At 40.7% G+C, this 273,231-nt stretch overlaps 4 protein-coding genes across 8 annotated transcripts; 1 reads left to right on the forward strand and 3 right to left on the reverse strand.

Annotated features, from left to right (window-relative positions):
• Positions 1 to 6,016: 6,016 nt before the first annotated feature.
• On the reverse strand, positions 6,017 to 8,006 carry CCL19 (C-C motif chemokine ligand 19). The gene is made up of 4 exons (XM_072606593.1): positions 7,694 to 8,006; positions 6,902 to 7,028; positions 6,516 to 6,609; positions 6,017 to 6,322 (listed from the first exon to the last, which is right to left on the reverse strand). Exons 1-4 carry the CDS (start codon positions 7,743 to 7,745, stop codon positions 6,302 to 6,304), a joined length of 294 nt encoding a protein of 97 aa, XP_072462694.1. The 5' UTR covers positions 7,746 to 8,006; the 3' UTR covers positions 6,017 to 6,301.
• A 20,777-nt stretch (positions 8,007 to 28,783) lies between these two features.
• On the reverse strand, positions 28,784 to 30,316 carry CCL21 (C-C motif chemokine ligand 21). The gene is made up of 4 exons (XM_072606595.1): positions 30,102 to 30,316; positions 29,705 to 29,825; positions 29,348 to 29,536; positions 28,784 to 29,244 (listed from the first exon to the last, which is right to left on the reverse strand). The coding sequence occupies exons 1-4, from the start codon at positions 30,160 to 30,162 to the stop codon at positions 29,202 to 29,204; spliced, it is 414 nt and encodes a 137-aa protein (XP_072462696.1). The 5' UTR covers positions 30,163 to 30,316; the 3' UTR covers positions 28,784 to 29,201.
• A 47,862-nt stretch (positions 30,317 to 78,178) lies between these two features.
• LOC140502414 (protein SPATA31F1-like) lies at positions 78,179 to 215,921 on the reverse strand. 4 transcript variants are annotated; one of them, XM_072606599.1, is made up of 6 exons: positions 196,141 to 196,297; positions 189,467 to 189,733; positions 171,303 to 171,459; positions 152,121 to 152,238; positions 88,973 to 89,018; positions 78,179 to 84,523 (listed from the first exon to the last, which is right to left on the reverse strand). In XM_072606599.1, the coding sequence occupies exons 4-6, from the start codon at positions 152,131 to 152,133 to the stop codon at positions 80,692 to 80,694; spliced, it is 3,891 nt and encodes a 1,296-aa protein (XP_072462700.1). In that variant the 5' UTR covers positions 152,134 to 152,238; positions 171,303 to 171,459; positions 189,467 to 189,733; positions 196,141 to 196,297; the 3' UTR covers positions 78,179 to 80,691. The 4 variants fall into 4 exon arrangements, with proteins under 4 accessions (XP_072462700.1, XP_072462702.1, XP_072462703.1 ...); XM_072606601.1 differs by lacking the exons at positions 189,467 to 189,733; positions 196,141 to 196,297 and adding an exon at positions 215,796 to 215,921; XM_072606602.1 differs by lacking the exons at positions 171,303 to 171,459; positions 189,467 to 189,733; positions 196,141 to 196,297 and adding an exon at positions 158,604 to 158,750.
• Positions 215,922 to 216,173: 252 nt separating this feature from the next.
• On the forward strand, positions 216,174 to 242,734 carry PHF24 (PHD finger protein 24). Of its 2 annotated transcripts, XM_072606605.1 has the most exons (9): positions 216,174 to 216,472; positions 227,284 to 227,330; positions 229,762 to 230,143; positions 230,647 to 230,832; positions 238,291 to 238,369; positions 238,826 to 239,031; positions 239,521 to 239,681; positions 240,042 to 240,143; positions 242,384 to 242,734. In XM_072606605.1, exons 3-9 carry the CDS (start codon positions 229,766 to 229,768, stop codon positions 242,478 to 242,480), a joined length of 1,209 nt encoding a protein of 402 aa, XP_072462706.1. In that variant the 5' UTR covers positions 216,174 to 216,472; positions 227,284 to 227,330; positions 229,762 to 229,765; the 3' UTR covers positions 242,481 to 242,734. The 2 variants fall into 2 exon arrangements, with proteins under 2 accessions (XP_072462706.1, XP_072462704.1); XM_072606603.1 differs by lacking the exon at positions 227,284 to 227,330 and having other exon boundaries at positions 216,257 to 216,472.
• Positions 242,735 to 273,231: the final 30,497 nt, after the last annotated feature.

Below are 273,231 nucleotides of genomic sequence, written 5' to 3' on the forward strand. Positions count from 1 at the left end.
GACCCAAGTCCTGAATGAAGCCCATGGGTATGGAACTTTCTGCACCTTTGTGAGGAGTAGAGCGAAGTTAGCAAGAGGGTGAGAGAAAAAGGCTCTATTCTTTGAGATAAATGATTATTGAGGGGAGCAGAGATCCAGAGGTTTTTTTCCCTTTCATTTTCTCATTCAAAGCCCATTCCTTCTGAAGGACTGGACTAATGATGATACTCCTCAATCTTGGGGATTTTCCAACAGGGAAAGTTTAGTTCTGATTAAAAGGCAAAAATCATCATATCTAGGTGAATTCTAGCCCATTGTTCAATTACATAAGTGGTCTGGGTGGAAGTTAGATCTTTTTGTATAGATTGCCACCTCTGTCCAAGAATAACAAGATCCGAGTCCCGTTCTCTATTAAAATAATCCCACCTCTCATTATAATATTCTTTCATTAACTGTTAATTGTTAACCAATCAGAGTTGATTTCCTCCTGTCAGGAACACCTACTCTCCAAGGGTATTTAAACATTGGGGGAGGGGGGTGGGACAAAGTTCATCTTTGGTTTACAAGAGAAAGGCTCTGACCTCAATCTGTTAGTTTTTTGCTAGCCATAATTAATGAACTGATTATTAATTACCCAGAATCTCTGTCTCTTGGACTTTTCATTTGTCACTTCTCTTAACTTTCTTTGGATCTCTTGAGTCTCTTTGGGCTCTTCTAGATTCCATCTTTAAGAGAGATGATGGATGGTGCTAATTCCACTTCAGGTTTCTGAAGGGAAAAAAGATTCTGGGAAGAACTTGACACAAGAGGAACTACTCTTCATCATGACTCCATCCCCAGCTTGCTACACTAGAGACTTCAGGGAATTTCCAAAACTCTCTCTCTCTCTGGCTGAGCTGTTACCTTGCTCCCCATGGCAGAGCACTTTCACTCTGTGTTGTTTGGTATATATTCTCCTATGTATACTTTGTCTGATTTTTGTTTTGCTATCAATTTGGATAAATGTGTTTCTTTGCTATTTACTTTCTGTGAATTCATTGTGGAACTGATATTTGGTGGGAAGGTAGTCATATCTTGAATATAAAATTTGGAGTCTTTCTTTCTGCATTATTGAATAACAATCAAAAATTTAGCTTGAACCCCAAAACCACATCCCCTAAATTGTTAACAATTAAGGAAACATATAGATATAATTCTAACATAGTACTTCCTCTCTATGAGGAAAGGAGAGTGATCAGCCTCTGTCTTCCATTTCCTGTTTCCCCTACTGACAGAAATTAAAATCTCCCTCGGTTCAGAAGATTAGGGAGAAGGAGGGTAGAAATGTATCCTGCCTTCCTTTGAGCCATACAGGACACGCTATGTCACATGTGTGGAGAACCTTCCCTACACTTATATTTCCCTCAGGTGAAACTCATTGAGGGAAAAATAACCCCATGTGGCATCAGCCTCCAGAACTCAACAGACCCAGGTCCAAGGGAGGGTGAAGGTTGCTTAAGGACAGACTTAGTTATGCCTAAATTACTGTAGCAACTTGCCTCTTCGAACTTTTTACTGATTGTCCTTGGTTCCAACCTTGGGTTCAAACAGAACAGGTGCCATCACTCTACTGTATGATGACCCTTCAAATATTTTAAGACCATCTGCCAAGCTACCATGTTCTTCTGAGTCTTTTCTAGGCTCTACAATTATTCCTTTCATATTGTGACTTTTCCCATTGCAGTTTCAACATATTATGGGTCAGCATAAGAAATTAAGTGGTAATTTGGGGGGAGACACAGATGACATGCAAAGGTCAGCAGAAGACCATGACCAAGTCTATGACCTTAACTCAAATTGGATAATTTTACAATTTTTACAATTTTACAATTTTATGCCCCCCCCCAAAAGAAAAAGAAAAAAATTGAGGCTTTTTTTCTGATACAAAGAAGGAACAAAAAATTGTATGCAGATTTTCCAAATCATGGAGAACTCCATGCCCCTAACCACCACGATTTGGAAGATGTAACTGTACGTCCTTAGGCTGATCTTCATTATCTTTATGTGCCATGGTTCAAGGCCTTTCCTGAGGAGTATGGTGATAAATGTTTAACAACCAGATTGGGCCCAGGGGGATGGTTTAGGTAATTGCACAATAAACAGACTTTTAAATTTAATCTGAGTTGTTGACATTTTTCTAGCATGTTTTTAAGTCTACACAAGGAACAAAACAATATATCAAGCCCTGATGTGATTGAAGGGTGAATGTTCACACTGAAAACTTAATGATTAGTATTCTAGAGCCAGTTGGAGCTGGTTCCAGCACACCTCTGTCCTTCACCATCCTGGCTGCCCTACTCTGACTTCTAATACTCTCCAGCTTATCAAGGACCTTTCGAAACTGTGGTGGCCAGAATTACAAAGTATGCTCCAGACTGTGGTCTGGCCAAAGCAGACTTGAGCAGGCTTTTCCCTTTCTTATTCTTGGAAGCTGCCATAAGCTTCTCAATGTAACCCCCAAGGCTGTGTTATTTATTTTGGCTGCTACTTTATACCATTGACTCATATTAAGTTTGCTGTCCACTAAACTCCCAGCTATTTTTCAGATGAATTGCTGTGTTTCCCCCATCTTGTACTCGTGAAACTGATTGTTTAAACTGATTATTTCACACTTAACTTTTTTTCCCTGTTAAATTTTATCTTACTAGATTCAACCCAAGGTGGCACAGTAAACAGAGAGCTAGACCTGGAATCATGAAGACTCATCTTTCTGAGTTCAAATCCAGCCTCAGACATTTACTAACTATGTGACCGTGGACAAGTAACTTAACCCTGTTTGTTTCAGTTTTCTCATCTTTGAAATAAGCTGGAGAAGAAAATAACAAACCACTCCAGTATCTTTGTCAAGAAAACCCACAAATGGGGTCATGAAAAGTCAAATACAAATGAACAACAAAGTTTTATAGTTTTTTGTAGTTTTGTAGTTTTGATCTGATAATATCTTCTTGGATCCTGTCTTTCTCTGTGTGTTAGCTACCCCTCTCAGTTTATCCTTAATTTCCTGATCTTTAAAATAGGGATAATACTACATATACTATCTACCTGTTATAGTAGATAAGAGTGCTATACTACTGGAGTTAGAGTCAGAAAGACCTCTCAATTAGGGTTCAAATCCAGCCCCTAACACTTACCAACTGCGTGACCTTAGGCAGCTTACTTGACTGAAAGATGGTAAGTCTCAGTTTCCTTCTCTCTAAGACTGGGGTAATAATAGCACATACCTCTCAGGATTGTTATAAGGATCAGATGAGATAATATTTTAAATAAATAGTGCTTTGTAAGCCTTCAAAAACACCATAAACATGCTAGGAATTATGGTGTTATACATTATTACTTCATGGGGCTGTTGTACGGAAAGAGTTTTGAGGACCCCAAAGCCATACCCATGTCATTTCTGATATATAGGTATTTGAAAGTTAACATTCATTGATTTCCTATGACTTTTAAAATACTCAATATTCATCATTCATTCTAATTAGACTCTAATTCATTCTAACAGAGACATCTCTGACTGTTTGAGGCATACCCCTGAAATTTACAATGTTTTTAGAAGATTGTTGTAGATTACATTTCTGTAGTGCTTCCCAACACTTTCTTTGTTAAAAACAACAACAAATCTGAGAAATGGGTGGTCTAAAGACTGTTGATCTCATTTTGCAATGAGGAAAACTGAGGTTTGGAGAGCTTAAATGATTTATCTAAGATCATATGACATGACTTGACAAGACTTGCAGTTGATTTGATTTGAGTGAGGGAGGACTCTTCAAGGTCACCAGCCTCACTTTCTCTAGAGTCATCTGAGTCCAGTGGCCAGATATTCTTCAGGGTGACTAGAGATGGCCCAAGATACAATGGGAGACCCTGGCCCTTTTAGCCTAAGGCCGTTTCAGGTTCTCACTTAGAGTGAGGTAACACTCATTCAGTGAATAGGCCTCTTTAAGAAGAGAGTGAAGGGATGGTCCCTTTAATTAGAAAAGAAAAAAGAAAAAATCATATTGGGAGGGGAAGACCAATGGGATTGCTGTTCCAAAGAGAAACAGTTACCATTGACGTTCACTCTAAGATGGGAGGACCCAAAATACAGCCATTAAGTGGAGCTTGGACAGAGATTGTGGTCCTGTTGAGGTTTGGGGTGCTGGGGACCCCAAAATACCGACATGTCAGATCCTGCTTAGATGAATTCGACCCAAGGCTTCTAAAAGCCAAAGAAAAACAAAGTTTATTAAAGATACGCCATACTGCCTTGACTCTTAAGGAGCTTAAGCTCTTAAGGAGCCAGATCAGTGTTTGGGAGGCTCTGAAGAGAGGTTTGGGAGAGAAGAGGTATCAGACTGACTACCAAATTGAAAGTCTACAGAGTCGTTGTGCTGACCTCATTGTCGTATGCCTGTGAAACACGGACAGTCTACCAGCACCATGCCAGGAAACTTAATCGCTTCCATTTGAACTGTCTTAGGAAGATTCTGAGGATCACCTGGCAGGACAGGGTACCAGACACTGAAGTCCTTGCTCGAGCTGAACTGCCAAGTATTCAGCCTAGGCTTCAGAGAGCGCAACTCCAATGCGCTGGCCACATTGTTCGAATGCCAAATGCACGCTTGCCAAAAAGACTGTTTTATGGAGAACTTGCATGGGGCAGGCGATCACATGGTGTCCAGAAGAAATGATGCAAGGACGCTCTCAAGAACTTTGGATTTGACTGTGCAACATGGGACAGGACCACTCAGCATGATGTGCCCACATAAGAAAAGGTGCTGTGCTCTTTGAGCAAAGCAGAATTGAAACAGCACAAAGTAAATGCAGGATGCGCAGATTTGGGATATCCACCCCAAATATTCACATGGACTATCTATGCCCAACCTGTGGTAGAGCATTCCCAGCTTGTATTGGTCTGATCAACCACAGTTGGATACACTGAAATTTTACCTTATCATGGTGATGTCATGTTGCTCCTCTTTGATGACAAAGGAAAACAACCAAACGTTAATAAGCAGGCCAGATAGAATCTCAGCTAGACAGAGTCTGAGCTGAATTGAACCTGAGCCCCTTCATGGAGGCTAGATTGAATCTAAATACAGAAAAAGAGTGATGAATCTAGGTATCGCCAAGTAGTCTGGGGCCCCAGGGATGGTCTTGATAGGTGTGGTCAACTTGGAATGTCCAGAGGTCTTGGAGGGAATAACCAGTATGTTGGGGTGAATGCAGACTGAATCTAGGGAGGTTCTTGATGGGAGTGGCCAGCAGCCTGGAGAATGGAATTTTGATAGGATCAAGGGTGGGGAGTACAACAGAGATTTAGGCATAGTGATGATGAAAAGCTTATGGACCTGAAGAGACTGTCCAAAGATTCATTTCCCCAATTCTATTCTCAGGGCAGGCTAAAGCTGTCTCTTAGCTGCCTTGGTCAATGAGAAAATAATGTCACTCTGGATTGGTTTTCCAGACTTTGCCCTCGAGATCAGGCTAGGCTATAATAGACCTTTTTAATGGTTACCTCCAAGTCTCATAGATTTGCCCGGTTTCCAGGTAAGCAGTATTTTACTCATCCCAGTTGCTGAATGCAGTGCCAGAAATTCTTTTACTACAAAGTAAGGAATGTCAGGGTAAAAGAAAAAAATAAGATTTTTTTTCCAGTCCTTTCTCTTCAAACTAGTTCTTTACTCTCCTCTTCTTCCACATTTCCTATCTATATTCCTTTCTTTTTGTACCTTATTGCCTCTCCTCATCCAGGGCTGTGTTAGAGCCAGCTGATACTGGTTTGGGAAAGCCAATTGTTAAATTTTCAGGATGAGCATTTATACCTTGGAAATAAGCAAATGCTACAAATCAGGGCTTAATTTATTATTCTGTTGACCAACTAGACTTAAGGAAGTGAAGGAGAAAATATTAATAATGTAGATTAAACATAAAAATGTGTCCAGCTTTTTCAGAAAGCTGGTTGTTAAACAGTTAGCAGCACTTCACCTTAACCCAAAGAACAGACACGCTGACAGACAGATGGAAGGCAAAAGTGATTTATTTAAAGTGATTCCATTTCCAGCATCAATCCTATATTAAATGACCCCAGAGTCTGTATTGCACAGCCTTGAGCACTCACACTTACACTCAAGCTCACAACCTCAGAAACTACTCCTCAGCGACCCCATCTCAGTTCCAGGCTGGAGCTGGATTCCTGGGTCCTCTTTCCTCATCAGTCCTGTGGCATCATGATCTCCTTTCAAACTGACTGCTGGATCAAATACTTCCATCCCGATGTTGGAATTCTTTCCTCTTTCCTCAGCTGCTAACTGCAGTTGCGGTTGAACTGGAAGGAAGAGAAAAAAACATCTGGGGTTACTGGGCGTCATTGAAAGGCACTAGGGGGTCAGTGGAGGTCCCTGGGGGTCACTTGATGTTACTGAAGGCAGGAGACTTGAGGGGTATAGGGAGAAGGATTAAGACCTGGACTGAATTTGGGGAGGGATGGTACTAGAATTGAGGGATGGGAAGGTGCTTACCTGGGGATTGTTTCTTTCCAGTCTCTTGATGAGACGTTTCACCCAGAACCGGTCAGGGGGAGCACAGAGCTGGTGACCCTTTTGTGTAGTGAATCTAGAGTCAGAGGTTGGAGGGAAGTGAGCACCCCCTTTTAGCTGACAGATGCATCCTCCAAGTCTGATAAAGGGGCAGAGGAACGGGCAGGTGGAGGGACAAGGCCAGAAACCAAAACGGAGACAGAAATCGAAATTGCAAGAGATTGAGGAGGGTGAAGCTCAAGAGTAAGGGATTTTTTTTGTCGGCAGATGTAGGCTTAGAGTGACTGGAAGTAAATGGGACCAGGAAGGGGAGGAGTGGAAGGATGGGGTCAAAACTGTAGGGTGGACCCCAGTTACCCGTCACTCACACTACTGCGGGCAATCCGCAGCCGTTCTCTGGATTGAGACGGCGGTAGGCACACACGATGTGGCGGGGGATGATGAGGTTGGTAACCGACAGGCAGCAGTCCTCTGCATCATTGGTACCGCCCCAAGCTGCGGGAGGGATTCGGAGGGGGCGAAGGGTGAGAGCAGGGTCGGGGCTTTAACGACCGGATCTTGCAAGTATCTAGTTTCGCAGCCACTCAGCCCATACCCCTGCCTAATCCGGTCCAAAAAGTCAAGAGGAGGGTGGGAGACTGAATGCTAGGTTTCCCGCAATAGCCATCGTCCCGGTCCCAAGACACCCTAATTGTTTTTTCAACAGACCACGAAGAAAACTTCGAGGAAAACTGTGGGACAGAATATCCAAGAACATTTGTACCCACTGACACACACTCTTGACAGAGAGAAGGAAAGACAGACGTAAGCACGGAGACCCTTCTTCAGACACACAGAAAGATATAGGGACATTCACAAGAAGACATGCCACACACAGACATATGTATATACACTCATGCACACCGTGGGACATGCACATTCACTTAAAAAAAAAAGTTTCTGTAAAATCTACATTTCTGTAAAATGAGAAGGTTGGATTAGATGATCCCTAAGGCTCCAGTTCCAAATCTATGACTAGATCCCACGGTCATAATCACAACCACACAATGAAATCTTCACCCACAGACCTATGGATAAAATCAGAAGTAGTATCAAACTCAACACACAGACAGCTCCATTCATTCTCAAGTTTGATAGAGAGAGAGGTTCTGTTCCCTTACCTAGGTTGATGGTGCAGAGAAGGAGCAGACTGACCAGCAGGAGAGGTTGCATGGTGGCCTCTGAGCAGATTTCCCAACAAACCGTTTATTGGATTGAAGAGAAACCCACAGTCCTCTGCCAGAGGCCAGAGTATGTGTGTGTTTGTGAGCCTGAGTGTGAGTTCTGAACCTCTCATGTGGCTTTTATTTAAATCTCAGTGTAGACTTTCGTTTTTTGAAATCCCGCCCCCACCTTCTCCCTTTCTGTGCCCCCCTTCTTCCTGCTCTTCTTTCCCATGCTCTCTCATCCCCAATTGTGTGTCTGGCAGTGCCCCTCCACTGGGCTGAGCTCCCACTCTTAGGAAATCTGGACTTTGTCTAACAGTGTTATCTGCTTCCTTTCTGTCTTCTTCCCCCTTCATTGGGAGTGAGCAGTCTATTTCCATGACCTTGTAAGAGAAGGATACATACATGGCCATTTTCTTCTTCATTATTCCTCTGAAATCTATGCTGGCAGCATCATGGAGGTGTCCGTCAGTCCTGTTGCAGTGGTGGGGTATTTGTACTATCTCTTCTGGTGACATATAAGGACTGAAGATGGAAGGAATGACAATTGTGTGGGAATAAAATTTGAAAGAATCAGGGTTAGAGATCAGAGCTGAAGGGTCAGAGGAGCAGGGTTAGGGGTCAAGGATAAAGGTAATACTGGTCAGGGCTATAGGGTCAAGGATGGGGACCCAAGATTGAGAAGGGAGGGTTAGGGAGCCATTTTTTGGGACATCTGGGTTAGATGAATCAGTGTTGAAGTCAGGCTTAAGGTACCAGGGTTAGCACCATTTGTTACTTGGTGGGAATAAATGTTGAAGGACTCAGATTTGTCTTTTCAAATTTGAAGTTCCATTCCTTTGGCTGTGCTGTTCTATGGGTATGAGAGAGTAAGGGGGGACCCCTTAGCTAACTCCTCATATCTCTTTCCCTCCCTAATGGCTGTGCTGGAGAGGTGAGGGAAGAATGAGACAGCATAGATCCTCCAGAGGCTAGCTGACATGGAGGCCACTTCTACCAGTAGCTTCCTTCCTTTGGATGAACATAGAACCGAATGAGGTCTTTTTTAAAACTCTAAACCTCCATCACACTTTGTTCCTACATCTTTAGGGTAAATTAGACCACTTATGACTTTCCTGGGGGGTTGGTGAGGGCAAGGAAAATTGTCTGAGGGACACCATTTTGGTCAGGGTTATCCCTGCCCCCATTCCACCCTCTAATTCACCTCTCCCTCCATTCCCCGCCCCCCCCCCCCCCCCCCCCCCCCGTGACCTAGCAATTGCTTTCTGGGTCAGATGGAACATCATCTGGGAAAAAGGGGAGAAACACAGGCTGGAAGCCCCCCTTCTTCCATCTCCATCCTGGGAATCAGGAGGGGAATTTTGGTTGGGGAGGGTCTGGCCAGCTTTATAGAATAGTAATACGATGGAGATCTGAGGAAGCCTAAAAAGGGAGAGGAGGTAGACCTTGGTAAGAGATCCCCCTCCTCCAACCCAGGGCAAGAACCCCCACTCCCTTCCCCACCTATACACAATAAGGATACAGAGGGAACATCCCTTCTCAGTTCTGGAGCCCTGTCCTTTTTCTAGTGGGACAAAAAAGACCCCATCCTACACTGACAGATGCCTTTACTTCCTTTTTCCTACCTTCTTTAGGTGGCACACTAAATAGAGAAGTTAGAGTCAAGAAGGCCTCAATAAGTTTCTGCCCCAGATGTCTTCTGGCCTCGTGACCCTGGGCAAGTTACTTAACTTTTCTTAGCCAGTCAGTTAAGAAAGTGTCAGGTAAGAGACACAAAGAAAGACAAAAGACAGTCCCTGCCCTCCAGGAGCTCAAGGTCTAATGGGAGAAAACAACATGCAAACAACTAGGTATTAGCAAGCTACATTCAAGATCCATGAGAGAAAATCAACAGAAGGAAGGTACAAGAATTAAGGACGGATCAGGAAAGGATTCTTGTAGAAGGCAGGATTTTAGCAGGGACGTGAAGGAAGCCAGGAGACAATGATAACACCTATCTCACAGGGACACCTTGAAACTTAAATGTAAAGTGCTTTATAAACCTTAAACTGTCATATAAATTCTAACTGCTGTTGCTGTTGCTGCTGCTGCTACGACCAGCCCCATTCCTCTTCTTACTACTAACACTACTATTATTACTACCAAATAATAATGATTTTACTACTACTACTACCATCACCACTCCCACCACTACTACTAACCACTATTACTACTAATTACTGATAGCAACTACTACTACTTACTGCTACTACTACCACCACTACTACTACTATTACTGCTACAAAGATGACTACCACAACTATTACTAACTACTGCTACTACTACTATTAACATTAACCATTATGATGATGACTACTACAACCACCACCACTACTACTACTACCAATCATTATTACTAACTACTACCTCTACTATCACTAACCACTACTTACTACTACCTCTACATCACTACTACTAGCTAGCACTACTAACTACTACTACCGCTGCTAATAACTACTACTAACACTACTACAGTGATGATTATCACAACTATTACTAACTACAACTAATAACAATAATTACATAATGATGACTACTACAACCACCATTACTATTAATTACTAACTGTTACTAGTTACTGTTACTAATAACAACTACTATGACTAACTACCACTACTAAATACTACTCCCACCACCATCACCACTACTATTTCTACTATTTACTACAGTGATGTCTACCACAATTATTACGAACTACTCGTATCTCTACTACCACTAACCACAACTATTAACAATTACTACTGTTGTTATTAACTACATCTCACAAACTACTCCTTCTACTACCCCGACTAACAATACCACTAGTAGCTTCTACTCCTGCTCCTCCATGTGCTCACATATGCCCCAAGAACCCTCCTTCCCTCTTCTTCCTTGCTAAGACTTGAAGCTCTTAGGCAAGGTCTAAAGTGTTTATTATCCCACTGGAGGGGTTCTAGCACCAGCTGATGCTGGTTCATGAAGTTGCACAACTGAGCTATGCCCATGGACTTAGGCTTTTAAAGGGATTACACAGGGGAAATTGGAGAGATGGTCATTGGGACCATATATTAAGAACTGGAACGAGCCTTAGAGGATATTTAGTCCAACACCCTCATAATCTAGTTGAAAACATGGGTTCTGCCACTTAATCCTAGTGTGGTCTGTAGTGTAAAGGACTTGGCTAAGACCATACTAGAAATAAACAGCAGAGCCCTGGTTTTCTGACTTTGGATTCACCTCCTTTCCGCTGTACCTGTTACCTCTGTCTCTTCCAGGACACAAAGGCCATACCAAGACACAGATTACATATCCTGGAGAGAAGCACATATGTACTCTTAGACATACACTTAGTCATTGCAGTGAAAAATCTTTTCATTCTGCCTTTCCAACATCTCTCTTTTGTGATTCCTTTTCTCTACTCATATGGCCACCACCCTAGTTCAAGCCCTTGTTACCTCTCCCTTGGGCTACTTCTTGGCAGTCCCTGCTTCAGTCCAAGTCTCTCCTCCCTCCAATACATTCTCCTTCACTCAGCTGCCAAGGTGATTTTTCTAAAGCATAGGTCTAACCACATATTCTGATGACAGGTTCTAATCATGTCAAACCCTCCTGTCTTTCAATAAACTCTGATCAGTTGTTTTTTCATTTGTGTCCAACTCTTGATCACCCCATTTGGGATTTTCTTGGCAGAGATACTGGAATGGTTTGTCATTTCCTTCTCCAGCTCATTTTACAGATGAGGAAACTGAGGCAAACAGGTAACTTGCCTAGTAACTTGCCCAGTGTCTGAGGCTGGATTTGAACTCAAGAAGATGAATCTTCCTGACTCCAGGCCTGCCAACCAGCTACCCCAATAAACTCTAGAAGTTCCCTGTTACTTCTAGGATCAAAAATATAAAGTTCTCTGGCATTTAAAGATTTTCATAACCTGATCCCTTCTTACCTTTCCTGCCTTCTTATATGTCACAATGCACTAGAGATTGGCTCCAATCCATTTGCAGATCCTGGTGCATAATACTCCACCTACAGTCTCTGTATTTTTACACTGGGTGTCCCCCATGCCCCTCAATTTGACCTCTTAGTTTCCAGGGCTTCCTTCTGAACTCAGTTCAAAGCCTTCTGCTAGACTAGAGGTTTTTCTTGGTTCCCCGAATGTCTTCCCCTTTCAGATGACCTTCATCTATTCTGTATATAAATTGTACCTAGATATTTAGATAGTGTCTCCCCACTGGAAAATATGCTCTTTGAAGGCAGGAGTGTAGTTTTTGTTTCTACCTTTCTTAATATCCCCAGTGCTTATCACAGTGCCTGCCATATGGTCAACACTTAATAAATGCTTCATAAAGGCTTTGTTACCTGACAACATAACCCTGGGGATGGCTATAAAAATGAGGCTCCGGGTCAACTTCAAGGAATTTATTTTGAGAGGGGTAGTGAAGTGGACATTATTTCCCCTCCCCCCCAGAGCCCCTGGGTTGAGAAATGTCTGTTGAGTTTCTAGGCAGGGTTGGGCCTAGTAGCCGCTTACCGTTAGTGGCTACATTTTCTGTTGCACCCCTTTGCCTAGCAGCTGCCTGGGCCCCCCTCTCTGTTGTACCCCTTTGCCTAGCAGCTGCCTGGGCCCCCCTCTGTTGTACCCCTTTGCCTAGCAGCTGCTTGGGCCCCCCTCTGTGTTGTGCCCCCTTGCCTAGCAGTACCTAGGAATCCCTGTCAAAACTGTTCCTTGAAAAATGTGTGCTATTGGAACTGCAAGGCTGTACCGGGAAGTGCCAAGATGCTTAAAAGGCACACACACCTTTGTTCGGGGCTGCCACCTTTGTAGACAGCCGCTGGCTAATAAAGACGCTTCCAAATTCTCAATTAACTCTTGCCTGTGCTTGTCTTGGTCTGTCCATTTCAGTAGGGGTTGGAGAGCAAGCCAGAAGCTGAGCTGGCAGCAGTGTGGGGATGGACCCTCTGCCTCTGAATGTTGGAGGAGTTTCTAGTGCAAGGCTAGAATTTCAGAAGATGAAACCTAGAAGAAAGGAGATCCGGAGCCTCACTGAGAAGCAAACCTAGAACTTGTCCTTTACTGGTACCGAGACTTTATACTTACCAGTTCTAACTGCTACTAGTAACAACTACTCCTACCTCTACCATCACTCACTACTACTACTAACAAATACTACAAACAACTACTGCCACAACCATCACTACCATCACTACTACTAACTACTGCTACTACCACAACCACAAGTACTCCTCCTACTTACACTACTACAAAGATGATGACACTCTTCCTGCTCCTGATAACTGCTACTAACAACTGCTACAACAATTTACTACTAACACTGACTCTCATGCTCAGTCTTCAATAAACCCCAGCCTTGGATTACTCCAACCATCTTCCCTTCTACTCCTACTCCACTGGTACTCTTCCCCTTCTACGCTTACTCTGCTGCCTGGCAGAGCTGGAGAAAATCAGACAAATCTGTTGTCTGTTTGTAAATAACAAATTTATGTTATCTAATTTCAGCTGAGTTATCACCTCAACAAGATAATCTTTGACTTCTTCCTAAATGGTTCTCTGTCCCATTCCCCAAAGAGAGGATTCCAAATCTTTCCTCAAACCTTTCACATCACCCCTTCCTTATAACTTTCAGCTGAGGATCTAACCTCTTACTTGACTGAGAAAATAAAGCCCCCTCATTGGTCCTCCAACTTTAAATCTCTCTCCTCTCTAGTTCAACCCACACTTAAGTGCCAGACTGATTTTCCTAAAGTACAGGTCTGACCATGTGATTCCCTACTCAATATTAGGTCCCTATGTGTTTAGGAACAATAACAACTCTTCTGTTTGGCATTTAAAGCTCTTTACAACCTGGTCCCAATGTACTATTCCAACTTTATTCTATCTTACTTCTCTTTCTGCGTACTACAGTTTAGTCAAACTATCTCTCTTGCTGTTTCTCATTCAAGGTCCTCCATCTCCCATCTCTGCACTTTTGCATTAGCTTTATTACATACCTGGAATGCCCTTCCTCCTCATCTCTGTTTCTTAGCATCCTTTATTTCCTTCCAAACTGTTCCTGTTCAAAACACCACCTTAGGGAGAGTGCTGGATGTGAATTAGGAAAGTCTTAGTTACAGTCCTGCCCCAGTCACTTACTAGCGGTGTGATGCTGGGCAGGTCACTCAATTGTTCTTAGCCTCAGTTTCCTTCTCTGTAATATGAGGATAATAATAGCACCTATTATTGCAAGAGTCAAATGGGATAACATGTAAAGCACTTTGAAAACCTTTAAGTACTCTATATAAATGCCATTATTAAACTACTGTTATTAAATATACTAACATTGAATATATTAGTATCATTAAAATTATTAAATATGATACTGCATGAATTCTAGCTATTATTAAATTCTATCTTCTATTGGAAGCCTTTTCTGATTCTCCTACCTTCTGCCCCTAAAGTTAGCTTCTTTTTTTTTATATATACTTATTCATGTATATATTATCTCCCCGTATAGAATGTGAGGTCCTTGACAATAGGGATTGTTTCGTTTTTATTTTGGCATCCCCAATACCTACTCCAATGTTCTTAATATGTGGTTTATTGATACCTTGACTTCCTAGTAATACCAAAATATTTTCCCACATTGCGCAAGAGAACTTCACCCAGGCTAGTAAGGCAAGGCAAGTCAACAAACATTTATTAAACGCTTACAGTGTGCCAGACACTGTGTTACTATCATATACTTTAGTACATTGATTTAGGAAATACTGTTTTATGCTCCTGAGAAATATAGGATTCACCAGAAAAGAAGCTGTTTCAGGGTATATATAATGGCTGGGATAACAGAGAGGTAGGTCTACAGATATGCTGGGAGAATGCTGGGAGCAAACCCCACTTAGCTGCCTTGAAATTCTAGTATCTGCTATCATGGGGCTTCTGAACACGTGAACTGTCAGAATATTTCCCCTTGACTGGAGTCCAAGATGGATTTAGTTTAGGTGGTTGCACTCTGTGGGCTTTGAATGGCTTGTTGGGGAGTGGAGAGTGTTAGCTTTCAGATAGCCACTCTGCCTTAGAGTTGTGAGAGTGTGAGTGCCCATACATATTGATAAGTGTATTTACAGGGACAAGTTGACTACTCAGTTGATCATAGTCACTAGTAGTATTTAGTGGTTTTAAAGGTTACAAAGCACTTTCTATATATTTCTCTCATTTGAGCATCACAATACCTCAGTGAAGTAGATAGCCTTTTTACAAATGAGGAAACTTGAGATTCAGTGATTCAGGTGGAATTTCATGATCAATTAACTGGTAAATGTTTGTAGGCTGGATTTGGAACCAGGTCTTCCTGACCAAGACTGGTTCTCAATCCACCATGCTGCACTGTAATTTGTCCACTTTGTGTGTGAATGTATGTTTGTGTATGAGTATGTATGTAAGTACTTTTGTGTGTGTGTGTGTGTGTGTGTGTGTGTGTGTGTGTGAATGTGTACAGCTCCAGGGACCTTCCTGCAATGGATTTTTCTGAATCCCCATCTCCAGAAGGATACCAGGAAGTATGCTGAGATTTAGAGTAAGGATTACACCCGTAAGGAGCAGCTAGGTGGCGCAGTAGATAGAATGCTGGGCCTGGAGCCATGTAGACCTGAATTCAAATCCAGCTTCAGATACTTACTAGCTGCGTGCCCTGTGGACAAATCATTTAATCCTGTTAGCCTCAGTTTTCTCATTTGCAAAATAAGCTGGAGAAGGAAATGACAAACCACCCCATTACTTTTGCCAAGAAAAACCCAGATGGGGTCGCGAAGAGTCTGGCACAACCGAACAACATATTACCCCTTCAAGGAAACAGAGTATTGGGAAACGTAATTAAGGGGGATTTCTAGTTATAAGGTCAACATACATAAACACATCAGAAGTAGCTATTCAGCTTTGGAAGGATCGTACAGACTTCAGAGCCTGGGGACAGGGTCGGGAATGAGAACGGGAACTGAATGAAATACCCGCTTGTGAGTGACTCAGTCTAAGCCTTGGAAAAGTCCCCATCTTCGGAATGCAGCTTTCTTCTGCTCCTTCCACTTCCTTCCCCCCACCCCATCCCCATCCCCATCCCCACCTCCATTTCCCAAGGGAGAGGGGGCGGGGTGCAGTTGTACTCTACTCCAGAGGGTTGAAAGACGGGCACCTACGGACACTGCGGTGGCGGTGGCGGCAGGAGGGATGGAGGTAAGGTGAAGGGAAGGGCTTTCAGGTACGGAGCCCGAGAGCACCAGGCTCTAGCTGTGGGTCATTCTCAACGTTTGAAAATCGCGCCCTCCTGCGGCTGGAAATTGTAGTCCCACATCTGTCCAGGGGCTTTGAGATTTGATTGGAACGTTGGTATCTTGGCTTATCACAAAACAAACTTTCATGGGTCACGGAGAGCAGATTTTCTGCAACTAAAAATGGAAAAAAAGCACATTGATGAAAATATTCCTTGGACCCACTGAGGGTTGATCCCAGAGAGTTGAATATCTATCCTTTCCCTCCTTCTGGCTGGGGGGGGGGGGGGGGGGAGGGGGAGGCTGGAAGAGGGGGTGTAGAGGGGGAGAAGAGTGGGGGAGGATTATCTTCCTCTCTGCGGATGTCAAAGTTCAGGGTCGAGCAGGGTGGGCTGCGAGTGTACTTTCCACTTATCTTTACTTATATGATAATAATAATTCACATTTTTATACTGCTTTCAGGGTTTCTCCACGAGAAACCTGTGAGGTCAGTATGCGTTATGTCTCTTTTACAGATGAGGAAATTCAGACTCAGGGAAAGTGCTTTGTCCAAGGTCGTAAAACTAGTAAATATTAGCTGCCTTCCAAGGACAGTCTGTTTTTCACTATATTCCATTGGTGACCCCAAACATCCAATCCTCCCCCCTCATCCCCTCTCCCATTTCCCATTTCCAGAAAGAAAAGAAAGTCTGATCTCAAGTCAAGTATATTTATTCCCCCAAACAAGAATTCATTTCTTCTTCGGCATCTAAGTACAATAACTCCCGCAAGGTGTACAGGTGTGGAGGGAGAGGCTTGAAAGGGGGAGGGGGCTTGAAGAAGGAAGCTCAATAGGGCTTCATGGTGCATTAGGGGAAGGAAATGTGACTGGCTATAAGTAGAAGAAACTCCCAGAAGGGAAACATTTCCTTACTTGTGTGCCCAAGGGAAATTTTTTTTAACATCTCTGGGCCTCCATTTTTTTTGGTTGGTTCAGTGGGGACCATAATGTCAGTATGTTTATTTACTGGTCTGTTATGTGGGCCTCCATAGGTAATGGTGGGAAAGTGCTTTGGAAAGCATACTATGGTGAAGGAAAGTAAGACAATTTTTGAGAGTAAGTTTGCTCCCTTAGCATCCCCTTCCTAGTTCCTTCCTCCCTCCATCCTTTCCATGACTTATGTTACCCAACATCCTAGGACATTTCTTTCTTAGGTTCTAACTTTAAATATATTCCATTCCCTTCCCCCTTCCAAATTAGGGCCACCAGTGAAGCAATTTGAAGGCCTCTGTGAGTTCTAGAAATTTTAAAACTGGGAAGCTTGATCAGTTTTTCTTATCAATTTCAGTTCTTGATTTGGCAGTCAAGGCTTTTGCAAATGAAAAATCATTATATAGTAACTCAGCATCCACTCTAGGAAAGGAAAAGGGAGAAAACTTTTCCAAGACCTACCTATCCAAATGAGATTTATTTAAGGATGTTCTTTCTGTATAACTGACTGAAGCTATTTGGGTAGATTGGAGGTGGGGAGAGGGGACTATAGTTCTTGAAATCTGGGTACAGTTTGAGGTGAAGATATGGCTATCCAAAGATAGCTTTCTGACTTTCCCTTTTTTAACAGAATAAGTTGTAACTCTAAAGATATTAGGGTTGCTCCCTGCTTTTTAAGGATTCCAGGCTGATAATTGGTAGGGGGCTAGGTGTTGCCTATTATTTCTTTTTGAGATTTATATTTTGGACTATTTGAGTGAAGCATCAGGTCAAGGACCATGAGAATATGGGATTGTAATGTTTCCCAGTATACCTGTGGTTGACTATATGGAAGTTGCTGAGGATCTTATGATTTATTTGGGCCCAAGTGGAGACTCATTTAAGAACACATATAGTTGGGGAAATAGAGGAAGACCTCAGCTAATTTGGGGTATACATGTAAAAGAAATGAAGAAACAATGTTACATCTGAATAAACTCCCAATACACAATGACCTAATAAGAAGACAGCTATACCCAATACAGTATACCCAATACAGCTGGGTATAAATGTATGTATACATTAATGTATTTTCTAGCAAACACTATCAGTTCATTCATATTCTGCAAAGGGACAATGACATTTGGAGTTACAAAAAAATCTAAGGAGTAAACATTTCCTTATACACAAAATGAGAAAATTCAAAGTGCAAACTAGACACTATGAAATAAAACTTGGCAAGCATAGTATAATGGACCATACAAATCACATACTCACTCTACCCCCTTCCATCTCAAGCACCTTAACATACATCCTTTTTGATATGAGCACATATCTGGCCCAAACTCAGCCCCCAAGGGTGTCCTATGGAGAGAGATAAACACAGGATTCAGTTGTGTTAGACTTGGGAGATGAGTTGCCTTACATCAGGAGTGCTTAATGGGTTTTTTTGTGCCATGATCCCTTTTTGGCAGTCTCAAGAAGCTTTTGATCCCTTCTCAGAATAATATTTATAAGTGAATAAAATAAAACACATGCGATTACAATGAAAAGAAGTATTGAAATTCAGTTATCAAAATTTTCTTTAAAAACATCTTCATGGAATGATATCTAAAAAATAAAATTAAGGGGTGAAAGAGGAACGTATTGGAGGACAAAGGGAGAGATAGAATGGGATAAATTATCTCACATAAAAGAGGCAAGAAAAAGGTTTTACAATGGAGGGGAAGAGAGAGGAGGTAAGAAGGACCGAGTGAACCTTAGTCTTATCAGATTTGGCTTAAGGAGGGAATAATATACACATTCAATTGGGTTTCTTACCCTACAGGAAAGTAGGGGAGAAGAGAGAAGGGGGGGTGATAGAAAGGCAAGCAAATTGGGGGAGGAGGTAGTTAGAAGCAAACACTTTAGAAAAGGGACAGGATGAAAGGAGAAAATAGAATAATTGGGGGACAGGATAGGATGGAGGGAAATATAGTCTTTCACAACATGACTATTATGGAGGTGTTTTGCATTACTACACAGTATAACCTATACTGAATTGCTTCTCTTCTCAATGGGGGTGAGTGGGGAGGGAAGAAGGGAGAGAATCTGGAACTCAAATTTTTAAAAGCAAATGCTAAAAATTTGTTTTTACATGTGTTGACCTGAAAACTTGGTTACAAAAAAGGCAACAGGCTAAATGCATACATTTTATGATTTAATTAATTAATTGATCAATTCCCCATAAAGAAAATGGTAACATAATGCATTATGGAGCCAGAAATGTTCTGGCTACCCAGTACAGAAATCTTCTGGCTTATATACATTTTGCCATGAGAAAGAAACTCTCCTAATTAAGCAAACCATAAATTCAGTAAGACAGGACAATTAACAAAGCAATGTTGGTCAGGCCTTGGGATTCCAGCTGGGTAAGAAAATCCCACCAGGCTTCCTGTCCTAAACAGGCCTTTGAAGTTGTTATCTTAACAGAGTTTGACAAAAGCTGAAGTTACAACCCAAGGTATCTGTGTTTTTCTCTTAACACTAGGATGCTAGAAGAAGGGTCTGGTAAGGAAGTCCCATTTGCTTGACATCAAAAGGCATCCTCTAAGTTAAACAAAGGGGACTATTAGGTTCAGGCTCTTCTTAATTCAAACTTTGGCCCTTATTAAAGTCTAAAATTTATATTAAATATTATCACATGCAACTAGGAAATAAGACATACAGGAAATGGGGTATAGAAATCTATCTTGCCCTTCAAGAAAGTAAAAGGGAAGCGGATAAGAGGAGGAGATAATAAAAGGAAAGGCAGATTGGGGGAGGGGGGTAACCAGAATGCATGCCATCTTGGGGTGGGGGAAGGGGAAAGATGGGGAAAAAATTTGAAATTCAAAATCTTGTGGAAATGAATGTTGCAAAATACTCTTTAAAAAAAAAAATCTTCATGGTCCCCAGGTTAAGAACCTGGATATATTCCTTGGGTTTACAGGCCTCTTTCTTTCTTCCTTTTTAAAAACAGTATTTCTTTTTTTCCAATTACATGTAAAGACAATTTTTAGCATTCACTTTTAAAATAAAATTTGGAGTTCCAAATTTTTCCCTTTTTCCATTCTTCAGAAGATGGCAAGCAATTTGTTATGTTATATATGTGCAAACATGTAAAACATATTTCTGTGTTAGTAATATGAAAGAGAGAACAGACCGAAAGGAAAAAACTATGAAAAAAGTAAAGTAAAAGTTGTATGCTTCAATTTGTATTCAGACTCCGTAGTTCTTTCTCTGGATGTGGATAGCATTTTCCATCTTGAGTCTTTTGGCATTGTCTTGGATCATTATGTTGTTGAGATCTAAGTCAATGGCAGCTGATCACTACACAGCATTGCTGTTCCTTCCTATGTACAATGTTCTTCTGGTTCTGTTCACTTCACTCAGCATCAGTTCATGTAAGTCTTTCCAGGTGTTTCTGAAATTCATACCAGCCTTTTTCTAAACTGCTCTATTACTGATCCAGAGCCTTCTCATCTTCTCCTTAAGACTAAAACCCTCCCTTGCCAGCTCCAATTCCTTTACCCTTCAGAGGAGCAGTCCAGGGAAAGTTCCCTCAGGTTTTGCTGTAAACCTATGCTGAGTACCCCCAGAGGCCAGAGCAGAAACCTTCCAACATTAGTATTCTCCAGTTCCTAGTTTCAAAACTATTTCAATTTTTTTCTTCCATCCTCTACTACTTACTATTCTTTCACCCTATCATAAATACTTTTCTTTTTCTTCTTCTTTGATCTTTTCTCAGAAGTAGCTGCTGTGAAGCAGAGCTATAACACTCAGTTTGGAGGAAGGAATACACAGCATGAAAGGACCCTCAAATTATCTTTGTAATTCATGTCTGTATAGTTGTTGTTTGTCATTCTCGAAGAGGACCATGATATCAGGGAGGTGATGCCATGACTTGCAAGTGAATTGGATTTAAGTGAGGGAGGGCTGTGTAAAGTCACCAGCCTCACTTTCCCCTCCCGAGCCATCTGGGTCCAGTGGCAAGAAATAAATCAGAATGACTGGAGATGGTCCTGAGATCTGTTGTGACCTGGAAGAACCTAGTTAACTTAAGGAGGTCAAAGGATGAAGCTTTTGATTTGACCTTGAAAGTATCATCAGGTCTGGACATGCCCATTGTACAGCTCAGTAGCATGCCTATCCAAGTACAACCCAGATATCCATCTAATCACACCTCCTTGATGGGATGTAAAAAGACCCTTGCCATGGGTCCTTCACTGACATCATGCTGGTGATGATTACATCATAGCTTATGTAGTTCTGGGTCACACCCTTTGGCTTGGTGTTTAAAAGGAGGCAGAGAGAGTTGAGGACAAAAAACAGAGGTGAGAGAGGCTACATAGGGAGAGTATTCTTCGGTCCTTGGGGAGGGAGGAGGAGCTATTTATTCACATTACTTCCCTCAGAGAAGAGATGATTCTAGAAAAGAGACTGAACTAGGCTTTCTGGAGAGAAGAAAAGCAATCACTTGGCCTCCAAGCTGAAGACAGAAAAGTCATGTCTTGGAGGAGCAGACCTCTCCACTCTTACGATGCAGGTTTGACTCTAACAAACTCCAATGCAAAATCCCCTTTCAGAGAGTTTTCAACCTTAGGGTATACTATAGTATACTATAATTCCGGAGCATTGACTAGGTCCCATGGGGGAAGGGGTAGTCACCAGTCACAACCAGTTGGCTGTGGTTGTTGTTTCATTTGGTCATGTTCAATTTTTTGGTGATCCCATGGATCATACTGTCCATGAAGTTTTCTTGGCAAAGATACTGGAGTGGGTTGCCATTTCCTTCTCCAGCTCATTCTACAGATGAGGAAACTGAGGTAAATAGGGATAAGTGAGCAATTTTTAACATGCATTTTTAAATAAAATTTTGAGTTCCAATTTTTCTTCCTCTCTTCCCCCCTCCTCTCTAAGATGGTAAGCAATTTGATAGTTATATATGTGCAATTATGTAAAACATATTTCTATATTAGTCATGTTGTGAAAGAAGAAAAAGAAAAGAAAGAAAGAGAAAAACACTGTGAAAAAAATATAGAAAGTGAAAACAGTGTGTTTTGATCAGTATCCAGACTTCATAGATCTTTCTTGCCCAGGGTCAAACAGCTAGTAAGTACCTGAAGCTGGATTTGAACTCAGGTCTTCCTGACTGCAGGCCTAGAGCTCTATTTTCTGTACCACATAGCTGCCAATCACCGGAAGGTATAGGTCATTTCTCTAGTGACCTCAAATGCCTCCCCCTTTTGTAGGGGAAAAGATTCTTTTCCCTTTAGAGAGGAGCTTCACTCACAGTATAGCTTTCTAAGTCTGTAGGACTATACAGTTTCCTGGGAAGATGTGAAAGTCACTGGAGAATGAAAGAGATCTGTCTTGGTTATTTATGGGCTAGAGTGCAAATCTTTTGTGTTTTGTGCTTTCTTTGGAGGTAAAATATATTTGTAATATTTTTTAGCTCACACATTTTCATGGACTCTGGGTATTCTATTTCTATAGAAACCTAGACACACATTTTGATATTCTTAATGGTGAGACCCTAGGTATGAGCAAAATAAGTCAGTTATTGATATTTCTACAGGGAACCTTTGGTAGGGGCTTGAGCCAAAGAGTGATTTGTGGGAATTCCTCCAATATTAAATACAATCTTTGAGCTTGGGATTTTGGGCCATTGGTCACATATGAAATCACTAAACAAAGTAATTAAGAAAAATTTAATCGAGTGGGAATGTGTGTACTGACAAAGTACATTTGTTAAATTTTTTCATGCCCTTTAAATTTTGTTGCCATGGGAGAAAACCCTAAATATCCCACCTTAGTTATAGCTCTGGTGGAAAGCACACTAAAAACTCCTGGATTCAGATTTTCCTTTTGATGTTAACTAAGTTGCTGTAACCCTGGGCAAGTAATTTAATCTGTTTGTGAAGGAGAATAATGTGTGTGATAAGCTTGGAGAGAGAAATGAAGAGAAAAACCATGAAGAGAAAATAGGGATCATGACCCCATGATCACAAGATTGGCCTGCTTAGGGAACAGCAACTTTGATATTTTGATATATCTGTTATGTCATTATTGTGGGTACTTAACGCTGGTGGAGATGACAACCTATCCACGCTTTTTCATATTATGTAATTCTTATCCATATCTTCCTATACATTTGACACATAGATCTCCCTGTAGATTTCTTGACATTGTATGGATACCAATGGAGCAATTGTAGGGGAAAAGATTCAGACTGTCCATTTGCTCTCCATCATTCTACATGACCAGCCTACCTTCTTTTCTGGTCTCACTTCAACTTGATATTAATAGCAGACATTTAGAGCTTGTTCTATAGCTTATAAAACTCTTTATAGAAGTTATTTCATTTGGTCCTTCCACTATCCCTTTAAGGTAGGCAGCAAAATATCATTAGTCCCATTTGGAAGATGGAAAAACTGAGGCTTAGAGAGCTGAAGACCCTTGGTCTTCTGTTTACAAATTTAGCTTTCTTTTTACTGCTCCACAAGCTGTTGAATTGTGTGGGGTGAAAGCTGACACTATGACCTGAACTTCTTGTCAACCTCTTTTCCCTTTCTCATTTAAAGACACTTCATTCACAAATAAAGCCTTCCTTAAACCCATGTAGATTCTATTTTCCTCTTGATTCACATGTAGATTTGTTAGCTGTAGTCCAACTCTAGGACCCAGAGGGACCAGGAGAGGAGACTTTTATCCTAAGAACAGTGCAAGAGTGGCTATGTATGGAGAAAGGAAGCCTCCTCCCTTGGGATGTCTACATGAGGTTATTTCGAAAGACTGCCCTAGGACATCTGTCTGGGTTAACGGCAACATGTGGGCCAGTAAGAAAGGGGTGCCCTTGGGTATCTAGGGAAGCTTGGCACAGACAGTACTGTGTACATGCAATATTTAGTATGTAGGAAGCTATCAGTAAAGATACAGACTTGAGGGTATGGATATGCAGAAGGCATCAGTGTTCACCCAGTCTCCTCTATTTGAAACAGTGAGATCATCTTTGATTCTTTCATGTCCTTCACCTCATACGTATAATCAATACCTGCACCTCTCATTTCTACCTTAGCAGAAGGTAAAATCAATCCTCTCTTTTCTGTTTTCAAGCTTACTATACTAGCATGATTACAAAATGGTGTAGTAGCAGGATGCTGGTCTTGAAGGCATGTAAGTTTATAGCTAGGAAGACCTTAGAAGTCATTGAGTCTAAGCCCCAAATTTTACATATGAGGAAACCAAGGGGAGTTAGGTGGCACAGTGGATAGAGTACCTGTCCTAGAGTCAGGAGGATCTGAGTTCAAATCTGGTTTGAGACACTTACTTGCTGTGTGATCCTGGGCAAGTCACTTAACCCTGATTGTCTCAAAAAGAAAAAAGAGAGAAAGAAACTAAAGGAAAATTGAGGCCCAGAGAGGTTAGGTGGTTTGCCCAGAGTCACACAGCTAATAAGTATCCGAGGCAGAATTCAAACACAATTTTTCTTGATTCCAAGTCCACTGTTCTATCTACTGTAACGTAGTGACTGGATCAGTTAGTCAAAAAACATTTATTCCACACTTACTAAGTGCAAAAGAAGGCAAAAACAGTCCTTGTTCTCAAGGATCTCACATTCTAATGGAGGAAACAACCTGTGTATAACTACGTACAAATACAAAATATACACTACAAATAAAAGCTACTCTTAGAGGAAAAACACTTGCAGGGCTTGAGGTGGGGGCTCAAATGGAATACCAGGAAAAGGCTCTTAAGGAAGGTGGGATCTGAGCTGAATTTTATTTTATTTTAATTGTTTAATAGTATTTTATTTTTTCCAATTACATATAAAGACAATTTTCAGCATTCATTTTTTGAAAGATTTTGTGTTCCAAATTTTTCTCCCTCCTTCTCCTTCTCACTCTCCAAGATGGCAAGCAAAATAACATGTTTGTTGAGGTTTCTTGATGTGTTGCGGCAGAACCATCTCAGAGAATTCAGAGTCAGACCACCTCTAATCCAAGTATAGGCTTTTATTGAGGATTGATGCCCCCCCATGAAGCAAGCTACATTCCAAGAGGAACCAGTAACTTCAGAGAAAGCAAGATGAATTTTATAGGGTAAAGATGCAATTACATAACATAAATTGTGAATATTAAAAAGGCAGGAGGGATTTGTTAAGGAACTAGGTAATGGGGAGGTGTCCCAGGTACAGTGGAACTCATACAATTACCCACAATGCATATAGAAAAGCCCATTTAGAGGGTATGGATGATAATGATATTATAATGTCTCTCTAAGTCACAAGTTCACCTAAAGGATAGCTTTTGCCATTACTGTGCAGGGGCCTACTTAGGTCCCTTCTACTATTTTGGGGTTCACATCCTGCGTGGGCATCCTGGTGGTGCTTCTTTCTGATTGTCTGAGTATTGTGGTCCAGTCTGAGACTAGATGGATGTGGTTGTGGTTGAGTGCATGGACACACCTGCTGTTTCTATGGGAGATATGAGGAATGGGGTCTAGGAGCAGTGACTAGCTAGAGGCAGTGGTTGGGATCCCATCACATGGACATGCCTGTTGTTCTAATGAACAGTGAGAAGTATGAATTCATAGACACGCCTGTTGTTCTAGTGAGCAGTGAGGCATATATGAAGTTAGGATATTGAGTAGGGGGGGCAGTGGGTAGGTAGGGGCAGTGACTATATTGAGCCTGGGGGCATGTGGTGTGATTAAATCCAGACTGTGTGGTTAAGTCACTGCTATTCAGTGGGGCCCATAAGGAAGTTAAAATATTGGGGCTGGGGGCAGCTTTATTAGGATTCCACCAGGATTTCACCTGTTCAAGCATCTAAAACATATTTGTACATTAGTCATGTTATGAAAGAAGAAACAAAAGGAAAAAACACAGAATTTTTTTAACAGTGAAAATAGTATGTTTCGATCTACATTCAAACTCCATCAGTTCTTTCTCTGGATGTGAATAGCATTTTCCATTATGAATCTTTTGGAATTATCTTAGATCATTGTTGTGATTGTGTGTGATTTGTGCTTCATTCTCAGGAAGCTGATGCTATGACTTGCAACTAGATTGGATTTAAGTGAAGGAGGGCTGTACAAAATCACCAGCCTCACTCTCTCCTCCAGAACTGTCTGGGTCCAGTGGCAGGATACCGATCAGGACAACTGGCGATGGCCCAGGATATGTTGCTGAGAAGAGCTAAGTCAATCAAGGTTGATCATCACATAGTGATACTGTTACTATGTACCAAATTCTGTTGGTTCTGCTTGCTTCAATCAGCATCAGTTCATGTAAGGCTTTCTAGGTTTTTCTGAAATCCTTGAGCTTAATTTTAAAGCAAGTCAGGCAACCTAGGAGATGAAAGTGAGAAGGGAAAGCATTCCGGATATGGCTGACAGTCACCAATCAGGCACAGAGACAGGGGATGGATTATTGTATGTAAGGAAAAGTAAGTAGCCCAGTGTGTAACTGGACCATGAAGTAAACTGTAAGAATACTAGAAAGATAGGAAGATTATGAAGGGCATTAAATGCCAAAGAAAAGATTTTATATTTGGTCCTAGATGTAACAAGGAGCTCCTGGAATTTATTGAACAGGGGGATTTTATTGACATAGTCAGCCCAGTGCATTAGGAAGATCACTTAGAGCCATGAGTCAGGGAGACCAATTAGAAAGCTATTGTAATAGTCCAGGAGAGAAGTGATGAGTGTCTGTACTAAGCAGGTGGTTATGTGAATGGAAAGATAATACAGCGACAAAAATGATGAGATTTGACAATGGATTTGATGTATGGGGTGAGTTCAAGTGAGCTGAAGATGACACTGTGGTTGTGACTCTGAATGACTGAGAGAATGGTGGTATCTTTGATAACAACAGGAAAAGTTGTGAAAAGGGAAGACTTTGTAGGGAAAGATAATTCATTTTGTTTTGGACATACTGAGTTTTAGATGACCATGGGATGTCTAATTTGATATTAGGTGGTTATTGATGTAGATCTAGAGCTTACAGCTAGATATGTAAATCTAGGAATCATCAGCAGAGAGAAATAATTGAACCCATGGGAACTGATGAATTCACTTCATGTGAATTACTATAAAGGCAAAACAGAATGGAGTCCAGCAGAGAATTCTGAGGAACAACCACAGTTAGTGACATATGCACTAGATGAAGAAATAGACAAAGGAGACTGAGAAGAAGAGGTCAGATGATCTGGAGGAGAACCAGAAGAGTATCCTAGAAACCTGAAGAGGACAGAGTAACCAGAAGGAGAGGATGATGGACAATATTAAAGGTTGCAGAGACATCAAGAAGGATGAGATCTGAGAAAAAAGCCATTAAACTTAGCAATTAAGAGAGCACTGCTAGCTTTGGAGTGGGAAGTTTCCATTGAACAACGAGGTCAGAAGTCATATTTGTAGAGGATTTCGGCAAGAATTGAACCCAAATCTTCCCAACTCCAGAACTCTATCCACCATAGCATGTTGCTTGGGTTCACTCAGATCTCCAAGCTATTAGATCATGAACAAGTCACTTAAATTCATTGATTTTTATTTTCCTCATCTGTAAAATGGTGATGGTAGTGGGTGGGGTTGGGGGGAGATTAGGGATTAATAATTCTTACACTTTCCACTTTACTGGTAGGACAGTACTAAAATATGAGTTATTAGTATTGCAGATTCTTGCTACCACTTGCCTGAACTACTGTTCCATCCTTTTATAGTTAATTACTCCTACTACCACTCTCTCCCCTTCCAATCTATCCTTCCTCTGGAGACCTGGTCATGGTGTATGTCTAGTCATATCAGAAATCTTCAGGAGCTCTTTATTGCCCACCAAATAAAGCCTCAATTCTTTTGTTTGTCTTTCCAGCCCTGTCTTGTGCTACTTCCCACCACAAACTCTACCGCTCCAGCCAAATTAAACTGTCTTTAGGGACTCACACCATACTTATAAATCTCCATTCGTTTGCTCCTACTGTTTTCTATGTCTGGACTGTCTTCCTGGTTCTGTTAAATTCCTACTTTTTAAAGCCAATCTCAAACTGCCTTCTTTCCCAGCATTTTCTCTGATCCCACACAAGGAATGATAAACTTTATTTTTTTCCCTTGATTCTTTTCTTTTTATTTCCTTTAGGGGCAGAGAGGACACACCTCTATTCCTGCCTTCTCTTTCTTTCAGCCCCCACCCCATTGGAAAAAAAAAAGAAAAATCAAACTCCTGTTAACAAATGGGAAAGAAACAGATCCTCACATGAGGTATGTCTAGAAATGGATGCCTCATTTTGCATCTCTGTGTCAGCAGGTGGGTTGCATGTTTCATCATTGGTCCTCTTGGAACCTTGGCTTATGTTTACTACATACATCTCTACTTCACTTACCACGCATTTTATATCATAATTATATGTTATCAGTATGTTACAGCTCGATACTAGATGATAAGCTCCCTGAGATAAGTCCCTGAGCAGGGACTATTGTCTTATCTAAGCTTTGTATTTTCCCTACAACTTAGCCACATAGAATAACCAGTTAATCAGTGTCAAACTGAATTGACTTCACACCATATGTACATTCAGACAAAACCTGAGCTTTACTCAGCATATGTGCATGCACACAAAGATAAGTCAGCCACATACACATAGACACCTACCGATTTCACACGAGTATGTATGTATATATATACATATACATATATGCATTTATACATGGTATATGTATATAGTACGTATATGTATATATATATGTATATATATATATATACACACACGCAACAGCAGCAAATTCACAAGAGATGAGGCAGAAACTGGGGAATTCAAACACTTTATTGAGTCTAGATACAGAAAGTATTTACAATAGGGGAGGGATATGTCAATGTTGACTCCCAGAAGGGGTAGGTTAAGGGGAAAGGGCCAGGGCAGGCCTAGGGACCGGAGCCAGGTCTCAGGGGAGGATTTTCCCAGAAAGGGCTAGATCAGTCCCTTGTCTCCCACCTCACTCTGGGAAATCTTGCAGTGTTTCTGCATCCCTAGGCCTCAAAGGCCCTGGGAACATAGACAGAAAAATCAAAGCATGAAAAAGAGGTTGTCTCTGGGGTGAGCTGGGCAGGCATGGGACTAGAACCAGGAGACACATCTAATTCTTTTCCATGACCTGAGCATTGTGACTCAGAGCCTGAGAGGAGGGCAGTGAGGGGACCAGGGGTCAATGGGGTGTTTGATGTGATCACTGGGTAGGAGGTCTTTTGGAGACAGTGGTCTGCTCACTCCTGAAAGGGAAGAATAGAGAGGAAAAAGGTGAAGGAAGTCTGGACTACAGCTCCTCCCTCCACTCCGAACCCCTCTTCCTTCACCCAAAGCCCTCTTCCTCACCTCTTGCAGCCCCTGGTCTCTCGGCCCTTTCTGCCTAGCCTTGGGGTTCCCGTCTCCTTTTTGCAGTTCCGGGATTTGGGTTTTGGCAGGGTCCCCCCATGCTTGTCAAGACGCTTCACCAAGTCTCGCACCCATTTTATCGAGGGGTCAGCACACAGATCTGCCTGTGAGCTTTTCCAGGGAGTAAATCTGTAGGGACCATGTTCAATAGACTTGAGCTCAGATCCCAGTTCATGATCCCCCACCCCAATATAGTTTCTCCCTCCAGTGATCTCTAAGGGGCTCAATCAGTCTGGGCTCTCAAACCCCTCCCTTTGACACCTCATCCCATTGTTGTTCCCCAAAATTTGCCCTCACATTATAGCTCGGATGGGGCAGCCCTGGTTGACTTCTTGCAGCCTGTAGCTTCGGACAATAGAGGCTGGAATCTGCTTCTGACTGTACTTGAGACAGCAGTCGAGAGCCCCAGTGTCACCACCTGAAGGGTGAGGAAAACAGGAATTCAGCAATTGGGGTAGAGGAGAAATACAGCAACCTGGCTGAGAACTTTGACCTGAGCATGTTTGTTTGCCTCTGCTCCAGAAATATACAGTCAGGGAGAGGGTTGGGAGACTCTTGCCAGTCTAGAAGTTTCCCTCTCTCCTTGGGTACCTCCCTTTTGTTCAAACCAATGCCCTCCTCCTCTCCCATCCTCCCTATGTCCCTACTTTGACTTCAATGGCTGCTGAAACACCTTTTCTTGTTCAACCAGTACCTTGAGTGCCTGGGCTGCAGACAGTGAGGACCAGGAAGGCCAGGAGTACAGTCAGCGCCATGGAGGACAAGGACCAGGTTTGGAGCTCGGAATTGAAAGCTGGAGCAGATCAGGAGGCTGAGAGCCAGATGCTGGGAGTTGGAAGTGGGAGTAGGAGGCTGAATGTGTGGGCTGTGTAGACTCCCACTCCCTATTTATCAGGTCCCATCACTTTCACTTCCCCCTTGGCACCCAGCCCTTTCTGTCCTCAGCTGTCCAGAGAAGGATGGGGATCTCCCTTCCTTTTTCCTGGAAGGCTGGTTTCTGCCCCTACCCCTGCCTTGGCTCCTTGCCTCTTTTCTTCCCTTTCTAGCCTGCATTGAAGGGGAAATGGGAAGGGGCTAAGTTTGGAGAGTAGGGGGTAGGATGAGAGAAAAGTGGTGAAGTTGCCGAAGTCTTTTTTGGTGAAGGGAGAGAGATTTCTCCTTTATTTCCTCTATCAGTGTAGAAAGCTTCCGATAAACACAGTGAGGGGCTGAGAACTGGATGGGTTCCCCTTTCAAGGTAGTTTTCGGTTTAAAAGAATAACTGATGCTGAAAACAGAGACGTAAAGGTCCCATGATGGAATCTCAGGTATGATGAAAGGCTAGAGAAGATATTTCTTTTTAAAAAATATTCTTTAAGAAAAAAACCATGAGTTTGTCAAATATTAATAAACATGAACATTTTCATACATGAGAAAGAATAAAAAATAAGATTGGGTATGGCTGAATATCTATTACAATCAGCTCAGTAAGTGTTATATTTAACATGGTCGTACCAGTATTGCCCTTCTTGTCTGTGTCCCCTTCTGAATTTCTTTCTGCTTACCTCTGTGTATTCAAAGAAATGTTTCAATGAAGCTCTTTCTTTGGGGGGGGAACAAAAAACAATGCACTCTTTCCCTACAACAACTCTACCCCTACCCCAAAGCCCTTCTAACAAATAAGTACAGTCAAAGAAGATATATCCACACATTGGCCATGTCTGAAAATGTATGTCTCATTTGGTACCTCTCTAGTAAGAGGTAGGAGGCATGCTTACATTTTTCAAAGTTGTTTTCCTTCACAATATTGAAGTCATTGTATCAATTGTTTTCCTGGTTCTGTACATTCCACTCTGCATCAGTTCATAAAAGTCTTCCCAAGTTTCTCTGAGAAATCTGCAAACACTTTGAGGACGTGAAAGAGTTTGAGAACAGCTGTCCTATACCAGTGAAATCAGAGGTCCAGGCCTTATCCCTACGTGCTAGGCTCTGATATAACATGACGTAACATAACATAATATATAATGTAATATAACATAACATAACATGATACAATGCAACACAATATAACATAATACAGTATAATGTAAAGTGATATAACAACATAATACAATACAATGTAATGTAACATAACATAACACAATACAATACAATACAATGTAATATAATATACCATAACGTAGTATAATTACTATAATTAATATAAAATAAAGAAACAGAAGGAGTAAAATGTAGTCTCTGCCTCCTCTGTTGTGCATTCAAAGACCTTCATGGACTGGTTGGGGGTTACCTTGTATAGCTTACTTCACATTCCTCCCCTTCTATGCCCCATGTTGCAGCTAAATTGTCCCATTTATTCCTCACACATTCTCTCCGTTCTATATGCCTTTGCCAGGCTTTCTCTCATGCCTGGAATATGTTCACTACCCATCTCCACCTCTTAGAATCCTTCCCTCCCTTTAAAGCTAGATTCAAGTGCAGCTTCCTATATGGAGCCTTTCCTTATCTCCGCCCCCCACCCCCGCCCCAGCTATTGGTAGCCCTAGAAGTTACCTTGAATTTACCTTAAATATTATACACCTCTATGTGTATGTGCAATTACCCCTGATAGAAGACAAGTTCTTTAAAACCAGTAAATGTTTGAGTTTTGTCTTTGATTTTGTGTAGTCCACTTTGTGGAAAAAGCATTTAATAAGTACTTGGTATTTGGTTGATGCAAGGAAGAAAACCAGGGGATGTAAAGGATTAGACCACATGTGGCCGTCTAGGTCCTCAAGTACAGCCCTTTGATCCCAAATTTCACAGAACAAATTCCATCTAGGTCCTCAAGAGTGGTCCTTTGACTGAATCCAAACTTCACAGATGTGTTCTGTGAAGTTTGGATTCAGTCAAAGGGCCACACTTGTGGACTCAAAGGGTCACATGTGGCCTCAAAGATGCAGGTTGCCCATCCCTGGATTAGACACTTCAGACAGGCTAGTTTGGTCACTACATAGAGAATGAATGGGAAAACAGAGCCAGTTCTGGATTTTCTAGGCAGAACTTAGTCCTATGTGAGGGGAGAGCTGTCCCACATCTTTCTCTTCCCCTCAGCCCTCTGGTCCCCAGCTATCTGTCTCTCCAAGAGAAAGGGTAGAATGCCTGAAAAACCATTGAAGAAAGAGGGATATGAGGAATGGAAAAGTCTTGGGAACAGAGGAGAGGGAGATATGACAGTTGTCTTCAAGTATTCAAGGCTGTCATGTGGAAGACGGATCAGACAAGTTCTGTTTGACCCCAGAGATCACAATCAGGAATAGAATGAGACACATGAGGCTGATTTTGCCTCCATGTCAGTAAAACCTTCCCAGTAATTAGAGATCCAAGTGTGAAATGAGCTGCTTTAGTAGGTAGTAAGTTCCTCATCACTGGAGGTCTTCAGGTGATAGCAGAGATGTTATAAATAGGCTGCTATTTAGCTGTAGGTTTGTCCAGTGACCTTTGTCATCCCTTTTGTCTCTAAGATTCTGTGATTTTGGGAAACTTTTAGGAAGGGGCTGCTTGAACCTTAGCCCCATGTACGGTCCATGAGGGAGCCAGGACTGGTCCTCAGATAGGAACTACCCATTCCTCCTAACCCTGGGAACAGAACTGGACTAGAAAGGAGATGTGAGGAAGGGTCTGAAATAGAAAGGATCACTGGGAGATTGCCAGGTCAGGTGGCAGAGGACTGAGGTAGAAGGAGGTGGATTAAGATTCACTGTATGTGTGTCTAGGGACTTTCCAGTTGGCACTGCCAGAGGAGCATGTACGGAAGAAGGTAGACAAAGGAAGAGGGCTAAACTAGAGCTTCATCATTTTAGCAGCAGGTCTGCATCTCCCTTTAAAATTCCTGGTCCCCAAAGTTGTTCCATCTATCCCTTGGCTTCTGGGTAGACCAGTCCCTTCCCAGAACACAGTCTTTCTCTTGCTTGTACTTGAGTATCTTCTGGGAGGTTAAACCCCTCCAGTTTCATTTGTTCCCTGGTCTCCCCCTCAGCCCCAGTTCCCTACTATCCTTTTTGGTCTGATATCCAAACTTGATATATCCCAATGTACCTGTTTTCTTCTTGCTCCACCTTCAGGGGAGGTGGACTTGTTGCTAAAGAAAGGGTTAGAGTCTAACCCTGAGGGCCAAGGGTTGAGAGAGAGGGAAGGGACAGGATGTGGTTTGCAGTGGGCTGAGGCCTGGCTGGTGGACATGCTGGGGCAGGAAACAGCTGTCCTGGGAGCAGGAAGATTGCCTCTTTTCCCCAGGTTGAGGGTGTGTGTGTGTGTGTGTGTGTGTGTGTGTGTGTGTGTGTGTGTGTGTGTGTGTGTGTGTGTGTGTGTGTGTGTGTGTCTACCTAGGGTGAGAATTGCTGGGTAAGGGAACAAGGCAGTCTTAGTTTCCATTGAAAAGAAGGCAATCCCTTCCATGGATGTTTGGTCATCTGTGAAGACAAATGAAATCCCACTTTCAGACCACTCCAGTTTCTGTACCCTGAGCCCAGTCATATGTTTCCCGGATGTCCTGGGCTCTTTACTTTTGAGGGCCCCTTGAATGATGCCTGTGCTGGTCTCTCATGCCTAGGGACTGGGGCAGTCTCACATGATAGTAGAGATTGAAGTTCCCAATAGGGTGTGATGGGATGGGGCTAGAAAGAAAGTCTTTCTCCTCCCTCCCCCAATTTCCCAATAGCTCTGTTATTGGCTGGCTAGCTGGTCAAGAAACCTGGAAATCTACCATTAGTTTCACTCTTGGCAGGTTAAATCTTTGTCCCCTGAGAGAATGCAAATTTTGCAGAGAGGATGAAGTACATGAAGGTCTGAAGTGCATTGATAACTCAGTAGGAATGACTTCCCAAAATGAAGCCTGTCCTGAAATGCCCTTATTGGAGAGAAGACAGGTTGGTTCAGTGAGGGGAAGATAGAAACAGGTTCTCCTGATGGAAAGGGAACACTGTGGGGAATATGGGGTGGGGGGGGTAGGGGAGGAGGAAAGGAAGATGAGGAGGATATGATTTAACAGTTTTGACTCATTGGAAACCCTGGCAACAGATAGCAACCGCACTTTACGCAGTTTTGGGGGTTGCATGAAGAAAGGTGATAATCAGTTTTGCTTTGCTGTTTTCTGCCTTAGCCTCAGCCCTCATGCCCCACATCCTGGAGGGAGGACTGCAGTAGAGGTTAGGTGGGAAGATGCCCGCTGTCCAGGTGTGAGTATTTCAAGAGGCTGGAAATCCCCATCCTGAGAGGCTCAGCTCTCCCCCCATCCCCTGCCCCCACCCCTACCCTCCCAAGACCCCAAGGTCGCTCTGCTCCCAGCTGGTGGAACTTCTCAGGCAGGAGGCATACTTAGCTTGGCTGACTAGAGTCCAGGGAGGGCTCTGCCGGGAAGTGCGAACTCAGGGGTTGGGCTAGTAACGGGAATGGGGCTCTTATCTCAGTTATCTGCACCCCCAGAGGTTTGGTTACAAGAATAAGAATCAGAAGAAAACAGGGCCCATTAGCCACTTCGGCCCTAGGTACCAGGTAGAGGGACTGAGCCCTCTGGGAGCTGGTTTTATGTGGAGAGTATAAATGAGTATATGTGAGTATTCTAAAAGTTGTCATTATCTGTGCACATGGTGTAGTACATGTATCAGTAACGGTGATTCACCTTTGCCTCAAACATTTAGGTTCATGGAGCAATTTCGTCACAACCAAGTAGGAAGGGCAAATATTATCGAACCCATTTTACAGGTGATAAAATTGAGGCTCAGGTTAAATGATCTGACCCTGGTTCACAGAACTAGGAAATGTAGAGGCCAGGATTGAAACTGGCTCTTCCGGCTCCAAATCCAATGCATTTTCTGCTATGTTATATCATCTGCACATAAACCATCAAATGGATGTTTAGGGTTAGGGAATCAAGCGACAGGAGAGGTTTGGCAGGAAGGTCAGTAGGAGCTAGGAATTAGACAACGAAGGGCTACTTTTAGGGTTCGTTCAGTTTAGTTTCAGGACTATACTTGATAACCCTAAATGGTTCTCTGCCAGCAAAGACTTTTGTCTCTAGCACCTAGTAAGTTGTAGGAGTTGAATCAATTCTTGTTGAATCTGAATGCTGAGAGACTCTGGGCTCTGCCTGCGTATTCTTTCAGTGAGGAGCAGGTTAAGTCAAGTTAGGCCAAGAGCCAGCTTGTTACATTTTCTGTGTGAGCATTTACACCACAGAAAGGCTACAAATCAGCATTTGATTTATTGTTGTGTTGATTCTTTGACTTAAAAAATGATGAAGAAAATGAAACTTAACAGTGTGTCCAGCGTACATTTTTTTTTTTGAGAGCAAGTTTATAAAACATTTGCCAGTACTCGCTTGATTGAGGGTCAAGTTTGATTTTAAAATCAGGAGCTATTGTTTTTAGAGCTCAGGTTTAAGAAACTGGGGCAAGGGCTATTATGACTGAAATTGGTTTAGGATGAGACCAAAGTCTAAGGTTTGTGGTAGGGCTTAGGTAAAAGAGATGCTGCTAGGGTTTGGACTGAAATTAGAAGGAGGGTTATTTAGGTTTGGGGGTATGGCTAGGGTTCCAGCAAGGGTTAGGATTTAATTTGTTCAACCAGTGTGTTGAGTTCTCTATGTCTGGGTCCTGGGATTAATCTCACCCTTTCCCAATCTTTGACAGATGTATGGAGAATGGTGTAGTCCATAATAAGCAGAAAAGAAGATTACCTGTATCTTCTATGCATGTCTATGTCTATGGTTGGTATGCCTGTTTGGGGGTGAAGTTGGTGGTGCCAGGTTAGTCAGTCAAATGTTTATTAAGCACCAGGCATTGATGTTCATTCACTCGTTCATTCATCCATTCATCCAAAAGCACCTGCTTTTGTACTCTGGTCTAGACTAGGTGCTATGGAGAAGATATGGGATGAAGACATGGTCTTTCATCCATAGGAGCCAATAGTCAAACAAAGAAGGATTGGGAAAGATATGCACATGGAAGAAAATTCATCTTCAATAAAAAGTAGTTTATAGGAAAGACCATATGAGTAGTAGGAAGAGTAAATGCCATAGGAATATATAAGAGGAAATAATATGACACTTTGCCTTTTGACTCTCTCATTAGCCTGTAATCTTCTGGAATGCAGGGACTATCTTATGTCCTTTTTTTATATCCCCAGTGCTTAGTATGCACAGTCAGTGCTTAATAAATATCTATTGAATTGAATTGAATTAGAGGTCATTGAGATCAAGCATTGTTCCTTTTTTTGTTTGTTTTTTGTTTTTTACAGATGAGTAAGCTGAGGTCCAGGGTCAGACAGCTAGTAAGGATCCAAGGTAAGATTAGAACCCATGGCTTCCCCACTCCAAGTCCAATATTCCTGTTACACCCTGCAGCCTCAATGATAGAGTGGGTCTCAACAGTGGAGTCCTTATTCCTGTATATCCTGCTGAATTCTCAGGTATATCATAACCCCTGAAGCCAGAGTTCTCAACCTCTCTGGTGTCAGAGACCCCTTGGGCAGTCTGATGAAACCCATGGACGCCTTTTCAGAATAACATTTTTAAATAATTGAAGAAATGCTAAATCTGTCCAGAGCTAAGAACTCTAATGGTTAGAAAGCATTAGTATACTTGTGTATGCCTGTGTGGGTATGCTACACACATGGCATGGTTGGGGGGGGGAGACAGCAAATTGGACTAGTGGTGCTATCATAGGGTCTGCCTTATTTTCTCACTACCCCCACTAATGATTTACCACAAGGAGGTCCATCCCTTCCCAAAGTCCAGACTCCCACAGGCTTCTTGCCCAGCCCCAGGTCCAGCCCCTATGAGGGTCCTGACCTTGAAAGTTACAAACTCTGGAAAGCCCCTTCTTATTCCTTCCCTGGCAGGGATTTCATGGGATTGGGGTTTAAGGGGGGAGGAGGATCTGGAGAACTGGCAACATGGCCCCCTCTTGCTGGAAATTAGGATCTTTATGTGGACCTTTTCTGGCATCTTCCAGACTGCCCAGATTCAAGTTTCTTGCCTGAATTCTACTGAAAACCATCCTAACCTTCTCTACCCATTCCCTGTGTTGGCGATCATTCATGACAGGCGCCAGCCTCCACTCAGGATCATGGAAGCATCTGTAGGATTCCAGTCTGCCAAGTGGGACTAAAGCTTCAAAGTCTATAAACTTCTTGTCTGCCTGCTTGACATGCCTACTCCATTCCTTCTTCCCTTTTCTCTGTGTGCAAAGTAATAGGGCATGAGTGGTCCTAGCAGCTACCTGCAGCCAACACAGCCAGTGTTCACACCTCAGATCTCATGGATGGCCAGTACCAAGGCCAAGGGACTGTTTCCTTTAGACCAACTGCCTCATTTCCTTCCTACTCTCACTTTCTCCTACCTTGCTTTTTCATTTCCTTCCACAAGGGACTCATAAAATGTTTTTTCTGCTATTGGGTTGTAAAGGGCTCAGCAACAGGAAACAACAGCCAGACAATTCCCTGCCCTACTCCTGTTGCCAAAACCTTGAGAAGAATTCTTTAGCCTCAGTTCATTCATGAGACTTTTCATAGAAAACAAAGAATCTCAGAGTTTGAAGGGACCTCAGAGGTTATCCAGCCCAACCCATACCTGGGACAATTAGTGGTCATCCAGTCTTCACCTGAAGATATTAGATGCTGAGAAATCATTACTATTCTAAGTAACCCACTCCACTTTTAGAGAGCTATATTAATTTTCCCTTAAAGTGAGTGGAGATTTGCTTTTGTTTTAAATTCTACCCATTGCTCTGAATTTAGCCCCCTGGGGCCAAGCACGACAATCCTAATCTGTTTTTGAATACAGTCCTTTGAATACTTGAAGGCGGCCTTCTTCTACCCCCTAGATATTCTCCTCTCTAAGTTAAACATTCCTAGTTCCTTTAAATAATGCTTTTGTCAGAAAGATTCCATTCCTTTCATCGACTTAGCTCCTTTCCTTTGAATACGTTCCAGATTGTCAATGTCCTTTTCAAAATATGGTGCCCAGGACTGAACATGACATTCCAGCATAGTCTGACCAGGTCAAAAACCAGAAGGATTATACCTTAACAACAGCCCTTCCCCACCCCATTCTGAGCTCTATGTTTCTATTAATATCACCCAAAATCATGTTAGTTTTTTTTTTGACTATTGTGTTAAATTCATGTTGAGTTTTTAGCCCACTTAGCCCTGAACTTTTGTTCACACGAATGTTGCCTAGCTATATAATGCTCTTTGGGCAACTGTCCAGTTTGTTTGGGGTTTTTTTAGTGCAAATAAAATTTATCCTTATTAAATTTCACTTATGAAATTTTGAGCTCATCCTTTTTAGCCTGTGGAGTCCTTTTTTGGATATAAACTCTGCTGATCAATGTGTTTGTTATGTATCCCTCCCAGTTCTATGGCATCTTGGCTTGTTTGTGCCACTTCTTTCTTCATCTAAGTCAGACTTGCACAACTTGGCTGTAGGTAGGGGCCGAAATTAAACTAGGCTAAACTTTTTTGGGTGGCAGATAGGTTTTTAGTGGCTCACTCTCCAAATAAAGGTATAATTAATGATTAAACTATATTTAAAAAGGGGAAATTTCAATTGATATCAATTAATTACTCTAATTACTTAAGATTTTTATTTATCATGAAATCACTCCTCTCAGACCAGAGACAGACGGATGATGATGGTTGGTTGCCAAGGGTCACATGACAAACAAGAGTGAGTGTGCAGTGGCAACCCACCTGCCAAGTTACATGATGGGCACAATAGTGAGTAGTAGAAGGAGGGTTAGATGGGGTATGAACAAAGCACTTGCTTTCTTCTACATCCTCTACCTTTTTTGAGGGCCACCCAAAATCCTTTGGACTTGTGTCTTGAGGGCCATGTTGTGTAGACCTGACCTAAGCCATTTTAAAAATAATGTCTGGCAGAACAGAAACAAAAATGAAGCCCCATGGCACTCCACTAGAGGCTACCTTCCAGACTGAAGGTAATTAATTAAGTGAATGAGTTAACAACTTACTATGTGCCAGGCACTCTGCTATGTGCTGGTAATACAAGTATAAGCAGAAAGAAAACCAGTCCTCATCCTCAATGAGCTTACAATCTAATGGCAGAAGATAATCCATAAAGAGAGGAAGGGTGAGCAGAGATACTAAGATGCCCAACATGGTAGAGGAAGCCCAAAGTGCATCCTGAAAATGAATTAGACATGGTTGACCTGGGCACTCTGCTTGACAGGAGACACTTGGAGAACTGTTGAGATTTAGGGATACTGGGATGCTGAAATAGCATCACATGAGTCCTGCTCAAATGAATTTGACCCAATCTTCATTCAGCCAAAGAAAAACAAGGTTTATTAAAACACCGATAGGTGGATGTGATTCTAAAAATCCACCATATTGGTCAAACTCTTAAGGAATTTAAGCATTTGTATCACTAATGCAAATGGGTGAGATTGAGTCTGAGCACTTGCCCTGAGACAAGATGGATCTTTTATACAGAAGATTGTGGAAACAGAGAAGCAGTCTAACTGGAATTAAGGGGGTGGAGGTCTAGGGTGGGGCCAGGTGTGGACAATGAAAGGGCAGTTAATTAATTGGGAAGGGTCAATTGCCCCAGGTGAATGCCAGGGACTTGAGCCATGTGGGACTTTTCCTTTTGAGGGTCCAGATCCCAAAGACCTGGTCTTTTCCTTTGGGGGTTCAGATCCCATCCCCATCAGAACCATCCGATTAGAATGTGTGAATTCCAAGACTGGAGTGAGTTTCTATGATGAAGAGGTTTCTGAGGACTTGGTAGAGAGTTGGGAGTATAGCCTGGAGAGGAATGAGAAATGATTAATCACTATTTTTGGGGAATAGTTGTTCAACTAACTTCAAATTCATTTAACTTATCTATTATCAAGCCCACCATTCTCTGTTTAGTTGACAAAGATACAATGAGAGATTTGGTTAAATTTCAGTTACATTTTCCCACTGGGAAGAGAATGTGCTGACCAGATAACAGCAGCATTCTGGTCACTTGGCTATTCCACTCAGCTATTATCGGAATACATTGTCTTTCTGTTTCTTTCAGTTCCTGGTGAGTTTGGTTATTCTGAGTCAGTTCCCAGAGCCTGATTAACTAAGGGGCAGGGGGGACCACCATTCTGGCACCTAAGCCTGATTCCATCCCTAGGGTCTAATCTCACCAAAATATAGGCCTACCTTGTAGCTCTATCAGGTAATTCAATTGAATAGATCCCAGAATTTTGATCAAGTGCCTCCTATGAGAAAGGCACTATACTAGGTGCCAGAGAGATGATTTTTTTTTTAAAGTGACCCAGAATTTATCCTCAAGCTAACAGTCTACTGGGGAGAGGCAACATATACATAAGTATGTATGAAACAAGGCATGGAGGAGGGAGAGCCAAGGAAGAATTTTGGTTAGCATTTTAGAAGGGAGAGAGTATGTTTTTCCGGGGGAATGGGGAAGGCTCCATGTATAAGGTTCTATCCATCTCCATCTCTCCTACTATTGTGATGCCACAGATGTGTGCTGACAGGCCCTTGTGTGGGGGACTGAGGCCAATGTTGGGATTATCAACCAATAAATCAATAAGCATCTATTTACTGTGTCCCAGGCATTGTGCTAAGCTGTTGTTTGTCCTTTATTCTCAAATAAAGGATGATTCCTGGCATCAGGAATGTGATGCTGTGACTTGCAAGTGAATTGGATTTAAGTGAGGGAGAGCTATGCAAAGTCACCAGCCTCACTTCCTCCTTTGGAGTCATCTAGGTTCAGTGGTGAGATATAGATTAGGATGACTGGAGATGGCTCTGGATTCAGTGAAAGATCTTCTGCCTTTTAAAGCTGAGATCTTTTCAAGGACTCTGTTTGACTGAAGCAATGCCCTTTCAGTTACTTAGGCTAGGTAAGAAATGAGACAAAGAATGACTTCTTTTACCTAGTTAAAAAATCAGTCTGGGAGGGGAATCAGCGTTTCTGGGAAAAACAGAAATAATTGCTATTTATGTTCACTCTGAGCCATCTGTGCCCAAACAATGACCACTAAGTGGGGCTTGGGCTGGGACCTATTGTTGGCCAATCAATGAGTGCCAGAGTGAATTGGGTTTAAGGCTTGGTCCTACAGAAAGAAATATAGACCATAAGCCCCAAGACATGTGGGAGGTTTCAGGGATCAAAATTCATATTCCTTCCAGAATAGCACTGGAAGATAAGGTTACCCCATGTGGACAAAGAAGAAGGAAAGGGAAGGGAAGAGAAGGGGAGGGGAAAGAAGCACTGGAGATACGAAAAAGAGGGAAAACCTAGTCCTTCAGTCCTTGTCCCCAATGAATGTACAATGTAATGATTATAGTCAATGTAGTTTGGGCTCAGAATGGGATCTTTGGGATCAGTACTGTGGCTGGCATCTCTTTGGGAGATCAGTCACTACTATGATGGGCTCAGAATATAGTGATTGGGTTCATGTACCTCAGAGTCAGTAAGGTAGCAGGACTGAGCTAAGGGTATGGTGATCAAAGACACCTAATATTGGGTGGGCACTGCGATGTTTGTGATCAGGGTTATTTATGTGATAGCTACAATGGGAGGTGGTTAGGTTCAGTGCTTTGAGCTCACTGTCACCTATAACTTCATGATCTTGAAATTTATAACTCTTCCCTCAATCAGTCAAGCAATCAACAAACATTTATTAAGTTGATCATATGTGCCAGGCACTGGGAATATAAATTCAAAGAATGAGCTGATCTCTAGTCTCAAGGAACTTACATTCTATTAAAAAAGCATAACATCGCATCCTTCTATCTCTCCCTCTTCTTGATTCCTCTGTTCCTTCTTGTACTTGCCTTAAACCTTAGTAAATCTACCCCTTCATGTTTGTCATAACTTTCTTAAAGTCTGAATGAAAATCCCTTCTTTTACTGGAAGATATCCTTATCCTTTCTTAATTCTGGTGCCTTCTTTCTGTTAATTATTTCTTTCTTTAGTTTTCCATCTTTCTTTATTATTTATTTATTCTTTAACTTGCTTTGTATATGTTTGATTTCATATAGTCTCTCCCATTAGGTTGTAAACTCCTTGTTTTTTGCCTCTTTTTGTATTCCTAGCACCTAACAAGTGCCTGGCACATAGTAAGCATGTTTATTCATTGACTAACTATTACACCTACTCTGAGCCTACTTTCCTTCCTTAAAATAAAGTCAGCCTAATTTATTTTTATTCTTTAACTTTCATTTTTCCAATGAATGAAAATTCATCTTCTCTTCCTTATACCTTCTTTCTCATTAAAAAAAGAAAAGAAAAACAAGACCCTCCTAATAAATATTCATAAACAAATGAAATTCCTGCATTAACTCTTGTCCAAAAGAAAAACAAATCTGTTTCAATTAGTATCCTGAGTTTATCACATTACTATTAGAAGGTGAGTAGTATGTTTCATCACATGAGTCCTCTGGAAGTCTTTCAAAGTTGTTGGTCTTTTTAATGTTGTTACTGTATAAATTGTTCTTCTGGTTCTACTCACTTGACTCTGCATCAATTCATAGTAGTCTTTCCAGGTTTCTCTAAAACCACCAACTTTTCTTCTTAATGGTCCAGCTATGGATAGTTAGTCCAACTTTCCATCATCCTCTACCATACAATCTCTTGCCTTTTTGCTGTAGTGTTGCTTATGCCTTGTCCAAACCTTCCTACTAGAGAAAGTCACACAACCTGGGAGTTTTCTTCAGGATTCAGCTCAAACACAATCTTCTACATGAGTTCTCTCCTGATGCCTCCAGCTGTTGAAAGTTCCTTACCCAGCAAATCACATTATATCTATTTTGCAAATACTTATATATGTCTAGATTGTCTTCTCTTAGCTTTATTGCCTTGGGGGTAGGGTCATTTTTTTGTCTTTTCTCCTCAAAGCCTACTATAGTACAATGTCTGACTAGGCACTTAATACATGCCTGTTGACTGGTTGATTGGAAGATCAACTAGGAAGACCAATAGTCTAGGTGAAAAGTGACAACAGCCAGAAATAGGGCAAGAGCTTTGAAAGTAGAGACAAGGAGATGAATGTGAAGGGTATCAAGGAGTTAGAGTAGACATTGCTTGATATTATAGACCAAGACCTGATCAAGGCTGGTCCAGCAGTTGAGGTTTGGGATTCAAACGAAACAAGATGCTCATAGATCATTCTACAGTTGATAAAAGGAGGTTTGCTTAAGCATAGCATGTAAAGGCTCTTCAGCAAGGATAGATCACTGATTCAGATGGGCAAAGTTTCCCTGCCTTCTTGTTGGTCATGCTGGTGCAATGGTCAAATGCCTCTCTGTTATCTTTTGCACTGAGATCACAAGGAAGCTAAAGGTCAATGGGTCCACCTTTAGTCCTCTGGGTCACCGTGTGTCAACGGTGATTTCAATATCTTTAAAGGAAAACTTAGCCAACCTTTTTGGGGCCCAGCCTTAGGATAGTGCTCCTACCACATGTAGCAATGTGAATTGCTATGGAGAAGTGAATGAGGAAAAGTGAAAAGGTGATTATGGCCACCGACCTGTGTGATTTGGAATGATGGGGGTGCCCTTCATGAAAATAGGAGAGTAAGGGGGAGTGGTGGGTTTAGGGAGGAGGGTAATAAATTCCATTTTTAATATGTGGAGTTTGAACTAGATGGGTAGTTGGTGGTGTGGAACTGTGGCTCAAGGAAGATATTAGAACTGGATATATAGATTGGGAGTCTTCCACATAGAGATGATAATTGAACCCATGGAAATTGATGGAATTACCCAGAGGGAGGGGATAGAGAAAGAAGAGTGCTCCGAACAGAGCGGGTGGTGGTGGAAACCAATAGTTAGGGGGCAAGTAAGAATGAGAGAGGTAGGAGAAGAATCAGGAGAGTGATATACAAGATAAAGAGCTGCCAGAAAGTCAAAGATAAGGATTGAGAAAAGGCCATTAGAATTTCACAATTAAGATAACACTGGAAACCTTAGAGAGAGATGTTTCTATCAGTGGTGGGGACAGAAGTCAGATTAAATTGCAGAATGGGTGAAAATATTATGATTTACAAATGAAAGGAATACTGTAGTGTGATAAGGAATGAGGGAAAGAAGACATCAAAAGTTTAGAAAGACTTCACTTTTATGCAGTTTTTTCAAAGAAAAGTGTGACCAGAGATTGAAACAAAGGAGGAGAGAATATGGGACAATGGAAATGGCTTTCAAGGTGTGGAGTAGGTGTGAAATGGAAGCTCATGAGAGGTCTTTTCAATTTTCTCAGTAAATAAGATAGAAGGCAGGGTCTTCAGTGGGACCAACAGGAGAGGTGCTGAGGGCTGGAGGATGCAGGAGGTTTGGAACAGCTGCTGAGGAGAGTGTGAAACGGAGTTTATCAGAGAAGAATAAAAGGATTACTGTGCAGTAGTGAGAATCCAGATGAGATAAAATAATATGAATTTGTAGGGAATTTCAACATGTCTAAAGCATCATTCTCCTAAAACTCATTTTTACAGAAGAAAGGGGGTCAAAAGAAGGTTAAGCAATTTGCCCAAGGTCATAGAGGTAGTTGTGTTAGATATGGGATTTGAATCCAGCTCCCAAAATAATTTTCAAGCACAATCTGAACTCCCTTTGCTCAATACTCTCCAATAGCTCCCTATTGCTTATTAGATAATATATAACAAACTCCTTGGCCTGGCATTTAAAGCCTTTATAATTTGACTCTAACCTACTTTTCCAGGCTTTTTTTATGTTATTTCCCTTCACATACTCCACACTCCAGTGTGGCTTACTTGCTGATCTCCCAACTTGGGGAACTTGTCTCTGTCCCTTTGCACAAACTGTCTGTTCCCTATTCCTGAAATGCATTTCCTTCTTGCCTCTGCCTCTTGTAATTTTTAGCTCCCCTGAAGGCTCAACTTAGGTGCTGCCTTTTAAAGAAAGTCTTCCTTCCTTCCTTCCTTCCTTCCTTCCTTCCTTCCTTCCTTCCTTCCTTCCTTCCTTCCTTCCTTCCTTCTTCCCCACCCCCCCCCCCCCCTTCCCCCTAGTTCACTCTGAAGCTCCTACATTCAACCACAATAGGTCCCAGGCCAAGCTCCACTCAGTGATTATATTTGGGCCCTCCTGTCTTAAAACGAATTTAGAGTCAATGTCAATGGTAACTGTTTTCTCTTTGGAACAGCAACCCTGAGGGTCTTCCCCTCCCAAATTGACTATTTTTGTTTTCTTTTCTTCTTAATTAAAGGGGCCAACCCTTAACTCACTTCTTAAAGGGGCAAGGCCTATTCCCTGAATAGGCATTACCTCACTTTAAGTGGGTACCTGAAAAGACCTTAACCTAAAAGGGCCAGGGTCTCCCATTGCATCCTGAGCCATCACCAGTCATCCTGATGAATATCTGGCCACTGGATCCAGATGGCTCAGGAGGAGAAAGTGAGACTGGTGACCTTGCACAGCCCTCTCTCACTCAAATCAAAGTCAAGTGCAAGTCATATCATGATCTCCCTGATGTCATGGTCCCCTTTGAAAATGAAGGACAAACACAGCAAAAGCAAGGGGTCTCCTTCCTTAAATTATCTTGTATTTTCTTCCCTATTTACATGTCATTTCCCCTGTTTCATTTTTTTGACTTTGTGTTCCCAGTCCCTAGCAAAGCACCTTTCATGGATTTTCTGAAATATGACTGTTCATCATTTCTTATTGAATGACAGTATCTCATTACATTCATATACCACAGTTTGTTCAGCCATTTCCCAACTGATGGGTATCCCTTCAATTTCCAATTATTTTGCCACCACCAGGGGCTACTATAAGTATTTTTGTACATGTAGGTCTTTTCCCTTTTATTATAATCTCTTTGGAATATAGACTTAGTAGTATATTGCTGGATCAAAGGATATGCGTAGTTTTATAGACCTTTGTGTATAGTCTGTTGAGGTACAGGGGTGCTGAGACCCCTAAAGAGTGAGATGCAGATCTTGCCCAAATGAATTCTACTCAAGCCTTCTTTCAGCCAAAGAAAAGCAAGGTTTATTAAAAATTTGCCATATTGACCAGACTGTTAAGGAATCTGAACATTTGCAAGGCTAATGTAAGTGGGCCAGATTGAATCGTGCACTTACATGAAAACAAAATGGATATTATGTACCCAAAGACTGTGGGAGGGATCTAAGGTTGGTCAAGTAGTCTAGGGTGATGGGAGGATCTTGATATGAGTGTCTGGTAGGCTGAGGTGACTGGAGGTTGGAGGCCAGGAATGAAGGGAATGGGGTTAAGAATGGAAAGTTGCTGAAGGTTATCTGGAGATAATAGACAATGGAGGGGCAGGCTGGGTTAAAGGTAACAAAGTATTGGGCATAGTGATAACAAAAGACTTATAACCTCAGGGGAATGCCAGATCCAGTGGGAAGATTCAAAAAGAGTTCAAGGGGGTTCCCAGAGCCTGTACCCCTCAGTTCCACATTGTTCTCCAGAATGGTTGGATCAGTTCACAACTCTACCAGCAGTGCATTCGTGAACCAGTTTTCCCATATCCCCTCCAACATTTATCATTTTCCTTTTTCTGGTATATTAGCCAGTCTGATAGGTGTGAGGTAGTACCTCAGAGTTGTTCTAATTTGCATTTCTCTAATCAATAGCGATTCAGAGCATTTTTTCATATGACTATAGATAGCTTTCATTTATTTGTCTGAAAACTGCTTGTTAAAATTTTTTGACCATTTATCAATTGGAGAATGACATATTCTTATAAATTTGACTTAGTTCTTGATATGTTTGAGAAATGAGACCTTTATCAGAGATGTTTGCTATAAAAATTTCTCCCAGTTTTCTTTCCTGCTTTTTTCCCTGCTTTCCTTCTAATTTTAGTTGCATTGGTTTTGTTTGTATAAAAACTTTTTAAGTTAATATAATCAAAATTATCCATTTCATATTTTGTAATGCTCTCTATCTCTGGTTTGGTCTTAAAATCTTTCATTATCCTTAAACCTGACAGGTAAACTATTCCTTGTTCCCCTAATTTGCTTATCATATCAGCATTAGGGTCACTCATTGTCAAATGATTCAGGACCTTATGTGACAGTTATAACAACAATAACATCTTTAATTGATATTATACTTTGTAGTTTTCAAAACTACAAAAGCATTTTCATAATCACAATTTCATTCGATTGTAATTTCATTGCAATGACATTAAGACAGAGTAGATGTCATTCTCATCCTATAAATAAGAAAACTGAGGCTTAGAGATGGTAAATGGCTTGTCTAAGGTCCCATGGCTAGTGTAGTGCAACCAAGATTAGAATCTACTGTCTCCTAGTACTCTTTCCACCTTTTCATCCCACTTTTAGATATTTGCACTACACTATATATTGACCAATAAAAGAGAGAACTAGAGATCAATGCTGAGTTTAGGGTAAACCTGAGGGTGACTGAGGTCAGTGGATAGTGTCTGAGGTAACTGGGTAAGTCAATGAGTTGTGGTTAAAGTCAGTATAGGCAATCAGGATCACTGCTAGGATTGTGATTGCAATCTATGCTGTCTCCAGAATCTACGTGTTGTTATTGGGTTCTGAACCTCCAGCATGGTTATTGTGAAGGAGACAGGTTGATAACAATGGAAAGAGCATTTGGCTGTGGAGTCAGAGGACCTGGGTTCAGATTCTACCTATTATATGATCTAGGAAATATTAGGCAAATCACAACCCCCTATTGTCTCAACTTCATCTACTATAAAATGAGGGGGGTTGGGGATGGGGAACCTGTGGCCTCAAGGCCACATGTGGCCTTGTAGGTCCTTAAGTGTGTCCCTCTGACTGAATCCAAACTTCACAGAACAAATCCCCTTCAGAAAAGGATTTGTTCTATAAAACTTGAACTGTCAAAAAACTGTACCAGATGACCTAGAAGGCCACATGTGGCCTTGAGGCCACAAGTTCCCCACTCCTGGACAAGACTTTGGCCTCTGAGGTACCTTCTAGCCCCAAATCTGGGATCCTTTGATTGGGGCAAGTATTGGGACTGAGTTCAGTATGACTCTGCAATTACATGGCCAATATGTGGTGATTGTTCTTGTAGAGGGAGACTGGAGTCACTTTGAGGTGACAGGAAGCCAGGCTGTGTAATGTTAGGCTGTGAGAAATCTTCCAGGTTAGACTCTTCATTTCCAGGAATCAGATGATCATAAATGCCTCTGTCCAGAGGGGAGACTCTAACCCAAATGCTTCCATTTTCTTTCCCTGGTTAAATTTATTTATTTACTTAACTGCCTCAGCCATGGTAGTGAGTAAAAAGAAAATCTCACTCAGATCATTAGGATTGTACTTTTTTCTTGGAAATAAAAAAGAATAGTTACTCTTCCCCCCCAAAAAATAAAATAAAATAATCCCCCAAAGGATTCTTTGTAGCCCAGTTAAACTTCGCCTCCTGCGGGATCTACTGATTCTTCTTTTGGTCATGTGGCTTTGCCCCTCCCATACCCTTCCTTGGCACCCCTCTTAAACAGTGTTTTGTTTTATAGGTATTTATGCTACGTATCATGTCCCCGACTTGACCAATGAAATGGAGCATAGTGTAGGAGCAAAAATGTCTGTCCTAGTCAGGAAGATGTAGACTCAAGTCCTTGCTAGCTGTGGGATCCTGAGCAGCTTATTTCACATCAGTTACTCATTTGTAAAATGAGGAGATTAGACTCAATGACTGTTGTTTCCTCACAGCTCTAAATCTACATTCCTATGATTCATAAAGACAGGCAGCCAAGCTTTCCTAAATTTTGTAATCCTTTGGAGAGCAACTTGGAATCATGTCCAAAGAGATATAAAACTATCTGTACCCTTTGACCCAACAATACCACTATTAGATCTGTTTCCCAAGGTGATCAGGGAAAAAGGAAAAGAACAGATACATTCTGAAATATTTATAGGAGCTCTATGATGGCAAAGAACTGAAAATTGAGGGGATGCCCATAATTTGGAGGATGGATGAATACATTGTGGAACTATGATTGTGAGGGAAGAATATCATTGTGCTTTCAGAAATGGAAGTAAATTGATTTAAGGAAGACATGGAAAGACTCGTATGAAAGAATGCTGAGTGAAATGAGCTGAACCAAGTGAATATGGCATACAGTAACAGCAATATTGTTTAAAGAACTGTGAATGACTAAGCTATTTTGAGTAACATGATCATTTAAATCAACTCTGAAAGACTAAAGAAGGAAAATGCTATCCATTTCCAGAGAAAGAACTGATATATGGAAGTAGGTATTGTATCGTTCCACATATATATCTGTATCAAATGTTGGCCTTCTCCAATGCTGGACAACCTGGAACTCAAGATGTAACAAAAAATTAGTTTAAAAAAATTTGTAATCCTTCTAGTATCTGGGAACTATGCCCAGCAAACAGTTGTTGCTTAATAAATGCTCACTGAAATGAGCAGAACCAGGAGAACATTTTACACAGTAATCATTGTGCAATGATCAACAACGATTAATTTAGCTCTTCTCAGTGGTACAATGATCCGAGACAATTTCAGAGATTCATTATAGAAAATGCTATCCACATCTAGAGAAAGAATTGATGGAGTCTGAATGCAGATTGAAGCCTACTGTTTTCACATTTTTGTGCGTGTTTTTTCCCTTTTGTTCTGTTTCTTCTTCCACAACGTGACTAATGTGGAAATATGTTTTACATGATTGTACATGTATAACCTACATCAGATGGCTTGCTGTGCTGGGGAGGAAGGGTAAGATAAAATTTTGGAACTCAAAATCTTTCAAAAAATGAACATTGCAAATTGTCTTTACATGTAATTGGAAAAAATAAAATGCTATTAAGTTTTTAAAAATATTCACTGAATTTCAAATCAAGAGTCAATGCAATGGTTTGGGTCTGCTGTGAGATGTTCAGGGAGGGTTAATGCTCTATGGTTAGTGGAAATTGACTGGTGATAAAAGTGCTAGACCTGGGAGCAATGCAGGGATGGGGACCAGTGTGAGGTGATGGGATGATTGCAGCTGTGATTGGGGTTATAATGGGATGTCTTTAGTCACTGAGTCACTGGGTTAGTAGGGAAAGATCATCATCGATGGAAGCAATTCTAAGGTAGATCTGTGCTTCCCACAATTTCCAGATCAGAGTAGAAGGCATTTAGTTATGAAACTGAAACATGTCCTTTGGAATATATCACAGGCTCACTTTATGAAGAACATTTAGACCCTAGGAGATAGCTTTGTTCTGGGTAGGTTAGGGATCTTCTTAAGCTTCCTTCATACTCAAATATAAGAGAAAATGAGAAATGCCATCTTGGGTCAGGATTCTATTTCTCCTAGGGGCACCAAAGGACATGATGTGGGAGGGCATATATGCTTTCCTTGATGCCAGTCCAAATACCACCCTCACATCTGCCAACTTCTCATAAATATTCATCCAGGCTTCTGAACCCATTTCAAACATGTAGCAATGTTATCTTTGTCACAATCTTTTTCATTTGTTCTGAAGTTATTTCCCTAGAACTTCAAGAGAGTACCCAGGAGGAGAAAATTTGGGAATAAGATTCAGATCTGGCAGGATTTTGTGGATTTTGAACATAACTCTTATCCTTTGACCATACAGAATGAAATTTTAAACTTTTCTGTTTGGCTTGTGTCCTATCTCTCTCATCTTGATCATGGAATCTCTGAACATGATACAGTCTCATGACTTGGTTTGGATCAGGTAGAGCCAGTGTTGTTTAACCATAGAACTCTACACTAAATCAGGATGCCTGGCTTCTCACCCTGACTCTGCCATTCACTTGCTCTCTGACACTTGGTGATTCACTTCCCTCCCCTGGTCTTCACTTCCCCTCCTGAAGCTTGCTCATTGGCTCCCCGATCCCTGGGGAGGAGACTGGCAGGATGAGATGACTCCAGGGGTCCCCTTTAATTTTTGCTCGAGTTGTCAATCTAGGCAAACATCTGGGGTACTGTGAGTGGGCCTGGGATTTGTGAGTTGCCCTGTGAACTGCTGTGAGTATTGGGGTCATCCATCTTCAGAACTGAGGACAACATTCTGGGCAGGGTCACATCTATCTTTCCAGAGTAGATTGGCCAAGTTAAGCAGTCAGATTGCAGATTTTGAGGGTGTGTGTGTGTGTGTGTGTGTGTGTGTGTGTGTGTGTGTGTGTGTGTGTGTGTGTATGTCTTGTAGGAAAATACAGCTTCCATTTCTCTGGAGGGGTTTTCTAGAGTCCTTTTGTGTTTTTGTGTCATAGACACTTTTAGGAATCTAGTAAAACCCTTCTTACAATAATGTTTTTAAATGAACAGTATTACATATGCATATTACAAAGGAAACCAATTATATTGAAATACAATTATAAGAATTTCAACAACAACAACAAAGGAATTCATGGAATTCCTGAAATCTATTCAAGACAAGAATTTTTGCTCTAGGCCAGTTGGAGATGGAAAGAGTTGCTCCTATACCCAAAGCAGTGCCACCCTCCAGCCCTGTGGTGATATCCGCACTTCATAATGGCCGTAGTTGTGCCTATCCAGCCCTAACCTCTCTCTACTGACTTTCGGTCTATCATTTCCAACTACCTTTCAGACATCTCACCCAGGGCATCCAGTAGACATCTTAAGCTCGACATGTCTAAAACTGAAGTCATCCACCTATGACCCTCTTCCCCTTTTCCACACACTTGTCCTATTACTGCAGAAGGCAATCCTCCCAGTCCCTTAAACTCACACTCTAGAAATCATCCTGTACTCCTCATTATCTCTCACCCCTCATATCCAAGCTGTTGACAAGGCCTGTTGATTTCACCTTTGCAACATCTCTCAAATATGCCCCCTTCTCTCCTCTAATATTGCTGCTACCATGGTGCAGGCCTTTATCACCTCATACCTGGACTATTGTATTAACCTGCTGGCAGATCTACCTGCCTTGTCTTTCCCTACTTCAGTCCATCCTCCATTTAGTTATCTCCCCTCCCACTCAATAGACTCCACTGGCTCCCCATCACCTCCAGAATCAAATACAAAATCCCATTTGGAATTCAAAGCCCTTCATAAGTTCACCCTCCTCACCCCACCCTCCACCTTTCCAGTCTTCTTATACTTTACACCACCACTCCCCCAGGTCTTCTTCTGTCCAGTGACACTAGCCTCTTGACCCATTCCACAAACAAGTTACTCGTCTCTAGGCTCAGGCATTCTCTCTGGCTATCCTCCATGCCTGGAATGTTCTCCCTCTTTAAATCTAACTCCTGGCTTCCTTCAAGTCTCAACTAAAATCTCACCTTCTATAACCTTTCCCTACCCCTCTTAATTTTATCAGTTAATAATAAGCATTTATAAGCACCTACTGTGTGCTAGGCACTATGCTAGGCTCTGGGGTACAAAAAGAGACAAAAGGCAGTCTCTGCTCTTGAGGAGCTCACAATCTGATGTGGGAGACAATGAATAAAGCAAGCTATAGATAGGATAAGCAGGAAATAATTAATAAAGGAAAAGCACTAGAATTAATAGGATTTGGGAAAGACTTCTTGTAGAAGACAGAATTTTAGTTGGGATGCCATGAGGCAGAAATAAAGGGGGAACACATTTATATAACTCTTTAAAGGCTGTGAAGCACTTTAAATATGTTATATCATTCAATTCTCACAAAAACCTTGTGAAAAGGTGCTATTATTCTCATTTTACAGATGAGGAAACTGAGGCTTGAGAAGTTGCCTCAGCGTTGCCCAAGTAGTGTCTGAGGAGAAATTTGAAGCCTGGTCTTTTCTGACTCCAAGTTCAGTGATCTCTCCACACTGTCTTGAAATAATATTGTGCATTAATGGAGTACTTTAAGATATACAAAACACTTTGAAAAACTAAATTTTATTTTTCAGTTGGTTTACCATTTCCTTCTCCAGCTCATTTCATAAGCGAGGAAACTGAGGCAAACGGGGTTAAGTGACTTCCCTAGGGTCACACAACTGGTAAATGAGGTCAGCTACTTGAACTCATCAAGATGAGTCTTCCTAACTCCAGATTTGGTGCTGCATCCTAACCCTAACCCTAATCCTAATCAATCAGACTGTCTTGCTTTGCTCTAAAAGTGCACTTTCCCACGTCAGCAGCTTAAAATACCTGTTTGTGACAGGATCTCTGCAACCAGAGTGGTGGGACTTGTCTTATCTTTGTATCCCAGAGGCATTTACTATATGCGGGAAACTCAGATATCCTGGGATCGTACTTTTTAACTGACACTACTTTATCAATTGTCTTGTCAATTTGTATTTACAACTTATTCAATTGAGAAACATATGGAGACCATAAATCTGAGGGACACAACCATCCTGATTTGTGATTCTCCTGAAACATATTTAAAGCTGTTCATTCTTTTATCAGACAGTCAGAACTTACGTTTTAGCTCCTTGTACTTACAAGCTTACTAGCTTTGGCTAGCTTTAAGGGAATAAACAGTATAGATTTACATATCACCTAGCCTGTTTGCCTCCTTTAACCAAACTTTCAGGTTGACAAGATCTTTCTGTGCTTCTCTATATTCATCATGGTCATCATTTCTTACAGCATAAAATTGTTAAAAAGTAACCTCATCTAGAAAATTTAAGACTTATGGAAGTGATTGTTGAAAACTGAAAACAAATTAGTTAATTAAATTAAAAAATATTAACCCCAGTTGGCCAAAAAAAAAAAAAAGACAAAAAATCCCTGACTCATGGAATGACAGTATTAAGGGAAGAATTTTACCAAATGGGAGGAAGAAAGGAATATAGCATCTTTAAAACTTTACAAAAAAAATTTATTTGTGGAAGAATTTTCCTGACTCTTTCTGAAACATGTAAATTCCTTCCTTTCAATTAGCCCATAAAGACTCCTTTAAAATATAACTTTATAGTTTTATAAGTGTAGGCTTTTGCAAACTCTTTGCTTAATCTGTAACCTGACTTAGTTTACCTATTGAGAGTCTCTTTAACTGGGCTTGTTTCCTTAGCATATGGGATTATGATTCTGTCTGATTTAGTTTGTTCAGCCTTACTTGAAGGAAGCATAAGATAATGAATCCATCCGATTAGGCCTGCGTGACCTTTGTGGCCTGAGAGGCTACAAAGATTGCTATGTTAAAAATTTGTTTTTCTGACTCTCAGACATAATTTTCCCTATAAAAACTTGTCAGAAATTCCAATCTCTGTTCAGGGTTTTGTAGTTGTTTTAACCCAAAACCTGTTATCACTGTTCATTTGTGTCTGACTCTTTGTGACCCTATCTGAGGTTTTCTTAGCAAAGATACTGGAATCATTCACCATTTTCTTCTACAGCTCATTTTACAGATGAGGAAACTGAGGCAAACAAAGTTAAGTGACTTGCCCAGGATCATATAGCTAGTAAGTGTCTGAGGCTGGATTTGAACTCAGGTCTTCCTGACTCCAGGTCTGGAGCTCTATCCAATAAACCACCTATCTGCCTTCCTGAACTGATACTCAAGCAAAATAAAACCTAGGTTTTTACCTCTTTAATTTCTGTGTTGTAGAAGATTTATTTCAGTAGCAGTTACCTACCACACAAACTCAAAAGGGAGATATTTCTCCTGTAGCAATTACATTCATGGACACAATTTGTTTAGTCATTTCTCAGATGAGGAGCATCTACTTCCTTTCCAATTCTTTGCTTTCACAAAAAGTGCTTATACAGAACCTTTCTTCTCATCAGTGGCTTCCTATAAACCTAGTAGTGGAATCTCTGAGTCAAAGGGTTTGGACACTTAAGGCATTTTACTTGCATAATTCCAAATTATTTTCCAAAACAGTGGTACTGACTCATAGCTTCCCCAATAACGTATCAATGTGCTTATCTTCTGACTACTCCCACAACATTTGTCACATTTGCCAATTTATAGGGTGTGAGGGGAAACCTTATGCTTGTTTGGATTTTATTTCTTTTATTAGTGATTTTTGTGGTTGTTAATCGCTTACAATTCTTTTGAGGTCTGCTCATGGGCTTTGACCACTTCTCTATTGGGGAATGGCTTTTTTATTGAAAAATACTTTTACATCAAGTGTCTTAATGGAAAAATACACTTGATATTTGGCATTAAGGTGATATACTTAGAAACTACATGAATAAGAATTAAAAATATAATTATTCCCTACTGGGTTTTGAATGAAAATAGTATAGATTGCCAAGTTGCTGGATGGATGAAGTGATTTTCTAAGTAAGGCAATTTGGAAATTCATTCAACTGAACTGATGTCATCTGACTGACAAGAAGTTTTATTTTTAAAATCTATAATATTGTTTGTGTTATTGTCAGACTTTTCATTTTTCTTGTATGGTGATTTTTGGGAAATCATAAGTTAAAAAATTAACTCCTCATTTTATAGAAAATGTTGTTATGGTTAAAATAAACCATCAAGTATTTAATTGGATATATTTTTTTGTTTTAAGATGAATAATAATAATAACAGTTTGGGAAAGTACCATAGACTTTATGAATATCTGTGAAGTTCATTGGAGACTTACCAGAGTTTCAATCCCCTGAATCTTCAGCTTTGATGAAGTTATAAAATTTTAATTACTCTGTGAGAGAAGTTGCTGAAAAAGTATTGTGAAGTTCTAAAAAAAGGAAGTAGTTTAAGGTACTCCCACAGCTGAAGAAAAGGGCCTTACAAGTTTATTTTATAATGAGTGATTCTTATCTGATAAATGGCTTATGAAAGTTGCTTATGAAAATGATCAAAGTACACTTGGAGAAGCAGAGTGAAGATGGTAGAGCAGAGGCAGGAATTCATCTGAATTCTCCCAAATTCCCTTCCAAACAACTTTAAAAAAAGGCCTCAAATTGAATCCTGGAGCAGCAGAACAGAAGGTTCAGGTGAAACAATTTTCCAACCCAAGATAACTTAGGAGGTTGGAGGAAAAGTCTCTCTTGATGGGGTATTGGTTAAGCTTAGGGCGCAGTGCAGTACAGGCCTCTTTGCAACACCCAGCAGCAGGCCTTGGAAGTGACTGCATCTGTGGTGGCAATAGCTTTGAAAGAACTCTCAGCCCACAGACCAGGGGCTGTAACTTTGTGGAGATTATGAGGGACCCTTTGCTGGCACTGAGTACAGGACCCCATCGTATTGCCCATACGTAGCTGTGGATTGCTATCCCAGGGTGAAGAGGTGTGTGACCACAGTGGAGTAGGGGCACTGGTCACAGCTCCAGGAGAGACAAGATTGTGTGTGGTCACTCACAAGGGAGCAGCGTTCCTGATCTCAGGTCTAAGGTAGAAAGAAGCACGAGTACTTGTGGCCACAGGGGAGATGGGCCTTAGTCACAGTTCCAGGGTGCAAAAGAGTGCATCCATTTTTTATTTTCTTCATTTGTGTTGAGATTTTTCTTGCCTGTATTTCTTTTGCAATATTCCACAATATTGCAATATTCTTCTGCAATAATGTAGAAATATGTTTTGTATAACTGGACGTGTATAATCTATATCGAAGTGCCTTTCCAAGGAGGGGGAGGGTTGGGAGAAAGGGAGGGCATTTGGAGCTCAAAATTTTTTAAAGTGAATGTTAAAAATTATTTTTACATGTAATTGAGAAAAAATAAATAATTTTTAAATTATTTAGATTTTTAAAAAATTTTTTAAAAAGAACAATAATTCTCTTTACAAAAATCTCTAAAAGTGTAATCCAATGTTCTTTTGAAAACTTCTTAGGAGAGCAGAATTCCCTACCTCCTGTGTTAACCTATTTCCCCTTTGGATAGGTCTTGTGAGGAAGGTTATCCTTATTACCGTCCCCAAATTACCATCCCTGACCACCCAAAGATGAATAGAGAAGAACTGAGAAACCTTAGCCCACCTCCTCATTAAAATGCTCACTAATCAGAGTTACCTTAAGTTTGCTGGCGGAAGGCCAAATGCTGTATTGTCAGACCAATCAGAAGAAAGATGCACTAAGTTATAAAAGAAGCTTTTGGCACAAATGGAAGCTAACCACAGACCTATTTATTATCAGGTTGCGTGCCCCTGCTAATAAATGTTACCTTGCTGGGAAAATTGCTTTAGTTTGTTAAATTCCAGCAGTGACAGAAGTAAGCAATTCTGTGGAGTTGAGGTGTCAGACTTTCAAGAACCAGATTAAAATGTAACTGGAAAATGCTTTACAAAATAAATAAAAATAAAATACATCATAGATACTGTTAATTTGTGGTTTTCTAAGTCAATATGTGTCTGTTGGACCCCACTGCTGTGGAAGTACCAGCAGAGAACTAAAGTCTCCAATGGAGTGCCCTAGGGATCTGTCCTTAGCCCCATTTTATTTAATATTTTTAATTACTCACTTGGATAAAGGCATAGATTTCTAGGATCCTTACCAAGTCTGCAGATGACAAAAGACTAGACTTAAAAAAAAAGTTGGCTAACACACTAGATGACTAAGTAGGGGAAAGGGATTGGGCCTGTGATGTCCTTGAAATTAGGAGCTCCTCCGTGAGGAAACTCCTTCTATCAAAGCAGATCTGGGGAGTCCCCACAATTTATAGGCTTAAAGAATTGCCTAGAGTTATGGTGTCAAACTCTAACGGAAATAAGGCCGCTAAACTCTCAGGAAGGAACACTGTTGACTTAGAAAAATCACATACTAAGCTTATCTATGCTTTATTGCATTTTCATTTGTTTTGTTAAATATTTCTCAAATATATTTTGATCTGGGTCAACCACACCTCTGAGGGTTGCTGGCCTAGGCAAGCGGCAGAACAGGTGTTTTGACATCTCAGACCTAGGACAATGACAGGCTGGAAGACTTGTATTCATAGCCAGTACCTGCCAGATTGTACTTGAACCCAGGTCTTCCAGACTTCAAGGAGAGATCTCTGTCCATCACTCCAGACTATCCCTTTGGCAGATAGGAATAGTGAAACGATACTAACGCTAGAACAGGAATGCTTAAAATGTTTTTGTGTCACGGATTCTTTGGCAATCTGGTGAAGCTTATGGAGCCTTTTCGCAGAAAGATGGTTTTAATTGCATAGGATTATTTAAAAGGGGAGGGGAACCTAATTATGTTAAAATGCAATTATCAAACTATTTAAAAAACCAAGTACACAGGTCCCAGGTTAAGAACCTGACTACGGTCCATATCATTTATATAGATGTATATATACATAAGTATACATGTGTATATGTGCATATGTATTTGTGTGGATGTATATGTAAGTGGATGTATACAAGTCTGTGTATATATGCACTGTATATGTGTGTATGCATTGTATATGCATGTGTATATATGGGTATATGCAAATGTGTGTACACATGTCTATGTATACTTGCATTGTATATATGCATATATGTGTATATATGTATGTATATACATACCATACACACACATACATATGTGTGTACGTATATACACACACATATACATATATATATAATTTATATAACACCAACTATGTGCCAAACACTGCTAACTACTTTACAAATATAGGTATCCTTTCCACATCATTATTTTGATACATCACAAATCAGCATAAGAAGTTTAATGGGAATTTTGAGGGAGTTTTGCAGAAGTCGCAGACAACACACAAAGGCCAGCAGATGACACAGAAAAAGTTTAGAAACTCAGAAATGCATAAAATATATGTATAATATAGCTTATGATCAGATACATACCCCAAATTTTGCAAGAAGGGACTGTAAACACTCCATAAAAGAAAAAGAAAAAACTTAGACTTTTTTGGCATGGAGGGCCAAAAAAGCGTTATGGGGCTTTTCCAGATTGGGGGGTGGGGAGTGCCATGCCCTTAACCTCCGAGATCTTGAAGGAATAAATGTATTTCATTTGATCCTCAGCCCTAAGAGGTAAATGTTATCATCCCCATTTTACAGTTGAGAAAACGGAGTCAAATTCAGTTAAGTGACTTGCCCAAAGTCACATAGCCAGTAATTATGGCTGGGTTGAATTCAGGTCTTCTTGCCTGCAGTCCACTGCACCACCTAGTTGCCATCACTGTGTCAAATTGAATAATGCTACTTTTAACACATATTCAAACAAAAAATCTAGCTTACAAGTACAAGATGGGGGAAGCATAGCTAGACAGCGGTTTGTCTTAAAAAGATCTGTGAGTTCTAGGAGGCCACAAGCTTGACATGTTTCAGTAGTTATATGGCAATTAATAAAATTGTCATCTTGGGCTGCATTAAGAGAGGCACTGCTTCCAGGAATAAGGTGAGATTTCCACCGTCCTCTACCCTGGTCAGATCACATCTGTGTTCAGCTCTGACTCTCACAGTTCAGGAGGGACATTGATAAAATAAAGAATGAGTATCCAGAGGAGGGCAGTCATAGTGATGAAAGGCTTAAAATCTATCCCCTATTAGCATCATAGAGTCACACATTGCAAGCTGGAAGCTCATTTTATAAGTGAAGAAACTAAGGCACAGACAAGTTAAGTGACCTGCCCATTTTTATAGCTCATGTAGCTCATGATGTAGGATTTGAACTCAGGTCTTCCTGACTCCGAGTCTACCTTTCTATGCATTACTCCACCTAGCAGCCAGTTGGAAGAACTGGGAATATTTAGCCTAGCCAAGAAAAGAAAGACGCTGAGGATAACTTAATCACAGGGATTAAGGAAAATTGTTTTACATGGCCCTAAGGACAGAACTAGGAGCATGGAAGTTACCAAGACCTGATGTGAATCTAATAGGCTAGAACGTATCAGGACTTCAGAAAGGCCCCTGGGAAATGTATAGTTTGGTGTTTCAAAGGGACAGTGGTTGCTGGACAGGGTTAGCCTCGAAAAATCCCAAATCTCAATAGATCCTACCATCTCTTTGAGACACAAATATATTTCCCAGGAGGGTCCTTTGAATGGCTCGTTACTTCACAAAAAAAACAAACAACTTCCTTACAATTACAATTCTATCTCCCCATACTCCTACATCCCTTCTTTTCCTTCCCTTTATCTTCAGGTTGTGACTTGTATGTGGCTCATGTCTCATGCTTCATGTCTTGGTTGAGAAGATCCTGTGGTTTAGAGCTGTCTTGTCATCAGGAAAGGAGGGAGAGGAGGAGAGGAGGAAGAGGAGAAACACATACACACACACACACACACACACACACACACACACACACACCTACAGCTCACTGTTGTAACCCCATCCCTATTTTCAGGGATTAGTGAGACCACTGAAGTCCCTTTCACATCTTGGGTTCTGTGAAAAGCCTTTCAGCTGAAATGCATGGCAGGAGGGTGGGAAGGAGGAGGGGAGGAGAGAGAGAGAGAGAGAGAGAGAGAGAGAGAGAGAGAGAGAGAGAGGGAGAGACAGAGAGACAGAGAGAGAGAGAGAGAGAGAGAGAATAAAGCAGCAGAGGTGAAAGCAGCTCATCTAAATGCCATCACCAGAGGGCAATGTTGGCTCTGAAGAGAAATGAGCAATGGGTATTTCAATTCTATTCAATAAACATTTCTTTTCTTAAAAATTAAAAACAATTTCCCACTTAATGGTATTTTGTTTTTTCCAATTCATGTCAAGATAGTTTTCAATGGCCACATTTTTGAATTCCACAATTTTTTTCTCCCTCTCCTCTCCCCTCCCCAAGACAGCAAGCATTCTGATATAGGATATACACATACGCTCACATTAAATATATTTCCACATTAGTCATGTTGTGAAAGAAGAATCAGAACAAAAGGGGAAAACCATGAGAGAGAAAAAACAAAACCAAAAAAAGAAAATAGTGTGCTTCCATCTGAATTCAGACTCCAGAATTCTTTCTCCGGATGTGGATAGCATTTTTTATCATGGGTCTTTCGGAACTGTCTTAGATCATTGCATTGCCAGGAAGAGCTAAATCTGTCAAAGTTGGTCATCACACCTCCTGGTTCTGTTCACTTCACTCAGCATCAGTTTATATAAGTCTTTTCAGGTTTTTCTGAAATCCACCACCTCATCCTTTCTTATAGCCTAATAGTATTCCATTACATTCATATACCATAGTTTGTTCAGCTATTCCCAATTAAAGGACATCTCCTCAGTTTTCAATTCTTTGCCACCACAGAAAGAGCTGCTATAAATGTTTTTGTGTGTGTGGGTCCTTTTCCCTTTTTTATGATCTCTTTGGGATAAAGCCTAATAGTGATATTGTTGGATCAAAGGGTATGCCATTTTATAGCCCTTTGGGCATAGTTCCAAATTGCTCTCCAGAATTGTTGGATCAGTTCTCAATTCCACCAACATTACATTAGTGTTCCAATTTTACCAACAATAAACATTTCTTAAGCACCTGCTACATGCCAGGCACTATGTTAAACATTAGGGATACAAATAAGAAAAAGAAAGATAGTCTCTGCTCTCAAGGAGCTTACAGTCAAGCAGTATATGACATCATACTGAAGGGAGGTAGGAAATCTAGTCCAAATGGGGGCACAAAGAGTTGGACACTACTGAAATGACTCAACAACAACAAAAACCCCAAGGTGGTAGGAATGGTTCGTGGAATAGAAGTCAAGCAGAACTGTTCATGGAAAATGGAGTTAACAGGAAGGCTATGAGCCCACTGTAATGGATGACATATGTCCTCTTTCCCATATATGGTGACAACTTGTGCTACGGAGGCTAGGTGTTGGGAGGGGGAGAGTGTCATACTATTTAATTAAGTGTCTTTGGCTTTAAATGAATGTGTTTTCAGGAGATGGTTTCAGAAAAACCTGGAAAGACATATCATCTGATGCAGAGGGAAAGGAGCCTAACTATGAGAACACTGCAAACAGTAACATGCATGTTGTAACGAGAATCAGCTGTGAAAGACTTAGCTAGTCTGCTCCACACAATGATCCAAGACAATTCCAAAGGGTTTGTAATGAAAAAACGCTATATTTTTCTTGCTTCCCTGCCTCACAACATAGTCAATGTGGAAATACATTTTGTATGACTTCATACGTATAATGAGTATTGTACTTCTTGCCTTCCTAATGGGTGAGGGAGGGAAAGAATTTGTGCCTGAAAATCAGTTGACAAAATTAATAAATAATAAATTAAAACTAATAAAAACTAAATAAGTTTATTTATTTTAAAAGTCCGCTTTTAAATAAATAGAAGGAAGGAACAGATAAAAAAATTAAATAAACTGTTCTGTAGTTAAATAGTAAAAGAAACATAGTGATGAGGTCTTTTGAGCTGTGGTTTGGAGTTTGGAAACTCACTTATATCCTCTATAGGACTCAAGGGTTCCATTTGTGAGGGAGGGATTCTGGGTACCACACACCATTTTTACCAGGATCTTCGAAGTTCTCTATCAGTCAACCCCACATTATGTGTTTGCTTTCATGCTCTGTGTTTCAGCCTAAAGGCAGTAATTCAGATCTCTCTGTCAGGCCTCAGCCCAGTGTTTTATATGCATGGAAGACCTCCCCCCAAACTTTTCTCTTCCTGGCTACCAAATCCCATCCTCCTTCTCCTTTAAATCACAGCCCAAGGTCAGCAACTCCATCCATAAATCTTATCTGCTTAATTCCATCCATTCTCCCACATGGAAGCACCATCCCTAACCCTTTCAGCTTTAATGTGCTTGTATTGATCTGTACTTATTTGCGTTAATTATATGTCATCTTATTGATTCTATATCATCTCATGTATATGTCATTTTCCCTTGAGGCCTGAGGTCATTGTTATTTTCCACATTGTACCTTCAAAGGCAACAATGAAAGCTTCTTCTTTAGCTCCCTTTACTCTCCTTGAATAGGTCCTGGCCCTAGTAATCAATTAATTGATCAATCAAAAATACTTACTGAGGACTCCCTATGTGCAGAGAACTGTATGTGGCACTTGCAGGAGGTGACAGGTGAATAATGACTTGAGTTTCTGTAGTGCTTTATGATTTACAAAGCATAAAGGCAGGTCACACAAGCATTTCCTGGATGATGAGAAAACTGAAGCTCAGGGAGGTAAATTGCATGTCCAAAGATCATGCATCTGGTAAGTAGAATGGAGACTTGAGTTCTGGTCTTTTGTCTCTGAATCTAATATTCTTTTCTTTCCATTGCATCTCTCTATTTCTGGGGAAATTAGAGCTTAATGGTACAGTAAACACCCTTCTTCATTTCTTGGGTCCTATGTGGAATCAGGTAACATAAATCATTCCCTTTACTTCATAGAAACAAGAGAATCTTGGCATTGGAAGTCCAAACTTGTACCAATGAAGAATCTCTTGTATGGTCAGTCAGTAAGCATTAATTAAGCACCTAATATGTTCCAGACACTGGGCCCTGATAGTTGGTTGTCTAATCTTGGCTTAAATATCTCCACTGAAGGACAACTTACTCTTTCCAAAAAAAAAAAAAAAAGCCCCAACATTTTCCATAAACAGACAGCTCTGTACACCGGTTATTCTGATTTAGAATGAGCCCAAAACTGCCTTTTAAAAACCTCCACCAATAAGTTTCAATTTAGCCCTCTAGAGTCTTAAAGTCAACTCCTTTTTTTCCACATTGACCACCCTTTGAAGACATGTTTAAGTTTTTGAAGGACATTGGCCAAGCTAGCGTAGAGAAGTCAACCCAAACCTATATTACTGGATGGTACCATGATGTGAGACCCCTTGCTCTTCCCATCATCAGCTTGGCTTCTACCTTCTTGTAGAAAAAGGAATATGGTGAGTATAGCTAACATGACAGGCAGTCCCACTCACTCCTTGAACTTTGTTGCACAATTTCAGGCTATTCTGGTCCCACACCTCCACCTTTATACCTCAGGACTCCCCAGATACTATGCCTAGTCTTCTCCATAGGACCTCCCCAATTCATTCAGGATTTCTCTACTATTCCTGTGATGAAGTCCTTATTTAGATGGGTTTGTTTCTCTCCCTATCTCTTTCTGCCACATGACTGACTAGGAAGTGTAGGCTTCCTATCCTCCAATCCCCCCATTATGTAAGCTTGTGGCTAACTCGAGATCTTTGTCACAATAATAGATGAAAAAAAAAACAGAGAGAATTCAGGGCAAAACTGGAACCTGTGGATACAGCTTTACAATTACTTTAGACTGTTGCCTTGCACATCTTTTCTCACTCATCTGTCATCATTATATTTCTAGCCACAAGACCAGATTCCTCCCTAAAGGCTGGTCATTTGAACAGTCTGCTATGCGAATGCTTGCTTGGGACTTTTGGAATGGTTTGTTTTTCTCTTGTGGTTTTTCTGCTTTTTTTCTGTTTATCATTTTTCCCCTGCAGTTGCTCTCTGGAATTTACAGCCAAAGCTTCCCAAAAGGAAAAGAGCTTGATGGAGAATCTAATTCTTTTAGAGGCACTTAACCGTCTAGGAGAAATAAAAACGCTCCTGAAATGCACCCCTAGTTCTGCCAGTACCTCTCCAGGCAATCACCTAGAGGCGATTTGGCAATTCAGTTTCCCCTATGAAGCCAATACCTGCCCCACCCTCATTTTGGAATGAAACAATCCACTGTGTCCTCCTGGGAAATTCAAGGAAATATTAGAGCGACAGTGATAAATGGGCAGGTTATATTCTGAACTCAGTAACTTGTTATTGTTTTTATCGAGGATCAAGAAATTTGGACAGTTTGTTCTGGGCATTCAGAAACTGACTTAGCAGAAAGGAAAAACAAGAGGGCTCTGGTGGAGTGGCAGGCTAGGCTGCTCAGGAATCGGGAAGCAGCATCCAGAGTGGTTCCAGAAGAGCTAGGTCGGCTATTTGAGAAGCCCTATGGAAGAGGTCTGGACACATCACTTTATTTTTCTTCATCGCATTTCTTTGATGCTGCTGATAGATCCCAGAGAAGCAAACCCCTCTCTCTGTGTTATACCATTCCTTTAGACTTTCTCTCCTTTCATCACTTGGAACTTTAGGGAATTGCACACAAGAATATTTGTGTTAATGATAAACAGATATTTTCCCAGAAAGAACAAAATATTGGACATTCCCAACGTCCCAAAGAGGGAGCCAAAATCCTGAATTACAGGAATTCAGCTCCAGAGCAGCTGATGTAGCTGGTTAACAGGCTGCTTGGGCTCCAGATTTCTGGCTCCTGTTTCATGGCAGGATCTTGGACAAGTCACATGCACTATTTAATGTCTTCTTAGGAGGAAAGGGAGGTTTGCGTTGGTGTCCCCTTTCCCAGGATCAGTGGAGCAGAGTGCAATAATGCCTACAAGGGACTTACCAGGAACTGCAAAAGGGCCATATTTAAGAGAATGGACCTTGTAGGTATGACAGGCATAGGGGTCATAACCCCACATGTAGCATGATGTATAGAGCAAAAACATGAGTAGCCCCACCAATAAATGGCATGAGAGGCAGCCCCAGTCCCATGAAGCACAAACACCCTGCCAGTGCCCGGTTCTACTTCCTTTTGCTGTAATGGTTTATCTCACACAGGTCAAATGAAATGCATGTTTACATCATGTATGTATTATGCATGCATGCATACATTATGGCTCTCTGCTTACAAGTTCTGCTGCTTATTAGAAACTTATGCCCACCTGGGGTATGATATCAAGTTTTCTTCTGCTTGTGGTACTTCCATATGGGATCAATGTCTGCCCCTCTCCACACTCATCCTCAACCCATATTGAAGCAAGCATGTTTTTCTTGTCTCTCAAACAAGCAAGATGCCTTCTTCCCGTATCTCTATCTGCTCTTTCGCTGATTACACCAGACAAAGATTTGGAGACCACTAAATTCTGTCTGTTTATAATCAGACACAGGACGTACATTTCAGTGTTGGGATGGAGGGAGAACCCTATCAGAAGATAAATAGCATGAGTAAGCACTGGTTGCTTTGACAATCTCCAGGTCTCAGGCCTCTGTTTCTTCTCCTGATTCCTTTTCCTTTGACTTTTGCGGGAAGCAGAGCAGTCTAGCTGGTGCATTCATTCTCTCATTTCTGAGTGGCTCTGTCCCGACTGCATCCTGCCACAGTCTGGAGAGCTGACATCCAGAAATCACACTTGCTACTCATGTTCTGCATGGCTCAAGATGGAGGAAAGATTCAACTTTTTTTCTGGTTGTCTCTTCCCAGAAGCCTCCAAAGCCAGGTTCAAGGATATGTCACCAAACTTGGGAATTCTGAGATAGCTCCTGCTTGAGACTTACCTCCTAAATAGATTATCCTTCTGAAGGAACAAGGTCAGTGGCCAGCAGAGGAGTCAGGGAGTGAGCAGAACCTGCCATTCTCCTAGGCTGCTTGGCTGAGCTCAGCACGAATGCTTAACTGGGGATCCTGCTGGGAACTGAAAACTGGCCAGTGCATGATGTTTAGGAACAGGCCTAGCTCTTTCCATCCCAGCCCGACTCTGCTACTAACCCACTTGAGGCAAATTGTGGCATCTCTTTTGGCCTCGATTTCCTCATTTATAAAATGAAGGGTTTGAATTAGGTATTTGCTAAAGTTCCTTCCAGTTCTAAAGTTCAGTGATTATGATGTTCCTGACTCCAGTCTAGGCCAGAGTGGTGAGAAGGAAATGGGAAACTGAGGTACAAAAGGAGACCAATCAGGTCAGTCCCTTTATGTGGTCAAAGAAGAGATGCATGCAAATTCCTAGACTGCCAGCAAGAGGCAGACTGGCGCTCTGCCAAATGCCATTTTGGATGTGCTCCCATCTCTCTCCCAAACAATTTAGTGCATCTCAAAGGTCCACACAAGGGTCCTTGTGTCTCATATGACTCCTCCTGCCTCTTCCCACTTCCCCACCTTTTTCTAAAGGGCATTTCATCTCTCTTTCCTCTTTTGCTACGTTAGAAGTCTGTGATCTTTGGGAACCAGCCAATGCGTACGAATGAACCTAGTACAGATGTGAAGAAATGGTACAGATTTGCTAGAGGTAACGTAGTCTCCTCGCAGCCAGCAGTTCTAAGATCAATGCTTCAGGCCAAGGTATCTTGACTGAGCAGTCCTTCTAGCTACTTCACGCACACTCTGTTTCTTTTTTTCTTTTTAATTTTTTTATATAGAGTATTTTATTTTCTCCCCAATTTACCTGTTAAAACACATTTTAACATTTTTTAAAAGAGTTTTGAGTTCCAAATTCTATCCATCCCTCCCTCTCTCCCCTCCCCCTTCTCTGAGATGGTAAGCAATTTGATACAGCTTATACATGTGCCATCATGTAAAATACTCCCATAGTAATCATTTTGTACAAGAAGACTCGAATAAAAAAAAAAAAGAATGAAAGTGAAAAATAGCATGCTTCAGTCGGTATTCAGACAATATTGGAAAACTGGGGAAAATTTTTTTGCTTCCTGTGTTTCTTAAAGGGAGAACCAAAAATGAGGAAGAAAAGTTGAAGTTGTGTGGGCCCAGGGCATGTGAGACCAGGACCATTAAGCGCTTCCTGTCATCCCTCACCCCACTTTTGTTGATGTCTATTATTTGTACCTCATTCATCTAGGGGTCACAGTGTCATAGAGGGCTAGGCCTGGAGTCAGGAAGCTCTGGATTCAAATATGGCCTCAAGTCATTCACTAGCTGGGTACCTGGGTAAGTCAGCTAAACCCTGACTACCTCAGTTTCCTTAATTGCAAAATAGGGATAATATAAGCATCTACCATAAAGTTGTTATGAAGATTAAATGTGATAATATTTATATTATTAGTGCAATACCCAGAACTTAGTTGGCCCTTAATAAATACTTCCTTCCCTCCTTCCTTTCCTTCCTTCCTTCTTTCCTTCCTTGCTTCTTCTCTTTCTTTCCTTCTTTCTTCCTTTCTTTTTTCCCAAATATATCCCTCCCTGATCCTCTACCCAGCAAATCTTCCCTTATAACAAAAATTAAAGAAGAAAAAGGGAAAAAGAAAATTCAACAAGCCCATCCAACATAACGGAACTGGCATTATATCTGATACTTTATACAACATTCCACACCTGTCACCCCTCACCTCTCCAATGAAAGGAGGGAGGTTTTCTTAGTTTTCCTCTACCCACAGACTAGCAGAAAATGCCAGCTTCTTCCATTTCTCTGCTCTTTTTCTCCCTGTAATCCTGACAGGTTAAAAATACCTTTCTCCCAGTCAGGATCAGCTCCCAGAGAAAGATGAGAAGGAAAAAGTTTGGAAACTGGGTTTGGTGGTAGGGATGACTCAGCAGCAGGTCTGTGTAGGAGAAGGAACCTCTAGAAGGAAAGCGTATGCAAGAGACAGCATGCAGATATCTGGTTAATGTATCTGGGAAATGAGACGAGGATTTCTGGGTCCTGGTTTAAGTTGTCAGTTCCTAAACGCATTGGTCTCAGGACTCCTTTGTACTCTTAAAAATTACTAAGGACCTCACAGAGTTTTGTGTGTTATGTTGATCAATATTTACTGTATTAAAAATAAAAACTGATGATTTTTAACATATTTGTTCATTTAATAATAAACCCATTACATGTTAACATATTTTTTGATGAAAATAACTGTATTTTTCAAAACAAACCAAACAAATGAGTGAGCAGTATCATTGTTTTAAATGATTTTGAAAATCTCTTTAATAGCTGGCTAAATAGAAGACAGCTGTATTCTTTTATCTGCTTCTGCATTCAATCTGTCGGAATAGGTTGTTTTGGTTAAAGTATATGAAAAAAATTTGGCCTAATATAGATATGTGGTTGGAAAAGAGAGGAGTATTTTAATAGACAAATAATGTCTTAGTTTTATTATGAAAACAGTTTTGACCTCTTAAACTCCCTAAGAGGTTTTGGGAGGCCCAGAGCTCCTCAGACCACACTTTGATAACAGATAATTTATGAGCAAGTGGAGCTCCTCAGTGCTCACTCCAAACAAACACTAGCAAAAATGTACAGGATTTGAATAGAGCCTACATGACTATGTAGTTTTTAAACTAAAAGTGAGGGCAGCTAGGTGGCCTAGTGAAGAGAGTCTTAGCTCTGGAGTGAGAAGGATCTGAATTCAAATCCAGCCTCAACCACTTTCTAGTTCTATGACCCTAGGCAAGTCACTTAACCCTGTTTACCTCAGTTTCCTCATTTGCAAAATGAACTAGAGAAGGAAATGCAAAACTACTCCAGGATCTTTGCAAGAAAACCCCAAATAGGGTCATAAAGAATCAGACACTACTGAAACGACTCAATAAGAGAAAGGGAGGGGTGAAAATGTACCCTAAGTGCTGTGATTCCTATGTTGTGTATCTGTAGTCGTTGGGTATAGAGACTAGAGAAACCAAGTCTAAATTATCCTATTGAGGGAGGAAGGTCAAAGATTATAATTTTTTCTTTAGGATAGGGAACTCTTGGAGGAGAAAATTTCCTCTATTGATGCAGGTCAGCACATTCTCTGGGGCAATGAAAACCTTAGTAGTTTGCCCAAGGTCACAAGGGAGGACTTGAACGCAAGTCTTCCTGTTGCCTCGTAGCAAAAATAACTATATCAAATATATTTACCATATTTTTGTTCTCTGCATTAAAACTATATCATGATTTGTTCAGCCACTCCTCCATTGTTGGACAACCCCTTAATCTAGCTTTTTGCCACCACAAAAGGGCTGCTGTAAACGAGTATTTTTTTTCTTCTTTTCTTCTCTTTAGGGATTAAGAGTTGTTTTTCTGGGTCCAAGAGTAAATACAGTTTAATTTAATTTTCAAAGCAATTGGGGAATGGGTGTGGTGAAACCGTGCTAGGAGTGAAAGGTGGGGTTTTTTTTGGTCACATTTAAGGGGAACATCTCAGACTTTGAGTGCCACCTGGTGGTGTACTCAGATATTGCCCTTTGGAGTTGATTAATTTTTTAAAAAATGAGTTTTTATTGATGTATTTTAAAAAATCATCAAAATTTATTTTACCGAATTTTAGTATATGTGACAACTATCTCCCTATGTGTGTAGATAAGGTGATTTTATTGAGTCAAAACAAATGTCAAAGAAAAATGTCACAATTTATTTAAAAGGAACCCGGATGAAACAGCCAGGTTTGGTCCTGGAGGACAGATGATGACAAGTATCTCGTTTCTCTTCGTGAGGAATCGAAGGATGACAGGTGCAGAATGTTGTATGCAATGTCAGATGTAGCTGCTGTGTTGATCAATTTTTCCTAACCATTTATCCTTGTTAGAAGGGAGAGCTCTCCAGTGGTGACAATAAGCCAAAAAAACTACTTTCTCTCTGTCCCACCTTCCCCCTCCCAGAAAGAAAAAAAATAGAAAAAAACCTTAATAACCAATATGTATAGTCAAGCAAAACAAATTCCCATATGGACCACATCTAGAACTTCATGTTTTATTTTATATCTTGAACCCAGCATTTCTCTTATTGAGAAGTGTGTAGCATGTTTCATCATTGGTCCTCTGTAACTTTGGTTTGTCATTACATTGACCAGAATTCTCAAGTCCTTCAAAGATGTTTTCCTTTATAATGTTATTGTTCCATCATGTCTGACTCTTCATGATCCCATTTGGAGTTTTCCAGATAAAGATCCTGGAGTGATTTTGCCATTTTCTTCTCTAGCTCATTTTACAGATGAGAAAACTGAGGCAAACAGGGTTAAGTGACTTGCCCAAGGTCACACACAGTGTCTGAGGTCAGATCTGAACTCATGAAGACGAATCTTCCTGATTGCAGGTCCAGCACTCTGTTCACTATGGCACCACCTAACTGCCTCTTCTAATGTTGTTACCATGGTCTAAATGGTGACTCTGCGTGCCATTCATATTTGTCTTCCAGGTTTCTCTGAAACTGTCCCTTTCATTATTTCTTATAGCATGATAATATTCCATTATATTTATTTACCATAATTTTTCAGCCATTCTCTAATTAATTAGTGAGCACTTCTTTAGTTTCTAGTTCTTTGCCACCACAAAAAGAGCTGCTATAAATATTTGGTGATTTGGACCATTTTTTTTCAAATGGCTATTGGCAGCTTGGATTTTGGCAGCTAGGTGGCACAGTGGATAGAGTGCTAGGCCTGGAGCCAGGAAGAAAAATTTCAGTTATCTAGCATTTCTTTTTACCTCTCATCTCTTTCCCCCACCCTGTATTGGGGGCAGAGCAGGGGAATCCTTATAATAAATATGTGTAGTCAAGCAGAACAAATTCTCCTATTGACCATGTTCAAAAATATGTCTCATTCTGTGCACTTAGTCCATCACCTGTCAGGAAGATGGGTAGCTTTCTTCATCATGAGTCTGCTTGATCATTGTGTTGATCAGAGATCTTCAGTCTACCAAAATTGATTGTTGTTTTTAAAGCATGGATATTGTAGTGGAAGTTGTTCTCCTGGTTTCACTCACGTCATTCTGTAATGTTAATTAGAGTTAAAGATCTTCCAGGTCCATTAATAAGCCTTGATAGCTTTTGTTAATTTCTAATGAAGCACTGGGTCACGAGGATTGTGATGCCCTCCGGTTTTGAAAAGTGTATATGTACTCTGAGGTGAGGTTTTGCTTTGGGGCTCCCTCTTTGGAAGAAGATGCATGTGCCAGATGAGACTCTGGGCAGCTATTAAGAAGCCCCCTGACTTTGAAAACCCAGATGCTGGCGCTTCTCTCTCTGGTAACTGGTAACGTATGTGTGTAATGGTCAGACAGTTGGATCTGTTGATTGTTGACCCTGTAGAAGTTGCTTTCCTTTTAGAAAAACAGCTCTAAGAACCTGTGCAGCAGGCCCTCTTGCATGTGCTGGGGTGCTTATACACTCTTCATCCATTTATAGAAGTTTCCTTAGGCTTCTCTGGAAAGCTCTTTCATTATTTCTTACAGTATAATAGTGTTGCGTTACATTAATATATCATTACTTGTTGAGCCGTTCCCCATTGTTGGACAGCCCTGTAGAGTCCAGTTTTTTGCCACCGCAAAAAAGCTACTGTAAGTATTTTTTTTTTTTTTGCATATGGGGTGATTTCTTATTCTTTCATTCTCTTTAGGGGTTAAGACCCAATAATGCTATTGCTAGGTCAAAAGATATATACAGTTTAGCAACTTTGGGGACATAGTTCCAAATTGTTTTACAAAGTGGCTAGACCAATTCACAGCTCCACCAATGAGCTCATTCCTCAGTTATGTCTATTTTAATGGAGTCCTTTCAATGTTAATAATTTTGCTTTTTAAAAAATCAACTTTGCCAATTTGAAAGGTATTAGGTGGAACTTTAAAGTTGCTTTAATTTGTATTTCTCTAATTATTATTGATCTGGAGCATTTTTTCATCTGGCTATGGATTAACTTGAATAAAACTTCCTGTTCATATTCTTTGACTGTTCATCAATTGGGTAATCTTATACATTTTGATCAGTTCCTTATATCTTGGAAATGAAACCATTATCAGGGAAATTTGTTGCAAATATGTTTCCTAGTTACCTGCTTCCTTTCTAATTTTAGCTACATTGGTTTTGTGCATTCAAAAACCTTTAAATTTTATATAATTAAAATTGCTTTGTCTTCTGCAGTCCTCTCTATCCCTTATTTATTCATGAACTGTTCCCCATCCAGAGATCTGAGAAGTATTTCCTTCCTTGCTCCTTGGTTTGTGGTATCTCTCTTTATTCCTATATCATGGCATCTATGTAGAGCTTACCTTTGTATGTGCTATGAAGTATTGGCAGGAGCCTGTTGGAACCAACTCATACCGGCTTGAAAGAGCTGATTGTGAAATTTTCAGTATGGGCCCTTATGCCTAGTAAATCAGCAAATGCTGGAATTCAGGGCTTGATTTATTGTTTTCTTGATTGTCTAGACTTAAGTGATGCAGGAAATACTAATGTAGATTAAATTTAAGTGTGTCATGTGTACATTTTTTCCCCCAGGAGAGCCAGTTGTTAGATATTTGCCAGCCTATCCATGAATGCTTGTCTACATCTAGTTTCTGCCAGACTGCTTTCCAGTTTTTCAGTGATTATTATCTCATAGGGCTCACTTATCCCAGTATCTAGATCTTTGGATCAATAAAAAAAGACTAGGTTACTGAGTACATTTGCATCTGTATTTGTAATTATATCTGTGCAGGTCTTAACCTTGCCTTGATAGACTGACTCCCAGATATTTTATGCATTTCATAGTGATTTTGAATGAGACTTCCCTTTGTATTTTCCTCTCCTGGATTTTGTTATTGCGTATAGAAATGTGTTGTTTTTTTTAATTTTTTGTAGGTTTGCTTTGTATCTTGCTACTCTACAGAGGCTACTAATTCCTTAATTAGTTTCTTTGCTGATTCTCTAGGAATTTCTACATTCATCTGTGCTATCAGCAAAAAAGGGATCTTTTTATCTTTTCTACCTATCTTGTATTATTGTGGGTGTTTCTAGAATGTATTAGTAAAGGGATAGTTTGTGAGGAGTTAGCAAGGGAAGCAGTGGTTACTAAAATCCATCTTCAAGTATTGATCAGGCCTTACTTACTTTATTTTCTGGTTTTTTACGGGAATATTAAATGATTAGATCAGCAGAATAATGTAGACATAATATAATTAGACTTCAGTCAAGTATTTAAGAAAGTCATGCTATCCTTGGGGAATGATATGGACTAGTCAATAATAAATTAGGATTTGGAACTGATTGAATGTACCTAACCCAAAGAATGATTTGTTACTTGGAGGGAGGTCCCTAGTAGAGTGCTTCAGGGCTCTGTTCTTGGCACTTCAACATTTTTATCATCAATGTGGATGAAAGGATACTTGATTTCCATATCAAATTGCATATGGCATGAGTCCACAAGGGACAGGCAACAGTCAGGGTCCAAAAAGACTTTGCCAAGACAACTGTAACGAAATTTAACAGGAACAAGTAGAAAGGTCTTCACTTAATGTCACACAATTCTACTTCAAAAGAGGGAAGTGTGACTAGGCTACAGTTTGTATGAGAGAGCTGTGAGTCTTAGAGACCATAGTCTCAATACGAGTCAACATCCAAGAAAACAAATTCCATCTAAGATTGTATTGCAATCCAGATTGTGGAAGGTGATTATCCCAAGGGAGTCTAGCCCATATACACTACAAATGGGGCAATATATTCAATACTAGGTGTTATCCTTCAGGACGGGTTTAGACAGTCTTGAGTGCATTCAGATTAGGGTGATCAGAATGCGTAAGAAATCTCAAGACCACACAGGGATCAGATTCTGGGAATTTGTCTAGAAAAGACTACAGGGATGATATGTTAACTATCTTCAAGTATTTGAAGTCATTTTAAAGAGAGATTAGATTGATAGACCCTCAGAAATTAAACTAGTAGCAGAACCAAACCTAAGCACAGTGACACAGAGTTAAGTCAAAGAATATTTAGAACTATGCAAAAGTGGACTGCCTTTGGGAAGAAGCAGATATTCCTTCACTGGAAAATTTTAAATGGAGCTTGGTAAATAATTTGTTGGTGATGCTGTAGAGGGAACTCCCATTCAGGTACAGGTTGAGGTTCCTTCCAAGCTTGTTATTCTCATAGCTAGCTAGGGACATACACAGTAGAATAACCTTTCTTTCTTTCTTTTTTAAAACAAATTCAATTTTATTTTATTTTCCGTTCCAGATTCTTTTCTTTCCACTTCCCCTTCCTCACCCATTGGGAAAGTAAGAAAAACAAAATCCATACAAATATGTATAGTCAAGAAAAGCAAATTCCTACACATGCACACATATATACATATGTACACACATACATTTTCTATCATACTCTGAGTTCATCACCTCTCTATCTGGAGGTGGGTAGCATGTTTCATCATGAGTCCTCTGGAACTATGGGTGGCTCCATTGTGTTGATCAGAGTTCCTAAACCTTACAAGTCATTATTTATAACATTTATAACAACTCTTATTGCTGTTATTTTATCAACTATTCTCCTGGTTCTGATCACTTCATTTTATATCAGTTCATAGAAGTTTTCCCAAGTTTTTCTAAAACATCCACATTTCTTATAGCACAGTAGCTTTCCATCGCATACATATACTGTAAGTTGTTTGACTATTCTTTAACTGATGGGGATCTCCTTAGTTTCCAATTCTTGGCCACCACAAAAAAACTGCTACATGTATTTTTGTACATATAGGTCTTTTTGCTATTTCACTTATCTCTTTGATATATAGAATTCCTAGTGGTATTGCTAGGTCAGAGAGTATTCAAAATTAGCTTTTTGAGCATAATTCTAAATTGTTCTACAGAATGACTGGACAAGTTTCCCCAGCAGTGCATTAATGTCCCTGTTTTTCCACAGCTGCTCCAGCATTTGGTATTTTTCTTTTTTCTCAACTTTGCCAATTTGATGACTGAGAAGTGGTATCACAGAGTTGTTTAATTTGCATTTCTCTAGTTATTAGTGACTTAGAATATTTTTTTCATATGGCTATCAATAGCTTGGATTTCTTCCTCTGAAAACTGCCTATTTATTTCATTTAATCATATATCGTTTGGGAAATGACTCTTCTTATTATAAATTTGAATTAGTTCCCTATATACATATATATATGTGTGTATGTATGTGTATATATATATATATATATATATATATATATATATATATACACACACACACACACACATATATATATCTTAGAAATGAGACTCAGAGAAATTTGTGGCAAAAATTTTTCCCAGTTTCCCATTTCTCTTCTCCTTTTAGTTGCCTTGGTCTTATATACTCACTTTATAATTTTAGGTAAACAAAATTGTCCATTTTTATTTCCTTTGAATCTCTCTATCTCTTATTTGGTAAGGAATACTTCCTTTATCCATAGATCGGACAAATCATTTCTTCCATATTCCCCTACTTTGATCATGATTTTGCCCTTTTATGTTTAAATCATATACCCATTTGGACTTTGTCTTGGTATATTATATGAGATATTGGTCCATGCCTATTTTTAATAGACTGCTTTTCAGTTTTCCCAACAATTTTTATCAAATAGTGAGTTCTTTCCCCAATAAGTGCTATCTTCAAGTTTGTCAAATATTAGGCTATTGTGCTCATTTGCTAATAGAACAGTCTTCCTGGCTTCTAGTCCAATATTCCTCATTCTCCACCACACTATTTCTCTGCTTGTGTATTCATTAAGGCCTAGGGGAGGGGGTTTGAGAGTAGCTGTTACCTATACAATGAAAGAAGCCCCTAAACCTCCATTGTTGGAGATGGTCAAACATCCTTCTCCAGGCTTCTTGGTTTCCACCCCATCTGCCCTCCTGGTAGAGATGATAAAAATGTTGAGTCCAGAGTCAAAGAACCTGAGTCAGAATCCCTTCTTTGTCCCTGATTATTTGTGTGACCTGGGACATGTCACTTAACCTACTGGATCTTACTTTGCTCATCTGTAAAATTAAGGGGTTGAGTTAGTTGACCCTTCAGTCTAGATCTGTGATTTATGACCTCAAGGTTCATTCCAATTCTGTGATCTTGTGATCCCCACTGGAAGTTCATAGTGCAAAACACATGGTAGGCACTGGAATAAAATGGCTGAACTGCTTATAGCTATGTATATAGAAACAGAAACATGGGGACAGCTAGGTGGTACAGTGGATAGAACACTGGCCCGGGAGTCAAGAGGACCTGAGTTCAAATCTGGCCTTATGTGACCTTGGGCCTGCCACTTAATGCTGATTGCCTCAAAAAAAAAAATAGAAACATGGATATTACCTATGTGTTTAGGAAAGGTAGTATGGTGGAATGGATAGAAAGATGGCTTGAAAGCCCAGAAGACTCGGGCTAAACTCCTGTTTCTGTCATATCCTGGCAAGGAGACAATGCTCTTCGCCACTCCAAAGCTGTGCATTGAAGATAGCAAGATAACCCAAGACTTCCCTGGGCTAATGAAAACCAGCAAAGCAGCATTTTCACACATCATCTCACAGTAGGTAAGTACTACAGGTATTATTATTCTCTCCCCCACCCTTTTTTTACAGTTGAGAAAACTGAGTCTCAATTAGGTTAAGTGACTTGCCCATGGTCATTCAACTAGCAAGTGCTGCAAGTAGGATTTGAATCTAACTCTTAAAGTCAAGAGATTTCAGGTTCAAGTGTTCTTTTTCAATAAACTAACATAAATTTTTTTAGTCTTTTCCCTTCTCCTCCTCCCGCCTCCCATTCTAGTGTTTTTTCCAGTACACCCGTCTCTGTCTCGTATTAGATGACATCATCCCAGAGTTAAACTTTGGCCTGACAGTATTTTAAGTGATTTTGTGTATATTTTTGAGATGGAGAATGAATGGGGAGTGAATAACTATCCTACTAGGCCAACCCCAATACCTTTGAAGGCAGATTTCTGTTTTTGATCCCTATTGTCTTTGGGTCCCCAAGTCACTGAATTTTTGGTCAAGGACCAAAAATTACACTTTTACTCAAATTAGAATTAAAGAGGGGATTGTGTATTCTCTATGGAAAGGGCTAGGCTGAAGAATAAAACTCTACCTGGAAAGGCTGCTATTGTTCACACAAGCATACCTGTGACTTCCCATCCCCAAATATGTTTAGTGGGGCAGGGGAGGAAGGGGAAGAAAGAAGGAAGCAACACACCCTATACATGGAAGTCATTGTAGCTGCATTATCTGAACAGAGGGATTCCTGGTATCTCAGAATCCTGGACCCCAAAGGGACTTTGAGGGAATCTGGTCCAACCTTCCATCTAAGGCAGGAATCCCATCTACAGCACCCTTGATGGATGGGCATGTAGGCTCTATCTGAATGCATCTAGTGACCAGGAATGGGAGCTTCACTGTCCTTATCTTAGAAACTGACTTAAAACCTTTTACCCATGAGCAGCCACTTTGGAAACAGCAACCCACGCTGGTTTCATGAGGTCTGTCTTCACTGTCAGCATTTGTGATTACATTGCTTGTGACTTGGGTTCTTAACTCCGTGCAGCAGTCCAGGGATATGGTGGCAGAGGAGGAGGAGAGAAGGAAGACAAGAATCTAAATTGTTTTGGCATTTTTCTCAAGTTTAATGGTATTTTATTTTTTTTCCACAGTTACATGTCAAGAAAATTTTGAGCATTCACTTTTACAAGATTTTGAGTTCCAAATTTTCTCCCTCCCTTCCCCTTTTCTGAAAATGGTAGTAGGCAGTTTGACATTGTGGCATTTTTCTCATCTCATCATGCCAACAGCCTATGCTGGTCTGATGCTTGAGCCTTCCCTGTACCTCCCTTTGGCCCAGAGGTCTGTTCTGTCCTACTCTTTACCCTCCTGTGATGAAGGAAGATGGACTCCAGAATGTTTTTTCTCTGAAATGTTACAGAAATCTTTCTTCAGTCCTTTGTGCCCCCCGAAACTCTATATTAGCACTCATGACCAACTTCCCTAAAGGGGTCTAAAGGGAAAAAAAGGAAGAGTGTAAGGGAAGGATGTTGGGGAATAGAAGAGAACCATATGGCCTAAAAGTTTGCTTCTTAGTATAAGCTCCTAAGGGCCCTGTGCTTGCTCCTGGTGCTGCCTCTAGAGCAGGTTAGAGGAGAGCCTGGGAAGACTTGGTCTTTAGAGAGCCATAGAGAAGAGTGCCCTTGGATGGAAGTAATTGATGGAAAGGAGAGGGAAGGGAAGGGGGAGAGAAAATGAGAGGAGAGGAGAGGAGGGGAGGAGAGAGGAGAGGGGTAAGGAGGAGAGAGAGGAGGGAAGAGGAGAGAAGAGGGGAGGGGAAGGGAGGAGAGGAGAAGAAGCCAATTCATGGGATCTTCTGAAGAAAATAAAGGAAATAACCATAGGACTAGACCAAGACTAAGAGGTATCCCTAAGGGGGCTTCCACAGGCAGGGAACCACCCCTACAAACCTCTTGCCTTGATACCCTAGAGCCTAGCTCTGTCTTCACCACTCAGCTCCTTAGACCTTATTCCAGAATCCCATCCCTAGAATTTTCACCCCAAACAATTCCTACCCTGCTAGGATTCTTCCTTTAGCTAGCTGGAGGCATCACCAATGGCTTCTCACTGCTTGGCAGGACCCAAGTTGAAATTGTAAATGCATTCTCACAGAAACATGGTTACATATGATGACTAGGTTCTGAATTACTATTTGCATAGTACTCCATTTCAGTTATGGCATGAGTTAAATTGGCATTTATGTGCTGGCCTTCAACCACCATTTATAATGTTTTTATCTGAAAATACTTCATAACTGGCAATCATAAACTTATAATAGGATGGGTTTGTATTTCTAGTCTCTTTTTCAGTTCCTCCAACCTACTACTCTTCATGCTGTGGTTTCTGATTTCTCAGTGTTTTGGTCATTCTTCCCCTGCATGCCTTCTAGATTTTCAATGTTGCTCTTAAAATGTTTCATGTAGATATGTTCACAGTACTCCAAGTGTGATCAGACTATTGTGGGGTGTGATGGAACAGTGACTTTCCATGATAGAATATAATGCTTCTATAATATAGCCTGAAACTGTGTTACGTTTTTGGCTGCCTCATGATATTAAGGTTATAGTTAATAATAATAATAAATTATCGTGATGTTAGTGACCATTTATATAGAACTTATGTATGAGTACTTTATAAATAATATCTCATTTAATCCTCACAATAACCCTGGGAGTAGGTACTACACACCCCAGGTTACAGTTGAGGAAACTGAAGCAAACAGAAGTCAATGAACTTGGCCCAGTATCAGTTAGTGTCTGAGGCTGGATTTGATTTCAGGTCTTCCTGATGCCCAAGCCCAGCACTCGAGGCATTATGGTACCACATAACTGTCGAGATTTGCTTAAAGTTTCAGGTTGCTTTTTCACAGGAATTCCTGCCACTAAGGGGGCTTTCTCCTGTCCTACACTTGTTTAATTGACTGAAGAATGAATGACTTATATTTGCCCCTGTTAAAACTGAATCTTTCAGATTTTAGCCCAGAATCCAGATCTGTTGAAATCAATGAAAATTTTAATTCTGTCCTTCTATTAGTTATTCCTTCTAGCTTTATGTTATCAGTAACTTAAAGCATTGTCTTCTTTGTCTTTTATTCAGGTCATTGAAAGAGATCTTTAAACTGGGCAGGACCCTTAAAGCCCTGTGGCACCGCATTAGACCCACCATGCTGACAGAGAGAGCCACTAAACACTTTGTATGGGAGCAGGGGTAGGGGGGCAGATAGGTTAGCCAGCTGTGAATCCACCAAAATGTACTCTCATCTAACCCATATCTTTAATCCCCATTTGCTCAGATATCTTCAAGGGAAGCTGGTTCAATCCTTAATCCTCTCCCTTCTTTGTACCTTAATTTCTCCACCCATAGCTACAATAGACCAGCATCACCCTTCTCTGGAATGCCAGTTTGAAATTACAGGAAATCCTAATAAAAAAGATCTTGGGGCACATTGAATGCTAGGTGGTTCTCCCTCCCCTCTAAGCCCCAAACAACAGAGTAGGGGGGTGGGGTGGGTGAAGGGATAGAAGACTCTGCTCTCCTATTAGAGGAATAGAATGTATTTGGGAAGGACGGTGGCCCCTCATTCATGGAAAAGAATACTGTCCCCATCAGAGGATATGCATTCATGAGAATGAATCTCTCTCTGTTGGGACTGGGCTTTTTTTCTGAGGAAGCAAAAGTTTTCCTCAGGAGGCAGGGGGGAAGAAGGATTGTTTTCCTGCTGAATGGATATATCTGAACAGTGACTGAAGCGCCGGCACAGTTCCGGGTTCCAGAAATGTGGATGGCCTTCATAAAGGCAATCTGGATGGTGGACCTGACTCGTTGGGGGGAGCTCAGTGCTGACCAGAACGTTTTCACTTGTGAATTGGCAGGAGTTCTCCTTGAATTCCACGTTCTTCTTGGTCTTCTCTCCCTTACTTGTGAAGTCTTTGACTGAGATCGGGACCTGCTTAGTAATACTCTTCTTGGATGGTGTCCCCTCAGCCCAGGGGAAGGTGTGGGTTGAACTCTGACTCCTAAGTTTTTTCCTGAGGCTGAGCCAGTGAAAGAAGTGTTTCATCTTTTCCATAAAGCTGTTTTCTGAAGGGATTTGACCCTGGGGAGCATAAACTGTTCCCTCTGGGACCTGTACACCTTTTGCTCTCTGGGTCACTTTGATTGGATTTTTAGGACCACTGGGTTGGGAGTGCTCAAGGTCCGTTGATGAAGAAGATGAGTCCTTCAACTTCCTTTGACTGCCTTCATAGTCATCCCTCTCAGTTTCTTTCCTCCCTGAAACTCCAAAAAGTGCCCTTGAATTCTCAGCTTTGGAAAAGGATTGGGGAAGCTTCTGAAGAGTGGCAGTCTGATAAGGGTCCCTGTCCCCTGTATGTGGGGATCTCTGGGTCCTGCTTATAGGAGACTTTGTTGGTGTGCTGGCCTTGAGGGCATGGCTCTTTCTTTTGAGAGAAGAGGTCCCCCACCCTGCATCGCCCCCACCCTGATCTTCTCCTTCAGAGCCTTCTATCTCATTTGAGGTTGAGCTGACTGCCTTGGTCTGGCCATCCCAGGAACTCTGTGGCTCTGTGTTCCAATATTCCCCTTGGCCTGGATTGCTCTGTTCTGTTTCCACATGTACACAGAGCACTTGAGCATCAGCCATGTCCCCACTGGGCTTTCTCTGGGAGTGTGGCTGGGTGACCTTGGAAGCCTGGAGGCCTGGGATCTGGGGGGATGTCAGGGGAACAGCTGTGGGGCAGCTTTGAGTTGGATTCTCTGATAACCTCATCAAACTGAGCTCCAGAGAATTGGAGAACTGCTCCTTAAAACATGTCCAGCTTGGAACTCCCCCATCTGCAGCTGCTGGTGATGAGCACATATCGGGGAACTCTTGGCTCCCTGGGCTGCTGAGAGCTCCTTGTGGTTCTCTGGGACTTTCAAAACTCACAACTGTGGGGACATATCCTATGGGAGGCTCAGGTAAAGGAGATTCCAGAGTTTCAGAGAGTTCCCTAGAATCTATAGCCTTTTGTGGAATCCCCATATTTACTTCTAATACTTTCTTCCTTAGGTGGGAATCCATCTTGGTCAAGATGACAGACTTACTTGGCAAATAGGGACACTGGGGGTAGCCAAACCCTCTTTGCTCATCTATTCCTTCTGGATTCTTCTTATCACCTCCTCTTTCTGATACTGCCTCTGAGACTTTTTTGTGTTGTGAAACCCACAATTCTTTTCCAGTGTCCCTAGACTTCATGGTGGAATCATTAACCTCTGCACTGGGGAGAATTGATTGTTCTTCAGCCCAAATCCTGTAGCTCATGGGGCCAATTTGTTCCTTTACGACCCCTTGCCCCATGCCAGGTACATCAGTCTGGGAAATAGCTAAAGGAGATATTGCCCTATACAGAGACACATAGTAAAGAGCTGGTAATCCTGATAAAAAAACCAAGTATTTGTGTCTCAAAATAATTTCTAGTTTCTCAATCATGCTCTGTGAAAGGGTTATAGTCTGATCTGTCTGCCTAACAGTTTTACCTCGTGGTGTTAGTGTCTGTTGGTTTGAATCTTGGGAAGCAAGGCCTTCTGACTCCATACTGGAAGGGGCAGCTTCCAAAGTTCTCTGGGTAGGAGGGTCTCCTGCTGACAACTGGTTCCCAATGTCCCAAGACCCACATATGACATCTGGAAAGGTTCCTCGTTTGATCTGTAGACATTTTTTCTCAATGTGCATCTGCACGATCACTCTAGCTTTGGCATAGATTTCAGGATCAATGAATCGGGCAGGAGTCATGATAAGACTAGGTGCTTGAGCCATCTTCAGTTGGGGATTTTCATCCTGGTGAAGTCTCATGCGCATTTCCGTCAAGGTGCTCTCAGGGACAGGTAACTGGTTAGTTGAGGACAGAAGCAGGGACATAGACTCCTGGATTGACTGAGGTTGCTTCTGCTGGTGTCGAAGGAGCCGCCTCTGAAAATGGAGCTCAAGGAGCTTCCTGGCATGATCTGGGAAGAAAAGAAGCTCCCTTGTGAGGACAGAGACTTTCATTTGGGGCCAAGGAGGCACAAGGACCTCATCTGCCTTACAGAGTTCATGATCAAGGGGGCCCTGGGACTGCTGACGCATCTGGATTAGGGAGGGCACACCCCACAGCATCTGGAGCTGTCTCTCTAGTAGATGCCACTCCAAGGTTTCACATTCAGCTCCAGCAAGAAATGGGGCATCAGTTTGGGTCTTTTCAGGGGTTTTGATGTTGTTTCTGATCAGAGCAGGTGGAGAAGTAGGGGAAGAATGTGGTAGCAAGGGAAGGAGGGTCAGTTCATTGAAGAAGAAAGTACAGTCCAAAGAGGAGACATTCCTGGGTGTGGAGAGAGAATTGTGCCTCAGAAAGGTGGCTACCAGGGACTCACTGTGCAGAGAAGGGAGACCCCAGAAAAGTTGGTTGTACGTCTGTTGCAGGCAGCCCTTCTTGGCTTCAGTAGTCCCTTCCTTCAAGGGACAGGAGTTGTTCAGGAATGGGATGGAAGGAGGGCTTGGGGACTCTTTAGAAGTTCTCTTCAGCTCCGCTTTTCCTAAATCAGGAGGGATTTTCTCAGAGCCCAAGAAGGGCTGACCAGGCTGATCCATCTTCCATGGTGCCAAAGGATGGGCGGCTGCCATCTTCTTCTGTGCTGTAGAGACCTTGGAGACCTCCTCTGGAATGGAAGGGACTGTTTGATTCCCAGGGTAGTAATATCGACGGATGTCTGGCATGAGTTGTTTGAGTGACTCTTCTACTCTCTTGGGGAGACCCCATCTCTGGTAATATGCTCTCTTTCTAATATGCATTTCTAGAATCTTCTCGACTTTTGGGCTAAGGAATGAAATGCTGCTGGGCAAAACTGTGAGGGGCTTTTTGGTTGAAGGGTTTCTGGTCAACTGAAGGAACTCAGTGTTCAGCAAGATGTCTTTCGATTTAAAAGCCTCATTCTTGTTACTCCTTGTGACAGACTGGTTCCCGTCATCACTGGCATCTTCCTTTGTTACAGGGTCCTTGGGTTTCTCTGGCCTGGAAGAAGAGACCTCTGAAGGGCTTTTTGACATATTGGTTACATAGAGCTTCTTCCCCAGATGTTCAGTCCAGTAGTCTGGGACCCCAGGGGGAGACAGGGAGACTGTCCGAGTTAAAGGAGTTTGGACTGGGATTGGGGACAACAGGGATTCCACAGAAGAGCTTACATCCAGACTTTGGTCAAGAGAAAAAGTAGACATGCTCATAGCCTCTAAGCAAGAAGACCCAGGTGATGGGTTCAGCAGTTGGGGAGACTGCAAGTCTTTCTCACCAGAGAGCAGGAACTTTGTTTCCAAGGCCACAGTATTACAGACAGAGCAGGCAGGGTCCTTACACAGCAGCTTCCGAATGTTGCTTTCTTTGGGAACCCAGGTTTCACTGTCAGGGAAAAACAGGACACTAGTTACTTCTAGAGAAATTCCCTTTTCTACAGAAACTTGTTTTCTACTCTTTTTCTCTCTAAAGTAGAGGTTCTTAACCTGGGGTTCATGGACATCACCCTCCCCTCCCCAAAGGAGTATATGTGGAGAGGCATCAGGAGGTTTGTGACATTTATTTTTAAATATATTTTGATAATTATATTTCAATATAATTGGTTTCCTTTTAAATCCTATGTATTTGATTTTATGCTTTGAAAAATATTATTTGACTTCCCTGACCTGCCAAAGTGGTTCATGGCATAGAAAGGTTAAGAATCCCTTCTATTTCCCATGCAATGGCAGGTTGGCTTGGAGGATGTGGCTCCGAGAGCCACTCAGGCCTTCAGAGAAAACTGGTAGCTGTGTTTAGCTCTAGGAGACTCTTGTTCACCTTTCTAAGACATGTCAGAGAAGGGAAGAGAGGAGGTAATCAGTAGGTTAACCTAATGAGCAGAAGAGATTCATTAAGTAAAAGTTACATTAAAACCTAGGAAGGCCTAGACTCTAAGTCTCATTCTGTAACTCTTCAAGAAGGTGAGGTTTTCTAGAGGTTCTGACATGTGTGCCATGTTCTGTGCCCTTCTGCAGGGATCTTTAAGAAGCATATTGACCTGAGGTTCTTAGCTTGGGATCTGTGAACTTAAAAAAAATATTCTGTATATAATGGGTTTCCTTTGTAATCCTCTGTATTTTATGCATTTAAAAATATGAGTTCTGCAAAGGGATCCATAGGCTTCACCAGTCCATCAGAGAAGTCTGTAACACACAGAAAAACAAAAAGATGAAGAACCCCTGGTATAGAATGAGTTGTGAGCTGTGAGTCTACAGGCTCCCAATTTAGGAACTGTGAAGTCTGAAGATAGAAGCCTCTGGAAGGCCTGGACAGTCTGAAAGAGTTAAGAACCCATGCATATGACTTTTGCTGTGTGTTCCTAGTATAACAGTTGGAAAGAGAATTGCTGATGATGTCTCAGTCATGGAGAAGCCATTTTTCTAGTTGGAAAACTCCAAAATCTGGGTTGCTCTAGTCAGTATTATGTAGCTTTTTCAAATAGAAATCAATCAGTAACCAACTTCTGCATCCCAGGAACAATATCACTGGAGATGCTAGTACTGATTCCTGAACAGGTGTCTCATACCCCCTTCCCATTTTTTATTTATGGGCATCTTTCTCTTACCATAAAGGAAGCCCTAGAAAGAATTCACCAATTTTTTGTTGTTGAGCACTATCACAGTGGTGGGCCCCCTATCTTTCAGTCACAAAGTATCCAACATGATCATCGCAAATTCTTTTGTTCAGGTCCACTAGTCCTCCTCCCCACATGCTAGACTGGGAATTTGGGATTAGTTCAGATGATACTGGGAATGGGGAGATGGGAAGGGGGGTAGATCACCTTTTCAGGATGGACAACACTTCCAAGGGGGTCTTGGTGTCTTCCTGAGAAGATCTCCAAACTAGGAAGCCAGCAGAATCAATCAATCAATCAACAAGCATTTATTTAGCACTCGATATGGGCCAGGCACTGTGCTAAGTGCTGGAGATACAAAGAAAGACAAAAACAGGTCCCGCCTTCAAAGAACTCACATCCTACTAGGGGAGAGGGTCTGCGAATAACTACATAAACACAAGATATGTAATCCCAGAGGGAAAGCATTAGCACCGGGGTGGAGGCGGGGGAATAGGAAAGATTTCTTCCAGAAAGTGGGATTTGAGCCAAATCTTGAAGGAAGCTAGGAGGCAAAGGTAAGGAAGAACATTTTTCCAGGCATAAAGGGAAGTCAGTGGGATTGTCATATACAAGGGACAGCAAGCAGATTACGAGCATTGTAGGATTGTGGAATATATAGGGAGAAAGATAAAATGTAAAAAGACTGGAAATGTAGGAAGGGGCCAGTTTGTGAAAGTCTTTAAAAGCCAAACAGAGGGTTTTATATTTGATCCTGGAAGTAATAAAGAGCCACTGTAGTTTATTGACTAGGGAAGTGATACGGTCAGAGCTTTAAGATCACTTTGGCTACTGAGGGGATGATGGGCTGGAATGGGGAGATACTAGGAGCAGGTAGACCAACTAGAAGGCTATTACAGTGAGGTGAAAAGAACCAGCAATGGGGTGGTAGCTATGTGAGTCAAGAGAAAGGGACATACATGAGAGGTGTGAAGGGGAAGATGATTAGACTTGGTAATAGATTGGATATATAGAGTAAGAAATCAAGGATAACACTTGGTTGTGGTTGTGAGCCCAGGTGACCAGGAGAGTTGCGCTACCTTTGACAATAAAAGGAAGATTGGGAAGACAGGAAGATTTTGGGGGAAAGATAATGAGTTTTGCTTTGCTCATGTTGAATTTGTGATGTCTACAAGACATTCAGACTGAAACATCCAAGATATAGATTGATTAGGGATATATATATCTCACCTGACAATCATCTGCAAAGAGATGACAATTGAACCCATGGGAGCTGATAAGGTGGCACCAATGGAGATAGTAGAGAGGAAGAAGAAAACAAGACCCAGGACAAAATTTTGGGAATTACACCCTGTTGGTGGATATGACCTTGATAAAGAATCAACAAAGGAGACTGAAGAATGTGTGCCTGAGTAGTCACACAGGTAGGAAGAGAAGCAGAAGAGGGTTGTGTTACAAAAACCCTAGAGAGGAGAGAGTATCCAGAAGAAACTGATCAATAATGTCAAAGGCTACAGAGAGGTCAAGAAGGATGAGGATTGAGAAAAAACCATCAGATTGGACAATTAAGAGGTCATTAGTGATGCATCGATTAGTTTTCTTGATTTGTTTTTCCTCTCTCAAGCCCTCTTCCCCCCCACCCACCCACCAATGTACAATTTACCATATGGGATGGCTCTTGGGGAAAGGGAGGAGGAGGGATACATGGGATACTCTGATGATATAAGGAATAGAAAACACCAATGAAATATTTTTTTAAAAAAAAAAAAAAAAGATCATTGGTGACTTTGGAAAGAGCAGTTTCAGCTTGAATAATGAGATCAGAAAGGAGAGGTAATAAAGGTATCAGTTGTCAAAGACTCTTAATGAGTGTAGCCATGAAAAGGAGGAGAGATATAGAACAGTAATTAGCAAGGAGGGTAAGTTCAAGAGAAGCTTTTTTTTCTAAAGAATAGTGAACCATGGGTAAGTTTGTAGGTAACAGGGAATGAGTCAGTAGAGAGGGAGAGCCTGAAAATTAAAGGAGGGACTGATAGAAGGGGAAGATTGCTAGAGAAGATGGAAGGGATAGAATCAAGGATACATGTAAAACAATGACCAATCATAGTTCTCAGAGGACTCAAGATGAAACATGCTACCCATCTTCTGACAGAAAGTGATGGTCTCAGAGTACAGATTGAGACATATACGTTTTTTGGACATGGCCAATGTGAGAACTTGTTTTCCCTGACTCTATGTGTTTGTAATAGAGATTTTGTTTTTCTTGCTTTCTCAACATGGGGTTGGGGATGAGGGAGAGGAGGAAAGTGGGAAGGAAAGAATGTGGATCTGGAAATAAAATACAATTTGATTTTTTTTAAAAGATGCATGTAAAGGGGTTTTGTTTTGATAAGGAGAAAGAGCCACCTCTTTCTAAGAGGCAGGAGTGAGGAAGATAGTGGAGACAGATGTCTAAATGATGAGATGAGGAGGGGAGATGAGGGAGTTCTTATTTAATGGCCTTACTTTTTTCAGCAAAATATGAGATGAGGCCTTCAACTGAGAAGGTAGGGGGCAGGAAGTGCTGTGAGAGGCTTGATGAGAGATGAGAAGGTTTGAAATAGCCATTCTGAAGAGTGAGTGAATGTATTAGGCATTTCTGCAGGGAGGGCCCAGTTAAGGTTATGTAATATAAATTTGTAATGGACCTAGTCAACATAGTTCCATGACTCTCCAGCTCTGTTCAGAATGTGAGTAGGAGCAAAGGCTGATGGGAGTAGTCCAGTGCTGGGACAAGACATGATTAGTGATAGGATCCATCAAATATGGAGGGTAATGTAGATCTGAACTGATTCACTAGGACATCGAGATAGGGAAGGGAGAAGAGTGTAGGGTCGTAGTTTTGGGTAATAACAGGGATGGAGAGGCTGGATATCATGGTGAGGATGAAGAACATGATGAGGGGTCATAAGGCACAAGGAAAGGTGGAACACATTGATCAGATGAATCTAGGCAGAGGACTAGGATGGCAGGCTCTCTGACAGTCTCAGTTCTACAAGATCACTTTGGGTTAGGGTGGATCACTGCCCTGCCCACTCACCCCTTCAATCCTGTAACAGGTACAGAGCAAAGAGTTTAGGAAATTTCCTGGGTTTTGGATGGCACTCCAAAGGAGTTGTAAGAGGGTAAGTTTGCTGTTGGGATGGGTTGAACAGGGCTAAAGGCTTAATTTAAGATCTCACCTCTTTGTTCTGTGTCTTTGAAACTCCTTTCGACTTTTCTTTGACGCTGAAAGACAGAGAATAAATGGGAGAATGGGAATCTATTCTTTTTTTTTTTTTTACATCTCAAAGGAGATGAAGCTCACCCAAGTTCCCCAGTCTTCTGTCTCTAGTCACCACTCCACTCTACCCCGTCCTCTTCATGGTTTTATAATGATGAGAGGGCTTCCTAAGAAAAGGCTTTTTCCTCTCTGATGGCTCAATCTGACCCTTAGTTGGAGATGGAAAAAAAGATAGGGAAAGAAGAAGGTGGGAGAAAAGATGAGGAAAAGGATTATCTCAGTCTAAGATCCAACCAGGTTTCCCATACCATTTTGTGGGCCTATGGAGTGAGGAGAAAGGGACTTAGGTGTTTACCTACCCGGCAGCAGCTCTCATCAGCCGCTTTTCTAAACCCATTACAAAACTGCCGTATGACTATGATAAGGAACAAGGACCAAAAGGTATAATAAGCATAAACATTGTTCAAAAGAGCAGAAATATATCTCAGCATGATCCAAATCCCAGTAAGGCAAAAAGACTAGCCATCCCTGTTCCCTGAAGCTCAGAGTCCTGGACACTCTATGCCTCCAGAATTCCAGAATTCGTCATCCTCACATCATAGGGGATATAGAATCTGAGTTACTCAATACATCACAAAGATAATCCTAATTATGAGGCAAAAGAGAGCTGTTACAGTAGGTTCTGTCCCTTTAGATCATGGCTGTGAGTTTCTGGTTAGCTCCATCAGATGATATGATGCAAATGAGGACAAGGTCCTGGCACCGGCCTTCCTTTATGTGGGTCAGCTAACAGTTCTGTTCTAGACCACAGATTCCATCGTTGCCTCTGGCAAATGTCTCAGAAATGCATGCCATGACCTTAGTGATGCACAAACAGATCTGTGATCTCACTGATTTCAAATCTTTCCTCCAATGAAAACAGATCAAAATGCATCATCCATGCCCTCTTGTCCTGTGCAACTTTTGGGAGCCTTCTAAAGTTCACCCAGTGGGCTAGAGGGCTGCCTCACTTTCTCCTGAAATCACTAGGGTACTAGCAGATTCCTCAGGTTTTCCACCTGTCATCAGTCACCCTGATGACATCTGTTATTCTTGTTCATCTTTTGAATTCCTCGTCGGTTTTACGTTGTAGCATGCTTACAGCCATGTGCCCTTTATTTCCCCTTCTGTGATATGCAATTTTTTCTTAAAAATAGATATTATTGATATATTTTGCTTTTGTTTTGTCTGAATTTTCCCACATAACCCTCCTCTCTCAGAGAGCCACTTTTTCTCAGGGTTACTGGGAGGCTCACAAGAGATATTAATAAAGTACTTGGCAAACCTTAAAGCATTGTATAAATGTTAGCTATTAGTATTAGTTTTTTGTTATTTTTTCCTAGTATTTTATTTTTCCCCAGTTAAATGTAAAAAACAATTTTTACTATTCATCTTCGAAAGTTCGGGTTCCAAATTCTTTCCCTTCCTCCCTCACCTCCCCACTCCCTAAATGAGAAGGAAAGCATTTCAATATAGGTTATACATGTGTCATCATGCAACACACTTCCAAAATAGTCAAGTTTGTGAAAGAAAACATGGACAAAAACAAACTCAAGAAGAATAAAGTTAAAAAAAATATGCTTCAATCTATATTCAGACATTGATTCCTTTTCTGGGGATGGATTAGCTTTTACTATTATTATTATAACAAAGAATCTTAAAAAGAAATGAGGAAGAAGAGGAAAAAATGATATGTTAAAAAATGTGACAATATTTTCAATTGAGTTCCACCTCTGCAGAATCCCTCCCCTAACAATTCTTCAAAGGATTAGAAGGAGATGTTTTCTCATAATGTAGTATTAATTTTAAATTACCTTGGTAGTGTATTTTCCAGGGATGTACACTTTGACAATGAGGTTGATGCATGCATTGCCAGAGCTAGCTCAGTGTTTGGGAGGCTCTGAAGAAAGGTTTGGGAGAGAAGAGGTATTAGACTGACTACCAAATTGAAGGTCAACAGAGCTGTTGTGCTGACCTCATTGTTATATGCTTGTGAAACATGGACAGTCTACCAGCGCCATGCCAGGAAACTGAATTGCTTCCATTTGAACTGTCTCAGGAAGATTCTGAGGATCACCTGGCAGGATAAGGTACCAGACGCTGAAGTCCTTGCTGAACTGCCAGGTATTCAAACTATACTTCAGAGAGTGCAACTCCAATGGAATGGCCACGTTGTTCAAACGCAAAATGTATGCTTGCCAAAAAGACTATTTTATGGAGAACTCGCATGGGCAGGCGATCACATGGTGGTCAGAAGAAGCAAAACAAGGACATTCTTAAGGTCTCTCTCAAGAACTTTGGATTTGACTGTGTAAAATAGGAGATACTGGCACAGGACCACTCAGCATGGCATGCCCACATCAGAAAGGGTGTTGTGCTATTTGAGCAAAGCTGAGTTGAGATAGCACAAAGTAAATGCAGGATGCGCAAATTTGGGATATCCACCCCAAATATTCATATGGACTATCTGTGCCCAACCTGTGGTAGAGCATTCCGAGCTCATATTGGTCTGATCAGCCACAGTTGGACACACTGAAACTTCACTTTACCATGATGATGTCATGTTGGTCCTCTTTGAAGATGAAGGACAACAACCATACCATTAATTTTAAATTCTTTTTAAAGATTGTGGCATTCCATGCTTTGTAGCCATGCAAAAGTACAGAATACGGGAATTGAAATTTGAGGCCTTTGTTCCATGAGACTTGGAATCATTAACAGAACTTTGCAATTTCCTGAAGGCAAACTAGCCAACTATACTCTCCCTACGAATTCTGGTCCCAGTTCATTGTCCATTTGTACCGTTTGTTCCAGGGCTGCATACTACTATAGATTGTCCATTCAGATGTGTGCTGTCATCTGGGCAATAAATGTTCTTTATCACTTGGTCTTTCTTGTGTCATGTCACATTCTTTGGAGTGGATTTGGATGTCTTCCAGAATACTCTGTGATATTCTGGGACTCAATACAACTGGTGCGCACACTCACGCGCACACACACACACACACACACACACACACACAGCCTCAGGAAATTCCTTTTGAACTTGAATTCCTTCACTGATCTCATAGCAATGAACACCTTTGGTGAACATGCCTTCCTTATTTTATGCCTCCCTTGAATTTTTATGGGAGAGGCAGGGTGGGACAGTGGACAGAACACTGGATTTAGAGTCAGAGGAACTCAGTTTGAATCTCTGCTTTGCCACTTACCGTGTGATCTTGGGCAAATCACTCACCCTCTCTGACCTTCTGTAGAATGAAGGATTTAGACTAAATGACCTCTGAGGTTCCTTACAGCTGTAAATCTATGATGTTCTAGAGACACTTTGTTGGAAGAGAGTTTTTTGCTTTATCAAATCAAATGGTTTTTATAGTTAACAAGCAAGCATGGTGAGATCTTTTATTCTGTATTTTTTCAGTCAAATGCAAAATGGTGATGATACGTTCCACTGTAGAACATCCCTTGTGAAAGAGTCTGCTCCCTAATAATGGTCTCATGGAGGTTATCCTTGGTTTGTGCTTAGATGAGTTTCACATTTTATAAACATAGAAAAGTAAGCATATGAGTGAGTAGTTGTTCTCTGTCATCTTTTTTTTTTTTTTTTTTTTTTTAGTATTAACAAGGTCTGAGTTTCTTTCCCCATGCTTTTGATTATCTTTCTTGCTTCAAATTCCAGACACTTCCCCTTTGCCTCCATCCAAGGACCACCACTATTCCCCATCCTCCCTCCCATTTTCAGTTTGTTTTTGCATGTGGTCCTCTCCCATTAGATTGCGGGCAAGAACTGTCTTTCTTTTGTATATTTGTATCCCCAGCACTTAGCACAATTCCTAGCGTATTCAGGTGATTAATAAATATTTCTTGACTGACTAGCTGATAGAAATCACCTCAGCCACAAATATTTGATTGCCTTACCAAATAAAGTAATATAGAAGCAAAGTACAACATGGAATTAGAGTATAACCTCATTTATAAAACCTTATGCAGTGGTTTTGGAATATACGTCATGGAGCATGTGCTGAGCTCCCTCAACAACTTCTGGGACTAGTGTGGTTCAGCATGAAGGGCTTAGCTCTTTGGGATGACATAGCAAACAGTGGGTGGTATCTTCATCCTTCCCCCTCCTTATCTTTTTATCAAATGAGATAATATTTGTAAAATAGTAGGTGTTATTATATTAATGCTTATTCCCTTTCCTTCTACTCTTTCTTCACCATAGCCATGAGGGGGAGGGGAGAAGGGAAGTTGTATCAGAGAGAATTGGCCACTAAACCAGGAAGAGCAGGTCATTCAGTAGAATTTAAATGAAGTGTTTCTACCCTCTGAATCTCTCCTTTCCTCTTTCTGAGATTTCCTGTGAAAGGGAAGGGAAAAGTGGACCTTCCCTCACGCTGGCCAAAATAGTGGACTGCTCAAACATAACAGCAGATTCAGGTGCTTGTAGGTAAGTGTGAATTGGGATCTTGACTACCTCTTCTGCTTTGCATTTCTTTTTCTGAGCAAAGGTGACCAAACAGCAATACTGAGATGGACGTTTTCAACCTTGAATACAATCTTGTGAGTTTTAGGGGTTGAGAGCTCCTGGGTCCTTCAGTTGGTACTGGATGCACTATAGTAGCCCATATCTACTACAACACTTCTTAGAAAGAAGTCTTAGAAAACCAGCAGGAGGATGAGTCAGTCCTTGGATTGGCATTCCAGAAGATATGGACCTTAAAGAAAACTCTGTAGAACTGAATATGAAATACTCATTCAGCAGTCCTGCAAAACGTGATATTTTACATATCAATGCCCTAGAAGAGTACAATAGTAATTAAAAGTTACTGCTTCATGTTTAAATTTTTGGTTAATGCTTGTGATTCTTGTGTGTATTTTGTCATTTTTTTTTAACATGGAGAAAATAAATAGCTGTCCTCTATATGATTTACATTGTACATTGAATACCTGTCTAATTCTCTTTTGGGGAGACACAAGACATGAGTCACACCTATATTCCAATTGATTTTCTTTCTTTTTAAAAAATTTAATTTTTTTTCCCACTTATATATAAAGATAATTTTTAACATTCAGTCTTTTAAAATTTTGAGTTCCCAATTTTCTCCCTTCCTAAGACAATAAACAATTTGACATTATATGTTGTATATATATTACATATTACACATAATATAATGTACATGTGTATTTATATATAATATATGTATATGCATATATCTGTATACGTTATATAATCAAGTGAAACATATTTCCATATTAGTCATGTTGTGAAGGAAGAAACAGACCAAAAGAAAAAAAACCATGAAAAAAATAAAGTGAAAAATAACAGGTTTCAGTCTGCATTCAGACTGCATCAGTTCTTTCTGTGGACATAGACAGCATTTTTCATTATGAGTTCTTTGAGATTATCTTACATTATTGTATTGCTGAGAAGAGCTAAGTCAGTCACAGTGGATCATTATACAATATTGCTGTTAGAGTGTATAATGGTTACCTGGTTCTGCTCACTTCACTTTCATTAATTCATTTGGCTTTCCAGGTTTTTCTGAAATCACGTTGCTTGCCATTTCTTATAGTACACTAGTATTCCATATCTGTCATATACCGCAACTTGTTTAGTCATTCCTAATGGATAGGCATTCCCTCAATTTCCAATTATTGGCCACCACAAAAAGAGGTCTTATAAATATTTTTGTGCATGTAGGTTCTAGGTTATTTTCCCTGAGTTGTGAGATGGTTCATAAAGAGCTAGACATCAAACGAATAAAGGGGCTTTAAAGGCCAAGCTGCCCAGGACTGAATCTGGTTTGTTGTGTGTAAACCCAAAACACCTCAGGTCTACTAGGTTCAGTGGTGGGTTCTGTGTTGTTACAATTACAAATGAGGAATGCAGAGATTATGAATAGTATTGGTTCACAAAACAGCACAAAGCAACAGATGGGAAAATGAGCCTATAGAAAACTTAGCATCAGACCCAATTAAGATGATTGTCCTAAGATGAAAATGGAACAAAAAATAAATGCAGAACAGAACAGATTTCCTAGCATTTTTACAATGATTTATTGTTATCAGTGATGACAATGAAACAAACCACCCCATTTACACGCCATCTCAGTTCCCAATGGACAAGCAGAAACCTTTCTAGGATTATCACGCAAACAACAGGGGGCGTTGTTCTTGTCAGTGAGGTTCCAGTCCTCAGAATCTGTTTAAGGAGTTCTACCTTCTGCAAGTTAAAGAGCTGAGAAATGGACCACCAGTGCCCTATCTCTCATTACATACATTCTGTTTTCTAGCCATATCCTTCTGTACCTCATACCCAACATTGCATCTCCTATCTCTTTGCCTTTGCACCTAATTTCCTCAGTGCCTGGAATGCACTCTCTCCTTACCTCTACCTCTTAGAACACTAGAACTTGGAACACTTACAACTTTCTTCAAAGTTCAATTCAAGCACCTTCTATATATGGCCTTTTCTGATTCTTCCAGATGTTAGTGGTGTCCACAAAATTGCCTTCCATTTACTTTATTTATATATGTTTATGTATTATATATATGCAGACACATAGAGACATATAAATGTATTGTGTATATACATATATACATAATTGTTTTATACATGTGTATGTATGTATATATATGTATATGTGTGTATATGTGTGATATGTATGTGTGTGTTATGTATACTCACAATTTCTTGAGGTCAGGGACTATTTCTTTTTGCCTCTGTATCCCTAACAATTTGATTAATTGATTAGGTTTGACAAGCCTTGGAAGATTCTCCATGATGTCCTGGACACATGTTGTGGCAACACAGTAGGACTCTGAAAGCTTTTTTTTAAAGGCAGTGATTTAAATGAGGTAGAGAACTCCCAGTGAGGCAGTTCTGCCAATACAGATCAACACCTGCTCTGCCATTTATAGTATTATTGATGTTGCTGGGCAGATGAATATTGTCCTCAGTATTTAGGTCTCTCTCAGACTGGAGTTACTAACCACCAAGTCTTTTATTTCTTTGACCCTTATTGGCTTATCTTTCATCTCACAGCACCTATTGATACACATTATCATCCTTCAAGTCAACAAGCATTTTGTTGATTTCTTGGAATATGAGAAATACTTCTTCCTTTAGAGGATCCAACTCCATCAACTCTGGGAAGAGCTTCTTATCTACAATGCAGTTTCAAGTATTCATTAGTTCTTCTTTTACTTCCTGTGCCACATTCTTCCATCCTACCAATTTCATGAAACAGATTCTGTTATTCCTCTTCAGGTGTTTTTTCTACTTTGTCTTCACATGAAAATCCTTTTCCATTTTTTTTAAGAACAACATTTTATTTTCTCTCATGACTGGGAGAGTGGAGAGGTATTCTTCAATCTCATTTAAATTCTCTTATAGGATCTTCTTTTTAAGTATAGATTGTAATTATTTGGCCATGCAAGAAAGAAATATTTTGCACTCCATTTAGATCACAGCAAACTCCTCCCTGCTGTGCATACTTTCTGCAATCATAGGTTTTTGTTTGTTTGTTTTTAACCATTCTTGCCAGTAGTTCCTGTCTGGTAATTTTCCTGGAGAGCTTTCTTCACCTCACCTTTTGCACTTCCCCTTACTTGTCTTACCAGCTTTTTTCTCTCTTTCCTTCTTTTTCCTGAGTCCTTCTCCTCATCCTTCAGCTTCAGTCCTTTTCATCCTTAAGGTCTCCCAAATTTCCCCTCCCCAACTGCAATATCTGGACTTCCTGTTGTTGTTGTTGTTGTGTTTGTCCTTCATTTTCAAAGAAGACCATGACATTAGAGAAACGATGACATGACTTTTATTTGGCTTTGTTTCGAGGGAAGAAGGGCTGTGCAAGGTCACCAATCTCACTTTCTCTTCCTGAGCCATCTGGGTCCAGTGACCAGATATTCATCAGGATGATTGGAGATGGGCCAGAATGCAATAGAAGACCTTGATTTTCTTAGGCTGGCCTTTTCAGGTACTCATTTAGAGGGAGATAACACCCATTGAGTGAATAGGCTTCCTTAAGCCTATTAAGTCAGGGAATGGCCCTTTTAATGAACAAAAGAAGAAAAAATAACTAAATTAACCTGGGAGGGAACAGAAACTGTTACTATTGATAATCATTCTAAGTCATTCATTAAGTGGAGCTTGGCCAGGGACCCATTGTTGTCCAGTCCATGGGCTTCAGAGCTCACTGGGTTTAAGGTTTTGGGAAAAAGGAAGGAAGGAAGGAAGGAAGGAAGGAAGGAAGGAAGGAAGGAAGGAAGGAAGGAAGGAAGGAAGGAAGGAAGGAAGGAAGGAAGGAAGGAAGGAAGGGAGGGAGGAAGAAGGGAAGGAGGGAGGAAGGAAAGAAAGGAAGGAAGGAGGACATGTGGCCAATAAACCCCAAAGGAAGGAGATGGGGAGACAGAAGGGAGAGTATGAGCTGGGTTACCCAGCTAGGTGGGTCCCCACTCAAGCAGCTCCATCTACTCACACATTGTGTTAGTCTTTCATCCTTCTCTGATGTCATGGTCTTCCTGTAACCCCTTTCCAAGAGATGTTGCCATAGCGAGACCAGATTGGGGTGGTGAAGAGTCTGCATACAGGTCTGCAGGCATTTTATCCAGAGTTCCCCAAGTCCCTGGGGGCTTTTGGCTTTGGGGGAACTTTTTTCCAAGAGAGAAATCATGTGACTTAGATAAAAAGAACCACGATGCTGAGAGAGAAGTAAAGGAAGATTGTGGTGCAGAGCCACCAAAGACAAAGCCATTGCAACAGAAAGTAGGGAAAATAAGTGGAACCAAGACCAAGTAAGAGGGTGGACAGCTCATTAAAGTGGGGAGAGACCTAATCAGGTGACTCAGTGAGAGTAAACTAGACGATTGGCCAGGAAGCAGTAGTTGTGGTGGGCAGTGAGAGGCCCACAGACTAATCCACATCCCCTTTGCTTCACCCATCTTTTCTGGAGAGCTGGCTCCGGAAAATCCCAGCTCTTCTTCGTCCACATGACTGCTTCATTTCCTGTTTCCTTTCTGATGAGTAGGGAGAGACAGGAGAACAGAGATTTTAACACACACCTCCAAGCCCCAAATGTAGCCATCGCAGCCTGCATTGTTCCTTCACATGCTTATTTGTGTTTCTTTGTTACTTGACACATTATTAAAGAATATAGCCATTTGTCAATAAGTGCACAGATGAAGATTGGGAAAGGAGGAGCCAACCAGAAAATGTGAAGAGATTTTCCTTAACTCAGTTTGAAGTGAACTAATTAGAGACTTTCTTTAATTTTAATGATCTTTGAGAGATATTCTTTCAAATCCGGAGAGATCCTTAATGGGACTGAGCACGTGCCAGGGAGAGGTAGAAGTGGGTGTGTTTGTTCCATAACTGCCCAAGTGAAGGGCGCCCAGAGACAGAGCCTCACCTGGCTACATTCAAAATGACAAAATCCCCTAAATCTCCTTCTACTCAAAGTTGTTATAGAAGTCTTTTTCTCATTAGAAAATAGTTCTATTAAGTTTAGAAGATTTAAATGAAGTGGTGATTTGTCCATAAATGAATGTTTTCTCGGTACTTCTGAGAACACAGCCTACACCTGGACCTTAAAGTCTTTCAGATACTGCTTGGGTGGGAGCTACATCTAAGTTGAATGTGTTTATATTAACTGTGTGAAGTCAGTTTATTTTCTGTTTAATTTGCTATTCAATCTGCCAGTTCAAGTGTTTTTGCAACCTTAAGAAATCTCTATGGCTGATATAATGTAGCAATGAAGTCTGTTGCTAAGGGAAACCAGCAAAGAAGTTAACATGTCATTATACACAGAGTACAATTAAACAGACTCTATGTAGGAGAAAGCCTATAGAAGGAGAAATATTCAAATAAGTTCTTCCAAAAAGAGAAAAAGGAGAAAAATATTTCCTGATTGGTAGGAGGTTAACACTGAATTGATGCTCGAGAAAGAGGTGATGTGGGGATATGTGGTCTAATTTTCTTTTCCTGCCTTGTTAACAGTTTATGCCTTCTGGTGTCTGTGAGGATCAGACATTTGGAAGGTGAGCAAAGATAGAAAAAAAAGGATGCCAATGAGGGGTGAAATTTGGCTGCTTCTAATAGAAGCCTGTGTCTTAATTATAACTATCTCCTGGAGTACGCAGAGATATGAAAGCCAGCAGCTAAGAGAATCACAGAATTTCAGAGTTGGAAGGGAGCTCAAAGGTCATCTAGTTGCAGTATGTATCCTACTTTAGGTCTGGGTTCAAAGTATTATTTGATTTGTTGTCTGTTCAAAAACTTGGCTTGGGCCCCCACTGATACATTTTTCTGCTGCACCATACCAAACAATACATAAAGCAAAAACAAAAGACATTTAATTAAAACAGATTAAAGGTAGATCACAAGGAATTGAATTAGTTATTGACTATTGTTTGTATGTATACACCAATGGCTGCCATCTTTTATAGGAATTCTGGTCAACTCTTCTCATTTAATTCCTCTGTGTCCTCAGCATTACAGGACAGGAGCATAGTCATAGGAAACTCCCTATACCAGGGTTAAAGCAGAGCCCCCAGGCCCTCTACATGGTCAGCTTTCCATTCAGTCTCAGGTCAGTGGGCTTATCCATCTGGAATACTAGAGATCAAGACCAAATGGGTAGGTGTATGTGACTTGTTCCCATCTCCACTGCCATCTGTGTCTCTCCCACCAGGTCTCTTACTGCTCATGCCAGATTCCCATATGAAACTCTTAGCACATTTTAAACCTCTTCTGCTGCAGGCATTTCTTACCCAATCAGAATTTATATTGGATGATATCCCTACACTGCAAACTCATGCACAACCATCTGGAAAATGTAGCTAGAAAATCACCACCATGGAGTGAGATTCAAGTATTGTGGGAAATGGAATTCATAAGCATGCCTTCTATACAATTCAATCTATAGCTGAACAAGAGTTTTCTCTACAATAGACCCCACAAGTGGTCATCCATCCATCTCTTGGTAATCTTACTGCTTCTTAAGGTGCCATATTTAACTTTTAGATGGCTTGACTTGTCAGGAAATTTTGCCTTGCCTCCAGTCCAAATCTGCCCTTTGCAGCTTTACCTTATTTATTGTTCCTAGTTTTGTTCACTGAGGCCGAGCAGAACAAGACCAATTCCTTCAAATAACAATAGCTATCATTTTTTCCCTGCTCTCCCATGTTCACTTCATGCTCAGTTCATTCACTTTCTAGTCTGCTCCACCTCCTCAGCTGCCTCATTCCATCACAGGTATACTCTTCTCCCTCTCCCAATTTCTAATACTCCTTTATGTGTTGTCTTCTCCCATCATCTCCTAGTTGACTACACACTCTCTTTGAGAGTAGGGATTGTCTAACTTTCTTGTATTTGTAGACCCAGCCCTTAGTACAATGCATGGCATACAGTAAGAGCTTCATAAATGCTCTATCTTTACTCCTTTCCCTCCAATGTCACATCAGTAATAAGTGGGTAGAGTAAAGACACCAGGGCAATCCACAGCTAGGGACAATTTAATTGTTACTGTCAGTGCTCTTAATATAAATTAGTGACCTGTCCATATCTTGCCACCTCCCTGATCTATTGCTTCCATCTGGGAAAGGAAAGAGAAGTGGGAATGAGAAGAAGGCAAGGAGTGAAGGAGGAAGAAAAGGAAGAAAGGAAAAGGAAAGGAAAAGGGAAAAGAAATGAGAAAAATGGCAAAAGGAAAGGATCACAGAATCATTAGTGATAAGGTTAGTTTTTTCTCCTTCCTTATTCTCAACAAATGCCTACCCATAAAAAATCAAAGCTATCTTTGAAAAATATGAAAAAATGCTCCAAATCACTATTGATTAGAGTAATGCAAAGTTAAACAAATCTGAGATACCACATCATACTTACCAGATTGGTCAATATGACAGAAAAAGAAAATGATGAATGTTGGAGGGGTTGTGGGAAAACCAGGGTACTAATGTACTCTTGGTAGAGTTGTAAGCTGATCCAACTATCTTGGAGACCAATTTGGAACTATTCCTAAAGGGCTATCAAACTGTGTATATATACCCTTTGATTCAGCAATACCACTCCTAGGTCTGTATCCCAAAGGGATTTTTTTTTAAAAGGGGGAAAGAACTTATTTGTACCAAAATTTTTATAGCAGGTCTTTTTGTAGTAGCTAAGAATTTGAAATTGAAGGGATTGGAAAATGGCTGGACTAGTTGTGGTATATGATTGTAATGAAATGTTATTGTTCTATAAGAAATAATGAGCAGGATGATTTCAGAAAAACCTAGAAAGATTTACATGAACTGATACGTGGTGAAGTGAGCAGAACCTGGAGAATATTGTATATAGTAACAGCAATATTGTACAATGAAGAACAGTGAATTGCTTAGCTGTTCTCAGGAATACAATGATCTGAGATAGTCCCAAAGGACTCATGATGAAAGTGCTATCTGCTTCCATAGAAAGAATTGATGTTATCTGAACACAGACCAAAGCATACTTTTAATCTTTCTTTCTTTCTCTCTCCTCTCTCTCTTCCTCTTCCTCTCTCTCTTCCTCTCCCTTTCTTCCTTCTTTCCTTCCTTCCTTCCTATGTTTAAAAAAGAAATGCCTACCCATTCCTCTCCTAGAGTCATAGCTGTAGCCTTATTGGTACTCCAGCCTGGCTCTCTTTGAACCCTCAAAGTGTCAGATGGGACTCAGTTAATTTGAATTTGTTAGCAATGTCCTTCTCCTTTATTTACATTGTCTTCTTTGTGCTTACATTCACAAAGGTTCATTTTCTCTCACACATATACTCAGACATGAAAGAGCCAAAACATTTACATGCTCATACATTCATATACAAAAATGTTTACAAAGATACACCTTTGTACATTACATAAACACACAATCAGACTTGTATATCTGTAAACCTCTACACAAATAAATGGAACCTTCAGTGGCTCTATATCACCATACACACTAACCTATAACAGATTTTGTGCTTTGTGTCACCTGTGCCTTTGTTCAGATCATTCATCCTGACTGTAATGTCATCTTCCTTCCTCTCTTGATTTAAATCCTACACATTCTTCTAGGTCCAGTTCAAGTCCCACTTTTAGATTTATAGCATTTACTACTACTTCCTTTCATCTGTAGGAATTAGTGGTAATTGCTATAAATCCTATTTATTCTATCTTATCTTATTGCTTTGTAACATCTCTTCCTTTGTTTCTTTCCTTTTCAACATTCATTTTTTAAAATTTTAAATTCTAAATTTTCTCTCTCCAGCCCCTACCCCACCCATTGAGAAGGTAAGCAATCTGCTACCCATTATACATGTGAAGGCATGCAAAATATATTTCCATATTAGTCATGTTACAAAAATAATTAAGAAAAAGTGAAAAAACTGGTTTCAATCTTTACTCTGAGTTCACCAGTTCTCTCTCTGATGGTGGATAGCATTTTTCATGAGTCCTTTGGATTATCTTGATTTGAGCAAAGTAGCTAAGTCTTTCACAGTTGGTCTTTGTTACAATGTTGCTGTTATGGTATACAATGTTCTCTTCATTCTGTTCACTTCCCTCTGCATCAATTCATGTAAATCTTCCCGGGTTTCTCTTAACCCACCCCCCTCATCATTTCTTATAGCACAGTAGTATTCCCATCACAGTCATATATCACAACTTGTTCAGTCATTCTGACATCTCTTGTATTCTTATCTTTTGCTATTATTTCTTTTGCATTGCAACTCATTATTTGCTTGTGTTTTGCTTCCTCAACTAATTTTAAGCTTCCTAAAGGCAGGGACTGTGTGTACAACATTTAACATGGTATACTGCATGTGATCGGCATTCAATGAAAGTTCTTTAGCACCTTGTATAGAGATGTGCATTCATGGCCAGAACAAAAGCCTCATCCTTTAGCTTTTTGAGGCTGATTAGGCTTCTGTGACCATGCATGATATAAAGATAGATGAATGTATATTTCTATTCCTCCTCTCCACTCCCTAGCCTTGACCTTCTCCACCCTCCCCACAAATTCAGCAGGCATGTTCTCTATTCTCATTTCTAGATTCTAGCCTTTCTTGTTCTTCTTCAACCAGGATTTTACCAACTGGTTCCTTCCTTCCCTGATTAAAGTGATGACCATCACTGATCTGCTAGCTAGTCTGGTGATTGCCAAGGTGCCAGAAATGCCAAGTAAAGGGATGTGGTAAATTGGGGAAAAGAGGAGAGAATTGCCAAACCCAACCATGAATAACTGGATGAAGCCCTAGTCCTATGCTAGATGCTAGAGTTAGTGAAGTAAGAGTGCAGAATGGATGGGAAGAGAAAAGGCCTATTGTTGTTAGCAGCAATCTAACTTTTAGAATTCAGGGTTGAGTAGCACAGGAGATGGTATGATGGAATTACCACAGGTGAAATAACAAGCTTTCTAACTTTGAGATCAAATTAACATCTGACAAAGCCTTCTTCTTCTCCCTCCTCCAACTGGTTCAATTGGACTAACTCCAAGTCTGAGGTGGAGGGTGGCCCAGGAGAATGAACTTTCTACCTCCCACCTCTACCTACTCTTATTCTAGACCTTAGAGGTTAAGAAGGGTCCTGGGGACAAACTGTTCTTCACTAAAACCAGAACAAGAATAGAAGTTTAAAACTTCAGCATGAGGGATTTAGGACAGCTATAAGTAAAAGTGTCCTTGCTGGCATTTTTAGATACTAAAATGGATCATTAACACATATTGAAATCTTCTCTTTAAAAACTATCTATTTAAAAATCTATCTTTAAAAACAAGGACCACTTAGGAATCTTGCCTGAAGGGAGAGATTGAGATGGGTGATCTCTCAGAGTCTTTTCCATGCCTGTAATTCCACACTACAAAGAATGGCCACTCTTTCTATAAGGATCACTGATCTAAAGAAAGAAGTAGAGTCCCATGCTAGCAAAAAACAAAACAAAACAAAAAAACAAATAAAAACCAACAAACAAATAAAAAAGCCCTTGATTTAATTAGCTCTTTGAGAAGGATCAAGAGAAACCAAGGAGTTCCCTTTCCTATTCCTAGTCCATATTTCCTACCAACTTACCTGGTTCCCAGTTTCTGAAACCTCTATTCCCTTTCCCTCTCCTTGCCATGTTGGTTCTACTGACCTGCCAGTGCCTTAGCTCTTAATTCCCCTTCCAAGACTCAAATAGACCAAAGCCAACCACCAACTTGTCTTCTAGCATCATTGGCATGCATCAAGTTTTTGCTCTCATGACACTGTACTACTACTAGTGACATCTATTTCTTCTTACTTTACTCAAGGCTCCTTCAAAGCTCTTCCCAAGAGTGTCTACAATTTCTCTAGCATCTTCATAATAATGAGCTGTGTTCTAAAACAGTTTTACCATACAAGAATATTGTCACTCTAATACTGTCAAGGATAGGATCTGCTTTTGTCTCAGAATGAAGTGTTAAATCAAAGATAGCACTTAGACCAACGCCTCGTACATGGCGTGGGCATGTGACAAATATTTAATTGACTGAGGCTTGGACAGAAGACATTGGGACCTGCATCTTACATAAGGCCTCTTTCAGATACATAAACAGTTCTATCAATATGTCAGAGACCTATGATTTCATAGCTGTGGGGACTATCTCCATCAACCACACATCTGTCACTTAAAGTTTGAAAGAGTTAGGTAAGGCTCAGAAAGATTAAGGAACCCACTGATAGTCACAAAGCTAGAAAGTTCTAGAAACAGGATTTGAACCTATCTTCCTTGAGTCTAAATACAGCTTTCTAATCACAGCAGCTCATTACTGTCTGCAAAAGCAAATCTCTTTCTTTAAATGCTAGAGTTAGAGGCTGACAGATATAATTTTTTATTGCTATAGATGAGATGAAATTAACAGACCAGGTATAGTAATGGAGTGTCAGAATTCTTTTCCAGTTGAATTGCTTTAGAACATAGATGGTTTTTATCTATACTATGGATCTAAAGCAGGGATTCTTAAACCCTACAGGGTATGTGGATCAGTTTCAGGGGAATCTGTGAACTTGAATGGGGAAAAATTACAGTTTTATTTTCACTAACCTCTAATTGTGATTTAGCATTTCCCTCTTTAAAACATTCATCTGAAGAGGGGTCCAGATTCTTCACCAGACTGCTAAAGGGGATCTATGACACAAAAGTTTAAGAATCACCATCCTAAAACATTGTAACTATATAATTCATGTCTGTCTTATATCTGACCAAAAATATTATAAAGGGATTCCCCTGTATTTCTCATAGCAAAGTTAGGCAAACTTCCTTTGAATCAGCAACATTGTCAACATAGAAGAGTCAAGACATATTTTCATTCAGTGTAATGAAAACCATGTATAAATAACATTCTACACTTTGAAGTACAACGTAAGGGGTTGTTCTTGATAAAGGCACTAGAGGGCAGCATCTGTCCACCCAGCTCTAACTTTTCTGGCACCAAGGGCAGTATGTGAGCACCCCAGCCTCACTTTAAAACAGTGAGAGCCAGTCCCTAGTCTGATGGCAGTTCCAAAAACCACATTGACCTCAGAGTATTTGCAGGGGAGGATGGGAGATAATGAAATTAAATATAAATTCATTGACAGTGAGTTCTATATTTTCCCAACTCAATCTCAAGCAGGAGCTCTTAACCTAGAATCTGCAAGCATGTTCCTCTCTCTCTCTCTCTCTCTCCTTCCTTTTTTCTCTCTTCTTTACACACTTCTTTCCTTTTTTCCTTCTTTCCTTCTTTTCTTTCTTTTTTCTTTCCTTCTTTCTCTTTTCTTCCTTATTTCTTTTAAAATATTTCGATAATTGTAATTCAATATAATTGGTTCCTTTTGTAATCCCGTGTGTTTTATTTTATTCATTTATGTACACTATTCAGAGAAAGGGTACATAGGCTTCACCAGACCGCCAAGGGGGTCCACGACACCCTGAGGGGGTGGGTGTTCTGAGGTCTTTTATAAGGGGAGGGGATCACAGTGGGGAAGGGGAAGACCAGGTTACTTTTTAGCAAGAAATGTAGACAGAGACTAAGGAATCTTGGTTTTTCATTGCTGCTCGAATGACAATTTGCTGTGGTGTCTTGCTTGGAGAGGAAACATGATCTATGGGGCTATCAACCTGGGCTTCAGTGAGCTGAAAGTTGAGAGGGGAAGCAGAAAGCAAGAACCTTCTTTCTATTAGCCATCTCGGCACTCAGCCCTCCAAGACAGTGGTTCCCAACCCTTTCCAATATAAGGTTTGCTTCTTAACATCAAAAACATTCTTGGACTCCCACATGAAAGTAGATATGCTATTAAGGATGCATTTATTAGAAAAACAAAGGATGAGAAACTATGTCCCTTAATGCCAGCAAGAGTCCTTTCTCCTGGGCCATATTGCCTCTTGCTTCTGTGAATTCAGTAATGCCTTTAAATTAACTTATATTAATACAATTAATGTCAAAATATGAAACACAATAGTGTCTACATACATTTGAAAAATTGCAACACATGCATGTATATGCAACACCTATTATACTGAGACATTTAATGAGATAGATATCTTGTAATAACTATACACTTCCAACCGCAGGTTGGGAATCACTGGTCTGGGTTATACTCCCCAGCTCTTAATGCTCCTCTAACTGTGCTCTGGAGAGGCCTCTACAGACAATCAGAGAATGAAAAAGCTATCTACCCAGACAGTCTGTGGAGTCTCTTCTCCCTTACCCAGCATGCTCTCTCCTTGTCATGCTGAATAAAATATCTGCAGAACTGGATCACTGTTCCCCACCCCTTCTTTTGGCCCTGAAGCCCTTTGGTAGAGACCCAAAGGGTTCAAATTTAGGCCCTCCAGGATTAACTTGTATGCACTTTTCTTTTTTGAAAAAAGTTTTTCTTCTTTCAACTACGTGGCTTAGCAATCCCTCTTTCATCTCAAGTGACCAGAAAGCAAGGTAGTTCTATTCCTTCTAACACTGTCCTGCATTGACAATTTTGTCCTCCATTGGGCTTTCAAAACCTTTTTTACTTCCTTTTCTTCTTATCTCTTTCTTTCTCCTCTCTTCTCCCTCATCAAGAATCACATTGACAAATTGTCATAGACTCACAGAAGTTTGGAACCTTAGAAAGTGTGGAGTTCAACTACCTGTCTGTACAGATGAGGGAAATAAAGTCCAGGGAAGTTGTGACCTTCTCAAGGTCACATAGACAGTGGCCAAACAAGGACTCAACCAGAACTACAATCCTTACCTCCAGTTCAATGGACTCTACTGAGGCCATATTCTGTTTTTCCTTCCCATCTGAGAATGAGATTCAGACTCTGGAGCCATGGGTTTTGATAGGCCAGTCTTACCTTACTTGGCTTATCTTACAGGCTTCTATCTTACTTCCTGTACATCTCCAGCCATCATATCCCCTCCATTTCCAACTCCTTTTCTTTGTCATATTCCCCCATTATAATATAAGCTTCTTGAGGACAGGAACTGTCTTGTGTACTTTCACATGTATCCTCCATGCCTGGCAAACAGTAAGGACTTAATAAATGTTCTATCTATCATCTGCTTATTTATCTGCCCATTTATATCTGTAATCGCTATACCATGTTGCCTCTTTTATAAAAGTCCCATAAAAGGGGCACAAATATCCTGTATAGGTCATTTGCATGGTCCTGGCATTAGCCACCAGGGTTATGCTGGGAAATGAAAAGAATCCAATCATCACAACAGTCCTGGGGAAGCTCCCATCAATGAAGAGTGAGGCTGTGAAAAAGAGATTTTGATTCAAGGGACTCTCTTTTGCACTGGCTGGGTGAGACTATGGGCCTTGGTAGAGCTCTAACTCCATGTGGGGAAGAAGAACCCAGTGGAAGACATCAGCAGCACAGGAAAGAAGTGACCTAACAACAGACAACAGCAGCACCTGAATGGGGAAATAGCAGCTTCACAGGCAGAGAGAAATGACAGCTGTGAAGACATCACTCTAGGACTGAGAATCCTCAGGAAATAAATGTTTATAAGTGTTTTGGGGGCAGGGGCAGGTAGGAGAGGAGGGACATTCCTGGTTATAAACCTTAGAATTCATATATCATCCACCTTGGTTTGGCATATAGAAATACAATGATGGGAACTCAGAGAGCTGTGAGTTTGACCAGTTGATTGCCCCAATACTATGAATCTGGAGGAATTGAGAGACCACATTGAGGAGACCCTGAGCAACATAAAGTTATAGATTTTCTGAATTCCAGCTTGAATACATGCTATGCTACATCAGTACTTCAATGAACCTGTAATCTTAGCAAATGTGCAGCTAAGGTGGTACAGTAGACCTGGAGTTAGGAAGACTGGACTTCAATCTGGCCTCAGAGCCTTAATAGTTGTGTGACCCCAGGGCAGTCACTTACCCCTGTTTGCCTCAATTTTCTTATAAAACCCCAAATGGGGTCACAAAGAGTCAGATATGATTGAAACAACTGAACAAAAACCTCAGCAATCTGGGTACTCTCTCCAAAGGTGCAGACTGCAACTCCTATCATCTTATCTTGTACAACTCTTACACATGTCATCTCATAAGTCTTCCACCAGGGATCCATCAAACATGCTTTCTTCTAGGTGTCCTGATACTGTGTGGTAGTTGATTATAAGTATCCCATGCTCTGGTTACATGGATGCCCAGTCCAGTTCCTTTTCTGGTCATGCATCCCTTTTAATGATATCTTATATATCACTTCTGCAAAGTTCTTCATTGGTAACATGTTGTAACCTACTCACACCCACACATACTCTTGCCATCTTTTGGGGACTTGCAACTTTAATTATTTGAAGCCTGTGACAGTGTGTGCTTTGCAATCGTACAGTATCACCTGAAGAATGTTAGGTGACCCAGTGGATAGAGTGCTGGTCCTAAAGTCAGGAAGGCCTGTGATAAAATTCAGCATCAGACACCTACTTGCTGGGTAACCCTGGGTAAGTCACTTAACTGCTGTCTGCCTCAGTTTCCTCATCTGTAAAATGGGGAATCATGATAGCATCAACCTTCTAGGATTGTGAGAATGAAATGAGATAATATTTGTAAAATGCTTAGCAGAATGCCTAGCACATAGTAGGTACTTAATAATTGCATGTCCTTCTTTGTCTCTTGTTTCAGGGAGAAGTTTGAAGTTTCTAAAAGAATTTTGCCATTTCCCAAAAATAATCCAGTTTATTATCCTCCTCCTGGACCCAGTTCATTGTCTATCAGTGTCTATCCAAGATATGTCTACTGAAAGATCAGCTCCCCAGGTGTCACATTCAACTACATGTCAGAGTCTGGACATCAAATATTCTACATCCACTTGATTTGTCTTCTGTGGGTAGTTAAGCTGAACTCTTTTCAATGAATAGAGCTCTCTTTTAGGAGGCTCTTTAGTGTTTCAAGCCTTGATGTAATTAACAATGTAACAATGTAACCAAGTCTTGATGTAACAATGTCATCTGCAAACAGTTCTATGGATTGGAATCCTTCATGACAGTAGCAACTTTGGTTTGTTTATGTATCTGTTTTATGCCTTTAATACACATTAATAACCAGAGGGTAGACAAATCAGAGGTAGATAAAATTATCTTTGATATTGCACATTTCAAGAAATGTTGCATTTTCTTGATTTATGCATAGAAGAAAACCAACTGCCTTTAAGGTGTTGTTTTGCTCTGCTGAATCAAATGCATTTTTAGAGCCAAGAAACAATAAGTACAGTAGGATTCTATATTTTCTGCACATCTCAGCTGATTGTATGCCTAAATATGTTGTCTACTGTAGAATATCTGCAGAAACTCGCCTGTTCCCTTTTTTGTACCTTTATCAAGGATGCCCTCAATGCATGTGTAAATGATTCTTTAAAGATTTTGTAGAGATGAGAAAGCATATGGGGTTGGTGGTTATTTATATTTTCTTGCCTTTTTTTCTTTTGCTAACAATAAGGTCTGTGGATTTTTTTCCCCAAGTTTTTGGCATTCTTATCTCTTTCAGTTATAATGAGAATAAATTCTTTAATGTCCTTAAAATTGTGTCACCATTAGCACAGATCTGCTAGGTGCATATTTGGGCTAATCTAGCTGTTCTTCCCATGTATTCTTTTTAAAGGTCTTTTCTATTTCTTCATGAAACAAATCATGAGTCCACATATGACAGAATTCTATTGTTGATGGAGAAGAGACTTTATTAAAGGAATAATTATTGTTTCCTTTTTTCCTATTCATTGTCCTTCCATTTCATCTTTAAATGTCCCTTGAATAATTGGTTTTAACTGGGTTTCTACCAAGCTTTCTTTAAACTTTTCTCACCACTGTTTCTATATAAAGTATGAAATAGTGCTGTTTATATTCTTCTCTACAAGATTTTTCAAGTGAGTTTATATTTTAAATCATTGCCCTTGGTTGTCATACCTCTCCATTTGGCAGGAAGATTAAGTATTTGCTGACTAAGGTGGTTTGGGGGTTCTTTAATCTCCTTGCTGTGATGATTGATTTAGATCTGTTCATCTTATTTGGGAAATGTTAATCATCTTTATTGATGTCTGGCTTTTTTTTTTGCTTTTTTAAAAAATATATTCAATATGTCAAAAAGTGGACTCATTATCTTTCCCTCTAATCCTCCCCTCTTTCAAACTCCTCTATTTTTGTTAAAGCATCATCATCCTTCCATTGTCTCAGGTTCATAATCTCAGCATTATCTCCCTCAACCCACATATCCAAACAGCTTCTAAATCTCATCATTTCCGTCTCTTATCACGTCTGGTGCTGATGACCCCTTCTCTCCACTCATATAGCTTCCAGCTCAGTTCAGGCCCTGGTCTCCCTACCTCTGCATCTCTCCCCACTCCAATCCATCCTAGTCACGGCTGCTGGAGTAATTTTCCTTATGCATCGATTTGACCATGTGAGTCCCCTACTCAACCAACTTCAGTGGCTTCTTATTGCCTCTAAGATAAAACATCAACTTCTCTGTTTAGCTTTTAAAGCTCTAGACAATCTGGCCCCAGATGATTTTTCCTGCCTCCCCTCCTGCACTCTGCAAACCAGCCAAACTGCCCTTTCCCACTGCTCCTCATTCCCAGAATTCCATTTCCTAACTCTCTTATTGAAGAAAATATTTGTGGTATAGGGGAGTGAGGATTCTGTACAGCATAAAATCCTTTGCTTTCCCTACTTTTTTTTTTGGAGGTAATTGGGGTTAAGTGACATGTTCAGGGTCACACAGCTAGTGTCTGAATTCATGTCTTCCTGACTCCAGGGCTAGTGCTCTATCCATTGTGCCACCTACCTGTCCTTTTCCCTTCTTTTTCTTCACACACACACACACACACACACACACACACACACACTCTGAATATACAGCATTACATTTTACCTATTATTTTATCTTTTATGCATATGTCTCTTCCAATGTAAGCAATGTTTATTAAATGTAACCCAGCTAAGGTGATAATTCTTTAATTGATTTTTGTGCTTTGGCATATTTCTCTTATAAAGGATCTAGGTCAAGGATAAAGCTTGGGTGAGAGGGAGTAGAAAAGAGAAATTGTCACCTTATGGGAAGTAGTGATACAAACTCTGAGTAGTGTGGTGTTGTCCAAGCTTAGAGTCAGAAAGAGCTGTGTTCAGGTCATGCTTAACCTGGGGAGAGTTGTGTATCAGTGTCCCAAGCAACTCTCTAAGACTTTGGTGGGGGGAGTTTCCTCACTTAGAGTTCTCCTGCCTCTCAGGTACCCTCCCTTCTCCCTCAGGATCACACACCAATAAATAAAAATAAAAATTTTTCCTTGAAACTCATTTTTCAACTCATTGTTTCTGCTTGGAATGTCCTTCTCTCTTCTTTCTACCATTTCCCTCAAGGAGTCTTTTCCTAGTGACCCTCCCTGATTTTGTCAGTTATACATTATTTGTACTATATGTACCAATAATTGAACTCTTAAAAAAAATAATTCCTCACCTCCCCCAAAAAAACCCCACCCTTCTTCCTAACTTTTTTTTTCCGTTGAAGGCACTACCATACCATCCATAACCCTAGTTCACAATCTCAAAGTCATCTATCTTTCCCTCCTCCATCTTCCTCATCCCCTATTGTCAATCAGTTGCCAGTCTTGTCAATTCCTTCTCTACAACATTCCTTTCATCTGTCCCCTTCCTTTTAATCATAGGGTCACTATCTTGCTTAGAGGGCTTGAATATTACAATGGCCTCCTAATTGGGTTCCCTGCCCCCAGCTTCTCCTTGTTTTAATCCATCTTCCACACAACCACAAAATGACACCCTTAAAGCACAGGTCATTCTTCTATTCAAGAATTTTCAGTGGTTTATTTCTAAAATGACATATAAGCTCCTCTGGCACTGAAAGTCCTCCTCCTCCAGATTTATTTCATATCACTTCTCTTTCAATCTATATTCTAGCCAAAATAGACTAAAAGTCCATAGACTGGCACACATGGCATTCTATATCAAAGGATCATAATTTCAGAGCTGAAAGGGACCCTAGAAGTGATCCATTCCAATTCTCTCATTTAAGAGATGAGGAATTTGAAGCACAGAGAGGTTAAATGACTTGCCCAGCGTCACAAAGCTAATGAAAATCTGAGGCAGGATTTGAACTCAGGTCTCCCTGGTTTTAAGATCAGCACCCTATTCCCGTTATCATATTACCTTGACATCCCATCCCCATGTTATAATTCATCATGTCTGCTTTTTGAAATTTCTAGATGCTTCTAAGGCTTAAGTACCACCTCCTACACCAGGACATCCTTGATTCCCCCCCACTCCCAGTGAATTTCCTCTGCCAAATACTTTGTATTTACTTATCTCCATCTATACTATTTCCCCAGTAGAATTAAGCTCTTTTAGTACATGGACTGTTTCCATTTTGCCGTGGTGAGTTACCCAAGCAAACAATGGGTTAGTAGGCAGACTTCTGTCTGGTTACATTTCATCACAACCTCAACATCCATTCTGGGTGGGTTATATTTTAAGATCACATGAAAAAAGCTCAGTGGAATAAAGTATGCAAAGAACTCCAGTCCTTGCTAAGCATCTCTCCTCTCCTATACTCCTACCTACTCAGCATTGAGACCTGTGGTCTTGGTGGTCAAAACCACAATATGATCTTGTGGCTTGAATCTCACAGGGGTCATGGGAAGGAGTCTTAGGGTCCAAGATTCTGACATGGAAGGTCTCTTAGAGGTAATCCAGCTGAATCCTCTCACTACATAATTAAGGAAACTGAACCCAGAGAGGTTTGAAATTTGCTTTAGATCATAGAGATAATAAGTAGCCAAGCTGTTATCTATCTACCTCAAGGTGAAATTTCAGCACCATTTTTAACTTGTTCCTCATTATATTTGTCTCCCTGAGCCATTACAGTCACTTCTCTGGTCTTATTGTGACTTAAAATTGCAGTATTTGTCATTAGCTATAGAAATATAAGTCTGTAGCCAAACCCTGCCTTCCTCCCAAAATGCGATTGGGGATTGAGGGGCAGTTCTCAGTACAGGGGCACAGGTTTGTGTTAAAAATATGATGGAGAGGATTTGAGCATTTTAGATGCTTTAATAAAAGAGAATGGAGACTTCTCAGGAAAAGATGGTACTTGTCTTTTGACATGCAAATCTATGTTTTGAATCTCTGAAAAGGAATGCAGATTCATACTGCATGGTGGGTGGGGGAGGGGGAGGAGGAAGGGTTGGGGGAAACAGGTGGCTTGATGATGCTGTGGGATGGAGTTATAAAGAGCTTTTATAAAACTGCTTCTGACAGGAAAAAAAGGAGAGAAAGAGAAAGAAAGAAAGAGAGAGACAGAGGAGGGAGGAAGAGAGAATGAGGGAGGGAGAGAGGGAGAGAGAAATCTGAGCTGATTAAGAGTAGAAGGGCTGAAGATACAAATTTTTCAAGGACCTAAGATTCAGGGTTAAAGAGAAGGCATAAAGAGACCACCACCCAATACTTAGGGGCAGAGCACAGGACATATCTGCTGAGTGCATGACAAAAGAGAGCCAAAACCTAAAGGAACATAGAGGCCACTGAGGAAAAGATTTTCCTCTTCTAGAGATCAATTGGCTAAAGGGTTTGAGCCAATTAGGTAAAGTAAGGTTGGATTAATATGGAAAAGTCCAACCCTCATTAGAAAGGGGGACAGCTGACTGACCACAGGGAGGGGCACCTAGAAGGGATTGTGTAGTGCTTTCAACCTGAATCAGGCTGAGTGATATAAGACTATACTTATGTTCTACCATAGTGTGGGGGGTCTTGGGGGCAATAGTGGTGCAATGGATAGAGTGCCAAACTCTATGGAGTCAGGAAGACTTTGTGAGTTCAAATCTGACCTCAGATGCTTTCTAGGTGTGCGACCCTGGAAAAGTCACTTAACCCTGTTTGCCTCAGTTTTCTCATTTGTAAAACGAGCTAGAGAAGGAAATGGCAAATTACTCCAGTATCTTTGCCAAGAAAACTCCAAATAGTGTCATGAAGAATCAGGCAAGACTGAAAAATGACTCAGTAACAAAATAGGGTTTGAATAATTTTTTTCATGCTATCGTAAAATTTCATTAGGCACTCGAACTAGCTATGTGTGTTAGACCATGATAAATAGGATGCACAGGGTAGAAGGAAGGGTTTCATTTTCAGAGAAAAAAAGAGAGTATAGTGCAACAGCCATTAAGATTATTTTCCCCATTCTGCCTATTAGGTAGTCTGGGTCCCATTGGATAGCTGACTATGTCTCCTGTCAGAATTTTATCATCAGGTGACCCTTAGGGACCATGATATCTAACACTGTCACTGATCCACTCCATATTTGATTTTTACCAATTATCAGTCAATCAACCAACTGATATTAACTAGCTTTTGTCCAAACCAGAGCACACTCCTCCTGCCCCCACCTCCCTTGCATACACACACATTCATGAGTTTCTGGTGAGAGTGGTTTCAAACTTAAGGTAATCATGCTGGTGAAGCACTTCTAGAGACCATGTGGAATCAGGGGATACTTCATGACTCCTGACCCTGGAAGTCTTTTTTCTTCTTGGGAAATCCCCACCAAGCTCACTTCAAAAAATGGCATCAACAGCAGATAAGTTGCTCCCTTGCTCAGCTATTACTGGTTCCTTCCAGGAATCCAGTGTCTCAGCTGATGTATAAATCCATAGTTATGGTGGTTCCTGCTGTGCTGGCCCCTCACTGGACTCAGCTGCAGCTGCCATCAGCTGCTGGACTCAAGTTATTGGTGGGACTTTGAATGGTTCTGATGGATCTTTCAGTCTTTACTGGTCATCTGGGCACTTCCAATTTGGAATACTAACTGACCTAAGGAATTCACTAGTTCACCTAGAAAAAAAGAAACAAAATGGAAAAGAGGCATTATGTACTCTGGGATATCTGGTGGTCAGATGGGAGGGAGCACAGCCCTCCTTTCCTACACCCAGCAGATCGAAGCATTCCTCTTACTCAAAAGCCACTAGGGAAGGGAAAATAAGATCATCCATGCAAACCTCTTTACACACTCAGTTCTGACTCAGCCCATTCTGCATCATCAATCCTTTGGATCTCTTGGCCAATCAGAAAACTCTTTGTCACTTTAGAGTATCAGCTTTTCAGTCTGGTCAGAAAGTGGCTCCCCAGAGTTCTACACATTGATTAAAATGAGATAATGAGCATCCATGCAACATCTATCTCTTACCGATAAGGGCAAACCTGAGCATGCTCTAAGTACCAGGCCCTTTCACTGCAAGAGAATAATCTGATGGCCTTTTCTCCATCCTCATCTTTAACCTCTCAGCAGCTTTTGACATGGCCTGCCAGGTTGGAGTCTTATGTACTCTCATTTCTCACTTTCTGTGACATTACTTTCTTCTTCTACTGTCCTCACTCTCCTTTGCTAGATAAAATGTCTCATGTGCTAAGTGTGGGGGTACCTGAGCTCTCTTCTTTTTTCTACACTCTTCTTTCTAGTGATTTCATTGGTTTCCATATTTGGATCTGATCTCCCTCCTGATTTCCAGCCTCAAATTAACAACTGCCATAGAGTATCTCTCGCTGGATGTCCCAAAGGTATTTCAAATTCAGCATGTTCCAAATCAAACTCTTCCTCAACCCATTCCTACTCTCAAGATAAGTCAACAAGCATTTATTAAGCTCTTACTATATGCCAGGCACTGCTTGAAGCACTGAGAATACAAACAGAAAGAAAGATAGCCCTTGCCCTCAAGAATGATTTTTTATCATCAATAGAAGTTTATGATTAAGGAAGACAATATATAAAAAAGAAAATTGAACAAGAGGTGGAGAATAGAAGTACCATGGCAAGGGGCAGGGGTGGAGAGCTCAGCAGAGAAAGTCTTGTAGAGATGAGTCAGGATCCAGGGAGTAAAACATGGTTAGCCAGGTCTCCTGCTGAAAATGAGCACTCGGAGAGGAGCCAGCCAAGCAGAAGAAGGAGTTCGAAGGATGGAGGGTGTTTCTGATGTGAAGTTCAGGGGTGGAGTGAGCTCTTAAAATGAAGAGGTTTCTATTTCATAATAGAGAAAGTCCTGTGGAAATGAGTCAGTAGAGTCTGGAGAGGAATGAACCTTCTTATTTCTGTTGAGGACACCCCATCATCCCTGTCACTCAAATTTAAAATCTCAGAGTCATATTTAATTCTTTATTCTCACTCACTATTGTTGTTCAATTATTTTCAGTCATGTTGTGACCCTTTTGGGGGTTTTCTTGGCAAAGATACCGAAGTAGTTTCCTTCTCCAGCTCATTTTACAGATGAGGAAACTGAGGCAAACAGGGTTAAGTGACTTCCTCAGGGTCATAAAGCTAGGAAGCTTTGTCTGAGACTGGATTTGAACTCGGATCTTCTCAACTCCAGGCCTCATCAAACCACCTGTTCCCCCTAACCCTTCCTCCTCCCTTCCCCTACCATGCAGTGTGAATCTTCTTTCCCTTTCAGAGATTCATAATGTAGATTTGAATGTCAAAAGGTAAGTACCACTGTTTCCTCAGAAGTCTCCATTATCTTTTATTAAAGCGTTCAAAATGTTTAAATCCTCCCCATTGTATTTTTAATACCTAAACCTGTGCCCCTCTACTGAGGATTGCCCCTCAATCTCTAATCACATTTTGAGGAGGAAGGAGGTATAATGGGCAGCTAGGTGGCACAGTGGATTGAGAGCCAGGTTTGAGGTCCATCTCACCATCCCTTCCCAATTAGTGCCTGTGTTTTATTGATTCTACCTCCACAACATATCACACGTCTACCCCTTCTCTCTTCTCAAGGTGCCCCTACCATCATTCATACCCTTATCTTGATTATTGCAATAGTTCTCCCTATCTCCTGTCTCTCCTCTTTCCAATCCATCCATCATACTGCTGCTGAATGAGCTTCCTATAGTACAGGCCAGACCCTGCCACATCCATACCCCAAAATCTTCTGTGTGTCTCTATTGCCTCTAGGATAAAATACACACTCCTGACATTCAGGGTCTTCCATCATCTAACTCTAGCCTACATTTCTGGATTTATTTCACACTATTCTTCTCTCCACATTCTAGTCAAATTGGTCTGTTTACTCAAACTGAATTCATTATTTCATCCCCCATCTCTGTACCTTTACATAGACTGTTCACCACGCCTGGAATGTCCTCCATCTTCATAATAAACCTTTTGGAAACCTTAACTTTCTTGAAGGTTCAGGTCAGGTACCCAAGGAAACGGTTCCCATGGGAAGCCTTTCCTGATCCTTCTTGCTGCTAATACTTTTTTTCCCCTTCAACTTATCTTGTATATGCTGCTCTGCCTATATGCCACACAAGGTAAATTCTCTGAGGGTAGGAGGCAGCTTTTCATTTTCTTACCTTTTTTTTTATCCCATGTACCTAGGACAGAACCTTACACGTGGTAGGTGCTTAATAAACACTTGCTGAATTGACTTGGAAGGCATGAATGACTCCGCAGTGGTGTTTGACAAAGAAATCAACAACTCTTTTTGCCCATGGATAGTGGCCCTGTAACTTCGATCTAGGAATGGGAAAGATAAAGAGACCGCCTCGATGAGCCTTTCTTGCCATCTGGTTGTTTGACCAGGTGCTATCCTCCTGAGCTAGGGAGGTAGGGCCCTGTTTCATACCAGTTTAGACAGTTCACATGAAGTAGTAACAGACCAAACAATGCCAATTAAATGTGTTCAATAACCCATATTATTGCATAGAATTTAGCTCACTTTCCAAGGATTTGGATGAGGCTGGAGCTATCTCCTTCTGGTTCAGGGAAGTTATTTATTTAATTCTCAGTATGAGCATTTATACCTCAGAAATGGCAAATCAAATCAGGGCTTGATTTATTATTGCCTCAAATTAAGGAAGTGTTAGAGAGAATCTGTTAATATGGAAGATTAAAGTTAAAATGTGTCTTTGGTACAGCTTGGTTTTCATTTTTGTTTTGGAGAGCCTATTGTTAAATATTTAAATAGCACACCACTGACATCAGTGTTATTTTTCTAAGACTGATCACAAATGTGTCCAAGATCCAGGTCCAGAAAAACAATGTAGAGCTCAGTTCTACCAAGGCTGATTTTTATCCAGAAGGGATCTATCATTCCTTTACTGAACTGAGTGGAAGGACTTTTGACCTCAATATATGTGTGCATGCATATATGTGTGTATATGTATGTATAAATATAGTTTATATGTATGTGTGTATATGTATGTATATATGTGTGTAACACACACACTCATATACAGACTTTTCCAAATGTGTTGGCATGCAGCTTCAAGCACCCAGTTGAGATTAAATATCATAAATCTGTAATAGCTCCAGCCAGGAAACACAATTATGTGACTTCCCCAAGTGATATTTAGAAGTGCACAAGTAGAACTGTAAAATGTATTTGGTGAGGGTCAACGTTTGAAAAGAGCTGAGTGGTGATCCAACAAAATGGCAAAGGAATCAGAGAGAGAAGACAGAGAGGAGATGAACTGGCTCACTCAGAGGTCAAGACTGAAAAGGAAAGGAAGCTTGGGATCGGAGCAGGAGAGATGGACTGGGAAGGCAGAGAGAGGTGGGGGGCCTGTAGGGTATAGTAAATTCAAAGAACAGGTGTGGGAAAGATTAGGGACGGGGAGAGATGGGATAGGTGGCTGGGATACCATAGGGAAATTTCATTTATGGATTGGATGATGGAGATGAAACTCTTATAGGTGATGATGAAGCTCAAAGGCATGTAGCTGAAGGGGAATGAAGATGCCAGTGATGGGAGGTGAGGAAGTAGAAGGCCAGAATAAGTGAGGGAATATGAACATGAACACACACACACACACACACACACGTGTGTGTCCAAGTATAAGGTCAAGAATCAGAGGAGAGAGGAAGATGGTGAAGCAGGTATTGTACTCCTTGAGAAAGGAGGGAGAATGACCTGGACTCTGACAGATTATTACCACTGGGATGTGGATAGGGTGATATATCTAGAGGGACTGAACCTCAGAGGAGGAGAGATTACTGAATGGTGGCAGCAAGGGTTGGATCTGAAAGTGACTGTGAGGAATGATGCCACTTACCTTTCCATGTTGGCCCCATCCTTCCTATTCTTCCATCTCACTCTATCCTACACTTCCACTGAGCTTTCTAGAAGCCCTAGTTCTATTAACTATTAACACTTATCATTATGTTAGACATGTGCCCTAACCTTTTTTTTTTTTTTTTGCTTCGTATCTCCATTATCTAGTACCTGGGTTAATAAATGTTTATTGAATTGAATTGGAGTATGCTGACTTCCCTTGGCCCAGTGTGCGCTGGACACAAACAAGGTACATGCTATACTAGAGGGGGTAGCTAAGGATATAGGATCTTCTGTGAGTGACAGAAAATGGAAAGAGGTGGGAGGAGAGTGGAGAGGGTGGGACTCTATAAAGATGATGGGATTAGGATGGGGGTGGGGTTGGAGGTAGAGTTGAGGCCAATAGGGAAAAAGAATGGGAGAAATAGCACAAAGGGGAAGGGGTTCCTACCCAGGCCAGCTTTGACTCTGCATTTTGAGGATTTGGAGAGGAGTTTGCTAGTTATAGAAAAGTAGATTGTCACATCCTTCTCAGCAGCAACTGGTAGGTATGCCCTGGGTCTCAACTCAGATGCTGATTTGATCTTCTGCCACTGGTTGGGGTCTCTTCTGAGGTGTTCTGGGTGGCAGTGCCTAGTACTGTCTCTGGCACAAAGCAGGGGCTTAATTATGTGTGAATTGTTAAAGAATTTACCCTCTTTTAGATTCAGGCTAAAGTATCCACAGATTATTCCCTTTAACTTTTCCTGTGGCTTGACTCCCACATAGAATCTTTTGAGCTTTCAATAGTTGAACAAGCATTTATTAAGCACCTGATTTGACCCAGGCGCTGGTTATTGGGTTCAGGTGAGTTAATTCCTTTCAGTTCCCACCATGTCCCTAGCAACTAGCACTTAGTCTATGCAAATTATCTGGAAGATTTCATAAACCTCAAGGAGGCCCTTAGCCATTGGAAGGGGTGGAACAAAATCTTTTGCCCTTTGCCCTACCACCATAACAGAAGTTCTACTCCCAGTCCCCTAATTCTCCACCATCACTTTCAGAGTCTACCAACCTTCTATTTGGGATCACTGTGACTTTCAGGGTTCTAGGTCAATGTCTTCCTAGCCTTCTTTGCCCTCTGTCACATTGACAATGTGGATCACTCACTCCTGTCTAATAACTCTTTTCATTGGCTTCAACAATATTTTGTACTTTCTGGCTCTCTCCTTCTCTCTGTCTCTGTCTGTCTCTCTCTCTCTTTCTCTGTGTCTCTCTTCTCTCACTTCCCCTGTCTCTGTTTCTCCTTCTACTCTCTCTCTCTCTTTCTTTCTTTCTTTCTCTCTCTCTCTCTCTCCCTCCCCCTCTTTCTCATCTCCCTCATTACATACAACCTGGTATTACCTTCCTATCCTTCCAGCCTTATCTTATACTGCCTTTCTCAGTGTGTATTTTATTTAATTTTATGTTTATTGTGAATTTAAATAGCAAAAAAGATAATTTACAGATGCAAAGCAGAACACAAAGAAAACTGCATATGAAACTATGAATCCATTTCGTACTGTTTGCTTTAAATATATATGTGTATATATATATGTGTATATATATATATATATATATATATATATATATATATATATATATATATACATCTCTATATACGTAGATTTCCACATAGCACTTTTAAAACTGTCCCATTTGTCTCTACTTCCTTCTGTTCCTTTTTGTACATTTAAAAAATGTTTTAATGGCCTTTTTTTTTTTGTATCACTATTGTTAGATACCTCTTTCCCTTCCTAATCCCCCTCCAATTAAAAACCAAGAAAAAAAAACAACTCCCCCCTCAAAAAAGAAAAACCAAAAAACCAAACCCTTGTAAAAAATAATTATAGTCATGCAAAGTAAATTCATACAGTGACTATATCCAAAAACCTATGTGTCTCACTGCACTTAAAGTCTATCACTTCTCTGCCAGGAGGTGGGCAACATGTTTCATTTATTTGTCCTCTAGAGACATGGTTGGTCATTGCTTTAATCAGGGTTCTTAAGTCTTCCAAAGTTGCCCTTACAATGTTTGCCATCCTTGTATAAATTGTTCTCCTGTTTCTTCTCACCTTGTTTTGCATTAGTTCATCCTACCCAGGATTCTCTGAAATTGTCTCTTGTCATTTCTTACAGGTCAGTGATATTCCATTACATTCATATAACTACATTTTGTTCTGCCATTCCCCTATTTCTGTGTATCCTTTCAGATTCTTATTTTTGCTTTTCTTTGTTTCCTTTTAAACCCTCCTTCAGGAATAGGAAGAAGTTATTCCCTTGTTGACATTATCCTCCCTCTTATCATCTCCATCCCATTGCTAATTGAGTAAGTTATATTTCTATACCCAACTAGCTGTGGTCAATCCTCCTTTGTTTCAGATAAGAGTGAGACTCCTCTGATGATGGCTCCCCCCACACCTTCTTCGGTTAGTATTTACTCTTCTTTTTACACACCCCAATTATAATAAAAGCTTCCATGTTTTTCTTCCTTTCTTCGATAAGTGTATTTCTCTTATCTTCCTTTTTCTTTCCCTTTTAAAATCCTAGAATGAAACCAACCCTGATTTTTCTTATTTAGCCCTGGTGCTAACTTTGCTGGTGATCCCCTTTCCTATGGGCTTATGGTTGAGTTTTTATGCAGTTCCAGGGTTGAAAAAGTTACTTACTTGTAGTCTCCCATCAGATTTCTTGATCGTTGCTTGTTCTAATGTGAATTCCAGGGTTTTGCTAAAGTAAGAGTTGGGGAGCTGAGTAGTCTGCTACCTTCTGGGCAGTCATCTTGGCCGGGAGACCATATAAATTAAACTTCAACCAAGCTAGACCGCTTGCTGTCACTTATACCCAGTTGGAATTTTCTTATGGAGCTTTCTAAGGTAGGGATACCTTTCCTGTAAGGTGTAAGGGTGAGGAACAAAGGAAGGAAGATGGAAGGGAAAAGAGGAAGGAAGGAAGGAAAGAAGGGAGGGAGGGAGGAAGGAAGGAAGGAAGGAAGGAAGGGAAGAAGGGAGGGAGGAATGGAGAGAGGGAGGGAGGAAGGAAGAACTGACCTACTATGGGCCAGGTACTATATTAAATACTTTACAAATATTATCTCATTTGATCCTCACAACAACCCTGAGGGGTAAATACTATCATTATCCCTATTTTACAGTTGAAGAACAGACAGAGTTTAAGTCACTTGCTTAGGGTAGCACAGCAAGTAATTGACAGAGGCTGGATTTTAATTCAGGTCTTCTGAGTCCAGGTCCAATACTCTGTACATTGCACCACCTAGTTGTCTCTGGGGAGGTGATCAGGATATTTGGCTTGAATGTAATGTACATGGCAGACCTAGGACAGGCACTGACACCGTCCTAGATGCAACATTGTCCTCCTTTACTTAACCACTTAAAAAAAAATCTTTATTGTTTATTCTTTGCTTAGAATGATGGCTCATTGGGAATGGCAGGGGAAGTATACTTAGAAATGAGGATGAGATAAAAACAAAAGATATCAATCTTTTTTTTTTTTTGAAGGGTGAGGGGCCAAAAATGAACCATTGCTCCAGAGAGAACCTTGATATTGTTAAAAGAATTTAGCAATTTTACTCAAAGACAGTTCAACCCACTCTCCTCCTGTACAGTTCTGGGCCAATTGTGTGGGCTGCTTTCATTGCCCACTTGTGTGGGTCACTTTCTAGTGCCTGCTTTATTTTTCCAAGATTATATAATATATCTGTGGGGGGGGTATATCCATACACATATACAAAATATGTGAACATGCATGTATACATATAAAATATACATTGTATATTATACTACCTATATGCAAAAGTTTATATGTATAAGATTATATGCATGTACATATATGTAAGTATGTAAATAGAAATATATTAGACTATACACACACACACCCCATCTAGCCATATAGTATAGTCTGAACAATAAGCATTCTTTATCCACTTTATTTTTCCTGTGTGGCTTAATGTTTTAAAAGTCATTATAGCTCTTGTTTAGGAAGTTCTGCAGCGTTTCAGGGTTGGGTTCAATGAACACATCATATGCAAATGGAACCATCTGAAGGATAGCATATTATATAGTTTTCTTAGTCATGGGACCACATGAGCGGTCTGAAGAAGCCTAGAGAGAGAATTCTGTAGAATAATGGGGTCTTTAGAATAAGAGGTCTCAGAATAATGGTTTGTTGCCTATATTCACAATTAAAGGAAAGGCTAAAATCCTCAGTTAGAGGTTGGTGAAAAGAAAGATGTAATTTTATCTTCCATCTAAGTTCATGTTGCTGTTGTTCAGTCATTTGAAGTTTTTTTGGTTTTTTGTGCTTTTTTTTTTTTTGGCAAAGATATGGAATGGTTTGCTATTTCCTTCTCCAGATCATGTTACAGAGACTAAGGCAAACAGGGTTAAGTGACTCACCCAGGGTCACACAGCTAGTAAGTGTCTTAGGCCAGATTTGAACTCATGAAGATGAGTCTTCCTGACTCCAGGTCCAGTACTCTATCCACTGTAATGCCTAGCTGCCCATCTCAGTTCATAGACCCCACTCCACCCCTAGAATTCACAGACACGTAGGATCCTAGGTTAAGAATCCACGATCTCCTGGGAATACTTTGACTGAAATTCTGCACTAAATGTCCTTCATGGTACTGGTGAACATTTTAAGGAAATCACACATCACTCTTTAATGTCGCACCTGATATTAATAATCACAAGATTGTGAACAAGATTATTTGTTGTTATACCTTTTGAGGAATCATATATATTTTTTGTTAAATGCGTGGGAGAGAGCTCTTAAGGTACTTTTTGCTCTACCAAATAAAAAAACTTAAAAAATAGATTTGTTCTGTATTTCTTTCACTTAATTGTGTGATAGTAAAGATGTGTCCTACTGTAGAATATCACTTGGTATAAAATGACCTGGATGCCCTTGCTACATGTATTGATTATTCTCATACTTTGAAGGACTTTCCTTTTCGGTATCGTTGCTGTAGTATGTCTTTTCCTCTTTGGGAATACAAATTCTTAGAAAAACTAAAAGAATGAAACATTTGGTTAAACGACAGCAGAGAAAGAATTTAGGGACCATATCTATATTTCAAACCCATAGTTGGGTTGAGAAACATGAATCTCCAGCAGCAAATAACCTGGATGCAGATGGACCTGCATAGATCATCTCACAGAGCATGTAAGGAGCTGAGCTAAGCTCCTTTGGCTGCTTCAGATAATATATTTGTTGAATGCTAAAGGACTTTGGGATGACGCATTAGTCCCTTAGTCTCCATGTTGACAGCCCTGGCAGGTGTTCTCACAAGGCAATGGGCACGTAGAAAAGTCTACCTGCCTGACTAATCCTAAGATTTGGGCACCTGGCTGTCTCTCATGCTTTATTTTTTTATCCTGGATCACAAGAGACCTAATAGTGATCCAGAGATGTACAGTTTTAGGTTGGGGGCAATCTTGTGAGTTTGAGAGTTCAAAGTTTCTGGGTTCCTTGGTTGGTACCTGATGCTCTACAGGAGGTGCTCCCTATAGCTACAACAGTGTTTCTTGAAGGAGATCACCACCACCAGGAGGAAGATACAGAAGAAATGAATCATAAGGGAATTAGTTGATTAGTGCAGACATGAGGTGAAGGTAAAATGGCTCACTAAGTCTCACTAAGAATCTCATGTTGTAAGTATCAAACCCCTCAGAAAGTATAATAGGATTTATATGTTACTGCATCATGTTTTAAGCCTTTATCAACATATACTCACACATCTTTTGTGTTTTAAACATTTTTTTGTGTGTGGAGGAAATAAATAGCATCCCATGTCTGATCTACCTTACACATGGAGTACTTTTCAGGTTTCTTTTGAGGAAACTGTAGACCTAAACTAAATCTAAGCTTTAAATGACTTTTCCCTAGGGTTTTGGGGTTTGGCAGTGTGAAATACCAGAAAAAATGAAAAAAAAAGAAGCTGCCCCTTCTTTCTTAGAAGTTAAGCTTTCCTAGTACTGTAGTCAACCCATGTTTGAGCTTACAATTTGGGCCCCTTCATGGAGGATAATGCCTCAGCATGTTGGTCCAGAAGGATTTGTTATTATATGAGGAAACTGAGGTCAAAGAACTTGCCCAAGGTCAATGGTGGGAACTGAACCCAGATCCTCTATTCTAAAGCCAGTGCTCTTTTCACTGTACCACATAACCTTCCTTGGGTGACCGCTTAGCTCCCATCTAACTCTAAAATTCTATGGTTGGTATGGGCTTATTACTTTTCTTAAATTTTGACTGTAAAGTAGGAATGATTGGGTCCAATATACTATCATGTACTCCAATTCCAAAATGTTTTATTAGATCAGCTACCATTTCACTGATGCAATTTCAACAGACATCTGTGTTTAGGTTTTTTTTTTCTTTGTCATTGTGGAAATATAATATGTATTACAACAGAATTTCCCTTACATGATTTACTCTGAAGTAAATCTGAACCCCAATTGGTGAAAGTCTACTGATACTTAGTGAAACCACCCCCAACATTTGGCTCAGCAGAACAATTACTATTTGCCTAAAAACACATCCCCTAGACAAGGCGTCATTCCTGTTGAGGCTTAACCACTGACTTTCTCTGAGTTGGTTTATCTCTCTAGAGACAGATATAAGGCATTTCCCAACATGATGACAGCCCTGTGAGCGAGGGTCAGTATTGAGGTATAAGGGCCAGAATGGACAAAGAGGGAAAAGGATGCAATATCCAACAGAGTAGCAATAGATGCCACTACATGGCAAGATCAGAACTTGGTGAGATCTACTTCCATTCATTTCAAGCTATTTGGGGGTTGGTTTCAGTGTACATGACCTCCTATCTCTGACTCTTCCACTTTCTATCATGATTCTAGGAGAAGCCAAAACCACATCTCCTGAGAAGGGTGAGTAAGAATGAGAGCCTTGTCATTCCATACGTACGTACCAGGTACATATGCTAATGCTCGAGAGAGCCCTAGAAGAAACAACATGGAATGTGGGCCCTCCCCAGGCACTGGGATTACCATTCCATCTGAGATGGATCGCTGTATACTTGGCAATTCCTCCTGAGTGCAGAGTTTGTGGCAAATGTTTCAGTTATAGTCATGGCTCGCTGGCCTCCATGACACTTAGCAGTCTTTCTGGATTTTTATAGAAGCACAGAAAGGTGGATTCTCCCTTGGTCAAAAGCTCATTACATCCCCAGGAATTATGAGTCTCCTTGTTTTAGAAAGAGCAAAGCCAGAATACAGAAAAAAGAATGACTACTCTGGAGTTACCTAGCAAGTAAAGCACTAAGTTAGTATCAGAACATTAAGTTCTATCTCCCAGACCTGCTCTATTAATATTAACTATATCACGTCTGCCTCTCCTAGAGCTCTGAGAAAAATTACTTTCAGCAGTATTCTATGGAATCAAATATCCTGTATCAATCAGCTGTCCAAAACCCTATTCATCATCTCATCACCAAAACTATCTCCCCTCTGTAACCATCCCATTTCTATTAGTCCTCCAAGCTGAAACCTTGAAGCCATCTTGGACGCTTCTTTCTCCTCCTTCCTCTATGTTTAATCTGTCATCAAAGCCTGACTTTTTCCTTTAAAGTATCACAATTCACCTCTTAATTTCTATCTCCATTGCCACCACCTTAGGCCAGACCCTTCCGCTCCATGCTTAGATGACTACAATTGCCTATTAGATGATCTCTTGGTCATGCCTCAGGGATCATCTATAATTTATTAACCAAAATGAGATTCAAGGCACTTGAGAGATTGGAGAAAGCAAAGCATCCTAGTAATACTACCACTGAGGGATATTATTAGGGTACCCCTTAGAGTGGAAAGAGAAGTCTTGATCTTGTACATCATTCCAATTCCAAGTTCCTAGAATAAAGCCTATTATTGAGGCTGATTGATTGGACATCTAATCACTTTAAACAGGATGAGGTCACTTGATTGAATAAGCCAGTCAACCCCACCCTTATATATAAGTAATGGCAAATCACTGAAGGTTTTTGAGAGTATCATTATTAGAATAGTCCATTAGGAAGATTACTCAGACTGTGGCATTTGTTTAGAATGAATTAGAAAGGGAAGGAAGCAGAGACAGGAAGACCAGTTAGGAGGCTATTACCATAGTCTAAGCAGAAGAAATGAGAACCTGTTCAAAACCTGTTCATAGACAAGGAAAAGAATGCAAAAGAATCATATATCTGGAGGTGAAAGGCACCCTAGGGGTTATCTCATACAGCTTTATCTTAAATCTTTATCTCTTTTATTTCTGCAGATGGAAAAACTGAGGCTGAGAGAAGCAATATAGACGATCAAGGTCACAAAGGTAGTAAATAAGAGTCAGGATTTGAACTCAGAGCCTAAAGTGTGCAAATGTGGAACTCATTTCACTGCATCAGCAGGAGATATTGTTGAGTTATAATTTCTAGAACTTAGCAATTAACAATTGATTGTTGTTTGTCCTCCATTCTTAAATAAGACCATGACATCAGGGAGGTGATACTATGATATGCAAGGGAATTGGATTTAAGTGAGAGAGGGCTGTGCAAAGTCACCAGCCTCACTTTCTCCTCTGGAACCATCTAGGTCCAGTGGCAAGATATAGATCAGAACCACTGGACATGGCTCAGGATGCAGGGAGAGACCTTGACTTTTTAAAGCTAAGGTCTTTAACAGGTCTCAGTTTGACTGAGATAAAGAAACCTATTCATTGAATGGGGTATCTCACGCAAAGTAAGATTGTGATAAGACCTAAACCTGAAAAGGTCAGCATCTCCATTGCACTCTGGGACATCTCTAGTCTTCCTGATGCTACTGGACCCAGATGGCTCAGGAGAAGAAAGTGAGGTTGGTGACCTTGCCCAGCCCTCCCTCACTCAAATCCAAGTCAACTGCAAGTCATGTCATTATCTTGATATCATGGTCCTCCTCCAGAAGGACAAACACAAGTTTGACTGAGGAAGTGCTTATTCAGTAAGTAAGGCTACGTAAGAAATGAGGCAGAGAATGACCTCTTTTACTTAGTTAGAAAAAAATAGATCTGGGAGGAGAAGGCCCTCATAGAAACAGTTGCTATTTACACTCACTCTGAGTCAATCAGAGCACAAACAATGACCAAGTGGGGTTGGACTAGAACCTATAGGTGGCCAATCAATGAGAGCCAGAGTGATTTCCAGTCCATCTCCAGTCATCCTGATCTATATCTTGTCACTGAACCCAGACAAGTCTGGAGGAGAAAGTGAGACTGGTGACTACACAGCCCTCACTCACTTGCCAATCACTTGCAAGTTGTGGCATCACCTCTCTGATGTCATGGTCCTTTCAACATCAAAAGTCAATCAACAATCTCTGTGAATTGTAGCAGGAGCTGTCCCACTGGGGACCCAACTGGAAATGGGCAGTTGGGCAACATAGATTCTTTCTTTCTTTATTTATTTTTTCTTTCTCTTTCTTCCTTCCTTTCCTTCTTTCCTTCCTTCCTCTTTTCTTTCTTTCTTTCTTTCTTCCCTCCTTTCTTTCATTCTTTTCTTATCTTTCTTTCCCTTCCCTCTATTCACATAGACTATCATACCCTTACCACTGGGTGCTCTGCCCAAAGGAATGTACATTTTCATCACTGAAACCTCAAAAGATATCTTGTGGTTTATGAGATACATTTTTTTCCCCTTAAAGGCCATATTTTAAACCCAAACAATTCATTAGACGTGTGGGCCAAAGGAGAGAGAGGAGTCAAAGAAAACCCTCTGGCTTTCAGTCTAGGGGATTAGGAAGGTAGTGGTAACAGAAAGAATGTGGGGCTGGGGAAGGTCTGGCGGGAAGTTCACAAGTTCAGTGTGAGGCATATTTAGTTTACCAATGTCACATCCAGGTGAAGTATCTAGAAGGCAGTTGGACATTTGGCACTGGATCACTGAGCAGAGACAGAAATGTGAGTGAATGCTGATAACTTCCCCAGGAATTATGGTTCCCCTTGTTCTAAAAATGAGAGGCAGCATCTGTCAGACCTTGTACTTCTCGGGGTCTTCTCTATGCCCTGTTTGAGGTAGAAGAGGGCTTTCCTGATAACCCAGTGAGTAGATAGTGGGTGGGCACCATTACTGCTAGGGCTGAGCAACCAACACTTGCTATAACAATTTATTTCAGTAGGGGTGGGTATAGAGGATGCCTGAGAAAAGCCCAGTCAGCAGAGGTCAATATTGAGGTGTTCAGGCCAGAAGAGACAGGGAGAGAACAGGAGCTGAGCAGGCGAAGTAATCAACAGACAGAGCAGGGTTTCCTGTCCCACATCCAAAGTAAGGCCAGGTTGGGGCAGAAACTGAAATGTAAGAGGGATCATCAGTCAGGATGGTTGGTAGACACAACACAGATTGGCAGTGGGAGTTCTAAAATTAGGAAGATAAAATGAGAGGCAGGCCAGAACTGGGGACCATAGATAAGCAAAATAAGTGAGCCTGCATGAACAAGCTGCTCCAGTGGCACCATACTCTCAAGTGAGGCCTTTAAAAGTCTGCCAGGAATGGCATCATCCTACCGGTAGTGGGTTGGCTCAGAATAAAGAAACCCCTTTCAAATCAGAGTCAGAGGGTGGTAATGCAATCTTTAGCGAAATGAAGTCCTCAATAACCAGTCCATCCATGGCACAGGTTGCCAGATGCTCTAAGGACATACTAGAATTGAGTAAGTAGCAGTAAGATAACTAAAGGGAAGCAGAGAACCAGGGTTCTAGTTCCTCCCCAGATTTCGGAGGCCAGGGCTATTTCCCCAAGAACTAACATTGTCTGAGGAGCTCAAAGCTTCTCAAAGACTCCTTTATTCTCACAGTTTTTGGGGTGGTGGAAAAGGACAGGAATGGAGTTAGTCCTTTATAATGTGTACATTTTAACAATCAATAGTAGATTCAGGAATAATAAGTCAAAGTCTTAGTTCCTTAAGTCTCTAATTCTAACCATTACAAGATGGTCCTATAAGATATTTTATTTCAGGTATTCAATAATGATAAGTATTTGTAGCATACTTTAAGATTTACAAAGCACTTTCCCCACAGTAACCCACTGCAGGAAGTAGCACAACTTTAGCCCCATTTTATGGATGTCCTCTGAAAACTGAGACTCTGAAAGTGACTTTCAGTATTGGAGGTAGAAATCCATCACAGTTATCTTGGCTCCAAGTCTAATGCTCTTTTCACTGTGACCTGCTCTATTACTTGCTTCTATTCATGTTTTTTGTTGTTCAGTTGTTTCAGTTGTGTATGACTCTTCATGACCCCATTTGGAGTTTTCTTAGCAAAGGTACTGGAGTGGTTTGCCATTTCCTTCTCCTGCTCATTTTACAGATGAGCAAACTGAGGCAAACAGGATTAAGTGACTTGCCCAGGGTTAATCTGAAGCCTGATTTGAATTTAGAAAGATGATTCTTCCTGACTTCAGGCCTGGCACTCTATCCCTGTGCTCAGGGAGGATTAGCACCTCTGATGTGAGGACTTGCCAAGCCCTTTTCAGGGCTGCTCATCCACTTTTGGTGTCCGCCTTTTACCAAACTCTCATCTGTGGCTCCAAGAAGCTGTAGCAAGCACAGTGGCTACACCCCAGTAAAACCATCTCAGCTAAACCAGGTAGAGGTTAACTGACAGACCTCAAACCCATCTGTGAGTTAGAGGGATACCTACCCCACACATGGAAAAAAAAAAGAATAGGTGGATGAGGACAGTTTGTTCCAGTGGTCATGAAGGCAGCTAAAGCAGGTACTGTGGAGTTCTTAGAGCTTGGTAGAACATCAAAGAAGTCAAAGTCATCCACTGTATCCCAGACCAACACCACTCATCCTCACTTTTGTCTTGCCACACTGGACTTTGATGATTCTGGAAGAGAGAGTAAGGCTGACGGTTCTGTGCAACTCTGCTTCACTTAAATCCAATTCATGCACGAGTCAAGACATCATCACGCCATGAATGTCACTGGTTGTCTTCAAAAATGAAGGATGGACAACAACAGCAATTCTAATTATTTAATCAGTGTATCATCCTCTAGAAATGCAGAGTATCAGATATGGTAGCATATCTCCTCCCTCTCTCAAAGCACACATGTACATTTCTTTCAGGGCAGAGGTTGTATCTCCATCCTGGCACACTGGACCTGCCTTAGCACAATACAAATACTGAATAGACAGAATTAGCCACTGGTTGGGGGAGGTCATGCATGGCTCTTGTAATGCCCTTTGAACCCTTCAGACTATATGATACCTTCTCTTTTGGTCACTGCTTTCATCAACCAATTCTCTACAAACAACCATACTATGTAGAATTCCTTTCATGTGTTGCACAGGATAGAGGATAGGGACTGGGACTGTGATTACAGTGGTACAAAGAACTGCCAGGTGAGGAAACTCTCCTTACAGATACAGGTCAGCTCCTTCTCTAAGGCATATGTCGTCTTAGACTTAGAGATGTGCAAGGGCAGTGACTTTGCAGCTGACAGGAATGCAGCAGTGGTGGGGACCTGGTGTGCACACTCCTAGAAGGCTAATGAAAACCTCAAGAGACTCATAGGTGATCTCCTTTCCTCTCTGAAAAAGCAGCATTCCCAGGTTACAGTGCTGGCTGGGGTGATTGAGGAGAAGGGATAAAAAGCCTGATGGTATGGAGACTATCTAGAAAGCCTGTGTTCATAAGTTCACAGATTTATTTAGAGCTAGAAGGAACCACAGAGGCTATTTAATCCAACCTTCTCATTTACAAATAAGGAAACTGAGGACCAGAGAATTTAAGTGACCTTTCCAAGGTCAGATCACAGATTCAAACTCAGATCTTTTGACTACAAAATCCAACACTCTAATCTTCATTCAGAAATGCAGCTGCTATGGAGTCTTTTCCCAGAGGAGCCCCAACTCTCTTAGCCATAGCCTGAGGATATTTTAGCTCTTTTTTTTTTTTTTTGAGTTTCAGCCTACTCTCTCACCTAAACAGTGAGCAAACATATTTTTAACTCCTTTGCTTTTGCTTAGGCTGCCACTCTCTGATGCAAATATACTATTTGATTTGGGGTAAGAAAATTCATTTCAACGCCTTTCAACCATTATCATGCTCCTCTTGGTAAGTCCAACTAGGGTCTTCACTTTAAGCAGGACCAAGAGCTTGCTTCTTGTATTACTGCCAAGAACATCATCACTTCCAGATAAATGGACAGAAATGTGTAAGGGAGGTTGATCAGATAGTTCCCTGATCAATTTAATGAGCTTACAGGGCACAAATATTAGTGAGAATTTCTCTATGGATATTGTGAGCAGGTCCACTGAGACTTGGTGGAAAGGACAGGTTTGTGTCCTGCCTGATTCATTTCCAGTGTCTAGGTAAGCCCCCAAGATAATCTGGTAGGCTAGGTCTATAAGGTAGATGGACTCTTGTTAGAGGAACTGCCTCTCTATGCCAGGCCTATAAAAGAGCAACAGATTGTTCTCAGCCTTTCTCATCTTTAAGAAAATTTTCCTTGTTCAGAGGACAGAGTATAGCATAGAAAACCCAACTCATGGGAGAAGCTCTTCCATGACTGAGACACGAATAATGGCCTTGAGCAGGAGAAGCACATGCCAGTTATTGTGCTTGCCCATACCTTTCTGAGCAGGTACTTATCGGAAGCCAGAAACCAGAGAGTGGGCTTCCCCGACTCAAGAAATGGCTACAAAAAAGGCAAAGATAAGAGAAATCACATGGGAGAAGCAGACAAGCACTTGCTTACTCAGTCTAAGGATGGAGTTGATGGAAAATGTTTCTGAACCCCACCCTCCTGTATAGTGGAGGGAGGATTTAATACTTCTCAGCATCAGGACTCTGAAACCCAGCATTTTTTCAGAGAAAGTAAATTTCTTTGGCAGTAGAGGATTCACAAATGATTTAATGACAGTAGCCCAAAGGTGGAGGGGGTGGGGAGATTTCCTGAGCAACGAAATCCCCAAACTGAGTCTTCTAGCAAGGAAAGGGGTATTTCTTGGGCAGAGTTAGCCTTGAGAATTGCCTCAAACGTAGCCACAAGTTTGAGAGTCTTGAAATTTGATCCTGGAGACAAAGGAAGGGGATTTCCTCTACAATGTGATCCCAAAATCTAGTATTCTAGTTAGAAAAGGTATACTTCCTGTGTGCCATCAGCCTAGGGATTACTTAAGAATAATTACATATTGGGGTAAGAGAAAGAGGAGGATTCTTGAGTGGTATGACTTGGAGAAAGTAAAGGATCTCCCCCATGACTCCTGTAGCTAGAGGAACAAAGAGGATTAAAGCCATGACTTGGTAAGCAGGAGATCAAGACCAAGCTGTTGTGGTCAGGGGGATCTTGGGAACCCTGAAATGCAAGGATAAAGGGCTCAGGTCTTCCTCGAAAGAATTCGACCACTCAAGTCTTCTTTCAGTTCAAATAGTGAGTTTATTAAAACTCCGGTTGGGGTGGGCAAGATTCCTAGTGAGTCTGCACTATTTGTGATGCCAATGCAAGCGGGTCAGATTTTAAGAATCTGAGCAGTTTAATGGAGGAAAGATGGACACTTTTACACAGAAAGAGTGTAGGAAGATCTGGATGAGACTAAGGAGTGGAAAGTAGCCTGGGGTGGTCTGTGGGTAACCAAGAAAGAGGCCTGGATAGGAATAAGGAGTCTCAAATAGGCTAATTAAGTCATCAGGGTGGGCTAGGGTGGGCCAGATGCCCCAGGCAAATGACAGGAATCTGGGCTGTGTGGAAAAGTCCAGGGCCTTTTTCTTTTTGGGGTCCAGATCCCAAAGACATGGCTTTTTCCTTTTAGGGGTTCAGATCTCATTCCCATCATTGCCACTCCCATTATTCCTGTTTCGGACAATGCAGATCTGCCTATTCAACTGCTCTAAAGCATACTTGCTTTCCAAGGGAATTCAAACATGGGTGATGGGCAGGAGGCGTGAGGCCTAAAAAAGCTAGGGTTCATTAGAATGTTGTACTGTATCACCAATGGCAACCCTAAACTTAATTCTTTCCAAGGAGAACTACTGTAAGTGCTTTATGTTATTTTTGTGTGTGTGAATTTAAGGGCCCCTGTGATTCCTTTGAGTTTCTTATATGCTTTCTGTATATGTTTATGTGATCCTGTGGTTCCTTTTCATCTTCTATATTTTCTGTTGTGTGAAATAAAGGCTGGTCTATACCTGATATGCATGTTACCTTGAATGCTTACATAGAATTTGGGGATTCTCTCTCCCTCTACTCCTCTGCCCCTTTTGTCAACACCTGAGAAAATAAAGATACAAACTATGTTTGGTGATTTTCACAAAGTAAACTCTAGAGGAAGTCAATGAGCTAAAAAAAGATTATGCCCTTTTTTAGGTCAGCCTCTCAGAGCAGAACTGGTTTGTGTGAGCCCAGAGCCTTATGGAGCCTTAGGCCACAGATTATAATAGATCTCTCTCTCTCTCTCTCTCTCTCTTTCTTTCTCCCTCCCTCCCTCCCTCCCTCTCTGTATAGCCCCTTCTCCAGTATCGTTTTTACTGCAATCTATAACCACTAGCTAAACTAGTGGAGAAAATGTCTTCCTAGTACATAAAGAGCTGCTAGGTCCCATTATCTCTCAGTTGAATGTTGGAACAAAGCCAGAAGATTAGCACTATCTTAAATTAGCAACCCCTCACATACACACAAAAAACACAAATCTCAAGGACTACAATATTTTGAGGAATTTTCAGGCTGTCATGATCACTTAATTTCTTCATATTTAGCAATAACTACTTAAATTGATCTAATTACTTCAGACAAATTACCCACTTCAGTGAACTCTAAGTGCCCAATGAACCTTAAACCTCTTAAAACCCTAATTCATAACTAGTTCTTTCCATCCCTGGTATCTCAAGCTCTAACTGCTCTTCACTACGGAAGCAGTCATAAGGGCAACCCAGTACGGTGATGAATAAAGCCACTCTGTTCTTGTGCTTATCTTTTCTGCAAAATGACTTTGCCAAGTACAAAAAAGAAGTCATATATTAAAAATCACATTCAAAACCTGCTAAGGAGGTGGGAGTCACACAATCAGTATCAGGGACCTGACTCATCTTAAGAATTTGGTTTTAAGGGACCAAGGGAATATAGGGAACCTAAGGGATAAGAACTCCGTAGAAAAAGAGGAAGATGAGACCACTTCCTCCCTGGAATTTAACTCTCAAAGAAGTTTTATGGGATAAGACCCTACCCTATCATGAGATAAGATAGATACAGAAGGTTCCTGGGCAAATTAGGAGAAACCCTTCCTTAAAAGGACAGAGCTTGTAAAAACAAAAATAAAAGATCCTTTAAATATCAGACAGTTTCACTTGGGGATGGGGCCAGTTGGGTACCACCCACAGTAAGGGAAATAGTTCAAAAAACTGGAGCAGCTATCCTAGTGAGCTGTCCAAGGTTCTGGATTTTGCCTTACTCCTCTTTGACCCCTCAGTCCTAGTTTTATTATTTATGTTCTTAACCGGGTGATCTAATATTTATGATTTGTACCCAATCTCATAAGTATGACTAAACTGAAACTTGCTGTATGGCCATGCTATGTTGAATTATGCCAGTGTGTTCCAGATTTATATCCAGGGAATACAGTAAAATCAATTAGTTTTAATTAATCTGAGGAAGGACTAAGTGACCTCTTTACCCTGGGTTAAGAGCTAGTCTTGGTAGAGATAGCAGGAATTTTATTGGCCCTGATCAGCCAGAGTATACAGAATAAAGGATGATAGAAATGCATGAACCCTAGAAAAGATACTAACATCAGAACTAACCATGCCTAAACAAAGTGGGTGTCTAGGAGAAGGAGTGTTACTTCTATAAATCTGTTTATATTGTGGACTCTTACAGGCATTGCATGTATACCTGATCAGTCAAAATTACTTCTGCCTGAGATGGGAAAACTTACTGACTCCTCTAGATTGAACTCACCAGCAGTCCGGCCAGATGCAATAAGTCTAATCTCTACGAAATCACTGCTCTTCCCAGAGAATTTTACTGCCAGTATTTCGATCTATTCTAGTGAATCTGAGTAACAGAAGAAGGGTTGGTCCATTTAGGTGTGGATATAACTTGTAATACCCCCTTTTAATCCCCAACTCTAAGATACTCACTACTCAGGATTTTACATGTAAGATGCTGTTAACATATATCATTTAGTCTCACAAAGACCCAAGTTCTTCAACTATGTCAAGATGCCTTAAGTTCACTTTCTCAGACCAAGATTAATAGTGGTTCTCAATGCAGAAGGAAATGTGACATTGTATGGGCAAATGGAAAACCTATACCTAGTCAAAAGATGGGATGGGCAGCCCAAAGGACTCCTACAGTACCTACCCACCCTCACACACAACCTTGTTCCAGATTGTAACCTTAATAACTCCTCATGCTTCAAGGGTTACAAAATGATTTCCTGATAATAATAAAAAGCTCACACTTCTATAACATTTTAAGGGGTTCAAAACTTTTCCTTTGAAATTTCCTTTGAAAAAAAAAAAGAAATTTCCTTTGAAATAAGATAGGTATGTTCACAAATTTCACAAGTGGTAGAGTTGGGTTATCAATACAGGTTCCTCTTATTATCTTTTCTCCCCCAAATCTATCCCCCGCTTCCACCCAGCACCTGCCTTCCTGTTACTCTAGAGGACAATAGCACTCTCTCAGTCCATCAGGTTCACAACCTAGGAGTCATTCTGGATTCCTTACTCTCTCCCTATGTCCCAACCCCTCCTCATATTCAATCTATAGCCAAGGCCTGTTGATTTCACTTTTGCAGTATCTCTTGAATCTGCCCACTTCTCTTATCCAACACTGTTACCACTCCTCTGCAGGCCTCATCACTTCCCTCTTGGACGACTGCACCCTGCTGGTGGGTTCTCAAATCTCTCCCCATTCCAATTCATCCTCCATTCAGCCACCAAAGTGATTTTCCTAAAGCATACATCCTACTATTATCACCCCCCTATTCAATAAACTCTGGTGGCTTCCTATTGCCTCCAGCATCAAATATAAAATGCTCTTTACCATTCAAAGCCCTTCATAACCTAGCCTCTTCCTACTTTTCCAGTCTTCTTATACCTTACTCCCTAAAACACAGTCTTCAGTCCAATGACACTGGCCTCCTTGCAGTTCTATACACACAAAGTTATCTCTTGGTTCCAGGCATTTTCTCTGGCTCCCATACCTGGAATGCTTTCCCTTCTCATCTTTGCCTACTGGCTTTCTTTAAGTCCCAACTGAAACCCCATTTTCTACATTAAACCTTTTCCAACTCCTCTTAATTCTAGTGCCTTCCCTCTGTTATTTCTTATTTATCCTGTATAGCTTGCTTGCATATATTTGTTTGCTTTGGAATATTTGTATACATTTATCTCCCCTACTATATATGTGTGTGTGTGACTATATATATATATCTATATATATACCTATATATATAGATAGATAGTGATAGATAGATAGATATATGCATATCTATAACATGACATACTATAATGGCAGTAATGTTTTTATATCTATATCTCCTTATATAACAATATAGTCAAGCAAAACAAATTCTCACATTAGGTATGCTTCATTTTGTGTGTAAGTGCATCACCTCTCGGGCAGGAGGCTGGTAGGAGGCTTCATCTTTAGTCCTCTGGAATCGTAATTTGTTATTGCATGGATCAGAGTTTTAAAGTCTTGCAAAGTTGTATTTCTTTATAATGTTGTCATTGTATAGAGTGTCTTCCTAGTTCTACTCAGTTCACTCTTTATCAGTTCATACAGTTCTTCCCAGTGTTCTCTGAAACATCTATTTTGTTGTTTCTTATGGCACAGTAATATTCCATTACGTTCTTATATCATAATTTGTTTTAGGAGAACACTCCAATGGAAGGCAGCCTCTTGATTTCCAGTTTGGGGCTACTATGAAAAGAGCTTTTATAAATATTTTTTAACATATGTGTCCTTTTCCTCTCTCTATGATCTCTTTGGAGCACAGGTCTAGTAGTGCTATCACTGGACCAAAAGGTATGCACAAGTTACTGACTTAGGGGGCATAGTTTCAAACTGCTTTCCAGAATGATGGGACCAGTTCATAAATCCACCAGCAGTCCATCACTGTATCAATTTTCCTGCAGCCCTTCCAACGTTTGTTATTTTCCTCTTTTGTCATCTTTGCCAATCTGAAAGTTGTGAGGTAGAACTTCAGAATTCCTTAAATTCAATCATTTATCTAATTATTAGTGATATGGAGCATTTTTCCACATGGCTATAGATAAATTTGATCCCTTCCTTTGAAAATTGTCTACTCATATTCTTTGGCCAATTATTGATTGGGAAATGGCTCTTTGTCTTATAAATTTGAATAAGGTACTTATATATCTTGGAGAACCTGTTGCAAGAAAATTTTCTTCTCAATTACATATTTCCCTTCTAATTTTAACTGCATTGGTTTTATTTGTGCAAAAATGATTTAATTTTATGTAATCAAAATTGTCCATTTTATCTTCTATGATCTTTTCTATTCCTTTTTGCCCATTCCACAGATGTAAAAGCTGATTTCTTCCTTGTTCCTCTAACTTATTCACAAAGTCACTTTTTAATGTATGTCATTTATCATTCAGAGTTGATCTTGATATATAACTTGAGATGTTTGTTGGTCCATACCTAATTTCCACTAGACTGGTTTCCAGTTTTTTCAGCAGTTTTGGTCAGTTAGTGAGTCTATACTCCAGTGACTAGGGTATTTGGGTTTACTGACACTATGCTTTTGTGTGATATGTACCTAATATGTGCCACTGACTGAACTATATTTTTTAACCTGTTCCAAATCATTTAGATGATTACTGCTTTTTAGTATAGTTTGAGATCTAGTATTGGTAGGGCCCCCTTTCCTGCTGCTTTCCATTACTTTCCTTGAGATTTTCAAACTTTTGTTCCACCAGATGAATGTTATTATTTTTTTTCTAGCTATGTAAAATAATCCTTTGACAGTCTGATTGGGATTGTACCACCTAGGTAAGTTAATTTCGGTGGTATTGTCATTTTTCTTATACTGGATCATTATGTACTTTGTCATCAGTTTATCACTACCTCCAAAACGATCATGGTTCCTTATGATGGATACCTTGAAAATGATGATTCAGTTCCTGTCATACCAGTGGGCATTCTATGCTACCACTACCACCATTACCACTCATCTTTTCTTTCAGGATGGGTTCTGCCTCCCTGACAAGATTATTTCTGTTCAGACCCTAGTTAATATTCTTTCTCTAGCTAACTCTATTTTCATCCTGGGAAGCCAATCCCATTGTCTGTTCATCACCCACAGACAGATGGTCAAACTGAAGGAAACAAATGGTACCTTAGAAAAATACACACTATTATATGATATCCCAATATAATTGGACCAAAAGTCCTCTCTACTACCAATTACACATATAATAACTCTCCTACACAAAATGTTCTTCTTTTTGCTTCTTACATGTCTCATTCATGCTACTTCCTTTCCCAGTACTTTACTTCCATATGTACAATTCACGTCCCACCTCTAAACCTTTCTGAATGATGATTTACTGTTCTTTGACTCTACTGTATGAGCCACATACAAAAAAACACAGCAACTACTGGAAAGTTTCTGGAAATTCTATATGTAGGGGTCTTGGCTTGACTCTATAAAATGTCTCCATTTGACTTAGCCATCAAAAATAATCACTTTATCAAAACATTTGACATTGTAGAAATCATGAAACCTATAATTAAACTCCATCTACTATACTTTTGAAGGTAATCTTTCACCATTACTTTTTCCATCCAGTCAAGTTTAGCTATCATCACACCTATAGCCTACACCATATCTCTCAGGCTACAGAAACAAAAAGGATCGTAGGTCCACAAAATTTTGGACCAGGAAGCAACTATTTGTAAATAGTCAAGAAGACCTGTGGTCTTCAGGGTCATACCTGAGACATTTGCCTAAAGAAGTTCATGCCTTCCACCTTGTCTGGTATTCCACCATAGGTACCTGGTGAAACAGTCTCCTTTCTGCTTACTGGAGGAGGACCTATGAGAGAGTTCTCATATTCTGAGTTCCCAATACTTATTGTTCTAACACTTTCTTCAACTGATGGCCTGTTGTCACATTCAATTCAACATATGAATACTATGTGCAAGGCACTGCACTAGGCGCAAGCCAAAGCCTGCCTTTAAAGAGCTTACAGTGTACTGAGAGGATTTAGCATGTGAATAGACAAGGAAATACAAGATAATTTGAGGAAGGAAAGAAGACTAAGATTGGAGGGTTGGATATTTTCTTGCTGTCCCAAGTTAGGACTTACTGGTGAAGCCTTCCTGGACTGTCTACCATGGTATATCTATCTAATCTGGAGAACACAGGTCATCCCTGATCACCCTGGCTCACTGCCCACTGAGTACTGATACTAACAAGGAGGGTATTCTGAGTAAAGATAACTACATAAAGATCTCTCTCTCTCTCTCTCTCTCTCTCTCTCACTCTGTGTGTATGCATGTTTTCTTGGAGTATTTATTTTTCTCAAAGTTTGTATATATACTTCTTAATCTGATTATATTTTGGTAAGGTTAAATAAGGTCAATGAATTTCTTTGGAGGGACTGATATCAGAGGTATATTTGTATTCTTTATGGTGGGGATTTCTTCAGGTAGACAAGAGCCACGTGGACATAAATCCTGCATTTCACTATTGTTTTATGGTGAATTCTCAATGTGGGCGTTTTCTTTGGGATATCTTAGTCTGTGTGGATATGCAAAGGGCTTGGCAGAGTGAGAAGGAAAGGGAGAGAAAGTTTCCATGAAAGTTGTTTGGTCAGTCATCTGAACTGAGGTCCAAACTTGACATCTTTCTTGAGCCAATGTTGAATGTTTTTACAGGTCTCTGCTCTTTCTATTGTCCACAATGCTGTAAGTGGCATGATACTTGTCCTACTAGTATGAGAAGCTGAGTCTCTCAAGGACAGAAAATTTTCCATTACTCTTCATTAATAAAAGATCTAGTGCGTACAAATGCAGTACTTTCTATTATTATTTACTTTTTATCACTCTTTTAGGACTCCTTCATTACTCCCTTTTTCCTTTCTCATAGTTTAGATTTCTTCCTTCTTGATAATACCTCAGTTTTCATCCTTTCTTTTCTTCCCTTTTCTTTTGCCATTTCTAAGCTTGTCTCCTTATGATAACAGATGCAGAACTGATGCAGGGAGAAGAGTGCTGACTTTGTAGTCAGAGGATCATGGATTCAAATCCTACCTCAGACACTCACCACCTGTGGGACCTAAGGCAAGCTACCTACCCTCTCAGGACTTTTGTTTCCTCATCTGAGGGGGCTGGACTAGATGGCCACTATGGCCCTCTACAGCTTTGAAGTCCTACAAAATGCTATGCTTGGACAACTTAGTCTCTACTGTCATTTCTACCACCACCATCCAAGGACTTGAGGTGTTTTTTTCCATGACTGCAGCTTTCAGAATATGATTCTGTCAATAATCTTGAAAATGATTAATAGAAATACACTCTAGATAATATGAATATAACAAAATACAACAGATGTTAGGATTTATAAACTGCACCCACAATTTTACACACATACATATGTGGAATATATACACACATGCAATTTGCAAATTACAGATATACAGAGTAGATATGAAATTTATCCTATCTATATGTTGTTTGTACACAGTTTTTTGCATATTATATCCTCAATTGGGTTGTGAGTTCCTTGAAAGCAGACACTGTCTTTTGCCTTTTTTTTGTACTCCAGCATTTGGCAGAGTGCCTAACTTATAGCAGGTGCTTAATAATGCTTGTTGACGTCAGTTGAAGGAATATGTCTTAAAAGTTGATAATTTTAGATACTTCATTCCAGTACTTTAAAGGTAGCCTACTTATGGTCTTATCCCTCTGGCTTCCTTAGAACTCTGTATTTTCTTTCTAGTTCCAGCCTGTTTCAGCTATGTAAAGCCCAAGGCCAATCCTCCCTAACAATAAGGATTGACAAGGCAGCATGGCACAGCAGAAGGATGTGTCACTTAACTTCTCTGGGATTCAGTTTTCTCATCTGGAAAATAAGAAGGCTGGGAGAAATGATTTCTAAAGATGTCTTCCAGCTCTACACTTCTGACCCTATGATATCATCCCCTGGCCAGCAAGGAAGCAGTGAACACTTTCTTTCTTGTTCAGGGAGACTGCCTCCCTGAGCCTGCTTCTCTTAAATCGCTAAGATATAGATCTCTGTTGTTTGCTAGTTTTTACAGAGTTCTCCTTAAATCTAAAATTACAGTGGGGACTTTTCATCGCAGTCCCTCTTTTTTGTGTTTTTCTCTTACTCTCCCTCTTCTTTATTCTCTTGTGACCTCAGTCCCAAAGTCTATCAATATGGGTCTCTCTCCTTATTGATGGAGATGAATGCCCTGCCCTGTGTGAAGGATGGGGCAGAGTTGGAGAGAGGGGGAAGGGAGGTTTTCAATCTCTTCAGTTTTCTTGGAAAGTTTTTCAAGTTGTTTTGGGCTCTGCAGTTAAACTGGGAGCTTTTGGCTTCCAGCTTCCAGAGAAAAGATGGATGAGGTCAACTTCCCTTCAGGCTGCTGAAGGAAGAGACTCTGGGAAGACACGAGAGGAGCAGGCAGTATCCAGCACATCCCTGTCTATCCCTAGCTTGCTACATTAGAGACATGGGTGGTTTTTCTTAGGTGAGACCTAAGACTCCTCTCTCTTGTTTGAGCTGTTACCTTGTTCGGAAGGAGAGAGCTCCTTCACCCTGGATTGTCTGGTATATATTCTTCTATGAGTACTTTATCTGATTTCCACTTTTGCTACTGATATGGACAAAGGGGTTTTTTCTGATAATTACTTTTCATTCACTGTGTGACTGGTATTTGGAACAGTGTCAAGCCTTGGATCTACAGCTTGGGAATCCTCCTTTTTTCCCCAGTAATGACACAGCAATCAGAAGTGAGTCAACTTCACTTTCTGAGGCTGATCTCACCCCTTAGACTAACAATATTTAAAGACTTAATAGGTATAATTCTAACCTGATACCCCCTCTCTATGAGGAGAGCAGAATGACTTTTATCCTAAACTTCTTGCTTCCCCTCCTGGCAGGAAACAAAGTCTCCCTCGGAGGAGGTGGGAGGAGAAAAGGCTAGAGACGTCTATTCTAACTCCCTTCAAGCCACATGACACCCCCATGCTACAAGTGGGGGAATACGAAGGGCCTCCCTAATACTGTTAAAGCAAGTGTTATTGAGTGCCTACTATGTGCACAGCCCTTTATCAGGTTTCTTTCTGCTGTGTAACCATGAAGAAGATGGATATCCTGCACTCAAGAAGTTTACGATCCATCAGGGGAAATAATACACATAGAACAAAAAAAATGGAGTGTATTTTTCAACAGAATTATACATTAACAAGTGCAATTTAATGTTCACATAGCAAGTGTAAGTAAGTGTAGAACAAAGTACATAAATGTCAAGAGGATATGGAGGTAGAGGAGCAAATGGTCAGAGAGACTGATGATGGACAATTTCCCAAAGGTGAATTCTGAGCCAAGTTTCAAAAGAGAGGGACGTAGAAAAACAGAGAGAAGGAAACAAGCCTGTTCAGGTGAAGGGGAAAATAGCATTAATAAGTCAAGTATGTGGAATAGCAGGTGATCCACATCCATGGAGCATGTGACCCTTGACTTAGGGGAAAGGGTAAGCAGAGGAGTAATAACACACAGTAACTAGGGCTTCCTCCAAGATGCCTGGCTGGCTGGAACTCAGGAGGATGGACTCTTGTGGGAGCAGCTGTCTTTCTTCATGCTCTATAAAATTGAACAGGCAGGGCCAGGTTTTTCCTTTCCCTATTCAAAAGATAGACCAGCAAGGAGGAGAGTGGGCCTGGTCTTTCAGGAAGAGAAACATATGTCCACACAGTTTCTCCCCACCATGAGACGGAAATGGACACCTTGAAGGCAAAGGCATATTGCAATTATATATATTTGCAAGCAGCATGAGAAGAGAGATTTTGAAAGTAGATTTCTCAGTGAAAGAGGTGACAGCAGCTAGCACGTGGATCGATTTCATGTAAAAGCACACAGCAGAGGTACACATGAACATGGCAAATTGGCCTGAGAGAGTAGGTCCCATGTTCCTAAACTTCAAATTTCTGTGTGAAGGAGGAGAGATTCTGAATTCCTTAGGCAGTGTGAAACTAGAATCTGGCTTTCCTGACAGAGAAGGTGATTTGCTGGGCAGGATCAGCTTTGAGGGGGTGGTTTATAGGTGACAAGCTAAGTTTGCAATTCTGGGGACTGGGCCTCCAAGAGAGAAAGAGACATCCATATGTAGTATGCTTCTTGGAGGAAGAAGGAAATCACCCGCCTAATTCCTGAGTGGTATCCTACTAGGAGAGCTAAGTCCAGAAATTACAGTGTCATTCTATTAATCGTTTGGGCAGTTAAGTGGTGAGGTGCATACAGTGCTGGGCCTGGAGTCAGAAAGACTCATCTTCCTGAGTTCAAATCTGCCCTCAGACACTTAGTAGCTGTGTGAACCTAGGCAAGTCACTTACTTTTGTTTGCTCAGTTCTCTCACCTATAAAATGACCTAGAGAAGGAAATGGCAAAACAGTATCTTTACCAAGAAAACCCCCAATGGGGTCATGAAGAGTCAGGTAGGACTGAAAATAACTCAGCAATACTTCTTCAGCATCCCTAAAATTAATTTGCTTTCTGAATATCAATACAGGGTGACACTACGAGCCTAGGAGGGACTATGTAACACCATGTGGCAATGGGGTGGGGGGCCTAGAAATCCACCAGAATGTCTAAGGCTTACCCTGGTGGCAACAACCCCGAGTTCAGTTTCTTTTCCAAAGGGAGCTATGTAAATCATTTGAGTGCCTCATGTGTTTCTTCTATATTTATGGGCTCTTCTGAATCTTCTGCATACAAGCTCTCCTGCTCATATGGATTGCTACTTTGAGTGCCTTACACCCTGTTATCCACACCTGAGAAAACCTAGATCTCAGCCAAACATCAGCTGTGATTACAGACTTTCTTGGAGTAACCCCAGGTAGAAGAAACAAGCCAAAGAACCTGTACTGGACTCAATTTGTGTGAACTCAGAGTCTTTTAAAGTCTATTAAAATACTTTTAAGAGTAAAAAATACTTTTAAATATAAGTAATTCTTTCCAGGGATCAACCAATTCAATTCATACAAGAATCCTTTCTAAAATATCGTTGGTAAAAAATCACCTAAACTTTGTTAGAAAAACTCATTAAAGAGAGCCCATCAGAGTCAACCTGTTCCTCATTTAGGCAGCTCTAAATGGCATCCAAGATGGAGAATGTAAGCTGCATGTACATTGAGAGGCAGAGTGTCCAGTATTAGGTAGGTGATCATTCCATGTTCCTCTGCCCTGGTAAGGCCAGATATGTTGCAATTCATTTACTTCTGAGGACCAGATTTTTAGAAAGGGCATTACATAAACTGGAGACCATCCAGCAAGGGTCAATCAGGATGACAAAGAGCCTTGAGTTCACATCACATGACCATTTGTAGAAGGAATTGGGGGTGTTGAGCCTGAAGAAGAGATTTCAGTTGGGGGATAATAACTGTCTTCCAATATGACAAAAAGTAATCATGCAGAAAAAGAATCATATATCTCATTGGACCTCTGAGGGCAAAACTAGCAGAAACAGGTGAAAGTTGCAGGAAGATGTGCTACAAAGGAAGATATTGTTGCAATTAAAACTATCCAAAGTGGAATTGGCTCTTAGAAGGTAGAAGTTTTTCTCCTCATCAGATGTATTCAAACTAAGACTTTATAATCTTTTTTGGCAAGTATGCTAGAGTAGGGATATCTTAATGTAGAAGTTGGACCAGATCCTATCTGAGGTCCCTTTCACTTGTGGAATTCTGTGAAATGTTCTGTCATTGCTGAGAGAGAGAGAGAGAGACAGACAGACAGACAGACAGTCAGGTAGACAGAGAGAAAGAAAGATAGAAAGGAAGAAGAAAAAGGAGAAGGAGAAAGAGGAAGAGGAGAAGGAGGAGAAGGTTGGGAAAAGTGATAATTGGAAATTAAAGTGATATAAAAATAAATGGATCAATAAAATAAACAAATAAATTAGAATTAGAAAATAAATATACACAATTCAACATTTATTCCCTTTTCTAATCCAAAAGTGTGCCATTTTTCAAAGAAGGGAAGTAAAATATTTGTTATTTCTTCATATGCAAGATAAATGCTACTTTCTCCAGGGTACTTTGATCGCAATTAGGCTAAACTGACACCCAATAACCTTGGTTATGGATTCAGAGTTTGAACAACCAGGGTTTCTATGGGCATTATTAACTGACATTGCCTTACTTTTCTACACATCTGTGCCTTTAAAAAAATAAGTGTGGCACCTGCTCTGGACTTACTCTCTCAATCCATAATCTCACCAGTAGGTTAGATCCCCAGAGTGTGGCTACTACTGATCCCCTCAGGATTCTAAGGAGGTCCTGAGAGAGTTGGTGATGGTTTTCTAGTATACTAGCTTATGAGCTCCCACTGGTATTCTTTCCCCATATCAACTGGTCAGCTAGACTTAATGGGTTTTTTGAAAAAGATATTTACTAAAGTGATATGGTAAGGACAGTTGATAGAGAACATTCCCAACTATCCTATGACATCCTTTCCTACCAATTCATACAGAATCAAGAGGGAAGATGACTCAAGCTTAGAATGCCCATGTAGCAGAGTTAATTCACATCTGCTGCTTGCTGGCAGTTCTCTTCCCTTTTTGGGATACTCATGATTTCCTCTTAGGTATAGGGCAGCTTTTCTGCTAGGCTCCTTATAGAGACTTAAAGCTGCCTTTCCTCAGTATCTAGTTTGTCCTTGCTCCCAGTGCAGAAATGGCATCACCTGTTCTGGGGGTGCTGTTAGCACTAGTGAAGTTTACGAGGACCTTCTCTCGGGATCTGGCTGGACCTGTTTCTGTCACTAAGTTGCCAGACACCCAAAGTCTTGATTCCCAAACTTCGGTTTTATACAAGATCCACAGTGCATGGCCAAGTTCTCTCAACTAATCTAAATAGATTTCTTGTGCAAGTGTCTCTCCATTTCATCCAAGAACATCTAAACTAAACTTTTTGCTCTTAATCTAAAACATTGATTGATTCAATAGCAGTGTTCTCACCTGGTTAAGTTAAGGGGTAGGGTGATTGAGTCATTGATATGATCTGTACACACCTTTACATGAGAATAGAATTATTTCACAATTATTGGACTATTTAAAAGCCATGATCAAAAAAAAAGAGCCTGAATAATTTCAAGAACTTATCAAGGAAAAATACCCTGACATCCTAGAACCAGAGGGTAAAAGAGAAAGTGAAAGAACCCACCAATCATCTCCTAAAAGAGATACCAGAATGAAAATTCCCGAGAATATTATAGCCAAATTCCAGAGCTTCTAGGTCAAGGAGTAAATACTACAAGCAGCCAGAAAGAAATAATTCAAATATCATGGAACTACAGTCAGGATTATACAGGATTTAGCAGCTTCTATATTAAAGATAAAAGGTCTTCGAATATGATATTTTGGAAGGCTAGAAAGCTAGAATTACAACTAAGAATCTCCCACCCAGCAAAACTGAGTATAATCCTTCAGGGGGAAAAATAGGTATTCAATGAAAGATTCAAAACTCAAGAGAAGCATATTAAATTGTTTACATTCCTATAAAGGAAGATGATACTTGTAACTCTTAAGAAATTTATCACTATTAGGGCAGTAAGAAGGATTACACATAGACAGAAGCCATGGGTATAAGTTGACTTTGATGGGATGATACCCAAAAAGAAAAAAAACCACAAAATTAAGAAAGAAGAGTGCACTGGGAGAAGAGGGAAGGGAGAGGTAGAATAGGGTAAATTATCTCACATGAAGAAGCATGAAAGAGCTTTTACAGTAGAAGGAAAGATGGGGATGGGTGGGCATCAAATGAACCTAACTCTCATTGAAATTGGTTCAAAGAACCACACTCAGTCGGGTCTAGAAATATATCTTGTACTGTAGAAAAATAGGAAAAGAAGGGGATAAAAGAAGGGGGGGGTCTGATAGAAGGGAGGGCAGATTAGGGGACGTAGTGGTCAGAAGCAAAACCATGGTGAAGAGGGACAGGGCAAAAGGAGACAGAGAGAGACAGAGAGAGAGAGAGAGAGACAGAAACAGAGAGAGACAGAGACAGAGAGACAGAGACAGAGAGACAGAGACAGAGAGACAGAGAGAGGCAGAGACAGAGAGACAGAGAGAGACAGAGACAGAGAGAGAGAGAGAGAGGCAGAGACAGAGAGACAGAGACAGAGAAACAGAGAGAGAAATAATATGGTGCAATTGTATGCTAAGATATGGTTAAGAGGCAGAGCACACTAGAAAATAACATTTAGTAATTAGGGTAAGATCTCTTAGAGAAAAGATTTCAAGAAGCAGTCAAAATCAATATCCCATTCTACAAGTGGTGTCTGCACTAGAAAATGGAAAGATGACTTTTATGTATGTGTAGAGAAGAAAGGACCACTGTTACGCATTGATCTTTTCAGCTACGTTCACATATAAAGGCAGAAATTACCACCATCAGTTATTTCAATTCAAAGGATGGTAACACCATGAACAAAAAGATAACAACCCTGGAACAATGTGACTATTACATAAAGCAAATCATCTTTCTAAACCAAATGCTGCACTTGCTAATACAATATATTCTGCGGCTGCTTCTTTTTCAAACATGGCAATAGATTGATAGTAACCCTCAGAGGTCTGGCTCAGGGTACACAAATTCACAAACATATCATCTATAACCTGTTTTTTTTTCCTCCCTACAACTATGAGCTCCTCTCTTCCCCCAACACACCTCAGGTACTGGAATTCTTTTTTCATGTGATGAAGGAATATCCTAAAGCCCCACTCCTTTAGGTTAAGAAAGAATTTCCCTTAAAAGGATCTTCCTTAGAAATCCTTGAGATTTAGTTAGCTCAGGAGGACTAGAGCTCAGGCCATAGATGTGTATAGATGTGTATACTCATAGATGAGTATAAACATCCAGGACATGAGGGGTTGGAGCTCTCAGACCACAGAACAGCAGCATGAACACTAGTGGTACAGGAAAGATGCATTCACCTTACTGCATCCTCAGTGAATAATCCCTTCCCTGCTCTGAATCTCTTTCATTAACTGTTAGATGTACTACAAGTGTCTCCTTCATTCAGTTTTGAACCTGAGGTACCCAACTGACCTAGTCAGACCTGGACTGACTTAGTCAGATCTGCTCTGTGACATCCTGCTAGAGGAATATAGATGTTTTTATCAATGAACCTGGCCAGATTTATGTCCAGAGAAGGACAAAAGGGAGATGAACACAACTTTAAAGTGTGCAGAGCAGGTGTGCAGACATATACTCCAGGAGGAGCCACAACTCCCTCTTGACTAAGGTCTTTTTTTGACTCCAACTCCAGTTCACAGCTAATTCACTTACCTGAGTTTGGGTACTGACTGTGAAAAGAGAGGTCCAACATATACATTTGGAGTGAGGATAATAACAGACAGGGTTTCAGTTTCCTTGGGACAGGGCTGTGCATCTGTGTAGCCCCATGGTCCCTAGGAGTGGAGGAAACTGTGCCAGTTGAAGACATAGACCAGTTTAAATACACACACACCAAAAGGGAACTGAAGACATAGAAGAAGAGAAGGAAATGTTGCTAGATTGCTATGTGAAGGAGAAGAAAGATTAGCAGAGTAGGCAGCCATAATGTGAAGGAACAACCCCAGACGTTTTTTCTCACTGATATTCTAAGTCAGGTGAACTGCATAGTCCTGAGGGCAGATAGAACCTACCAGAAGAGAGGATTATTGAACTCTCTCTGGCAACACCAAGTTCTTTTCTGTATGGGAGGGAACACATGCAGCTTAGAACCATAAACTGGGAGCACTATACCAGTCCCTAGGGATGTAAGGACCAGCTGAGGGGGAGAGGAAGTGAGTTGTCTAGGAATACCAACTCCTTTCTCCTGGTGGGGTTTCCAATCAGGATAGAACTATAAGTGTGGATGACTCTGTGGCTCCCTGGAGACGGTGTAGGTCCATTTGAAAGGAAGTAGTCTTGACAGTTTGGGGGCTCAGGAGTGTATGTGAGACGCTTGTGTTTTTTGTCAGGCTAAAAACAAGAAAAAAAAATAACTTGTCCTATATATGCTGCTGTTAGCCTGACTGTTTGTGTGAGAGCTGAGGGCTCTTTTAGACATAAGTCAAATTCTGATGTTACTAGGAAAAGCCCTGGATAGGGGCATAACCCTAAAAAGTTTTTGTCAAGAAACCTTAGAAACTGAACCTACTCCATGTAAGCACAAAGCTATGGGCTTTGACCATGGGGTGCATAATCTTTTCAGTCTGAAAAGATAAAGGCTGAAAGAAGATATGATCAGAGTTTATGATGGGAATGCATATCCCTATGGTGGAAATTACTATTTTCACCAAATCCTAGAATACTAAAACTAGTAAACTTGAGGTTTTAAAGATGGTCATTAAAAAAAAAAAAACTACTGTATGCAACTAGTATTGTATGGATTTTGTTACATAAGACATAGTACAAAGTAAAACAGAAATAAATTCTGAGGTTTAAGGTAAGTTAAATAATAAAAAAATGATTATTATCTCCACCTAGCTATCCCACAGATATCCTAAGTTCTGTATGTCCAAAAATGAACTTATTATCTTCCTTTAAATTCATCCTTCTACTTAACTTCCATATTTTTGCCAACGGTATCACCATCTTTCTAGTTAACTTAGTTCCGAAGCTCTGAGTCCCTTCTCATTGTCTCTGTCCCTCACCCCCAACATCCAATTAGTTAACTGTCAAACCTTACACATAGGGCTTATATATAGCCTTACTACCCTGCCCCACCCATGCTTGATAGTACTTCCCCCAAATTACTTTTATTTCCTTATTTGTGTCCATGTGGTAACACGACACTATGCCGCTGGCCCCCCGCTCCCCCTCTTCTCTATACACACATTAGAACATAAACTCCTTGAGGACAGGTCCTGTTTCACTTTTGTCTCTGTTGCACCTAGGACAGTGCCTTCACATAACTGATGCTTAATGCTTGCTGAATTGAATTATTGCAGAAATGTAGTCATCTTTATGGCCCATCATTAATTTTCTGATCTGACATTATGTGAGACATGCATGGTTCCCCCACTTTGATAAATAACAATAATATTGATAATAAATTTTATTTAGTATTTAAGGGTTGCATAGCACTCTCCTTCCAATACACTTTTGAGGTACTTTGTGCAAGCATTATTGTCTCACTTTTATAGTGGAGAAAACTGAAGCTCAGAGATTAAGTCATCTGTTAATAGTCACACAGCTAATTAACGTCCGAGGCAGATTATTTTGAGCTGGGTGGACACCAGCATATCCTAGTATGGTATTCTTATGCTCTCATGTTCTGAGCATACTCACCAGAATACTTCATCGTGTATTAATGCATACGTTAAACGTTGTCATTTACTCCCATGGGTGCCGAGTTAAAAATATAGCTGTTAACTCCTTCTGTTTCCCAGGCAGCTGCGGACTTACTCTGCAAGAAAAAAAAGAAAAAAGAAAAACCTTCCTCCTTCAGAAATCCCGGGGTGAGGGGAAGAAGAGAAATAGATCTAGAAAGGGGCGTGGGTAGTATGTGAGCTGGCTGAATGTGAGAGGGACTGTGGGGGAGAATGTGTGAAAGATAGGTACGTGTGCAGTTTATGTATAAGTTGGAAGGGAAGTTTATGGGTGTATATATGTATATATGTGTATATATGTAGCTCATGTACACATGAAGCTCTGGGTTTACACAGACTAGGTTCAACATTGAGGATACTTCACGCATCATTTATTTTGGCTAATATCCCAACCTAGAGTTTCCCCTAGGAGCATGAAATCTTATATGGCACCCAAGTCTCAGCAATAAAGGAAAGGAATCACAGCTCCTGTGCAAGCATTCAGGCTAACAATATACTAACTATTTGACAGACTTAACTAACCTGACCAAAAAAAAAAACCCACCACAAACAAGAAAGGACTCATATCTGAGCCTATAAACATTAAAACAACTTTCCTTTCCTCTCTTGTGGGTTTCCACTCTCTCTAGGGACCTGTTCAGTACACCAGACCCATGTCTTTAACCTAGGGTTGAAGTCTTCTGTAACGGTAAAGCAATCAAACCTCTGGGAACTGATCCTTTTCCCTCCAGTAAGTTCCATTTGTATAAAGATCTAAATGATTCTGTAAATTTATATAGCAACTCTGGTTGTGCCCTTTTTCCCCCTTCTCCCCTACCCCAACGTACACCCCAGAAGTGCATTTGATGTCAAGGCAGAATTGATGGCCTTCCACTAGACAAGGGGGACATGCACAGACCATACAATTCATAGTTCCCATTTCTTAGGTCACATGGTTCCCTCTTCACTGGGGGCCACATGGGGGTCTAGCAGATGTGCAGGCTTATGCTTCAGAAAACCAAGTCCAATTATCTGAGTATAGTGCCTTTCCTCTTTTCGTATCTCAGTTCTGGCTCTCCACATCTATTTGGCTGAAGTTCTTCTTTTTAAAAGCCAAGACCAAGGTGTATGACTAGCTATGATATAACCAATGTGATGTTCCAATGTAATATTAATGACACTTTGTATAAGAAGACATACTTAGTGCCAGAACAAAGGCTTAATCCATGGACTTTTACATTTTGTATAGAGAGATATCATTAAGATCAAAACTAAGTCCCTAGCAGCCTTGGCCATGAGGACCCAGGACAATGTACTGACATCATTCCTGATACACACACATTTGTGTGTATGAATTATTAGCTATGAACACAGAACAGCTATATGTGCAGTTAACCAGTCTTGATTCAAAAGGCCCCATAATTCAGGTGTTTATGACGATACATGCATATATGTTGTTGAGTGCCCTATCTGCTTCTTGTGTGTTTTCCTCCAGGGAGGGCAAGTCCAGACTTAGAGAGAAGCACAGGCTTCAGCTGCTCATCAGAGCCTCTAATAAGCACAAAGCTGAGAGGACTAGCTGTCTGCTGTTTATTTATTCATTGCCTTTATAAAATGTGCCCATCAATAATAGCTTCTGACAGGTATGGAAAACTAAATATCCAGTAATCCTTGGACTAATGCCAGAGAAATTCACCATGACTCCAAGAGTCACAGTGGACACGAACTCAAGGGAATGGCAGAATCAGTACAGTTCTGTGTGTGTGTGTGTGTGTGTGTGTGTGTGTGTGTGTGTGTGTGTGTGTGAGAGAGAGAGAGAGAGAGAGAGAGAGAGAGAGAGAGAGAGAGAGAGAGAGAGAGAGAGAGAGAGAGAGAGAGAGACTCAACGGAAAGGGAAAGTTACCAAAATTAAGGGGCCTGTACTAAAATCTCTCTGTCCATACAAGCTCAAATTTGAAGAAGGAGCTGGGGAAACAAAAAATGTTTCATAGATGTAAAACAATTACAAAGCACTTCCTTATAAATTATCTTGCTTGATCCTCATAATAACCCTGTGAGATAGGCAAGGAAAGGAACTGTGGTTCAAGAGGTTAATTGGTTTGCTGTGAGACAAACCATAAGTGATGAGGACCAGAATTCAAAACTAGGTCTTTGGATGTCAAGTCCAAGACTCTACACAATAGCATATTGCCTTTCTGGTTAAAGTCAGACTCCAAAAAAAGAACAAGAAAAATTCTGTTGGTCAGTAGCCTGAATATTACCGGAGGACCTGTTCAACCTCCAAGCTGCCTTAAATCATCCTCTCTTTCTTTGCACTTTGTAATCTATTTAAATGTCTTTTCTTATGGTATAGGGAGTATAGCCATTTGAAGGCAGAGGTTTCTAGCCAGGTTTTCATTTTAAGAGGGTGAGTTGCCCTGGCCATGTTTATGCCCATTATGGTTCCCTCTTCCCACTAGCAGTGTGGTAACCCATGGGAAAATATACCCCAATTCATATCAGGACAAGTAGTAGAGTTGGTGGGAATCTTTCTTGTCACTTATTTTACTATATTGTTTAATATAATATCTTTTGTTTTGAACTAATATATCTTCTGGTTGATCTGGTTTAAAAAAAATGTCAGTAGGAATCATGAGCTATGGTTTTAAGTGGATACTGACCCACAATATGCCTTAAATCTGAAGTAGCTTTCAGGAGATCCACATGTATTTGTTGGCCTGGGAACTATATCTATGGGGATCCACCTGAGATCTCTATTTTTGGATGCTCAGGCACTGCAGAAATATATTAAAGATTATTCCTTTTCTATTTTTTCTTAGACTGTAACTGGGTAGCAAGATTTTCTTATGTTATTTTAACAAGCCAGACAAGGTACTTTGAAACTATTGTTGTGTGTCAGTGTCATTAGCATATTGTTGTTTGATTAAGCCTTAAACTAAACAGCACCATAGCTTTCCTATAATTAGAAAACTGGCGCACAATAACAGGAACTGCGCCCCTCTGCCCCTTCAAGCACACTGTTCATTACGTGGAGGGCACCTATTGACGGCTGTGATGACTGCACTGAAACAATCTCAGGTGATGCTGAGGACAATGAATACAAAGTATTGTATTAGGTAAATTGTCTGAAATGGTGGTACATTCCAACATTGCTAGAGGAACCAGAGTTGATAAAGAATTCTAGAAAGTAATTACTGAACTCTCCAGGAAGATGAGAAGATTTAAATGAGTCCAGATGAGAAGAATGTGGACGGAAGGAAGAAGATAAAGTATGAAACAAGCTATTGGAAAGATACCACATGTGACTCGGGACATGGTAGCATGAGCTAAACACTGAAAGCAGACTGTCAAGCTTGACTGTGTAAATACAAAAGATTCAAAAGGTGAAGCTATGATCTTTTTTGAGACAGTATCCCTACCTACCAAATGGGAAATGCTTTGAGTCCTAGCTAGGACATACTGCTAAAGTAACACAAAACTGATACAGAGACATATAGGAGGCTGATGGAAAGCCTCATCTGCGTGTTCTTTAAAATGTAGTATCCTGAGGTCACAGGATCAGAATACTTGAGCAAGCTGGAGAACCATGTAGGGGAATGCAGTATGTGCAGGAAACCTTAGTCCTTTTCATTAATACCTTTCAACAGGAAGGAGGAAAAGGCCTCTGATTTTACATTACATCTGGAAAGTCTACTTAGAGAATGATAGTTAAAGCATCGATGAATATGGAACACATGGAACCATTTCACACTAACTCAAATGGTCAGTGGGTTCATATAGGACCAGGAGGCCTAGGAGTCCATGTCAATGTTTGGACAGTAAATACAGTGTCTCAAGTATGCAGCGCTGATACAGCTGGCGAACAGATTTGAACCAAGGGCAATAGTCATAGAGGTCAGAACTAGCATTTGTAAAGACTTTTAAGGCTTGCAAAACACTTTACACGTTTTCTCATTTGATCCTTACAACAATTCTGTGAGACTGAGGCTTAGATAGGTTAAGTGAATTGCCCAGTCACACAGTTAATAAGTGTCTGGGGCAGGATTTGAAGGCCAGTCTTCTTGATTCCAACTCCAGCACTGTCCATTGTACCACCTGGCTGTCTCTACGTATGTTGTAGAAGAACAAAACTGGTCGTGACTGGCTCAAGGACCCATCTTCAGGGATCAGCCTTTTGCCCCTTTAGATGTCCCAGACCACTGCAGTCTGCTGGAAGGGGACATAAGTCCCAGAGTGACAAAGGAGTATGAGACCAGAGATCAGAGCAGCTATCTAAGAGAAGACCACTGGCAGAACATCACTGGGAGACTTCAGGGTACAAAGAAAGCTGCACTGGTCCTGAGGGCAGAGCCTATCCCTGTCCTTCCCTATCTGTGTGACCTCTAAGGCCTTGGTTTCCTAAGTGGACTAACTGACCTCTCGGGGTCTTTCCAGTTTTAAATCTGGGTTCCTGTTAACTCAAGAGTCTGATCTTTCTCTACTTTCTTTTCAGAGGCAGGGGGTATAGTGGATAGAACAGTTCACTTGAAATCAGAACTATGTGGGTTTGACTCCTTCTGATTTCCTCATCTTTAAAGTGAAGCTAATCATAGCACTTATCTCTTCACAAGGTTGTTATGATTAGATGAGATTGTGTATGTAAAGTGTTTTGCCAGCTTCAAAATGGTATATAAATGTAAGCTACTTATTATTATTACAAATGCAGACTAGAAGGTTATACACATGCTGAGTGTGCTTGAGAGAAGAATTCAAAGGTGTTGTGCCAGAAGCTGAATTCCACTGGACCAGAAACAAGAAATTAAGTCAGGGACCCCGGGCCCTGAAAAACTTCATTGCAGCTCCATCAACTTTTTTTTAACTTGGACTCACAGGGCCTTGTACAGCAGGGACACTAAAGATCAAAGATGTAATGTGTACTGCTAAACTGAACAGTAGAGACCAACTGACAATTATCTTGGCATTCAAAGACTCTTCATAACATGGCCCCATCCTACCTTTTCAGGCTTTCTTCATTTTACTCCCCACCCCACACTTTTCCCCATTTGTCAGGTAGCCGGTGGTTTTCAGTGTTGGACCTGAGCCGTGGATAACATCACAACTCCATGGCAGAGGAATCAAGGAGAGAATGGCCTTCATTTACCTGCCCAGAAGGATTCTATAGGTGGAGGCCATGCCCAACGACTTTCAGGGAGTGTCCACCACTTTTAACCGTGTATAGAAAAGACCATGATTAATTTGTAATTGTCAGTTTATCTAGATAGCTTCATTGTCTTTGGAAAGACTTGGAAAAATATGAGGAAAAGCTAATGAAAATATTAGCTCACCAAGAAGTTACTGGTCTTTAGATTTCAGAATGGCAAAGACCAGAGAGCAGCTGAGGATTTCAGTTTGTAAGAGAAGGAAACTCACTGTCCAATGACATCAGGAAAAGGAATGGGTCAGACTAGAGGGTTTCTGAAGTTCCTTCTAGCCTCTAGTTCCATAATCAACAATTCAGCAGGGGAATAGGCAGCAACATCAGAGGCAAAGACACCTTCTAGTTGGGTTGCTGCCTAGAAATGGCCAAGTATGTCTCTGCCTTTATGTCACATGTGCAAAAGCAACTTAGGAAGCTACTAATCAAAGGACTTGTGAATATGGAATCGATGGGCATTTCCAGACTGTCCCAAATGGCCAGTAAGCTAGAGTATGGCTGGGATATATGGGCACATCTACTGAGATTTTGACCAGCAAGGGCAGTTTCCCGAAAGGCAGAGCTGGTATAATTAGTAAAGAAACTCAACCTCTGCTCTACTTGTCTTCACCCCACCGCAGTCAAACTGCTGCATTATAGAGCTAGCTGTCCTATTGCTTCACTCTGCATCTTCCTACATTTAAAATACTTTATAAGACTTTTAAAAAGGTAATTTATCGGCTTAGCATCTAAACCTGTTGATTGTCATGGAAAGAATGTCTTAATCCCTTTCTGAAAAGAAAGTCTAACATTTAACTGTTAGTCAAAGTGAAGAGCATAATATAATTCCACAAATCCTACTCTGACACTTCATTAGAGCATGGAGGTGATCCTGAATTTTTACATGCTATGCTAGAATAGCACAAGCTCTGGAATCTTCTACTGTGCTCAAAAAGCTTTCAGTAGATCTTGGTAACAGATCATGTTTCAACTTAGAGAATTAAAGAGGGCTCATCACCAGAAGGGCAGTTAAGTGGTGCAGTAGATAGAGCACCAGGAAGACCTGAGTTCAAATCCATCCTCAGACACTTATTAGTGTGTGACCCTGGACAAGTCACAACTCTGTTTGCCTCAGTTTCCTCAACTATAAAATGAGCTGGGGAAGGAAATGGCAGACCACTCCAGTCTCTTTGCCAAGAAAATATGAAATGGGGTTATGAAGATAGAAAACAACTAAAATGACTAAACAACAACTTCACCAGAAAGCTATCCAAAAGTAGACTGGACTACCTGAGAGGTGGTGAGTTCCCTCTCCTTGAAGGTCTTCAAGCAGAACCTGGATGACCACTTGCAAAGTATGTTATGCTAAGAGTTCCTTTCTTGTATCAGTTGGACCAAATGGCCAGTAAAGTCTCTTCCGACTCTCAGATTCTATGACACTAGAATGAATGAATGAAAAAGCATTTATTAAACATGTACAGTCTCTGCCCTCAAGGAACATGTACTCTAAAAGGGGAAGATAATACATATCTTCATAAAGGGAAGTGATGGCCAGGAAGGGGTGTTTGGTCTAGGAAGCCAAATAGATGATGACTGGAACCATAGGGCATTTGATTGATATGTTCTTTCCAGGAATGGTAGTAATGATTTTGTTACTGTTCCCAGAGGTAGAGAGAGAAAGTGGCAGGGTTGAGGGAATACAGATTCTTGTAGAAAGATAGCAGTAAGATGGCCTGAGAAACCTGGTGGGTTTAGGGCTGGCACAATATGGTGAACTCTCAGGAAAATAATCAGAGAAGAGGGTAGAGCACAGCAGAATGACAAGATGTCACCATTGTAAGTATGAACACTTGGTGATAAATGTTTTGGCCACAGAAACCAATGAAATAAAGAAAAACACATACTGTTCCTTGGTCTTGTTCATTAATAGTGGCAGAGTATTGATAAAGATAGACCAAAGTTGGTAAAAATCACATAATATTTAGATCACCCATGAACATGAACGTAGCTGATTGTACTCTAAATGTGAGATCTTTGTCCAATGACTGATGAGTAGAGGAAATGAATCGTATGAATCTTGACACTTGTTAGAAATTAAAGCAGAAGACAGAAGGAAGTCGCACTTGAGTAGAAGGATAGTTCACAGCATTTACTTGGAGGGATAAATCAAAGGGTTGATGGAATTGACTTTGTCATGTTTCCAAAAACATCAAGAGGCATAGTCTTATAGGACATTTTCATCACTTCACAATACAATGTTCAAAAGCACCTTCCAAAACTCATCATCAAAATAACTGTAACTTATGTGTAAACAGACAAACCCTTTGAAGAACCTGATAAAAACCCTCCTCTAGGTTAAATCAACATCTATATTAATACTTGGTGACTTCAATGCAAAGGTGGGCAGAGAGTAAGACAGTGAAAAATATGTTAGAAAACATGGTTCAAGAGTAAGGAACAAATGAGAAACATTGAAGACTTCTAAACTACAGAGAACCCTCATATCTATATATCATGAACTACTTTCTTTAAGAAATGAATTAAGGGATACTAGAAATGGCAAGAGCAAAAACAAAAATACCAAAAAGTGATGATATTTTAACAGAAAACAACTTCCTACTGATGTAAGTTTGCACAAGTTAGACTACTGACTTGTTAAAGCAAAGATAAAAATTAATATAGCACTAGAAGAAATAATGAGGAAGCTAGGTGGCATAGTGGAGAGAGTGACAGGTCTGATGTCAGGAAGATTCCTTGAGTTCAAATCTGGCCTCAGACACTTACTAGCTATATGACCCTGGGCAATGCATTTAACCCTGTTTGCCTCAGTTTCCTCATCTGTAAAGTGAACTGGAGAAGGAAATGGAAAACCACTCTAGTATCTTTGCCAAGAAAACCCCATACATATTTATGTCTAATGGTAGCCTTCTTGGTGATGGGAAAGTGGGGGTGGGAGTGGGGGAAGAGAAAGGAAAGAAAGTTACATGATGACTTTGCTATATATTTAAAAGGGAAGGCAAGTTGCGCATAATAGAGTTTTCATTTGCAGTCCTCTTTTTTCCTAGTCTACTTTGCTATTGAAATACTTGGGGGTTTTTTTAAGTTCAGAATTTTAAAAGTTCTTAAAAAAAAACAAATGGGGTCACAAAGAGTTGGACATGACTGAAACAGAAACAATAGAATAATGAGAAAGAGATTTTTCATGAAATTAAAACAACCTGACCTACTGAAACAAATTGCTGATACCAAAAAAAGGGGGGATGGATAGGGTGATAGGGATGGATAGAGGAATGGACATGGATTAAATTAAAACAATTTTCCACAGAAATGTAACCAATAATAAATCAGTTGCCATGAGACCAAATGAGCTAAGAAACTCCTTCAGTCAGCAAACACTTGATCTCCTTGATAAGCAGAAAGACAAGGTAGCCAAATACAATATAATTTGTAAAATTTTAGGGAGAGATATATGGAAGGATTATATACAGTATCACCTTATGTAACATCAAGAATCAGTAGAGGGGAAAACAAGATTAAAGAAAGTTTGCTGAGAGACCCAAGTTATCCCGATGTCATTTAGGGATGAAATTGGAAGTACAATGAAATAACAAAAAAAGGGCAAGAATCTGCAAAAAAAAAATTTATAATAAACTTTTTTACCATTAAGTAGAGTGGAACCATTATATTTGGACATTTTGAATCACAATACTGGAAGCACTAACTGATGAAATAGAAATGGCACCTATAAAAACAAAGAGAGAGAAAACTGGACCAGAAGTATATACACAGAAAGTCCAAGTTGGAAATAATGCATTTTTGAGGTACTGAAGGATCAGTATTCAAGGAATATGAAAGAAGATATTAAAGATGGGGGGGGGGGGGACAGGAGGGAGAAGGAGAGTATAATTAGACCTTAATATTAAAAAGGAAACCAAGAGAATATAAACTACCAATGCACATGCCCACTTTCCCTTCCACACAAAGTCTTTAAGAAAATAATTTATACATGCATCAAAAGTATCTTTAATGAGGATACTAGAAAGGAATAGGCAACATGCTTGTAACTAGGGTTTTGTTTCTTTTTTTCTTTTAGTGACAGAGGAGGTAGGAGAGAAAGAAAACAGATTTTTGTTGATAAAAATAAAAGAATTTAATTTTTTTAAAAGAAGGGAATAAGCAAACATTTATAAACAGTATTATACAGCATATCACATTTTTACGGCCACACAGCTGACAACAGGTGTAAAGAATACAAGAGCTCACTGTTCTTCTTGCTTGTTGATTATAAAAAAGTGTTTGATTTGGAAGAACAAAGCAAAGCCTTAAAGGTACTCCTCAAACAATAAGTCTTCCATGCTTATGTCAAAATGATAAAAGATTCCTTAGAATATGTAACAACAGAATTACCTTTGCTTGATAACCTTGTGATAATTAATGTAAAGTGAGGCATTAGACAAGGGGATGTATGTTCACAAAAAAGTACTAATGGTCATAAAATAAATCCAGCATAGAGTTAAAATGAAAGAGGGATTCTCTATGGATAGTATGGTCCTCTAGATGCTCCTTATTAATACATTATATGTAATACATGTTATCGTTTCACTAGTGTGTCCTCAAGGACTCTGGGCTCAAATGGACCATTATTGTGATCCTGGGGTCAAGCCACAAAAAAGTCAGTTTCTCTTCTTGACTCATTATGCCCCCACCTGGATTTCTCTAGGTAAATTTCTAAAATCCAGTTTATATTTAGTTTGTATCTGGTATTTCCCCCAATGTGAACAGCATCCTGTAAAGATACTCAAAGTACAATATCGGTATCAGGTCCAGAACATTTATTCCCAATTTTAGCTTCATTCATGGTCCAGTTTTCACTGATGATTCAGGGAGTTCCCTATCAGAGTGGTTAGCTTTTCAGTGCTTTAGCTTTTATTTAGGATCTTTAATAGTCCATACTTCTTTTTCCTATAGAGTGAGACAGGCTCACTGACACTTTAAGAGATAAGACAGAATATTTTTGACAAGTATCAGTGACTGGAGCTGCCCTAAGATGAGATGATTGATTTGGAGCTTGGATACCTCCAAAGGGATAAGTTTCAGAGACTGGATGATATGGTTACTCCAAGATAATATGGTTGGCCTGGATCATTGGAAGGATGGAACTCTGTTGGGAGGAGTTATCTTTTCTGCTAATCCATAAGAGGCTGATCAGGGCTTTCACTTCAACTTTATAGATTCCAATATCTACCCTTGAAATCTCATCAGAGAGTTTCCCCTAGAAACTCCCCGTACAGCCATTTGTTCATTTTATCATTATCATTGTCATTGCAAAAAAAAATGTAACTAATATCTTTATAACAAGACTACAGCTGTATATATCAAGAAAACAATTTACCATAATTAAGTTAGATTCATATCAGGGATGCAAGGATGATTAAATATTTGAAAACAATTCACATAATTGTTTTACATTTAGACAACAAAAATAATAAAAATCATGTGATTATTTAGCAACAAATACAAAAAAAAAGCCTTAACAAAATACCCGATAATAGGGTCGTGGAGCATGCTTTGATTTGCCCTCTCATGAGTTGCATATAGCATGTAGGCAGATATCCTTCGTCTGCTTCTAGTCTACTATTTCAAAACCTGGGTGGGTTACTTCCACCGATATGCAAGGTCTTGGCTTTGTGGGATGATGAAGAGTTGACTAGTTAGCTGCTGAGCCAGAAAAGCTCAGGGAACCTGTTGAAAGAGAAGACAAGTTCCTGGTGGGGCCTCTTGGCTGTGACTCTCCAAGTAACAAGATATAACTCCAGTGGGGTATAATAACTATCCTGCCCATTTAACAGCTAATTCCAAGGGGATTTAACAAGGTGAGTTTGCTTTGGGGGCCTCTTTTTGTATTTGTTCTTTCTGGATCTTAGGTAAATGAGTATTCCATGCTGGGTGTGTCTAAGACTGGAAGTGACCCTAGTGAGTTTTAAAAGGTCAGTAAGTCTTGGGAGGTAACTGGCAGTGGCAGTGTTATACACTGGAGTAGCAGTGACTAACATTAAGGAAAGCTTCTGCATTAGAAAATTCAACTACCACTAGAAGTGGGGCAAAGTTTGGTCTGTTTTACTAGCAGATGAGTGCAAGAAGTGATCAGGTGATACCTAATGAGCAACATTGTATAACTGTGTTATTGTTTTGATGAGACTCAAAATATTAAACTCTTAGTCAATTTTAACCATAGTTATGTTTAGTTGTTAACTTCTGTTTTAATCATTCTGTTAATACACACTGTGAACTTTTTAAACTTAGCATTCCTTAGTCCACATAGAAATAAACTCTCTGTCCCATACCTGATTCATATTACACACTGAATAGCTCTTTTCCAATTTCCCCTTTGGGGGAACATCTTGAGATGTTCAAGCCCTAACTTACTAACTTAATGTAACTAGAAAGTTTCTCTAGTGTGGGGGTTTGTTGGGTATAGAAATCTATCTTACCCTACGGGGAAGCAGGAGTGGGAAGGGATAAGAGAAGGGAGAGGGGCTCATAGAAAGGAGAGTAGATTGTGGGAGGTGGTGGTCAGAAGCAAAACATTTTTGAGGATGGACAGAGTAAAAGGAGAGAGAGAGAAGGATAAATGGGGGGAGGAGAATAGAATGGAGGGAAATACATAGTAATCATAACTGAAAAAATTTTTAAGTAATTTTTCTCTGATAAAGGCCTCATTTCTCAATTATATAGAGAATTGAGTTAAATTTATAGTACATGTCATTCCCCAATTAATAAATGGTCAAAGGATATAAACAGGCAGTTTTCAGATGAAGAAATCAACTATCTATAGCCATATGGAAAAATGCTCTAAATTACTATTGATTAGAAAAATACAAATTATAACAATTCTGAGGTACCACCTCACACTAACAAATTGGCTAACATGACAGAAAAGAAAAATGATAAATGTTGAAGGAGATGTGGAAAAATTAGGACATTAATGCATTGTTGGTGCAGTTGTGAACTAATCCAACCGTTCTGGAGACAATTTGGAACTATCTCCAAAGGGTTGTAAAACCGTATACACCTTTTGACCCAGCAATCCTACTACTAGGTCTGTATCCCAAAAAGGTTTTATTTAAAAGAGAAAAAAGATCTATATGTACAAAAACAAAGCAGCTTTTTTGTAGTGGTAAAGAACTGGAAATTGAGGGGATACTTATCATTTGGAGAATGGATAAGCAAGTTGTGGTATATGATTATGATAAAATACTATTGTGCTGTAAGAAATTAGGAGCAGGATGACTTCTATGAACTGATGCAAAGTGAAGTGAACAGAACCAGGAGAACAACGTACACAGTAACAGCAATACCGTACAATGATCAACTGTGAATGATTTAGCTATTCACAGCAATACAGTGATCCAAGGCAATTCCAAAGGACTTGTGAAAAGTACTATCCACTTCCAGAGAAAGAATTGATGGAGCCCAAGTCCAGATCAAAGCATACTTTTTAAGCTTAAAATTCTTTTTTCTGTTTTGTGTTTTCTTTCGCAACATGACTAATATAGAAATAGACTGCTTCTGAAACATGGACAGTCTACCAGAGCCATGTCAGGAAACTGAATCGCTTCCATTTGAACTGTCTTAGGAAGATTCTAAAGATCACCTAGCAGGATAAGGTACCAGACGCTGAAGTCCTTGCTCAAGCTGAACTGCCAAACATTCAAACTATGCTTTAGAGAGCACACAACTCTGATGGGCTGACCACGTAGTTCGAATGCAAAATGTATGCTTGCCAAAAAGACTATCTTATGGAGAACTTGCATGGGGCAGGTGATCACATAGTGGCCAGAAGAAACGATACAAGGACATGCTCAAGATCTCTCTCAAGAACTTTGTGCAACGTGGGAGACACTGACAGAGGACTGTTCAGCATGGCATGCCCACATAAGAAAAGGTGCTGTACTCTTTGAGCAAAGAAGAATTGAGACAGCACAAAGTAAATGCAAGATGCACAAATTTGGGATATCCATCCCAAATATTCACATGGACTATCTATGCCCAACCTGTGGTAGAGGATTCCGAGCTTGTATTGATCGGATCAGCCACAGCTAGACACAATGAAATTTCATTTTGTCATGGTGATGTCATCTTGGTCCTCTTCGAAGATGAAGGACAACAACCAACCAATACAGAAATCAGTTTTGCATGACTGCACATGTACAATCCATATCAAATTAATTGCCTTCTCGATGAGGAGGGAGGGTTGGGGGAGGGGAAGAGAATCTGAAACTCAAAATTCTTAAAAGCAAGTGTTAAACATTGCTTTTACACGTAATTGAAATATATATGTATGTGTACACACATGTACATTACAGTTTCTTATCCGTATGAAATTGTTTGATCACATTGTTTGCTACCTGATAGTCAAAAATTAACTAATTAAATGATTTTGAGAGTGTCTCTTTATTTTATGATCCTGTTCTTCTATGATTCTTATCTGGTCACTGTATCGTGGAAGGCAGATTTTTCTGTGAAAAATAGGGATGGGGAGTTTCTGCATCAGATGAGACATTCTGGCCCTATTTTGGTTCATGGTCTTTTCATTTTGGTTTTATTGATTTTCATTCCATCATAATTGCTGTGTTTTTTATCCCATTTGTATTCCCTCTTCACTTTATCAGGATTTCCTTCTGTGTGCCCTGTTCACTTTATTGACATTTTATTCTTCTTGGATCAACATTTCCCAATACACATCTTCTTTTCATAAGAAGAGAATACAATAACACGTTCCATTTATCTCTTAAACTACTTATTCACTAAAACCAGAGTAGGTTCATTTCATCAAAAAAACAACATAGATTGTTATTCATATTGCCTATCTGATTAAAAAACATCTTTCATCTTTCCTATCATGTCCTGTGCATTTCACATTGCATTTTCTAAACCTAATCTCTGCAAGGCTCAAGAAAGGATTACTATCTTGGATAGGAGGTTAGACCAGACCTCCATGGCTCCTCTCAATATTAATATTCTATTATTCTAAGCTTAAAAAAAAAAACCACTACTGAGACTCAGGAATAATTATCCTAATTTTACAGCTAGGGAAAGAGCAACAACACCAAGAAAATGCCATATAAAAGTCAGCAGCAGACCCTGAATTTCAATACAAACTCCAGGATTAGTTGCCTAACCTCTGAATTAAATTACAAATTACACCTTAAGGCTCCTCTATGAGTCTAGCCAAACTGCAATCAAAATTGTTAGGTTTCCATCAATACACAGAATTTGTCAATGTACTTCCAACAGATAGCTATTTCTTACATCCTTCAATGTTGCTTCCATGAACCCTGGTACTAATGGCTCTGACAATTTCCTTTCTATCTAAGTCAGTACCAAAGCAACACTGCCTAAACTGTTTTCAGTGCTTCAGAGAGTCTCTAAACATTAAGGTAATTGTCAGTACTCTAAATGTGAGACACTCGTCCAATGAACTGACATACTAGTGGAGGAACTAAACCATGTAAATAGTGAACGTTGTAAATATATGAAACTAAATGTGAAACCTGAAGAAATCAGGAAATTTCCAGTAAATGGAAGGAGTGCACACAGGCTCCTCTTGAAAAAGACCCAAAGAATGGTATTGATTTATCAGTTTCATAATGTGGCCAAATAAAATTTAAAAGAATTCATAGGTCCTGGGGGGGAGGGGGCCTGAGCCAAGATGGCAGAGTACAATGACAACCTGCTGTAGCTCTCCTCTCGCAGCCCATAAAATACCTGTAAAAGATGACTCTAAACAAATCTAGAGTGGTAGAAGCCACAAAATAACAAAGTGAAAGAGATTTCCAGCCCAAGGCAACCTGAAAGGCTGACAGGAAAGGTCTATCACACTATCTGTCTCTACATGGAGCACAGCGCAGCCCAGCCTTGCACTGTGGCAAGGACAGGACTGGAGCAGGCTTCAAGGTGCCACTGGCAGCAGCTACAGGTCCCAGATTCCTCAACTCACAAATGCCAAAGACAGCTTCAAACAGCAGTGAGAAAGCTCTTTCATCTGGGTGAGAAGAGAATGCAGCAGTGTAGTCCAGCCCCAGGAGGGGGCAGCTTCCATTGCTGGAGACCTGGCCTGAAGACTCTGGGGGAATTGAGCAGCTGATCTAGGTCTCAGCCCTGAGTGGCTGCCCTGGGATGAGGAGGAGTGATGGCTAGGGTGGTGGAGCTGATGGAGGCTCTGGAGAGGGAATTCTGCTCACAGACCAGAGTGCAGGCCAGGAGAGGCCTCCTCTCCCTTGATTGTGCCACCTTGGAGGAACTGAGAATTTACAGGTCCCCAGAGTATACCCTCCTTTTGACAAAGAACTCAAAAGTCAAGTAACTGGCTGGGGAAATGCCCAAAAAAAAGAAAAAGAGTAAGACAATAGAAGGATACTTTCTTGGTGAGCAAGTATTTTCTTCCATCTGTTCAGATGAGGAGGAACAATGCACCATCAGAGGAAGACCTAAGATTCAAGCCTTCTGCATCTAAAACCTCCAAAATAAGTACGTAGTGGTCTCAGGCCATGGAAGAGCTCAAAAAAGATTTTGAAAATCAAGTAAGAGAGGTGGAGAAAAAATTGGGAAGAGAAATGAGAGAAATGCAAGAAAATCATGAAAAACAAGTCAGCAGTTTGCTAAAGGAGACCCCAAAAATGCTGGAGAAATTAACACCTTTAAAAATAGACTAACTCAAATGGCAAAAGAGGCCCAAAAAGCCAATGAGGAGAAGAATACCTTAAAGGGCAGAATTAACCAAATGGAAAAGGAAGTTCAAAAGCTCACTGAAGAAAACAGTTCTTTAAAAATTAGAATAGAACAGATGGAAGCTAATAATTTCATGAGAAACCAAGAAATTATAAAACAAAACCAAAAGAATGAAAAAATAGAAGACAATGTAAAATATCTCATTGGAAAAACAACTGACCTAGAAAACAGATCCAGGAGAGACAATTTAAAAATTATAGGACTATCTGAAAGCCATGATCATAAAAAGAACCTAGACATCATCTTTCATGAAATTATCAAGGAAAACTGCCCTGATATTCTGGAACCAGAGGGTAAAATAAATATTGAAAGAATTCAGCGATCACCTCCTGAAAGAGATCCAAAAAGAAAAACTCCTAGGAATACTGTAGCCAAATTCCAGAGTTCCCAGGTCAAGGAGAAAATGTTGCAAGCAGCCAGAAAAAAACAATTTGAGTACTGTGGAAATACAATCAGGATAACACAAGATCTAGCAGCTTCTACGTTAAGGAATCAAAGGGCTTGGAATATGATATTCCAGAAGTCAGAGGGACTAGGATTAAAGCCAAGAATCACCTACCCAGAGAAACTGAGTATAATACTTCAGGGGAAAAAATGGCCATTCAATGAGATAGAGGACTTTCAAGCATTCTTGATGAAAATACCAGAGCTGAATAGAAAATTTGACTTTCAAACACAAGAATCAAGAGAAGCATGAGAAGGTAAACAGGAAAGAGAAATAATAAGGGACTTACTAAAATTGAACTGTTTACATTCCTACATGGAAAGATAATATCTGTAACTCTTGAACCTTTCTCAGTATTTGGGTAGTTGGAGGATTATACACACACACACACACACACACACACACACACACACACAGAGGGCACAGAGTGACTTGAATAGGAAGGAATGATAAGTAAAAAAGTAAAATTAAGGGGTGAGAGGAATATAGTAGGAGGAGAAAGGGAGAAATGGAATGGGGCAAATTATCTCATAAAAAAGGCAAGAAAAAGCTTTTCCAATGGAGGGGAAAGGGGGGAATGTGAGAGGGAAAAAGTGAAGCTTACTCTCATCACATTTGGCTTAAGGAGAGAATAACATGCACACTTAATTTGGTATGAAAATTTATCTTACACTACAGGAAAGTGGGGGAGAAGGGGATAAATGGGTTGTGGGGGGATGATAGAAGGGAGGGCAAATGAGAGGAGGGGGTAATTAGAAGTCAACACTTTTGGGGAGGGACAAAGTCAAAAGAGAGAATAGAATAAATGGGGAGCAGGATAGAATGGAGGGAAATATAGTTAGTCTGACACAATCTGACTATTATGGAAGTCTTTTGCAAAACTACATATATATATATATATATATATATATATATATATATATATATATATATATATATATATATATATATATATATATATATATATATATATATAGCCTATATTGAATTGCTTACCTTCTCAGTGGGGATGGGTGGGGAGGGAGGGAGGGAGAGAAGTTGGAAGTCAAAGTTTTAGGAACGAATATTGAGAATTGTTTTTGCATGCAACTGGGAAATAAGAAATACAAATAATGGGATATAGAAATCTATCTTGCCCTACAAGAAAAAAGAGAAGATGAGGATAAGGGAAGGGAGAGGAGTGATAGAAGGGAGGCCAGACTTGGGAAAGGGATAATCAGAATGCAAAGTGTTATGGGGTGGGGAAGGGGAGAGATGGGGAGAAAATTTTGAACTCAAAATCTTGTGGAAATGAAGGTTGAAAACTAAAAATAAATAAATAAATTTTAAAAAAAAGAATTCATAGGACACTCAGTCATTTCACTTTGCAGGGCTCACAGTTAATATAAGCAAAAAGATCACCAAAAAACCAAGTGCAGCTCAAATGACAATACTATAAAGAAGAAGTTCCTACAATTACATACTCCATAATACAATCTCATCTGTATATGTAACATGGAGAGGACAGGACAAGGTCACAAAAACATGAAGAGCAAAATTTTGTATTCTCTATACCTTTTGGTCAGTTATGTGACATGGAGGTATAATCTGTTATACAAAAATCATCTAAGAAAGGCTACATATTCTCTTTCCATGTTTTTAGTAAGAAAATTCTTGTTTTCTGCTGGGTAATATTAAGAAAATCATACTTATAAGGGTTTAATAGAGTTGAGAATATAAGCATGTAGGGCAAATGTTGGTCACCTTCAGGGATTGGGGGGTGGTGGGAGGAACTGGAGAAGACTATAAGCCAAGACTTTTAAAATGGAGGGAGAGTTGGTGCTCAACTTTTTGTTTACAGATGATTGGGCACTCAGTGCAACCTCTGAGGGTGAGGTGCAACAGAGCATGGATCAATTAGCAGCTTGTGCTAATTTGGGCCTGACAATTAACACCAAGAAAACAGAGGTTCTCTACCAGCCAGCAGTACACCACACATATGTAGAACCATCATTTACAGCAAATGAAAAAAATTTGAATGCTGTGGAGAAGTTAACTTACCTTGGTAGTATGGACTCATGTGTGAGATCATATAGGTAAATATCCAACCAGAGTGTCTGAAGGATCTCAGATTGCTACATCTTAGACACCATCAGGTGATGCTCTATATTTCCTTTAGGTCAAGGGTGGGGAACCTGAGGCCTCAAGGCCACATGTGGCCCTCTAGATCCTCTAGTGCAGCCATTTGAATGAATCCAGACTTCACAGAACAAATCCCCTAAATAAAAGGATTTGTTCATGAAGTTTGGATTCTGTCAAAAGGGTGCATTTGAGGACCTAGAGGGCCACATGTGGCCTCGAGGCCACAGGTTTCCCATCCCTGCTTTAGATCTTCCTTAGATGTGCTCTGCCTAATTATTTTTAATGAAGGTTGACAGTCTTAACAAGCCCTAGAGGCTTACCCTCTCTCCTAATATGGCATCTCAGCACGTACAGCTAGTCTAGAAAATGGAATAGTGATAAAATATTGAAGTATGACATTTACTATTTCCACTTGCATTCCAGTAGTATTTGAATCACTTCAGTTTCCTCCCTCAGCTCTCCTAAATTCAGCCACTCAGTATGTTGTGATTAATAACATGGAATCAAAATGACAAAGATAATATAAACTCTGTTTTACCACATCTTTACCCTCTCAGGTCTTTGGCACACACGAGCACATTTGTGGCTCATAAATAGGAATAATGAAAGGGCTTTCATACTCCCAATCTCACCAGCCGTAGGATTCATAGCAGCTGCTGTTCCTCAGCTGATTCTATGCAGTGTTGGTTTCTGTTTTACCACTGCCCAGGTGGTTCTGGCATGGCCGGCCGCACTCACTGCTCATGCTTTCTCTTCCTGTCTCTCAGCCTCTAGCACTGGTATCATCCTCTGAAAGATCAAAAAGGTGGAAGAGATGAAAAAATATAAACACTGATAGCTTTTATCATGTTGTACTACTCCTGCTCCTCTTGCGAAGAGGATCACTGAGGTCCCAGAGGGGAAAGGGGCAGCCCTTTTCATATGCCACAATCTTGGGATTTGTTCTTCCAGCCCCATTCTATGAACAACTTGCTTGGCCCCAGAGGAAAAGATTCAAAGAAATAATAAAAACAATACAATATCCTAACAAGGTACATTCTGATTTTAAGAAACTATCTAACTCCATAGAACAAAACATATTCTTTTTAAAATTATTTGTTAATTTTTTAAATTTTAAGCTTAAATACAAAATAAGAAAAGAAAAAAAAGCATTGCCATGTACACAGGACATGTGAAAGGATTCACAACATATAGCAATAAATTTCCATTTCAAGAAAGCCTATATAATAAATGCTGTGCATTGCCTTGAGACCCTGTCCGTCTTTTCTTTGCTTCCTTATGTCTTCTTTTGTTCTCTGCTGTGCACTTTTTACTTTGTTCTTTATTCTCCTTCCCCTGCCCTTCCCCTGCCAGGCTACAATTTAGTTCAGAGATACACATACACACAAATACATATAGGTATATGTATATAGATGTGTATATAAGTATATATAGGTATATGTGTATGTATATACATGTATGCACATAGATACACACATACATATATGGACATATACACACAAGGATATACATATATACACATACACATATATACCTGTATGTACTTCATTACACATACATATACTTAGATATCAATAATTATATTCATATATAGACATACACACTCATATACAACTATGTAAGACCATACTATACTTGTCCTCGGAGGGTGGATAACCTCTTCCTCTATATGTCCAAATCTTTCCAGGTTTTTCCAGGTATACCAACTCATCATTTCCTATAGCATAGCAATATTCCAACCTCATACCATCTGGTTGTTTTAAATAGTCCAAAATAGCATTGATAAATATGGCTGACACCGTGGAGTTTTTTAGTTTTTCTCTTTTGATTAAATTTGTTTTAGCCTTGACTTTGTCTGAGATCATGATTATCACCCCTCCTCATTTTTCCTTAACAAATTCCACTCCTGATCTTTACTTTATGTTTGTATGGATCTCTTATTTTCTATCTCTCCTGACTCCTCTACTTTACTTCTACCTGCTACCTTGTCCTCTTATCACTTAATCTATCTCCCCAAGGATCTCTTCCTTATTTTCCCATTCCCATTAATCTAAACATCCTTCTATACCTCCCTTTAACTTACTCCCTCATTCTTCCCTCTAGAGATCCCTCCCTTATCCTCTCCCCCCTTCCTATCCTCTTAACATTTTATTTCTTCCTGAATTTAGAAGACTTTTATACATATGTGTATATATGTATCTATGTATGATTCCCTCTTGAACCCATTCCCAATAAAAGTAGGTTTCCAGAATTACCAGCCCTCTTCCCCCATCAAATTCCTCTGCATCATTTCTTCCTCTTGGACCTCATTTACATAAGATAATTACTGTTTTTAGCTGTTTCTAAACAGTTTTACTTTTAAAAATCATATCATACTCAGGTCTACCTCAGTCTTTCTTACTAATTACCAATTACTAATAACAATCTTAGACATACATTTTACACTTTATTTCCATAGAAGGTAAACAATCTGTCCTTACTGAGTCCCTTGTAATCTGTCTTTGGTATGTACGTTATATTTCTCTTGGCTCTTATTTGTCAAGTCTTCTATTAAGTTCAGGTTTTGGTTTTGGTTTTTTTTTAATGAAATCCTGAAAGTCTGACAATTCATTAAATGTTCATTTTTTTCCCATTCAGGATTATGTTTAGTTTTGCTGGGTATAATATTTTCAGCCACAACCCCAGTTCTTTTGTTCTTTGATATATAGTGTTCCAAAGTCTATAGTCTTTTAGAATCACCACTGGTAAGTCTTGTGTGATTCTAATTGTGGTACTGTCATAGTTAAATTTTTTGTTGTTGTTGATCATAATATTTTATCCTTGAACTGAGGGGTTTAGAATTTGACTATGATATTCCTGGAGGTTTTCCTCACAGGATCTCTCTCAGGTGGTGATTGGTGGATTTTTTCTATTTCTACTTTCCCTTCCTGTTCTAATGCTTCAGCACAATTTTCTTTAATTATTTCTTAGATAATTGTATTAAGATTTCTTTTTATCATAGTTTTTAGGTAATCCAATTATTCTTATGTTTTCTCTTCTTGATCTGTTCTCCAGATCAGTTGTTTTTCTTATGAGATGTTTCACATTCTCTTCTCTTTTTTCATTCATTAAGTTTTGTTTTATTGTTTCCTGATCTCATAACTTCTCTGACTTCCCCTTGCCCAATTCTGATTTTCTCAAGGATTCGTTTTCTTCCTTAAGATTCTGGATTTTCTTTTTTTAATTGATTGACTTTCTTTTCAAAATCTTGTTTTTCTTGGATTGCTCTTATTTTTTTTTTAGTTTTTCCTCATTCTCATTTTAAAAGTCTTTTTAAAGTTCTTCTATGAATTTTTTTTGCAGGTGACCATCTGATGTTACTCTTTGGGGGCAAAAGAGGGTTTCTTTGATTCAGTATCCTCCTCTGAAGATGAACCCCAGCCTTCTCTATTCCCATAGTAACTCTCTATGTTTGGATTCTTTTTCCTTTGCCTATTCATTTTTATTTTATTTGTAGCAGTTTAGTTTTTGTAATCATGTCTAGTCCTGACGTTTGGGGGATGGTGCCTCTGACCTCAGTTCCTTCTTCAGTTCTCCTCTCTGGCCTGGAACCAAAACCAAGCCCTTCAATCTCCTGTAAGTGCCCACAGCCAGCAGTATCCTGCCCCACTGCTTTTGCACTCCCTGTTATCTTCTCACCCCTGGTCACCTCTCAGCAGCATAGCTGGGTCTGGCATTCCATGTTAGCAGAGGTTCTCTGGACTCCTCAGGTCAGAGGCCAACTCCCCTCACTGTCCAGGAGGTAAAAGTTCCTGTAGCTAGAGCTTGCCACTTGTTGTTTAAGTGGACCTAGCCTGGAGGTGTTTACCCTTCACAGAGACCAAGCCTCACCCTGGGATTTTTCTTTAGATCTTCTCCAATTGTTCCAGGAAGACCACTGTTCTACCCCAACTCTTATTTATTTTTACCACTCTATGTTGACTCTGAGGTGCTATTTTATCTCATTTGTGAGGGGAAATCTTGAGGCTTGGGATTTTCTGTCTTCCCCAACAAAACATTCTTTTTTTTTTTTTTTATTAAATTTATTTATTTAACTTTTAACATTCATTTTCACAAAATTTTGGGTTACAAATTTTCTCCCCTTTTATCCCCTCCCCCCCCAAACACCAAGCATTCTAATTGCCCCTATGACCAATCTGCTCTCTCTTCTATCATCCCTCTCTTCCCTTGTCTCCATCTTCTCTTTTGTCCTATAGGGGCAGATAGCTTTCTATACCCCTTTACCTGTTTTTCTTATTTCCTAGTGGCAAGAACATTACTCGACAGTTGATCCTAACACTTTGAGTTCCAACTTCTCTTCCTCCCTCCCTCCCCACCCCTTCCCTTTGGAAGGCAAGCAATTCAATATAGGCCATATCTGTGTAGTTTTGCAAATGACTTCCATAATAGTTGTGTTGTATAGGACTAACTATATTTCCCTCCATCCTATCCTGTCCCCCATTACTTCTATTCTCTTTTGATCCTATCCCTCCCCATGAGTGTCGACCTCGAATTGCACTCTCCTCCTCATGCCCTCCCTTCTATCATCCCCCCCACCCTGCTTGTCCCCTTATCCCCCACTTTCCTGTATTGTGAGATAGGTTTTCCTACCAAAATGAGTGTGCATTTTATCCTTTCCTTTAGTGGAATGTGATGAGAGTAGACTTCATGTTTTTCTCTCACCTCCCCTCTTTATCCCTCCACTAATGAGTCTTTTGATTGCCTCTTTTATGAGAGATAATTTGCCCCATTCAATTTCTCCCTTTCTCTTCCCAATATATTTCTCTCTCACTGCTTGATTTCATTTTGTTTTAAAGATATGATCCCATCCTATTCAATTCACTCTGTGCACTCTGTCTCTATGTATGTGAGCGTGTGTGCATGTGTAATCCCACCCAGTACCCAGATACTGAAATGTTTCAAGAGTTACAAATATTGTCTTTCCATGTAGGAATGTAAACAGTTCAGCTTTAGTAAGTCCCTTATGACTTCACTTTGCTGTTCACCTTTTCATGGTTCTCTTCATTCTTGTGTTTGAAAGTCAAATTTTCTTTTCAGCTCTGGTCTTTTCATCAAGAATACTTGAAAATCCTCTATTTCATTGAAAGACCATTTTTTCCCCTGAAGTATTATAGTCAGTTTTGCTGGGTAGGTGATTCTTGGTTTTAGTCCTAGTTCCTTTGACTTCTGGAATATACTGTTCCATGCCCTTCGATCCCTTAATGTAGAGGCTGCTAGATCTTGTGTTATCCTGATTGTATTTCCACAATACTTGAATTGTTTCTTTCTAGCTGCCTGCAGTATTTTCTCCTTGACCTGGGAACTCTGGAATTTGGCCACAATGTTCCTAGGAGTTTCTCTTTTTGGATCTCTTTCAGGCGGTGTTCTGTGGATTCCTTGAATATTTATTTTGCCCTCTGGTTCTAGAATCTCAGGGCAGTTTTCCTTGATAATTTCATGAAAGATGATGTCTAGGCTCTTCTTTTGATCATGGCTTTCAGGTAGTCCCATAATTTTTAAATTGTCTCTCCTGGATCTATTTTCCAGGTCAGTTGTTTTTCCAATGAGATATTTCACATTATCTTCCATTTTTCCATTCTTCTCTCTTTGTTCTGTGATTTCTTGGTTTTGCATAAAGTCATTAGCCTCCATCTGTGCCATTCTAATTTTGAAAGAACTATTTTCTTCAGTGAGCTTTTGAATCTCCTTTTCCATTTGGCTAATTCTGCTTTTGAAAGCATTCTTCTCCTCATTGGCTTTTTGAACCTCTTTTGCCAATTGAGTTAGGCTAGTTTTCAAGGTGTTAATTTCTTCAACATTTTTTTGGGTCTCCCTTAGCAGGGAGCTGATCTGCTGTTCATGCTTTGACTTCATGTCTCTCATTTCTTTTCCCAGCTTTTCCTCCACCTCTCTAACTTGATTTTCAAAATTCTTTTTGAGCTCTTCCATGGCCTGAGCCCATTGGGTGGGCTGGGACACAGAAGCCTTGATTTCTGTGTCTTTGCCTGATGGTAAGCATTGTTCTTCCTCATCAGAAAGGAAGGGAGGAAATGCCTGTTCGCCAAGAAAGTAACCTTCTATAGTCTTATTTCTTTTCCCTTTTCTGGGCATTTTCCCAGCCAGTGACTTGACCTCTGAATATTTTCCTCACACCCACCTCACCTCCTGATCCTCCCAGCCCGTGTTTGTGGTCTGAGATTCAAATGCTGCTTCCAGCCTCAGGGCTTTTGGCGGGGGCAGGGCTGCTATTCAGTATGAGATTATGTTCTGGTGCTGAGGTCAGGGCAGGGCCACCTCTCAGGCTCAGTTCCCTCAGGGGGTTTATGCACAGACCTTCCGCAATGGATTCAGGCTCCCGCCCGCTTGGGGAGCCCCTGTCTGCAGCCGCCTCTCAGCTTCTACCTCCCGGGGGGGCCTGAATTATGGGGGCACCCCACTCCCCTCTCGACCCGCCAAAGGACTCTCTCACCCACCCCTGTCACCTGTGGGTGGAGGGACTTGTGCGGCCGCTGGAGATCCCGTCCCTGAAGCCTGCTCGGATCTGTTTCTCTCGGTGCCGCAGCAGTGGCCGCAGCAGGTCTGGGCTGGGCTTTGTGTCTGCAGCGTGACGGACCTTTTGCGAGAGGTTTGCAGATCCCTCTGTGGGTGGAGGGACCCGCGTGGCCGCTGGAGATCCTGTCTGTGAAGCCTGCTCGGATCTTTTCCTCTCGGTGCCGCGGCCGCGGCAGGGCTGCACTCAGCTCCCAGTCCCGGCACCCAGTCCGCAGCGCGAAGGACCCCCCCGCGAGAGGTTTGCAGGTCTCTCTGGAACAGAAATCTCCCTCGCTCCAATGTTCCGTGGCCTCTGGGTGCGGAATTCGCCGTGAGTTACTTCCCTGTAGCCATTCTATGGGTTGTGGGTTCAGAGCTATGTGTATGTGTGTCTTTCTACTCCGCCATCTTGGCTCCGCCCCCCCCAACAAAACATTCTTAAAGGGCACTCCTCCAAGTCTCTTCCATGTATATGTTAGGATCATATAAGATTTCTTTATAAATGCAGCCAGAGAGCTATTTCATAATCTTCTGATTATCAATACCAAGCAAGCCATAAAACAAAGACTAATATTTGTCAAAGTATTTACCATTTCCATGAAGTCTATCCTGTCTAACAGAAGATCAATTACCTATAGATTATGAAGTCTTCTAGATGTCCCCATTTATATATAGTTTCAACTATGGGTTACCTAAGACTAAACTAACTTCATTTCATTTCTTAGCAGATCAGAAAGATGTTATAGATACTGTACAGATAATATAATCTAGATAAGGTATAGATTTCTAGATAGATGTGTGGATTTCAGCAAAGCACTTGATAAATACTCTCACACTGAATTTGTGGTCAGTATGCAAAGATGTAAACTTGATTATAGTGAAATTAGGTAGAGCTGGAATGGGCTGAATGACCAGAACCAGAAACCAGTCATTAACAGTTCAACATCATCTAGAAAGGAAGTCTCCATTTTATGGTCTCAAGAATCTGTCCTTGCCTTTATGCTCTTTAACTTTGTTCGTCAGTGACTTAGATAAAGGCATACAGAGCACACTTGTCAAATTTGAGAATGACATAAATCAGGGAGGAACATTAACACATTGGAAGGACCACTGAGACAAAACCTTTACTGGACTTGGAGCACAGAGTGATGCAGAGTCAAGGAATCACTAATATCTCCCACTGAAATAGATATTTTTATTAGAGATTTCCTCTTGACCTGAACAGACTGGGTATACTGTGAAAGGACTCTCACAATCTGTGACTCATTTACCAGTTTTCTCACTAATCTGAATCATTTGACCCAACCAGGTAGATCCCAGGAACATCAGTACCCTCCCCAACAAATGAAGGTTATGAGCTCCCATTACTAGTGCTCAAGTTTGCCAGATGTTAAACATGGCATAGGTTTTATTTATAGTAAAAAAAAAAAAAAATCACAGAAAAGAATTGCACCCAAGTCCATACATATCCCCTCCCCTTTTTCCTGGTGGACCTCTATCTTCTCCTAGGAACCTATACAGTCCGTATAGATTTTAGCACTATTCTGGTTGAGGCCCCCAGGAGGACAGAAGAATTCAAAATTCACTAAACAGTCATGCCTCTCTGCACCTCTTATATAGTACTGCCCTAGACAGAGCTCCAGCAAAGGGGCAAGGTCAGGATTTGTTCCTCCACATGAGTTGCTGTCCACCTCCTGGCCCCTGCCCACTGTAACCCTGCCTCCTGTTGACACCCAGGTGTACCTCCATTGGTTGCTCCCAGCTTGGCTGTTCTGTGACTGCCCTTTCTCCTGTTGACATTTCATCACGTCACTCTCTTTTCTTAGTTTAGCTTCCCTGCTCTGGCTCCTTGCCACACTGGCCCTTCTCTTCCATTAACACTCAGTCACTGTTGCCAAAGGGGCTCAAACTCCTATAGGCTCTCTACATGTGGGCTCCAAACCTAGACCCCACTCAAGGCCATGGAGCTGCCTCCCACAGGGGCCCTCTGTCTGTGGTTCTTCTCCCAAGGTATGGGTCTAGGTCACATTTTCAGTGTCAGGATGGTTTACTATTATAAATATACATAGTTTAGTTTTTGTGCTTCCTTAGATTCTTTTATATATAGTCACAAAACATTTGGGTCCCCCAAAAGAAGAAAGGGAACAGACCCAGGCAGCTCTGTGTGGTTTCTGCCGCAGAATACTCCCCAAGTGAATCTGGAGACAGAGATCCCCAATTGACGACAAAACAGGGATCCATAAGGAATTTCTATCCCCAAATATAGCTTGGTCTGTAGGGCAGACCTAAGCCCCAGTGAGGCAGAAAATGTTTTCAAAATAGAATTAATTTTGAAAAACCCAGGTAACTAGGAATTGCTAGGTTCTGTGTTCTAAAGAGTTTGACACCTAAGGCAAAGAATCTCCATCGAGAGATGAAAAGGCTTCCGCTTGCTATGGCCATGAAAGAAACAGAAGACTATTCCTTGGAGAAAAAAAGGCAGGAATGTCTTTTTCCCTAGGAAGAACCTCTCTAAGCCTGTTTCCTCATCTGTAAAATGAGAGGACAGGCCTCAATGGCCTACAAAGTCCCTTCCATCGCTAAACTTATGATTTATGAATTTCCTGTTGTCCAATTGCTGGCTCTGTTAAGGGCTTCTACCATCTAAAAGTTGCATCAGAAAGAAAATACTATCAGGTTTAAACGAAAAGAACATAAGAAAATCCCTCTTTCCTCCAAGAAAATCCCCTCTTCCCATCCACTCTTTGGCAACTAAGTGCTGCAGTAGACAGAGCACTGGGTCCAGAGTCAGGAAGACCAGAATTCAAATCTAACCTCAGACACTCTAGCTGTGTAATCCTGGCTGGGCAACTCACTTAGCTTCCATTTGCCTCAGTTTCCTCAACTGTAAAATGAGTATAATAATAGTGCCTACCTCACAGGGTTGTTATGAGGATCAAAGGAGATATTTGTAAACCCCTTAGCACATAAGGACTGTACAAATGTTCATTCCCTTTCCTTTTCCCCCTTAGAAAGACCTAGTTCTCTAACTGAAACCATGTGCCCAGAAGAACCATGCTGCCAGTACCTAGCAGTGACCCCAGAGGCAGAGGAATAATGCTGAGCAGCAGTCACATGACAAACAGAGAAGTCTGGCAGAGATTACTTAGCATCTGAAACCTGTAGGGAACCAGTCAATCAGGAGCAGCATGAGAGCAGAACTGGAAGATATCAGGAGCCCTTCAGCAGAGATACAGAGTGCTCTATTGTGCATCAGCCCTCCCTACTCACATTCCCTACAATGTTTCCACTCTTGTGACTAATGGCATGGAGTACTTGTGGAACTGTGCCCAAGTATTTGAAGGGCAAGGAAATACATTATGGCTACTTTTTTTTACTGTGTTTTTTTTTCATTAAATATATTTGCTTTTAACCAATTATGACCTCTGGCTAATTATTAAAGGTAAATGCATGGATGGAGACTCATAAACTATGGTTTTGAGAAGACCCTGGGAAGACCCTGAACCTGGGGTATTTGTCTAGAACTTGTCTAGATGACCTACCTGTCAGTCAGGAGAGGGGGGAGCAGGGAGAATAGTTGCTAGGTTCTTAATCAAAATAAAATAGCCATATTGGCTTCAGGTTTTGGATCGTTTTTTTTTCCCTCACTCTTTAGGTCCAGGGTCAAAAAGTCTCTAGATGATTTAACATATAAAGTTTCTCTCAGACAGGGTCCATAGTCCAGTCTTACACACAGAGAGTATCCTCAGGAAGCTGTAGGAGTCTCCTTCTACTCTCCTTTTTTCTTTTTTGCCCCTCTCTGAGTCAGTGGGAACTCTCCCCAGCTCCCAGCCAGGCTGACACCCCTTGTTCAGCATCTCCCTCTGAATCTTGGATCTTGAAATCTGAAGGGATTCCTCTGCTCCTTCTCTTTGCTTGTCTTCCTAATTCCCCCCTTTCTTCCTGGGGAGTAGCATCCACTCAAATTAGCCTATGTTGCCTCAAGAAAGTACTAGAATCAATATGTTTATATTGTAAGAGCCCAGGGAAAGGCAAAACTGGCCACAGCCTTTAGCACAGGCACCTGTAGCTCAAGGAGCCACCATGGTGAAGATTTGAAAGGAAACTTTGAGATCAATTCTAGATCAATTATTTCATTCTGAAGAATAAGAAAATGAGGTTTAAAAGAAGGTAAGGGATTTGTTCAAGGTCACTCAACTACTGATGGTAGGTAGGCAGCAGGAATCCAGTTCTCTTGACTAAAGTTCTTTGCATTACACCATACATTCTCTATAGTTATTTTCAATATATGTGATGGAGTTAGACTGTTCTTCATAAATCTTCGTGCCTGTAATCAAGTTGCCTTCAAAGAGTATATTTCTGTCCACAACTTAATATGAGAAGGGAAAATTAAAATGCCACAGTTCAGAAACTACAGGAAAATACTAAAACATAGGAATCATGACAGAAAAAGCAGGACAGTAATGACTAGACTAAATGAATCTTCTACTTTTAATTTTTGTTTAGTCATTTTGAGTCATGTCTGACTCTTTGGGACCCCATTTAGGGTTTTCTTGGCAAAGATACGAGTGGTTTAGCCATTTCCTTCTCCAACTCATTTTACAGATGGGGAAACTGAGGCAAAAGAGACTTACCCAAGATTACACAGCTAATTAAGTGTCAGAGGACAGATTTGAACTTTCAAAGATGAGTCTTCTCCAATCCAGGCCCATCACTTTATCCACTACATTACCTAGCTGCCCTCTATTTTTAATATCTTTCTTAAAATGACTATATTCTCCCAACAGGATCCCATTTTCTATAGAGAGGTGATCAATTTTGAAAATAGTTGCGCAGTTAACCACTAAGAATCATACACCTTTGGAGTTTAAAGTTTAGAGTTAGAAGAGAGTTTAGAAATCCTTTAGTCTAATCTTGTTATTTAACAGATGAGGAAAGAGGCTCATTAGCAGATGAAACCCTGAGAAATGCAAGGACTTGCCCAAGGCCATGCAGCTAGCTAGTGGCAGAACCAGGACTTACAACCTCTGTCTCCTGAACTCCTAAACCTCAGTATTCTCTCTAATTTGCCTCTTCCTGCATGTTTAAATTCTAGCAGTACATCTAAATCTTGTGTTAGCTTTTTTAAAAAGAAGCATTAAATTCCTGAACTAAATTCACATTTAGTTTATGATCTGGTATAACCATCTCTTACTTTTCTTACTTTTCTACATCTGGGAATTAGGCAACCATTCCAATCAAGCCAAATCAGCAAATATATATTGAGCTCCTACCATGTACAAAGCAATGTGTAAGGACCATATAAAGAAGTATATTCCCTATTTATATGCTACAGCATTGTTCCTTAGCTAAGTGAAGTGTCCTACACATCCCTACTTACCACATCCCATGCCATTAATAAAGGTAAAATTCTTCAAGTTGTCAGTCAACATAAGTGTGTACCTGTATCAAGCCCAAATACTATTAATCACTTACTCTCAAGCATGGTGATAAAGAATTTAATTTTTTTAATGGCCCTTGGTTTCACACATCATGAGCAAGGTAGAATTACCTTCTTGGAATGGACTGAGTCTTGATTTCAGTGCTGTACAACAGCAAGAACATGGGAAAGGAACATTATGAAGGCAGATGAACAGTGGTGTAAGGTTGAAAGGGCAGGGCCACACCTTTAGAGTAAACTGCTTGTCTGTTTTTATATAGGACATCTAACAGTGTTCTGGGTAAAAGATTTGACCTCTCCATCTATTTGTAAAGCACCTGCCCCTGCTAGTCAATCTCCTCTCCTTGATCCTTTGGTATTCTTCTCTCATTCTGGGGGGGGGGGGGGGGGGGGTCATCTCAAACCCTTTGGGGGGAATCTCAGCTGGGCTTCAAGGCCCAATGCTCTCTACTGTGATATTTGCATTTCATACTAAATCTGTCTATAACATTACAAATTTCACACTCCTACATTTCTACAGTTACAGCATCTTAATCATATTGAAAAATCATTCTGGCACTTCTTTTTTATAAGTGGAACTAACATTTCCACATGAACTAGAAATGCAAAATTGTTCATTGTCTTTCTGATGGGTAGGTTAATCTTTGCAATGTGTGTGCCTGTACACGTTTTTGTACTGCTTTTTATGAGTGTGGTTATATAAATTGTGTCTGTGTACATGCACGCTTGTATCCTTGAAGGAAGAGAAATCTGTGTGAGAGTGGGAAGCCAGGTGGAGGAAAGAGAGGTAAAATGAGAGAAAAAATGAGAGGATTTTTCCCCTCAGATGGGAACCTGTCATTTTGGAGGCCTCCTGGAAACTTCTCGCTAATCTGCCATAACCTCCACCTCTACTCCCTAAGAATTTAGTTTTCTATCATTAATTTCCTCTGTCCTTCTGAGGAAATTAAGGGTTAGGGAGGTTAAATGAGTTACTCAAGCTCACCTTGGCTAGTAAAAGACAGAACCCATAGTCTTTACAATGACTATGTTCATCTTCTCCTCTTTTCATGATATGAATGTATGTATATGTTTATTTAGTACCTCATACTTTTCAAAATGCTTTCCACATATCCCTCTTCTCTTCATACATCTTTTTAAAGACTATCACTTATTTGTTCTTGTGCTAAAAGCAAATAAGTCAAAGACCCTTTCTTCAGCCTCCTCCACTGTTTTGAGGAAAAGATTCCTTTCCTCTAATCAATACACACCTGGCCTTGGAGCCAGGAATATTTGAGTGCAACCCCTACTTCTGACATATACTGACTGTGTCACTCTGGGCAAGTCACTTACTGCATTGTCCTAGACAACTCTTTAATACTCTATATAAGTTGCAGGGAAGGTGCTTTTATTGGTAGAGGGAATTTCCTCATGATTTTCCACTCATTTTCTTCACTAGTAATTTTCACGATTTTCACTAATTTCCCTAAATTATATGTCCACCCTACACCTCTGTGAGATGTGGTCAGAAAGGAAACAGGAGAAAGGTCCTAGAACAGTAGAAATTAAGTAAGCCTCTGATACACATTCCCTCACTAGCATTATAGGAGAGCTGTTCCAGGGCCACTCCACCATTCAAAAAGTCAGGGAAGGGTGCAGGGTTTCTGATACTGAAGTGAGAGGCAGGAGTTGTACACGTAAAAACTCCCCCCTCCCCTGCCTTTGGCCTTACCTGAGTTTCTCTTATTCCCTAATTTCCCCTTCGGAAAAGAACTTACTGCTCCATAATATGGGAAGGTGTGGGGTCAAAAGCCATACTTGCTGAAGTTTTCCTTCTCTATTAACTTATATCCCAGCCCCTCTAGAAAACATTGAGTGTCCTCTGAAATAGTTTAAATTGCCTTAGAATCATAGGATTGTTTAGTTTGAAGGAAGCTTAGCAATCAATTAGGCAAACATCATTTTATAGATGAGAGGGAGAGACAGAGTCAGAGTTAGTTAGACAACTTCCCCATTTATATGTTTTGTATGCTATAAGAGGGTCCCGCCTTGGCAACAGTTTTTGTGAAAAAGATCTGGGGGCTTTACTTGACCAAAAGCTTAATATGAGCTAATAATGTGAAGTGGCTACTAAAAAATAGAGCCCAATCTTTGGCTCTATAAAATCTGGGTAATTTCCAAATAATGGAAAATCACATAGTCTGGGATGATTAGATAGCACCTGAAATATAGTTTTTGATTCTGAATAACATTCTAAAAGGGACACTGAACATCCTTCAGGGAACCAAAGGAAGACCAGGATAGGGAAGGGTCTCCAGAGACTATTATCTATAAGGAAAACCTGAAAGAACTGAAGCTGCTTAGAAGAGAAGACCAACCAGAAATAGGACAGTTGTTTTAAACTCTCTTAAAGACTAACACAGAAGAGAAAAGACTTGTTGTGACAGAAAGGAAAACTAAGACCAAGAGGTGAAGTAACAAACATGCAAGTAGACTTTGGGTTCACTGGGTCAGTTCAATTCAATTTAATAAGTACCTATCAATTTTTAGGATTCTATGTTTGCATGCTTCTTCCTCTACCAGCTGCCCATCCAAATTCTAAGAATTCTTCAAGATTCAATTTAAATTTCATATTTTTCATGAATCATTTCTTTGAACCAAACTAATTTTTTCTATTTTTGACCATTGAACCTATTGGTTTGGATTACATTCAATTTAGCACTTTATTATGGCTTGTCACACACACACACACACATGCAGAGGAAGGATTATATTTTTTTCCTATAGACAGGTTTATACTGTTCTCTAGTTGTTTCACACCAGTGATATCTAGCCAAATAGACTTGAAGGCACTTTGTGTCAAATAATCCTTTTGTATATCCACACAGAACCCATCACTGTGATGGACACGTTTGTTGTGGGTTTTTTTTCAGTTGTTCAGTCTTATCCAACTCTTCATGACCTCGTATGAGGTTTTCTTAGCAAAGCTACTGGAGTGATTAGCCATTTATTTCTTCAATGGATTAAAGCAAATAGAGGGGTAAGTGACTTGCCCAGGGTCACACAGCTAGTGAGTTAGTCTAGATTTGAATTCAGATCTTCCTGACTCCGGACTCAGCACTGCCTCCAATGAGACACAGTAGGCACAAAAAAAAATCTTTAAATTTAATTGAATCCTATCTTCTCCCTAAACATATATAAATGATTACATTTGCTTTTTAAAATACTATACAGTTGTAAGATATAAGGATGGATTTTAAATAAAGTTTACAGTGAAGAAATAAGATAAGACTTCTTAAAGGACATAAGATGACATGGGATGAGAGGTTGGAAGGCTTTAAGAGTAGGTTTGCAAGGTAAAGCAAAAGAAGATGGATGGACAGAAGGATGGATGGGTGGATGGATGGATAGAGAGAGAGAGATATAAGAGGTTAATTTTTTTAAATGCTGAGGACACAAACCCAAGCAATCAAGACAGTCTCTGTCTTCGAGTCACATTCTAATGTGGAAAGATAGCACCTAAAGAGAAGGAGGTACTCCTGTATCAGCATGGATTGGAGATGGAGGCCGGAAAGCAGCAAGAGGAAAGAGAACATGAAAACTCACTTATTAGAGAGAGTCAGGGTCTATAGTGGAGGAGATGGAAGAAGGCCTCCCATCTGACTCTGTGCCTTTCACCATGTACTGCACTTGTCTCCAGCCCAATCATGTGAGAAGAGGAGGGGTCCCTTCCACTCAAGGATGAACAGTCTCACACCCAGTCATTCCCTACACTTCTCAGTGATTCCGAACACCAATAGTTCATTATCTAAACTCATTTCCCATCTTCCATCAACTGATTCCTTATTCCTACTCACCTCAAACCTCCCCTCCCAGAGATCCAACCAAACAACATCCTCTCTTTCAACTGTGCCCTCTGGAATGTGTGTTCCATAAGCAACAAACTTCTCTTCATCCTAAATCTCTTCCTTTCCCATTCCTACCATTTTCTATGTATTATAGAAACCTCACTGATTCAATAACTTCTGGCCATGCTTTCCAGTACTGGCTGCACCTTCACTCATTCCTTTCAGCTCACTGGTCAAGGTGGGAGTCCCCATTGCCACTTACAAGTCCTTTCCCTACCTCCATCATTCAGGTAGCTCTCCTACTTTGGGGCTCATGCTGTTCATCTCTACCATTCAATCAAAATCCTGGTAGCTCATCTACAAACCTCCAAGTCACTCCCCTTCCTCCCTTAATGAGTTTGGTGCCTGGTTCACAATTTTTCTCTCCTCCTCAACTCCTGCCCTCATACGATGGGACTCCAAAATACATATTGATTCTCTCCCAAATACTTTAATCACTCGATTCCTCAACCTACTCACCTCTCATGAGCTACTCCTCCACCCCACGTCAGGTACACACAAAGATGATCATACCCTTGATCTTGCCATCACCCACAGATATTCTGCCTCTATGTTCAACAATTCCAAAATCTCCATATCCAACCATAATCTATTGGCTTTTCACATCTCTCTCTTTCCTTACTAAACCCTATTCTTTGATCACACTGTGACCTCCAATCTCTTGACCCCTCAGTTCTATCCCAGGTCTTCTCCCCTAAATTTTCCACTCACTCTTCTTTTTTCCCATCTTGACCCTTGGTGAACCAGTTCAACTCTACAATTTCTAGTCTTATTATCATTTCACTGACTGCACTTTGTTGAGCTTCAGCTTTGGATCACTACCACATCCGCTGCCTTTGCTCCTAAAACACATGCTGCTAAATGATGGTAGAGAAAATCACACAACTGTTCTGACTAGGTTTACTACAAATTTATGTCACACAACCTCTACAGGGTCCTCACTACTACAAGGCAATCCTACTACACCTCCCTTATTAACTCACTGTCCCACTCTCCACCGCAATCCCTCCAAACCTTTTCATCCTCACTCAAATCTCCCAGGGCTCCTCCTTTTCCCACCCTCATGGCTGAGAAGCTTGCCTCATGTTTTACAGAAAAAAATGAGACTATTCAATGTGAACTTCCTCTTCCCCTGCCTTCCTTATCTACTATCACTCAAGCACCTTTTGCCACTATTTCCTCCTTCATACCATCTCATAACATGAAGTGACCTTACTCCTTACCAAAGCCAACCCCTCTACTTGTTCAAGAGATTCTATTCCATCTTGTCTCCTCCACAGATTTCACTATCTATCATTCTTACGCTATCACTTATTTTCTATCTTTCTTTCTACTGGTTTATTCCCCACTGCCTACAGACGTGCCCATGTCTCACTTATCCTGAATAAAATCCTTACTTGATCCTTCCATCTTGGATAACTATAGTCCTCTATCGCTTCTGTCCTTTGTGGCTAAACTCCCTGAAAAATTCATGTTTGATAGGTACCTCCATCCACTCTGTCTCCTCCCACTCTCTTCCTAACCTCTTATAGTCTGGTTTCTAAGCTCATTATTCAACTGAAACCTCTCTCTCCAAAATTACCAAAGATCTCTTAACTGCCAAATTCAATGGTTTTTTCTCTACCCTCATTCTCCTTGACCTGTATGTAGCCTTTGATACAGTTGATTACTTTCTCCTTCTTGATACTTTTTTCTCTAGGTTTTTGGAACAACACTCTCTCCTGGTCCTCCTCCTACCTCTCTGACTACTTCTTCTCTGCCTCTTTTGCTGAATCCTCTTCCAGATCATGCCCTTAGCTGTCCCTCAGGGTTGGTCTTCTCCCTCTATACCACTTCATTTGGTAATCTCATCAGTTCCCATGGAATTAACATCTCTATGCTGATGATTCTCCTACCTATCCTGTCCAAAATTTCTGCTGACCTTCAACTTCACATTTACAAATGCCCTTTAGATATCTCAAACAGAATGTCCAAAGGACATGTTAAACTCAACATGTCCAAAATGAACTCATTATCTTTCCCCTTAAACCTTCCCTCCCTCCTATCTTTCCTGTTACTACAAAGGGCAATGCTATCCTCCCTCACACCTGAAATTTAGGTATCACCTTCTACTCCTCACTATCTCTCACACTTCATAATCAATCTGTTGCTAAAGCCTGTGGATTTCACCTTTGCAACATCTCTTGAATATGTCTCCTTCTCTTCTCTGACGCTGCCTCTACCATATTGCAAACCCTCTTCAACTCATACCTCAATTACTGTAATACTCTGCTGGTGGAGCTGCCTGCCTCAAGTCTCTCTTCTCTCCAATCCATCTTCCAATCAGCCACCAATGTGATTTTAGTAAAGCACCAGTCTGACCATGTCACTCATCCTCTCAATAAACTCAAGTGGCTGCCTATTTCCTCCAGCAACAAATACAAAATCCTCTGTTTAGAATTTAAATCCCTTCATAAACTACTCTCTCCTACCTTTTTAGTCTTCTTATACCTCACATGGACCCTTGCCCCCAACTTCTCTTTGATCCAGTGGCAGTGGCCTCCTGGCTGTTCCATGGACAAGCCACTCCACCTCTTGGATCCATTTTCTCTTGCTGTCCCCCATTCCTGCAGCACTCTCTCTCCTCATGTCCACTGACTGCCTTCCCTTGCATTCCCTTAAGCCCCATCTTCTACAGGAAACTTCTCTGAATCCCTTTTCATTCTAGTGCCTCTGCCTCTCTGATTTGCTCCCTACTGACCCTCTCTATAGCTTGTTTGCACCTATTTGTTGTCATGTCTTCCCCATTAGACTGTAAACTCCTTAGGGCAGGAAGTGTCTTTTACCCCAGCACTTTGTATCCCCAGCACTTAGCTCAGTGCTTGGCACATAGTAGGTGCATAATGTTTACTGAGTGACTTCAGGGAAGAAACTGGCCTACCTTGCGTAGGGGGAAAGGTTAACCTCTTGCTCCCACCACAGTCAGACATCTTCTCTCTCTCCAACTTTGCTTCTAGGTCCTACAAACTCCCTCTCTCTGGTGTTGTTTCTCAGGGTGAATGCTATTGGCTCAACACTGGCCCTGACCAAGGCTTCTGTTTCTCTTCTGCTTGTATCATTGAAGTCTGTTGCCTTCTAACTCCTTTTCACAGCTCCAGCTAATTCAGTCCCAGAACTCTGCCTTGGGTTAAAATAGTTTTGAGAATTCCTAAGGAAAGAGAGATTTCTCTTTAGAATTAGGCCAGGAAAGACTCTAAATCATAACAGGATGAGAACTAAAGATATATTCTTACTATGTATAAAAATCTCCACTTCAATCCAGAAAAAAAGTCAGCCAATTATATAGGATTAAGGGAGCAGCTTTCTTGATTAAAGAATTCCAGCTATGAGAATCTCTTTTTTAAAGTATATTTTTATTAATATGTTTATTTTCATATCACCTTCATTTACAAATATCTCTCTCTCCCATCCTCTACCCAGTGAGCCGTCTAGGGGAATGACTTTCTTATGGCTCCTTCAATGCTCAGTACAAAAATCATTAGGTAAAATAGTAAGTTGCTCTTCTCAGTCTAATCTTTTCCAAAATCCCAGACTATCAACATGAGAGCAGCTAGGTGCTACAGTGGATAGAGAGTGTCAAGACTGCAGTCAGGAAGATCTGAGTTCAAATTTGGCTTCATATACTAGCTGTGTAACCCTGGGCAAGTCACTAAATCCCTATTTGCCTCATTTTGTTATCTGTCAAATGGGAGCAAACTGGATAAGGAAATGGCAAACCTCTCCAGTATCTTTGCCAAGAAAACCCCATGGACTTCTGTCATACAGAGTCAGACATCACTGAACAACAAATAAACATGAGAACCCACATATCTAATCATTGCCTTCAACATCTATTTTAAATGAATGCCTCTAAGAATCTAAGCTATAAAAACAGGAGCTACTAGAATAGTAGTATCAAGGCAGAGAAGGCTCACACATGAGTTGTATGTGAATTAAGATGAGTTACTTTTGTTATTGGACAGTAAGAGCTCATATTTTTATTTTGCACAGCACCCTAATTATAATTTTTTGTTAGCTATCCTCATAGAAATGCTCTAATGTAGGTCAATAGATTCTTCCTATTTTAAAGATAAGGACACTGAGGCCCAGCAATTGAATCATTTTCCAAAATAATACTGTGATTAGTAGAGCCAGAAGAATAAGTTCCCAAACTTGGACTGTTGCTAAACCCACTTAGCAGTATTGTTAGATGGTTACCAAGGCTTGGTCCTTAATTGATGCATCTGTCTAGAACAATAATGCATTATCATCGAGGGCTGTTATGGGGTAGAGTTAATAAGTAATTACAAAACGCTATAAAGATGTTTAACATAAATGACAACAATAGCAATTATCCTAATCACCATCTCTAGCAGCTCCAGTGTTGAGAAAAGAGAGGTCCCCACTATCCTCATTGAGTATGCAGCTGCCTGTCACATTCCCTTCCCCTGAGATTCAATCACCCTTCCATTCTACTAATAAACAAAACAACTCTCCACGTTCTAAATCCTTACACTCAAATTGGCCCAGACTCACAGGCCAGCTACAGTCTCTCAGGGTGGTACTGACGGTCTGAAAGAGTCAACAGGAGAAAATGAATCAGCCTCGACTTTAATCTTTGAAAATTTCTGAAGTTCAAGTAGACTGGGGTCAAGAGCCTAGAAAAGCATGAAGTCCATTAAAGTACACTCTCCCTACCTCCCTACCTGACCAAACCTGAAACAGAAAGGAATTTTTCCTCCTCTCACAGAAGCAAAATGGGACCAGCTTTCAGGTAATTATGGTGGAATGTTAGGTTCATGAATCAATGGTTATAATAGACATTACTATTGGTACTCAGATTTTTTAAAAAGGGAAGAAGCAGAGATGCAAAAAGTACATGGAGCCAGTAAACTTACACATATACATAAAAAACTAGACATAAAATTCTATCTATGTCATATAAACTCTTAAGCTTTTATGGTGGAGCAGGAGGAGATAAGGTTAGAAAAGTAAGGAAAGTTCAGACTGTGACTAGACTTGAATATTAGGTAGAGAAATTTGGACTTTTACTCTGCAGAAAAAGGCATACAATAGAGGGTTTTAAGCAAGTGGGTGATGTCCTCTAAAGAGATATGTGAAAGTACTTTGAAAAATATTAAGCCCTATACAAACATATCCTTATGTGCAGAAACTGAAGAGAGCAGGAGGGCAACTGTAATGGGAGTTAAAAATCTTCCCTGCCCAATGATAGGCCTCAGGTAGGGCTATTGAGGGAGACTTGTTTTGTATGGGAGGCCCACACCTTTTGCTGGTTGCTGGTGAGGCACTAGGTCACTAGTGTCATGATGCCCTCCGGCATATGTGTGTGTGTACACACACACACACACACACACACACACACACACACACACACACACACACACACATACTGGGATATGAGGTTTTGCTTTGGGGCTTAGTTTTTGGAAAAAAGTTCGTGTGCCAGATGAGACTCTGGGCAGCCTTTTAAGAAGCCCCCTAGTTTTGAAAACCCAGACGTTGCTGCTTCTCTGTCTGGTAATGATGTATGCATTAACTACGATCAGACAGTTGGAAGCCCTGTCTATTGGTCCTGCTTGTAATTTTCTCTATGGGTATATGTGTCTGATTAAAGTGATTGCTGACCCCTCAAAAGTTGCTTTCCTTTTAGAAAAGCAGATCTAGGAACCCATGCACCAGGCCTTCCTGCGTATGCTGGGTGCTTACTGCTACAAATGCAATTCTGCATTTGTCTCTGTCTCATGAGACTGAGGTGTAAATACGGTTCCCCCATATGCTTCACTATTGGCTCTGTGATAACCAGAGGAAGAAAGCAGACCCCCAGCATCATGGGTGGGTGGATGCCCAGCAGCAAACTCACAGAAGACAGGGGACAGATGCTGCCCAGGAGGTTGCAGGCATGAATGGGCTGTGATCTGCATCCTTATCAGAGTGTCCAGATCAACGAAATCCCAGATCCACCTCAATACATACAAAAGGTGAAAGTAAAAACAGATACCAAAATGCCAAAGTCTGATAAGAATTGTGACAGGAAAGTTAAAGCCCAGCATGAGTGTAGGCCAAATAAATGCTAACAACAACTCAAGGGCTTGGACCCCTGCTTGGTTTCAATCAAGTAATCTGCCAGGTTTGAGTGAGAAGATAATGATGAGTAACAAAGGGAAAGTACTTGTTTTCTCTTTCAAGTAGAGTGATACACAGCTTCAGGACAGAACAAAAATGACGAATAGGAAACTGAAATCCGAAATGGACAAGAGAACACTTAGCTACCCTCAATGGAGTCACATAACCTCATCTAGCTAAACCACATTCCAAAGTGCTGAAAGAACGCTATGACTGAAGTTCCAGCAGTGATCTAGAGGAATAATGGTGAACAGGAGCAGGGCAACATTTCATAATGGTTTAATCAAGGACTGGTCATTCTAAACTTCCCTTATTTCTTTTCAAAATAAGGTTACCTTGATCAGAACTGGTTGATCAGAAGTATGCCATAGATATAGTGTTGTGTGGGTTTTAGCAAAGCATTTGATAAAGTCTGTGTGTGTGTGTGTGGTCAAGACAGACATGGATTGAACACCAGCACTGGTCAGTAAACTTGGCTTGCTGGCCGGATCCAAAGACTAGGTAGGTATTAGTGACTTGATGTCAACTAGGAAGGAGGAAATCTCTAAGAGGAGGGCCTCAGGAGTTTATTCTTGACCTAGTGTTATTTAACAATTTTATCAAGGCCTTTGTTAAAGGAACATTTAGCAAATTTGCTGATAACACACTACTGAAAAGGATAGTTAACATATTGGAAGACAAAGGTGGGATCCAAAAGGTTTACATGACAAGAATCTCTCTCAAGTTTGAATTAATTTTATTATCAATAAATATTTTCATTCAACACTTCCCAAGGCAGTAGGAAGGGTATAAAAATTATCTGCTAGATAAGCTAGAATGTTACGTCAAATCTAATAATATTAAATTTAATAGAGATGAATGTGAAGTCTTACACTTGGATGCAAACAAATTGAATTCCTAATTATAAGATGGTGACGCATTGTTAGACAGCACTTCCTCTGAAAAAGATTTGGAGGCTTTCGTTAACTCAAGCGCAATATGTATTAGCATTTGATATGGCAGCCAAAAAAGCTCATGTGATCTCATCTCCATTAAAAGAGCATAATATCCAGAACTAGGAAGTGAGAAGTCCTGTTGTGCTCTGCCCTGGTCAGACACCATCTGGAGTGTTTTGTTCAACTCTAGGGACTGTATTTTAGTAAGGCTATTACTCAGCCAAAAAATATCCAGATAAGGGCACCCAGGAAAATGAACAGCTTTGAGATCATGTCATATAAGTATTAATGGAAGCACTAGGGATATATATCCTGAAGAAGGGAAGACTGAGGAGGCATATGATGGCTGTCTTCCTGTATCTAAAAAGCAGTAAGATACAAGAGCACTTAGGGTTATCAGACTGGTAGATCAGAGCCATTAGACTGGCTCCAGAGGGCAGAACTAGAAATGATGTGTAGGAGTTGTGGAAAGGTAAATTTAGGCCTTGGTTCAAGAAAAAAATAACAATGAAAACAATCTGAAAGGGGAATTGGCTTCCTCAAGAAGTAGCAAGCTCCCCTTCGTCACAGGGGAGGTCTTCAACCAAAGGCTGGGCAAGCACGCCGGCATCCTTCAGAGGGGATTCCTGTTCACATACAGATTGGACCATGTGATCCGAGGTTCCATCTAACTTGGTGATGTTAAAGTAGACAGAACACTGAACAGAAACTTTGGATTCCCAAAGTCCATCTCTAACTCCAGTATTGAATCATTTCTATTGTAAAAGAGGATAAAAATCCTATTTACCTCACAGATAATTTTAATATTCTTCCTACTGCATTGAGAGGTGTTGAATGAAAATATTTATTGATAATATTAACAAAACATACATCCTATTAATTCAGACTCAAGAGAGATTTTTGCCATATTTAGCTCCCCTCAATGACTAGAAAACTTATATAATTTTACCACCCCCCATGGACCTTATATTTCAGATAATTTCCATTATTTTCTGGTCCTTTCCATTCTCTTTTATGTATTTTAAACTTGGTTTTTCTATAAGATCTAAAACAAAACATGTGCCTAAAGGTATAATTTCTTTCTTGCATTCCCTAAGCAATCTGACATGCCATGTGACCAGAATAACCTTCCTGGAATATCATGTTCGTCATTTCTGCAGCAGGAGCCTTTCGCCTAAGGGTGTGAAGTTGTATGAATCAATTAACTTCAGATATCAGGGAAAAAATAGCAAGGACAGGGTTGCTGCACTGTGAGAAGACAGCTAACAGTAACTTAGAAATTCAATATGCCTGACATACACAGGCAAAACCCCAGTGATCCATTAAAATAACTAGTCTAGACCCAGCAGGAATCATTGTCCCATGTTTAATTTGTTTTTATGAAATGCACCTATGTGGCAGTGCAGAGGAGTATCTGATGACAAATTAGGAGATCACCTGTGTGCTGAGCTGAATTACGGGAACCACAAAACAGTTATTTATACTTCCTTAATTGTATAGGGAGTTGGAGTACAGGTGAGAATAGGAAATTAGACAACGAGTAAGTAGTTACCTAATGCACTGGATTTGGAGTAAGACCTGTGCTTAAATCCCACTTCTACTACTTATTATCAATGTGATGTTGAATAAATCCCTTCACCTGTCTAGGCCTCAGCTTATTTATTTGTAAAGTGGGGAAACAGGCCTAGATGATCTCTGAGGCTCCATCCAACTCTAAATTCTATGATCCAAAAATGCATGGAATACCACAAGCCAGCTGTACCACCAGAAAGCTTTCTGATTGGTTGAGGATGAGCTTTCAGTTGTCAAACAAGAGGATGACCTCAATTCAGAGCACCCAGGTGGGAGAATTCCTAAATTAGGCAGGGGTCTCCTGGGAGCACAGATATCTAAATAAGTCAAAAGTGGGGAGGATCACAATGGGTCACGTTTGGGTTAGAGAACTGTAGTTTGATAGAACGGCTTACAAAGTTTAGGGCCAAGTTACCTGGGACTGAATAGATTTCTTCTAAAAGCATTTCTATTTATTTGGTGCTAGTGTATTATTTCTTTGTAAATACAGATCAGCTCTGGCCTACTTCCCCCTACTTCCCCTACTTCCTCTGAGCTCACATGGACCAGAATCAGGCCTAGGTAGAGCCTAACCTCTAAAGAGAGAAGGTTTTAGACTTTCTTAAACCCTCAAGTTCCTTACACTCCCACCCCAGAGCCCTAGGGAAAATCACTTAAAGCTTAAATTTGTTTCATGGCTAAGGTCTCTCCAAAAGGAAGTAGATAGGCATTCGATGGACAATGTTGAACACATATAGGACAGCTATTTATTTGCTACACATAAAAGAAATGCTTAAATCATAAAAGATTCATAAGCACACTAATTAACAGATCTAAAACATCAAAGTAACCTATATCTTCTATTATTCTCTCCTAGAAGGTTGATGCTTAAAATATCAAATGTGAAACACTTTATGAGACTGATAGACAGCTATTTTACATTCACCTCAGTTCTGTGCTCTATAAAGAACTCCCTCAAAGTTCATGGGCTTGAGTTTATCCTCCTGTTATCTTCTCCTAGGAGGGTGTAGAAAACTCCACTCAGCTCCAGCTGTCCTGTCCTCCCAAACTTATGAAGTGGCCTACAAGGCTAGAAACACACATTTTAGGATCAGTAATTCTGGAGGATTCAGAGCCCTAAATGTAGAAGCTATTTTGACTCTCATTCATCTAATGATCTAGAGGAAAAGAACAATTTCATTACTCTTCCTCTGGTTTCCCCATTATAGTCTATGGTACTGAGATGGGGTCCCAGATATGTCATCTTATTCCTTCGCATGATATAGGTGTGAATGATTTGGGAATTTCCCCTGCCACCCTCGAAGATCTGGTGTATTAAACTGAAACATGATTTAGGACATAACTAGAAATGAATGTTTTGTATATCAATGCATTTGGTCTATTTCCTTCTATTTCTACTACAAAAAAATAAACAAATTTATGATCACAGTATGTTAAGTATCTAAGTCCTAATAATGTGGGGGCAATTCATGACCAAAGAAGGCAAAGTTCTAAGATGATACGGGGGTCTAGAATTGTGTACAGATTATAGACTTTATCATTTAATATTTTGAATAATACTACATTCCATCCCCTAGATCAAGAATTCTTAACTTCTGTTTGTGTCATGAACCCCTTCAGAAGTCTGGTGAAGACTATGGACCCTTTATCAGAATGAGGTTCTTAAATGCATAAACAAAATACAAAAGATTGCAAAGGAAATAAATTACATTACAATTAAATTTATACAGTTCTATACAATGTTATATTGTATATATATGTATGTGCATAAACATACATGTGTGTATATGTATGTATGTGTGTATATATATATACATATATATGTGTATGTGTATATATATATACATATATAAAATGAATCCCAGGTTAAGAACCCCTGCCCAAGATTAATTCTGGACCTGACCATTGCTCTTCTTGCAGCTGTAGATTTGGTAGTGGAGGGAGCAACTTAAGCACGTGTAGCCTAAGGACTTGCTGGCAGTTACTAGGGATTCTGCAGTTAGTAGGAATACTGCAGCCTTTTAGGAAGGCTATCTCCTGTATAAGACAGAGACCTTGATAAGACCATTGGGCTGGTGCCATTTTTGTGGATGACTCAGATATTGCAATCTTTCAGGGGATAATAAATAAGCAACATGTCTTTCATAGGCTTAAGAAAGCCACATGACCCAAGGATACCAGGAAAGGGAACCCCAAAAGTTATAGGTGTTGCCCTAACAATTAGAATAATTCAAAAGTTGAAAGGACTGTCTCAGAGAAAGTGAAACAGCCAACTAATGGTGGAGTAGATAGACAGAGTACCTGCCCTGGAGTCAGGAGGACCTGATTTCAGATCAAGTCTCAGACCCTTAGTAGCTGTGTGATCCTGGGCAAGTGACTTAACCCTGACTGCCAAGAGACAGAAAGGAGACCACCACCACCCCTCATTAGAGGTCTTCAAGCATAGGCAGAGAGGTACCAGTCAAGTAAGGATAAGGATAGATATCCTATGATAGCTTAGAGATTGAAAGTAAGGCCCCTGGACCCATTCTAGAAATGAGAATCTGCTGTCCTAGAAGTGAAATATGGTTCAGTTAGGTCTAAGGTCCAGACCTTGATCCTTGGCAAGTAACCTAACAACCTATTCCTTACTTGCTATTGATGAGAGCGTTGTTGGATAAAGCTTTTTCTATGGTTGCATTGATCAATCAATAAGCATTTATTAAATACCTACTATGCATCAGGTGCCATTCTAAGTGCTGAGAATATAAAACCAAAAAATGAAACAATTCCTACCCTCAAGCTGACATTACATTCAGGAGACAATATGCACATATAAACACATGTACAAAACAAATGCAACATGAACACAAGGTAGCCTGGGGGAGAACATTAGCAAATGGGAGATCAGGAAGGGCTTCATTTAGAAGGCAGTGCTCCAATTGAATCTTGAAGGAAGTAAGGCAGGAAGGGATGGGGATTCTGTGGCCTTGAGGCCACATGTGACCTTCTAGCTCCTTAAATGGGCCCTTTGACTGAATCCAGATTTTACAGAACAAATGTTCTGTACAAAATTGTTCTGTAAAATCTGGCTTTAGTCAAAAGGCTGCACTTAAGGATGTAAAAGGCCATGTGTGGCCTCCTTAGCCAGAGGTTCCCCACCCCTGAAGTAAGGTATTTCACAAGGTGAAAATGAGGAAGGAGTATATTTGAGGTATGGGGAACAACTAGTACAAACGTACACAGACAGGAGATGGACTGCCATGTATGAGGAAAAGAAAAAAAGGAAAGTTTGTTTAGACCATATTGTGTGTGGGAAGAACAGTAATGTATAACAAATCTGGAAAGGTAGGTTGGGGCAAGATTATAAATGGCTCTGAAAGCCAGAGGGATGTATATTTTGTCCTACAGGCAAATGGGTGTTATTGAGTTTATTGAACAGGGGTGTGACATGCTCAGGCCAGCACTTAAGGAAAATCATTTTGGCAGCTATGAGAATGGAGAGAAACCAGGTAGGCAGATCAATTAGGAAGCTATTTCCATAGTCCAGGCAAAAAAGTGATGAGCCTGAACTACAGTGGAAGATATATGAATAGTAAAAAGAGAAAAATGGAAGAGATCTTATATAAAAACCATGATTTGGAAAGTGATTGGCTACTGGAGATAGAGAATGAGTTACTGAGGATAACTCTGAGATTGTAAACCTAGGAGTACAGAAGTATGATTGTACTCTTGACAGAAATAAGGAAGTGTGTGACATCTGTTTTAGATATGTTGAACCTGGTATGCTACAGGACATCCACTGTGAAATGTCTAAGAGGTGGTAGATGATGTAAGACAGGAACTTTGTAAAGATACTGGTGTCACCTTATCTTCATGTAAGCTGATAAGATCACAAAGTGAGAGAATATACAAAGAGAAGACAAGAAGGTTCAGTACAGATCCACAGTTAGAGACATGATGCGGATGATGAAGCAGCAAGGGAGACTGAGAAGAAGTAGACAAGGAAGAGAACCAGAAGAAAATATGTCATGAAAACCCAGAGAACAGAATCTCAGAGGAAAAGGTAGTCAACAGTGTCAAATACTGCAAAGTAAAGAAGGATGAGGACTGAGAAAAACACTGTCAAGAGAGGACAATTAAGAAATCATGAGCAAAACTTTAGAGAGGGCACTTCCGGTTCAGCGAAGAGGCTGGAAGTCAGAGTCTAAAGACTGGAGAAGAGGAGGCAACAAGTCTAGACAACTTTGACTAGGTATTTGGTTGAGAAGGGGAGGAGAAGGGATTGACAGCTTGAGGACATGGTAGGGTGAAGTGAAGGTTTTTAAGGCTGGTGGGGACTTGGACGTGTCTGTAGATATCAGGCAAGAAGCCTGTAGGTGGGAAGAGATGAAAGATTCAAGAAAAAGAGAGAATGGTTGAGGAAGCAATCTACAGAAGATCACAGAAGTCAGAACCGAGGTACATCAAAAGGGGCTGAAGTTGGCAAGGAGAAAGTTCTCCTCATTATTAGGGACTGCCCAGGAGGGAAGAATAGAAGTCAAGAGATTTTAAAAAGAGGAGGGGAAAAGAGGGAGTTTAAGGTAAATGATGTATATTTTCTCAGGCAAGTAGGAGTAAAGATCCTTCACTAAGAGAGTGGAGGAAGGAGGAGGTATGTGAGTTTTGAGCAGAGAAAAAAGGTTTATAACAGTTGCTGTGAGGAGTGGGATAGAGAATCAGGCAGGAAGAAATAAAAGAATTGTCTTGCTACATAGAGGGCAAAATGGAGATTTAAAAACATAAATCTTTAGTAGATCCTTTCTAGCTCTCTTCAGCAGCATATAGGTAGAAATGGAAGAAGCTATTAGAATAATCCAGGGTGGGAGATTCTCAGGCATCAATGGTAATAAGACAGGGATAAATGATTTGAGTGTAAAAGAAGTGTACATTTGAACTGGTTAATTTTAGAGCTGAGGTTGGGAAAAGATAAAAGTCAAATCAGAGCAAGGGTAACAGCCTGAGAAAATATTGAGTGGTAGAGAGATTTCAAGGTCACACTGAGAATAAAGAACAGATTTAGGAAGGGTAATTCATAGAGGTTATGATCAACTAAAAATAATGTCAGATTTTTAATGTAGAAATAGAACATTTGCAGGTGATGGCAAGATGTAGGGTATAACCATCTGAGGTAGAGTGAAGAAAGTCATGGTATTTAAGAAGACTGAGAAATTAAGAGGTTAGGGTATTTGAGAGAAGAGGAAGACAGAAAGCCAGGTACTGAACTACTTGAAAAAATAGAAATTTCCTTGGGGTCCAATAGGCAATAGCCATCATAACCTAGATTTGCTAATAAATTTTGATAGAGTGAACTTCAAAGGAAAAGAGGTTGCTGAGTGATGACAGCAAAGAGAGAGTCTTAAAGGGACAGTGGGAAGCAAGGAGTATTCCACCTTCTCCTTAAGGACCAATATCACAGAGGTATAAGAGAGGGAACAGCTAGTTCTGGAGGGGGTAGCCAAGGATGCTGTGTCATCTGGGGGAATTCAAGACTGCCAGAAGATGAAAGAAACATGGGAGGAGAAGGAACAAAATGAAGAAAAACGTGTCAGTTACACTTCAGAAGGCACAATGGAAGGGACTGGCAGGATTGGATTAGTACATGGGGAGGGATGTAGTTGAGGAGAATAGGGATAAGAAAACAGAGAGGGGCTACAGATAGGCTAAACTTTACTCTTAGGCATCTGGCAACTAAATATCACAGTGATTGAGAGAGTAATAAGAAATGAAAATTGATTAGCCATAGGGGATGGATCAGTTCCTCTGAATTAGATTGTGATTAGATTGAAATGATCACTGTCTTCACAAGGGGCTCCATGCAAGGGCAGAGTGGTCAGGGAAAGGGATGAATTGACCCTCATCCAAGAGTAGCATGGTCATGGGGAGAGAGGTCCCACCCATCGGGTGGCTAGGTAAGGGGAGACCAAGAAATGTGGGGTACAAGAGTAATGTTTAAGAACTAAGGAGGTGATAGTATCACATACCTGCCCTAGTCTGAATTATTCGTCAGTCTGACCAAGACTTTTGACATCTTGAGGGTTTGTGGAAGATCATGGCAAAATTTGGTGATGCAGAGAAGTACAGTTCCATTACAGCATGTTTGCATGGGTTCTGGATAATGGATGATGCTCTCAAGCTTTTCCAATCACCAATGGAGTAAAGCAGGGCTGTGTGCTTGTGTGATGTTGTCAGAAACCTTCAATGAGAATGAAAATGGCATCAAGGTCAGCTACCACACTGAAGGTAAATTTAACTTGAAAAGGCTACAAGCCAAGATTAAAGTGGAGGGAGAGCTGGTGCACAACTTTTTGTTTGCAGATGAATGTGCACTCAGTGCAGCCTCTGAGGTTGGGATGCAACAGATCATGCATCAGTTCTCTGCAGCTTGTGCTAATTTTGACCTCATGATTAACATCAGGAAAACAGCCAACACCACACCATCCATACATGGAACCATTGATTATAGCAAATAGAAAATTTGTGAATGCTGTAGCTAAGTTCACTTATCTTGGCAGTATACTTTCCAGGGATGTATACATAGATGATGAGATTGATGCAACACTGTCAGGGCTAGCTGAGTGTTTGGGAAGCTCCAAAGGAAAGTATGGGAGATTAGAGGTATTTGTCTTTACCATACTGACGGTCTACAATACTGAGCTCATTGTTATATATCTGTGAAACCTGGACAGTGTACCAGCACCATGCCAGGAAATTGAATTATTTCCTTTTGAATTATTTTAGAAAGATTCTGAAGATTATCTGGCAAGACAAAGTACCAGATACTGATTTCCTTTTTCAAGCCAAACTACCAAGTATTCAAAGCTACTGCAGAAAGTACAACTCCAATGGGCTGTCCACATTATTCAAATACCAAACATATGTTTCCCTAAAAGACTATTTTAAGAAGCACTCACACAAGGCAAACACTCACAATAAAAGGACACTCTCAAGGTCTCTCTGAAGAAGTTGGAGTTGATTGTGAGACATGAGAAACACAGGTACAGGAGCACCCAGTATGGCATGCCCATACCAAACAAGGCACTGTGCTTAATGAGCAAAGCAGAATTGCAGTAGCTCAAAAGAAATGTGAGATGTGCAGATTTAGAGACACTCCCAATATTCATATGCACTATTTGTGCCCAACCTGAGGTAGAGTCTTACAAGCTCATATTTGTCTGATCAGTCACAGTCAGACACACTGTACCTTGACCCCATCATAGTGATATAATTTTGGTCCTGTTCAAGCACAAAGCACAACAACCAACTCAGAACCACATCCAGATATTGTCTTCAATTCTTGGCAAATTTCAGGAGAGACATTGATAAACTGAAGAACATCCTGTGGTGATGAAGTTTCTCAAGGTCATGTCTTAGAAGGATCAACTGAAGGAATTGGGGATATTTAACTGGACAAGAGAAGGTTTAGGGAGTACATGACAGATGTCTTCAAATATTAGAAGAGCTGTTATGTGAAAAGATTAGACTTGTTCTGTTTGACCAGATGGCAGAATTAAGAACAGTGAGTAAAGATGCAGATGTAGATTTAGATTTAAGTATGAGCAAAAAAATTCCTAATAGAGTTATCCAAAAGTGGAACAGGCTGCCTACAGATGTTATGTATTCCCCCTCACAAGACTGTTATTTGTCCTTCATTCTTAAAGAGGGCCATGACATCAGAGAGGTGATGCCATGACTTGCAAGTGAATTGGATTTAAGTGAGGGAGGGCTGTGCAAAATCACCAGCCTCACTCCCTCCTCTGGAGCCATCTGGGTCCCATGGTAAGATACAGATCAAGACAACCAGAGATGGCTCCTATATACAATGGGAGACCTTGGCCTTTTTAAGCTAAGGTCTTTAATAGGACTGTTTAACTGAGGCAATGCCCATTCAGTGATTAAGACTAGATAAGAAGTAAGGCAGAGAATGGCCTCTTTTATCTAGTCAAAAAAAAAAATCAATCTGGGAAGGGAAGATACTCGGGATTTCTGGCCAAAACAGAAACAATTGCTATTTATATTTACCCTGACCTAATCAGGACCCAAACGATAACCTTGTTATTGGCCTGGGACCCTATTTTTGGTCAGTCAATGAGACTCAGGGATTTGAGTTCAAGGCATGGTCTTCAAGAGAAAAAAATATAGCCGGTAGCCTGTAAACCTTAAGATCTTGGGAAGTTTCAGCGATCAATATTTACTTTCCTTTGGGCAGAAAACCTGCAGATAAGGGTAAGAGGGAAGGGAAAGTGAGAGAGAGAGAGAGAGACAGAGACAGAGACAGAGAGACAGAGAGAGAGAGATGGAAGGAAAGAAAAGAAGGAAGGAAGGAGGGAAGGAAGGAAGAAGGAAAGAAAGGAAGAAGGAAAGATAGAAAGAAGGAGAAGGGGGGAGGGAGGAAGGAAGGAAGAACTGTGTTGCCTAACTGGCCAGTTTCAGTTGGGTCCCAGAACTTTCCAAGTGAAGGTTGAGCAACCACTTGTCAGTCATGATGTACAAAGGATACTTGTTTAGGTGCAGATTGGACTAGATGGCCTCCGAAGCCCCTTGCAGCTCTGTAATTATGCCACCCTCAAATTCCATTCTGACACTTTTCCTTCACAATCCTTTCTTCATCTCTCAAGTCTTTTCTTCTTAAGCACAGTTCATACTTCCTGTCTTCCCCTATTTTCTTCTTAAGCACAGTTCATACTTCCTGTCTTCCCCTATTAATCGCGTCTTTACTCAGAGGTCATTTGTCTCTGGCCCTAAGATTCCTCCAGTTTCCAATTTCTTCAGATGTTTGCTTCTGCCACTGTCCTGATTCTGTCATTCACTTTTTGTCTCTTTATCAAATTAGCATCTACAAAACCCACATTTAAATCACATAAACAAGATGACTTGGCTTACAGCCCTTCTCAGCTAAACTCTTTGAAAAAGCTGTCTATGTTCAGGGCTTCCATTTCCTCTCAAATCAAAGTGCTCTTTCCAAAAGTGACCAATGATCTCTTAATTGCCAAATCTAATAGCTTCTTCTCAATCCTCATCCTTCTTGATCTCACTGCAGCACTTAACACTGTTGACCAACTTTTCCTTCTGAATACTCTCTGGGTTTTTGTGACTCCTTTCTTCCTGTCTGACCATTCCTTCTTAGTGTCTTCTGATAGACCTACATCCTTGTCACTCCCACTATCTATGGGTGCCCCCCAAGGCTCTGTGCCAGCCTTCCTCTGTGGGGAACCTGTGACCTTGAGGCCACTCCAACTGACTACTGGACATTTCAAACTGGATATCCTATAGGCATCTCCAACTCAACATGTCCAAAACAGAATTTATCTTTTCCCTCATAGCTTTTCCTCTTCTGAACTTCCTTATAAATGTGCAAAAGCACTACTATCCTATCAATCACTTCAACCTCTGCTATGAACTTTCACCCACACATCTAATCAGCTGCCAAATCTTGTAATTTGTTTCTACATAACAAAGAAAAAATATGCATATTAAAGAGAACGTATAGCATTAGCAATACGAGGTAGAGAAAGGATGTCTGCTTGTCAGTATAACTAGTTGCACTAAATCAAACCAGTATGGCTAGAGAAGGGAGAAGGGAATTCTAAAAACTGTTCAAGTCCCTTTTCTTTTCTTCCCCAATGAGGGGAGCAAAGAAGATGCTAAAGGGAACTGGGTGAAACACAGCCAAATGGCAAATACAGAACAAAATGGAATCGTTATGTTCTCCCAAAAAACCACTTCGAACACCTGCAATTGCTCCCTCTGCCTCAAACCTCTCCCCACTCCAGCCAATCCACCACTCAGCTGCCAAAGTGATTTTTCTAAAGTACAGACCTAACTATGTCATCATCCTCACCGCAATCTCCCCCCACTCCACCAGCAAGCTCAATAAACTCAAGCAGTTCCCTATTACCCCTAGAGTAAAATATAAAGTCCTTTGTTTGTCATTTAAAGCACTTCATAATCTGGGCCTTTTCTGTCCTTCATGAACGTTATGGTCCGACCACACTGTCCTAGTTACTGTTCCTCACACATGATGTTTCATCTCCCACCCCTGTACCTCCTCACTGGTACCCCAGTACCACAGGTACCAAATATGTGCCTAATAAATGAATGTTGTACATTCATTTATTTATAGACTAATAGTGATATATTTGTAGATTTATTAATAGCCAAGGAAATAGAAGGAGATCTGAAGGTCAGTGGCAAGATGATCATTGATTTGAAGCTGGAAGACACCTTAGAGGTCACCTAGTCCAACCCTCCCCCATTTTAGTAAATAAGGAAACTGACCCTCAGAGAGGTTCAGTGACTTAGCCAAGGTCACACAGATAATAATCCCAAAAGAGGTGGGATTCAAACCCAGGCTTATAGTTCTAAAGTAACAGATTCTACCTGTTCCCATATGGATTTTAGTTAGCTGCTAGGTGGTCTTGTTTCCCCACCCTCAAGTGATGAGAGAACCTAATAACCAGAAATATATAGAAAGAAAGATATTTAGAGATCAAGAATGATGAAAAACAATTGGATTTTTGCTTGTGGGGCAGCTTCTGTTTATGTTATGGACTAGAATGAATTGTTCATTATAGGAAGCTCAAAAGATTGTAGGGTCATATCACAGAAAGCTTAGAAAGGTCACCGAAAGTAAATTAAACCTTGCTCAAGATTTCCCAAAAAGATCAAACAATTTTTTGTCTTAAAGGCAGATCACCAAAGCAATTAGCAACATTATAACCCATGTGTCACCAAAATAAAAAGGAAAAAAGTGAAAAGGCAGTGGTTCTTGAATCAAGTAAGTATTACAGATGAGGAATATTTTGCAGGGGCCTGCAGAAAGTTTGCTAAATTTCTATTTCTCTCACTAAATGCATATGTCTGTATGAAGTTAAAGTTGCTATCCATCCTAGAAGATCATATGAAAAGGTTAGAGGAACAGGTCTTATCTGCAACTTGGGAAAAATGAAGCATTTCTTCAAAGAATAGAAATGCTTCATGAACAAAAAGGAGATGAAAATATGGAGAATTCTCACCTGCATCAAAGTTAGGACATAGAAGAATCCTATGGAAAATAAATGGAAAGATCATGAAATATTTGGTATTTGGTTCCTCTCCACCCCTGCAGCTATAAGATCTCCCCTTTGTTGGTGAGCTAAACCATTTCTGGAATATACAGTTGCTTATGCTTCAATGAACAATGGTGAGCATTCATACAAGATAAGGCATCATGCAATGTGGGTCAGGGAAGTAAAGACAAATAGCAGTAGTCAGTGATTTCCTCCTGAGAAATAAAACATTGTCATTTGTTGACATGATATAAGCTAAGAGGCCTCTTGTCAGTCCTGATGACCAAAATCCACTTCTGGTGATACATGTAAAGAAAAACTACACCACTACCACTAGAAGAAATTTGGACAGCATCAATAAAGATTAGGGGGTCCTTGGTAAAAACGCTTAAGACTTTATGGACAAAGAAAGTGGTATCACTAATGTCTGTTGAAGCTAGGGAAACCAGAAGATAAGGGTAGTTTTGTGATGTGAATACCTACCTAAGATTAGATACAAAGGAGGCATTGCAGGAGTATTAAATTAAGTACACATGCTTGTGAGAAAATCTGAGAACCTGAAGGGGAACCGTGGAGAAGACTTTCTGAGTGAAGACCCATAGACAAAGAAAAGTGAAACTACATGACAGAACACCTGATCAAAAAAAAAAAAAATTCAATGAAGATTGGAATCCCACATCTGCCACACAGCATGGTGCTGTTGGAGCGCTAAAGATGGCCAGAAATTAGATGGAGAAACCATGCAAAGATCTGCTGGAGTCCTTATCCTGGAGAAAATTAAAAGAGCTGACAAGATAAATTTGTGCCTTAAGTACAATTTTATCCTTCAAATGGAAGTGACAAAGAGAACAGTTATTCTAGACCTGGTTCTAACCTATAAGGGAGAACCAGTCATTGAAATGTAAATGGGAGTGACCACTTCATCAAATGGTGACCATTTCATAAAATACAGAAAAGCCGTAATATAATCTGATATTCAGGTTAGATTTGGGGAGAGAAGATTTCAAATGATTCAGAGAAAAGACAGAGAAAATCCAATAGCCTAATATTTTATAAGGAAAGTTGACTCAAGGAAATGGAAAGATTTAAAGAAGGAAAGGATAAAAGATAAATAAGTATCAACTAACACAAATGAACACCCTCCCTTACAACTCCCACTCCCCACCAAATGGTACAGAAGATGAAAACTGAGTCAAATAACTAAGGATGAACAGAAGAATGTCTGGTGTCCCGAAGTCCAGAATGAGCCACGGCTGCCAATGAATGAAAAGAAGAAAAGCATTTAGCTGTTTGGGATGGAGGGGAGCATCAGAGAAAAGACAGAACTACTATTCTGAGTGGATGATGGAGACAAGATCATCCATTTTTACTCGGTGTGTTTGCTCTTCAAAGCAGAAAGTAAAAAGCCCAAGAGAAGTGAAGAGACCACAGGAGAGAATCTAGATGCCCTCAATGAGATGAAGTCATCAGAACAGAATAAATTATATCTCAAGGTACTAAAAGAACTCATATGTGTTATTGCTGACCCCAGTAAAAGATCACAGACAAGAGAAGTGCTAGAGGAGTGAAGAAAAACATGATTTTCAAAAAGGGTAAAATATAAATTCTCCAAACTAAACTAATAAGCATGACTTTCATAGTAAAAAAAAATTATCAAAGATGTGTTTTGGTATTTACAAAGTAAAGCAATAATGCCTAGAAGCCAGAATGGTCCATCAAGTACCAATAATGCCTAATTAAATTTATTGCCCTTTTTTTGATTCTGCAATTCTAGAGCAAAAAACTATAGTGCTGGGATGGGGGAGTGTTATATAGATATAGTATATTTAAATTTTAGAAAAGCATTTTACAAGATCTATCATGCAATCCTTGTGAATAACAGAGAAATATATGGGCTAGATGAAATTACAGTTAGGTAGATTCAGAGTGCTTTGAATGACTGGAATAAATAAGCAGTCACTGATTAGCCAATTATATCTCTAAGGAAGTGTTCCAGGGTTCTCACCTTGGCCTTGTGCTATTTGCCATCTTTATCAATGATTTAGATAAAAGCATATTTGTCAGTTTTTAGATGTGATAAAGCTGGAAGGGATAACTAATATATTGAAAGACAAAGTCAAGACCTAAAAAGACCTTGACACTTTATGAATATGGGTCAAATATAATATGATTACATTTATTCTAACTAAATTTAAAATTCTTCATTTGGGTTAAAAAAAGTCACTTACAAAAGTAGGTGAAGGGGGAGTTGTGGTTAGTAATTCATATGAAAAAGATCTGATGGTTTTGGTGGATTGCAAAATCAACATGAAATCAACAGTGTTGATATGGCAGTCCAAAAATATAATACTATCCTAGATGGCATGAAGTGGGGTATATCCAGGTAGTATCCAGGATATAGGAGAAAATAATACTCTGAGCTGGTTTGACCACCTCTAGAGTACTGTTGATCAGTTCTGGATACCACATTTTAGGAAGGGCATGCATAAGTTGGAGTATATCCAAAAAAGATGGCAAAAAGATTAGAGAATATGCCATCTTTTGAAGGAAGTACAGATTTTTAGGCTAGAAATGAGAGGACTTGGAAGGAAGAAGACAAACTCTTTTCAAGCATTTAAAGACTGGCATATGAAACAGGAGTTAGGTTTACCCTATCTGGCCCCAGAAGGTAAAAGTAGGAGCAATGGCTGGAAGTTACAGAAGTCAATTCCAGCTTGATATTAAGGGAAAACTTGCTAATAATTAGGAATTCCAAAAGCAGAATAACTTTCTTGAAGACAGAATTGTACCCTTTCACTGGAAGGCATACTTCACAAGCAGAGAATGGAGATGTTGTAGAAGCAATTTCTTGGGTAGGTACAGGTTAGATAAGATGGCACCTCTCTTACTAAATCTTAGAGTGTGTGATTCTGTGAAAAGTACAGCTGGAGAACTACTCATTTTTAATATATTTCTATAGCTTCTCTGTCAGTATTTTATTTAAAATTTTGAATTAATGTTCATTCAGATGAAAGTTTGATTTCAAAGATATATAGGGAACTGATAGAATAAAAAGGACTAAGAGCCATTAGCAATAAATAAAACTCTTCAAAAGAAGAATTGCAAACCATCAACAACCAAATGAAAAATGCTCCACATAGCTAATAACTAGAGAAATGCAAATTAAAGCAGCTCTGAGGTTTTACCCCACACCTGTCAAATAGGCAAAGATGAAAAAAGACATAGTGTTAGAGGGGCTGTGGGAAGGCAGACATACTAACACACTGTTGATGGAGCTGTAAACTGGTCCAAACGTTATGGAAAACAATTTGGAATTGTGTAAAAAAAGTTATTAAACTTCACACCCTTTGGCCCAGAAATCCTATTATTAAGCATACATCCCAAGAAAGTCAAAGAAAGGTCTCAAATATACCAAAATATTTATAGCAGCACTTTTGTGGTATCAAGAGGCTATAAATAAAAAGAATAACCCTCAATTCAGGAGTGGCTGAGTGAATTATCGTGTACAAATGTAAGGGAATATTACTGCATCATAAGAAACAATGAATATGAAGAATTCACAGAAACATAGGAAGGCTTGTATGAACTGATGCAAAGTGAAACAAGCAGAACTAGAGCACAGTATCCACAAAAAGTATAGTACTATAATTAAAACAATACTGAAAGTTAGTCAAATGGAGATTAGTTACAATATCCAAACTAAGTCCTGGAAAATAGATGGTAAAACATACAAATCTTCTCTTGGTTAAGAGACAGAAGACCTTGGATGCTGAATGTTGCAAATGCTATTACAGAGGAGGGTCACTGTGTCAGTTCATTTTGCTTAATTGTTTTACTTTGTACTAAAGTTTTATTTATAGAAGAAACTACTATGAAAATTTGTTGTGTAAAAAATATGCGGTGCTTACTATCTGCTGAGCAAGTTTAGCCTCACCTCTCCCACCAAGTAGTGAGAGAATCAAGTGATAAGGAATGCATCAGAAGATATTTGAAAACCAAAACTTTTAAAAATAAAACTCCCAAAGTAGGGCTGCAGAGGCAATATAACAACTTGACAAAGCTTTATCCATTAATTGACCTTCATTAAACATCTAATAGCAGCTTGGCATGGTTCTTGATGCTATGGTGAGTCTTTGAGGAAAAAAAGAAAATACCCCATTCAAGAGTCTGAGGTAAAAAATTATATGAAACTAAATAGATTGCGGAATAATCTTTCCATTACGAAGAGAGGTAATTGCTAGCTTAAAGCAGACAGTGACTCAAGGAAGTAACCTTTTAGTAGCCCCTAAGGGTTAACCATTTCTGGGCAACTAATTATGAGAAATATACCTATGGCACCCTTGGAGAATGATGGTTTATTTCTGAGAAACGATATAGAAGGACCAATGTCCTTTTAGTCATGGCAGATCAAGCCAGGCCAGCTCAGCATCTCACCTCTGACAATGATGCCAAAAGACAATTGATGGGAGTAACATCTACTGGGAAAACATTCCTGCCATTTTCTTGGTGGATAAAGAACAAATGGAGCAGTCTAGAAATTCCAGATGGAAAAGCCCTGGAACTTCTCTGAAGGAAATCCAGTGATTCCTTGTTGGTTACCATAGTAATTCCTCATTCTAGGTCATCAAGTAAAAAGAGAAGCATGGAGCCTGTATTTCAGCAGTAAACAGGGGCATTTGGCATAAGCAGGCAACATCCTAAGGACCTCTTCAGTGAACTGTATCCCAAAATCAATTTAGGAAAGATGCTCTTGTGAGACACCTATCTCTAGAAGCTAATAAGCTACTTTATTAAGATGGGAGAAGAGCAGGAATTAATGAGATTCTGTATTTCTCTTTCTCCCATACACAAGGAACTATAATAAAATTAAAGGACTAACATCTAAGTGTCTCTTCTTTTTATAATTAGATAAAAATGTTTTTTAAACAGTTTGCAAGAAAAAAAATATGAACTACCATTTAGTCTTTTATCTAGGAGTCACTATGCAGCTTCAACTATATTATTCCTCTGCTTCTTGTTTTAATTTTAGATCCCCTACGGAGGATGTATGTGAAGAAATGGCAAAGTGTCATAGGATGAGAAGGCATGCATGGATAGGTCGAGATCTGCACCACTAAAGGAATACCTACACTGAAGACATCATAGATCCAGTGAAGTATTACCCTGCCTAAGAAAATAGTGTTGCTCTCACCAGGCATTCAGAACTGGCCTCATTTTTGCTTCTCAATCATTTGCTTAATAAGTATTCACTAAACATCAGTTATCTGTCTTCTTCACAGTTCTCTACTGGGCATGAAGGGAGATGAAAAATAAGTTGAAGACAGAGATCTTGACTTTTGAAAACCATCAATCTGGCTGGGAAGACAAAATATACACATAGCAGGAGGTAGACTGGCACACACTCCATGGAAATGCTGAGTCTGTACTGCAGCCATTTCTGGGGAAGGACTTTGAGAAGAGGAAATGGGCCTCTTATGGACACTGAGCAAGAACAGCCTCAGTGGACGTTAAAAGGGAAGTGACTCCACCTTCCACCTCTCTTCTCTTGCGTCTGGAGATGTCAGGAGTCTGAGCCTTTCCGGGAAGGGCTAAGTGGGGCTGATGACCTGTAGAAACAGCAGACTTGGCATATGGCAGCTCAAGCATGTGTGGGCTTAGATAAGTAAGACTGGGCCTAGGGTCCCTGGCTGCTGCTTCTGTTTTATTCTTTTCCAGAGTATAGGTTTATGAAAAGTAATTCCTGAGATAGACATGTCCAGTTCAAAAGGCCCAGGGATCCTGGGTCCCTTGTTTAGTGGGAACAGGCAGTAGAGAGAGCTTCTGCACTGGAGAGGATGGCCACTGACAATCCTTAGTCAGGGTTTCCAGGAGACAAGAATATGGTGGGTATTGTGTGGACGGTACAGAGAAGAGGTAAAATGTAAGATTCAGCCAACCTGCAAACTGCATCATGAGCTGATGTTCTGAGTATCAACCTCTGGAAAGAGAATAAGAGTAGGTACGTTAGCAGCTTCTTCTGGCACAGGGCACTTGTGGGTTTTGTGTGTTAAACATTTCTTTTGGAAGAAATAAATAACTGGTCTTATCTGCATTGTAGATTGATTCCTTTCTACTCCCCATTTTTCGGAGGAGTAGACCTTAGGCATGAGACCAAACCAAAACCTAAAGCAATTCTTGGTGGGGCTCCAGGTTAGGATTCTAAAGAGCCAAAAAAGTAAGAAAAAGGCTAACCCTTTTCTTAGGTCATCAGACTCTCCCTGGACTGAAGCTAGTCCTTGTTCATGGGTTCAGAGCTGAGAGAAGTCCATCCTGGAGAGGGAGAATATACAGTGCCCCAGCTCTCAGGACCCAGCAGCTGATTCTTATTGTTATATATGTAAAACTACATATAACAGAGGACATAAGAATATGTTACAAACCACTTCCCAGCACATCCCTTCTATTCTAATCAAGTTAGCCTCATACAAATTTTGCACACTCATCTATAGGGCTTTGTTCATTCTGTTTCCTCTTTCTAGGCTGCCTGACCCTCTTTATTCTCCATTATGATTCAGCTCAAAGCTCAGGTCTTTCAAGAAGTTTCCTCTGACTATCTCTATCCCACTGTGATCAATCATATGCTCTGTGTCTCTTCAATAAAAGGATCCAGTGTATCCTAAAATCACTAGGTCAGAGGAGAAAGAAATGCTGCAAAGAGCAGAAAAGTATAAATTAAGCTATGGCTTGCAACACTTTTAGATAAGCAATAATGTATATTTTATGCATTTAATAAATCAGTTGTTATATTCCAGGAAGTTGGCAGAAATTTCTCAAGGAACAGATTTGCTATATCTACCTCTTCATTGATAGGTCTAGTTTTAACCTATAGAGAAGTTCAAAAGATGTTCAAAGCCATCACTCTTTACAGGGTCCTCTGCCTACAGAGTTACTGGAGTAATTCAGCTCTGAAGGGGTCCCAAACACCACTGCCTACCTGCTTGTCAGGGCTGTCACAGCAAATGATGTGAATATTTATTTATTAAGCAAGCTGAGAAAAGAGTGAGAGTTGCATAACCCAGTACATTATTAATATAGGAAATTGAGCACCAGGAAAAGTAAGTTGCAATAATGTAGATCAGGGGGGTTATTGAATATCATTGGCATTTATTCATGTGTCTGTAATTCTTTGTTTCAGATGTATATCGATTTCTTTTTTGGTACAACTTTCTATTGTAGGTTTGAATACTTTTAAGTATTCAAAGAATGTATATTAGATGAATGGAAAAATCCATTGTATCAATCAGTTGTATAAGATTCCTAGGTAAATGTTGTCAAAAGTATCTTGAGCAGTCTAGATGTAAAGTAGGAATTCATTCTTTCAAAAAACACTTATCAAGTGTCTGTGTACAAGGCACTATCCTAGGCACTATGAGAGATATAAATTAAGATAAAACACAATCTCTGGTCCCATAGAGCTTACAGTCTAATCAAAGATAAGGCACAATCATGAATAATTACAATATATGATATTACATGAAACATTAATTAGACTTGCAAAACAAAATGCTATGTGAATTCCAAATGGGGGAGAGGAAGCCATTCCAGATCAGAGAAGGATTCACAAAGAAGATGGTATTCACATTGAACTTTAGACAACAGGTAGGAATCTGACAGGTGAAGGGGGGGAGAGAGACATTCCTGATATAGGAAACAGCATAAGCAAAAGCACATAGGCAGGAAAGCATGTAAAGATAGCTTGCTCTTAAAAATAGAAGTCTTATTAATTACCTCAGGAAATGGTACCCAGAGGGCTGGTGTCATCAGCTCCCATGGGCTTAATTATCTCTGTGAGGATGATTCCCAGATCTAAATGAATCAATCACTGGCCTCTCAAACTTGAAGAGAGCTCATGATTTTCCTTCCTAAATCCCCTCCTCCTCCATTCTCTCCAATTCCTACTGAGAGCACCACAGCTCCTCCAGCCCCCAGGTCTGTAGCCCCTGTGTCATCCTCAGCTACTAAATCCCCTTCCTACCATGTGCCCAGTCACTTACCAGACCTCCCCAGTTCCATTCTGTCATTCCTATCTCCCCAACATTTCTTGCTTAGGCCCCCTTCTCTACCCTTGTATGGGTACCACCTCTGTTCAGGCCCTCACCATCTCTTGAGGCCACTATGCTAGAGTCTCTTATGTTGCCTCCCTGCCTTAGGTCTCTCCTCACTCCAATCCACCCTCCACACAGTTGCCAAGGTAATATTCAAAAGCACAGATCTCACAGTCATTCCCTTACTCTCTAAACTCTAGTGGCTCCCTATTACTTCTAGGATAAAATATAAGCCTTGGCTTGGCATTTAAAGCCCTTCACAATCTGGCTGGCCCCAATCTACCTCTCCCAACAACTTTATTTCACCGTTCTTCCTCTTTATGAATAGTAAGGCTGTCCCTTGAACCCAGCACTCCATCTCCCATCCTCATGTCTTTGCATGGGCTGACTCTTCATGTGTGGAATTAATTTCCTTCTCACTTCTCCCTCTAAGAACCTCTGCTTTCTTTCAAGGCTCAGCTCAAGCCTCACCTTCAAACTTAGCAGGTGTCTATTTGTGTGTGGTGTGTGTGTATGTGTGTGTGTATATATATACTATAAATGTACATGTGATCCCCTTCTTCCCCCAGACTACGATGTCCATAAGGTCAGCGACTGCCATGTAATAATAGGAGCTTAATAAATGCTTGTCGACAGGTGGGGGACAGCTCTAGTCCAGAACCCATTTTAGCGCCTTTTTGACCTTGGTAAAACCACTGGGCCTCAGTTTCCGCCCCCCCCCCCCCTCCCTGCAATGCGAGGGGCTGGCCTGGAAGAGCTGGAAAGCATCTCCCCACCAGAGCTAACCCTCCTGATCAGGCATTCCCGCTTGCCCTGACAGGTGTGCCATGCAGAGGTTCACTCTACCTCTCAAACTGCGGGTCCGAGGGGGAGTGCTTTCTAAGGTGAGATACCCGAGCACCCACCGAGCCGCAGCCAAAGGGGAAGCCGGCCGAACCCCGGCAGCGGACCCCCAGCACCGGACCCCAGCAGCCGGACCCCCAGCAGCCGGACCCCAGCACCGGACCCCAGCAGCCGGGCCCCCAGCAGCCGGACCCCAGCAGCCGGACCCCCGCATTTTTGGGGGGAGGGCGGAGGAGGGGTCTGAGGACAGTTCCAGTTTTTCGGGGGTATCGGGCTCCTCACGTCCTCAGACTGGACTGAATGGGCAGCTCCTCCCGGAGCCCCAGGCCCTCGGTGCCCACTCCCTCTAAGACGCTTCCAGGGGCTTGAGTCCAGAGGGGAAGTGGACGAGGGCCCAGGAGTGAATGGACGGACGGACGGACGGACGGACGGATGAATGAACGAACGAAGGCCCGCATGCACGCGTCCACCAGCTCCCCGCAGTCCGCGGCGGGGATGAAGGCGTGCACGCGGGCACGCCCGCACACAGCACGCGCTCCCGGCCGGGCCGAGGGGCCTGGCAGGGGAGGGCTCGGCCGGGCACTGACCTTGCTGGTGCCGTCCCAGGCTCTGCAGTCCCTGGGCTCGGCGGGGGGGCGCTCATCGGCGTTCCCCAGCCCGCCTGCGCCAGGCCGGAGCGGCTCCACCGCCTCCCCCAGCCCGGTCATCCCGACTCCGGCCCGGCCCGCCGGCCCCGCCCCCTCCGCTCCGAGCGGCACGCGCTCCTCCTCGCTCTCGCCCCCCACCCCCTCCAGCAGGCGGCGCGCGCCGAGCCTCGTAACCGTCCCTGCGGCGCCGCTCCCCCCGCCCGCCCCCCAGCGCGCGCCCGCCCGCCCGCGGGGAGGGGGAAGGGAGGGGGCGCCCCAGCTCGCGGCCCGCCCCCCGCCCGCCCACCAGCCCGGGGCGCCTGTGGCAGCGCGGGGCCGGAGTAGCCTCGGCGGTTGGAACGCCGGGGCCGCAGCTGCCGCAGCCGGTAACGGCCGCCGCGGGCAGAGCCCAGCCGAGCCGAGCCGAGCCTCCCGCCCCGGGCCGGGGCCCGCCGCGCCCTCGCCCGTCGCCCAGCCCTCCGCGGGGCCGGCCCCCGGGCGGGGCAGGTGGAGCCGCCCGAGCTAGGACCCTCCCTCCGAAGCCCCCCCGGGGGCGAAGGCGGCCGAGCCGGAGGCGGGGATGTGCGGGCTGGGGGCCACGTCGTAAGTCCCGGACCGAGCCGGAGCCGAGTCCCCGGGTAAGCGGCGGCAGCCTGGGAGGTGGGGGCGGCGGGGGGCTCCGGGCTTGGGGCGCGGCCGGGGGGGTGCCGCCCGCAGCTCCCCGCCCTGGCCCCCCTGGGGCGTGGCTCCCCCCACCCTGGAGGTGAGGGTCCCCGGGGGCCGCGCGTGGGCTCGGTCCGGTGGCAGAGGTGCCCGTGCGGCGGGAGAGCCCACCTTCGCCTGCTTTCCGCCGGGATCCGGCCGCTTATCACGCGTGGCACATAGTAGGCGCTTAAACAGTGCTTGTGGACTGGCTTGGTGCCCCCTCCCTCCAGGACCCGCAGGCGCTTTGGGGTCCCGTCCGCAGGAGCTCCCCCAGAACTTGGCCGTGGGAAGGAACAGTGCAGAGGAGCTATCCCTGGCAGGTGCCGGGACTGACCGTCGGAGCTTTGTAGTGGGGGAAGCAAAGGAAGATTGAATCAAATTCATTTAAAGAATTACATTAAAGTCACTCTGGGCTGAAAGGGGAAGACTTCCGAACTGGGGAGTATTTGGCCTGAAGGCACAGGCGGTCCAGAAAGATGCTTTGGGTTCTTTAGGAAAAGTACAGAGGTTCCTAATTGTCATAAAATTCTGTGCTGCTTTAAATATAGGGGGTGCATCTGTGTATGCATTCCTAGCTTGGTGTGTGTTGAGGTTGGAAAGAAAGGAGAAAGACGGATTTTAGCTAGTGATCCTGAAAAGTGCTGAGTGGTTTTTATTTGCTAAAAGCAGGTAAGAGGGGAGATTACCTTAGAGAAAGGAAAGAATTTGTGTTTGTGGGTGTGCAGCATTAAGATCCTAAGGAAAAAAGATAGTCTACTTAGGCAGGACTTTTTAACCTGGGATCCACAGGACCACAAGGGGCTTATGATTTAGATTTCAAAGGGTCCATGAACCGGGGTGAGGGGGAAAAAATTACATCTCTATTTCAATATAATTGGTTTCCTTTGTAATCCTATGTCTTTTATGCATGGTAAAGCATTTTGAGAAGAGGTTCACAGGCTTCACCAGACTACCAAAAGGGTGCCAAGTGAAGTAAGGATGGCATCCTGCTTCTATTATTCAGCCTATCCAGAGCTCAGCCAAATTAGAAGGATGGAACTGGAACGGACCTTAGAAAACATTTTTACAGATAAGGAAACTGAGCTCTTAGAATTCTCCAGAAAGAAAATTCTTTGCCCAGGTTACTTAGTTGCTATCAGAGCTGGAACTAGATGCCAGATCTCCAGACTCCCAGTTCGGTGCTTTATTCTTTTTCTGCTGCATCAGAGGGTTTCTTTCCAGTCCCTGGCTCTTGACATCATAAGCATTGTGATTTTTCCATATAATTTGGGAAACCTCAAATCAGTAGTCAAGAAGAGGCTTAGAAATGGTCACAGATCCAGGGCTACCACAAGAAGTGAGGGGAAGTGGAGTATGATGGTGACACAGAGGTGCCCTTACCTGTTGTGAAATAGTTGAGATTAACCAATTTGTTAGTCTTACTGTATCTGACCATCTCTCAACTCAGCAGACCCATTCTCACAGCCCATTGCATGGCGTGATTAACACTAGAAGTTGGGGTTAGGACTGGGTGGCACCGCACTATGAGACTGTTCCAGATCTGCACCTACACCTAAAATGAGCTCTGATAGTAATCAGCCAATGGGAATTGGGAGTCAGGCAAAGCAAAGTGAAAAGCCTGACTCTGACATTTAAGCAAATACTCTAGTTACCAAAGGACCTATGTCTGCAGAACCAGAGGTTATTATTCAGCCCCTTCCTTTTTTTTTTCCAGTGCCTTGATTCCCCTCAGTTACTGCTCTTGACCCTCTTCTATGTGCTCTCAGACCACACTCTTATGATTTTCCTCCTACCAGCATCTTTAATAGCTCCTTCCTCTACATCCATTAATACTAGGAATCTCCCAGGCCTATTTCCAGACACCCCTTTTCCAATACATCTACTTCCTTATGGAGGTTATTTATGCTAGTGGTTTACATTATTTTGGTATGTAAGTGACTAATCTCTTACCTCTATCTCAGTTCTCCTTCTCCAGATACTCTTTCAACACAACAAAAATGAAACTGTCTTCCTGTCCTTTCCTTTGTCCAGTTTACTCATTCTACATAGCCACCAAAATACATACTGCTAATGCACAGGTCTGATTACATCACTCCCCTGCTCTAATACAGGAGTTTCCCCATGGTCTACTACTGAAAGTACAAACTCTTTAGCCTGGCATTCAAGGCACTCCACAATCTGGTTCCAGCCTTCTTCCAGGCCTTATTTCATACCATTTCCCTTCTTACATCCTATACTCCAGTTTAACTGGACCACTTGATGTTTCTGGATCTCTTCGAGCCCTTTCCCATCTCCATGCCTTGTACATGCCATCCTGTGTCTGCATATTTTCCTTATGTGATGAAATCTTTTTTCTACCCAGTTCAGGTGCTACCTCCTAGAATCTAGGACCTAGATGAAGCCTGTGCTGATTCACTCCCACCTGATCCATCACTAACCTCCCTTCTCAGATCACATATTCCTAATATGTGTTCTTATTTGTGTGCCTCTCATTTCTCTGTACTGGATTCTAAACTCCTTGAGTGCAGAGACTATTTCCTTTTTCTATTGTTATATTCTGAGTTCCTACTACTGTGCCTTATATACAGTAGGTTCTTAGAGTTTGTTGAATTGAGTAGAAACATCTCCTCCCATCACACTCCCGAACCTAGGCATTCGGGAGACTATGATCCTGGAGTTAACCACAGCCAACCATTTGACTTCTTCTACCTTTCCTGTTGATCCAGGAGGATCTATAACATTTCTCACTTGGCACCATCCAGCTAGGGGCACAACAACTCATTTAATAAGGCACTTTAAGTCCCACTAAAGCCTTCTTCCAATGTCTCAACCTGGTATAGAGGTGGCTTGGAGTTCTCAGAGACTAGGACAGGGGAGCATAAGCTCTGGCAGGTCCTATCAAGTGAGAAAGTGAGAAGAAATTTCAAGTAGGGACCTACAATTGGTCAGTAGGTCTACTGCCCACAGATCAACCTAACTTTGATCAGAAATTCATCACCAGGTTAGCCCCAAGATGATCAATTTTTGGCTATATCAAATCCTCAAAACCATATACTAAGTTGTAGGAGCAGAGTATCATGGGGTTACCTATGCCAGTGAAATCAGATCCTTGAAGTGTTTTAGATTTACAAAACACTTTGCGCATAACAAGCTTATGAACTGTATGAGTATTTATCCCATTTGACTACAAATGAAGTCAGGGAAATTAAGAACTTAGCCCATAACTAGTAATATCATATCCAGGGTTCAAACCCAGGTGTTTTGATTTCCAGTTCTGTGCCCTTTCCACTGTACCAGGCAGTCTCCCAGACTGCCAGTTGGGGAGTAGGGGTGCAGCAACAGAGTGGTTCAGTAGAGAATCAGAGGACCTAGGCTTCAAATCCCAAGCTTTGCTACTGGTTTTGTGGCCTTGAGCAAGTTATTTCACTTCTCTGGGTCTCAGTTTCCTGATTTATAAAATAAAGGTAGTGGAATAGAAGATTATCCCTGCTATCATCCTAAACTTTCTATCTCCCCCAGCACCTACCAAAGGGCTCTCTGTACTTACTACATGCTTAAATATTTCTTGATTTATTTGTTGGTTGATGTGCTTATATAACCTCTTGACAAAGCAGTCAGTTCCTACAATTTCCCCAGAGATGTATGCAGTTTAGTTTTTTCCTAATTACTACTGACGAGAGCGTCACAAGCGTTTTAAGGGAAAAAATTAGAGTTCCAGAGTTACTTATAAAGCTACACAGTGTTTATATTCCTTTATTATGTTGAAACTGTATGGTTATTCTATGCCTAATGTCTTAGTAACATCTTGATGAGTTGGTCTTATTTCTTAGCAAACACACTTTTAGGTCCTAGAGGAGAAATGGCAATTCCTATCTGGACTCATGTCCTGCTTGTAAGCTGTCTATACAGACTTTCACTACTTGATAGAGTAAAGGGAACATTTTTCTCCCCTATTTTCTTCTTTGATCCAAGGTATTCTCTTCTGGTCATTCTGTCTTAACCATATTCTAAGCAATCTGGAAAAAGAGACAGTGATTACAAAGAGCTAGCATGGCATAATCAAGAATAGGTGAACAAAAAGAGTTAGATTTGTCTGTGTGTGTTCGCCCTTCGTTGCCGAAGAAGACCGTGCCATCAGAGGAATGATGACATGACTTGCACTTGACTCTGTTTTGAGTGAGGGAGGGCTGTGCAGGTCACCAGCCTCACTTCTCCTCCAGAGCCATCTGGATCCAGTGACCAGATATTCATCAGGATGACTGCAGATGACCCAGGATGAGGTAATTGGGGTTAAGTGACTTGCCCAAGGTCACACAACTAGTGAGTCTCAAGTGTCTGAGGTGAGATTTGAACTCAGGTCCTCCTGACCCCTGGACTGGTGCTCTATCCACTGCACCACCTAGCTGCCCCTAGATTTGTTCTAGGCCCTAGAGGGCAGAACTAGGAATAATGGGGCAGATGTTGTAGAAAGGCATATTTAGGCTTCATACAAGTAAAAACTTCCTAACAATTTACACTATCCTAAAGTTGAATTGACTACCTTGAGAGCAGAGATCTTCAAGCAAAGGTGAGATAAGCACTTGTGGATGTGTTATAGAGGAACTTTGTATTTATTTATGAGTTGGACTAAATGAGCCTCTGAGGTCCTTTCCAGCTCTGAGATCCTGTGATACATTCTGTAATTCTTGTGGCTGGCTGTAATTCTTACTTGAGGTCATAACCATGGTGACCCCATATTTGTTTTTTGTTTCACAATCTGTCTCTTGCTGTTGTTCACTGTATCTTAATTGTTTGACCCTTCTGAGAAAGGTTCTCCAATCTTCAGTCTCTCTTCCACACAGCTGCCAATAATCTTCCTACTCTGAAGCACAGACCTGACCTTGTCTGTCTCCTCAAGAATCTTTAGCAGCAGATAAACTGTGAAGATAAACTCTGAGCTCCTCACCTCAATCCTTCACAATATGTCTCCAACCTACCTTTCCAGTTTTATTGCACAGTACTACTCTTTGTAAAGTCTATACATTCCAGCCAAATTGGCCTAATTACTATTCCCTGAATTTGACATTCCCTTGATTACTTCTTTGCCTTTGTACAGGCTCCTCTACCTTTTAAAATCTCTTGCCTTCTTCAAAAAACTCATATCATGCACCTTTTCTTGGGGCAGCTAGGTGGTGCCGTGGGTAGAGCACCAGTGCAGGAGTCAGGAGGAGCGCAGAGTTCAAATCTCACCTCAGACACTTGAGACTCACTAGCTGTGAGACCTTGGGCAAGTCACTTAACCCCAATTGCCTCATCCTGGGTCATCTGCAGTCATCCTGATGAATATCTGGTCACTGGATTCAGATGGCTCTGGAGAAGAAGTGAGGCTGGTGACCTGCACAGCCCTCCCTCCCTCAAAACAAAGTCAAGTGCAAGTCATGTCATTATTTCTCCGATGGCATGGTCTTCTTCAGCAACAGAGTGAACACACATGCCCCTTTTCCTGGAGAAAGCTTTTTTCACCCTGCCTTCCCAGACACCTCCCCTCCCCAGCCCCGCCAAGTTATTAGTAGTCTCTTACATTTGTCTTTTATGGTTTTGTATCTGTCAGTAGAATATAGCTTCTTGAAAGCAGGAATTGCCTTTGTGTCTCCCCATGCTTTGCACAGAATAGATGCTTAATAAATGTTTATTGAATGGAATGGAATTTCCATTCTTTAAAAAAATATATATGATGGTCAAACAGGAAGCAGTGCTCTATACCCATGATTTCATTGACATAGAGAACTACCAATGAATAAATTCCCTTCTCCCATTGCAGATCACCAATTTATAGTCTGAAAGTTGCCTGGAGCACTGAAAAATAAGAGGCAGGACTTGAAAACATAAGTTTTTCCAACACTGAGGGCGACTTGTTAACCACTATACCATATTACTTCTCTTCAATTTCTCTTCTTCCCATTAAAAACAAAAACAAATATGGCGGTTCCATCTTGTGGTTCTTTTTCTAGTATACTCACTTTGACTTTTTCCTTTCATGAGGTGTTCCCTCCCCTATAAATACAATCATGGTTCAGACCTGTGATTCCACCCATTCCATGCCCAACCTCACATACAGCACAGAACAGAGAATTGACTTTAGCATTAGAAGGAAACTCAGATATACAGCCCTTTCATTTGACAGATAAAGAAACTGAGGCTCAAATGAAATAACTTGCACAAGATCACACAGGGAGCTGACTGTAGAACTAATTGTCTAATCCAAGTCCTTGTACCCCCAATTCATGTCATTTCCTCCACACCAGTGGCAAGGAGTAGAAAAGTCTCTGCAAGTTCCCAAGTAGAATGTAAGAGCATCAATTCATGGGGCCTGGTCTGGCTCCAAAGATGTTCCTCCATGTGGGCATAGAAGCGGAGGAAGCGATTGATAGGGGTGGGCATGAGCCAAGGCTGTGAACGATCTGGTCATGCACAGCAAATGAGAGAGGCATGCAAAAATATCCAGAGTGTTGGAGGAGTCTTAATTTTAAATGTAGATTAAAAGATCTTTTATTGAAAGAGACATGGAGGAGAGGAGATATGCTGAACCCTTTGCAAAATGGGTGGGGTTATTAAACATGGAGAAAGCAGTTGAACCAGCAGGCAGGCCTAGAGATAGTTTGTGAAATGTGTAGAAAAGGTACTGTGGTCGGTTAACCAAAGCCCTGGCAACAATGAAACTTCTCAAATGATATTCAAGAAAGAGCGGAGGCCAGGCAATTCTGTCACAAAGCCAATTAGAAAAGAGTAGCATTTGTAAGTAAGTGTAAATGTCCAACCATAGTAACAAGAGTGAGGATAGAGGTTGGAGGAATAGATTAGGGAGAACCAGCAAGAATGAATTCTGTTCAGCAAACCATTATTAAGCAACTTGTATGTACAAGGCACTGTCCTAGGTGCTAAAAATACAAAGATAAAGTATAAGGTAGTCTCTGGCCTCAGTGAATTTAAGAAATGCCATAATTTAAGAAATAAGACATACTTAGAACCATAATGGAAATTAGAATATAAGTAAAAGTCTGAAGTTCTGTTTGAAAAGAGAGATCACTTCCAGTGGGGATGGTCAAATACATTCTTGTAACCTGGGCCTTACAAGAAGGGAACACATTCAAAAAGCAGAAGTGGAGGGTGGGTTATCTTTCCCAGTATGGTGTACTATATAAGAAGAAACATGGAATTAAGAGAGGAACAGGATGAGATTGGCAAATGACTTGTAGTCTAGTTTGCTTCTAGAGCATACCATGGAAAATAATGTTTTAAGTCATGAAAGGAAAGTTGGAGAACCTTACGTAAATGACTAAAAAGCTATGGCATTATTGCTTTATTTGCTAGGCAGTGAGGTGTCAGAGGTTTTCTTTTGGGGGAGGGTATAGGGAGGTAAGTGGCAAGGGGTATACCTTCTAGCATGAGCATGTGGAATGGATTAGGGAAAGAATGGAGGCAGAGGGAACAATTTAGGAGGCCTTTGTAATTATCTAGGGGAGAGGTTGTTTTAGGATTCGAAGTAGAGTGGTAAGATGTGAATGGAAAGAAAGGAGGAATTTAAGAGATACTGTGGATGTAGAATAATGGTAGAAATGGGTATGAAGGACATTAGTGACTTACATAGGACCAAAACTTACAGAGAATAGGACGTTGTATGTGTTAGCCTGTATACTATCCTGCTGCACAGAACCATCCAGAATTAGGAATGAATACTTTATGCAGTATGGTGGTGAATCTAAAAACAAACAAACAAACTTGTACATCAGTATAGGTGGGATGAATTATTTCCTAAAAGGATATCTTCCTGGTATGAGGAGGTACAAAGTGCTTAGCTGCCAGAGCTACTGGTATGAAATATGGAGATAAAACATTACTTAAAAGGTATCCAAGGCTTCTTATTCATTTCTCTGCAAAAGCTCATTTTCTCTGCAAAAACTATGTTGATAGTTTTAGCACTTAACAGTTTGAATCACTGTTTCATTTCCAATCTATTTGATTTCTTAAAATAAACCACAAAACTGATGACATTTTGCCCACTAAATACTCCTGGCTTGGGTTTTCTCTTCCTCCATCTCTGAGTAATGTTCTTACTAATTGCAGCATACCAATAGGTTCTTTGAGGGCAGCTGGGTAAGTGCAGTGGATAGATTACAGGGCTTGGAATCAGGAAGACTCATCTTTACGAATTCAAACCTGGTTTCAGACACTTACTAGCTGTATGACCCTGGGCAAGGCACATAACCCTGTTTGCTTCAGTTTCCTCATCTGTAAATTGAGCTGGAGAAGGAAATGGCAAATCGCTTCAGTATCCTTGCCAAGAAAACTCCAAAATGGGGTTGCAAAGAGTCTGACACAACTGAAAAAAAACTATAGATTCCTCAATTTGTGCTGTGCTGATGTTGAAAGTTTATACTAGAGATTAAGTTAACAGAGAGAATAGACCTTGTTCCACAAAGGCCAAAAACCATTGTCATACTTTATTCTAATTACTTTCAGTGCATTGTGGCTACCTAATCCCTGTTGCTTTTGAGTGGCGGGCAAGAAGCCCCAGCCCTTGGCTACATTATCTGCTCCCCAGGAACCTTTATACCACTGAGAGCAATTTTGGTGACTGTGGTCTCCAGATGCTGACTGTAAGCTATTGTTGAAGCCCTGGGCAAACAGAGGTGAAGAGTAGACACTGGGTGGCACCAGCTATGTCTCTTTCTGGGACTAGGAACAAGTCTAACCTAAAAATAGTCCCCCAGGTTATGCTATAACAGAAACCACACCAGAAAATGTGGTCATATAATATATATATTGGATTCCTAATTGATGTACCTACTGATCGCACAACCCCTATGTTGTGTAAACCCACTCAGCCCATGGACATTCATGTTTTACAGTCAACGCTGAGAGGACTCTTGACTTCTTTTCCTTACAGGCTCAAAACTTACATTTATATTACTAACAAGAACAAACCAAAATTGTAAAGTGAGTACATAATCCATACAGGTATAGGATGCAATACATCTTATTAAAAGTTGTATTACTTTCATAGTCATGTTTGGTCATATTCTCTATGAAGTACAGGCTTTTCCTGGCCATTCAGGTATATTGTTTGGTATTTTTCTGGACCAATCACCAACCAGTCCTAAATGCCATGATCCTCAAGTATTGGTGGGAACTCATGATTTACTCCTCGACTAGACTGAGGCAATAGACATCAAACCTCATCATATTTCCTTAGGCCAACAGCTCTCCTTTGATGGTCTCTTGTGCTGGGAGACAGGGTATTATGGGAAATGACACCCCACCCTCCCAACACTTGGCACCATATTGACTTTGATATTGTTCTGCCAGTGTGGTTTATGTGATTGGATGAATATCAAAACCCACCCTAGCTGGCTGTGTCCTGTGGTCAGAGAAGTCACTGCACTGCCATCAGTTGCTGATTGCCTTTCATTTCTGCTGACCCTGATCTCACTTCTTAGACGGTCTAAGTACTGGAAAAGCAAGAAAGATGTGAGTCATGGTATAGGTTGGGTGATTCCATAAAGGGTTTGAAGATTTAGTCTCACTGACCCTTACCTTCTCTTTTTTTCTTTTCATGATCCTACTACAGTACTGCTACACATACAAATCTTGAGGAATTGTTTTATGTAGTATAAAAAGAGCCCTTGAAGTTAGAAGTCTTGGGTATTTATATAGGCTGTCCCAAAGAGAATGAAAGGCAGTATTCTAGAGAATTATGGAATCAAGGGGATCCAGCCCTAGCCATTAAGCTATTAAGGCTTAGAGTAATAGGCTTAGTAAGGCTTAGAACTAGAGTAAGATTCACTTGGTCACCCCTAATACACCTAGTGGGTGATCCTTCCCCAGACAGCCAGGGAAATCTCAACCAAAAATCATAGCCATCCTCGCCGTAGCTTCTCCCTAGTTCTTTGCTGAGAACCAGCTCTCACCAGTCCCCACCCCTGCTTTTTTTTGCTTGCTGCTGTAAATAATTTATCTGCATTGTGAGCAGGTGTTCAAGCTGTGTAACACACTCCACTGCCTACATAAACACTTGTTTCTCTCTTGCTGTCAAACGGACACTTCAAGACAGATTCATCTCTCACTTTTACTTGGCTCAAATCCTCTTGTCCAAGCTGTCCTCCATCACTTTTTCACTGCCTTCCTCATGCTTCTCCTCATTGCCCCCCCCCCAGACCCTTTTTGTTCTTCTTAAAAGGGTACGTAATCTCTAGCATTCATATTCTCCTCTCTTAAACTCAGTGTCTGATTCCTGGTAATCTCCTCCTAGGCAAGGTCACTTGAACAAGTGACCCCAGATCTATCTGCTAGCCAAAGAAACAGTTGTGAAGTCTCTAAGGACCTCACCATCACCCACTGTACTTCACTAGCTGGAGGCTTTTATTGAGCAGATGGGAATCCTTTTTTTTTCTCTGGGTTTTTGTTTTGACCAGTCACTAATCACTACTTAAGCTTGTTGTTTTTTTTTTAATTTCCCAAAGCGCCCCAGGCACAAATCAGTGTGATTTAAAAATAACAGCATTTAATCAAGGTAACTTTTATGAACAATTTCTAATTTGTTCATGCCAAAAGTTACAAGTAAGTTAGCCTCATTAGCGGAATCCACTTCTGTTGTATCTTCAGTTTCTCCTCAAAAGCTGTCAGTTCTAAAACTAGCTTGTTTAAATTAACCCAGAGACCCTAAATTTGATGGTTTTCTTTTTTTCTTTTCATGATCCTACTACAGTACTGCTATACAAACCTAGTGTGGCTAAGGAAATTGAGCCATTTCAGGTAAGAAAAATACAGAATCTCACAGAGCATTTGTTAGAGATAAGGTGGCTTTGTACTGGTGAACACTTGTTCAAGTCTTTATCAAAATCCTTTTTAAAATGAACTACAAAGATCATTACAGGGGTATCATTAACAACTGAGATTTTTAAAATAGTGATTATTTTTGTAATTGTAAAGAACAATAGATTGTAGAAAGAAAGGGGGGCATTGAGAGGTTAGGACATTTAATATGCTGATACAATATTAATGTCAGATAACTTTTGAGAGCATCCATTTTTGGTTGACTGGACTTTGTTCAATAAATTTTAATGTGCCTTCCCACAAAGCCAATAGGAACCTGCTTGTATGCACTGCTTTGATTTTATCCCAGTGAGCCAGTCTTTAACAAGTGAATTTGATATTTCTCCAAAGTTATCTTTACTTTGTCTTCCCACTGCATTGAAGTTCTCTGACAAAAAGCATGAGAGAATGGCAAATCTACAATTACACAAAATACAAAAATCTAGCATTTCCTAGCTGGAAGAAAGAAGTATATAGTTCCCAAAAGTCAAAACTCCTGAGTTCCATTTCTAGTTCTCCATCTTATTTGCAATCTGATTGGTGACTGTCCCTCTCAGTGTCTCAGTTTTTCCTGCTGTAAGATAGGCAATTGTTTTGTTAAATATCTATTTGAGCTTTATAGCTAATGACTATGAATTCAGTAAGTGAATCAGTGATTCACTGAGACAACACTCATTCATGTGAATGCCCGTGCAGGTGAGAGTTGTTGACAGAATTCATTCCACAACCTAGGGCATCTCCTTTGAACTACATAGATATTTTTAAAGAATTTTAAGTTGTCATTAAGGACATTTAGATGCTCAGAAGAAAGATATTTTGAGGGGTTTTTTTTTTTTTTTTTAGGAATTCAGTTTCCAGAGACGTGAATCCTCTAAACGTATCCCTGAATTTGTTCCTAAATCTTTCTTCACCATATCCAGTCTACAAAAGTCAATGCTATTTATGCTCAGTAAATCTCCCTTAGCCAATTCTAAAAAGAAACAACTTGAAATTATCTATTTTAAAAACAGAATGCTTGAAAAAAATCTTTCTTCTTTTACTTGCCAAGATCCCAAATTCAGGAATCTGGGTTTCCTTGGTAACAACTGACAGCAGAGCAAACACTAAGGCAGAAATTTGCATCACTCTTGTGCAGGTGATGTCATCATCTGTTACTGGGGACAGCACACAAACTTCTGGTTTCTGGTCTCTACTCCAACCGTGTGTGGGAAAAATTAACAGTTTCCAAGTATTGGTTGAAACAGTTAAGACAATGCAAAAAAGATCTGGCTGCCATTTGGCTATATTCAACAGCTTATGATGGATCAAAGTTTGCAAAAAGCAAAGAAACTTAGAAACCAAGGTTAAAATTAATTCCTACCTCCTTTTCCCTCATTTCTCTGTATCAAGCTGAATAGCCTCTCCTGGCTGGTATGCTAAATCATAATGTCTAGAAAGTGGCAGGATTAGTGGAGATGTACAATGCAATGTCTTTATTTTCCTTCTAATTTAACATCATTAGTACCAAGGAAAAATGGTAGTTGTGAGGTTACCTTAAATCAACTAAACAAACTAGTCCAAGCAATAGATATGGAAGTGATCATTTAACCAAGATGAGAATTAACGAATACAATGCTTTCACATCTGTGTGTGTACGTTGCATGTATGTATACATTCAAGAGGGATTGCAGGAGATACAGCCACCAACTACAAGAAGTATTGGCTTGTACATGAGTGATCCTAAACCATTCTAGGGGTAAGACTGTGCTTTGGATGACAAGTAGGAGTGACATATCCCTGACTAATCCAAGAATCTTCCTAAAGAAGGAAGAACCCGTTTACATTAGACACTCGAATAAAAATACTGTATGCTCTCACCCTAGTAGTTGTGAGGCCTTCTCTTGGTCAGGCAACCTCTGTGCCTAAAATTATGGAATTCCAAGGCAGAAATTAGGCCATTTCTGCCATAGAATTTCTCAGCTGGCAGAAATTAGACTTAGGTCCTGAGGTCTCTGCTGGTTTTAATGGAACAGAGCTCTGGAACTCTAAACTAAGGTAGATTTAGGAGCAGGAACTTAATGTCAGCCGAGAACCAACTTCAGTAACAGATGGCATATGCCCCTTTCACTGACTGAAATCATGTAGCTGAGTGTAGCATTCTAATAGGATGTAAGTTCGTTGAGAGCTTGAACTGTCTCACTTTTGTATTTGTAATCTCAGTGCCAGAGATTAAGTAGGTACATATAGTATATACAGTACATATAGATTAAGTAGATACATAAAGAACATGCATATAGATTAAGTATGTACACATAGTACCTATAGTGCTTAATGCTTGTTGTTTGAGTGGGTCTAGCCATATGACTGGATGCCTCTTCTCTTTTGTTCATAGAATCATGGGAGTGTTGATGTCCAAGCGGCAGACAGTGGAGCAGGTTCAGAAGGTGAGCCTGGCTGTGTCAGCTTTCAAGGATGGGCTACGGGATAGGCCTTCTCTCCGGCGCACAGGTGAATCTGCTGGGTCTCGGAGGGGCACTGTAGAGCACTCTGTCCAGGAAGTACAAGAGGAGGATGAGCCAGAGACAGTGGCGGCCGTCCCACAGGAAGAGAAAAGCGTCCACAAAGCAGCCTGGGAACGGTTAAGGGATGGCCGTGGAGTAGAACCAGAGGAGTTTGACCGTGCCAATCGCTTCACACCACCTGCCTTCATTCGACCCATTCGGGAACTAAATGATGACAAGCCACTTGATATCTGCCTGGAACCTAGAGAATCTGTAAGTTCTAGAGTAAGGCAGTAGAACTACAGGGGATTGGGGGGAGAATGGGCAAGATCTCATTTTACATAGTAAATGGTAGGCTGCCTGGAGATAAGATGGCAGGACCGTGAGTCCTGGGATGTGAATGAAAAAGCATTAAGAAAAAAAGATAAGATTTAGCCAACTGATAGTCCTCAATCCAAAACAAACTAATTTAGCTTTTTCTGTCTGAGTTCAGATAAAACTGACCTGAGCTTGTTCTCATTGTAGGAAAGTAGCTTGGCAGGAGAACAAGGAGAGAAGGGTGAAACAGGGGAGCCGCTGCATATCCATCTAGCCCTTCTGCCATATGGTAGCATGTCAGCTAGAACAATGTTCCCCTGTTCTGGTTCGGAATACCAGAGATTTGGGGTCTGACCAAGAAATTTAAGGGTAAAAATCAAGTCTTTGCCTAGATAGAAGTGGGGATCCTGTTTCATGTTCTTGAACACCCCTTTTCTCCAATTCCACTTTCTCCTCAGGTTATCAGTGATGAGATGTGTGAGATCTGTGAGGTATGGACTGCTGAGAGTCTCTTCCCATGTAGGATCTGCACTAGGGTTTTTCATGATGGCTGCTTGCGCCGAATGGGCTATCTGCAAGGAGACAGCGCAGTGGAAGTGACTGAGATGGCTCACACTGAAACAGGCTGGAGCTGTTACTATTGTGTGAGTTTGGTGTGGTTGTGGTGGTAAGGGTGTCAAGACAAGTCAATTAAAGCCAGTTATTTTACAAGAGGCTATATCACATGGTATCCTGGCAGTCAATGGCCACACAGTTAGAGTAGATTTAAAGAGTTTCTGAGAAGAAGAGGGGATGGCTATTTCCATGATGGCTTTATCCTCTAGTTTCTAGCCCACAAATACACCCAGAAGAAAGTTTGGCAGCAGCAGTGATTTCTGTCATGGTTTCTAGTCATCGTAAAGCCATATCCAAATACTAAATTTTATTCAGCTGAAAAGCCCAATGGAATCTGAACAACAGTACTTTCTATATGGGCTGGCTTTCTTTCATAGGTGACCTTGGGACAAAAAGGCCGACGTCTTGAGTCCTAGTCAGCATCATCCTCAATAAGTAGTCATGTAGCCCTTGATGAGATTTAACCTAACGTCTCCCTAGGCAGCCATTTCAGTTTTCCAGATAGCTCTAATTGTTGGGAAGCTTTTCTTTACTTCAAGCTTACACTGCCTCTCAGCAGCTCATTATTCCTCATTCTACACTCAGGGGCCAAAGAGGAGAAATCTAATTCCCCTTCCGTGTGAGAGCCCTTCATATACTTGAAGATAGTCATCCTGTTTGGTTCCCACCCCACCTCCAAGTCTCCTGTTCTCCAGACTAAACATAATCACTTTCTTCATTCCATCTTCATATGACATATGAATATATGTTATATCATAGTTCTTCACTGTCCTCATCACCCTGCTGTGGTCACACTGCCATTTATCCATGTTGATAAATACATACTTCGCAGGTGGGCTTTGTAGGGCAAATTCCAGTAAGATTCTTCCCTCCTTAGTCCGTTCAGCTCTGGCTCCCGCTTAATGCAACAGAAGGTCACATTGGTGTTCTGGGTCATCATGTGAAATTTTTACTCAGGTTGCATTTGTAGGCTGCTGAGACCCTCAGGTGTCTTCAGATGAGCAGCTGTCCAGCCGTTCCTTACCTACTTTAGACTTAAGATGCTAGTTGTTGTTGTTTTTAATGGAATATGAAAATTCACATTTACTCTTTTAAATTCCATCTTAGTAGATTTTTCCCTGTATTCCAGCCTTTCACGATCTTTTTAGAATCTGACTCTGTCATCCAGAATACTACCTATAACTGTCCACCTTTCGTCATCTGCAAATTTGGCAGCCTTGTCATTGTTGCCTTTATCTCTGTCATTAATAAAAATGTCAAATAGCACCAGATCAATGACAGATCCCTAGAGAACTCTATTAGAGACCTCTTTCTGAGTTTGCATCCAATTTCTGTATTTCTGTTTTCATTTTCTTTTCCTCATCTTTCCTTTGTAAATGCTCTTTCTCCAGACTGGAATGCTCTTACCACACTCCTCTCAACCTGTCTGAATACTACTCTTCCTTCAGAATCTGCCAGAAATCTTCTGTTGAAGCCTTTCTTGGCTGTTTAAGTACACACTGAACAGTTCCCTTCACTCTACTCCGTTAATTATCTACAATACTCATTTGCATATTACTATTTAACTCATACATGTATAAGTGTAAGCGCCATAACAAAGACTATGTCTTATATACCTTTGTTTCTTCCACTGTGTTCAGCACAGTACCCTGCACATAATAGGAGCTCCATAAATACTTGATAATTAATTCATTAATTAATTCATCAAAGTAGCAATTAATAGTTCTACTTGGGCCCTTGATTGGGCATGAAACTATGGAGATTAGAGTTAACAATTCATTGATTCAGCAAATATCCATTAAGCGCCTACTGTGTGCAAAGAACTTCTGATAGATTCCTCCTACTTTTTAAAATTTATAATAATAGTAATGTAGTAATAGCTACCATTTGTATAATGCTTTAAGGCTTGCAAAGTACTTCACATATCTTACCTCATTTGAAACTGAAGCTTGGCAAAAATCTGTGGGAGACACATGCAATTAAAAGAGGAATTATTGGAATTTGGACTCCTAAGAATACTGTTTCCCCAAAGCCAATGATAATAAATAACCCTTACTATCTCTGTAGCACTTGGTTTTTCACATGTATTAACTTGCCTTATCTTCATAGCAGCCATATGAAACAGACATGACAAATATTTTTATCCCAACTTCACAGATGAGGAAATAGACCCAGAGAAGTTAAGCAATGTACCTAAGAGCCCAAGGCTAATAAGTGGCAGAGCTGGGAGAGAAGCCAGGGCTTATGACTCATACTGAGTGCTCTTTCCAATGCACAAAGCTGCCTCTTAAGGAGACTTACCTTGTAGCCCTCCACTTTCAGTGCTGTCCTGAACCATGGCTATGTCTGCAGGTTATATCCAATTAGTGCAAATGCCAAGAATATGTTACTCTGCTTCACATGTAAAGATGGAGGTGGTCGCTACGTCTTTTGCAGGAGTACCTGAAAAATGGGATGTGTGAGCAAAAGAGTTCTTCACGTAATTTATACCCATAAAGACTTTTTGGTTCAAAATTTCTCACAACTGTTTGGTCAACGCAAATCCTTGGCTTAAAAAGAGTCCTGCATTTATACATCTTCCTCATGTCACTTGTCTTGACTGATACACTCTGGCCTCGCTACGATTTTGTTGTTTTGTGGGGATTTGGGGGTGGTTGGGTTTTTGGTCACAGTTTTAAAAGCTATTCTTTCATAAGGTCAAAAAAGTATTCCTTGTTCTGCTTACTACAAAAGACCATGTAATCGCTTGAATATTCTGTTATTGCTAGTAGACATTTCACATCCTCCCACAACCCCAATCCTTACTCCCTAACCAAACCATTTCAGTCAAGGGACTTATATCAACTCTGAAGCAAGAAGAATGTATCTAAAGCAGTGCCAAACACACACACACACTACTGTCTTACCATGCTGTGGAAAACCTACAACCAAGCCACATTTTCCCAAAGTCTTTCAGGACTCAGCTTGTTAGACTACTTGGGCTTAGATTTCTAATTATAAGTCAACACTAATTTCATTCACTGTGAGCTTAGTGGTGTTCCAGTTTGACTGCCCTGCTCGCATATCTCTGGACTGGGCAGACCACTAGATCTAATTAGACTGCTTTCTTCTGGAAGAATCTCACTCCTGAGTGAGAACCAGGGCATAGGGAGAGGAAACAGATCATTCATTCATTCCTCTGACTAACCCCATATATTACTCTTGGAGCAGAAACACTTTTGTTCTGGACTTTTGTCCCAAATTCATCAGTAGCCTGTTCTGTGACCCTGTGCATGCAGTTTGATATTTCAGGAGCTCATTTCTTTAAATTTATTTATTTAACTTTTAACATTCATTTTCACAAAATTTTGGGTTCCAAATTTTCTCCCCATTTGTCCCCTTTCCCCACCCCAAAACACCGAGCATTCTAATTGCCCCTATCACCAATCTGCCCTCTCTTCTATCATCCCTCCCTTCCCTTGTCCCCATCTTCTCTTTTGTCCTGTAGGGCCAGATAACTTTCTATATCCCTTTACCTATATTTCTTATTTCCTAGTAGCAAGAACAGAACTTGACAGTTGTTCCTAAAACTTTGAGTTCCAACTTCTCTTCATCCCTCCCTCCCCACCCATTCCCTTTGGAAGGCAAGCAATTCAATATAGGCCGTATCTGTGTAGTTTTGCAATGACTTCCATAATAGTTGTGTTGTGTAAGACTAACTATATTTCCCTCCATTCTATCCTGGCTCCCATTGCTTCTATTCTCTCTTTCGATCCTGTCCCTCCCCAAGAGTGTTGACTTCAAATTGCTCCCTCCTCCCATTGCCCTCCCTTCCATCCTCCCCCCCACCCTCCTTATCCCGTTCTCCCCCACTTTCCTGTATTGTAAGATAGGTTTTCCTACCAAAATGAGTATGCATTTTATTCCTTCCTTTAGTGGAATGTGATAAGAGTAAATTTCATGTTTTTCTCTCACCTCCCCTCTTTTTCCCTCTACTAAAAAGTCTTTTGCTTGCCTCTTTTATGAGAGATAATTTGCCCCATTCCATTTCTCCCTTTCTCCTCCCAATATATTTCTCTCTCACCACTTAATTTCATTTTTTTAAAGATATGATCCCATCCTATTCAATTCACTCTGTGCTTTGTCTCTGTGTGTGTGTGTGTGTGTGTGTGTGTGTGTGTGTGTGTAATCCCACCCGCTACCCAGATGCTGAAAAGTTTCAAGAGTTACAAATATTGTCTTTCCATGTAGGAATGTAAACAGTTCAACTTTAGTAAGTCCCTTATGACTTCTCTTTGCTGTTTACCTTTCCATGTTTCTCTTCATTCTTGTGTTTGAAAGTCAAATTTTCTTTTCAGCTCTGGTCTTTTCATCAAGAATGCTTGAAAAGTCCTCGATTTTGTTGAAAGACCATTTTTTCCCCTGAAGTATTATACTCAGTTCTGCTGGGTAGGTGATTCTTGGTTTTGTCCTAGTTCCTTTGACTTCTGGAATATCATATTCCATGCCCTTCGATCCCTTAATGTAGAAGCTGCTAGATCTTGTGTTATCCTGATTGTATTTCCACAATACTTGAATTGTTTCTTTCTAGCTGCTTGCAGTATTTTCTCCTTGACCAGGGAACTCTGTAATTTGGCCACAATGTTCCCAGGAGTTTCTCTTTTTGGATCTCTTTCAGGCGGTGATTGGTGGATTTCTTGAATACTTATTTTGCCCTCTGGTTCTAGATAATTTCATGAAAGATGATGTCAAGGCTCTTTTTTTGATCATGGCTTTCAGGTAGTCCCATAATTTTTAAATTGTCTCTCCTGGATCTATTTTCCAGGTCAGTTGTTTTTCCAATGAGATATTTCACACTATCTTCCATTTTTTCATTCTTTTGGTTTTGTTTTGTGATTTCTTGGTTTCTCATAAAGTCATTAGCCTCCATCTGTTCCATTCTAATTTTGAAAGAACTATTTTCTTCAGTGAGCTTTTGAACCTCCTTTTCCATTTGGCTAATTCTGCTTTTTAAAGCATTCTTCTCCTCACTGGCTTTTTGAACCTCTTTTGCCAATTGAGTTAGCCTATTTTTCAAGGTGTTATTTTCTTCAGCATTTTTTTGGGTCTCCTTTAGCAAGGTATTGACCTGCTTTTCATGCTTTTCTTGCATCTCTCTCATTTCTCTTTTCAGTTTTTCCTCCACCTCTCTAACTTGATTTTCAAAATCCTTTTTGAGCTCTTCCATGGCCTGAGCCCATTGAATATTTATTCTGGATGTTTGGGATACTGAAGCTTTGATTTCTACGTCTTTTCCTGGTGGTAAGCCTTGTTCTTCCTCATCTGAAAGGAAGGGAGGAGCTATCTGTTCACCAAGAAAGTAACCTTTTATGGTCTTATTTCTTTTCCCTTTTCTGGGCATTTTCCCAGCCAGTGACTTGACTTCTGAGTGTCCTGTCCACACCCACCTCACCTCCAGATCTGCCCAGCCAGGGCTTGGGGTCTGAGATTCAAATGCTGCTTTCCAGCCTCAGGGCTTTGGGCGGGGGTGGGGCTGCTATTCAGTGTGAGATTAAGTTCAGGTGCTCAGGTGGGGGCAGGGCCGCCACACAGGGGCTTAGTTGGGGGGGGGGGCAGTTTATGCAGAGACCTTCAACCAATGGATCCTGGCTCCTGCCTGCTTTGGGAGACCTCGTCCACTGCTGCCTCCACTGCTGCCCCCCCCAGGGGGCCCGAGCCAGGGGGACATCCCACTCCCCCCTCAGCCAGCCAAAGACACTCTCCCACTGACCTGTGGGTGGAGGGACCTGTGTGGCCGCTGGAGACCCCGTCCCAAAGCCTGCTCAGACCCGCTTCCCCCGGTTCCGGGAAGCCAAGGCAGGGCTGGGCTCCGCTCCAGGCCTGGGCCGCGATGGACCCTTGGCACCAGCCCTTCAGGGCCCCCTGGAACAGAAATCTCCTCTGTCCCACAACTCCGCAGCCCCGCTGCCCCTGAACCTGCTGGGAGTTCCTCTTCACAGGTATTTTATGGGCTGTGGGTTCGGAGCTAGCATATGTGGATCTTTCTACTCCGCCATCTTGGCTCCTCCCCTGCAGGAGCTCATTTCTGAAATAGGAATTACAGTGAATTACAAATTGTAAGAAGTCAGTACCAGCTAAATACTCCATTTTAAAAGTGTTAATTCCTCATTTTAATTGAGGACAAAACTTCTCTTGAATCCCACTGACGCTTAGATTCACATCTAGTACTTGATTCTAAATGGGTAAGGTTCAATATGATCATCATGGCACTTGAAGGTTTGCCTCCTTTTATACTTATAACCGTCCTGTGATATAGGTAGAAAGCTTGTTATCCTTATTTTACTAAAGAGTAGAATTGGTTTCAGAGAAAATAATTGACCTGCCCAAAGCCATGAAACACATAAGTGACAGAGCTGGGATACCAACCACTCTGGGAATGACCTGCCATTTCTACTGCTGGCACCTCTTGTCTTCTTCATCTGAAGTTCCAGGGAGCCTATATTCATTATTCACCTTCTGGGCAAGAGGCAGCTCCTGATTTCTCCTCATTCTTACTATGAAAATCATAAAGATATTCTTTCTTAAAAAGGAATTCTTTTTCTGTGGCACTTCCAACATGATGCAAAGGAAAAAATGTTGGTGTCAGAGGACGTACATGCAAATCATGGTTTGGCCTTTTGCTACTTTTGTGTCCTTGGGTAGGTCATTTGACCTCTTTAGACATCAGTTTTCACATCTGTAAGATTATGTTGAACTAGATGACATCTCAGTTCCCTTTCAGTTCCAGATCTATCGTACTTGATCCTACTAAATATAGGACTAACCAGTTAGAACTCCCCCCTCTTCTAGGAGTCAATTAGGAACCAATTAGAACTGCAGAGTCAAACTCTTACTTTTCCTCCCAAATGTCAGCTACCACCCCTCCAAATCCTAGCCTTTATACCTGGTGACATTTTTGCTGCAAGATTTTCTACTGCTGTAGGATTTCCTCTTATAATTAGGTTGAAGGTTTCCCCTTTCTATACTGAACCCCCATCTTCTGCCTCCACATTGAACTATGCATAAATTCACCACCACCATCTCTTCAGGTGTCTGCAGGTTCTTGTCCCAGCTTGATTTGGTTCCTCCTGAGACTCACAGATGGCTTTCTATCATCAGGAAGCTTTGCATATGTTCCTGGATGGCACTTCTAGGCAAAATGTAGCCCTGAACGAGAGTATCTTTGGAAGTTAAAGAAACACATCAGCCCTCCATTACAGTATTAACAATTTTGTGACACCTCTTTTGCCTCGTTATACTGCTGTCTGTCACTTACTCCTCTAAGCACTACAGGGGAATGATTTCAGGTGATCCAAGCAGTCAGGAGCAGAGCTAAGATTAGAACTCCAAACCAACCCTTAATTTTTTTTTCTTTCTTGCCTTTGGAACCATAATGACCCTGCAGCCCCTTTTGCCCCTTCTGGTATTAGTGCTGTTCACTTGATCTGCAGCTCTTTCCTTTTTCTTAGAACAACCTCAACCTGCTTCTCACAGAAGAAGAGATGTACAGCCTCATGGAGAACTTCCAGCAGTGCAAAATTATTCCCGGTGAGGACTGCAAGTGATTCCCAAAGGTTGGGAAGGACCCTGGACAGGTTCTCCCACAAGTGAAACCATGGCTGTATAACCTAGCTAGCTCTCTCCTACCATACTTTTTTAATTGAAGTATAGTAGGGTTTCCTGTCACATCAGGAAAATAACCTGTGGTCTTTTGGGGAATGATAGAGAACATATAAGGTTGGGTCTTTTCAGAAGTCCCTGCAAGTCTATTCATTTCCATTTTGAATTTCTCACCCCCAAATAAATGGCTTCTCAAAACACCTCCAGGCCTGAGGGTTAGTATTCCTTGATGGAAAAGAGAAAGACTTGTAAGTGATTGCAGCCAGTGTACAGGGGGTTGGGGGGGACAAGGAGTGTCCATTGAGCATAAATGATGAGTGGGTCTGGAACTTGGTAAGTGTGAGTAAGGAATTAGTGACCATAAAGGCCTTTTCCTCCTTCCAGATTGTTCCCTGACACTAGAGGACTTCCTGCGCTATCACCATCAGGCAGCAAGGCGAGGAGGAAGTGAAAGGGCGCTGAGTGAAGAGCAGGAAGAAAGAGCGGCTCAGCAGTTTGCTGCTCTTGACCCTGAGCACCGGGGCCATGTGGAGTGGCCTGACTTCTTGTCCTATGAGTCCCTGCAACTGCTACAGAAACTTCGTCCACAGGTGTGGCAAGGGTGGCTGACCTGGGACACTAGATGGAAAAGGGGATCAGGATACTGGAGGTTAAGGAGGCCAGAAAGCCAGAGTTCTTGAACTACTTGTAGCAGTGACTTGATGAGAGAACGTGAGAATCATCAGGAATAAAGATGGAATTTAGGGCTTTTTCTGGTGGCTGGTGTGACCAAATATCCAGTGTACCCTAACTAGGTGGGACAGAGAAGTCGAGGGAGTGAGAGTGTGGAGGTTAATTTACTTTTGGTTACACCATAAACCTAACCTGGAGAACTTAGGATTGTGGGATTTATAGCTGGAAAGGCTTTAGATGTCATCTAGGCCAACCACCTCATTTGACAGGTGAGGAATCTGAGACCCAGGCTGCTTAGGACTTGTTCAAGGTCATACAGATCATAAGTAGCAAAGGTGATACTTAGCCCCATTTTCAGTAGAAAGTGTCTATAGTACTCTTTGATTCCCATATCCTTTTTCCCTAAGAACTCTCTATTAAGGCTACTGACAGTTAAGGAGCGGGAACGAGCTCGAACAGTCTTCCTAGCCCAAGGCATTGGGGGTTATATCAGTGAGACTGAATGCCGTCGTGCCCAACACACCTGGTTCCGAAAACGACCCTTGGAGGCATCATCTTGCAATGTTAGGTATGCTTTATCTTCATCCTTACTTTCCCTCTCAAAATCTATACTAACCTCCCTAGCATTTCTTCTGATATCCCAGTAGTTGCCTAATCACTCCTTATCATTTGTAACCAATTCAGGAAAGCACTTCAACTCTTTTACAACTCTCTGCCACCATCCCACAACCCCCTTTATGAAAGGAATCCTCTTATGTATCATACCTTCCATATACACAGAATCGAGTGATTCCTAGAGTCCAGGGCAGTCATGGCTAAGAGTTACCAGAAGTCAGAGGATAATATGCATCAATTCATAGGGGCTCTGGGATAGGACCAAACCTCTTGATCTTGTCCATTCCCAACCATATGTCCCTGTGCCACACAGTATCAGCCATGTGGGACCCATGTCAGAAAGCAGCCCAGCCAGCAACAGCCATGCCAAGAGCCCAGAAAAACCTTTGCAGACAGCTGAACGGGAGGAGCTCAGGTGAGATATCTCCAAAGATGTCATCCCATCCTTGGCAAGAGCCATCATTTCTGCACTCCACATTTAAGATGATCTAGGCCCACTGCACTGGCCAAGAAGAAAACCTACTCCCCAGAAATTAGGGTATTGACAGACGTGTGAGGTCTCTTGGGTTATTGTCACAATTAGAGCATATTATGTACCAGGCTCTGTATTGAGTGCTGGGGCTACAAAAAGAGGCACAAGACAGTGCCTGTTTTTATGAGAGGGACAGTATGCAAATAAATGTATACAAAGCAAGCTCTATAAAGAACAAATAGGAAATAACAGAGGAAAGGCACTAGAATTAAGAGGGGCTGGGAAAGGCTTCCAGTAAAAGATGGAATTTTAGTTGTGACTTAAAGGAAGCCAGAGAAGTTAGAAGGCAGAGATGAGAAGGAAGAACATTCCAGGCATCAGGAACAGCAAAGAAAATGCTTACGGTCAAGAGATGGTCTTTTTCATAGAACAGCCAGGCGTCTGATGTCTCTGGATCAAAGTGCTTAGGTGGGGAAGAGGGCTGTGAAAGACTGAAAAGGTAATGGGAGCTAGGTTTCCAAAGGCTTTGAGTGCCAAAGAGAGCATTTTGTATTTGTTACTGGAGGCAATAGGGAGCCACTGAAGTTTATTAAATGACATGGTGGGGGAGGTAATATGATCAGTTGCTGAGTGGAGGACAGATTAGAGTGAGAAGAGACTTGAGGCAATCGAACCCACCAGCAGGTTATTGTTGCAGGCATGAGGTGATAAAGGCCGCATTAGAGTGGCGGCAGTGTCCGAGAAGGGGCTATATTCAAGAGATGTTAGAAAGGTGAAATCCACAGGCCTTGAAAACATACTAGACATGGGGGATAAGAAAGAGTGAGGAGTCCAGAATGACTAATCGGTTGACAGCCTGAGGGATTGGGAGGATAGTATACAGTCTACGATAATAAGGAAGGTTTGAAAGGAGATGAGGAGAAAAGATAATGAGTTCCATTTTTGATTTGTTGAGTTTAAGATCTGAGTTTAAGATCTCTACTAGGCATACAGTTTGAATTGTCTGAAAAGCAGTTGGAGATGTGAGACTGGAAGTCAGCAAAGAAGTTGGATAGAATAGGTAGATTTGAGAATCATCCAGCATAGAGATGGTAATTAAATCCATGAGAGCTGATGAGTTCACCAAATGAAGTAATACAGAGGGAGAAGCAAAGAAGGTACAGACCCTGAGGAATACATATGGTTAAAGAGCATGGCCTGGAAGAGAATCCAGCAGAGGAGGAGCAGTCATTTAGATAGAAGTAGGACCAAGACAAGGTGGTATCCCAGAAGCCTAGAGAAAAGAGGATCCAGGAGAGCGATCAGATGTCTCAGAGGTTCCAGGGATGTCAAGGAGATCATTGGTAAATGGAAAAAAGATGTTTTGATGAAATGAAAAGATCAGAAATCGGATTATCAGAAGTTAAGAATGGAGTGAGAGGAGACAGAGTTGGAGGCACCTATTGTAGACAACCTTTTCAAGGAGTTTAGCAACAATGGGCAGAAGAGAAAAACAGGATGACAGGGATGGAGGGATCAAGTGAGGGTTTTTTTCAGGATAGGGGAAAACATGGGCATCTTTGTAGGCAGTAGGGGATAAAGAGACTGAACAACAGAGGGGGAGATCTTTTGGAGGAGACAGATAGAATGGGATATTTTGGAGAAGTAGAGGGGTTAGCCTTTGTAAGGAGTAAAGCCACCTCATAATATGAGAAAGGGTAAAGAAGAGGAGAGTGGCAGATGGCCCCAGAGCAATAGGAGATGAGGAAGCGTTCGTGGTGAATGGCCTCAATTTTTTTTGTAAAATATGAGGTAAGGTTCTCAGCCTTCAGGAAGAAACCTTGAGAGAGGGAACCATGGGAGGTTTGAGGAAGGATGAAAAGGTTTGGAGGAGCCATAGTGTGGCGAGTGGGACAGTGAGTTAAGAAGGGAGGTATAGTAGGATTGCCTAGCCATAGGGAGAGCCAGTTGAGGTTGTATGACATAAATCCATAGTGCACCCAGGAAAAATGGTTGTGTGATTTTCTCCACGTGTAGGAGCAAAGGCAGCCAATAAGATTCTTATCAACACTGTTAGCTCCTCACCCAGCTGTAGCCACTTCTTTCATGTTCATCTAAGCTCACACCCTAGCCTATTAATTGTCTCATCCTATTTCAGTGTCATGAGACATGCTTCACCTTCTGCTTTTTCACTCCCACTGTAGGTCTGTGGATTGGCCCACCTTCCTGAAGGAGAATGTCATCTACATCCTTGCTGCCCGCCCCAATAGTGCTGCCATTCACCTGAAACCCCTAGGGTAGGGTCTCTAGAAGTAGGGGTAGCCCCAGCTGGGGCAATGTGGGGTCACCTCCTCCCCCAACCCCTGACAGTGAAAAAGACCGGGAGGGGGAGCCCTCCGGCATCTTTGTTCCTAAGCTTTGCCACAGGGGATCTAGAAAACTTATCCTTTCATTGGACAGGTAGCAAGTACATTGCCTAAGGGGGATGTTCTGGGAGAAGAGACAATATTCCCTATACACCTAACAGCTCTGTCTATTGCTAGCAAAAAAAAAAAGATTCCCTCCCATACTGTTCCTTCCTCATCTCAACCAGTGTCAGTAATGGGATAATTTGAGATCCTTTATCCCTCTTAACTTGCTAGAAGTTTGATTTCTAATTGGTTGAGAAAGGACCAAACTTCGTTGATATCCTAGGTCATTATAGATGAAAGAGACCTTAATGGTCACCTAGTCCAACTCTCTCATTTTATAGATGGGGAAAATGAGGTCTAGAGAAATTTTGACTTGCCTAAGGTCACACAGTGAGCAAGTGGTAGAATCAGAAGTCTCCTGACTCCTAAAAAAATACCCTAGATTTGTCTTGGGGCAGAGGAAAGGGTGCCTACTTCTTCCACATTTAGCCAGAGTTTTGATTTCTGATTGACAAGAAAGGACTATAGACCCTTACATCCATATTTCTCTTAAATTCTTATTTCTGATTTGCTGAGGCAAAAACAAGCAACCACACCTACCCTTTATTAACCTGTAAACTATTGAGTAGAGACAGGAAAACAATATCCTCCCTGGTATTCTAGTAACTTTGGCTGAAATAAATCTCATCCAAAGTCAGTAGAATCCTGATTAGCTTCACAGATGAAACTGGTAATCTTAGATGAGGCTGTGCCTAAGAGATCACTGTACTGGCAGTGAACAAAGTGGATTACAGTTCTCACTTCCTGGAGCCAAAGGCCTGATTTCGTGGGCAACAAAGAATAATGGCCCCAGTTGTAGTTCAGAGGACCTTACTTAAGTGCACATTCTACTTTCTCCACCTCAGTCAGGTCCTTTAGACAGAGTAATATCTCATCATTGTGGAGATTAACGAGGCTTCCTTAGCAGGGAAAGGAGGGAAAAGGGATTCTTCTAGATAATTAGTATTTCAGTGGTCTTCCATACCACTTCTAGAATGTGAGACATGCTGAAGGAGAAGAAGTTTTAGAACTCAGAAGAGGATTTGGGACAACTCTGCCTTCTGAGGGTTTGGGGGCCAATGGAATAGATGGTGACTCAGAGAGGAAGATGACCCCACCTCTCACGGTCACCAAGACAAAAGTCCTACTGTTGCTCTTCCCACATATTCCCATTAGGCTAGTATTACCATTTTGTGACTTCTTTTCCCCTTCATATCTGCTCTGGATATTATATTTTATCACTATGGAACTGGGGTCAGCATAAGGGGCTGTGTAGTATGGATTGCCTGAATGTTTATCCTCCGGGTACAGTGAGATATAGGAAGGTGCCTGGTGTACATGTCTAGTACTCTTTTGACTTCAAGATCTGGCTTGGCTTAGAAAAGCTCCTGTACATAGTCCTTGGTGAATTAAAGTACAAATAAGAACCTTCGACTGCCACCGAAGACACTATGGTCTGTCCCCATGCACCAGTATTGTAAATGCTGGCCTTTGGTGAGAGCAGAAATGAAAGGAGCCCCTCTTCATCTTCCCAGATTGTTTTTTATAGCTGTTAAATAAGGTAAAACCAACTCTTATCCAATGCCTTAGTTTCTCTGCCTATAAAATTTGGAGAGGAATGAGCTCTGTCATATGAAAGCCAAATGTTCCCTAGAAGTTCTTTGGCAACCTCCATATCAATCAGATGGAGTGCTTTTTGACGGCCTTTGAGATCCTCAGCATCACTGACAATGAGCTGAGCTCGGAATTGAACAGGAGGAGGAGAATGGGCTGGATTGCCTTTGTGAAGTTGCACAGTGCTTTTAATGACTCCAAATTTCTCATTAAAACAAAGGCTCATCTTTTTTTAACATTCTTCTTCCAATGGTGTCTGTTGTATGGCTTCAAGTCCTGGGATACCACAGTCTCTGAAGAATTCACACTACCTAAAAGGCAAGAGAGTGGCATAGGGTGGGCATGAGCAGAGTGCAGCGTGTAAGCAGCCAAGAAAGATGGTATAATAAAAGATATCATCAGATGTGTGATTAGGAAAGAAGACGGATCTGTCATGATCGCTAAAGACAAGGACTCAGTTGGCGTCCATGCCATATCAAAGAAGCAGAAGTCCTCCAGCACATTGGCTGGACACCTCATGGAGTGTTTATGGGAAAATATGGACGAAGCATGCACAAGATTAGGGGCATGAATGGGTTTCTACCTGCATTATTGGAGGTATTAATAAATCACAGATCCAGTGAAATACTGAGATTCTCAAGGAATGTCACAGTACATGCAATGAAGTTGGAAATTTGTGCTCCACAAAACTAAGGAACCAACTTGGGGAAATAATGAAAGTTGTTTGAATATTTAAACCTAAATCGAAGAAGGAAACCCAAGATCAGAGTGGGACACACCTTTATGGTTCTGAGAATTTCACAAGCTATAGCTACTTACAGAGATTCCTCTACTGTGATCAAAATATTGACTGATGTTAAAGGTTATGGTCATTCCCACCAAAATAGGAAAAAGAAAGCCTTTTTTCATTCATGATGGCATCAAGGATGTTGCATTGCATCATAAGCTCTTGTCCCAAGAAACACTTGTACTCTTTCTCACTGCATGTCAAGTCAGAGTCCTAGGGAACCCCTAAAGAGTGGTTCTGTCCAAGATCTGACTCCCACAAGGTAATTCCAGGAGGCACACACTTTATACTTCAAGAAATTAAGGGATCTCCTCATCTTCTGCACTCAAGGAACTTAATGGCTTTCATTAACTACCAGGACTATGAATCTAGACTCTTGTTCACTTATCCTGCTTAGATGAAAATTGATGCCATAAAGCTTACTCCCTGGTTCACAGCCCTATGTCTTCAGTATGTGAGAAAAGCTGTGTAGAACGGATCTTGCAAAGTAGGCACATCCTAGGGCCATCCAAGCAGAACTAGTCATTTGGTGTGCTTGACTATTGCTCCTTTCACTTGGTGCTCTGGTGAGACTTAGGTGAGTTCCTCTTCCCTTCTCAAGGAAAGTAGGGGAAAGCATTAAGCTTTTTCCCACTAAGAAGGGGATGGGGGCTGAGGCACAGAAGAATATCATAAAAGTGGATTCTTATTTGCGAACCATATTCCCTATATTGGAAGGAAACTTGAAATGTCTATCCTTCTTGCATCTAGGCAGAGCTAGGTAGATGGATAGCTCTCCCATTTTTCATAAACACATGTCATTAACCAGTGAGGGAGATTCCAAAGTAATTACCTTAGTCATCCAGTATTCAAAATCCTTGGTCATAAATTCTGCCTAGCATAAGTCCTGTCTTCTGCAATTTGTTACTGGGGAGTTCTATAATAAACTTCCTTTCCTTCTATAAAAATTCTTGGAATATTTGAACACTCCAATATGTTATTCACAAAATACTCCTTTAATTTTTCTTCCTAGGTCATCCTAAGACCTTTCAATTATATTAGTCTAAATTCTCTCAAGCCTCAACATAGATGTTCTCCCCTAGTAAAGGACCTTATTTCTCATTGACTTAAAACAATAAGATCCTAATGCCTCTCCCCACCTTTTGCCTTCTCCTGAGGGGAGGCAAACATCTTTGGAGAAGATCACTTACCCTAAAATTGCTCTTCAGCCATCAGGCTGCCTCCTTACAACCAGATTAAAATTGTGCAGCTCCTATTACCTTGGGAGGTTGAATGGAGAAGGAAAAGCTGAGAAGAATGCCTGCCACAAAGAAGTAGCTGGTAGCACCCACAGAGAAGTATTGTACTTTTGGGCCATTCCTTTTTCCCCTGTGGCCTTCATGCCTTTGTTTTCCTTTGACATTAACAGATCCCAGATAATTATCCAGACACACTTAAAGCAAATGCTGGGTTCTTGAGCAATATAAATGTTTGAGATTCAAGGAAAAGAGGCCTCCTCCCTTAGACATCAAAATCACTCTCAAGGGTTTTGATTCCAGTTCCACACAAAAGTATTTTGCCAGTGGAAAAGATGAGCACACACACAAACGCACACAAATACACTGCCTTCTCCCTCCACCCAATGTCACTGTGACTGAAGGTGGTGAGTGATTTCTGTTCAGACCCACTAACCTTGCTAACCTTCTCCAGACAGCTAAGCTTTGAGGGCATCGGAATGGAAAGGCAAAAGGCCTAGAACCTTTTATCCTTTGTAGGAGTGACCACTATGAAACCCCACTCACCCGAAGCCCTTGCTTTTTTATGACTGGAGGCACAGCACAGTCTGTACTGCCTACTGGGATGTACCACCTTAGAAAAGGAGGAGGTCTTAGTTGGGAAACTCCTGGAATCTTCAGGCAGTTAAAGTCAGCTCTGCTGTGATCATCCCAGCACCAATGTGAATGAACTGGGATGTCAGAACCTTAGCCAGCAAGGAGAGATAGAAGCTTAGTAGGAATTGACTAGGAAAGCAGCAGGCACTAGGAGTCCTCTTCCTCCTCAGGACAGAAGCACTATAGCAGATGGCACAGGAATGGAAATGCTTTCTTCACGCAGAATTCTTAGTGGGGGCCTGTGACCCTGCAAAACCAAAGTATATTCTTCAGTTGGAGGCTTGGAGCATGAAGTATACAGACACTGCAGTGAGAAGCTGAGTAGCCCTACTTCTAGAATTTCAGGAGATGCCATCAACCAGCATGAAGCCTGAGCCAGAGTCACTTGCTGCCTGGCTTACAGTTGAATCAATCAGCTGTTGCCTTCTGCACCATCATTTATAATCACCTAGGATCTCTGAGCTTCTGAGGAATAAGTGAATTATTGTATGCTTGCTGCTGCTAAGTGAACTGAGAGTTCTTATTGTCAGACTGGTCGTGACAGTTCAGCCCCTCAGGAATAGTGTTCTACATTTGATCCAGTCTATACCATTATCATCCTTTTCCCCCCTGGTAGCCCTTGGATTGAGCCACGGTTTTTAAAAAATGAAGACCAGAATCATTCCCTCTGTGCCATATTTCATGATCCATTGTGGCAAAATATCATTCTCCCCCTGTGCATTTTGGAGTGGGTCCTTGTCTGATCCAGGTATATATTACTGGGCAGTCTTCTTGTTTCATGTTGGGGGAGTTCATACTCCAACCTGGTAAGGAATGTATGTAGCCAGTTGGAACTGGCTTTCAGTGGTCGCTTCCCACCACAGCTCTCTGAAGTTCTGTAACCCTTGGCATTGGGTTGGCCTACCCTTTCACAGATATCAGCAATGGGGCACAGAAAAGGAACTTCCCAGGATTCTATACTAAAGCAAAGATAGGGTTGAGGATAGAACTGTGGTGTCCTGGGTCCCAGTTATAGGAACTTGGCCATAATGCCTGAAGAGGTATTATCCTTATGTCTCCTCTGATCCTTTTCTGAAGAACACTGAAGATATATTCTAGGAGTACTTAGGCAGCAGTGGGTTCCCGGTATCCTTCCTTCCTCCATGTTCTCACTGTTAGGAGATGGCATGCCCTTTTTAAAAGAATCTGCCCCAAGCCCTGTAACCTACCTTTCTGCAAACACTAACTTGGACACTGAGGGGTAAGATCCCCAACTTCTGTTTTACCCTTGACTATAGTTGCATGTTTCTTCTACCCATGCCCAGCCCTGGTGGGCAATGCAGCCAAATGGAGCTGGTACTCCCAAAGACTGGGCACACGCAGGATATCCTAATAAAGAAATCTTGACACAACTACCTCCACGTGTGGTTTTTATGGGAAGGTGGGAGTGTGGTAATTAATTACAGGGCCAGCTACAACACCTGAACTCAGTACTTCTCAAGGCTTAGGTAGTGTGTAAGTTTGCCAGACATGTGCCATAGATAAAACGTCTGTGCCATGGATGCTCATGTTCTCAGGACTTTGGCCTACACTTTTTCCTTTTAGTCGGGAGTAGTACAGCATCAGTCCCCAGGATGGAAAGAATAGAAGCATTGAGCCTGAGCTTTATCTCCAGGATATTTCTGGTCTTAATCTTCCTGAGAACTAAAAAGGAGCAAAACTCTTAAGGGCTATAAAGGGAAAATGGACTTTGTTTAGGCTGTCTTCTACACACTATATCCTGATAACCTGGAATCACAAAGGCTGGACAGTTCCTCAGGTTGGAAGGTTGGAACAGCACACAAAGATCCTAAATCTCACATTTTTTATTCCCAGAGTTCTCATCCTGGGCTCCCTGAATCTGGGCAAACAATCTTCATCTCTGATCATTCATGGACCAACACTGCTACTTACGTTTTAGACTTTTCCTAAGTAGCAAAGCAACAGGATGGACACACACGTAAAAGCTCTGAGCTCTAACCTGAAGGGGTTTGAGCTTTTCCCAGCTTCTCAGATATAGCTGGATCTCCAAGTCCATACCCAAAACTTCATTCCCACTACATCCCATCTAGGTAATCTCTATCCTGAACTTGATTTTGTAAGAGAAGGCCTAAGGCTTAAAATGAAACACGTGGGGGCAGGGGCGTAGTGGGATAGGCAATAGGGGAAGGGAGATTTAGAAAAAAGGATATAACTGGATTTCTCTTGCCAGAGGGATTGTATATAGCAGAGTCTCAGTTACAAAGAAGGGTGAAGTGCCAGAGCCAAAATCTTCAGACCATGGTAAGCAGAGGACGTGGATCAGGGATATTTCAGAGACCACCCCCATGGATTTGGCAAACAACTATCCTCTGCTTCACTCTTGGTTGATGTATACTGAGAACATGAGCATCCATGGTTGATGTATCCCATCATTTTCACAAGATAGCTTCTCGAGGCACTCAAAGTTTTATTGGAAGGGTCTTGGTTCTTGCTTAAGTATGTCTGATTGATTTTTCTTCTCTGTTATCACAGTAAGGGAGACACTGGGAAATAGTCCTGAAAGCAAGAATCAGGAATAAAATTTGCTAGAAAAAATAGGGGTGTCCAGAGCAGAGGCAACATACTGCAGGCAAGCTTTATGGGTCTCAGTCTAGAAAAGGATTTGGGGTTTTTTTTTTATTTACTACACCTCTTCATTGCAAAAGGGGTCAGGTCAAAGGGTTACTGTACCAAACTTGTCAGTGGGATCAATAACACCTCCATCCCCAAACAAAACACAAAAGTAGATTTTTTTGTTTACATTAACAATACATTTTCTTCCTACCAGCTGATTCTCTACTTTTGAAAGTCCCTACTGGGAGGCAGAGCCAAGATGGCAGAATAAAGGCAGGAACTCAGCTGAGCTCTACTCCAAACCATTCCAAATACTTTTAAATAATGACTCTAAACAAATACTAGAGCAGCAGAGCCCACAAAAAGAGTGAAAGATTTTCACAGCCCAAGAAAACTTAGAAGTTCAGCAAGAAAGGTCTGTTGCACCAAAGTGAGGGAAGACCATAGTCCAATGCAGGCCATGCCAGTGCAGACAGGGCCCTAGCAATCCAGTAGCAGGACTCGGGGTGACTGAATCAGTGGCAGTTCCCAGACATCTCAGCCCACAGACTCCAAAGACAACTTAGAAGGTCAGCACGAAAGGTCTGTTGCACCTGGGTGATAGTGGAGCACGGTCCAGCACAGGCTGCACCAGCACAACCACAGTTCCAGCAAACCAGCAGCAGGCCTTGGGAATCAGCAAGTACTGAATCAGCACAGGCAATGGCTATTTCCGCAGCTCTCAGCTCATAAATGGGAAGGGGGTCAAACAACTGGTCAGAAGGAGGTTACAAAGGTCCCTTTGCAGGCACTGGGGACAGGACTGTTAATTTGCCCATACTCAGATCTGGGTCCCAGTTCTGGGTGGCAGTCCCAGGGCAAGGAGAAGAGTTAGCACACCAGAGGTTGTGACCACAGTAGAGTGGGGACTCTCCTCACAGTTCCAGGGCAGAAGAGACTGCTTGTGGTTGCTCACAAAACAGAGCACAGGCTGGGAAAGTAGTAAACATCTCTCCTTACATCGTACCACTTTGGAAGAACTGAAAACTTACAGGTCCCTAAATGTATCTCTGAAAACAACTGCACAAAAGCCCCAAAGCTTGGGACAGTGCACCCACCAATCTGGAAGCAGAGCTCTACTTTTACAAAGATTTAAAAGTCAACTGATAAGCTGGGGAAATGAGCAAAATTTCTGACCATAGAAAGTTACTATAACAAAGTCAAAGCTCCTACATCCAAAGCCTTCAAGAAAAATATGAATTGACCTCAGGCCATGGAAGAGTTCAAAAAGAATTTTTTAAATCCAGTAAGAGACGTAGAGGAAAAATTGGGAAGAAAAATGAGAGTGATGTGAGAAAAGCTTGAAAAATGAGTCAATAGCTTGGCAAAACAGAAAAAATACTGATGAAAATAAAACCTTAGAAAATAAACTAGTTCAAATTATAAAAGAAGTACAAAAAGCCAATGAGGAGAAGAATGCCTTAAAAAGAAGAATTGGTCAACTGGAAAAAGAGGCACAAAAATTCACTGAAGAAAAAAATCCTTAGAAAGTAGAATTAGCCAAGTGGAAAAGGAGATATAAAAATTCACTGAAGAAAATAAATCCTTTAAAATGGAACAAATGGAAGCTAATGACTTTATGAGAAACCAAGAAACAATAAAACCAAAAGAATTAAAAAAATAAAAGACAATGTGAAATATCTCATTGGAAAAACAACTGACCTGGAAAATAGATCCAGGAAAGATCATTTTAAAATTATTGGAGTATCTGAAAGACAGAAAAGAGCCTAAATATCATCTTCCAAGAAATTAGCAAGGAAAACTGCTCTGGTATTCTAGAATCAGAGGGTAAGATAGAAATGAAAAGGATCCACCAATCACTTTCTGAAAATGATGATGAAAATTCCCAGGAATACTATAGCCAAATTCCAGAATTCCCAGGTCAAGGAGAAAATATCACAAACAGCCAGAAAGAAACAATTCAAGTATCATGGAGTCCCAGTGTGAATAACACAGGATTTAGCAGCTTCTACATTAAAGGATCACAGGGCTTGGAATATGATATTCTGGAGAGCAAAGGAACCAGGATTTCAACCAAGAATCTCCTACCCATCGAAACATAATCCTTCAGGGGAAAAATGGATATTCAATGAAAGAGAGGACTTTTAAGCATTCTTGATGAAAAGATCAGAGCTGAATAGAAAATTTGACTTTCAAATACAAGACTCAAGAGAAGTATAAAAAGGGAAATAAGAAAGGGAAATCATAAGGCACTTAATAAGGTTAAACTATATTACTACATGAGAAGGTGATACTTGTAACTCCTAAGTACTTTCTCAATATTAGAGCAGATAGAAGAAGTATATATATAGACACAGGGCACAAGTGTGAGTTAAATATAAAGGAATAGTATCTAAAAAACAAAATTAAGGGGTGAGAGAGAGAAATGTACTGGGAGAAAGGGAAAGGGAGAGGTAGAATGTGGTAAGTTATCTCACATAAAAGAGGCAAGAAAAAGTTTTTAGAGGAAGAGGGGGGAGGTGAGGGAGAGTGAGTGAATCTTAACTCTCATCAGAACTAGCTCATGGAAGGAATACAATATATACTGAATTAGGTATAGAAATCTATCTTACCCTACAAGAAAGTAGGAGGGGAAGGGGATAATAGAAAAGGGGGGTGGTGATAGAAGGGAGGGCAAATGGGGGGAGGGGGTGGGGGTGGTCAGAAACAAAACACTTGAGGTAAACACAGGGTAAAATGAGAGAGAATAGAATAAATGGGGCAGGAAAAATAGGATGGAAGGAAATACAGTTAGCAATAGTAACTGGGGGAGAAAATTTTGAAACAAGTTTCTCTGATAAAGTCCTCATTTCTCAAACATATAGAGTCAACTGAGTCAAACTTATAAAAACAAGAGCCATTCCCTAGATGATAAATGATCAAAAGATATGAAAAATTTCCAGATGAAATAATCAAAGGTATCTATAGCCATATGAAAAAAAATGCTCTAAATTGGAGATTTGCAAATTCCAAAATTTGCAAGATTGGTGAAATGCAAATTGAAACATTCTGAGTTACTACCTCATATCTATTAGATTGACTAATAGGACACAAAAGGAAAATGACAAATGGTAGAGAGAATGTGGGGAAAATTAGACATGAATGCACTGTTGGTGGAGTTATGAACTGATTCAGTTATTCTGTAGAGCAATTTGGAGTTATGCCCAAGGGGCATGGGGCAATGCATGCCCTTTTAGCTGGCAGTACCACTGATAGGTCTGTATCCCAAAAGAGATAAAGAACAAGAAGGACAGAGACCTATATGTACAAAAATATTTATAACAGTTCTCTTGGGGCAAGGAATTGGAAATTGAGGGGATGCCCATCACTTGGGGAATGGCTGTGATGAAATGCTATTGTGCTGTGGGAAATGATGAGTGGCATGCTCTCAGAAAGACTGTGAGAGACTTTCATGAGCTGATACAAAGTGAAATGTACTGTATACAAAGTAACAGCAACACTGGAAGATGGTCAACTGTGAATGACTTCGCTGTTCTCAGCAATATAATCATCCAAAAGAAGTGCAAGTCACATCCTCATTTCTCTGATGGCATGGTCTTCTTTGGCCACGAAGGACGAACACACACACAGACACAGACACAGACAGACAGACAGACAGACACACACACACACACACACACACACACACAAAATGATCCAAGACAATTTTGAGGGGATGTATGATGAAAAATTCTATACAGTTCTACAGAAAGAACTGATGTTGTCTGAATACAGATTGAAGCAAACTGTTTTTTACTTTGTTTTTCTGGAGGTTTGGGGGGTTTTTTTGGTCTGTTTTCTTTCACGACATGATTTTTATGGAAATGTTTTGCATGACTACACAGGTATAACCTATGTTGGATTGCTTGCCTTCTCAATGAGGGGGGTGAGGTAGAGAGGGAAGAAGTGAGAGAATCTGGAATTCAAGGTTTTAAAAACGAATGCCAAAAGTTGTTTTTGCTGGGGAAAAAATCAAATATTAAACAAACAAGACATCTTCACTCTATTACTCCACGTCTTAATCTTCAAAACAACCTGCAGCCTTTAGAAATCACCAGAAACGACTCTCTCCAAAGTCACCAAAGATCTCTTAACTTCTAAATTAAATAGGCTTTGCTAATTTCTCATCCTACTCAACCCTTCTGCTGTATTTGCCACTGTTATCTATCCTCTCCTCAGTTCTCTCTCCCATCTGAATTTTCATAACATTGTTCTCTCTTGGTTTTCCTCCTACCTGTATGTCCACTCTTTGTTTTTCTTTTCTTGTTTGTTATCTATATCATGCCTCCTAATTGAGGTCATATTTCAAGGTTGTATCTGGTACCTTCTTTTCATGTCTTTCTATAAATTCTCTCTGGATGACCTACTAATCTCCCATAGGTTTAATTATCATTTTTATGCAGAGTACTCAGAAAGGTATATATCCAGATGCCTGTCTCTTCTGAGCTTGAGTCCCACACCAACAACTACCTATTGGAGATTTTGAGTTGTATGTCCTTGAGATATCTCAAATTTACTATATCCAAATTAGAACTCATTATCTTTCCCTCAAGACCCACTCACTGCTTAATTTCCCTATTTTTGTCAAGGGAACTATTATCTATATATGTAAACTCATTAGTAAACTCATATGTTATCCTTAACTCTTTACTATCTCTTCCCCTACCGCACATATCCAATATTTCTGCCTTTCATCTAACCCACTTGCTTTACTGATAGTCACAACCTTAATTCATGCCTTCATTGCTTCTTGCCTGGACTCTTGCATTCATCTCCAAATTAGTCTCTCAAACTCAACTATCTCTATCCTCCATACAATTTTTAATGCACTTTACCTTAAGTCAGTTCTGATCACTACAAATTCCCTTTCTCAGTAATCTTCAGTGGCTTCCTATTCTCTTTAGGATAAGCTAGAAACACTTTTGTTGGAGGAGCTCTTAAAGCTCTTTATTTTTTGGCCCCAATTTTTCTTTGTACCCTTATTATATGCTACTGATCTTTCTACAGTTTTTGTTCTAGCCAAATTACCTTCTTGTTTCTTCACACATCTCCTTCCTCCATTTTCTTGTATCAGCTATCTCCCATGTTTGGAGCAACTCCCTTCTCATCTGAGCTTGGGGTTTTGGAATCTCTGCCTTTCTTCAAAACAGGCAAAGTGCAATGTTTACACAAAGCTTTTTCTGATCCTTCCCCAATTTCCTAGCTCTCTCCCTTTTTAAATACCTTTAATTGAACTAATATGTATTTATTTTGTACTTATTATGTATATTTCTTTTGTACATGCTTTTGTACACACACAAACGAGTGCATGTGTGTGTGTCTGTGTGTCTGTGTGTGTATTTCTTTCCCTAATCAAATGTAAGATCCTTGAATGCAGGGATTTATTTACTTTTTCCTTTGTGTTTCAAGTACCATGCACAGTGCCTAGTATACAGTAGGTGCTTAAAAATGTTTATATATTACTTCCATATCACTTGAGGTGTTTAAGCAAAAGCCAGATGAAAACTTTTTGAGAGTCTGTACAAGGGATTTCCCCATCATGTATAAATTGGATGATATAAATTTTTAGGTCTCCTCAATTTCTGTAATTTTATATATGATTGACAGATTGAATAGTCATGTCACTCCACTACTTTCCTTCAAGAATAAGAGAAGTTCCTCAAGAACAATTTGGCAAAATGTTTGTTGCTGGGTCTGATGGCAGGATGGGAAATGCTGACTGTGATTTTACATTCACCAAGATCAAACATCCAAATCAATTTGGTTTTGCAGTACTGTCTTTTCTACTGAATAGTTTAAAATGTCCAATTATACAGTCATTATCATTTAGATATCTACAAATGCCATATCTGCAATAAACATTTAAAGAGGTTTTTTTGCCATAGAAATGTTTATAAAGTATCCGATCTTCTATGTTTTTACTTATAAGAAAAAGATCACCTTTATTTTCTAAATAACGCTTAATAATACATTTTGCAACTGCTAAATTTGACTAGAAATATTTTAATCACCAGGAAGATTGGAACTATGGGCATGTATAACTCAATTTAATACAATTTTGGATTGTACCATTATACTTTGGCACTTATTTTGTGATCCAATACAGATGTTACCATAAGATGAAGGAAGATTAAACAGGAGTTTAATAATAATAAGTCATTTGTAAGTTTTAAAGAACTACATTTAGGACTTATAGCTACTAAGTAATCTATATTTTTGTTTAGTAGTAGATCTCAATCAAATATTTTCTCACATTTCTCTTAATTTTCTGTACTCCAATACTTGAACTTATTACAAAGTATAATGGAGAACTTCATTTCTTGTGATAAGTCTCCGGGCTAAATAAAGTCCTGTAAATGTATACTATCTGGGGTTTAAAAGTTTGACAGCTAACCTTGATTTTGCCCTTATATTAATGCCCACTACAAGTTTTGATATAGAGATCAATACTTTTACATAGAACATTGTGCTGGCTACATTTTCTCTGCCATGCACAGGTGAAATATTAACGAGCTTTCAGCATGCTACTGTTTTGCCTTAACTTGATCATTTTTAATAACATTGCCTGGCAAGAAGAAATGGAAACATATTCATCTTAAAGAATATTTCCATCAAAGCCCATAGTCTATGTCAATTCAATGTCATTCTCTTTTTCTTTAACATAAATCAGAGAAAAAGGATATTACTGCCATTTTTAAAAAAGTAAGTAGACCTTTCTCCATAAAGTTGTAATGTGTTGTCATGTTGCCTTGTTAGAGACACAGGATGAAACGTAGGAAAATGACGGTAAGAGTCTCAGTAGTTAATTAAACATTTCAGAGTCATGATTCCAAGTACACGGACTCTCCTTCCACAGTTGCATATTGCAAAGTGCTAACTGCCTTAGAAGATGACTTTATGAGTTGCTGTGGAAAAAATGAAAAAAAAGACAAAGCCCTTGATATCCAACCTTCTGGTTATGGATGAAGTTAGCTCACCTTTAGTCTTGGAGTAGAGATACTCAAGTCATCCCCGGGGCAATATTTGAAACCCTTTTAACTTGGAAGCCTATGTCAACTCTTGCATTCCAATAGCATATCCTTCAAGCATACAGGATCACATCATTACTAAGATGGTATTAGAATAGGATTTTAGTGAAAGACGGGTTTCAGTAATCATCTTCAATGTATTTAAGGTCATTTGTAACTTGCAGGTGTTAAAGGGCTCTCTCGTGTTAGCATAGTTTTTCTTGGTTCCAAGTTTCCCTTTGGAGTTTAAGGAGTGTCTCTTTTCTCTACTGCCTCTGACTCAAGCCCTCACCATCCATATTTCCCCCAGTTAGTTAGGAAACTAGTGACTGGCTTTAAGGTTTTATTTTATGACAGCATCATCTGGTCTTTACAAAGGTCTTTAAGAACAAAGATATAAATATTTCCCTTAACACCTCAGAGGCATAATCTCCATTCACTCTCTGAGCTTCTAGGATAACATTAGGCTCAGAACTTAGTTCAGTTGCTACATAGTTTTGATGCCACCAAGCTCATCTGTGGAACTGTCATTGCTGCCAGATAAATCCTTCTTCTGGCTTGGAAATCCTGAAAATCACCACCAAAGTTTGTCCTTTGCTCCAGAGGGCATTATTGCTGGGATGACTGAGCTTGGATCATAACTCTTAAATCCCTGTAAGTTGCTTTCCCAATCCTGATCAGACCCTAATCTTCACCCTGCAGCTGGAAAGGACAAGAATGTACAAACAGGTCAAAGAGGACTTACTTCGTGGTGTCATATATTTCTCAGGACTTCATAGATGAAGAAAACCCTGAAGTTTTTCCCCACATAGCATAGTCTCTCACTGTATTGTAAGAGTAGAGGAATCACCTTGCTTGCACAGATGCACATAAAGCAAAGAAAGAAAAATGCTGAGGTATTCAAAGCTAAAATGTCTTTCATCTTTAATACATTCAAAAGCTATCAGAGAGTTTTCCATTCTTTACATGATTGGACAACTAGAAGATGTTATAGAATATCTAAACATGACCCAGTTCCTCTAAGGCACTTTCTTTATCTGCCATCACTATTGTCCTAGAAACATCCCTCTAGCATTTTCCATATGTAGAGACATCACATGAGCAAGCACATGCACTCTACTATAAGGTAAAATTGAAAGGTACTTGTGTTATTTGGAAGAATCAATAATATTCAATAATGTCTAAGGAAGATTTATCTATTTTCTAGAGTATATTTACTTCCTTCCGTCATTCCATATTTGTTATATAGCTTTTTAAATTTATTTTTACTTATTTCCCATACAGTTTTCACATTTATTTTTCTTGAAACACTGAAATAACAGTAATTATAAAAACTATCTGATACTGGTTAATAATTTTAAAAGTAGATAAATGGAAAACAATAGACATACAACTTATAGCAGCAAATAAACATAATAATCTTGTATTTGGTAAGTTTAAAGAATTAAGATTTGGGGATGAGAATGCATTATTTGGTTTAAAAAAATTGTTGGGAAAACTGGAAAGCAGTAGAGCAGAAAATGGGCAGAGAACACTATCTTATGCCATTTATCAAGATAAGGTCAAAATGAACACATGACCTAGATATAAAGAGAGATTTTACAAGGAAATTAGAAAAACACAGAGCATATTGCTTATTGGGCTTATTGATAGGCAAACAAGTAATGAATAAATAAGAGAGAGTGAGCAAAGTTAGGTATAAAATGGATAATTTCAATTACACTAAATTGAAAATTTTTTGTATAAATAAGACAGATGAAGCCAAGATCAGAAGGAAAGCAGAAAATGGGGGGAGGGGGATTTATAGACAATTTATCAGTAAAAGGTCTCATATCTAATATATATGTACATATGTATACATATGTATACATATAAAGAACTTTGTCAAATCTATAAAAATATAAATCATTCCCCAATTGATAAGGTCAAATGATATGAACAGGCAGTTTTCCAATGGATAAATCAAAACAATTTATAGTCACATGAAAAAATACTCTAAATCATTAATTATTAGAGAAATGCAAATTAAAACAACCTTGAGTTATCACTTTATATCTATCAGATTGGCTAAAATGATAGAAGGGGAAAATGACAAATGTTGGAGGGGATGTGAAAAAATTGGAACACTAATTCATTGTTGATAGAATTTTGAACTGATCCAACCATTTTGGAGAGCAATCTGGAATTATACCCAAAGAGTTATTAAACCACCTATACCCTTTGACCCAGCAATACCACTGCTTTATCTATTTCCAAAGATTATTAGGGAAAAAGACAAAAAACCTATATATTTTTAAGTGTTTATATCAGCTCTCTGGTAGCAAAGAACTGGATATTGCAGGCATGCCTTGGGAATGACTGAACAAGTTGTAGTATATGGTTGTGATGGAATGCTACTATGCTGTAAAAAGCAATGAGTTCAATTATCTTAGAAAAACATGGAAAGATTTATACAAAATAATGAAGAGTGAAATCAGCAGAACCAAGAGAACATTGTATATAGTAACAGAAATACTATTTTAAGAATTACTTTGAGGGAATAAGTTAACTATTATCAATACCCAAATTAATTATAAAGGACATATCTTTATGTTGCTATCTGCATCCAGATAAAGAACTAACAAATGAAAGTATGTACAGAATATTTTTACATATATACCTATTTGTGTCTAATGATAGCCATCTCTAGGATGAGGGTAGGGGTGGGAAAAGAAAAAAAAGAAATTTAGATGATGATTTTGTTGTATATTCAAAAGGAATACATTTGCAGTTTCATGTACAATCATTTTTTTTATTGCACTGTGTTATGGAAATACTTGTTTTATTCCATAAAGTGAAAATAAAATTTAAAAAAGAAACACCGAAAAAAAAGAGTCCCCACTGCAGATACTTTGGGGCTGTTGTCCATGGTGCTGAAGGCACCAGACAACCAAGTTGAGACTGTTCCATAAATCCTAGATCCCATTTTTCAAGAGTCTAAAACAGTTATTTACATCCAAGGTGGGTCACCCTACATTTCAAAGAATTTAATAAAATTACCAAGATAAAATTAAATTTAATTCAGTTTGTTATATTTTGTAAATCTATCCCACAATGCACTTTTCAAAATCATTTCATGTAATCAGTAACTTAACTGGGCCTTACTTTCTTCAAAAGAATAAAGGATTTGATGGTATCCAAGGAACATCTCTTCCAATTCTAACATTACAGGAACCTATAAGCTTTGGATACTCACAGTTGCTGAGTGGTTGATATTATACACCTAGCCTTATACTAGGGAAAGAAAGACAGTACAAGATCTCAAGAAGCTTATAATATGTTTGAAAAAACAAGACCAACAGCTCTGAAATGGTGAAAAAATAATTAGATTATGTGGTATTGCTTCCTCAGCTAAGCCCTTTGGGTTGCTTAGCAATCCTGCTCTACCCTTACTTCCTATCTCATTCCCCAGCATGACCATTACAAACTTTTTTCTACTCATGGCTGCAACCATCCCCCACCCCAACACTCAAGTGACTCAGTCTCTCCTACTTTGCTAAGATCAAGATCATCTAATATGAACTTGCTTAGCTCTCTTCTCCCATTCCTCAAAACTTTGCAGTATTATTATCCATGTTTATCTTCTTTCTGAATACTAAAGAGACATACCTGTTTGTCACTAAGGTTAATCCCTCTGCCTCTGTCCCTGATCTCCAACAGAACCTTAATCCAACAATCATGAATTATCTGTAACACATTTCCAATTTCTCCTTCTCCTTTTGCACCTCCCTATTTTCTTACATAGCCTTAATCACTGAATGGGCATTGCCTCAGTCAAACTGAGACCTGTTAAAGACCTTAACTTGAAAAGACCAAGGTTTCACCATGCATTCAGGTCCATCTCCAGTCATCCTGATCTACATCTGGCCACTGGACCCAGATCACTATGAGGAAAAAGTGAGGCTGGTGACTCTGCACAGGCCTCCTTGCCTTAAATCCAATTCATTTATATGTCACAGCGTCACCTCCCTAATGTCATGGTCCTCCTTGAGAATGAAGGACAAACAGTAACAGCATTTGCATGGGCAGACTTAGACCTCTCAAATCCTTTTGTTTTAAGCCTTTCCTTGAGGTTCTATCACATTTAGCTTTTGTCCTATTACTATCCTACCTTTCACTAGCAAACTTCTGAGAAAATATTATTGGCCTACACTTTATCACCACTGCCAGTCTACTACTCTCCCAAAGGCCAACAATAACATCCAAATAACAATTCATAGTAGCACATGAAGCACATAAAGGCTTGGACCTAGGAAGTGACTTTAGAGATGATCTATCCCAGCCCCCTTAATTTTATGTACGGAGAAACTAAGGCCTCAGGAGGCTAAATGAGTTACATAAGGTTACAGATAGTAAACAGCAAGGCTGGGTTCAACCAAGGTCCTCCAACTACAAGGTTAATAACAAGTTCAAACTACAAGTACTAGGTTATATTCACTTGCTTCCAATTCCTTTTCAAAGCCTATCACCTAGCCACAAGTGCTTTACATTGTAGCAATTCTGTCAAGAGGTCCTACTGTCTCCTTAAGAACATATTAAGGGATTTGACTTTCCAAGGCCACAGTGTTCAAGTTTTAAGCTTCTTTCTCATCATTTCCACCACATAAGAAAGCTTACACTATTTTTAGGCACTTTACTTCTAACTGTTCTTCCCTCACACTGCTGCCAGAACAATCTTTCATATGTTCTTGTATAAAAATTTTGTATAAAGTCACTCCTCAAAAATCTTCAGTGGTTCCCTATTGTCCATCAAGTAGAATTTAAGGTTTTTAAGGCCCTCTACAACTTGTGGTCATGACTCTGCACAATGCGAGAGAGAGAGAGAGAGAGAGAGAGAGAGAGAGAGGAGACAGAGACAGACAAAGAGAGAGACAGACAGAGACAGACAGAGAGACAGAGAGAGACAGACAGACAGAGACAGACAGAGAGACAGAGAGAGAGAGAGAGAGAGAGAGAAAGAGAGAGCGAGAGCAAGTGCTCTGACTCCTCTGTAACTTTGCTCAGCTATTTCCTATACCTAATGATTCTACTGAATTATTGATCATCCTTTAAAGCCCAACTCAAAATCACCTTCTTTCTTCCACAAAGCCCCCACCATGGCAAAGAACTTTATTCTGAATCTCTTTAATGGACTTAATGTGTGATTTTATATGTTAGAATCATCTGTGTATAATTGTCTTATTCCCCCTATTAAGAGGCAGAACCCAAGGCTTTGACCCAGATGCTTACTCTTGCGGTTCTGTCCTCAGGTCATACACCATCCCTTATCCAACCCAAAGCACAGCCACCTCTGCTCCCTCACCTTCAGTTGGTTAATAGTCTCATTGTTGCCATATACCCTTTACCAGGCTTATCAGTTGTATCCATGCCTTCTTCAGCTGACTCCTCTCGAACTCCTCAATGGATTGGAAGGTGTGGGGACATGAATTAGACTCTCTAGGGAGTAAGTTATCCCTTCCTTAGTATGACTGCCCCTAACTGGGGGGTGAAAAGCACTGAATTATGTACCTTGACCATAATGAAGGTGAAGATATACCACTCCTCTTTTACTGGGCCCTTCCCCTATTCCCTCCCCCAAGGGAAGCCTCCCCAGCAGGGTCCCTGGAATGTCTCTTAATTCCATCTCGGGGGGATGTACTGGAGACTTTAACTCCACAAAGCCTTATTTCCCAAGGAGGTCTTTGCCTGAGATCTCCTTCTCTCTTCAGTTTTCTACCACTTCCTAGATTGCCCTAAGTGCCAGAATCACTATTTAAATCTCTGCCCAAACTAAGTTCAACTGAGAAGAGAAACTGTAACTTAATTTAAACTTTGTATCTTTCCCAGTACTTGGTGCAACATTCTGCACACAGCAGGTTCTTAATATGTTTGTTGAATGAATGAATGAGGATCAGTCATAACCTATACCAGCATCTAATGGAGAACTTCTTCAAGTATTGAAAATATCTCTCCTTCTCTATCTAGAGAAACACTTCTCTTTGTAGAGTGCCTTGGAGGCAGATAATGATAACTATATTTATAACATAAGTACAATCCACTAAAACCTAAGAGAGATACCTCTTCCTTCCAAACACTTTCAAGCACTTTGTTTCAATCCTAGAACCTCTGCCTAGAAAAGGAATTACAGCTCCCAGTGACAGATAAGTGCACATTGGAAAATGCTTTGGCATATTTCACCACTGTTTTTTTTCAGCCCTCACCCTCCTTGACCACTTTGTAATTTCCGAAACACACAAAACCTTCTTCTCCCTTAAATTCGGAGACATCATATTCTCCCCTGATTTCCCCCACCTCTTCTCTGTCTTCTTTGCTTTCTTCACCTTGACTCCTTTGGGGGAGGGGGGGATTACTCGAGGGTCTGTCTTGTCTCCTGTTTTCTTCCTCTGCAATCTTATTCACTGCCCTGACTTCCATTACTGCCTTTACAACTTTATGTTACCTTTTGAAGATAAATCCAATCCCAATCCATGTCTCAAGCCCCAGCTTCTCTTCTGAACAGCCCTACAGGACATCTCCACTTGGATTTCTCACTAGTACCTCAATTTCATCATGGATAAAACTGAGCCCATGGTCTTTCCTCATAAACTTGCTTCTCCTTATGACCGTACTATTTTTATTTGTGGTAACACCTTTTCAACATCAGGTGAGCTTTGCTTTTTTTCCCCTCTCTCTCTCTGTTCACATCTAATCAGTTCCCAAATGTCACTGATTCTTTTTCATCCATTTTCCATAGCCTCCATTTCCATAGACATCACCCCAGTATAGGCCTTTATCACTACCACTATGTGGTTTAAATGAATGAATTGGATTACAGAATAGCCTATTTTAGCTAGAAGAGACCTTAGAAATCAGCCATTTCAATCCTTTTCAGTTTCTAGGTGAGAAAACTGACTCTCAAAGATGTTATAATAGTTTGCCCAAAGTCACATAGTGATCAAGGCAGCGTTTGATAAACCCAAAGACCCCCAAGTTTTGGGATAAGAATTTAGTATTTGACAAAAACTGCTGAGAAAATTGGAAAACAATAGGACACAATCTAGGTATAGACCACATCTCACACTGTATACCAAGATAAGGTCAAAATGGGTGCATGATTTAGACATAAAGGGTGACACCGTAAGCAAATTAGAAGAATAAGGAGTAGTCTACCTGTCAGGTCTATGGGGAGGGGAAGAATTCATTACTAAATAAGAGAGAACATTATAAAATGTAAAATACATAATTTTGATTAAATTAAATTAAAAACCTTTGTACAAACAAAACGAATGTAACCAAGATTAGAAGGGAAACTGAAAGCTGGGAAACAATCTTTTCAGCAAATATCTCTGATAAAAGCCTTATTTCTCAAATATATAGAGAAAAGAGTCAAATTTGTAAGAATACAAGCCATTCCCCTATTGATAAATGGTCAAACAATATGGACAAGCAATTTTCAGATGAAGAAATCAAAGCTATCTATAGGCATATGAATAATTGCTCTAAATCACTTTTGATTAGAGAAATGCAAATTAAAACAACTCTTAGATACTACCTCACACCTCTCAGATTGACTAATATGACCAAAAAAAAGGGAAAATGATAAATGTTGAAGAGGATTAGGAAAATTGAGACACATGTACTCTTGGTGGAGTTGTGAACTGATCCAACCATTCTGGAGAGCAATTTGGAAGAATACCAAAAGGGCAACCAAACTGTGCATACCCTTTGATCTAGCAATATTACTCCTGGTTCTGTATGCCAAAGAAATCATGAAAAAGGGGAAAGGATCTACATCTATAAAAATATTTATAGCAGCCCTTTTCATAGTGGCAAAATATTGGAAACTGAGGGGATGCTCATCAATTGGGGAATGACTGAACAAGCTGTGGTATATGGATGTAATGGAATACTATTGTGCAATAACAATAAATCTACAGATTTCAGAAAATCCTAGAAAGACTTGTACATACTGATGCAAAGTGAAACCAGGAAAACGTTCACAGTATCAGCAACACCATGATGATCAACTATAAATGACTCAACTCTTCTCAGCAATACGATGGTCCAAGATAAGTACAAAGGACTCAAGAAAGAAAATGCTACCCATCTCCAGATAAAGAACTTTTGGACTCTGAATGCAGATCAAAGCATATTTTTTCACTTACTTTATTCTTTCTTATGGATCTTTTTTAAAAATATGTTTCTTCTTTCACAATTGTGACTAATATGGAAATATTTTTTACATGATACCATGTGTATAAACTATATCAAGATGCCTACCATTTTCAGAAGAGAAGAGGGGAAGGAGGGTGGGAGAAAAAATTAGAACTCAACAATCTTACAAAAAAGTGAATGCCAAAAATTTTCTTGACATGTAACTGGGGGGAAAAATTAAATATCATTAAAATCTCTGGGGGGAAAAAAGTCACATAGTGATCAAGGCAGTAAGTGGCAAAGTCAGGATTTCAATCCAGAGTCACTGATTCCAAACCCACAGACATTTCTTAGGACTGTGGTGAGAAAACTATTTGTAAACTGTTTGTTTGAAAACTATTTGTAAACTGTACCCAAATAAATGTGAGCCACCAGGAGCTAGGGGGACACATTCTCTTTCTCACAGAATTTGGGAAGAAATTCAGGAGAGTAAAGACTTTAATGCTTTCAGCCTTCTTTCTAACCTAGTTCCCAGTTCTTTTCTTTGTCATAAGAGGTACTGGCATCCTAAAAAGTGCCCAAACAGAAAGGAAACATGCAAAGTGGATAAGTTCAGTGGAAAGAGCATTGAGCATGTATTCAGTTCCTACCTTTTGCTACCTGTGTGACCTTGGACAGATCATTTGACCTCAATGGGTCTATGGATCTCAGTGAGGGTCTCCCTCATCTCTACAATAAGGGAGTTAGACTAGATGGCCTCTGATGTCTCCTCTAGTTCTAAATCAGTGGGAGCTGGCCTCAGAATCAGTAAGACCTAGTCTTATGTCCTGCCTCTATCACACAGGGGCCATGTTGACCCTGGGTAAGTCATTTCTCAATATCCCAGGTAACTCCCAAAGTCACTGAGTTTCTGAAAAAGTTATAGTCTCCACTGGCAAAGGGAGTTCCTCACCTGGAGGTGAGGAACACACACCAATGAAATCAGAGCTGTAGTAAGAAAAAAAAAGTGCCCAGACAACCTCAAACCTTTTCTCCCTTCTTCCACACGTCTCCCACCTCCTCCCAGTCACCTATTCTTGGCCTGCATAGAAGAGGACCCGGTCTTAGAGAACAGAGGGACTTTGCAGAATTCATTATTCATTCATCCAAACCTCAGGACAAAAGAGAACAGCCAGTTAGGGGCTGGGCTCTGGGTGCCCTCTGGTGATAATCTTTGGTACTGCCTCCACTATCACTGTTGGGATTTGGGTTCCTTCTAGTTGAGTAGTCTGATTTTGACAGGGGCATTTAAAGGGAAACGTGGTAGCTTCCCTCTAGGACATCATTTTCATAAGAGTTTCACTTTCCCCTGGAACATTACCTATTGAAGATCTAACATCACCTATTCATTTAGGCATATATATATATATTATATATATATATATATATATCTTTAAATGTTTATATTTTCAGCCTGTGTCACCACCTTATTCATTTAATCTGTTATTTGCTGAGCACCTACTGTGGGCAACACACCAAGCCTGGCACTATAGGGAATGAAGAAACATGCATTTATTGAGCATCTACTGTATGCCAGGTTCTTCTCTAAGTGCTCATTACCACAACCCTGAGAGGTGGGCGCTATTATTATCCCCATTTTATGGTTGAGGGAACTGAAGAAGATCAAAGTCGAGAGACTTGCCTAGGGTCACACAGCCAGTAAGTGTCTGAGATCATATATGAACTCAGGCTTCCTGACTTCCAGTCCAGTGCTCTGTTCACTGGGCCTGCTTAGGAGGCTGCCATCTAGTAGGGGAGGGGAGGCAAGGCATAGGAAGATCAAAGAGTGAAATACCAATGCACAGCAGTGCATGCCAAGTGCTAGTGAATGGTAGGGAGAGAGAATAAAGAGGTTGGAATGGGTTGAAGTGGTCAGGGAGGACTGCATGGAGGGGATGGAATTTCAATTGCACCTTGAAGAATGGGCAGAATTTGGGTCAACAGGAAATGGAAAGGAGGAAGGGCATTTCAGCTATGGGCACAGCAAGGGGGAAGACCTCATGGAGAGAACACAAGATGTATTTAGGAAACAGGCCAGACTGACTGAAGTGGAGGGTCTGCATTTGGGATCAGTAGGAGAGAAGTTGGGAAAGTTAGCTTGGGGTCTTACCATAAAGAGCCTAGGTGAGTAGTTGGCCTTTTTCTCATAGGCAATGTAAAGCCACTGAAGGTTTCTGAGCAAGGAACTGGCATGCATTTTTTTAAAACCAAACTTGTGATTTCACTGGATTTCCTTTGAAGATCTCTTTACCTGCTCTATAATGTATAGTCTTAGAGAATTACCTGAAACCCTGAGATGTTAGACTACTTTACTAGGGTTATAGAGTCAGTATGTTTCAGAGGTAGACTATGAACTTCCTAACTCTACACCAACTCTCTGTTATGCTATGCTGTCTCCCAGTATCTGCATTAGGAAGATTAATTTGGGGGCAGTGTATAGGATGGGTTGAAAGGGGAAAAGACTGGAAATAAGGAAACCTATTACAGTAACAATTCTAGTAGGCCAGATATGAAGAAATTAAGTAAGTGCTAGGGGAGGGGAGAGTAAGGGGAATGGAGGGGGGAGACAAAGAAAAGGGAGGAAGGAAGGAAGGAAGGAAGGAAGGAAGGAAGGAAGGAAGGAAGGAAGGAAGGAAGGAAGGAAAGAAGGAAGAAAAGGAGGGAGGGAGGAAAGAAGGGAGGAAGGGAGGAAGAAAGGAAGGGAGGAAGGAAAGGAAGGCAGGAGGGAGGAAGGAAGGAAGGCAAAAGTAGGTCTTGCTGTTATTTGTCCTGAAATGACCTCCTTTCAATTTTAAGGAGACATTGCCATACACCTCACTTCTAATATCAATTAAAGTCAACAAACATTTGTTAGGCATTTACTTGCTATCTCCAACGAACTGTGCTAGGCACTGAGGATAGATATAAAATAGTCTTTGCCCTAGCTTACAATCTAGTAAAATAGTAAAAACATACTCATAAATAATACAAGTTTCAAAAGCCCTGTGTAAAATAGGTGAAATAAAGAGGCCTAGAGGATTTGAGCACGGAAAAGTCTCTTTGAGCCAAGACAGTTGTCAGCAGGCATTTATTAAATGATTACTATGTTCTAAGCACTGAGAATACAAATACAAGCAAAAAAAAAAGGCAGTTCCTATCCTCAAGGAACTTACATTCTAACGATGGAAACAACACATACAAGGGAGCTGACAAGGGTGGGGAGGGAAAGAGAAGTTACCCAGTTCAAGAGCGTGACGGAAAAGTTCAGAAGAGTGCAGTCTGGTGAGAAGTAGACAGATTGTGGGTTTGGGGGACAGAGACAGCTTTATGAAGGTAGTTGTACCCAAGCTGAGCCTTGAAGGAAGGAAGGAAAGAGATCAATAGCTAGAGGGTGAAAGGAGGAAGTTTAGTCCAGGCATGGAAGATGACATACACAAAACATACACAACAAACACAAACATACAAATGGAAGTGGGCAGGGAAATATAAGAGATGAGCACATGGTCCCATGTGTCTGCAATGCTGCATGTAGAAGGGGAGGAGAGCAACACAAGGCTGAAAAGACAGAGAAAACTTCTGAACGCCAGTCTAAAAGAATGTTCTCTTCCCAACCTCTTACCCTAGTTGGCAATAGTGAGCCACTGAAAGTTTTTGAACAGAGAGGGGACGTGATCAAGCAGGTTTTAGAAAGATTGTTTTGGCAACTGTGTGGAAGCTAGATGTCAGAAGGGAAATATAGGAGTCAGGAAGACCCATCAAGAGCAGAGATAAAGAGATGAGATGTTATTGAGGTGAAATCAATAGAATTTGACAACGAATTAGATGGAGTGGGAACTGAGAGTGAAGAGCTAGTCAAAAACGGATTCAAGATGCTGAGCCTAGGTAACTGAGAGAACATATTTTACATATATATTATATATGTGAGATATATACACACATATATCCACACATACATATATACATGTACACATAGACATAGAAATTACAGATATATAGATACAGATACAGATATAGATATAAATATAGCTCAAGGAAGAGACTGAAGTTGGAAACAGAGATTTGGGATTCTAGAGTCTGGGAACCAAGTCTATTCCATTCTCTTTCTAATTCTACAGACTGTGATCCTGAACTTTCTCAGTTTTCCTCTTTCCAGCCTAAAGAGCACCCATCTCTGAAGTTAGTCCTAATTGTGCAGTCTCACCCTACCCCATCTTCTGACTTCTCCCAATAGAGATCCTTGACTTATCCTTCTCTGTCTGATGGAAAAACAATGGAGTTCCACAGAGTTTCATGGTTTGGTGATTTGTCCGGAGTTGCCAAAATAACCACAGTCTCTGTTAACAAGCTTGGGAGAGTAAAATCTCCAGCAGATGCAGTCTTACAGGCAAACACCTACATACACACACACACACACACACACACACACACACACACAGTGGGCGATGATAGCATATTCAGTGCACAAGATAGGCACTCCATCACTATTTCTTGAATGAATGAATGAGTGAATGAATGAGTGAGTGAATGAATGAATGAACATTTGGATCATGTTCAAATAAATCTGGAGAGGCTTCTTGGAGGAGAAGAGAATTTTGAAGAGGCAGAAAGGCTTGACTGCAGATCACTGACAACTCTAGCGGAAAGGGCAATGAACTTTTAGTCAAAATCCTGGTGCTTCCACTATGTTAGCTGGGCAAATTACCTCATTTGAAAAACAGGGATAATAATTACACTACTTTCTTCACAAGTTTGATATGAGATGCATATTCCAAATGAGAAGTATACTCATTCACTAATGTATACTGAAATACTTTGTAAACATCTAACTATTAATGTGAGTTATTGTTTTGTTCTACCAAAGTACTGTTCTGATGCCTTATGCCATCCGTGGAAGTTGTCCTGGGTTCTCAAAGGTTATGCCAGCAAAGCACAAAATCTTGGTCTAATCAAGCCAAAAAAGACTTCAAATATGGATGCAGCAATAGCAATGGACTCTATATGTTTGTCATTTAAGCACCAGACTAGCTATGTCTGAAGATGCTCATCATCAAAAAATTGACCACCAAGAGAAGAATGAATAAATGAATGGATGGATGGATGAATGAAAAAGCATGCATTAAGTGCTTACTTTATAGAAAGCACGCTGCTAAGCTTTAGGGATACAAATACAAAATTGAGATAATCCTTGCCATTAATGAGTTTACATTCTAATGAGGGAAGAGAACTGGACTTCAGGGCAGAGGATGGATCAGAGGATGCTAAAGTGGGTGGTGAGGCATCAAGTTCCAGAGAGTACAGCAGCAAGGGTAATGGCAAGATCACATCCATTTATATGGGATCTTTGCATATCTTTCTATGAGACTGATGAATATACATGTGAAAGGTTTATAATTTTCTCCCTAAATGTATCCTTCAAATTTTTCCTGTGCTTTGTTCCTCTGCTTCTTCTCATGACATCAGCCCCTTGGACTCTTGTTATGTCAGCTCGCATTATGACTAGACTCTATCATCAGATTCCACTTGCTCTCTTGAGTTCAAAAAGCTGATTGACCATAAGGATCATACTGTCTTCTTAGCTCCTTTCTGTTCTTTTTTTACAGATGATCTTAGTAAGGAAAACAGAGAACGTCTTGGGGTCAGCGTTGGGGGAAGACCAATTTAAGAAATAAAAGAAGACATGTTATTAGATGCCTGTTTGACACACTCTTAGCTTCCACTGGCAAATCCCTGTCTCATTTCAAAGGACTGAGGGATACTCCAAACCATTTTCTCAAAGATCTTGTTGAAGTGCTGAGTTTTTGTTGGCCACAGCAACTCAAGAAGACTGTTTATATGGTTGTAGAGAGGTAGTGATGTTAGTGATGGACAGAGTACTCAGACCAATGAAATCATAGATCCTTGGATCGTTGATATTATTATCATTCATCTCATTATCTTTTCAATTCAGATAGAAATGGTCTGAGTATAAGTCCCACTACTCCTGTTTTATATTTAGAGTTCTGATGAGTATTACACAGATAGATACAATGGATGTTTTTGGTAAATTGAATAAAAGTAGTGAGATGTGAGCTCTTCTTCCGTAAAGTCACTTAAAGCATCTTCTGGACAATTCCAAGAGCAGACAGGACAATGGTATGAAGGATGGATGGAATAAGCATTTATTAAGTGCCTCACCACCTACTCTGCAGCACCCTCTGGTACATCCTCTGCCCCAAAGTCCAGTCCTCTCCTTCATTAGAATGTAAACTTGGGGGGGAGGAGCCAAGATGGCAGAGTAGAAAGGTACACATATGCTAGCTCTGAACCCACAGACCATAAAATACCTGTAAAGAAGAACTCCCAACAAATTCGGGAGCAGCAGAAGCCACAGAACAATGGAGCAGAGGAGATTTCTGTTCCAGAGAGACCTGAAAAACTGACACGAAAGGTCATCGCGCACCGGACCTGGAGCAGAGCCCAGCCCTGCCTAGGCCACATGGCACCGAGAGGAGTGGGTCCAAGCAGGCTTCAGGGATGGAATCTCCAGCAGCCACACAGGTCCCTTCACCCACAGGTGCCAAAGGTCAGTGAGAGGGCCCGCTGAGAGGGGAGTGGGGTGTCCCCATAACTCAGGCCCCCTCGGGAGACAGCAGGGGAGGCAGCGGGCAGACAGGGGCTCCCAAAGCAGGCAGGAGCCAGGATCCATTGTTGAAGGTCTCTGCATAAACCCCCTGAGGGAACTGAGCCCCTGTGTGGCAGCCCTGCCCCTACCTGAGCACCTGAACTTAATCTCACACTGAATAGCAGCCCCACCCCCGCCCAAAGCCCTGAGGCTGGGGAGCAGCATTTGAATCTCAGACCCCAAGCCCTGGCTGGGCAGATCTGGAGGCAAGGTGGGTGTGGAGAGGACACTCAGAAGTCAAGTCACTGGCTGGGAAAATGCCCAGGAAAGGGAAAAAAAATAAGACCATAGAAGGTTACTTTCTTGGTGAACAGATAGCTCCTCCCTTCCTTTTGGATGAGGAAGAACAAGGCTTACCATCAGGGAAAGACATAGAAATCAAGGCTTCTGTATCCCAAACATCCAGAATAAATATTCAGTGGACTCAGGCCATGGAAGAGCTCAAAAAGGATTTTGAAAATCAAGTTAGAGAGGTGGAGGAAAAACTGAAAAGAGAAATGAGAGAGATGCAAGAAAAGCATGAAAAGCAGGTCAACACCTTGCTAAAGGAGACCCAAAAAAATGCTGAAGAAAATAATACCTTGAAAAATGCTAGGGTTGGAAGCTCAATTCCATGTGGACAGTCTCGGGCGGGTAAAGGTGGGAACTTCTAAATCTTAAAGTTCTCACGAGACCCCCCAGGAAACGACTGGGAATCGAGGTGAACCGAGCTATCTTGTGTATTTCCGCCTCTTCCCATGAGAAACGTGATGGGAGAGCTCTCCCCACCCTCGAGATTGTCCCGGATCTGGGCACACTATTGTTATCTAACAGCACGGTATTCAGATGCAAACTATGCTGCTGGAGAGTTTAAGTAGGATCAGGAAAGCCTGAAAGTGCTCTTGGCGGGAGGGGCACGGAGCGAACAGGACACAAGGCTCCTCTTTTCCTCTCTCCTCTCTCCCCTCCCCCTCTCTCCCCGCTTATACTTCTACTTCCAATCTCATATTGTAAGATCTTTGCCTCCTTGGGAGATTCTTCGCTCCCTCCCTAGGAAGAATTCCTCTGCACTTGTAACTAGACCCTGAAATAAAGCTCAACCCTTGTTCGACTCTGGAACGTCCTTTCTCTCATACGAGCATCCGGTTTGGCCAACCGAAGACCTCCGATAGAGGTAAGGGAAGACTCGGGTAGCCCTCAGGCCTCTAGGCCTGGCAGAAAAATAGGCTAACTCAATTGGCAAAAGAGGTTCAAAAAGCCAGTGAGGAGAAGAATGCTTTAAAAAGCAGAATTAGCCAAATGGAAAAGGAGGTTCAAAAGCTCACTGAAGAAAATAGTTCTTTCAAAATTAGAATGGAACAGATGGAGGCTAATGACTTTATGAGAAACCAAGAGATCATAAAACAAAACCAAAAGAATGAAAAAAATGGAAGATAATGTGAAATATCTCATTGGAAAAACAACTGACCTGGAAAATAGATCCAGGAGAGACAATTTAAAAATTATGGGACTACCTGAAAGCCATGATCAAAAAAAGAGCCTAGACATCATCTTTCATGAAATTATCAAGGAAAACTGCCCTGAGATTCTAGAACCAGAGGGTAAAATAAGTATTCAAGGAATCCATAGATCACCGCCTGAAAGAGATCCAAAAAGAGAAACTCCTAGGAACATTGTGGCCAAATTCCAGGGTTCCCTGGTCAAGGAGAAAATATTGCAAGCAGCTAGAAAGAAACAATTCAGGTATTGTGGAAATACAATCAGGATAACACAAGATCTAGCAGCTTCTACATTAAGGGATCGAAGGGCATGGAATATGATATTCCAGAAGTCAAAGGAAC

The sequence above is a fragment of the Notamacropus eugenii genome, chromosome 1 (genome assembly GCF_028372415.1).
Source record: "Notamacropus eugenii isolate mMacEug1 chromosome 1, mMacEug1.pri_v2, whole genome shotgun sequence".
Taxonomy (NCBI): Eukaryota; Metazoa; Chordata; class Mammalia; order Diprotodontia; family Macropodidae; genus Notamacropus; species Notamacropus eugenii.

What these genes read in the sequence shown, in the direction of transcription:
- CCL19 (XM_072606593.1), bottom strand. Translation starts at nt 7,745, where the DNA reads ATGCAACCTCTCCTGCTGGTCAGTCTGCTCCTTCTCTGCACCATCAAC. An exon ending in TCTCTGCACCATCAACCTAG is followed by an intron (nt 7,029 to 7,693) that starts GTAAGGGAACAG and finishes TCCCTCCCGCAG; the next exon opens with CTTGGGGCGGTACCAATGAT. An exon ending in TGCGGATTGCCCGCAGTAGT is followed by an intron (nt 6,610 to 6,901) that starts GTGAGTGACGGG and finishes CTCTGACTCTAG; the next exon opens with ATTCACTACACAAAAGGGTC.
- CCL21 (XM_072606595.1), bottom strand. Translation starts at nt 30,162, where the DNA reads ATGGCGCTGACTGTACTCCTGGCCTTCCTGGTCCTCACTGTCTGCAGC. An exon ending in CTGCAGCCCAGGCACTCAAG is followed by an intron (nt 29,826 to 30,101) that starts GTACTGGTTGAA and finishes CTCACCCTTCAG; the next exon opens with GTGGTGACACTGGGGCTCTC. An exon ending in TGCCCCATCCGAGCTATAAT is followed by an intron (nt 29,537 to 29,704) that starts GTGAGGGCAAAT and finishes TGGTCCCTACAG; the next exon opens with ATTTACTCCCTGGAAAAGCT.
- LOC140502414 (XM_072606598.1), bottom strand. Translation starts at nt 89,504, where the DNA reads ATGCTGAGATATATTTCTGCTCTTTTGAACAATGTTTATGCTTATTAT. An exon ending in CTGATGAGAGCTGCTGCCGG is followed by an intron (nt 89,019 to 89,372) that starts GTAGGTAAACAC and finishes TCTGTCTTTCAG; the next exon opens with CGTCAAAGAAAAGTCGAAAG. An exon ending in GTGTTGTCCATCCTGAAAAG is followed by an intron (nt 84,524 to 85,958) that starts GTGATCTACCCC and finishes TTTCCCTGACAG; the next exon opens with TGAAACCTGGGTTCCCAAAG.
- PHF24 (XM_072606605.1), top strand. Translation starts at nt 229,766, where the DNA reads ATGGGAGTGTTGATGTCCAAGCGGCAGACAGTGGAGCAGGTTCAGAAG. An exon ending in GCATCATCTTGCAATGTTAG is followed by an intron (nt 239,682 to 240,041) that starts GTATGCTTTATC and finishes TGTGCCACACAG; the next exon opens with TATCAGCCATGTGGGACCCA. An exon ending in GCTGAACGGGAGGAGCTCAG is followed by an intron (nt 240,144 to 242,383) that starts GTGAGATATCTC and finishes CTCCCACTGTAG; the next exon opens with GTCTGTGGATTGGCCCACCT.